This window comes from Oreochromis niloticus, linkage group LG8 (genome assembly GCF_001858045.2).
Source record: "Oreochromis niloticus isolate F11D_XX linkage group LG8, O_niloticus_UMD_NMBU, whole genome shotgun sequence".
NCBI classification, from domain to species: Eukaryota; Metazoa; Chordata; class Actinopteri; order Cichliformes; family Cichlidae; genus Oreochromis; species Oreochromis niloticus.
Genome location: NC_031973.2, coordinates 18489057 through 18740597, shown reverse-complemented (window position 1 = coordinate 18740597; position 251541 = coordinate 18489057). Strand labels below are relative to the sequence as shown.

Below are 251541 nucleotides of genomic sequence, written 5' to 3'. Positions count from 1 at the left end.
AATTCAGTGCAAAAAGTGATGTAAGCATGTTAATGGAACATTATGGTGAAAGTATTTTGGATAATTTATTGCTTTAAACTTCCCAAATGCAAGGCTGAAGTTTCCCATGCTCAAAAGAGGAAAAACACAGCCAGCGGTTATGAGTTTCTGGCCTATGGTGCTTGCGTGGATTGTTTTTCCATTCCCTCGATTTAGCAAGATGAGGCACCTTTCCTTCTTCTAAGTAACGATTTACCAACACGCCACGCCCCTCTCAAAGCCCATAAACATTTTGCTGGGCATGACTCTTTCCTGACAGGAGGAAAAGGAAACGGGAGTGCATCATGCCAGGATGGTTCCTGCCTGTGTCTGAATGCCCGTCCAGCATGTTGTGAGCTTATGAGCAGCTGGCAGCCTCGATGAGTTGGTAATGCTGGCCTGAGGTTGTTGTGCCCAAAAAAAACGGCGATGGCTTCCTTATTCTGCGGCCTGGTTCTACCACACTGCTTGTGTTCTCCTGGCCGTAGCTTAGCTTCAACTATTAGCGCTCAAGAAACAGGAAGCGTGGTTTCCTCTGGTTTTACAGCACCATGTCAGACCTTGGACCCTGCACTGCCCTGCTAGCCACTGAACTATTACATATACACTCACTGGAATTCACTTTTATTAAAAACGACTGCAGTGCCAAGCCGTCATTGTATGGTTGTTTGTGTTTTACAACACCTTATGTCACTGTATACTTTTATTTTGCAGTCCAGAACACTTCATACAGTTTAACAGCCAACTTTTTTTACGATCAGTTGCTTTAAGCAGAATGTGAATACAAGAGCGAACACGAACCATAACTTAACCCTCTATGCCTTGAAAACCAGATCTAGCCCCGAGCTCCAGCATTGTGCTACCAAGGTGTTTTATTGGCCCGTGAGTGTGCCTGCCGAATGGCATCTTTCATCAGAGTGTGCCCATACTCTACGCCGGTGTGACTTTATTTGGTTTGATACGTGGTGTGCTGCCCATATTTTCACAGGTGCCTGTGTTGTTGAACCGAGAGCCTTTCCTGCTTTGCCTGGCAAACACAAGCGTCTGGTTGTCCAGAACTTCCTCCTCTAGTGGATGGGGGAGGACGAGTGCACCTCTGCTCTTTCAGATCTGAGAACTTCTTAATAATTAGAGTTTGTGTATCTATAAATGAAAAATATTAAGTATTATTTGGAAGGATAATTTAAGACAGATTGATGCTGATCTCTGCAGTTTGACACTTTTTTTATTGTTACCAAACCAGTAAGTGGTATTACTTTATTGGGCAAGTGAGTGATTTACTGGCAGGACTGTTGAAAAGCAAAAGCAAAAGCACCACGGATCAATTCATTTTTCTTATTACATCAACGTATTTAAAGGCACATATGCTTGGCAGATTTTGATTGGATATAGGTCAAGAGTTGTCATTAGCTTGGATGGGTCTCTGGGTAGAGTCTTCCAGGTGAACTCTCATTCTGCTAACACAGCAGATGGCATATCCCACCAGAGGCTAGTACTATGAGCCAGGACTTTGTCTTATCCAGTTAGCTTTGGGTTTAACCTTGGGTTGTTAGTGCTATGAAGCCAGACCAGGTTTTACCAGGTATATTGCCATGGTGACTTATTCCGTAGACCTAACCTGCTTCAGAGCTCCAGATTAAGATTCAAAATAAAAATTAAAACTCTCTTTTAATTATGAATTTGAAAGTGCTCAGTTATAATCCATCAGATTCTCTTTTGTCTTATTAACACTGGTTTCAAATAGACTAAACCTTGTTAATGTAGTAGGTCTAAATAGTAATCTTGGTATATTGGTCAGATGCTGCAAGCGCCAACCCTTTAATGAGAGTGACTCATATGAATCACTGAGTTAACTTCGCAAGTTGATGACCAACAGAATGACAGCCTGCGTATGGTGAACTTGCTTTATAGTACCAGATGCTTTAATGTTGTAGCATCCGCTTAGTGTCACTAGCGATAAGGGGGTTGGGATGGTGGTGGTGATTTTTGTTAAGCATTTCAGTTTTTAACTCATATTTTTTGATCATTTCTGTGATTTGACCCAAACACGGGACATAGAGGAAGATTTCAAAGCAGAAACCCAGAACTGAAGAGGTAGAATCTTAAGGAACAAGGGGCTGACACACACAGAGGACAACAGATGAACTGGCAAAGGGAAAGACAAGACTGTATACAGAGAGGGGGCTGATGGCAACAGGCAAACCAGCTAATTTCTCTTATTTGTGCTCTCTAGTCCGTCCTCCTGGCTGTGTGTATCATGTTCAAGGATGTCTCAGGTTCAAAAATCTACCTGGACAACAAAGGAGATAGACACAGGTGTAGTCTTTAAACAACTAGTCCTCTTTATTCGTGCCATTTTGTATAGAGAAATGATCAAATCTTCAGCCCTTGTGTGATTACAAGCAGGTATATCTCTACTCCCACTGTGCCATGGTGTGAATTTAATTGAAACTGGCCCTAAAAATAAAACACATCTGAGATCATGTTGTGTCTCCTTGTCTCATGTGGAGCCCTCTTTGTTGGGAGGGACCATGATGTGAGCAGAGGAATCAAGTATTTACAATATACTTGATTCAAGGGGAGAAGGGTAAAGTACCACAAAAAAGGGGAGAAAAAGACAGACAGTAAGTACACAGAGGTAAAAGAAATGACCAAAATAACAGGAAGTGGAAGCCAGGAAGATGATACAAAGATAGTGAAACACTGAGAGACTCAGTATAGCACTAAATCACAATAACAGTTGGCTCAGGTTGTTCTGTATTGTAAGGTAAAGAGCCTGCAATAATGGAAAGAAAATCCCAACAATTGGGGCACCCTGTACAAGCAAGCACTTGGTGACAGTGGAAAGGAAAAACTCCCTTTAAACAGGAAGAAACCTTAGGCAGAACCAGGCTCAGAGAGGAGCAGCTATCTACCACGACAGGTTGGGGGTGAGGGGAGGGAGAAAGGACAAGGGAGGGAGACACTGTGGAAGAGACATGAAGACAAAAGCGTGATCGGGTCGTTGTTTTTTTTCCCAGCCTTTTGCTGTATTTAGTCTCCAAACACATAGCAGTGTTTATACAGAATAAGGGACAGAGAGGTGAACCATGAACACAAAATGACCCACCTAAAAGGAGTGTTCGATGGGCTGCTATCAACGTGGCTTGCTGAGATAAATTTTCAGGTTAAAGGCAGTAGGTCTGAGGTGAAAGGAGGCACAAAGAAAGGAGAAAAGCCATGTGTCTGCCTTAGTTTACCTTTCTTTTCTTTGGGGTTGCATCAGGAAAGGCATCCGGCATAGAAAGTCTGAGAAATCAAACTTGCGAAGCTACCCGCTGTGGTGGCCCCGTGTGAATAAGGGAGCAGCTGAAAGCAGCTTTTTTTCTTAAAGGATAGTTTATGTGGGTTTACCTTGAAGCTCCTCAATTTTTTCTTTTCTTTTTTTTTTGTGCAACTTGAAACTCTAACCATAATATTATTTCTCAGTAAGTCAACGATACAGGCACCTGCAACAAATGGAAAATAAAATAATCACACCTGATGGTGGGCACATTAACAGCCTCGCGCTGCCTGATAACTGTCACGGTGCTCAAACACTACCGCACACAGTTAGCAGGCATGACTGCAAAAGAATTAAAGTAAAACCATATGCACAGATACACAGACCATAAAGCATACAGTAAAAATATGAGAAAAAGGATCCCTGGCCCATTGGACAGTATAACAGTGCAACAGCTTTTGCCAAATAACCGCACAGAGTTACACACCTGCATGTTTACTGTAGCAGAAAGAGAAGAATTAACTGCAACAGGCAGCTGGGGCAATGGATGTAAAAAGCTTACCTGCACTTAAATTATTTCGCTGATTCCTGTTTAGTCAGCTGTTTCAGACCACAAGATATGAACAGGTTTGAAGAGTTATATATCAATCTTTGACATGCAGACCAACCAGGGCAACCTTCCTCCCTGAAATATTTGACTGCAGCTTACATAATGTCCAGTGAACTAGAGAAAAGTGATGCTACCAGGCTAATCTGTGGCTGAATGAACATCCACTTCATCTACTTACCCTCTAAAAGAGGAAATAGTGCAGGTCAGGACCCTGCTTAAAAGCTGAAAGTACTTTTTCGCTTCCACCAAGATGAAGGAGAAAGATTCAGACAGTTTTATTAAATGTTCCTGCAACGAAGTTTTACTTTATTTTTTATTAGTAGAATATTAATTAATTCATTTCATGTGGACTGAGAAATTTCTGAAGATGAAAAGACCCCCAAAAATCCTGTTCCATATGCATGTGAAAATTCACTAACACTGGCATTCCTTCTAGTGGCCAGTAGGGGGCGACTCCTCAGGTTGCTCCCTTACTAGTCCTAATGAATATTGGTAACTAGTAACTGTTACTAGTATTCATTAGAATTAGTGCGGTTCTTTAGTTATTTTATAACTAATAGTCTGCATTAGACTAAAGAGGAAGGATAAAGCAGAGTATTCAGGACAGGAGCATCACTTTTGGTTTGCTGTCAACACCAGAGGGATGACAGCAACAATTACTCCAGCTGAAGCTTCAGAACAGGTCCTCAGTAATCAATGATGTCACAGTGTCTGTGCAGTCTTTTATACAGAGCGCATCTGGAAAGTATTCCCAGCGCTTCACTCGTTCCACATTTTGTCATCTTACAGCCTCATAACAAAATGGATTAAATTCATTTTTCAACTCAAAATTATTACAAATAATGACAAAATTGACAAAATGATTAAAGGTGTAATCTAAATTTGTGTAAAACTCAAAATATGACATACAAATAAATATTCACAGCCTTTGTTTAATACTTTATTGCAGCCCCAAGTCTTTTTGAGTATGATGCTACAAGCTTGGCACATCGATTTCTCTCATTCTTCTTTACAGAACCTCTCATCAGGTTGGATGGGGAGGGTTGCTGCGCAGCCATTTTCACATCTGTTCAATTGGGTTACACTCTGGGCTCTGGCTGGGCCACTCAAGGACATTTGCAGAGTGGTCCTGAAGTCACTCCTTTGTTATTTTGGCTGCGTGCTCAGGGTTGTTGTTTTTTTCTTGGATATATCTGCCCCTCAAACCCACAACATGATGCAGCTGCCACCATGCTTCACTGTACGACTTGCTGCCAAAGATGCTTTAACAAAGTATTGAGCAAAAGCTAAGCTAGCTATGCTAAAATTTCAAGCTAAGTTGTTTTTTTTTTGTTTTTTTTGTTTTTTTTAAATGTTACCATTATGGGGTATTGTGTGTAGGATTTTGAGGTGAAAATGAATTCAATCCATTTTGGAATAAGGCTGCAATATGACAAAATGTGGAACAAGTGGAGCACTGTGAATACTTTCCAGGTGTGCTTTACAGTCTCTGGAAGTACATGTGGAATTTATATTTACGGAATTTTTAAGCAAAAATGATTTTATATATAAAATCATCATTTGAATGAAGGGGATAAGCTATACAAGGCATGGCATGCCTTCATGTTCTTCTCACAAATCCCTGCTTGTCTAACTGTTACAACACAACGTTTTTCCCACGTGGAAAAACTTTACAAAATAGACTTCAAAACTTGTCTTTTACATTTGTGATCATGTTATGTTGCAGACTTTAGAGAATGACAGCAAGGGTCCCAGTGATGTCCCATCTGGGACATCTCACAACTATTTAAACCATCAATCTTATTCCTACTTTTTTCACATAGTATGCCTTCCCTGATCACTTTCTTTCCTTAACTTTTTTCCTCCTAACCCTGCTTACCCCCTCTTGTTTTAACCCATCCCCCCCCTTGCTCTGCTGTCTGCCTGTCCTCACAGATAAGTAGGAATCCCTCACCTTTCACATAACGTCACATGGTAGCAATCAGAGTGGGCTTTGGCAGACAAATTAGGGCAGTTAATGTCGACCGGAGATCTGTGCAGAGGCGGGGAAGCTGGTGCTAAATGCCAACAGATGGGGCCTGAAGTGGCCCAGCCTGACACAGTATGTTACAGTATAGCCTGAGGTGTAGAGCTTAAAAGGGCTTGAGCCTGGAGGAAAGAGGAGCGTTCTTCCTAAATTTATAAGTGAGTAATGGAAGACTTGGAAGTGAGGAATGTAGAGAGAAAGATTGGCAACTTTGGAAAAACTATTGAACCTGGGACCTACCTGTGATCCATGGTGGTGTCTCAAATCCCATTTTTTGTTTTGTTTTGTTTCTTTGTGATGAAAAAACTTATTGTCATAATCATTCCTCCACCACCACCCAGGAGCTGTTTATATTGTATGTACTCCAAAAAAATGAGTCATATTCATCTAAAATGCAGCTTCTCCCCCGGTTCACCCCTGAAATTTTGCATATTTCATCAAATCTTTGGCCGTGACGTCTGAATGCATCGCAAAGCCAATTAAGCATAAGGATACTTCTCAAATGGCACATTTTCTGTCATCACTTCTAAAATATGAATGGACAACGCTCTCTGAAATCGATTTATCCCGAATAGATTATCCCTCTAAAAAGTGGGTGCTGCTACTTACATCTCTTTGCATATTTTTTCCTCATATTCTCTCATATTTGGGAGTTAAGTGTTTGTCCACTTTGGAAACCCCCGATTTAGCCCACAGGGCAAGTAATAATTGAGATTCTAGCGTGGCCAGCTCATATTAAGGCCAAGACTTATCGTTACAGTCACCATAACTTCAGAAACACTAATAAAAAAGCGATATTTTCTTTTTGGTATTTCCTCAGATTCCCATTCATTCTAATTTCTGTATTCAGCCCTTTTCCCAAACCTAAATGTTCACCCAAGGCCTGATCCCGATGCTGAAGTATCCCATCGCAATCAGACACGGCATTCTTAGCCAAGCACAATATTGAGTGTCTGGTTATTGTTGTTTTTCTTTTTTAAATACATGAATAATTTGGCACGGGCATGAAAGTTTAATAATTACTGAAGTGCTGAAGCCAGGACTGTAATTGCTTAAGCAATGACTTTAAAATGCTCAGTAATAAGTGAAACAGCTCACAAAGGGCTTATGCAAAATCTACCAGTGTAATTTCTATTTGTCCATCTGCACACAATCCGCTTTTTGTGATCACCTTAATACAGACACACACACACATCGACTCACACACACATTCCTCTTATGTTACAGGCTTTGAAGAGGCAGACTCATCCCCATTTTCAACAGTACCCAATCAAACACAAAGCTGAGGGGCGGATTAGGAACAGGCTTGTGGTCCACAATGCTCCTATCAGGGACCACACTGGTTTTAAATTACCCCCCTATTCCTCACTCATTTTCAATCACTCACTAGCCCAATAAAGTTTGTTTCTGCAATAAAATGGGAAAAAAGAGAGCACTGAATTCCAGTTTTGTGCGGCGGCAGTCCCCTACAATTCCCGACGCTGTCTGTTTGTGTCTGGAAAATCGCTGGCCAGCAAAAGAGATGTGATTAGCCCATTTGCAGCCTAGAAAGGTTGAACGTTTTGAAAGCGAGAAGACGGTGTTTCCCTTGGAAAGATGAAGGCAAAATGGAAAAATGGAAAGTTGGAAATGTGAAGAGACCGAAGGATGACAGATGTGCGAGCAGAGGTGTGGTCATTGTCACGCATGTTGTCAGATCCAGAGGGAGCGGCGTCTCTTCAGACGACAGCTGGTTTCACTCAGAAAAGGAAAAAAAGAGACACACAGCAGAGAGGAGAGAGAAAGAGATCAGACCTTCACCACTGAATATTTATGATCTCGGTCCACACAGATTTCTCGCCACATTTTTGTTGCGGTTTTCGGGGGGTTAGTACTTGCTGACCCACACACACACACGAGTGTTCACAGATATATGATGGAAAAGAGATAGGGGCTGGGGGAGGGCGGCGTGAAAAAGAGAAATAAGTCCCGTTAGACCATTAGGATGGTAAGTTGTGGTGAAAATAAAAGAAGAACACGGGGGGAAAAGAAAAGTCTTAGGAAAGAGACCTGCAGACACATACAGAGACCCCATGCTGGAAAATGCCGTTGTTGAGCTTTGAAGCACAGTGGTAATGAGGCTCCATTTAAATCCAATGAAGCCGCTTTGGCAGCTTATGAAAGCACAATTGGTAAGCCCCCTTCGTCTGCTGATGGGTGTGTGTGTGTTCCTGTGGATGTGTGTGTCAGTAGAATAGGGAGGGAGCAAACTGGACAATATTTGGCTTTACTTTAGTTTCTCTTTTCATCTAAGCAGCACATTATTCACAAAACTCCCGTAAGTCAGTTTATTCTATAAACACTAGCAAACAAAGCTTAAATGTGACAATGATTTACACTGGCTATAATTGATGTAACTTTCATTATAGCAGTAATTCGCAATGAACCCTATGAGGGAGCCCCTTAGCTCTTTAGATCAAGGTTTTCCATTACGGATGCATTCATCAAGGTGAAGGAAACAAAATTAGCTGACAGAGATGAATGCAGCGTGAGATCAGTGCAGGTGATGAGGGAAAGTAATGTAGATGTTTTTGATAAACCTTTATAGAGACAAACAGTAGGTGGGCTGCATTACTTTAGAAAACATAGTGTAGAAGAAGCTTGTTAAGGGGCTTTTTTGGTCAAGTGCCACTCTCAGGCCTGAAAACTAAAGTCAACACCAAAAAGTGGAGTTGCTCAAATGGGTACTTGAAGCTGACTCCAAAAATCAGTCCCCACAAGAAAAAGAAGTGGTTTGGGTCTCTACAATAAAAAAAGCTGTACTGGGAAGGATTTTGTGATTAACTTACTTGTATTAGAAGTGTATGCATCATTAGGAGTTTGGCCATTCTGAATGAGGGCTGCCATTATCATCTAATTCTGACCAGTCAGCTGGACCTAGTCCCATATTTCTGGTAGCAGTTATCCCACGTGTGACACACTCACACTGGATACACCTTGCTAACCAAGCAATAGCTAATAAATTAGCACCCCATAATCTTTCGTCCAAGTTGCAATTTCTGATTAGATTTAAGTCTTCATAACAGGACTTTATAAACCAACATCGCCATGATCATCTTTATGGGTAAACCTTGAAAACCCTAAACCTTTCAATGAGGTTTTGCAACCACCAGTGGTAAGGGGAAAATGTGCATTCCCCAGCTGGTCGCCAAGCGGTTGCTTGAGGTTGGTGGCAGTTGCTGTGAAATCAGTTGCCAAATCCCCAGCCACGCAGGCTGATCAGTGAGGTGTATCGCCTGACTGCTTAGTGAATATTTGCTGGAGGCTGCTGGCAGTCGCAACCTGAAATTGGTTACAAAGAGGTATGCAACGTTGCACCAAAAACATACCAGCATTTTCTTTGATTGCTAACAGATTTCCATGGTTTCCCCTAGATTGCAATACACTGACTTGTCAGTAAAGACTCAACCATTGCTCCCCGAGCTGTAGTGAAACTGTTAAAAGCGCAACACAAAACATTAACGGAGAATGTTTGCCTTCAAAGTCAAACTTCCACCCTTTGAAACATGTTGGCTGCCTCTGTGAGTCACAGCTTTTAGCCACTTAACTAGTAATTTCCAAGTGTTATCATGTTGTCATCTTCTATGGAAACTACAGGCAATTGCAGCAATCTGCTAGTGACCAAAGCAAAAACAAGGACGTTTTTGCTGCACCCTCTTTCCGACTGATGTTCACCCAGCGATTCCCACCAGCCAGTAAAGGAGCACACATTATTCCCACCAGCTGGTCTCTAAGCCTGTGTGACTGAGGCCTTAAAGGTTTGGACCACTCAAAAGATTAATCGCTAAAAATCGATGTAGCAACAAGTTTGTAAAATGTTGTTATGAAGACTCAAATTTTAATGACTTTACAAAATAGAGGGTGACATCAAAGTGGGTTTGGGGTCCGGGACTTGCTGTCACAGAGATTACAAAGAAGAGAAAGCTTTGTGCCTTGTAAAACAACATCTTTATTTTTTTATTCGCAAGAAGAGAAGAACTGAGGCAATATTTTGCTCATGTAAATGCTGATCATCTTTAATGACTGAATGTCCTACAGGACTAAGGATTTTCAGTTTTGTTCTGGTTGTAGACGGTTTTGCTTTGGTGTATAGTTAACTGAACTCAATATAAACAGCAACTTGATAGAAGGCCAGGATGTCCAGGAGAGAGCTGCTTGATTCAGAGATTCAAGATATGTTTCAGTGTGTGTGTGTCCAGTCTGTGAAACCTCTATTCTCAGAGCCTCAGTGGCCATGCCTGGGGAGAGTGATGATAAATGACTGCTTTCCTGTAATTTACCTTCAGGAGAATGGATGGAGCTGGCCTGTTTGGTTAGTGGGTGGGGAGATGAGGAAGAGAGGACACTGTAGGTGAGCGAAGGGGGGGGAAAAAAGAGAAAGAGAGTAAGGAGATTCCTGCTTTGAGCCCTTCTCTGGAGTTGGGTTTCCTCCAAGGTGAGGAACACATTAAATTGTGTGTATATACTGTGTGCGCGCGCCTCATTGTTTATTTACAGAGCTTTAGCTCTTGCAGCGTTCATAGAGGAGGGGAGCCGCTCTGCCCAATATTCTCTTCTTCAAACCCCCATCTAGCCCCCGTGAGTGGAAACATACCAGAGCAGTGCCAACTGTGTTTGAGCAATGGAGAAAAAACACATGATCAATTTTATATAATTTCTGCAGCTAAGGCTAATAGCCGCTATTAAAGAGACAGATGATCAACACAACGCACAGTTCATTACCTAATAATTTATTTTTTACCATTTAGATTAAAAAGTCAGTGGTTCATTGCCTCAGAGGAAAATGTACAAGGAAGACTTCGATATAACAGAAGTGAAAAGCAGTGCTAGACTGAGGGCAGGATCCCTTTGTTCCCCCAAAAAAGGTAGGTGGACAATTTTTGTGTGAGTGAACCATTATTCCCAGGACATTAATGTAACAGGACATGGTGGGCTTTGTGTGTCTGTTTCCATCTGTACCTCTATGGGAAAAGCAGAGGGTCCAGTCAGTCACGTTTTTACTCCATTCACCTCAAAGTCATTTACAACTGGGTGGTTGTTGTCTGGAAACAACATAAAACCGAAAGGAATACATTCTGTGTAATATCTGAACCACGTCTTCTGGTCGTGATCACGAAAGCATATGTTCCTGGTTTCTACATCCATATAACATCCATAATCATCTGGTTTGTACATCCATAAATGTGAGTCATCCCAGGCTAAGTGATGCTTTACAAAAGACAACATAAACGGCAGAGGCAGTTCAGTACATATTTACAATATTTAAAAAAAAAAAAAAAAAAGGACAAGCCAAATGTGTGGATGAAAATGACACATGTGTACAAAACAACGAAACAAATAATGAAAAAACAAACAATAGGAAGTTGACCAAGAAAATGTGTTTGATAATTCTTCATCGTGGACCGTTTCAGAACCCTAACCCCACCAAAAACGCTAAACTTCAAATAAGTTTCCTCTCACCTTTCTGCAAGTTGTGCGTGTCACTTGTTTGCTCGGGAAGGTTAATTAAACACACAAACTCACACACCTGTGAATGCTATAAACGCTGTGGAAAAAAAAAAAAAAACAGGGGGGAAGCAAAGTGAAGCAGTTATGGTCTCAGTTCCACTGCCAAGCTGCTGGGCTTGTTAATATAAAACAACAGGATGGCTCTCTCTATGAGGCTCACAAAATAGCTTTCACAAGCGCTACACTTCCACCCCCTAACCCCCCCCTCAAACAAAATCTGGCCAATTTTAACCTATTTTGATTTCGATGTTTAGGGTGGGCACTTAAGAAAAGGAAAAGCTGGTTCGTAGTTTTCGATCATGTGACCTGTGCAGAGCCCTGCAGGGAAAACTGTATTTTTTCCAGCTTACATACCAGACACTCCACAGAACTGCAGGAGAACCGTGTAAATATTTCATCTTTTACAATCCATTAATGTTTAGATCACCCTTTTAAAAGATTTACACAAAGATGTGATCACGCTCCATTCTGGTGATGTTTTAAGATTTTGGACCACACCTTTTAATGAATTCAGGTGTCTTCAAACCCATTGCCACAGGTGTATAAAATGAAGCACCTAGCAACGCAGTCTGCTTTTACAAGCATTTGTGAAAGATCAGTTCTAAAGAGTTCACTGAAATCCACCACGTGTGTAATTTTTTCCTCTTCCAGATATTGTACGATAGGCTCTCAGTGGTATTATCACAAACATGGGCGTGTTTAGGAATAGTCAGTGACGAAGTGGAAGGCCATGTGAGGTTACAGAGCAACCGCTGAGTGTGTAAACATCACCAGTGACTCAATAACTGCAGATTTGCAAACCTTGTTTAGCATTAACATCAGCACAGAAGCTGTGTGCCAGGAGCTTCACGACATGGATTTTGGTGGCCAAGCAGCTCTTGTAGGTGTGAGGTATACTACTTTTGTCCATATAGTGCATTTAGTGGACATTCCTTCACTTTACACTGCAGTGCAAAAGCACAAACATGCTTAATCTTGATTTGAATTTGTCAATGATGCTGCTCTTTTAGATGTGAAGGCAAAAAAGGGCGTTTTAGCTAAAACTAGCTAGCTAACACATGGTGATCCATCAGCTGCTGGTTTCAGACGTTTTATGGCAGAAGTGACACACCAGTAACATTTTGTTTAACATCATTATAGTGAAACGTATTTCCAATAGCAGTTTCATGAGTTGCTATTGACAGTAGCTGCATGACAGGAGGCCTCAGTATACCTTTCACGCTGGTCTTTTTGCACGCCACAGGCAATGTCATCATCACAGTCCTATACGTTTATGGTGCAGGAAGCTGCTACAGTACTCCTCTGAATAGGTGTCGCTACTCTGAAAAAAAACCTCTACATCAGCACTTGTATAAGGGAAATCGCCTCCATCTATAAGTCATCTTACAACATGCCTGTCTGATCTGTGACCATGTGAGCAGTAAAACCTGACACGATTGTACACTTATCTGCTTGGCTGGCACAACGGGGCCCTTAGGGTAAATGTGTTCCCATGCAGCGCCACACTCTAAAGATTTGTAGGCAGGATAGTTATACATGTGTATAGTTTAAGAACTATCCAGCACTTTGGGTAAACTGAACTGGCAAAAATGATCAGCAGGCATCAGAAAAAGCCTTTTTTGGAAGCGTTCCTATAGTGTGACATATCAGGTGAAAACTAGAAGAGAAAGAATTTTGTGGAATTCCTTCACGAGGGTGTTGGGTGCTCAAGGAGCTGAAGCAAATATTTTGACAATTCTTCGTAATGCCAGACTTACATACCAGGATGCGGACACGGGTGCTACTGTAACACCACCTGTCTGACAGGTCACAGAGGACAGCCGACACATAAATAAAGGACTGCTTCTGCATTTTTGAGAAATTCCATCAGTGGGATTTGTGCCCTCAGCATAGTGCCATGGAAAACTTAAATGTCTGCTTTTTTTTGTCACACATCAGAAGTCGAGGTGGCTTATAATTCATTTTGGTTACAACTTGTTTTTGCATTGTATTAGAAAAAACAAAAAATGTCTTGATGAGAGAGAAAAGCATGATGAGCCACAATCGTTTGAACAACATCTAATCATGTTCAGAGTTCATAACAGCATCAAATATCATGCCATCAGACGTCCTCAGTTCTAACAACACTTCATAAACACAATCAGACCATTCACCTGTGTGTCTTTTCTTTGCAGATTGATTTACATTCTCAGAAAACAAGAACTACAGTGCAGTACTATACACCACAGAGGAGTCTGGAAGCCTCTTTCTGTGCTTTCACTTATCTAAAACACTAAATACACAACATGCAAAATGGGTTAAAAGGAGAATTCGAGGGGGGGTTTGGGGAAAGGGGTGGAGGGAGGGAGTTTGTGGCTGACACACAGACGAGAGCAGAGGAGAGACACTTTTGGAGGAATGACAAACCAAACATGCCGCCAAAGCCAAAGGAGCGTAACCACAAGCTAGCATGAGATGCCTGTAGGAACACTCACTGCTATGTGAGCTTGATGTGCCCCTCAACTAAACTGTGTGTTTATATTGTACTCTATTTAAATAAATTGTAAAGTCCTTTACAAAATGAAATAACTGCAAAAGGCAGATAAAAAGCTTGAGAGCAACCAGATGGTTTTCTCTGCGGTTAATTCGTTGGTCCTGACTTTCATAGTCTCTTAATTGAATTTAAAAACTGACTACTCTTATTTGGCAAAGCATGACAGGGTTATGAATTTGGGGTGGGCAAGTGGTGGAAGATGACCTGGGAAGTTTTCCTTTGGATCGTCATGCTCATATTGGTTTACCTCTCTCTGCTCCCTGTAAGGATTTGATGGACCAGCAAAAAAAAAGAAAAAGAAAAAAACCCCACAAACATGCAAACTTAACCAAGCACATGAGGACTGAAATATGATCCTCTCATGTCATAATACAATCAGTGAGCACTAAAAATGTTCCAGGCTCATTCATTTTGTCGAAATACTAAGAAAGGAACGAAAAACAAAAACAAAAAAACCCAACAACACAGCTACGTCTTTTCTTTTATCCGACTTGTTTTTGTGTTTTTACTGCATGAAAAAGGAACTCTTGTTTCAATCTCTTGTTGTGGCAAACAAAAGCCTGCCAGTCTTCATCAGTCAACGCAATGAAATGTTCGGCCATTTTTAAAGACACAAGTGACACTGGCCACACAGCAACGTCTGGAAGAGCTGTACCCAGCAAAGAGATTATCCACGAAGCGCAAAAGTCTCAATGGAAAAGTTGGTATTGTTCTGAAATCCAGTCCGCCTGTCCACACCGCTTCATCTTCCACAAAGTGACAGGCCATGAGTCATGATGGTGACTTTATAAACCACTCATGAGAGGGACTAGTGGTGAAGAGGCCTGCGATGTGACTCACTCGTGCCCAATGCAACAAAGGGATACATCTCAAATAAGGATGTGGATGGCTGAGATAGCAAAGTGGCCACGAAAGATATACAAACTCTATTATGAGCAGTGGCATCGCGTACTTGAACGTATAAGAGCCTACGTGAGCAGGTTATTCTGTGAGGGCTGTGTGGTGGTGGCGGCAGCAGCAGTGGTGGTGTGACTGAGGTTTGCTGTGGAAAATGTCCCTGCAAAGGGAGCCCTTGGTTCCTCGTAGGACGTGGGAGTCCTATAGTCCAAAGAAGATACTGCAAAGACCTTGAGAAAGTAGGCCCGTTTAGACCGGAAAATACTGAAGGTCATCAGTGTGAGGTGGCCAAGCTGGAGATCTGCAGCTTGTCTTGTTGCTGATATCAGTCTGTGAAGTGATAAACACTCTATAATAAAATCCTCAGAGAACAGTGAGGTGTGAGCATTGGTAGTCTTGTATGGGAATACCTTAAAATGGCAGGAGACAGGCAGTTTTGACAGGTGGAGGTCAGGGGGTTGTATTTTCTAGCGGGGGGTTGGACAGTTCAGTTGCCGTCGTCGAGAGGGGGAAATGGCACCTGCTTTTGTCTACACTTCACACCCTTTTTAATGGTCCCTTTTTAAGGCAAACCAATCGGACAAATAGACAAGTGGCCTTACAATGAAAAAAACTTGAAAAATAAAAATGAAAATAATTATACAATATACACAAAACGTGGTCCTTAAAACAGGCAGGGTACATGCAGTCTTCGTAATGTGCAGCGTTCCCACAATGGAGGAGGAGAAAGGACTCGAGTGGCGGGGGATAAGAGAAGTCAAGAGTCAGGATTTGTGATTGAGTGCTGTGGAGGGAGAGGTAGGGATGGACGCTGCTTTTCCCAATCATGCTTTGCTACACTTCCCCTTCTTCTCCTTGCGCTGGAACTTCCTCAGACGTCTCGTCCAAACGTCTCTCCACTGGATCACCAGGCTGTTCTTATCGGCCACCAAGCCTATGCGCTCCGCCCCCGGACTGCTGGCTCCGCCTCCAGGCCCGACTCCTGGACCTGCTCCTGGGCCCGTTCCACCTTCGGCGCCGCCCATCACCAAAAATCGTTTGCTCATCTGGATCTTGGGACACTTGCAGGCAAGGTCCTTCATATGTACCCACAAGATGTTGTCACCTCGCTTTAAGGGTTCGCCCCGGCTCTTGTACACAGCCACCACGCTAACAGAGAACTTGGCCCAGTCCCCCACCGTCTCCATGTCCAGCACGTTCACTTGGACAGCTGGGAACACATTTGCAAGAAACGCACTCAGGTGAACACTCAAAACTCTTTATGTTTTTTAATTAATGCTATGGAAAGGAATTCTGCTCTCTTACCGTAATCCTTCTTGCAGTATTTCTTCATGTTGATCTTCAAGTTGCCTTTCACTGGTTTACAGTAGGACTCACAATCTGCAAAAATAAGGACAACCAAGTTCACACCTGAAATGCAGGCAGTGACTCCACTACTTGTTTTCCACCAACATGTGGCTGGGGCCAGTTCTCTCTTGGTGCACTGAGAACCATCCTTCATTTTGACAGATTTGGGAACCAAATGTTGCATAGTGTTACTAGCAGAAGTCGGTGTTATTTCCTTGGGAGGAATATCATGGTGAACAGAATCTGCGGACTCCAAATGCCAGTCACTTGTGAACCCTCCCTTTGGGCCAGTTTTTTGACACAAGTCATCAGTCTTCTTTTTTTGTGGTGGAAATGTGTTTAAGCATTTCTAGACTAGGCACAGTCACAGTATTGGTGAAAAAGGTACAAAAGGAGCACATGAATCGTTCATATTTGCTCAGCCTTACTGAGACGTTGTAAAGCATAATTAGTGTCACATCACTTTAAAATATTATGTAATGATCAAGCAAATATAAACATAACATCTGTGATATGTGCTGATTTCTATATAGAAAGGCCAACTTTCACTCCCCATCCCGTTAATATATTTCTTATTTTTCTATAAATACAAAAAATACACATGAAAGCATGATTTACATTGACTTTTTAAATACTTGTGTATTTTTTCTATAATAACTAAGTAAACTTACACTTGCCCTTACAAACTGACTGATGTTGCCAAAGGCTGAAAGGAAAACTGGAGCAGCGGTAAATAATAGTTGGGCTTGGTGTGGTTTTTGTGCGCTAAAAAACAGCTTCTGACAAATCACACATCCAAATCCCTGCAACAGCCAGTGCTGGGAGGCAAGTGAAACATACCAGAGGAGTAAAAGTGTTCAGTTTGACATGTTCTCCGGGGCCTTGAGAAAAGGCAGAGCGTGGTGGAAGCAGGTCATGGTTGGATGAATGTGGATAGGCCTTGGCTGCCAGAGTGACAACTAAGACCACACACTGGACCGATGACCTCTGCTGACCATTAGTGGGTGGGGTTGCAAATGATGTGGTTTTTGCGTTTATGAATATGACAGTGAAAATTGATTTCCTGGCTGGATGACCATTCTCTGATCTTTTTCTGACCGACTTTAAAGCCAGCCACGGTTTGGTTTAGTTGTTATGTGTCCTCCAGCATCTTTTTCAATCCAGCTTTTCCCTCAAGCAGATTTTGGCCAAAGAGCAGTCATGTGGCGCTGGAAACACTTTAGCGCTGGATTTCAGCATTTGGAACCCAAGCAGCCACCTTTCCTTCTGTTATATGACTCACATCTTACCTGCAACCTGAGTAAAACTTAAAAGATATATTGAATTTGTTTGTAATTTTATGTTGAGGAATAGCTGTGTACAGCAGTTTCAATGGACCGGAAAGGTCAGAAAGAAACTCTCAGTCACGTTATAGAACCCTTCAAAGATTTGAAAGCATATGCATGTAATTACATCGCGTGGTTTATTTTCTTGTAATCCTGAAATATTTGTTTTGCCATGTCGGTATTCTCCGAGATCGGAAAACATGTTTTGCAAGAACAGAGAGCAAAAGGAAAGGGAAACTGAGAAGATAAGCACGATTAAATAGCCTTAAAAACAGATGAAGTGCACTAAAACAATGATAAGAATCCCTTTTAAAATTTAAAGCATTCACTGTGTTTTTAACTCAATTTCTGCCACTGGAGCTGCAGCAAGAAAAATGCTGTTTGTTAGTAAGACTCATCTGTGGTTGACACAGGCCACTGGATTCTGTGACTCATCGAATTTTGGATCCACAGCATAAAAATAAAAATCTATGAGAAGGATACAAAATTAGTTTAAAAGAAACTGAAAATGGTGAACTGAAATTGCAAAAGAATTCCAGGAGAATCGTTTTTCCAACACAGTTTTAGTCACTTCTAATGAAGGGACGTGAAAAGTTGACCACCAACAAACCACACGCTGGTAAGTGGACTGGTATCTGCGGTGTGGTCTCTCGTTCCCTTCAAGAGGAATAACCATTTAGTCGTTTTTGCTTTCCAAAGAAAACCACATAAAATCGCTGGACACGAAATGTCCAAGTTTAAAAACAAAAAACAAAACAAAGAGAAAAATTACCCTTTTGGGAATGTTGTATGAGTAAAAGGGTGTTGTATTGTTCATTTTTTTGTGGAAGAACTGAGGAGGAGGAAGAAACGGGGGACCAAGGAGCCCATTAAAATGTCCAGAAAGCTTGGCTGTATATCAGAGTGTTGGAGATTTTATTAGCCAGAGAGAGGACAGAAGGGAAAGAAAAGGAGAAAGAAGACGACTTTCAATACGCTGCAATGAGTGGAGGTGTGGATGAGTGCAAAGGTGTGTAGTGCATGTGTGTGTATGTTACTTTAAATAAATGATGCAGAATATCACAGCCTTCTTATGGTCTTTCTCATTAGTGCTGAGTGTGTGGTTTTCATGTAAGTACGCATGCAGCTGTGACAGGCATGCATGTGCATGAGATGCGCATGGATTTCATTAGATCGCAGCTGTTTTGCGCATGTAGGTCTCTGTTTTTGTATACAGTTGCTAACCTGGTCTTGAAACTCTGGCTGGGGGGCAGTATGCTCTTTCCCATGAAGCACCACTTACTGCTGGGTGATCACCTGGAAAAGCTCTCGGTGAATTGCCCAATGACCCAGAAGGCCAGCCCGCTGAAAACATGCACAATTGGCTCCAAGGCTCTCGATGCCCTCTTTCCCTTGAGCCCCTTTCACTGTGCCATGACAAGGACAAATTGCATCCAACGCCCCTTACACAAAAAGATTTTGGAGCCTTAGGTTTCTGATGGTGAAGCTCTTTCTGTGGTAGTTTAGGAAGGAGAAAGATGGGGGAAATGCTCTGGTGTGTTTGGTAGAAGCTGAGGTGAATTGACAATCAATGACTCTTGTGTTCTTAGACCCTGTAACATTTTCCCAGGAAAGTAGTAAACAAGAAAGGGCTGGACTCTGCTTCTTTGGGTTAAAAAAGACCCAAGTGATGGCGGTAAAAGGTTAGACACAACAAGTTGTTAATGAGTGAAGAAGCTGCGAGTCTAAGGAAAATAAAATTCAGGACTTACAGTCACAGTAAAAAGAAAGTACACCCTCAGTCAGTTCCAATGTTTCCAAAGGAAATATTTCCAGAGGTTTTGTGATTTGCTCAGATGCAATTTTGCAAACTTGAGTTGTGCTGTTCTTTTGAAAGAGAAGATGGTTTCTCCTGGAAACACTTCCAAACAACCCATACTTGTCCAGTCTTTTTCTAATCGAATTATCATGAACTTAACATTGACCATGCTGAGACACATGCAGTCTGAGGTGTAGCCTTTGTGTTTTGAAGTTTCTCTGAACATTGTACGGTCTTGACCTTGGGGTGAATTTGCTGGGAAATCCACTCCTGGGAACAGTTTTGAATGTTTTTCATCAGTGGAATAATCTTTCTCACTCTACAATGATGGATTTCAAATTACTAGTTCCAACTTTCCAGATTGGTGAGCAGCAGCAGCAGCAGCTGCTTCTCTGAGATGATTTCTGATGCATTTCTTCTTTAATATTGTGCTAATACACAATTGAATGCTCCAGACCTGCAAACTGTCTGAACTTCAGCTTTTATAGAGATGCTCACACTGAGGGTGTACTTTCACACACAATTCTGCATTTTGCGTAAGTTTTTAAATAAATAATAACACAGTACAATCATGTGTTGTTGGTCCGAGATTGTATTTACATAATTCTAAGACCAGCTTTTATGTTTACTTTAACTACACTCACTAAACATAGTCATGGCAAAAAATGAAATGAAAGATTTTTATATTTTTTTTTGGCTAGAATTCACCTCACCTAATTAAAATCATTTTAAGTAAAGTTTGATCCCAATTGGATCGATTTTATGCAATTACGTGCTCTCAGTCTCATAATTAACCTACCGTGATTAATCTGTTGTAATAAACCATTTCTTACTCCATTTTTTGTCAAGGCTTTTTGCTAGGCTAACTGATTAGCTTAGCTTAGCTAGTTTACAACATTTACCTTAGAAACATTCACGAGTTCTCGTTAAACTCTTCACCAGAAGAATCTTTTTCATTTCACACTATTAGACATATCTGGAGGTTTTTATTTGGAGTGTACAACCAATTTTGGCCTTTTATGTGGACCACGGTAGGGCCATTATAAACATCCTGAACTCTATGAATCGAGCCCTCAAAATTTACAGTATGCAACCTCCAAAGTTAAAGTTTGAAAATTTATTGTGAGGGTTCTGAAAATATGTATTATTTTTAGAAGAGAAAGGACATAAAAACAAGAAAACCATTATTGCTTTAAAAAGAATGGCAGTGGTAGCAAATTTGGGAGGGGTGCACAGTCTGCCGCTTCAGTGATGATATATGTTATAAACCCACTAATGAATCAACGTTTCCAAATCAACACCACCGTTTAAATCAAACAGTTGTAGAATGAAAAATGCGGACAGGGTAATTGACCGAAGCCTAAATTGGAGTGTTAGAGGGAGTGACTGAACAAATTTCCCCCGGTTACTTGCCAACACTCTTTTCATGCCTCGCAACGTTCCCCTTCCACTATATCTCCCAGCTAAACTGTAACTAATCATCTCAGCTGCCTATCTGCTGCCCTTGGCTTAAAGCTGCACTTAAAGTCTGAGCACAGCGTGTCTCCACTAACTTGAGGCTAGCGGTTGGGGAAACTGTGCCAAGGACACAGGTTTTTAAGACAATGTAAAAATTCTGCCGTCCCCAGTGCACTCGTTTCCTTTGCTGAGAACTTCAAATGAGCAGACCCGCCCTCTATTAATATTTATTCCACGCCTTAAAATACGTGTCCAGAAATATTAAATATTATGTTTTTGTTCCTCTCATAAAGTAGGGGTGCTCAAGGTGCAAGGAGTATATACTAACCTGCTGGTTCCTCTGTGCTGCTCACGACAGCTGTGGGGTTGACCACAGGGATTTCTGAAACACGCACAAGAAACACAAAGTTATTTCAACGATTAATTCTAAGTCCACACCTTTCAAGTATGTCTGAAATGATCTGGCTGCCGGCCTACAATGAGAGCACGTGTGGTCAAAGAAACAAAGTGCGTCCAAATTCATTAAAAGTGATCCCAAATATGGGGGTGGGATGGGAAATAGTACTGAGAAGAAGTAAAAAGTGCTCTTTGAGGTCACTGGAAAATAAAAAAAAAAGAAGAATCAGGGTTGTCACACAGTAGGTTTGTGGTGTACTATATGTCAAACTTATGAAAATACACAGGGCTTTGCAGACAGACGTGCTAGATAAACGCTAACAGACTGACAGGCATACTTATTGGTGGTGAGAGGGAAGACCGGTTCAAATAAACCATACATGCCATAGACTAATGCAGCGGTTTCAGTGTCACTTTTTTAAGGAGATCTTCAGACTAACTGGAAGAAATAATCAAATACCAATTTTAGTTGATGCTTCACAAAATCATACCGTAAACCAGTTTGGAGGAGTCGGCGCATTCAAAGTAGGCGCACACTGGCAAGGTGGCTACACTAGATTAGTTTCATCCTCCTCTAACAGATGTGGGGTTAACACTGCTGTGTAATCTCCATGCAAGCATGTATAGACAGATGGACGGATGGCAAAGGGGCAATTTTGGTTGGATCATCTTGAGACAGATGCAGCCCTCCCTTGTTGTGCCCGCTGGCTACAATAAAAAAAAAAAAAAAAAAAAAGTGCCTTGTGGAATTCCTCCAGGACTTCTCCTTTAATCGTATGCATCTTTCCAATACAAATGCTAATGCTAACAACAGGCCCCTCTCCTTTTACCGTAAACAGAATTACTGGAACGCCGGCTTAGCATCCACCCAGAGGATCTGCTTTTGATTGGATTTGGAGGTTCAGGGGTTGGACCGAGTGTGTGAGAGTGTGTTGGCAGGAGGTAGAGGGGGGTTTCTTGGAAAGCTGTTTTGAGGCAAAAGCAGCAGTTGTCTCTCTAAAATTATGGACACCCTGCCAACAAAAACAAACAAGGGCACGGAGCTTTGTGAAGGCAGGCGCAGCTGCTAGAAGCCACTTTGAGACCCTTTGCCCCGATGGCCACATCTTGTGAAGATAGACAGATGATAAAAGGATCATTCAGATGTGGGTTGCTGCCATCATACTAATTGGCTTCTTAATGGATTTGTCTTCTGTCTTGGGATACAGTATCCTCCAGGGGTAATATGCTGACATCAGGCTATAATGGCAGACAGGGTTGTCATAATGTGCATAGCTTAAGCATGCCCACACCCACTATTCCTCTTGTTCTCGCTAGATAGTTCACCTAATGGCACCTAAATGAGTGTAGTCTGCCATCCATGACCACGGTCGTCTTCTCCTTCTTGCCTGTCTGCCATCTGCTCCGGAGCTGCATGCAAGAGGAACAACATGGCACCATGTGGCACAGTGTGGCAGAGCTGGATACGGCACTGGGCGGCGCGGCATGACTTGATTTGGTGGAGGCTATTCTTTTGATTGTTTGCAATGTGGCACAGACACGTGCTGGGCCCACAGGCAAAATTCATAACTCGCGTGGACTCACATTCACTTGTTACAGGAAATCAAAAACCTAAACACAGCTACTAGAGCACACACACACACACAAACACATATGGTACATAGTTAAGAGAAAGTAGAATAACAGCACAAGCGTTAACAACAGTATGCTTCTTTGTTCCTTTAGCATGGATCGTGTTTCAATTTAACCCAACTATATGCTGGGGTGCTCGTTTGGTTAATGCCTTAACCATAACCCTTAGCCTGAACCTAAAACACCTTCAAACACATGGGGACAGGCATCTTGTCCCCATAACTGACTGTTGTCCCCACAAGTATAGTAGCATTCCAATTTTTGGTCCTCACAAATATATCCAAATATGGCACACACACACACACACACACACACACACACACACACACACACACACACACACACACACAGATTGGGTTGCGTTATGTCTAACCGATAGCCAGAAAGACTACATAAAAGTATGCTTTCACTTATGTTCTGTATTTTTCATGGTTTGGGTATGTGCTGCCTTTAGCTACGGATCATGCCTTTTGTCAGATTTTAATAGTCACAGGAAAGCTGATAAAATTAACCATGACGATTTGATCAGTGTCGCATGCAGTAACTGGTAGCTGCGTGTGGATGTGTGTCTGCGTTACTCACTGATGCAGGGGGCCACGGGCGAGCGGCTCTGCTGGTAGCCCTTGGCGCAGCGGTTGCAGGTGATGCCAGTGACACCATCCTTGCAGGGGCACTGGCCTGTGGTCTGGTTGCATGTCTTGCCTGCTGCGCCCACAGGGTGGCAGTCACAAGCTGGGGTGGGGGGGTTGGGGGAAGGTGTCAAAGAGGGATGGAGTGGGGCAGATAAAAGAGATAAGAGATACCAGTTCATCAAACCTGCTGCAAAATGCAAAATGACAAGACAAAACTCCTCTGACATTCAGTAAATATTATTAATTAATGATTGATTGCCTGCATTAATACTGAATGTTTGGGGGCCCACATGTCTTTAGCCTTTATACCTAGGATTCTCAAACTACTGCATTGTGAAAAACTCTGCATGCATATCCAGAAAACCGATGAGAAATAAGATATTTATGGATGTGGAGGACATTACGGGACAACTAAAAGCACAGAAAGCTATTAGATCAGGTGAACGGTGCATGTAGTGCATCAGTTTCAGCAGGAGATGCAGACCAAATGCTCGTTTCCTCTTTCCTAAATGCTGCGTGCAGTCTAGTGCCTGCATGCCTGCCTGGTAACACACGCTCTGCTGTTTCATCACTTCCCAAAAGTTCAGTGGATGCCCACCAAATGCCAACACCAACAAGCAATGCTCCGGTCACCTCACTTTGGCAAGACTTTTGAGGTTTGCTTTTCTAGGTGATTTATTTAAGCCACTTTAACTCATATTAGTTTTTTGGGGAGTATGAGGAGCAGTTAATTATATGAGGCCTAGAGTGTTGGTTGAAGCCATTTGACAAAAGCTTACAAGAACACAGGAAGTGTGAGAGCAAAAACACAATAAACCATGAAACCCAGTAGGAAACCCAGTCTTTTCCCTCTTTGTTTTCAGTCTGACACTTTGGAAAAATACTTGCAGGCTAACGCAAAAATGACAAAAGCAAACTTGCAAGGGCCTCAGCTGTAACACAATAGTTGTAATTGTCCAGGCTTATCAAGAAAAGGTAAGAAGGACCAATATTTCATACAAGGGAAAATCCCTGTAATCCAACAGACTTCTACAGAGCTTGCCAGGGAAAGGCAGCTGCTAACATGCCACGGTTTCTTCCCACCACCTGACGAAACTGTTAATGTGTTTATTTGCGCCCGGCGATTTTTTTTAAGTTGCTACAACAAAGGAGAGGACCCTGCCACCTGTTGGATCGGCAAAGCGAGCGTTTAAATGGCTGAAACTGACCCAAGAGTGTCGGCATGACGGCAGGGTGTGGGGAGATTAGCTCAGCTCAGATCTTTTGAATCGTGTCTGCCTTTTCTGGCAACACCAACGAAGTCTACAGGTGTCAAAGTGGCTGCACACTGTTTGAAGCCGAGACGTAAATCTGATGCTTCATCATGAGTGCAAAATCCCCATTATTTGAGTCACGCAGACTCCAATGGGAAACTTGAGCTTTGAAGGCACTTGGTAAAATTCTGCGACTGAACTAAGGACAAGCACGTTAAGCATGTGGCAGGGTGTGATGCAGGACTAATTCGGGTGCCGGAGGTCACCAGACGCCGTTTTATGCTGCGCCAGCAACCTCCACCTTCATTTAGAGCTAGAGTTTCTTCTGCTTCTGGCTAGGAACTATTTGGGATTTTCCTGAAGTTTGCATTCTTAATAAAACTCAAATGATGTAGTGCACTGGTCCATCGACTTTTACCGTTTTTCAAGTAATGAAAAACGCTTTCAGACCAAAGGAAACGCACACGTGAGATGACCCATGTCATAATCCCAAGTTGTTCCTGCAGAGACACGTGACAAAGGCAAGAAGTTTTACAAGCTATTGTCTCTGCACTGATCACTTAACATTCACAGGGCTGGTCAGTATAAACAAACTGCGAATGATGCACAGCGACCCCCTCGCTTCCCTTCTAATTGAGACACGGACTGTTTGGAGTTCAGAGGTTACTGTCAGTGTTCACATTGTTCAGTAAATAACCAGTAACGGCCAGATCTGAACGAGATGTCAGGGGCAGGCAGGATGGAGACGGGGGTTTGGTCGTGTCAGTCTAACCCCCAGCCTTCCTTCCTCAAACTGTTTTTCTGAGGTTTTATGTGCAGAGGCTAGAGCCAGTTAGAAAGCTGTAAAAATGTCTTCAGATGTTGATGGCTTTTCAAGCCCATGTGACTGCAGATGTGACAGGCGCTGCATTGGGATTTGCAGTCCCTTTCTCAGGCGTCTGCTTGTTTTAAGTGATTTAAGTGATTTTAAGTGACTGTGTTACTCAGCTTGTGGTGACTGCACTTTGTTCGCTTCAGTTTTATTTATGTAGCGCCAAATCACAAAAACAGTCACATCAAGGCATTTAATACCTAAACCCCAACCGATCAGATGATTCCCTATGAGCGAGCACTTGGTGACAGTGGGAAGGAAAAACTCCCTTTTAACTAGAAGAAACTTCCAGAACAACCAGGCTCACGGCTGGGCAACCATCCGCTGCGAGCAGTTGGGGGTGAGGACAGCCTTTGTCTGCTGTCATGGACAGTAGCTTTCAGATTTGCTGAATTAAAATATCCACGTTACTTCAAGAATCCTGGTTTTGTGTTTAGATTCCTTCAAACACTGTGAACAGACAACTAGACCTGGACAAGTTTGATCAGTAACAGACACAACCCCTTCTAGAGTCTGCACCGCCCACCAGCCTCCCCCTATTCCCGCCTCCTCTTCTGAACGCACCTGTATTTTATTGCAGTAACTCCAATTCAGACATGACGACATGACACGCACCCCCTTCAACAATACCACACCCCTGACCTCTGTCGTGACCGGGTCACAGGCAGAAAGGACATGGAAAGCAAAGGGCTGGAAAGAAAATCATGGATGCTGGTGTGAGAATAAGAGGAAGACAAAGGTTTAATGGGTTTGTAGAAAGGCAGAGTGAGAGAAGTCATAAGTCAGGGTGCAATCAGAGGTGCTGGTTGTAAACCATCTGGCAAGACAGAGATGAAGAAAAAGAGAGAATAAAAGAAAATGACATCTCCTAGAAGGCTGTGGATCAATCATGGAGCTGGCCTGCTCAGCTTTTTAAATGTAAGCTTGGATTCTGTCACATCTGGAGCTTTTGCAAAGGAGGGTGTTAAACTGTTTATAACCTGATCACTTGACTTGGATGGGGGACAAACTGTAGTGTCAAGGGGCCTGCATGTGTGTGAAAGCATTATGCTTCCAGGTACTGCAGGAAATGAAAGATGAGAGAACTATTTGCACATAGGGACGCACATCTCAGAGCGGATCTGTTGTCAGGAGTGCAGCAGATCCCTTTCTGTTATTGTTTCAGTGCATTAACAGGTCAAATGACTTAAGTTTTAAGGTATGTGACCAAGTCTCTGTGGAGGGTTTTTAAAAAAAAAATTTTTGGCCATTACATGATGAATGGCTCAACATCTCATTGCAACTACCACGGGCAACTGCGGCCTGATATCATGCCATTTCTAACCTCTCGGTGTTATATTACAGGCTGCAGAAGGAAAACTGAGGAGAAGCCAGAGAGAGATTCCCACCGTGAAATTTCAGCCAGGAGATCTTCATGGCTATGAGTGTTGGCAGCTTTCACTAGTACCGTTTTTTATGTTCTGGAAGTGATTTTTTTTAAACCTTCATCTGGATCATACGGCTACAAAACACTCTTTTATTTATTTGAGTATTTTCTCGAGCATCAAATACAGGAAACAAGTGTTATTTTTGCAATATTTCCAGCATAATATGGGGCTGAAAAATATCACTGCAAATGTGAAATAATGAAATCAATTTTCCATGAGAAATGCATTGGTTACATGAAAATATTATGTGGTGTGTGGGCAAGGGGGGGAAACATTCGGTGGGGTGGCCAGAAAGGCTCCGGGCATAGTATCAAATCATTTCTCTCTGCTATGGTATGGCAAATCAGACATGCTGATTTTTTTTTTAACATATACATATATAGTAAGAGTTGCCATGACAACATATGTTTCCACTCATAAAATATTACTACTTCTCCCCTTTCTCAAACATGACATGGTCACAGATGTATTAGCAGGGTTAGACTGGCTCAATCAGTGTTTGTTTGAACATTTTGTAAACATTTAGCACCGAGTAGCGCCAAAGAAAAAGCTAAACTACATTTAAAGTAATAATCTGGGACATTTTCATATAATCAGATATATCTATAAACAAATATTTTCTACTCTATTAATGACTGACGTAACGTGAAGCGATCCTTGCTCGTGACTTGTGGTCGGTAATTCTTTCCCAGGAAACCACTTGTGTATTATATTTCTGACAGCAGATGAAGAGCTCTGATCATAATCAAAGATAAATGAATGATGGCTACAGTTCTGCAGTATGCTTGACTGAAGCCTAATAGAAGTATAGAGGAGGAATGAGCTCATGCAGCAAATAGCAGAGACCAAAAAAAGCAGAGTATCTTGAAAGCCAAGCTGGAAAATTAGTAATAAAGTTCTTCATAAACACTACTTGTTAGATTCTCACCTTTGCAGGCTCGCCTGTGGGTGATTGGTCTGGCCATGTCCCTGTAGAAGCCCTCCTTGCAGTAGTGGCAGTGGCGTCCTGCGGTATTATGGCGGCAATTCATGCACACCCCTCCACTTTTCCTCCCTGACAACTTGTACAACTCCATGTTGAATCGACACCGGCGGGCGTGGAGGTTGCAGTTGCACGCTGCGGAGAGAAAGAGCAAAGCCGTTATGGTATCAGCAAGGGTGAGGAGGATAGATGCAAAAGTTTACAATAACTTGTCAGTATTTATCTCAGGGTCAAACATAAATTTAGCAGGCTGAAATGTTCACATGGAGCACGCTCAGCAGTAAAATATATCCTTACTGCTGGGGTATGTATAGCACATGAGAGCTGGGAAAGATTTTCCAGTAAGGCAGTGTAATAATAATAATAATAATAATAATAATAATAATAATGATGAGTGGTTTATAATCTACGCTGCGTCTGTGGGCTTGGCTGCTATTCCAGAACTCATCAATCAAAAGTGATATTTGCAGAGCTCATTTTCTCCATTTCATAATTAATGAATTCGGCTTCTCTCAGCCCATTAGTTATTAATCACTGGAAAGAGAGACATTAATTTCATGAATCACTGATGAGTAAAGACTTCTTAGATCTATTAAAAGCAAGACCGATTCAGATATAGGAATGGGCTCGAGCTAGCTGTCTTCTAAATGAGGCGAGCAGGATATATGGGACATGTGAGGGGTGGTTATAGCTCTCCCAGTTACCCTTGAAATCCAACTGGTTCCTTAATGTCTCTTTTGCTCACAAGTCTTTTCCATTGATTCCTCCGCATAAAACTGCGTTCACCAACTCTGACATTATTGATAAACTCTTTTCATTATCTAAACGTGGGGGCTTTGCATTTGAGAAGCCTAATGAGAAACCCACACGTCTTGCTTGTGTAAGACTTTGATCCAGAACTTCTGCTGGTTAAATCAAAGTCAGACCTGGAACCTGAAGACTTGGCCGTGGCTTCAAAGTCAACTGTCGCTGAGCTTAGCTTTAGCTCAAAGTCATCTGCAGATACATTTGAAGAGCGGTAAACAACAGCAGAGCTGTTTGAGTAAAAATGTCAACAGTTGTGCCAAAGCAGAAGTATTAGAGGATCACAACAGAAAGTGATATTCATTAACTTCAGTCAAACTGGAGAGGCTTCAAGGAAATAGATCTCACTACACAATAAATGTTTAGAATAAAACAAAAAAGATGTAGCAACAGAGACTAAGTTAAAACACACAGGGTGAGGGACAAGGCTCACGAGCGGTCAGTTACAGTAACATGTGAAATATATATTTTCTGTCTTACCCACTCACTCCGTGTATACATGATCATATTTGCAGGGCTACAAGTTTGACACCATCCTCATGCCAGATGGATAAACATGAAGCTAGCAAAAAGACTCTTACGAGGGCCAAACACCTAGCCTGGCTCTGACCAGAGGTAACTAAATCTGCCAGCCCTCACTAATTAACACATTATATCCTGTTTGTTCGTAGAGCTATTTCTTGCCCAGGTGCAGTCACTTCATGAGGACACGTCACCACTCTGAAGTTGCCAGGCAGAAAGCCAAGCTACTAAGGTACTACGGCTGCGTACAAATTAAAGAGCATAAAAATGGTACATAACACACCTGTAACACCTGTAACCACAACATGGTACCTTTACACCTTTGTGTTACGCATTTAATACTTATGTTGAGTAAGTAAATACAATTTTTTAAGAGGTTTTTAACAGACAGTGCGTACAAATACACTGTGCACAGACACAAAACAGTAAAATAAATAAGATAATTAAGTAATTAATGCCATGATGGGCAATGAAAACAGGTAGTTTAAGAATTATCATCATCATCATCATTACTACTACTGCTAGCGAATAAAATTTTGTCCAACGTCACTTTTATGTTCTATGTATTAAACTCGCACTTTTATAAGTGTTTAGTGTTTATATAAAGACCAATTTAAAAAAAAAAAAAAAAAAAAAAAAAGAATACAAAAGGCCAGCAAAAAATGCCTTTAAGACTGAGACTGCTACACAACAAGTGGGTATTTTCATGTCTCTTCATGTCCTGTAGTGTGGGCTAAACTCAGTTAGCTTGTTACAGTCAGTTAGCCTGATTGTACATAAGTAGAAAATAAATAGCCATAATGCAAGTGATTTCAGAAATGGTAACTCTATTATGTGAAAATTTAGTGCAGTATTTAATTCTGTAAGACTCTTTCCTTGCTCCGGGTCCAGTTCTGGTTCAGACGTGTGGCTGAATTCTGGAGTTTTGTTACAAGACAGTGGGTAAGCCTATACTTACAGGATCTGGGCTTATGGCGGGTAACCAAAGGTCTCTTGCTTTACTTTTCCTGTTCTGGGATATCTATTGCAATGGCAGGAGAAGGCACAGCGCTGTTCCAGATAGGGGCCTTGGCAGTGGAAGCTTATTTTATTTAAGGGAAACTTTATAAAACATAGCAAAGACCGTGTTTGTACAACCATTGCAGGATGAGAAATCCATTTTGTATATTAAGCTGACACTTGAAATGCACATTCTTGGGAGATATGAGACTTAGATGAACTTATAATGATAATGATATAATGCGTGACCTTTAAGATATTTCCCAATCATTTACAGATGATTTTCATTTCTCTGCTCTAGCCAAGGTCAGTTCTCCAGTTCTATTAAGTTCAATGATCTGAGGAACATATATCACTGGAGGAGAATCCCTCAAGCGCAAATGTTAAGTAATAAGTACCCTGCATGCAGTGAGCAATACATATCGCTGTCCACACTCAAAGGAAAGCCTGGCACCTGGTTGGGAAAGAGGCCCAGTTCCCCCCACCCACTTGCGGGCCCTGGAAGAAAAAGGGGAGCACATTCCCAGACTGTTTCCCAATTCCATCTGGTTATTATGTTGCCCAATTTGTATGGAATCCTCGAGTTAATGAAAATACTGTTTTATGTATAAATTCATATCAAGGCAGCGCTGTTTGTGTAGAGACCCTGCTGGATTTATTTGCTGTGCTTTCATACTCTGGAGAGTCCAAGATCAGAATTAATTCTCGACCCTGGAGAATTATCCAAAATGGAATATGAAGGCAGTGTTAGGGGAGCGGGGCAATTTAATCCTGAACAAAGTTTGATAAATGAGTTCAAAGCCTTTTAACCCTTAGTCTGCTCTTAGATGGAGAGATGGTTGGTCCCAGGTTTGAGTGGGAAAAACAATATACATCGACTGGTGAGAGACTCCCTGCATGTGTGTGTGCGCACGCATGTGAAGATCTAAACAGCCTGTCCAACTTCTTCTAAGGGAAATGTGACAAAGAACACACACACGTCACATTGAGTGGAGTGGCTGGGGCTGCAGGGGTGGAAAGAGGGTGGGGGGCACGGAGGTAGGGGTCTGTGATTGTGATCAAGCATCTCAGACACACACACACACACACACACACACACACACACACAGCTGCGAGCACTTGTGACCATTAACACCTTGTAGCAGAACATGAAAGCGATGGATCGCGTTTTCTGCCCAGCTGAAGTACCGGCGGACCTCTTATGGCATCTTCTAGATTTACAGCTGTGCAATAAGATCGGCCAACAAAGCCCGGACACGCTTAAGTGTGGAGAATGTAAAAGAAAGCTCCAGAATTTAACCTTTAAATGATTTAGCACGTGTAGCTGCAAAGGATTTAACGACATCCAGACATTTTGTCACAGGAAGAAAGAATTGGAAAAAGTTTAGTATCTGACAGTAAAAGAACGACGCAAATGGGGATGGATGCAGAAAAGAAAAGTGCAGGAGAAAAATGAACAAATCCCAGAAAATCAGCACTTAAATAATAAATAAAAGCAGGTAGGTGTTTCTATGCTACCTGCATGTGGTTTTTTCCTGCACTTCACACCCTGCGTGCTGTTAACTCAGAGCTACAGCTGCCCCAAAGATCCTGGAATGTTTATGGGTTTGTTTTGAAGTGCCTATGCACACACACGCACACACACACACACCCTCCACCTCCCACCAAAATGCCACCCCCTACCATCACCACCACTGCACACCCTCTCAACCAAATTAGGCTCAGCGGGGATAACTGAACTCTGTTGAAGACCATTTTTCAATTCATTAACACATCAAAGCTTCCGTAGTGCTCCGCATAAAGACTCGTTTTTTATCTAAGGGAGGAAGGGGGAAAAAAAAAAAAAAAAAAAAGTCATTTCAGTATGGGGAAGGACTTCTGTGGGTGGCGGCAAAGTCAGCAAAGAGTCTGTGATCGCCCCCCAAAGTGAACGATTTTCCTCCGTGGGTCAGCGTCCAATTCGAGGATGCGTAAAGCTGGTTTCTCGTGTTGTCGTGGAAATCAAATAACAAACACAGGCTACAGGCTTGGCAAACGGAGGGATGCGGAGACCAAAATAAAGCGAGGGAGGGAGGAGGAAAACCCTTTGGAAAATTCTAGAGCAATGAATTGTTTCACCACACTGTCATCAAACCGAACGGTGCCAAGTGCAAAATTTTCATCTGCGGTTCTTGTTTCGGCCCGGTACCTTCCCCCTACACAGTTCGTCATCTTAGGTGATCTGTGTTTTTCAAAACAAGAGGAAATATTTCGAGATCGAGAGGAAAAAAAATTAAACACACACCACTTGATTTCGGTTATTGTGTTGAGATGCTTCTACAAGTAAATGTGCTCCGAGGAGGCTCGCATGTTGACTCGTCAAGTACGAATGACAAATTGGCCCTTAAAGACTCCGCTCAACAACAACAAAAAAAATGTGAGTGTGTTTGTGAGTGCACCACCCCTCTCGCATCCACTCCATATGTCCGGGATAAATCTAACCTCAATTTTCCTTCAGGCCGAACAAAAGCCAAACCGTGCGTATACAGTGAGCACAGCCAATTGATTCTGGATGCCTGTGCGAAACACAAATCCCATGGCTAAAATTGGTCCTTGAAAATTGGAGTGCGCTCACACCAACCACCTTTCCCCTCTTGGCCCATGCCACAGTCCAGACTTGCTTGCAGCAGCCCCCCTTGGGTGCTCTCTTCGCCTGGCCAAACAGGCTCTGCTATATGGGCTGCTGCCATCACGTGTGTGTATGTGTGTATGCCAATGTGTATGCTGTGTGTGTGTTTGGGCCGAGTTCCACCTGGCTGCTCCAGCCACCTGCTCAGGGCACCAAGGGGAACACCCGGTTAATTAGCTCCTTATTATAGCCAAGCCAGTGTACAGTGTGGATAAACACAAACACACACACACACACACACACACACCCCAATGATAAGTGCCTCAAGAGGTAATAACCACCCACAAAATAATATGGACTGAGGGTAAAAAAATAAAAGTCATAAGCAGATGTAAGCTCTGCTGGATCTGTAGACTCTGATGAGCTGTGGACTTCAAGCTGAGACAATGACTTAAAGAGTCAGAGCTGAGGACTAACAGGAAACCCGGCTGGGTGCATTACACACTCGGTACAGTATGCAAGAGCTTCTGCCTCTGTAACAAAGCCACATTAACTCCATTTGTTCCCTTTCCCCCACACAGACATCTTTCAATTTCAGATATGATACCACGTCTCAGACTTCCCCTCCCTCTGATGGGTTCTGTGGTTAGCCTCACGCCGCCGGCTTAAGAGCAAGCTCTCAGGAGCCCTTTTGAACTTAAGAGTCCCCTTAATACCTCTGCCACCCCTCCTCCAACTCTCCTTTTACTTTCATAAGACCCCATCTCAAATGCTGGTCGCTCATCTCTCCTTTGCTCGTTTCCTGCCTCGGCCCTCGTTCTCGTCCACCTTTTTCCTTCATCTCCACTTTCTCTCTCTGGATGGCATCAGGCAGGGAGAGATTTTAACAAGATTACGCTGGAGGGTTGCCAGGTTGGGGGCCTGGTGTCAGTGGAGAGTTGAGTCCTTAGCTCTGTTCTCCTTCACATCCCTACATCGTTATCTCTGTCCTGCTGCCATTGCTTTCTGTCTCTTACTTGCTCTTTCTTTTCCTTGTCAAAGTCAAAAAGATGCAATCAGGAGAAGCAGCAGAGGCTGTTGTGCAATCAAATCATCATGGAGAATCAGTAAGAACCAAGGTAAAGTGCAGCAGCTTTTACTTTTTGCCTTGACTCTTGGCACACACATGCATGATGTAGCCTCTGGGCATTGCACGAGATGCCCTGTTTGGGTTAGAAATAGAAAGTGACAGATGGAACATACTGTGAAAATTCACCACCTTGGCCAGAGATGACAGCAGAAATAGTGGAGAACCGTGGCTCAAACCCCAATAATAGCTGAACATTTGAAGCGGCTTTGGAGTCGTAAAGGTGATGTTTAAATTAGCAGTGAGAAGCAGAGGTAGGCTGACTTACAGATCCGGTCTGTAAGATATATTCATGGGCTGAACTTCCTCAGTGGAGACGGATGCAGTCTTCTTTTGACTTCACTTTAAATGCAGTACACAAAATGCAAACGATGCCAGCGACTGATCGCTTAGATCAGTTTTTTTTCCCCCACCCTCTGAGTCAGGTATAGACATGAATGAAAACCTGTTAAAAGGGAGCTCATACTAAAACATATTTTCTTTTAATACCCTCTGAAACTTGTTGCCACCAGCAATACCGGCTGGCAGCCAAAATACTTATTTTTTTTTCCAGGCAAGAGAACACAAACACTTGCAACAACATATGAAGAGGCAAAACATTACGAAATGACGAATTCAGCGATAGAAGGAGGAGGCTGATATCTGTGAGGCGAAATAGATAAAATACAAAACAGCAGGCGTGAGTTTGTCCAGGCAGAAGAGGGAATCTCTGAAGAGCGTGCTGCAACGAGGACAGAGAGCAAAGACGGCGCTGGAGGTGAAGGGCACCTCAGGAGGTGATTGCTACCATCTGTGGGAGAGAGTTGATGTGGGCCTGGGAAAGCAGGGTGGGCACACACACTGCAGCTCCACCAGTTTGCTTTGGCACCGGGATGAAATGCTACATCACACTTCCAGATTACATGTGGCTCTCGCACATGCACAGACGCGAGGAGATGCGTACGCACGCTAGCGCGCACTCCCTTGGCCTCGGGCAGCCGCGGCGCATCCAGCATTTTAACCCGGCTGACATTAAGCGCTGTTATTTGACACTTTGCTGTCCTGAACGTTTGTTTAACCGCGCTTCATTCTTGCCAAAAGCCTTTATGGGTGGCTTTGCCGAATGAGAAATGCATCAGTCCCTTGTGGGTTGGCCACGAACCAAAGCTGCAATACTGACAGAGGGAATAAAAGCAAAGAGCAAAGCTTACAGTCAAAGTGACCAAATCCTGCTGTCCTGCCGCTCCTGCTTCAAATTCTTAAAGCGCGCGCACCCCACCAAAACAAAATTCAGAGGCCTAATGTTATGTTTGTTGGCCTCGCCATACCATAACTCTCGTGTCTCACGCTAACTACCCCAGAGGCATGATTTTAAAAACAACATTCTGCGGCTGTGTAATTATTTGAAAGCACAGGAGGTTTATTTAAAAAAAGAAATCACTTTCCTTTGCTCACCAACCCCCACGCCCCCTCAACAAGCACACACACAAACAAAAGTAACTGAAGCGTCGTTTCCCCGTTTGCCTCCATGGCAAAGGCAGTGGAGGTCACTTAGTGAAATTAGGAAAATGGAACAAACATACATCCTTAGCCATCTATATTTAACATCTTACTAAGATTCATATCATAATGGACTCTATAGTCAGATTAAAATAATAATAATTTTTTTAAAAAGTTCAGCTGACCATGTTGTACCATTTTAGGGTACCAAGTGCTCTGGTGATGTTAGCTTTTCATTTCAAAATAAAAGCACACAAACGTTGCTCATCTGTGAAATCAGGCGCTGATGCATCTTCACGCACACTGTGCCATGCTTTCATGTGCGGGATGTTTAAGAATGAGGTCATTTCTAAAAAGTGTCTTGATGAATCTGCTCCATGACTGGAATGCGGGCCTGACCTCTGCTTGGCCTTGGTGGAGGTGAAGGCGGACAAGGACGAGGAGGAGGAGGAGGGGTGCTGTGAAAGGATGGAGGCCTATTTTGAAATTCTAATAAGGATTGAATAACCATCTGCCCCTTGTCAGTGAGAGAAATGAAGAGGTGGAAAAAGAGATATAAAAAAAAAAAAGCGGCAAATTTGCGCTTCTGTGGTCTTTCAGAGTTTCCAGCTCTGAAAGCTTCATCAGAGTAATGGTTCTGAGCATGTGTTGCTGGCCGGCCTCTTGCTTTGACACCACTGCTGGATCACACTGCTCTCCCTAAGAAACCCATCTGTCAATGTCCCCCTAATTCCAGCTAATAGTTTCCAAAAAACATAAGCTGAGCCCACAAAAAGCCACAAGCCCCCCAAAAAGCTTGAGAGGGTTTGTGACAAGACTCGCAAAAATCTGTCCGTTCTGCTTCTCCTTCCTCTTCCGCTGTAAAAGTCACATTTTAATAAGACCACTGTTTCATTAGTGAAGCAGACATGATCTAATAGCATCTACATATTATATAACAGCTAATAACTTTTTTCAGAGGTAATAACTAATTTGTGGGATTTCCTTCAGGTGATGACATGGCCTGAGGTATAATGAGAGTCTACAGTGAAAAGGTCTTTGACTGATTGGTTGTTTAATTTTAAAATTAAACCGTCTTGTGCAGAAAAAAATAGGAATACCATATCATTCATTCCCTCCGTGGACCCACTGTGTCAAATTTCCTACTCAAAATATTCAACACCACACCCAAAGACGTCAGCAGAGCAGAAACACTTGGCTTTCGCTGCTAACCGCAGCTCACCTGCATTTCTGGCAAATCAGTCGAAACAGCAGTTCAATCAGTCTTTAAATGACTTCCCTGTTTAATGCATACCAGCGCGCCTGGCTCAACACTGGAAGCAGATCTGGCTCGGTGGGCCACTGGGGGATGGATGGTGTCTGGCCCCGAGCTTGCAGCGTCCCAGCAGTGCTCTGGACTTCCTGCAGGTTGAGTACAAATGAGGGAGAGGAAGGGCTGGAGAATAGAGCAGCTTGTTGTTGCAGCCAAACAGGGCCGAGACGGCTGTGGACACAGCCAAGAGCAGAGAGCTACGAGACCATAAATTATCATCTACTCAGGATGCCACATTGTCGTTGACTCCACAAGAGGGCTCTTCATCTTACGGTGCGACTTTGGCAGATTCAATTTATGGCATGATCTAGTGTCTCATATTTTTAAGTTAACATAAAGTATTTACATTACGAGACCGGCCACGCCAGCAGAAAAGCCCACACTCCATCACAACCACTAACCAAATAGCTCTTATCCATCTGTTTCCTTATTCTCTCCTGTGGCTCGGACGCCGAGCAGATAAATCACAGATTTTTCCATCATGTCTCCCTCAATACAAACAGACACAATCCTTTACGAGGCTGCCCTCTCCGACTACTACAGCAGGGATTTGTAAACCAATGTCTCGAGGCAGGATTCATAGAGAGGGAGGCGGCAGATGGGCGTGTGTGCGCATGGCTTGTGTCTGGAGACGCTATGCGAGTTTGCCAAGAGCACAGACAGAAATCCTGGTGCAGGGCATGTCGAACATTTAGCAAAACCCAAGTTCTGTTAGAGGCGCTGTTCATGTTGTGCATGTTAAGTTTAAGTCAAGACCGATAACACCAAAAACTTGCACAACGTTTAAAAGGAACTTGAAAGGGTAAAAATCAGCCAAGAGGCATATAATTTCTCAAGAGCCGACTCGGCTTCAGCGGCAGGGTGCAAAACAACTTTTGATGTGGCTCTAAATCTGCCCACTCTGAATTCCTCATTACCCACAAACCACCTCCCAATCAGCTTAACTCCGTCACCCCTGCACGGAGGATCGTGACCTTTCAGACTCTCCCTCCAAACCCAAACAAGCCCAGGACCTCTTATGACACCTAAGGGACTCCTCCGCTATGTAACTTACCACTCTTACAGTTTCTCAGTCTAAAGACCTACACCTCACTGCCACAGCAGCATGCCTCAGGCCTCACCCTGTAGCAACCCCCCCCCCCCCCAATCAGTTTGTGTAACGTCTCAAAAAGAAAAGCAAGCTGAGAAATTGACAAGGCACGGCAGCATATTTTTTTCTTAAGGGGCCTTATTTATACACTGAGGAGCCTCTTTAAAAGGCTCTCCTGCTACTTTAAGAATATTTTGGAAGTGGTTCCAGTGGAATAGGCTGTTAAAAAAAAAAAAGAAAGAAAAAAAAAAAGCTTGTGGAACGTGAAATTAGGGACAACTGGGACTGGTTTGTTGGCAGATCAGGATGTGTGATCAGGTATAGCGTGCGACTAGCAAAGACCTTTAACTGCCCTGTATCAACACCGGGATTAGGTCATCGTAGTTGGCCAGTGGAGCTGGGCTGTTTAGGCCAAAAATCCTGGGTAAAAGTGACATATCAATCCCACAGAGATGAGATCTACGGAAAGCGGGCGTAGCACTTCACAAACGGCTACGGGACATTTGAAAGAGGGCGTGCGCAAAAGTACGAGGGCGAAATCACTCAGGGATTGACAGGATATTGTTACAGAAAGGGGTTAGGTGTATGTGTGCCTGCATCTGTGAGCGGAGAAAGCGAGGGCGTCGAGGAGGAAAAGCCAAAAGTAAGGCTGAAACCTCCCGTGTCAGTTCTAAGTCCAGTCTAAGGGTAGAACGGCCTCGCTTCTCTGTCTCTGTCACTCTCTGTCCCCTTTAAACAGATCTGGCTCTGTTCAATGCTAAATATGAACTCAGGCCAGCTCACAGGGCAATTACAACATGTTAGAAAAATATACTGTGTTTTTCAATGTTCTGCTCCTGTTTCCCCCCCCCCTTCTCTGGCTGTAATTTTATTTCATTACGGGTAAAGGTTAAAGCAGGGACAGTGGTTTCTAATATGGTTTTATTTTCCTACGCTAACACATTTTTATGACAAGCAAAATTGACCTGAATTGAGTTCAACGTAAGTCTGTTCACACCAACAGAAGAATGCTGTAAAAAATATATGTAACCACCAAAGAAACAGCCACACATTAGCGGATGAATCCTGATAAAAACATCACTAATGTGACATGTAAACAAGACCTTTGTACAGCCATAAAATTGGTGTCATAGAAAGGCCTAATCCTATACAAAGGTAATCCACTTACATGACAAAAATTGCCACAGAAATTGCCATGATTTTTCTTGGCATGCTTTTAGAGCACGTCTGGGTGACTTTTACTGAGTGTGTCGTGAGGTGACGGCAAACGCTGCCAAATAACATTCTTGGATGTCTTAGCCGTAGCCGTGTGCCAATGAGTCGAGCTGTTGTCATCCACTGTTTAGACTTGCTTGTGCAAAACAATTTTTTCTTTTTAAATAGACAAGTCCAGGATGTAGTTGAGTGCAGTAGCCCTGTTTTTCTCTACTGGAACAGCAAATGCAAGAGGCTGATGAGAAATGAAAGGAACGTATGGGCTTGTGTTTTGAGAGACATTGCCAAAGTTGTCAGCCCACAACTCTTCACCTGTATAAACACAAACCCATCCGGTATGTTCTGGCAACATCATTAATTACTCTTATGACAGTCAAACACGGGTCTTCCGAATCATATTTCTCCTTTTCTACAGCTCGCTCTTTCTCTGTGTTGCTTGTGTATAAAATCATTTTGGGTGCCCTCTCAGTTGAGTTCATGCCCTGCAAATAACCATGCCATGAAAAGACCCAACAAAATAAACAAACATTGAAATTTTCAGGCATTTCCTAATTTTCATCTGCTCAGCTAAGACACGCAATCAAAACTTTAGATGCAGCCACTGTTGCATTGATTTTTGCGCCACAGTGTTCAGACTTTTTTATGATTGTCTGCAACCTGAAGTAATGATACCATGCAACATCCACGAGATATCTACAGCAGACAAACTAAAACATGGTTAAAAGCACATAATGGATGACAGATAAGAAGAGAGACTTACGCAGACATTCATTGGCCTCGCGAGCATTGGCCCTCTGCCAAGGTCGGTCATAGTGAAAGGGCTTGCAGCGGTCACATTCGGGTCCCTCCGTGTTGTGTTTGCAGTCACACACCAGTTTACCTTCCTTGTCTTTCAGACAGCGTGAGGCATGGCCGTTGCACTTACACCTCCCGCCCACCTGGAAGTCTCCCACTGCATAGAAATAAGTTGGGAGTGTTGACGTCACTGCCATGGGGTCATCATCCCTCCCTCCAGTGTTGCCTCCGGCCCCTAGTACCAACTCCCGGGGCATCTGCGGCCGGCTAAAGACCACACGGATATCAGTGACGGTGACCCAGTCCTGAAGAACTGGGCTGTTGTCAAAATCTTTACCAGAAGGCCGTCCATCCAGAGTGCTGAAAGCTATAAGCCCTCCAGACAGCGGATAAAGGTCAGTGTGACCATCTGTGCAAAGAGCTTCCTGCTCATTCTGCTTGGTGATGGTTGCTTTGTTGGGTCGGTTGTACATGCGGCGGCACTGCGAGGAGTAGAACTGGTAGGGCATCCAGGTTTTGCCATAGTCCATGCTTTTGTATATGGCCAGGGACTCGGGCCGTGGTGAACAAAACTGCAGGCTGACGTAGGTAATCTCAAATTTTTTACCCAGCGAAAGGGTGAGAGTCACATTGTACGGAGAGGTGTTCAGATTCTCCGACTGCCAGCAGGTGAGGTTGTGGGCCGAGTTGAGGTCGGTGAGGTAGGAAGCCGGGTGGGCACGGCGAGGGTCGGCTGCATCACAGATTTGGCACGTACGTACAGAAGGCCGCTCGTCGCCCCGATCCACCACGCTACAGGAACGGGAGGGAGGTCGGCCACACACGCTGGAAACCGTAACCTCCTTGCCGAAGGCAGCATTGATAAACTCAGGGATACACCGGCGTGCTGCACCTGTGTCATCGTAGCAGGGGTCTGGAGGAGTCTGCTGTCCTGCGAAGGGATTAGCGGCACTATGGGTGAAGGTTGAGCATGCCAGGAGGCACAGGCCCAGCAGGTACCTCCAAGGTTCCCTCATCCTGCTCAAGGGGCCTGTGTTTGGATGTGTATGCGCAAGGATGAGGGGTATGTGTGTGTGTGCCCAAGTGTGTAAACTGAGTGTCTGCGTCGTTGCACTGATGTGTCAGTGTGTGACTCCCCCCCCGTGTGTGTGTAATTTGTGAGTCAGTGGAAGAAGAGTGTCTGAGCTCAGTGACCCTTCACTTCAGGCTGACCAGAGCCTTTCCTGTAAGAGAGAGAAATAAACACAAGGGTCAATGTCATCGACATATTTTACCATAACAGGATAGAAAATGGAAAGTGGCACTGATGTACTGCATAAAAAACAAGCAAACAAAAAAACCCCAGTGTTGTGTATCTTTAAAACCAAATTATACTTCCCCTTATAAAGGAAATTAAATAAAATCTTTTACGTTTGTACGGCCAGAAGTGAATGTTTTCATTGACTGAAAGCCTGTCAAAGGATCAGACAGATGAGGGGCCCAAGAGAAAGAATGTGACCATTTAAAGAGAGACATAAGTGGCTGCAAGTAGCTGCATCCTGAATTTCAATGCCGGCCTCTCATTCACTACTCGAGTCCTACGCTATTCAGGTCAAAACTGGCCAAGCCTTCTGGTCATGCTTGAGCAGCATGGCAGAAGTCACCCCATAATCCCTGGTGGTGCGGCAGAGCAGTGAACCGTGTGTGACCCTGGTCAAAGCACTGCTGCAAGCACTGGTCCTAGAAGGAAAAAAAAAGAAAAAAAAAAGACGGGGGGTGGGGGGGTGGATTCTACATACGAAGACCAGGCTGTAGTTACTTGCTAATTTATGAGGAATTTTACAGGAAATCAACCGTTGCAACACTATTGTTACACAGTGCTGACTGCAAAGAAGGCAGTGTTGTGTTTATTCACCGAACCAGAAAATTCATCAAAAGTGATGGGTATTTGAGAAATAAACTCCACCTTAAAAGAACTGAGTCTGTGAGACACTTTTCAGGCCTTTCTAAATCTATGGGTCAAGACAGGTACCTGGTTGGCATCTTTCATAAGCTCAGAGCTAGACGAGAGGCCTCTTGGTCCCCGAGAAAGATCGAGGGGCACAAGGAGAAAAAGCCCCGGAGCAAAGAAAGCAGACAATAGAAAGAGATGTATATGGCCTGAGGTTTCTTCTTCCTTAATCCCCCTTTTACTTCCCTGGATGTCAAGTCTAGAAGAGCCTCGTTTCAAAAGTGACAGCGGAGGAGTTGGGAAGGTACCCCAACCGTTTAAATTCAATTACAATGCATCACACCCACCTCCTTCTACCCGCACACTCTTTCTTATACTACAGAATCGTTCTTCATCTTTGTAGAACAAAAGGCTGCATCTGTGGCCAATCAAAAAAAAGTCATTTTTTGTGTATGAGGTCCATAGAAATCCTCAAAAAAAAACCCAACAACAACAACAACAAAAAAACAAACACCCAAGTGTCCTAATAAATAGGACGCCTCTTCTGTGCTTAAACACATCCATTCAGCTGATTCTCAAGCAAGGTTCAGACACTTAGAAAAATTAATGTGATGAATATCGATAGCATATCCATGTTAATTTTAGCAACATTAAGCAGGTAATTGTTTTAGATTTAGGTTTTTTATTTTCAGTATGTGTGTGTTATGGATACATGCAGGAGAACACTGGATAAAGTTTTCCCTCTTAAAGAAAAGAAGAAAAGTATACTGTTAATAATTTTAAAGTAACAGGTACATTTGGAGTATTTAAAAAGAAAGGAGAAAAACACCTGTATGATATTTTATTTAAACATACAATGTCAGAAGGGAAATGCAGTATCTACACTATTATAAAGGGTTGTGGGCTGTATTATAGAGTATCCTAATGCCCCTATCTTACAGTGAAATTACATATTTTGAGGTGGAAACTGTAGTACATGCATGTTGTGTTTACTTTTTTACTAATTGGCATTTCAGGAACTAAATCAGTCTTTAATTTTAAAGACCTGATTTAAATCAAATAAAATCCCCAACTCGTCTTTTTGTTCTATTTGGTTTTAACAGTTGTCATTCAGTCCATTATTTTCTTCTGTTCAGAATATAAATAAAGCTTTAAGAAGACTTGTCTTTAATATTTGTTTAGCATTGATTTTAACCATATGTGTAAAAGTTTACATTGCTGTTAATTAGTTGTATGTTGTTAAAAATGAAGTAAATTTAAGTTATTTACTTTTGTTTACTAGACCAAAAAACCAAAACCCTTTCAGGTCTGAAACATACGCCCTTTTTAAATGACACAAAGTATCACCACCTGTAAAAACAATAACTTAAGCACATTAATGTGTAATTACAATGTAAAAAGATGCACTTTCAAAAATGCCTTAAAGGTACTTTTAATTAAAATATACTATGATCTTATACTACAAAACACAGTGTATTTGTCTCTTTCTTTAAACATACCAAATCGTACTCTGTTGTCCTTCTGTACCTACTGTATGTATGCATCACTACTTCAAATAAAAAGTTCAGAAAAATTACAGAGAACTTTTGGGACACGACAGCATAATTGTAGGATTTAGTATAAAGTGCTATAGTGGGAATTTCCCTATACGTGACTACAGGGAAATACATCCTAACACATCTGAGCTCTGAAGCAGACAGTCAGAAACAATCTTCTAGGCAACTTAAAGACCTCAGCATAAGAATAAAAGCAACACATTTCCTCTTACACTATGCACAGTGGATTGAGAGGATGGATCTGCTCATTAATGACTGGACTAAGAGGTCTTGGCAGGATAGATAAGGACACAGATAGGTTGCATGTGTCTGCGGTCAGGGAGGTTAAAGTGGTTACGCAGACGGGAGTTCATCAACCAGAAGTACTCCATCAAAAGACCGGTCATGGTAAGGATGGTGGGCTTGACACCCGGTGGGGAGGGCGCAGAGAGGCGGCCGATAGAATTAGCAACTCATTAGCATCCAGGCCGGGCTTCCATCAGCAGCATGCTCATCTGGGAAAATAAACTGTGGGGAGTCTCTGAAGGAGAGAGGAAATGGGAGTGGAAAAAAAATAGGAAAAAGATCCAGAAATTATCACAGGATTGAAGATTTTATGGGCATGTTTACAAAGAGTTGGTGGGTGGACAGCAGACGAGAGAAAAATAGATGGCATAATCATACATAAGAGTTTTGGTAGGTAAGAAAGAAAAGGGACACGGGAAGGAGAGAAACAGTGAGGGGCACGACAGTGATAAAGCATGACTGGAGGGAGGGCAAGCAAGGACAGAGATGAATGGGAGCAGTAGGAGAAAGAGGGAAAGTGACAGAGATGGAGGGAGGGAGTTGAGGGAAGGACATAAAAAATGAGAGAGGGCGCAATGGAGGGGAGACAGATTAAGGTAGAGGACTGCACGGGTCTGTGTCTGGACTTTGGATGACTAAATATGGTGCGGCCCATGTGCCTGCCGGGAGACTCTTCCAGGGTCTGGTGCTGTCAGGCGCGTCTGGCAGACGAGCGTGTAGGTTAAACAGAGACGGTACAGTGACACGGCTGTTTAATTCCACTCAGTCCGTCCTCCGAAACAGATGCCAGCGTGCACAATTGGGAGACAATCAGAAACAGAAGTACTGTGGCAAAAATCTGTATTTATTAAACACGAGAGACTTATCTCACTTCCACTAAAATCAGCCGTTTGGTACCTTTAATCTCTGCTATGACATCAGCACTGAGGTGTAGCAGGTTGACCTTTTAAATACTAAGAATCTGTTTCAGCAAAAAGTTATCTGCCTTTAGCTTTGGCCGTGTGTTTAACAAGCTACGACTTCCCCTCAGTGGGAAAGATTTAGCCTCTCATTAAATGTGGTTAAAGTAGCAACAGCTGCAGTCCAGTGTCTCCGTCTTTCTGATCAAGACGACGAATCCCACATAGAAATGTTGGGTTAGCGAGCAGAGGCTGCAGCTTTTAAAGAAAAAGAAAAAAGCCTGCAGATTTGCTTACATTGTTCTAGTAAAGAGATATTCTTATTGTTGTGGAAGAAAATAAAATCATGCATGCAATATTTTTACATTATGATTCTTGCCAAGAGTTAAATGAGAAGATTAAAACCACTCTCGTTCAAGTGAGTGTAGCAGTTATCCTGGCTTTGTTTAAGTGTTAGAAAATCTGGCTACCACGTTGCTAAAGCTCACTAATTAATTACATTTGAGCGTAAAGATGTTACATTTGACCTGAGGGTAATGTATCGCTTCCCATGTTGATCTCCAATAATAGCTACGCTTTTCCATTTCACATTAAAGTTGGCCTGCTTGCAAACCTACCGGCATCATTTAAGTGAGAAAAAAAAAGTAATTTTAAATTGATTAGCTGGTCGAAGTGCGGTGACAAATACAAACTGCATATTAGGCAAATTGTCACAACAACATTCCTCTGTGGCTTAATGGCAATGAAAATCCTGAATGTGCAAACACGCTATGATCCCAAATCCTGGCTGTGGCAGTGTTAAATTATTTGCTTATTAGTAATATGGCCTCCTTTGGAAACGAAAGAATGAAAATAATATGGGGCTTTTAGAGTGAAAGCCCTCGCTCTCCCCCTGCATAGCATGTTTTTCCTCGCCATAAAGATTACTCAGGCCATTTGGCAGTCGGAACAGATCCAGTGGTTTAAAAATCAAACCAGTGAGAGCCCAATTAAGGAAGGCTGATGATGAGGGGCAATGGGAAAGGAAATTAGATTAAAGAGATGTGGGCGACGAATAGAGGGAGCAGAAATCCAGGAAGACAGACGAGAGAGAAAGGGAGGAAGAGAAGAACAGGAAGATGACAGGGTGGTCTGGTGGTTTCAGCGGAGACATTCCAGGGAACGTTTTTTCAGCTTCTCGCTGTCACCGGGAGATCATCCCATGTTGAGTTGTCTCTCTTTCAAGCGTGGGCGCCTCTGTCAGAGTTCACAGATTAGGAAAACAGAAGTGGCTGAGAGGCTTTATTTGGCTTGGGTGAAGAGGAGGGCGCCAGGGGAGGTGAGGATAGGGGAGGGACCAGCTGAGCCACTTTGTATCCCAACTGGGAGCCGTTCCTGCTGTTCTGGAGGGACGGTGTGCTGGCCGCACTCAAAGTGGGACTGAATGGAGGCCTTCTGCGACGACCGTCTCAGATGACAGCAAGCTGGGGTCCAAATTGGTACCCTGCTAACCCTCCAGCCTGCTGTATAGTAATCCCTAATGGGGTTATTACCGGCTGCCCGGAATCATGATGGGATTTTTAATAGGCTAACAACAGGGCCACCTCCATTCTCATTATCAGCATGGAAAGATACACTGTATGAATATTACACCGCTGAATAGGAAAGCAACAAGGTCAGGAATCCCCTACATCTACTCCATCCCCTCAATCTTATCCATTTATCAACTACTAGTGTTTTCTTTCAGATTTCAGGAAGTAGTCACGTTTCACAAGGTTTATTTTAGCTTTTGTGCCACACCTATAAATTATTAATTGACGCCATTTATGAGAGAATAAGATAAATTTATATATTTGAGAAAATGGAACCGGCCATAAATGAGAGTTTAGATTAATCATGAATCACATCCCTGTCCCCTTTGCACCCACAGACAAACACAAACACACACGCACACACACACGCACACACATCTGAAAGGTAAACAAACCTGTCCAGACCAATCAACATGACCGACAGGTGTCAGGTAACAGGGGTCAGATATTAGCAGCCTGAATCCCACTTAATGATGTCCGTCTCCACGGTCGTGAAGATCCAACCATTTGTGTGTGTGTGTGTGTGTACGTACGTGAGGGTGAAGGGAAGTCTCAGTACCTCACTAGCATTCATTAGGCACTGAAGAGGCAGGGGGAGGGCCGAAGAAAGAGGGGGGTAACCTCTCACAGCTGAGGGCGTCATTAGCACGGGGATCACTAACAAATTTTTAAAGTCTGCTTATGTCTCCTCAGTGGGTGTGTGTGTGTAATGTGACAAATCCTCCAATTCCAACCTTCAAAACTGCTCACCATCACCTTACTGCTATATCAAACTCCTGTAGCTAAACTCGAGTCCATGAGATAGTACCGGCTGTTTCTGAGATAACACAAAGCGGTTTCAAAGTGTCCGTGTGGCTCGAGACGCAGCAGGCAGATCCACAGAGGATCATAAAACATCCAAGTGAAAAAAAAAAAATTCTCTACCTTTCTATCTGACAGAAAGAGACACCGCAGGGAGAAACCCTGAACGCCCAGCAGAGGAATGCAGCAGCTTCTTTGGCCCAGCCCACACCGCCGGCCCCGAGTCTGACAGCAGTTCTTTAAATCAACAGAACCTGATCCAGAACCAAACAGGAGGAGAGAGGACAGACGGACAAGTTAAGACGGCTCTCACAGACTCTGGACGGGAAGCTGTACTTAGCTGCTGATCCTTGTATTTAGTGCAAAAAGTCATGAAAATTGCTGATAGGACACCTTGTTGTATATTTTTGTCTGTTAAAAAGAGGGTGCAGTGAGGTGAGCCTGCTCTCAGTGAGAAAACGAGAAGCGTAAGGGAGTGGAGAGGGCATGAGCAGGCAGAAAGTTTTAGGCATTACTCATCAATTTACACGGGATTAAAGAGGGTTAAACTGTGAGAACAGAAACGGGCGAAAATACACATCAAATGAATACACAAGACCTTTGGTTTTAGTTGTTTTTCCAACTTAGAGCCTCCACACATCCAACTCATGTGTTTTCTGCTGCACTTTTAAATGTGACTGCACTCATAAAAAGCGAGAAGAAAACACAATAAGTAGGGTGAAGACGAGTATGAGCCATACAGTTAAAGAAATCTAATAAAATATGATGCATTTAAATTATTTCTTTTTTAGTTTTGACCTTCTTTTTTTAAAACATTTAGTCAGTGACACAAACCAAACATCTGCGGTAAAATAATTGATTTAAGACTAAATCATACAGAAAGGTTAACCTTAAATGACACTACAAAATAAAGTATCTGAGTTAGCAGTGACAAACTCTGAAACACAGCCAAATGGATCATGGATAGCTCTGAACATAAGTATGTTGCGTTACAGGATGTGGAACTATTTTCTTGGGGGGGAAAAAAAAAAAAAAAAAAAAAAATTCTCCATGAAGCTCCCACGAGGAAAAAGTTTTCTTCTGGATTTTTAGCTGACAGGGTAAAAGAGTTTGGAGTAGAAGGACCGGCGTCCAAAAATTTATAGCCACCTATGTCACGCTGTGATCCGTTTTCAAATACAAGAAATATTTCCCCTACATGTGCTGTCAAGATGCGCTTGAGAGAGAGAGAGCGAGAAAGATGGATGATATCCTCGGTCCTGCGATGGCGGGCAGACTAACAAATTCCTTTAACAGTGGATGAAAGCTATCAAGTAGCAGGATTACAGAGATAATACAGACATGTGAGAAATGCTGAACTTCCCAAAGTGTGGTGTTTTCAGGAAGCGGTTGGACCGGAGGGCTGCCCTATGGAACATTTCCCATGGACATAAGCACAACCCAGACCGCAGCTTGAGAGGCAGGTGAGCCATTTCTGGGTATGAGAGGAAGTAACTCGTTCAGAGGCATGGAAGGATTTAAGGAGAAGAGAGGTGAATGCTACTTTAAAACCCTTTGAAGGTTGGCTGCGGTAGGCAGAGCCGCGGTTTTCCCAAAAAGCCCCCCTAACAGGAAAAACGGTCTCTTTTTCTCTCTTTTTTTTTTTTCCATTGCATAAGAGTAACCTCTACCCCACCACAGCCGAAAGCACGGACCTACTTTGAACTCCAAGGGGGGTGAAAATCGTTTTATTAAGTCCTTGAAATACTCCGAAGGTTGCGTTCATTAAACACACTCCTTGACAAACAAGTCGTATTTACAAGACACTTTATCGGATGCCAAAGTTTGTGACTCAGACAAGCCTGCTTCACCTCTTCCTGTTCTTTCCTCTCCATCTCCATCTTTATTCATTCTCCCTTGAGGGTGATGTTACTACACCCCAGGGGGATTTCTGTGGGGGGTTGCCCACAGGTCAGAGGTCAGAGTGTAAAGGCACTAACACTTTTCCATCACTACGAATGTGTCTGTGTGTATCCAAGTCAGATAAGTATACTGATAGGAAATAAGTGGGGCCAGATATACGCATGTGGACCTCACACACACACACGCATGTGTACACATCACTCTGCATCTGGATGAAATCTGCAGCTAGCAAACGCAGGCCTAGCATGGTGCAGGAAGTGGTGGGATAAAATGTGAATCTCTGCCTCTGGGTCCTCTTCCCACAGCGAGAGCCATCTTGGGTATCACGCTGATGAACGATGGGTATTTTAACAGAGAAGGTAAGCAAGTACAAACACCTAATTTGTCACTCAGAGAGATATCACACAGGCAATTAAGTCAGCAGTCAAGATAGTATTTCAACTTCATTCTCACCTCTGAAGTGGAGACAGATGCTGCCTGAGTGAGTGCATGTAATGTGGGGACTCTGTCACACCACATTCAGCTCATGGGCTGCATATAAATGCAAGGTTGGAAACAGAATATATCAATTCTTCATGGATTGAAATCAAACTAATTCTTGGATTTTGTTTTTTTATCCCTGTAGCTACCAGAGTCTGATATGGTAGCTCCTGACCAACAGCTGCATCGTGAGTTCAATGATAGCCTCTCCCACAGGCTCGTGGTTGAGCAGACCTTATTAATTAATCAGCCTGCACCGTTTATTCGAATGCTCGACTCAAGCAAGGGGGATGAAGTTACACGCAGCAAAAACAGAACAGTGTATGCGACTGAGAGAAACAGATATAGCATTACTTCCCCGCTCTCGTCAAACTGCTGAAGCCACAGAAGGAAAAATATAGTGGAAGTGTTGACTTTACTCGCTCAGGTGGACGGAGCCAAGATCCAGAGGAATCCTGCTCTTCAAGGCAGAAGAAAACAGTCTGCTTATGTTACTGCAGCTTTAACCATCTCCATCCAGCCGCACTTTAAGGAGTTAATAAAAATCTGCACTATGTTGCTCGGGATTAGCCTCCACATCATGTGCCTTCAGCTGCTCCTGGCTCTACCTCCCTCGCTCTGTCACTGATGGAAGCAGGGTGTGATGCAATTAAATAATGATGATTAATTTGCGAAAACAGGGAAGCGGTGGCTGCACTCCAGATGAACAGCCCTTCGCTTCAGACGCGTTCAACTCCCCCTGCTTTCCTCTGGCTTCGACTTGACATTTCACATTCTTTCTGACCTTGGCGAGCGGCGAGGTTTCAGAGGCCCTCGTCGTGCACCGATTCCAGGCGTTTTTGCGGCCAGAGTGAGAAGTAGGTCAAGTGGCTGACACTGTTTCAGAGCGCAATAGGGGCATACTTTGAGTCTATTGAAGCAGTTAAGATAAGCCATCGGTATGGGACTCTCGCTTTCGCTTCCAGGCTTGTAGCTGCTTGAGAGCAGAGGAGTGGATGAGCTTGGGGAGGGTTAACCTCATCAGTATTGTCAAGGCTATTGTTTCCCATCACACCCTGACAGGAAGTGGACTTAAGTGCAAAAATGTATTATCATCAGTTGCTATTTAGAGTTTAGAGCACGGGTATCAAATTAATTTGACATCACGGAACACATACACGTTACTTTGATCTTATGTGGGCCGGACCAGTGAAACTCTCCTTTCTGTCAGTGTGCAGAAGCTTAACTACACATTTAAACCCAGAGAGATTTTAATATTAAAAAAAAGAAAGTCAAATTTTAACAGCATTTCTACATGATAAAGAAATGCTGCTGTAGTAAATGAATGAAATCTGTCAGCACAACTCTTTGGCTTAAATTCTGTGTAGCAGTAATGTTTAAAATGATAGAAATCTATTATTTATTTACTTTGGTGTAGTATGAATGGTCATGGGGAAGGTCTGGATCAGTTAAAAAAAAAAAAAAAAAAAAAAAAAAAAGGCTGCAAAACTTATGAAAGAACGGTTAAAAGTCATATATTCATGTCCTCCTACACATTTTCCAAAACCATCAAGTGGGCCGGATTGGAGTGTTGGCCGGCCGATTCTTGCCCCTGGGGCTTATGTTTGCCACCCCTGATTTAGAGAGATTTTCCTGATCTTTAATAATAAAGACAAGTTATTTCTCCAAACGAGCTACTGTGTCTTAATTTAAACATTTTTAATGTCCCCTTTTTTAACCCCAAGATGCACGTGGTGGCGTCGAACGAAAAGGGGGTAATATTAGAAGCGGCCAATGCACCGATTACGCGCCAGTGCCCGAACCTGGAAGCTGCTGCATGCAAGCTGGCTTTCGTATAGCTCACCTCTTGCACCTCGGCACGGGCTGACGTAGTTTTTCCTTTGCGGCGACACGTGGGCCAGGTGTAAACCGTGGAGGCTGACACCTGTTCGTGATGTCCGCTGCTCTGATCCAGCGCGTCCCGGTGATTCAGCAACCCGAAACTTACACGACCTCAGTCTGTAATGCGGTAATAACAGTCATTGCCTGCGTTTAAAACAAATAGCAGGTCTGGACAGCCCGTCACAGCAAGCGCCGTGAGTCACTTACTAGGAAAATAAGCGGTGCGTAAAATTGAGATCTGGTCTCCGCAAATACGCGCACACGCCGGGTGTGTGGAACAAACAGGCACGGTGAGCCGCAAATTATAAACTTACCCCAGTGTCACGAGACGTCAGAGCCGCTGACTTTGTACTTTTAAAAGACGTCCTACAAGCGAGAGATCCACCTTAGCATTAAGCTTCGTGCTCCGTCAAAAACCGTCCTCTCCAAACGAGGGGGAAAAAGTGACGCGTACTTTCTCACGTTCGTCTCCTTTTAAAAATAGTTAAGCACAAGTGAGAAGATACCGGCGGGAGGAGAGATGGACCACCGAACCCATCCGCGTCCGAAGCTCAGAGCGACTGAAGAGCGTCCAGTACATCCATATGTAAAGAGAGCCCGGGTTAGGCTACTCCCCGTTAAAATCAAACCCAGATTTCCCCCAAAACCAAGAGAGCAAGAGCGCACCCGAGAGAGAGAGAGAGAGAGAGAGAGAGAGAGCGTGAGAGAGAGAGATCTGCATATCCAATAGCGCACAGTATTTGGATAACTTAAGTTTCATTTTTCCTGTAATTTGAAGAGGCGCCCAATTAATAAAAGAAATAAATATGCGCGAAGAAAAACACGTGTGACTAAACTACCACTTATATCATTTGATTTCATTCCACGGCCTCACTTTTACAACAAATACATCTCCGCCACTTTACGGACCGACAGTTACTCTGCTGCCTGCTCTAAATGCTCCGTTCCGGGCTGTGTTCACAGGCAGCCATATGGAGGTCGTAATGAGCGCACAACGCTGAACCTGTTGAAACAGAGTCAGGGGTTAGCGGGGGCCAAACAAACAAGAGGCAGATGCAGAATGTTGTGACTTATTAATCCCAATAACAGTCCAGCACACGCGGGATTTATTTGCGTCGAGGCACCGACTCCCCCCCCTTTATTAATAATAGTAACATGGAATCAAACACACCAGGACTGCCTGTTGTGCGCTTGTGTAAAAGAGGCTCGTTCTGGCAGAGAAAATGTGGCCCTGCGCCCTCGGCTATGACAGCATCGCATTAACTCATTAACTGCCTTCATGTGACTTTAAAGAGCATGCGGTCTGTCGTGATGAGTGCTGGCAATTTTATACAGCCCGTCTGGGGAGCGCGTGCCTAAAGGCGCACTGGGGGAGCAAATGGATTTTCGGGGATTTGAGAATTAAAGCAGGTATCTCAGACGTAGGTAACGGCAATTAGAGCCGCTGACGTTTATCACAAAACGGCCAAATAAAATAGGCCGTGTGGGGACTTCTGGGCAGAGTTCATTTAGTGTAAGCACAGAGGATAACGCGTTACACGTGTAAAACCAGCCCGGCAGAACCGCGAGGACGGGCCGCAGTTCACTTCATAATTCCAGGTAATTTATAGGCAACAGCTCGCGTGTTGCTCTCCGTGTTATTGCAGGTGCAGCCTGCCTACCGGTGGGTAGGCCGGTCATTAGCATCGCGGTCGATCAAATCCTGAGAACCTCCTGGCCCGCTGTAAGCTGATCAACATTCCTCCTGTAGGCTATTTACTGTACCATCCTCTGGGGGGAACAGCACAGCACGGCATGGCCCAGCTTGGCCCGGCCCGGGCCCGGAACCGCGCTGCCTTCATCCAGTAATTCATCTCAAACAAAGACCGTTCAAACACGAATTCAAAGCCGCGGATAATTAAAATTAATAGGCATTAACCCCCAACCCTGTGCGCGTGCGCGTGCGAGCGCGTTACGCCCACGGAGCACACCTGCAGCCAATACTAATTAACAGTATCAGTGAACACAATGGGACACGGAGAGGGGGGGGGGAAGGAAATTACTCAAATCAGTTAATGGATTTACACACAAAGGGGAAAACGGCTCAGAAAGTGGGCTAAAATTAATGAAGTCTGATGAAAGTAAGTGACGAGCAAGGGCAAGCATACAGGGGAGCCGTGCAGTGGAGACAGAATATCGGGATTTTTCGATTTGTTTTCACTCAGAAAACCTAAAACACAAAGGTTTATCTGACTCTTTCTGTTCGGTGATTAATACTTTAATTATTTATTTATATAAGAGCAATTTAGTTCTTAATCTCAGGTCGTTCGTCTCCACTCCCTTTCCAAATAACTCCCCAAGAGTTAAGCTTCTAAATGGGATCTTGTAGTAAATCTTAATATTTCGGATGTATTTCTACCCCAGTCTTTTTAAAATCTCTCAGATTTGCAAATTGAACATCGATACAGGCACTTCAAATATTTTCCAGTGTTTTGAATTAAAATACTTGAGTTTAGTGCTAAACGTTTGAGAAAGTAGGGCAGCAAATGGAGAGAAGCTGACACAAACACAGCAGGCCTTCACCAATTGATCCAACAAACTGTCTGAAACACAAAATACTCAAACTCTTTGGTTTGTTAAAAGGGGAAAAAAGAAGCAGCGGGATTTTGCTGCCAGCGTTTCTGTTTACACGGGGACAGTACAGTCCATGTTCACGCGTTTTATTTGAGAGAGGGGACAATTTTGACGCATTCCTGTGAAATAAAGGAGCTCCACCATCCAGCCAGTAATCTAGGTAGATTATCTCTGCAGTTACAAGTGGGAGAGGCTGGACTGCGTTAAAGACAGAATGAAAGAAAGCAAGACTAACAACAGGCAACACACTCACTTGCTGTCAGATGGGATTCAAGCGGGGAGCTCTCCTCGGTCCTTTAGTTGTTGCACTTGGATCAGTCTGCTGATTGTGTCTGCAAAACAACCCCGTCTGTCTGTTCCAAGCCCGGGGGCTCTCGGCACTAGGTTCCCTGTGGCGGACACCCTGGAGAAAATGTCAGCCTCCGACTGTTTCCTCGCTTCATTTTTTGGCACCCCTGCTGTCGGGCGCAAGGAGAGATGCTTACCTTATCCAGAGGGGAAACCCCCAATTGGCTTTCAGTGGGGACGGGCCTCCCTCTTGTGGCGAATACCGTGTAATACTCAGTCAGACTAATAACCTGTGCCTTTTAAAAAAAATCTGCCACATGCCTCAAAGTACATAAACGCAACTCACACTTAGGTGGCGCTATAGTACTGAACATTTTCCTTATCACGGGATTCTAGTGACGGCTTTGCATTACCTCAGAGGAAGATAACGTGAAATGTCACTAATTAAGCTGGTTAGTTGAGTGGATTTCCACCAGGTGCATCTTTGTTGACGTTTCAACAGCTTCGTGATTTTCTGAGACAAAATCCGATGCGTGGTTGTTTGTATGGCAGTAAGCAAGAAAGCATTTCCACGATATAACTGGATCAGCTGGCGTGGCCACCGTGGAGACATGTATGCCTTAGCATGAAAACAAGTGTTACTGTTAAGATTAGGGCTGTTTCGTTCAGTTACCCAAGTAAGCAGCATTATATATAAACAAACACAGTACCGATCATCATTATTAACGTTTTTGACTAATCAAACAGGTTTCAGCTTGATGACACATTTTTTTAAGTCTGTAGCTCACAGCTGAAATGAAGTAAAATACATAAAGAAAAAATACTATCATTTCATGTCGGGATTTCTTTGTGCTGTGTTATAGGTTCAGATAAGTTGTTGAATTAAACAGATCACATTGCCATATTATTTGATTGTTTGGATTATTTATCTTTCATTTACTGCTTTCCCATCTTTTTTTCACTATAGCTACACAAGGAAACTCACCAGAATGTAATGAAATCTTCTGTTGGTACTTAATCACAGATAACGTCACAATGTTAACACTGACTGATTTGCAAAGTCTTATTTTTTAATCCTTGAGGTGAGCGTTTTCACTGTTAGTTTTTAAAAGCAGACGTCACGAGCACAGAGGGGAACTCTTTGTTAGGCCCCATAAAGCTTCATCATTCTGCTGGATACACAAGAAGATGATAATTTATAAAAATGAACATTAGCTATGTTGTATTTATTAATACTTTAAATTTAAATATAGGACATAGGAAACTGTTTACTAAGGACCCGAGGAGTTCACCCCTGCTGGCCTATAGAAGAAAATGTGGGTGTAAGAAACTTTTTAACATGCAGAACTTATGAGCTCTCACTGACCTTTTAATATCTGTAGAACCCACAGACTGTATCTTAAAGATGCACAAAGGCACTATGATGTCACCCACTCAGTTGTTTGCTGATATTTTGAAACCCTCAGTTTGGTATTTTGGTTTCTACAATTGTTTTGTTTTGTTTTTTGTTTGTATGCTTTTTAAACAAGAATGTTAAAAGAAATAATCATATTTGGACAAGAAGGATGCTATCAGCTAACATTAGTTCTAGCTATCCGGAGTGGTTAATAACTGGGATGTGTATTTTACTGTGACAATAAATGGGATGCTAATTTTCTGAGCAAAAACAGGATGTGAATGTTTAGACTGTGTTTAAACTGTGTCAGTACCTTTAAGGCTACAGACACAAATTGGTTGGAGAGTGCAGCACGACTAAACACAACCGTGTGTACTTGAACTTCGGATCGAGTTGCCTGTGAAATGGTTGTTTCTAAGATGGGATTCTGAGAGGTTTAATGCACAGCAACTTAAGAAAACACCAGCAAATAGAAAAAGTGCCACAAACGCACACAAAGCACAGCAAAAGTTGAATGAAACACAATGGAAATGGAAAAAAATGAAACACAAAAAAGTGTTTTGGGGAGACAATGATGTGATGGAACAGAAACCAAAGCATGTGAATAATTGCACTCAGGCACACTTAAAAGAAGCGGAGGATTCATCTGAACTGTGAGCAGGAACAGACATAAGATAACGTGTGTTTTAATCGCATCAGTCATATAATACTATAGATACATGTGTGCTATTAGGCAGTGCAATTGACCTCTCGGGGCCACCGTAGAATCCAGGTCTGCAACCACTCGCAGTCAGTTGCTGTCTTCAAATGGACTTTCATGCATCAAGATGGAAATAAAATGGGGATAAAGCACAGTTAGTCTTGATTGAATGAGCTCAGGTTGCAAATTAGATGCAATCTGTTTGTGTTAATGGAGTGAATCTGCGATAAATAAGCAAAAACTGCAAATCTGTTGCCATCTACATACTCAATAACCTTGTACACTTGATTCAGTTATATAAATAGTGACATAGTTGCTACAGAATGTCAATTTAAATGCGAAATGAAATTGCAATTTAGGAATATAACCAGAATACACAATGCAACCAGCTGAAAACCAGTTGAGATGAGTCCCTTATTGCTAAAAGATGCATCAGCTCAGACAACTGCAATCAAAACTATTGTATCTATTTGTAAATGGTTGCCAAATGTGAGAATATCCAACGCAAACACAGTAAAACCACCAATTTTTTCTAGTTGCAAGGATGTTGATGTCCTGTTTTCACTCTGAAATAACTTAGCCAAAACGTAGTGCTGAACAAGATAACTTAGCACCCAAGTTTCACTCAAAGCCTTAATACAGTTTAAACAGGGGAGTTAAATAAAAACGCTACTCCTGAAGCTAGCGTCAAGCCTTTTAACTTCATTTTTTAGCCCAAAAGGTTGTTGCTTGGTTGAGTTTTCAGTCTCTCAGGAAGTGTTGGCTCACATTTGTCTATATAACCTTTAAATACTTAAATTATTAAGCGTAATTAGCTCACGTGGAAGTGAATGGAGCAGAACCTTAAACAGATTACGCCCCTTATCTAGACTTCCAGCAATCTCAACTGTTGTTAAACAATAATGTGGAGCAATTAGGGTCAAAAATTAAAAAAATAAACAACTCGAGCCCCTTTTAGCACACCCCCAATTACAACAGCAGCCTCTTGGGGAACCCCGCATGTTTACTTTCCCTCTGCCAGCGCAACTGAAGTCAAGACGGCAGCTTGGTATCGTGGTATACATCTCGCACACTCACTTGCCCAGGGCTCAGCTGTCACATGAAGACCCGAAGACCTAAGTGGGAACGGAAGTGATATTAATGGGTATAATACCATCATGTCCTTGTCCACTGTGTGTGCATGAGTGCAGGCCCTCTCTTTCCCCATGTGACACATAGTGCTTGGGGTGTGAATATCAACATGTCAACATTAAGGAAAGAGAACTATCAATAGCTCTTCTACCGGTATTATTGTCCCATCCATCATTTTGACGTTACGCCGCCGAAGGTGGCCTCTTCCGAGCTCACACTGATGACTCAACCACAGAGAGTTTTTAAATGAGGATACCTTGAGGTCGAAGCTTAGAATCAGCAGTAACCCAATCTGCGCTGCTGAAGACTCAAAGGATGTGTGTTCTGTGGGGGGATGCTGTTGACTTGATGTGGGATTTCTTAGGGGTTAGCTGCTTACATTTGACAGCAGTGACTGTCAGGAATGACGGTGGGAAATTGGCTTTCCCACTTGGTATGTAGTGCATGCGTGATTATCCCACAGAGAGAAGCTATGACTTGGAAGTCATACATGTATGCATGTCTGTGCATTAAGGAGGTGGTTCAGGTGCCTCTCTGGTGGTATTTAGACCCTTCATTTGTGTGGAATCCAGCATCATTATCCCAAAGTGTTGCCAGCTGGAAGTGCTTGGGAGTTCCCATTTGAACTCTATGTGTGTTCTGAAGATGTAGAGCGACTGAAAGAGTCAAAACTCTCTAATGAAAGCTCATGTTCTGGTTTTCATTCCACCCTGATATTCATGAGCAGCAGAATCTGGCACTGTCTTGCTGATTAGCTAATAAATTGTACAGCTACAACAATGCCACCCAAGGCTACAGAGATGCTTTCTCAATTATTTGTAATCCAGTGAGCTGGAAGTAGATGATGGTAAGGGTTGAAGTCAAGCGTATGATAGTAAATAATGGGCTAATAAATCTGCAATCAATTCCAGGAAAACTTTAAGTGTTCTAGTATTTCCTCCATTGCAAGCTGTTCAATATATGCTTATAAAAAGGAAAGAATTGTTGCAATTATTGCAAAACACGAAGACACTAAATCAGGATAATTGGAAATCTATTGTGTTTTAGGACCTGTGTAGTATCAGGGAACCAAAGTTCCTTTGGCTTGCGACTGATAAAGTAGCCTGTAATGCTAGCCATGCTAGCAAAACACTACAGTAGTTAGTCACTGCTGAACAATCAGTCCTCTTCTAGTTCTAATAACTGTTATAGCCATTGTGAGCTGTCATTCTTTTCTTTTAGGAAAATTTCTCAAAACTATTTTACAAAATCCAGTGCAACGATGAAGCCCTGGATCATCTCTAAAGGCTACACATTCGATTTTCTTTCTTTCATGAGAGACCTTGTTTGTGTTAGCTAGCAAAAATTAGCATGCTAAACTGCTGTTAGATAGGAGCCACAATTAACATTATAAGCAAAAAGAATACTAGTATTTGGATTTTGAATGTATTTGGATGAGAGTACTGCTGTGTACCGAGGTGCTAGCACAGCCACAGAGTGTGGTGCTCCTTAGAGTCGGGTGAATCAATCCAAATTATGATAGTACCAGTGTTGGTGTTGGTATCACATCAATATCAGTGTGATAGGATCAATATATTAGTGCGATTGGATCAATCCTTTGTTTTTATCTTCTAAGTTTAGTATGTAGGCCACGGAATTGCGACTTAGCTTCAAAAATGAAAATCACAGTGATTTCGTGGTCATTAAAATGTGTTCAGAATTTGAATACATATTAATCATCATCCCTGATGACATGCTGCTCTCCCAGCATGAGCCAGGTTAGGTTAGAAGTATAAGTATTGGCTATGCTGGTACGGTTTTTACTTGGCATGGGATCATATCAAAACTTCCATTACTGCACACCACTACACCTCATAAATAATTTAATGCCTTTTCCAGGTTTAATTAGCTAATTTTAGCTGATATGCATGCTATATTGCAGAGTTTTCCATGCAAACCAGTCTGAATGATAACTTACTGCAATATTAAACTGAGAATAGGTTATTTTATGTATTTGTTCATCCTTAATCATTGAGTCAGTAATCTAATTATTGCAATCCCATGCAATCCATTGCAATTATGGTCAAGTTAACAACCCCTAAAAATAAACACTTTGATACAACTATGTGAACATGACAGTAATACAGACCTCAAGCTTGTAAAACAGTAAAAGGTCAGCTTCTTAACTGCTTATCACAGATAACCACAGTGTGGTCATACAGCTTTACAAGCTTATTATACTGCACACATTTTATTGGAAGAGATAGCTCCTCATTTCCCCACTAGATGACAGTGTTGGTCTAGCTTAGCGTGTTTCTCTGAAGCTGAAATAGGTGACCACTGACCAAGGCCAAATCCATACTGTCAAAAACAGTGGAGATTAACAGCAGGCCTGCACAGAAAAGCTGCCAGACTGATCCCAGGTGTGCTGTAGCTGCTGGGATAAAAAGCTTCTACCCGAGGATTTCAGGCCCACCTGTAGCTCTCTGTCATCAATTTACCATCCTGCAGGTATAAAGCCTGAAAAAAAAGTCATTTGTAGTGTAAATGAAAGCTTATATTTGAATCAGACCCTAAAATGTGTGATTTTTGACCGCCTTCAGACCAGCAGACACTTTATATTCATATTTTCTAAATCAATAATCTTAAATTAAATCCTTATTCAGTGTGTCGTTGATTTTTCCTGCACGGCTCAAGTCTCAAGTGTCTATGGAGAAACGGTATTCTTTGCAGGGCTCAGCGGTCAGCTTTCCGTAGTCATTGCCGTTCACAAAAGAGCTATTTACCTTCAGTATGGTTTGCATAAGCTTTAAGGAGGCTCAGGGTGGGTCAGTAATTACAATGCAATTTAAAACCAGCCCTCCCATTACCAAAACGATGTTTCTTCTCACCAGTTGAGAAATATTAAAGTGCATAATGGGTGGTATGAATTTTACCAGGAAATCTTTAAAATAGGAAAACAAGAGATGCTTTTTTAAAAGCAACTTAATGTTTTGTTGTTTTGCGAAATCATTGCAAACAGTAAGATGTTGTTTCATTTCACTCAGGGAGAGACTCATTTCTCTCAAGTGAAACATACTATACAATTGTCCAGCCAATTACTAGAGTATTACATTGTCCCGTTCATTGTGGGCTCATTCAGTGTAACTCGAACCATTCCTAAATGCGACTAAATGCTCTCTGATTCAAACAAGTTCGTAGCGGTGTTCCCATGGGGTCAGCCCTTGTGCACTTTGTGCTGAAAAGCATCCTATTTGGCTCTCCCTTTACATTCAGATCCTATTGAAAAGTGCATGCAGACAGACTCGCACGCACACACGCACGCACACACACACACAACCTCCCCACTATAGCCATATATGTCCATTCCCTAATTGGTGGTTCTTCTTTCAAAGGAGTGATTATGTGTGTATGTGTTTAGTGGCGTCCTCTCTTTGCAAGGCGTCTCGATTCAGTCCATCTCCAACGCCAGAGGGGACAAAAGAGGCACCCGTTCCTCCTCTCGGGGCAAGGGGCCATTGACACCAATAAATCCCCCCTTCCACTTCCTCCCTGGTGTGTTGGGGTTATGTCAGGAATGTCCCAGGTCCTATTGTCCCCTCGTGCTCTGTTTTTGGTAACCCATCACCAGGCATTCTCTGCTGTTCACAGTGCCACCTCCCTCCCCCTGACAGACCAACAACACACATGCGTGTCCACACCCTTCGGGCTTCTGTGTCCCTTGGTCCCTAACTCTGAATAGACCACCTCAGCTGAATACGACAGACAGACAGACAGGCGTCAGGACATCAGATTCAGCGGGCCAAGTCTTGCATAGTTGCCCAGTGGGGGAAAAAAGAGCCAGTTATTTATTTTCACCTGTTTGGTTGCCTCAAGCTCTTTGTCTAATGGAAGGACGAAGATAAAACAATGGCCTAAGTGTTTTAAAATCCACCTGTTCTGTACACAACCCCCTTCCCTCATTGTATGGTGACTGTTGAGGACTCGTTAATTTGATATTAATAGATCATATTTGAATAGACAAATTTAGGCTTCTAGATTAAAGATCATTTAATTGTCTGCTTATGTAGGGCCCCATACGTCCACACAATAAAAGATCCAAAACTACAAAAGAAAGGAGACATAATTTAATCATAAACAAAGATGGAGGATGACTTCAGGCATCTTACAGCCTCAGGAAAGAAACCGCCCCATGATCTGGTGATATGTTGGTGGATCGTTCTTTATAACGTGCCAGACAGGAGCTGTAGATGAGTTGGGTATTGCCATTTAGTATCCTTCAGGCTCTGCTCAAACACTTTTCCACTGATGCACAGTAGATGGTTTAGTCGCCCACTGGAGAGGGCGGCATATACCAGTTTGTTTCCAGTCAATAAGTAACTTAAAGAAAGTACCATCATTTTTTTGACTTTCAGGAAACTAAGGTGACACAGAAACAACATTAAAAGACACACATACACATGTCTGAACATGTCTAATTATCAGGGTTACTGTGTTCAGTGCACAGCATTAAAGAGCCTTTTTGTAACCGCTTATGTGTTAACTATTATTAAGGGATGAATCTTGTGGTTGTGTTTTAATATAATACATAACACCAGCCATCCCAGTAATAACACTGCAGTTGTCTTATTAAATAAAATACCGCACACGGCGGGGTGGCTCCAGTACAGTGGGCTCACTGCAAAAAGGTGAATGGCTGTTTGTTTTTTCTGAGTTAGCCGTGTGATGAACCATTCAGGGGGCGCCCCGCCTGTCCTCCAGTGTCCGGGTGGTTAAGAAAATGAATGAACTGATGCCTTACTGTATGATTACCCCCGGTCTCCTCTTGTTATAACTCTTGTTGCAACTTGTTTACCTTTTAAGTCCATGAATGTGCTCATTCATTATTATTGATAGCTTCTCCATCTCTTGACCAGGAAGGAGTCGTCGCAAATCCATCTTGTCTGCATAATCTGCTTATCCAGGTAAACTTCATCCACTCTCTGCCTCACAAACTTGCTCACACGGTGCTTTGGACACATTCATTAATCTTTCGCGTTCCCGCAAAACCACGCACAATCCTTCAAAACACCACGAGGCCGTTCATTCCAAGAACCTCGTGCATTCGTTCAGCCTGTCACAGTGCGCTCCCCTCAGATGCTTGTTTTTCCTTTTTTTTCATTCATTCCAATCACACAGGAGGTAATATCGCATGCTGCTGCTGCTGCTTAATCGTGTCACCTGCCTGCATTCGAGCTTGCACCACTGCCAAACCCCAAATACCAGAGGTTTGATTTGTTGTTTGGTGGTAGTGGCGGCGGCGGCGGCGGTGTAGGGGGGTGTTGTATGTTTTCTGTGTGAGTCTGAGACTATGTGTGTGTGTGTGTGTGTGTTTAGGAGTTCGAAGGAGTAGGTGGGTTGTACACATGTTACGAAGTGAGGCGCCATTGCGGCCTAAAAAACTATTAGGCTCTGTAAATACACACTGTGGCGAAAGTAAACATTCTCAGCATGCCATCTAGGCGCACAGAGGGGTACTGGGAGACAGCCGCCGGACAGGCTGTGAGGGGGAGGTGTGTATGTGTGCGTGGGTGTTTGTGTGAGCGAAGAGAGTACAGCAGCAATCAGTGAGCAGAGCGGAGATGGAGATGGAAAATATAGATTTTAATTGGGGGGAAAATTCAAGTGCGTGTTTGTTTTCATGTTAGTGGTATCGCGATTGGGCCGAGTGGTCAGGTAAACAATTTAAAGATAGTTTACCTGCGTGTGTCGCTACGATGACCAGAAACCGTTTATGTATGAGGACACTGGAGTGTTTGTGCGCGCTGGTGATGAGTGACAGAAAAGTGTGTGTTGTGTGTATATGTGAGCTTTTTATTCATTGTTGTTCTCACCTGAGTGGTGTGTGGGAAGAGAAAAAAAACATGAAATAAAGCCAAATTAACTGAGTTTTTTAATGAATAAGAATGTATACATTGATGCAAAGGGACTATTTTCTGAATTTGAGACCTTTATTGGCGATAAAGGCACAAGTAACCATGGAAACAGAGCTCAGAATATGCACTATTCCCAGCCGTGAGAACGCCACACCACCCATAGCTCTATTTTTAGGCCTTACTTTGAGCTTAAAATATCTGTTACATCTAACAAGAGTTAAACTGAGTAATCAGCAAGCGTGACTACAGAAATGTGACTCTGACACTGATTAAAATGGTAGCAGCGAGAAAGCATATAGAATGACCAGGATCTCACTGCATGTGTTTGCCTGCTGTGCATTTAAGGATACAAATCACATAAAATAGACACAAGTTCTCTTATAGTCTTCACATTGCTTACATGCACAGATTAGAAATGGAAACTAATAGTAATATGTGATTAATAGGAGCAGTTGAGTTCAGGGAGATTAGAGAAAGCAGAGGTTATATGGAAAGATTAGTCCAGCTAAACCACAACAGAAATACAATTTCATTAAAAAGTGAGAGGAACTGAGCAGAAGTGTTTACAGTTAGTTAAATTAAGAGATAAATGTTAATGTTACAGTAAATGTTATGCTGCAGTCACACAGGGAAAACTGTGGTTGGAGACCAGAACATGACCAAAGTTATTGCAATCAACTTTAACTTCTGATCTCGTTTCTTTTGAAATGGTTGCTTTGAAGATGGGGAGCAAGTTTCCAACCACTTTTTATCTGTTGCTGTCTTCTTCTTCAGTCTGCTATCATTTCACTTTCCAATGGGGGTCAAGCTGGCAATTACCGCTCCAATTGCTGTTTATAATATTTAACTGTTTCTATCTACATGCACAGAAATCCAGATGAATTACTTACATTCAGAGTCCAGCCAGAATCACATAGATTTGAAACAGAAATTCAGAAACTCCTCCACAAATACTGACGTAGATGCTGCAGGATGCCAATTTTTAACTGGAAAAAAAGACATAAGTAACCGTGCTTTTAAATAAGAAACATAACCAGAATAGCACCACTTTGCAACCAGTTGAGTTGAGTCCCCATAGGAAAGAGACAGGCTGCAGACGAGCTGCACTCACTGAGTGATTCAGGTTGATTGCAACCTGTTTGCGTTTATAAATTAGACTGCAATTATTTTCAATCACTCACCAATCGTTCTGAAAATGATTGCAGCCAGTCGGAGTCAGACGACAACTGTTTGGAGACAGGTTGCCTCCCATCACATGAGCTCTGCAATCACCTTGCAGTTGACAGTCGTCGGCCGGAGGTTAAAGGTGCTGCACGCTCAACCCCTGGGCAACCATTTAGTTGTTGCATCAATGTGCAATAATCTCCAAAACAAACAAACAATAAAAAATACAAAAATTCAATGCAAACACAGGGCAACCATTGATTTTTTTCCTGTTCTCAAGGAGGTCACTGTCCTATTTTGACTCTAGTGACTGAGCCATTAGTTAAGCACTAGATATATCTATGAATAAGCAGGAAGTTATTAATTGAAGGTGTGCTAATCAGCAGAAATTAGAAATAAACACGTAAAATTGTTAGAGAAATGCATGGATTGTCTAAACATTTGAAAAACTAAGCGAACACTTTGAATAAATAGAGAGGAATATTTGGTAGAGGTTTAGCTGACACTGTTGGCCACAGCTCGTGGGAGTGGTCACTAAGTATAATGAATAGATGTTCCATTGAGCAGTAATATAAGTAAATGAGTGAATGATTGGCATAGTAAGGAAACAGTATGAATAAACAGTTGATAAAGTTCGCTAACCCCGGGTGAGCTGAATGCCATCACTAGGAGTGAAAGGTAAGCTGGAAGAAGTGTAGATACAACTGGAGCTTAGTTCAAGTAAGCGTGGTAAGTGGTACTGATGAGGGGCTTCTTGAGTCTATCTGATGTGCCTGTGAGGTATGTTAGATAAAAAAGTCTGGGAGCCACTGCTGTAAGAGGATGGTTTTTAACAAAAGAAGGCATTTGCACTCTTCTGATTTGAAGCTATGCAGCTGAACTTAACATCCAGACCAAAACTAGCAGCCATCCAGTTTTTAGATTCTGCAGACCTGTATTAATGAATGCATTCATGACTCTTTGTGGCACTGCGCTCATCTCCCAGCTTTCTGCTTAATTACCATAAGCACCGCTTGTTGGCAATGGCTGCAGTTTGATTACAAACACCTGTTATTTGACTACAGTCACCTGTTGTTTGTCTGCAAAGATGGGCCACTGTGTTGATGCAATGGCATGTTATGAATTCTACGCCCACTGCTACTGACTCCAGGTCAGGTTTTGCGAGCTCTCGCGGCAATGGATGGCTGGCCTCATAAAAGCTGGATCAGCCCGGCAGAGGTTTGCTGAGAGGCATCTGTGAGTTCCTTGAAGACTTCCCATCTTAAACTGGCCGCACATATGAAAACACAGACATCCATTTCAGGTATTTGAGAGAAACTGGGACCTGGAAAACCCACCGTCACAGTAGCTTCTGCTCTTCTCTCTCACACACGCTCTGCAGGCACACTTACCAGACAGAACTCGTGTACAACATGAACAAATGCTTGACACCTATACACACACATACCATCAGACACCGCAAGCCATGGATGATGGTGTGATGGAATTCTGGGTATCATCTGCGGTGAAGGCGTGTGTGTGTCTGTGTGTGTGTGTGTGTGTGTGTGTGTGTGTGTGTGTGTACTCCCTCCTCCCAGTGCTCAATCTAATACCCTGTCATCATCAATAACCTCACCAGTGCTGACTCACTGGCTTTTACAACTATGAGGTTTGGGCCTTACTCACAGCCACAGACCCTCGTCTCCATCTCTGTCTGTCTGTCAGCCCACTGCACACATACACACACACACACACTGGAGTTTTGCATGTGCCTGTGGAAGATTTTATGCATACATGCAATCAGCATGCACGCTCACTTGCACACGTATTCTTCTATAAAGATGTGTCCGCACAGGTACGGATGTGTCACTTCAAACCCTTTACCACCCACCCACACACACAGTCACTCCCAATCAGACCACAATCCATCAGAATAATTGACTATCATCAGGCAGACACAGACTCATCATCTTTACCACTAAGCATGTCACCCCCTCCTCCCACCTACTCCCCCATCATCCCCATCCTAATTGCCTCCAGGCTTTCATTTAATTTTCTTTACAGCCAGCAAATATGGGAGTTATTTTACATTCACATGAGGCTGTAGATATGTACGGAGTGTGCACGTATCTACCAAACCATATTTATTATTGTAGCTCACTTCGCAGGAGGTCGGTGCTGACGAATGTGGAGACGGGCGGTGTCAGACGATGATGATGCTGAGCATCTGATGGGGTGAGGCCACACGAGTCCTGACATTTTTAAGGACAATGTGATGATGAGTGTGTTGATGGGAAGGGTTTTTCTTTTTTCTGATTTCCTCCAGCATAAGATGTCAGTCAAAACTCTGTTCATAGCCAATAAAAGGGTTATAAATTTACAAACCCAATTTCATGATGAAATTTTATGATTTATTGATTTTAAAAACAAAATAGACACATTTGATCAGGGCATGTAAAGCTGTTTGTAGTCCAGCTCGTAGTTTTGGGGGGAGAAGTAAAGACAGCACAGTTACCCATTTTAGGACTGTTTCCCCCCTCGGGTGTAAGAAAAAGAACACACCGTCCACTTTTAACATATGGCTGCATCAGACGCTTCTATATTAACTCTGTATTGAAAAGGTTTCTATTTGTAGAATGGGATAAAGTTAGTGGATGTGGACTGGATTTGACACTTCAGGCGGACAGATTGAGTGAGGAGATATGTGAGCTTATCTAATTAAATGACAACTTCAGGACAGTTATCAGTTATCAAACTGAACATTTCTGTTCAGTTTAAACACAAATCTCCAAACAAAGTCGTAAACGTCCCACTGAAGAAGAGTGCAGAAATCTGGCGGTTGTGATCATGGTCAGAGTGCCAAAATGTGCGTAATTGCAATTGAATGTTGTTGTTTCTTGTCAATGAAGCACTTTCCTGACATTTTAAGCACCCAATCCCCCCTGGAATCCCCACAAAGGCCACATGGAGCTCCCCGGACCCCACTTTGAGAACCAGTGATCTGACTAGCTGGCAAGGTCTGTTTCTAAAAGGTGCGCACCTAACTGGCTGGAGCCAGGGCGGCGTATTGCCTTTCACACGCTTCTAAAATACTCTCCGGGCAGAGCCTGAAAGGGTTACTGTTTCCCAAAGTGCCTCATTCTGCGCAGTCGAGAGGGGGCGGCTGAGTGGCGCCGTCGAGTCAGAGACGCAGTTTCTAAAAACCCCGAGACATCATCAAGAAAGAAGCTGACAGTAAGGAAAGCAGCCCCTGCTCCCCTCCCCTCCCGCTCCTTCTCTTCCTCCTTCGCTGGCATGCTGCCGTTCTTCTCCTCTGCTTACCAAATCCCCCCCTTAGCGGTTCTGTCACAATAACCGGGCGGCAAGTGTCAAATGCGGCTCTGGCCGCAAGAAAACACACAAATGGCTTAAAGGCACACAAAATGCGCTCAGTGGAAACACTCCGCTTTCAGACGTTTAGTCATAGCTCTGTTGAACTCGTTGATTGTATTTAGACCAATAATATAAACACAATTTAGAAAACCCTACTTACAGAAAATTACTCCTCTCTTTGATTTCACGGGACTTCATCCCCCCCCCTTCTCCCCTTCCCTCCCCGCGCGTCTCCAGCGCGTTTAATTGCCCATATCTCTTTAACTTGCAGACAGCATGCCCAGGCTCTCCAATTAATAGTCTGCTAACGTCAAAAACAGTTGACCATTGTTTTATGGGCTTTGTGTTCTCTCTCTCTTTCTTTCTCTCTCGCTTTCTCTCTCTCTCTCTCTCTCTCTCTCCCTCTCTCTCGCTCTCTCCAGGGCGGTCAGACTTGAATAGGCGCCTGTCTGCTCCAGTCCACCTCTATACAAATACCTCATTGGAACTTGTGTGGAGCTTCCAGAGTAAAAAACACAGAGAGACCCCAGACACTGGAGGCTTTGCGCGTCTGCTCTTGCGATTTCATCATCTGACACTGTTTGAAAAGTCTGAATCATATTTTAGCTATTATGTTAACACCTCGGAGCTCAGGAGCGAGTTGGAGATGAATGCGTGTGCGTGGCCTCTCCTCCTCGCTCTCCCTCTCTCGCGCTCTCCGGTTGAGACAAATGAATGCCAGGTCTGTGGAGGCGCTTGAGGTATGCGTTGCGCATTAAGCAGCATAGTAAATCAGCCTTTTCTAAAATCACTGTGACGGCGTGGAGCGTCAGACACTCCACACAAAGTCACCGAAACTTTATAGTAGTTTGTAACTCCACTCCACTTCGGAGCCCGGCCGTCTACACTGTAAAAAAATATATCATTTGCAAAAGTCTTTTCACCCTTTATTATTATTATTATTTTAATAAAGCGAGGTACAGTTTCAGGGGTTTCCGGTTGAAAAACACACGAATATTGCAAGAATACTTCAGCGTCATCGCTCTGATATGTGAAATCTCTCCAGTCACCCCGAATGGAAACCAGTGAAACGTATCTCTGTGGCAGGGAAAGATTTTTACAGCTTAATGAAACATTTTTAGATAGTTTTTTTTTTTTTACAGTGTACACGCCCCTTTGGATATACACAGTGGTGTAAGCATGGGTTGACACTAACACATGTTGAAAAGATGGACTTTATTGCTAAAACGTGTAACCATAACATGTACACTGATATGTTGGGTTTTTTTGTATTTATTTATTTATTTTTTTGTCATTTTTAGAAATATTCAAGTAGACATCTCCCATATTTTTTTTAATTCTGGTATACTCTGCTATTCTCTGTCCTTATGCTCTATACTCACAAATCGTTAAAATAATAAATAAAACGTACAGATTTGTTTATTCCTACAATACTATGTATTCCAAAAAAAAAGCTGAGTTCACGCCTTTATATATATCTTTAACCTCAACTTTTCTTCTTCTTTTTTTTACAATTTAATTATTATTGATATTAATATACAAAAACTCTAGGCAGCATTGCAGTGAAATAACAGTCAGCATCAATGTTCAGTTGAAGAAGAAGAAGAAAAAGGTCACCTCTTGGAGAAGTGTAGCATATGCAATCCATTTTCAATGTCTCTTAAAAATATCAACAAAACAAAATGCTCCTTCCTCACGAAGTGCTCGTGTTCCCCTCCGAAAAAAAATGTCAGGGTTGAGAATAAAATATGGTCCTGGTTCAATTAGAAAAAATAGCTGCATTTTTCTTAAATATGTACAATGTTGGTATTTCACTTAAAATGCTATATAAAAAAATAGATTTGCTATGGTGCCCACCTCTGTAGAGAGTTAACAGTGCAATAGAAACCGTATTTCCAGTCCACTCCCCCGTCGACCACCACCACCACCGCCACCACCACCACCACTACTACTACTTCCTTCCTTAGAGAGAATCAGCACGAACACTTGCACTCTGAGATGATTGGGTATTGCACCTGTATCCACGTACAGTATTTCTGTTTTAGAAAGCCTTGACAATACCACCGGAGGAAAATCTTGGCGATTGACTTGACAGGTTTGCAAGACATCCCCTCGGGGAAGGAGCACGAGCGCTCAGAGAAACAGTTTCCCTCTTTGATGTAACGTGGCCAGAACCTCACACCCAAATCTTTCCAGGTGTACACCACCGGGCAGTGCGTATAGGTCCACAGCCACTGCAGGAATTTCCTACGGGCTTTCTTGCCTACTTTTACCTTCTTTCCATAGGGAGTCTCTGTGAGGTCCAGCTTTTTAATATCGTTGGGCATAGGCCCCTGCGGCTTCACCTGGTTATCTGGCGCGGAGAAGTTCACCAGCATGGGGGGGCTGATGGACATGAAGTTGGGGTCAAAGTTACTGCCGAGTCTTTTCCTCAGAGTCCTCTCGACCAAGTCCTGCTCCCGGGGGTCGTACTCCGGGTCCGGGTCCTCCTTCAGGTCGGGCACTGGGAGGTGATCGCTGGGCGAAGGGCGGAGGCGAAGGTAATGCTGGGAAACTCCGAGGTGAACGCAAACCAGCGCGTAAACGAACAGCGTTTGAGAGAAGCCCATAATTCCTCTTGTTCAACGCACGGGCTCTTCTCGCGTGAATAATACTCAGTTCTTTTCCCGGTTACTGTGTTCTGTGCAGTCACCAGTCCGGGGCTTCATAAATAGTAGAAGTTCAGTCACCAGCAAGGCGATACTTTTAATAGACCACGTCGGGTTTGAATGACATGGAGCGGAGTGCTTTGCTTTTTAGGGCTCCTTCAACTTTGCAATTTACCCGCTGTTGCAACTGTGCAGCGTGGAAGCGGTGCACCCCGCTCTCTGCAGAAAGAGTTAAGTCAAAAAAAAGAAAAGAAAAAAGGGAAAACTCGAGCGCCTATTCACGCTCTCTCCTGCTTCACCCCGCTCCTCAGATTCACTTCGGGTTTCTCTCGGTTGTCATGGTTACCCCGAGGACTCGAAGCCACGACGAAACTGTCTGCACTGGATGACAGCGGCCGAGGCGAGAGCTGCATGGACTGAAGTGTTTTCTGAAAGGGACAGAATAGATCCGGAGCTCCCGGGAGAGAAGGGCGCACAAAAGAGCACTTCACCAAGTTTTAAATGTCACGCGCCCGGCAGCGAGGGCTGCCTTGGCCAATGTTATTTTACGCACGGCTTTTAGAAACGTGGCTTCTCTTAACGTCGCCTGGCGCTCTCAGGTTTGACAAGGTCCCAGAGCGCACAGTCCACGGACCGAGGAGAGGGGGCGGGGAGTGGGGTAGTCTCTGCAGCCAGTCTCCTGCGGTATTCCAGCCCGTCGATGCGCACTTTCCCTGAAAATGACAGAAAACTTGGAGGGGCCGTGTGGCACAATCTCAGTTTTTTTTTTTCAGGACGCAACAGCCGCTTATCTTTCCAGAGGATGTTCCAAATCGCAGAGCAGCTCGGTTTTACATGTAAAAGTCTCGCTTGTAATATTCCCACAGAACTCTGGCTTTTGCGTGTAAAAAAAAAAAAGAAGTAGAAGAAGAACGATGAAAACACAGCTTTCCAGCAAAATGCAGCCTCACTGCACGTGAAATGCAAACTGCGTAAAGACAGAAAACGTGGTTGGGTCAGAGTTCCTCTCAGTGTGGCATCGCTGAATCTTCACAACACCAGCAACAAAATAAAAAAAATCAATAAATACAAATAATATTAATTTTAAAAAATCTCCTAATCGCAATGTCGGTGCATGACGAGAGAGTCCATAATCTGCTTTTTTTGTTCCCCGGTCTATGAAAGCGGTCAATTCCTGAGGGAGCCTCTCTCCTCCTTTGATAACTGGGTACAGCAGCTACTAAGTCGCTCCTACTTCAGGAGTGTGAGAGACTTGGCGCTGGAGCATTTCTTTGCTTAGGCACACTGTGTGTGAGTGTGTCTGTAGCGAGTGGTGCTCAGTCCCAAGTTAAATATCCCCCTCCGACGGTACAAAGTGTCAGAGGGGCCTGCCCACCCTGGCCACTTTCACTATGATTGACAGCCCCCCCCCCCCAACCCTCCCCTCACAACGTGGAAAATATCAGCCACAATGAGGATCAACTGGGTCCTAAAGCACCAGCGTTTTTTTTTTATCGCATTTAAAAGCAATATTCCCAGACACACAGGATAATACAAGAGATTTTTTTTTTTTACCCCTCTCTCTTTCTTACACACTGTAAGTATAACAGCAGCTGCTTCTCCTGCGGTTTTCATCAGCAGAGTGTCTCTGATGCACTAATAGGTTCAATGCGCTGTCAATACTCGGCTGAAGTGTAAAAGAGTTTCGTGAACTTTCCCATGAAAATGATGGGAAACGTTTGGTAGCTTGTCTGCGGAAAAGGGGCATCACATTCCACCTTTGTTCATCGGGATTTGGGTCTACACAGGAATTGGCCCGTTGAACTCAGGGGTCACAAAATAGGCGCATAATTAAGGGGCTATAAATGGCCGTGGATAACTAAGCGGTACCTTTCCCATGCTAAGCAGTCATTAGGGGAAAATCAACTATTAAACCATGTTTATTTTCCCATAATCCAAATTAGAACTTACACAAACAAGTGAAATTTATTGACAGTCAAATCGCTTAAACATGTTCGGTAGACGCACTAAATTGATTTAGGAGCCGCGTTGAAGTCGATCTCCATTCCAATGAACATTTAAACATTTTCAAAACTTTAATAAACTTAAAAAAAGAGAAAATTTAAACATGCTTTGAAATTAAATTTTCCATCAAAAGCTGGTCAAACTTCATCAGGACGCGCTTGCTCTGAATTTAAACCTGACTCTTGGTTTCATTTACCTACGCAGTCTGGATAGGCTGTGATTGTGCTTGTCTTTTGTAGTAGTCACTAGAGGGCGGTGAACTAGCATGGTGAGGACATGAAGCCAGGGGCTCCCCACACTCGCCCTCACAGTTTGACTACTCATGTTTGAGTCCATGGGGAAAGAATGTTCACTCGTAGTTAGGGTGCAGCTCGAGTGAAATTGCTCAGCAGCTCTGTAATCAAACTTCTAAAAGACTCCACTGAGGGCAAATGAAGTAGTTAACTGGAATCATACTCACTAAGAGTATAATATAAGAAATTCCACAGTTGCGAGATGGAATAATTTTTATCACAAGAAGTGCTGTAATTTCAGTGTCTTGCACAGTTCTTCAACTTCATTATCCAGGTCTAACCAGATGGAAAAAGTTGCCAGCAGTCTTTGGCATCCTGTGAGTAAATTCCCTCTGACCCCCTCCTAACATCTATCCAGACACACAGAGTCATAATCTGGTTAATGATTAGGGTGCCGGTGTAGACAGAACTCAGTGGGCTGCAGGGACAGTGAGGCTGAGCCGGCTACTGTAGTACCGGCTGTTCCCATTGTCTTCCTCCACAGCTCTTGGTGTGCTGGACTGAGAGAGAAACCCCATGCCGGGAGAAACACTTCCTCAGTCCCACGCCCAAATACTCTAGAAACCCAGCAATGAGTCAACCCCCATTTACTGGCTAATTACTGGAGATAAAGACAGGGAAAGAAGAGAGGAGGGGACCGGTGGACACAGTGGGGAAGGGTCGAGGTGATGCTGAGCATGTGTGGTGGTGGTGAGTGGGGGAGATGGCAGAGAGGTGGTGGTGATGAAGAAGATGGATTCACCAATGGGGTAAGGGTGGGAGGGTAGTTTTAGTGCTGGATGACAGTTTGCTGTGGAATGGCTAATTAAATAACGGCGTTAAAGGACCCCGGCTTGCTTTAACGAAGCCCTTCAACCTCTGACGAGCGGGTCAAACTATGGAGGAGAGAGCGGGGAGGGGGACTGGTGCTGAAAATTGGCCTTGTATAACAAGGGGACTTAGTCCTTTGGTTGTGCAGTGATTGTTCACGCTCCCTTAGGCCTCAATAGGGCGCATGTGAAGGGGTGCTGGGGCAGCGGGGGTGCCCTAAGGCATAGATTTGACTCCCTTCTCCTTTTTCTGCTATGAATGCTATACAGACATGCACTCCCACACATAGCACACCACAAACACTTACACACACTAACACACCTACAGCTCCATACAAAGGCCTCTACCCAAGGTCCAGACAGGAGCTTATGCACTGCAGGGGCACAGCAAGGGGCAGCCCAGGCCAGACTGGCTGACTGTGCCCACTGAGGACTGGTAGAATGGCACAGATGGGTGGATGGAGATGGACAGATTGTAGAGGAGAGACGGGGGGGGGACTAAACATAAGAAACTCACAAACTAAGACAAAATATTACCTGTCAGAAGATTAGTTAAGGAAAGTCATGGAATTTGGCAAGCTGCTGTGGCTATCTGTGGCTTGAGTGGCAGAGATAGAACAAATCCCAGAGGCCACACCCCATCAAATAAAAAGATATGACCAGAGAACGTCTCATAATTCGTTTTGTGTTGTGGCATCTACAGCAGAACACTCTCTGATGGGACTTTGGCAGTCTGACAGATTTCAGAACCAATCAGAGCCTGAACATTTTGTTTTTTTGAGCTGTCAAATTAGCAGAAGCATTTTTCAGTATTTCAGATAAATATTTGCAGAAACGTTGAGATTAGAACAACATCTAATGTGTTGGAAAGTCATTTTAAATGTGCTTGATGTGACGTATTATGTCCTTAGACTCCCTGACAGACTTCTGTTGCCTTGCAGCAGCTTACACAGAAATGCTCCCACTGCAAATACATAGCTTTCACCATTGCTTGTCAATATTGCATATCCCTTTATTCCCCGCTGCCCTGTCATCTTCTCCAGGCTTACTCCCCTCTTCCTTCTCCCCCATATTCGACTCTGTCTCCGAGCTTTAACCGAAAGCAGATGGCTTGGGAAGCATGTCAAAAATCTGTCTCCCGTTAACACTACTTTTGAAGCCCCCCCTCCCTCCTGCTACATTTTTTTCCCTCTCCCCTAAAATTCATCATAAAGTTATTTTTGCAAAAATATCCAGTAAACAGCATCAAAGTGATATTTTTCCCCCTTTTCCTCTAAGAGAAGTAAAGAAAGCTGAACTAAGTGTAAGGCTTGTTATTCAAAGAACGCCGCGCCACGCTGTTGTTCAGTCTGAAGTCAATCTGAGCAGGGCCCCGCATCCTTTGTGTCTATTACGGCATTCCAGTCGCGATGGAGAAAATGCTGCTCCACGCGTGATCAAAAGCTGTGATTAATGGTGATCATATCGTAGACAGCTCATTGGCTTTGTGATGTGACGGCGGGGCCCACTTTGAACTCTGAGACTGAAGAACTTGAGCTAAGCCAGGAAACTTTACTGTGGCACAAGCACTGTGAATATGAATGTTTTTCTTTAGGTTTTTGTACGTGTTCAGTCACTCATTACCGAAGCTGTTCAATACCTGAGTTTTCCTTTTTATGAAGATTTCGTATGGCGGTGCACATGCAAAGGACGGGGCTTGAAAGCTGAAAGTCACATTTCTGTCGTATTGACAGCTAATCCTAAAAAAACAATCCTATGATCGGAAAGTGAAATGACATTGGAAATAATAATCTTCTTTTACTTTGTCGAATGCAGTGTTCCTATTGAGGAAAAATTAAGCTCCAGCAATAACAAACACGATGCTGGTTTTTCAGTTGTGATGTCACCCATTGGCTGGTGGAATCCCGCTTCTTTGGAAGAGACAAAGTTGCCGCTCACTAATGCATAATACTAGAACAAGAATAGGATGGCAAACTTAGATATTTTTAAATTTGTTTACCAGTTACCATCAGCTGTCGTGACCAATTTGTCACAGATTAGTTGAGCATGGAACACCCTCGACCTCTGAGCAACCATGTTCAATCTCAAGGTGATTGCACAGGTTGCCTGGTGGGAGGCAACCTGTCTTCAAACATTCGCGACCTGACTCTAACAGGCTGCAACCGCTCTGCTATCTGCGTACAGATAGCAAATTAACTCTGTCTTATTGCCATTCAATCCGATGTCATGGCAAAGCATGTAATAGACACCGGCATGTCTATTACAAACATTATTAACATATTTACATTGACATACATATTAGCTGCCCAGCTTAATTGTTTCTGACTATTAAGGAACCTGGAATGTACGTCATATGTGTTTTGGATACTACTGACTTTTTGGCTTTAAATATATTATCTCCCCCTGCTGGTAATGCAACTTCTGCATACATGTCCATTTCACATTCTGGAAAGGCAAGCATGAAATGGATATGGTGGACCTGCATGTCTATTACACGTTTTGGCGTGATACTGGGTTTTTCCATTTTATTGCCATCTTTACACAAAATATCTCTGAAGACAGCAGTTGATCACAGACCTCAGAAATTTTACCAACCTCATAAATCAAGAGAGAATATTAGACTTCTGTGCAGTATTACATAGAGCAGCCGCCCCCTGCTGGGCCTGATAAAGAACTTAGCTTCCTTTTTCTTACCAACATAGTAAATGGAGCCAACAGCCACATAATCACAGTCTGATAATAATGTCATCAGCTTTTAAAGTAGTCATAGACCAACGTATTTGTGATTGCAAGTCATAATGATTTGATCAAATGTCATGGTAACTAAAAAAACAGCTGATTATAAGAGAAAAAAAATCGGGACCTCAGTGTGGCATCTGTGTAATCTGTAGGCAACTTGCCAACATTTTTCACATGATCTGAAAACGTGTTTGTTTCGGCACAACAACGAAAGTAAGAAGATCGCCCAGTTGGGGTGGCTGTAGCTCAGCATCGACTAATCATAGTAGGTAGAGTGGTTTCCCCATGATCGGAAGGTCGGGGGTTCGACTCCACTGAACGGCTACCCTGAGGTACCCCTGAGCAAGGTACCGTCCCTACACACTGCTCCCCGGGTGCTGCATTGGTGGCTGCCCACTGCTTCACTGGGGTGAATGGGTTAAATGCAGAGGAGTAATTTCCCTACGGGGACTAACACATACACACACACACATCAGAAGGTTGGTGGTTCAACCTCTGCCTGCTCCAGTCTGCATACCAAAACTCCTTGGGCAAGATGCTAACCCCAAGTTGCTCTCCGATGCATCCACTGGAGTATGAATATGTGTAAATGTTAGAGAAAATAAAAAGCTAAGTTTCTATAAAGGACCTGTATGTAGGATTTAAGGATTTCTGCAGTGTTCACAGTAATTGAATATAGTGTTTTCACAGTTATGCTTTTTATTGAGTTTATAATTACTAATCATCATCATCATCATTCTGTTTTTTATTAGCTTAGAGCAAATCCTTCAGATCTATATCGAGAACGGTTAGTATAGTTTGAATTCAGTGACCTCACATCTACATCAAACCCTACAAACTCCACCTCTGAGTTTTCACCATCAATGAAAAGTTTGAGTACTATTGCTACAGATGACTTTAAAAAAGGACCTCTTTCAAAGAAGACTTTATTATTATAAAGTAGCTGCAGTTAAGCAGTGAAAAAAACATATATTTAACTATTATGTGCTTGTTTCGGCGTTTGTAATGGCCTAGCTGGGTCACTTGGAAATAAGCATTGTTGGTTTCCGTAAGTCATTCCCATTTTTCTTCATGAATCGCTATTTTCCTGTAATGACGTCTGGCAGCTTTTAATTGGCTTTGGCGTGCCCTCACAAAATTCCAGGGTGATTACCCTTATTCACATCGTGTAAAGTTGAAATAAAAAGAGGATCTCAACAGTTCGAAGCATCCCATGGTCTTCATCTATCCCTCTCCTTTTATATTTGTTGCATCCCCTTTTGGAAAACCCCAAGAGTGCCCCCATCCTTCCTCTGTCATATCCTCCTCCTCCTCCTCTGGCTCTCCCACTGTCCCACCCTCCCTTCTTGCCTCCTCGGCCCCCCTCAGATCAGGGAGTGATGAGGGCGGAATTAAATTGATCGCCACCTTCCGGAAAACAACAGGAAAAAACAGCGCATTCCAAACGCCAGGAGGGCGTTCCCCCTGGTCTTCCCTATGGCAGGATGACATCACTGGCCAGCCGCCAACAGCCTGGAGAGAAGGAAAGGCTGGGAGAGAAAGAGAGAGCGCAAGACAGAGAGATGAATAAAGAAAGCGAGGGGAAAATAAGTAGGATATACGAAATGTCAAGACTCAATGGTGTGTCAAGTGGTGTGTGAATTGGATGCCATGGCAGAGATGTGAGAGCTGCGACAGTGTACTACATCACAGTTTATTTCGACACTTAAATAATGTATTTTCAATCTCTGTGAATGCTAAAGCTTTAATCTGTTATTCTAATCTCCTTTTCCATCAGTGAAATCGTTGTTGGCACACTCTATCGATCACTCTCTGGATGCTTGTTAACGGTCTCGATTTACATGAGAAGAGAAATGGAGAAGCAACTACAATGGAATAAAGACTTAAAATGAAAACAATTTGGTTATTTCAAATTCTGCTGTCCCACTTGAAAAGATTACATTTTGAAAAACAATTGTGTTTCAAAATGTGTCATTACCCCCGTTTTTTTATCACTAACTAAAGAGTAATTTCATGTAACCACATGTCTTTCAGAAGCTCTGTCTAACTTAGGTAAACCCTGACCACAAGTAACTGGCAATTCGTTCATTCTCCCGACCACTAAGCCATTGTGTTGCCACAGGCCATCTTGTCGAAATGAAACAGTTTGCCCACAGCCACTGACCACAACAGATGTTCCCTTGCCCGACGCTCTCCGCAGCATGTGTGTTCTGTTGAGTCTAGAGCCAAGATACTTCCATGGACTGGCACTGGGTAACAAAAACAAAGGGAGGGAAATTCTACGATGGCGTCTCCACCAGTCTGTGACGGGCTTCAGAGTGAGAGCGTCCCATTGCACGGACGTGACGGAGCGCATCGGTGTCACGACCCGCTCTCTTTTGGGCAGTTCTCCGAGTGGCAGTGCTGGGATCCTGGTGCCCTTTGGTCCTCTAGTGTGTTTGTGGAACACGCAAGAAGGTACAAGGGTGACGGCCTGCCCAGATGCCAGGAGGACTGGGAAGGCTTTGGGAAATGTCTCGCTGGTGTGTGAGCGCGCAACACCTCTGCTTGGGGGGTTGCCCGCTTGGTTGGGAACTGGACGGAGAGGGATGGTGTCTGACAACAGCCCAAGTGTGCACTCAGTAAGCTCGTTTGTGCAAAAGATGTACCAAATGTTGACTCACACTGGTTTGCTAATCAGCAGCCACAAGCCCCTGGAGCCATGTGTAAACAGGAGCGTCTGCCCTTTTTCTGTCACCTTAGGGGGGAACAGAATTAGGCTTCAGAGAGGCAGGTAGGCATGAAAAGTGAGAGTAATGAAGTGCCAAAGTTATGAGATATTAAATTGGTGTGGTAGAAGAACAGCACATCAGTAAAATTCCCTTCGACCTCATTAGAGCTAAAGCCGAAACGCTCTTAATGTCTTAATCAAGGATTCAAGATCCATCCCACCCACCTTTCACTGTAAATAAGAATCTTTTCCTAATTGACTGCCTGCTGAAATAAACATTAGTGAAGGAGTAGCTACAGACAGCAGATTCCCACAAAGATGATTAAAAAACCTGACGTAATGAAGCCAACTTTAGGTAGGAAAAACCTCCGTTCTATATCAACATGGTGTCCGATTCTTGTTCTTTAATTCTTTAATTCACACTTTTATGCCTCAGTTAACCTTAAAACTAGTTGCACTGCGAAAGAGGAACCAGACAAAAGATACCTCCCTCCATACACTGAGCAGGAGGCAGAAGCTGTTAAATGCATTTACGCTCCAATAACTTTCACAAGTGCAAGGGACGTGAAGGGAAAGAGAAAGGGAGAAAAAGTAGATCCATAAAGAGCTATGGATACTATGGATCTGTGCTTGTGTCTGCTTGATAGCCAAACAGGATGGCAGTTGTGCCAATAACCTTGCTGACCTTACTTAAACTTGAATTTGGCCTGATGACAGATCATGCTTGTTTAAGTCTACTCCTTATTACATGTCCAGATCAAGACACCCTGAAATTCAAAGTGCCACAGCAAACAGTGACTTCAACAATTTTGGCGAAGAAGAACATCGTGGCATGTGCAGAGCGCTGATCTCAAACCCTTTAACATCTTTGGGATGAGTCGAAGGCCAGATCAGACAATTTTCCCAGAGAATTAGATTCAAATGACTTCATACCTTGTAATTCATGTGCTAATATTCATTTGTATTACAGGAATTTAATATCGAAGTATAAAATATTATCGTAGAGGTCAATTCATTTTATATAATAATGTTAAGACCCTATAATAATAGAAAGAAACCTCAACATTCAGGCGACCCTCTATGATCATGCACTTGGAAACAGTGGGAAGTTCCCTTTTACAGGAAGTAGGAACCCACTGGCCATTTTCACACCTACTCAATTCAATTCAGTTTTATTTATACAGCACCAGATCACAACAACAGTCACATCAGGGAGCTTTATATTGTATAGACCCTACAATAATACAACAGAGAAAACCCCAAGAATCATACGACCCCTATGAGGAAGCGCTTTGGTGACAGTGGGAAGGAAAAACTCCCTTTTAACAGGAAGAAACCTCCGGCAGAACGAGGCTCAGGTAGGGGCGGGGCCATCTGCCGCGATCGGTTGGGCTGAGAGAAGGAAGACAGGACAAAAGACATGCTGTGGAAGAGAGACAGAGATTAATAATAATTAATGATTAAATACAAAGAGGTGTATAAACTCATGTTGAGTGGAAAAGGCTACACCTATTGTAGTGCATCTAAGGATTCAGGGTCACCCGGACCATCTCTAACTATATGCGTTAGCAAAAGAGAAAGATGTCAGAGGAACGTGAAGGCAAAGTTTACTCCGTTTACTGTGGTCTGAATCAATTGATGAGTTTGTAAACTTGTAGCTTTTCTCCATGATTTGGTTTCTTTTCACACAGAAAAAAATACAAGTGAACTCCAAGCGAACCAAAACGTGCCACTACAAACCACGTGAGAATGTTTAGTCCGCTCATTGGCCAGATGTGTCTGGGGTGAGAGCAACAAAGGAATAAGGGACTGAGTTCTGCACTACTGGAGAACACAGAGAATTCATTTCATGGCTAGTTGCTAGCCTGCACACACCTTTGCACATTTTTGCACATAGCCCCTTACTGCATCCCAGAATACAAACATACGTGGAGGTTTTTTAGGGTTCACACTACACATGAAACACTCTGTAGTTCGTCAGGAGCAGGACCGAGACCAACTCATTTAAAGTGTATCTGTGCAGTTGTTTACTGGTCTGCACCCGAGTTTGATTACTGTGTTCATATCTGCACAAGCGAACCACACCAAGGAGAGACACAAAGCAGGGTTCAAGTAAAATGGACTAAACACTGGGCCTGAGCGACCCAAGTGCCATTCTTTACTAGTCCTGTCCAGCATTTCCTTTTTTAAATAAACTATTATAAGCTGTAGTTGTGTTTTATAAACTTTAGTTATAAGCTAACTAAATTCCTCAACCTTAAAGTGGACCTATTTTATGTTTGCATGATTTGTACCTCAAAATAGTCCTTGCTTTTCATATACTAGGCCCTGCAGATCATCTACTACTTGAAACGACCTACGTTTTTAAATTTGCAGTTCATATATCACACAGGTATCTATCTAATGCTGCTTTTCTCAAGCTTCTTGTCAGTATAATTCTGAGACTGTTTAGGTGTTCGATGGAGGATGTAATTGTGAACATAAAAGTGTAATGAGACAGAGAGAGAGCGAAACAGAATTCAGGAGCCGGGCACCTCTCAGCGTCTGTCTGTTAACAGCGTGTGCATCGTGAATGTGTGTGTATGTGTGTGTGTGTGGTGTAATTACAGCCAGGTCTCCGGCATGGAGCCCAGTAGAAGTATCGTCAGTCTGTCTGTGGCATGTGGTGGTAGTGCTGACCTCTCCTCTCCTCTCTTCTTCTCTCCTCCTCGCTCACACAGGTGATAACAGCAATGCTGTTTCTCTGTCCACGTATCAGAAATTAATTGTATTTATTTTTAATGAGCACTGACTGTTTTTATTTTCACTGGCAGTCAGTGCTTTGAGTGTATTGTGGACTGCATGCTTATTGCTTGGAGCATGTTCGAAAGGCAAAGAAACCAGCAATCGGTCAGCTCCAGTCACTATTACCTGACACAGTGTCCATGTTGGTGTCACTGTCAGCCATTTCTACCTTGCTGCTCTCTTGGAGTCAGCCTACATTTCTACTTTAAGGGTTGCTTGAATAAAAGTCGGTTATTTAGATGGGAAAGTGAAGTCATGTTGGATAATTTGAAGGCGTCATCTGCAAATCATATGTGCCTCTACCATCGCTGCTGAAACCGTTTGTTCCAACATTAGGCCGAGAGGTTTTAGGCACAGTCCAGTTGTTTTTTGGTGGAAATATGCAGAGCTGGTTTTACATATATATAGCACAGATTATAGACTGGAATAGAGGTGAACATCAGCTTTTTGTTTAATGTTTGGTCGGTTGACATTAATGTGAGGGTCTGGTTCTCAACCAGGCCTTGAAGTGAAGCTGAGATGGAGGTGTGTGCCGCACAGCTCTATTATTTCTGCGTGAGCGTATTGATAACAGCACCCGAAGAAGCGTGTCGGGGGGGCCGTCTGTAAATTGTGCGTGTCTTTGTTTGCGTGTACAGTCTGTGTGTTCCAGCAACCGCGTCAGCGTACGAGGAATGTCACAAGACATGGCAGATCCTAATGATCAACATCGTGATGCTGTGTTACATGTGCCGCGTGGTTAGTGCGCATTAACCCAAGGCTGCCTCTGTTGTGGTGAGACGAGGGTTTCATGCCAGGCATCGGACAAAAATTAGATGAAAGTGCTCAGAGGTGACATTCCACGGGAAGTCATTTTATTCCTTTGAAAGTTGAATCAAAAAACGTGTCAGTGACAGTTTGCAGTGGAAACATTTGAAACCGCTTAAATGTCTAAAAATGCTGATTCTTTGATGCTTTTGAAATGCGATTCTTTAATCACTGTGGAAGGCGGGGGGGAAAACACACACACAAGCACAAAAATTAAAGTTGACGCATCTCCAGAAACCACAATGTGTCTAAGTGTGAATGGCAGATAGCTCAGGTAAACATGCTCAGAGTGTGTGTGTGCATATTTGCGCCCCCCCCTTCCAAACCCCCTTCCCAAACGCATACACACTGCATCCAGGGGGATTTATTTGACCCCTTATTGCCAGCGGTGAGCCTGTGGTGGAGATGAAAGCATGCCTTCCCAGTGTGGCCCCAGTTTCTATAGCTATGGACACAGGCTCACACTGGTCAGGGACAATAGAGGGGCCCTGCCACTCGCCCCTTGCCAGAGCCCTCTCCTCTCCCCACCCCATCCGTCACCGCAATCATATTTTCAAAACAATAACACAGCCGGGGTGGGAGTGGGGAGAAAGCATGATTGAAGTGTGTGCATGTTTGATCTGCTAGTATGCGAGTGTGTGTGTGTCTTTTGTGCATATATACATGTGTGTTGTTATTTTTAGGCACGCGTTCGGTTTCAGGCCGAGTGCGAACATGCTCATTTGACTTGTGTCTGTGGCTCCGTGCATGCAGTTTAAAAGCAGCTGCTTGCAGGCATGCGTTTGTGTGTGTGTGTGTACAGATGCAAGCGCGTTGGTGAGTGTGTGTGTGTGAGCTGGGCCTTTGATGGCATGGCCGGAGCGTGCCTAATGTGACTGCTTGCTGGGGTGGGGTGGAATCAGAGGGGTGGCAACGTTGAGCCTCTTGCCCTCATACTGTCTATCCTGCAGCAGCCCAAGGCTCCCCCGCAAACTTGAAAGGACCAAAGGAATCCCCCCCTAAACTCCCTTGACACCCCACCACTCCCCCACCCTGTGTTTTCAGAAAGCATGACATCATCCTTTGCACAAAGGCGGCTGGAGAGGTGGTCAATATGGATGCACAAACGGGCTACAAATTAAAGGAACGCCAATGTAAAAAGTTTTAGTAAGTTTGTGGGTCATTGGGTGCCACCAGAACAAATGTTTTGAAAGTCAAAGATTTCCTCACTGTAGAGGTTAAGGATTGTTCTTGCTTCTAAATCCTAATATTTCCTTTTTCTTTCTTTCTTTCTTCTTTTTTTTGCTTTGAGATACCTTTCGATATATCTTTCGTCCTGCTGACCCTCTTTATTCAGTAACCAAGACTGATAGGAAATATATTGCTTTCAGGTCCAGACATAGGGTTTTGAACTGAGCGCAGAATACGTCTTGACAGATTCTTTTGCTGCCCCTTCCTGCTCTCACCAGTGTCTGCTTTTCTTTTTGTTTCTGTCCACAGTGTTGGCTTTCCTCGTACCAACCTTCTGGCAACTCTGCATGCAACCAACACTCGGAGAAAACCCAAGCTGTTATTTTCCCCAGGGAGACGGACGCTTGGAGGACAAACAAATCGCTTCAGATCTGTGCAGTTAATGACCAAGGGTGAATGCTTAATGAATTTTCGGGGTTTTTTTTTCTTCTCGTGTGACCGGAAGTTTTATATTAAGACGTGACCCTTTTTCCTTTAATGTGGCCATATTATTTTTGGGTGACAAGGGACATCACGATGCATCGGGTTCAGGTTAACTAGTTAATGACCAAGTAATTACAATAATAACCACTACTTGATGAGTAGACTGAAAAGTGAATCTGAGCAAAGTGCTAAAAACCTGCAGTTCCTCAAATGTCCACTTGAGGCTGGCTCTAAAAAATGAGTCAGCCCCATAGACTCATGTGTTAAAAATGCCCAAATTTAAACATATTTACAACCAGATGATGATAATCCATCCATCCATTCCTTTCAAAATATAATTAAGGCTTACAGTTATTTATGCTTAAAGTAGCAAAGTTAGCCAAAATAGCTAGCTGTAATCACTGAACTGGACTTCTCAATTCTTCATGGCTTTGGTGCCATTTGGAGCAATTTTGCTGAAATCAACTAAAAAATATGTGTTTTTTGTTTGTTTGTTTGTTTGGCCTATCCACAGAGTTTGTGCTGCAGTTTTGGGTCAGTGAAACTACATGTGTGTTTTAATTAGCACTAATTAGGATGTTTGCGTCTGTGTGATGTATCTATACAGATGACAGCTCAGCGCACTTCCAAAAATTCTAAAATGTACGTTTTCAAATTTGGAGTCTAAAAATAAGTTAGTGACGTTTGTGGTGGTTACATCCGTATTCCATTTACAGTCTGTGGTTAATATGGGAAATTATTTATAGTTTCAAGCTCCTAACATAACAAAAAGATGGAATCAGTAAAGACAAAAACGATGTTATCACAATTACAACTTTTTTCTTTGTAGAGAAAAAACTGAATTGGAGTCAGATGTGTGAGAGCATAACAAGAAAGTAAGATATTCTCCTGTCATGCCCTTGTTAAAAGGAGAGAATACAAACCTTTGTGACACTGAGAGCTGCAGTGAGCTCAATCAAAGCCACCTGCATGCCTAATGTCATGGCCACTGACTTGTGACTGACACTCACAACACACACACACACACACACACACACACACACACACACACACACGCATACGCAATTCTGCAGTGACACTTCTGAGGTTAAAAAAAACACTGAGTTTGATACACAAAATGTGCACACACAAATTCTTTGCTATTCTCTCCTTCCCTGCGCTCTCTCTCTATCTCTGCCTTTGTCAGACACACTTTCGGCTCGTACAAGTGCTGCTTAGAGGTGAGGGCTCGTCGCCCTTGCCTGTTTAATGGGCCGTCCGTTTGCCAACTGTTCCTTTGAGGGGGCCAGTGCGTCGGGCGTCGGAGCAGGGATTTGGGAGGGAGGGCCGGTGCCGCTGGATCAGACAGATGGAGGGGGGTCCGGCTCCATTCATTTAGCTCTATGAGAACAACAGAGCCCCACTTCAAACAACAAGAACGCAACCTGCTGGCCCCATCGTCTGCCATGCACAGGCACGCACATGCTGCAACACATGCACACACGCACATGCTTTTATTAAAGCTTTCTTAATGCGTGTTTGATCTGATGTGTCTTAAATCTAAACTCTATCTCGACTCAATACCTCAAGATAAAGTTGTCACCACTGCTGTTCACACTGCCTGTGTAGCTCATCTGCCTCCCTGACACACAAGCGCACGCACACATATGCACAGGGGGCATTAAATAAAAAAAAAAAAAACAGGCTCCGCAATGCCCATCCCTGTTCCCAGCCCTTCTTTCCCTGGGACTCCCTCCTCTGCTACCACCCAGCCCCCCTCCTGAATTCACTGGCACTTCCAAAAAGCTCCGAGGCGCCAGCGGAGCGGGGCTCATCTCTTGGGAACAATAAAGCCAGATCTTCATAAAAACTTCAAAAAGGCCTCGCCAAGTGTTTTATAGGTGCTTTAAAGGTTTATGGGCCCTGGGGAGGGAGGGAGGGAGGGCGGCAGAGAAATGAATGATGCAGTAGTGGTAGGCTTCACTATTCCCACCCACTGCACGCATACACAACACAAAAACACGCACACATGCCATCATGCACACGCATATATGCCGCTGCTAATCTGCCAGTAAGTGCCGAGCTGAAATCAGTTGGTGGTAGGCAGGGCATGGCAGGGGGTGGTTGTGGATGAGGGATGGGGTGAAAAGGGGTGGGGGTGGAGGGTGGAACAGGTGATCAGTCAGGGTAGAAAAGGAACATGAAGATGAAAGAGGGATGCCACTGCAGCAGCGTGCATTTCAAACACTTGCAGTTAGAATTTCTATTCTTTTCAAGCTCAAACACTTTTATATATATTCAATGTCACATTTGCAGACAAGTCAGAAATTAACTGACTAGTTGGACTTGTATGCCCACTTGTACTTCATGTAAAGCAAGCGTGTTTATGTGTAGTTGTCTGGCTAAGGTGTAGTCCAACCTTAATCCCCAACGACCTCAGGATGGGTTAAGAGTCAGAGCAGATTAAAGTCCAAAGTCTGCACACCATCAAAATGCACTGGGTGCTGTTTTTTAGGTGGACCTCTTTTAGCCGCACACGAACAGGAGCAGGGACTCACATGCAATTAGCAGTTTGAACTCTTCAACTTCCAGTACACAAGCTTAACAGAGTCCTACTTCTGTGCCAGCTAAAGTGCTGATGAAATCACCTATCAAATGATTCCCCCTAGATACATAGCTTCACATCGCCACATGTGGATGCATATATTTTGATGAGTCACTGGGCCTGTGCTGAGCGCATTCCACATTCAGTCTCTTTTATGAGCATGAATAGCCACTATTCAAGGTGTTTTTGGAATGTTTTTTTTGTAGGTATTCAGATATACGCCAGGGGTTATATTTAGCTCGTGTCTTCCTGGAGTCAGAAGGTTTAAAATTAGGAGGTGTCAGAATTCCAGCACAATTCTTAAGTTACTGTCAATAAACGGTAAGGGGCTGCTCTTAAAGGCGTAGCATGTTGGCAAGGGTGAATTATAGCATGATATACGTGTGATAAAGTGCTTGGGAAAGTGTGTATGGATTTGTCATGATATAGTACAAAAGTGTAAATCTGCCACATACATGCACATACATGCACAGTTACACATCTACACATCTCAAGATTCCTGAGTGTTTGCTATGTGTGTGTTGTGCATCGGTGTGGGTTTGTGCGTCCATCTCCACATTAGTGTTTGTAGGATCTGTTGACAGCAAAGCATGCAGCATTTTATTTGCTCAAGGGCTGAAAAAACACATGGCGTTAGCAAGGGAGTGCTGTGATTTGAGCCTGCTGAAAGCAACCTGGCCAGCCAGAATTCAACCACGGTTCAGCTGCACATATTAATACACTGTATGAAAACACACAAGATTAATCAGTGCGCATGTATAAATGCATATTCTACTGCAATGCAGATGGGCTTTAAGGTTTAGATAGATAGATAGATAGATAGATAGATAGATAGATAGATAGATAGATAGATAGATAGATAGATAGATAGATAGATAGATAGATAGGGATCACTGAGCTCCAGTACAGTGGTGTGGATGGACCAAAACATAATGTCCCAGTCAGTGGTATCCATTCCTTCATCCTCCAGGCCTGTATACTTTTACCAAATGAAGCCCAGCATTGTTGTGCACCAGGAGGAACCCAGGGCACCCTGCACCAGCATATAAGGGCTGACAGTGGGTACAAGAATTTCAACCTGATACGTAATGGCAGTCAGGTTGCCGTTGCATAGCCTGTAGAGGCCTGTGCATCCTCCATGGGTATAAGATAAGATAAGATAAGATAAGATAAGATAAGATAAGATAAGATAAGATGACCTTTATTAGTCCCACACGTGGGAAATTTGTTTTGTCACAGCAGGAAGTGGACAGTGCAAAAGTTATGAAGCAAAAATTAGAATACAATAAGAATAAATACAGTACACAACTGTACAGAATAGAATAAAATAAAATACTATATACAGTAAAATAAAATAGAATAAAATATACAATAGGATAAGAATAGAATACAAATGCTATATACAACTGAGTAAAAATACAACGATGCCAGAAAACATTATTGCACTTAGTGTTATTGCACATGTGTGGATGTGTGTGTTTGATCAGTTTAAGTATACTTCACTGACCCAACAACAAACCCATTGTGAATGATGTTGCAGGACACATAATTCTCCACGGCTTCCCAAGACCCTTTCATGTTTGTCACATGTGCTCAGGGTGGACCTGTTCGTATCTGTAAAGGCACAGGTCCGGTAGACCTGCCAATTCTATGGCAAATGCCAATTAGGGTCCACACTGCAAGGCAGTGAGCACAGGGCCCACTAGAGGATGTCGGGGCCTCAGGTCTCCCTCATGAAGTCTGTTTCTGATTGTTTGGTCAGAGGCATTCACACCAGTGGTGGAGGTCATTTCGTAGCTCTGGCGGCGCTCATCCTGTTCCTTCTTGCATGAAGGAGCACATACTTGATGGGTTAAGGACCTTGATTTCTGACTCAACAGTTAGGTGGCATTTGACAGACTGTAAGAACTGATATATGTTAAATGACACCAATCAGCCACCACATTAAATCCACCTTCCCAACATTTCTAGTTCCCATTATGTACCACTGCTCTGTTGTACAATCCTTTGGTTCCTATTGGTTGTGGGGTAGACCCTTGGTGGATTGGTCCTCTTGCACAACTCTTGGTCGTTCAATCAAACTGGAAATTTGGAGCCCAAGACAGCACTTTGGCCATTTTTCTTGAGGTGTTCCTGTTCCTGTCTCATGCTAGGGTGTAGTTGGCTCCCATCAGGAAATGCTATTGTTACAGGGGACATCTATTCTGAAATGCATCACTACTATAAAGCTTATGCTTGTAAATGGGTGTATGAAATTTGTTTGTGTCTTCTCTAGGTTAGCCGAATGAACTTTTCTTACAGTCTTTTTTTTCACAGAGAATTCTTCTTTTTCATAAAACTAACAATCTGTCGCTGAATTTGTTTTAATTTAATTCAAAGCGTGATGCTTGCATTTGAATTTGGATGATATAATATATGAGTGTTCTGTGAAAACAGTTGTTTTTTTATACATCTTATATTGAATATAGTTCTGCACACATACTTACCTCCTCTTTAAAGGACCCCTGTACGAACATAAAGCTCAGGTCACCGTCACCCTGAAACTGTTGAAGGCCGTGTTGTCACATCTTAACAGTACTTTTCTAAAACTTAACTTTCATTCAAGCTTTGTACAAAAACAACAGCAAAAAAACACTCCCGTCAATATAAAAATAATACATAAAAATAATCACTTTATTGTTCATCCATGGGGAGTGCACTCTGTTTGCCTTATTTGGCCCTTCCCTCCACTTATAGACTAAGATTCAGAGTGCAGCTGCCCACCATTCAGTTTTCATCAACTGGGTGGCAAAGAGCGGTGAGGTCATTTCAATATAGCAACAAGAGCCCTCTATTTGTCACCCTCATTCATATCAGATGAATGAATGGCTTTTGGGAATGTATCATGCATGCGGCTGAAACTTCAAACTAAAAGAATAAGCCCCACAGAATCAGATCTACACACACTTGAAATACAAGCTTGCTTGGTCCTTCTAGCTAAAAATGTCAGGGACGCTGACGGAGTTTTCAGCTTTCACAAACTAGGAAAGTGTGGCGCAGTTCATTTGTAGAGTGGACAATCTGTGAAACAGGAAGTGTAAAAAGGTAATATCACATAAAAGGAGTTGTTATTGCTCAGTGGGACACACATGAAGGTCAGAGGCTTCCTACACTTGTGTGCGGCAATAACAAGAGAAGAAACCACAAAAACAACCGAGGCTTTCATTTTGTAATATTCATTTATTGTTCAATAAAAATAGATTTTAAAAAAGTGACGTGATGTCTCCTTCATGACTTTGCCTGATGCATCTGCCAAGTCCTTGTAAACATGGTGCCTAACTTTTTTTTTTTTTTTTTGGACTGGAAAGGGAATTTCTTCCCGTTCAGCACAATTCTGAAAAGAAAAAAAGAAAAACAACAACCAGCCTGCTACTTCTCTGATCTTTGACCTCTGTTATGATAACCCGTCTTACATTTACTTTCACATTTAGGGCCGATACAGTACATTCATCCACACTGGTCTCGTTCGTCTATATACATAGTTCAGTTTCTGGCTGTGTGATTTGTTTTTGCAGATGGCCCTCGTAAAAACGGCTTTAAACAGTTCGAATAAAGAAGACATCTAGGCGCTAACACAAGAGTTCAAGCCATCAGTAAAACCAATTACAACTTATTAGAACAACAGTTTGTCTTAAGACATCTTTATACAGTAGTTACAAGTAAACAAAAGGAGTACGGAAAGTAAGTTGAGTCTGTAAACACTTTGAAAGACACCACTGTTGGCTCCCTCTGTGAAAGCTTCAACGGCATCCTGTGAACCTGGAATGCTACAGTAACTGAGGCCAGGTCCACCGACTTCATCAAACTCTCCTCCTTTGGACCTTTCTGGTGCTACATTTGAAAATTCTGCAGGTCACTGTGACGGTAAGACGTTGCTGAGCTTGGCTGACATTTTAGAAGAGGAAACCTATTCATCATAGGCTGAAAACAGCTGAGAGGGAAAAAGAAGACTTCCTGTTAGCATGAGATACTGTAAACTATGCACAGACTGCTGTGTTTCAAGTGTTTCAGTAGTTTATCTAAAAAAAAAAAAAGGGAAAGTGTAGATTGGTAAGAGGCCCAATTCATGAAGAATGAATAGGGGTCAATAAGAAAAATACAGGTCTCCATGAGAATTGCCTTTGCTGAGACAATTTATGTGTCGTGGGGAATTTCTCAATGGAGCTTTATGACTAGCAAGATTGCTAGCATTATTGCTGGTAGCATCTCCGAGTTACAACAAATGGACTTATAATTTAAAAAAAGGAAGAAGAAAAGATGGTGTTTTGTACCTGTATGGGATTCTCAAAGTCCCAAACGCTTTCTACAGGAAATAAGGCTGAAATTGTAATATAATTTAGAATGAAGAAATCTCCATTCTGGCTTTTAAGTTCTGATTGATAAGAAGTTTGAAGGAATATTTTTTATGTCATATTTTGGAGGTAGAGTAGATTTAAGAACATTATGTAACATTTGCAGAGGATTGGCAACAGTGACCTCTGTGGCCACAAGTGGTAATTACAGTCACGGCAATGATATACAAATTCTCATACTGAACTGCTTCTTTGGCACAGTTTACCAATATACAGCAGAAGCCAGTACTAGAAGTTATACAGTCAGCTGAGTGAAGCAGATAATTTTTTAAATTTAACTGAGATGTGAAAAGTTTCTGATGTGGGCATCTTCAAAAACCAGTGAGTCAACAGCTTTGCTAAGTGCACGAGTGTAAGTCATAACAAGCCAGCCATTACTTTTTAACCTGCAGACCGGGAGCAAGAATGTGCGCTTGGCATCAGTCGTTTTATTTAACTGAGCGCTTTGCCAAACCCAAATTTACTTTGATGTCAAAGTTGTCCTATGTGCAGCGTGATTCAGTCACACTAGAGTAAGAATAGGATGGTAACCTCCTTGTGAATAGGAAAAAAAATTCAGTGGCTACCCAGTGATTGTGCTGATTGTTTTGGGTTTTTTTGTTTTTGTTTGCAGTGACAACGTTTGATTGCAGGCTAGGTTGCACACCTGGTCACGTGGTGGAGGCAACTTGTCTCCAACCAGTTGGTGTCTGACTCAGACTCACTGCAGTCACTCTCATACAGATTGTCAAAGGTTTGCAACTAACTGGCGTGTAAATTATAAACAAAGACAGACCATCAATGCGTTGTCATCAATGTGAGTCAGTCAGTGAGTGCAATTTGCCTGTGACGCGTCACCAAGCACCTGTGTCATTTTGTAGTTGAATTGCCAACCAGCAGCAACAACATTATTGTTTGTGAAGGAATCTGAATTTGTATTTTCGTCTATGAGATTCTGGCTGAACTCTGAATGTAAGTAGCTGATGTTTATTTCTGTTTATTGAGAATTTTTGTGCATCTAGATGTAACAGATATGTGATTTTTGTCAATTTATCACAGTAAATCACTGTATTGTTACTAATAATCCGTATAGATTCCTAATGACTTTATCTTATTGCAATTTTACATCTTTGACATCACCGATGGCGACTGACTCCAAGTGGTTGCAGACCTGGGCCTGATCTCAAGATTGTAGCATTAGTCTATGACTCTGAAATCCATGATGTGACTACCAAGCTACCTTGTGTTGGCTAGCTGAAGACCCAATTGGTGCTGCGTGATGTAGTCCCACAAAGTGTTACCCAAATTTTGTGGGAGATTGTACCTGATCAACCAGAATTACAGTGCAAGAACAGATGGGAATACCAATATATGCTTAAATTAAGTTGAGAGCAGCTGTTCAATGCAGAATTCAAGGTCTCATGTCTGTATCCATTTGCGTAGGTATTTGGCTACGCAGAGTGAATAATTTTGGGCATCCAGCTTATGCAGTCCACCAGAGTGTGCTATCCTCTATAACCCAACAGTGTACAGCCCAATGGGGATATAGGGTGAATACTGAGTAGCTGAAAAGTGGGCACTCTATTTCATTTCAGCTCTTCATAGGTTATAGTGTCAGTCTAACCCAAGACTGGCTGGTGTACCAAGCTGATGATAGTCTTATAGACAGCATAAAAGATGGAGGTAGTTTCCGGTATTGATAAGTGAAACTAAGATAAAGTCCTTTAAACCTGCATTCTTTCTAACTGCCACCAGGGGGTGTTATCTGTGGTTGCAAAAAGACTTCTGGTCCCATAGAGGAGTCTGGGAAAACAACTCTCTGACTTGACTTGACCTCTGTAAACACTTTCCAGCTGACTTTATGGTCTCAGTCACTCATTTTGGTTAGAGTTCATTTTGTAAATCTTGGTGGTACGGTGTTTCAGAAACCAATACCCAGGGTATGTTTATCGGCTATGGACTTTTTTTTGACGAGTGCTTAGCAGCTGAGTTTGGGGTCACCAATCACACCTGGTGGCAGACCCATGGCAATGGTGGCAGGAGACAGAACTTCGGGAACATCGGTGACACGATCTCCAGCTCCTGCAATCTGCATGCCGAAGCATTTTTGGGCAAAATACCGAACTCCAAGTTTCCCTCGATTAATAAATCAGAGTTTCAGCGTGCATGTGAATTTTAGTGCTTAGGCATCGAATAATAGTACTGTATAAATGTGTGTGTTACCAGGTGAATGAATTTAGTAAAAAGCAAAGTAAGTAAAGTAAAAAGTGCTCAATTTGAGTAAATCGGTCTTTGAGATTAAAATGTGATGTTATGGTAGCTGTTTCCATCTTTTATACTGTCTATGAGTAGTCCGTGGACCAGGTGTTCCACAGATTTTTGACACTGCCCCCTGGTGACAGGAAACTGCAACAACATGTAGATGGTGGTCTGCTAAACTGTGTGTAGGACCATCACATAACCTTAAAGCCTCCTATTAATACAAATACGAATGGCTCGATCTGTTGGTCACGAGTCTCGCTTTGTAGAAATGTAAAAAAAATAAATAACTGAGTCCCTTTGCTGAAGTCGTTTCATGTGTAACACATTTTAAAGCAGAGTAAGACATGGTTTGGGATATACTGTGTAGTGTGCATCTTACAAATGGTGGGCCTCTTAACAACCCTTTGGGAGAACTTGTTCTAGACTGAAGTGCACCGTTTTCTGTTGCATCTGGGAACACCACTGAATCAAACACAACAAAACACTGAACTAGTTAACTCTGAGCACAGCATGACTACAGTACTTGAAATGTACTCGGCACAAATCTGGAAGGTTTGCATGCTTTTTTTTCTTCATCAATTAGAATAACAAAAAAAAAGGAGAGAGTAAAAAGTATTGCTTGTTTTTTCTCTGTTTTGAAAATCCAAATCAGCTGGTTTTATTTTGTGTTTCTCCACAAGATGATCATATCGGTTAGCTACACTGTGACTAAGTCTACTACACAGCAGACTTCTTGTTGCAAAAGGGAGAAAAAGAGCACCAGAGTTAGTGCCGGGGTTTATGTGATGTAACCTCCACCCTCCTTCCTATTCACTCCTTTTTTTCCTCACTCTCACTCTCTATCATGCTCTCAATTCCTTGGCTGCTTGCTGCTAGACAGTACAGTGGCCAAGAGCAGTTGAGTGACAAGCTGACGGGCCAAATCGTCGGGTCCATTGCATCCCCGAGCAGAGACGCCAGCCACCTCTGTACTTCTCCCCTTCCTTCCTGCCTCCTGGGCTAAGTCCAGAGCCCACATCCTGGGAACATGGGGCCGGACGGCTGGAGCCGACAGCACAATAAGAGGGTTCATAGGAAAAGCCGTGTCCGCGTGTGACTGGGAGGCGCTGATGCTGCCCATGTCATTTTGGCAGCATGCACGGCTCTATCTGCTGGCGTCAATCACGCCAAAAGTCAAAGAGACGCTCCATTAATCTCGCTCAGCATCACAATCTTTTACCCAATGACTTCTGACAGCACAAAAAACTGTTTTCTCTTTGTTCTACTGTTATTGTTCATTTGGTGTCCATATGAGGGTCTCTGATGTTCATCAAAAAAAAAAAAAGGTCCTACGTATGGGAGAACAGATTTCATGGAAACAGATTCTCGGAGTAGCATTTCAGATAACCAGAACACAGCAGAAAATATGACAACATGATATAGCTGCAGCCGAAGACAGTATCAACACAGTGAGAGGGAAAAAATTGTAGAGTTTAGGAGCCTGCAGACAGCTTGACAGTTCAGTACGTTTATCAAAACAGAATCTCGGCACGGGGTGAACTCTTAAAATTTGCCCCTCTCACTTCTGGGAAGTATCACACTGTGGTGGCCCGGCTGTGTTTGAGGGCTAGTGGCGAATACTCCTTAATACGAACGCAAAGTTTGCCCCTCAGCCAGGGGTTTTGAAGCTCCAGGGGACAGAAGTCGTCCTGTAACCACTTCTCTCTGTCGTCCACAACCAGCACAAGGCCGAAGTGCTTCAGCTGTTCAGGACTGTAGTAAACACACTGCTCCTGTTCGTCACCGTTTTCACTGCTTCCCATCATGCGCCGGGACACGACGTTCATCTCCTGCACCACCAGCTGGACCATCTCCCGCGCGGATGTGCCTGGAGTTACACAAAGCTGAAATGTAGGAGGAGATATTAGCGTTTGCCAAAACAAACACGAGGCGCTCTGAGTGAAAATCCCTGGAAAATGAATCAATACCTTGACGCTGGTCTCCTTTGGCAGACCTGTGCGGTACTGCGGGTAGACTCTGAGTGTGGCGTGACAGCCTTTCCTGAGAGCAGCTGGTGATGGTGAGGCGAGTCTCTGAGTGCCGCTGTCTTCTGATAATGTGCGTGCCGGCGGAAGCCGTGACAGGCAGCGCTCAGCGGAACAGCAGCGGTCCACTGATGAGGGCCGGTGCCATCTTCGCTGCGGTGAAGTGGAAGGTGAAGGGCAAGTAGTGTGGTAGGAGTAAGGCTGCTGGTGGGCGGATGTGTTGGAAGGGAACTCCAGACTGCTGGTCCTCACGCAGAAGGCCTGCCTCTTCTCTGTGATGTGCAAAAGTTCAATCTGCCTGCTGGGCAGGATGAAGTCACTGTCAAACAGCTCCGGAGCTCCCCTTCGCCTTTCTCCTCCACATCGAAAGCCTCCACCTCCTCCACACCTCTCTCCTTCCCTGCCGTGCTGCGGCTCTGATGCTTGGAGGACGTCTGGTGTGGAATCCCGCAGAGCTCCCCCTCCACGTCCACCCCCGCTGAGATGCATTCCTCCTCCTGAACCGCCCCCGTCGATGCGCAGGAAACCACGGGGCTCCAGGGGCGCAGAGGACGAGAGAGGGGAAGGGGGCAACAGGTCCAGCTCTCGGGGGCTCTGGGCACGACTGGAGTCATAGTCACTGTCAGTAGTGAGGAAAACTTCAGAGGAGCCTTCCTCATCTGAGAGTCCAGCAAAATCTAAAAGAAAGAAATTTATAAATGAGTACAATAATTCCACAATATCAAATTTTCTGGTTTAAAAAAATGGCTTATGTACAAAAGATATCTTTTGGACCCACACGAATCAGACATGTTTCTGACCTGAGTGCTTGCGGCAGCGTTCGGGTGAAGGCATAGGGGAGGGCATGAAGTCTGGTTGAGATGAGGTAGAGGGAGGCTTGTCAGGCATCACCTCTTTAGAGAAGTCAATTATCCAGCTTACAGAGATGCCTCCTGTCGGCTGCTTGTAGCGGGCGTACTGCAAGGCATCCATAATCCATCTCACATCCCGCCACACCTCCTCCATTTGCTTTGGGAAAGTTATTAAGATCACAAGTTACAGTGATGTCTAATACTGTGCTACTCTGGGATTGTGCATTATAATGGGATATTTACACCTAGATTATGCTACAGGCTGGGATAAATCAAAAATAGCTGATATGCTGACAGTATGTCGTACCTGCATGTGTTCCTGAACTTGTTGGTGTTTCTTCTTGGCAACGAGGAGCTCGGCTTCAGAGAAGGCCTCCCGTAGTGCCTGCTGAGACATGAGGGACTCCAGCTCCAGCAAGGCGGACACCCTGCAGTACTGGCCGATGAAACTGGGGCAATAGGCATTAAAGTGCACTGAGGAAGAAAAGAAATCCAATAAGACCCAAAAAAAGAAATATAAAATCCTCTGCCAATAAATAGAGAAACACATACAGTAACAGCAGTTGGTCAAATATTTCTTTTATATAATACTGCATAAAATTTTATAAACTAACCCAATTCAAAGATCTGCAGCGGCAGTGTGAGGAAGCCGGAGCGCGGGGAGTATGGATTATTCTGACCGGGAGCCGTGCAGACTTCATCTGAAGGTGGCAGGAGGAGGAGGAAACACACTTTCTCCCCAAACTCCAACACTTCCTGGCTGTAGATACGGAAGTCCTGTGCCTAAACACAAAGAGAGTGGTGATCTTGGTGGGTCTCTGGCTCCACAGGTATCGATGTATGCTTAATTGAAGTCCTTTAGGACTGTAAAAATGTGACATAATGCATATATTTATATTGAAATCTTAAGCTTTCATTTTAATATATATGCAGTGTTGTTTGTGTACAAGAACTTTGTGGCAGAGGAATTGTTTTCAGGTTGTTTGGCATCCTGTCTGTGAACATTAAGTCTCACGGACAGAAAATTTAATTTGGCAAAATGTTCAATTCAGTTCAGTTCAGTTCTATTTATATAACAGTTGCCTTAAGTGTTTAGTAAACCCTATTATATTACAGAGAAATCCAACAATCATAGGACCCCATATGAGCAAGCATTTTGGCGACAGTGGGAAAGAAAAACTCCCTTTTAACAGGAAGAAACCTCTGGCAGAACCAGGCTCAGGGATAGCTATCTGCCACAACCCGTTGGGCGTAAACACTTTGCTGTGTTGGTTCTGGAGGTCAATATTCAAGGTCACTGTACCCTCATCCAATGAGATTCTCTCTGTAACTTAAAGAAATCCTACAACTGGGAGCTTGTAATAGTGGTCATTTCTACTTTCCTTTGATAAACAGCAGTAAAGATCAAGTAATTGAGCTCAAGTAAATTAAGAGTTACAGAGTATGGATCATAGAGTGCTATTTCAATCAATTTTATATGTTTCAGTATTTTAATAGTAGAATTAGGAACCGATAAAAAACCTTGTATAACAAAAAGCGACCTCATTGGGGGTTACCTCATCACACTCTTACACTTTAGACTGATTTACAAAGATTTCCCTGCATGAGTGAGTCATACCTTTAAGTCTCCAGTTCTTCATTCTTATAACAGTTAAATAACAGACTTTGAGCAATAGTTCTTCAAGCTTCCTGAAGGTCTTTCAAACATTTTTTGGACATTGGCTGCTTTTTCACTCATTTTTAGTCCTGACCATTTTCAGAGGAATTTTGTTTTGTTTGTTAAGCCACTTAACACTGACTTGTGGATCATTCAAGCATTAAAAAAGACACCAAAGTAAAGGGATGTGTCTGGTGATGTGTGGGGTCATCTTGACAGAATGGAACAAAAAGTAGCCAACATGCAAAGAAGAGCTTTGAATATCATTTAATGTCCGATTTTTCTAGCAAAATACAAAGAAATAGCAGGCGGCTCAAGATTGTGACAGTGTGTATGTATCAACACAGTGCATATTTATCTTCATAGTCATGTAACTTTTAATAGCAGTGAAGTTTATGGTGCTGGCGCTTCTCCATTTGAACAGTTGGTGGGAAAAGTCAAATGGACAATGACTGCCATTGTGCAGGAATTCAAACCATGTTCTTTTAGAGAAATCATGTAGAATTAGTGGTCTAACCAGCGCTGCCTCAATTTCCACTGGAGTCATTTTAAAGAGCTTTGTGCTGCTGCTGCTGCCTGACTCGCTGTATGCTTCCCCAGGTTCTACGCATCAGTCAAAATCAGTTTTACTATACAAATAGTGGACTCACTCACTAAATAGGTACAGTTGTCTTGTTCTGACCTGATTGCCAGGAATGTTGATGTGAGCTATCAGGTCCTTGATGGCATTACGCAGGTCCTGTAGGAGGCGATGAGGAGCACTCTGTACATCATGGTCCATTTCCAGTGATTCCTCCAGAGAGCTGAGGGCCTGAAGCCACTGCCACTCCTCTCTGAAATATCACAGAAACAACGCTTTTATTGTTTTGCTAGTTTAGTTTAGTTCTTGCTCTTGAAATTTATCAGCCTAACCAGGAAGACCGCAATTCAATTACACATTAAGTGATGCGTGATCCCAACCTGGACACATTGCTGTTGTCTCGAATTTTGGTATGACAGAGCACGTTGGGGAGTTTCTGGGGCACCAGTGCTCTTATCTGCTCCACCGATGTACACAACTTCAGGTAGCCCAGATATAAGCCTGGAGACAAAAGCTTCCTGCTACGCCTGTGGTACGCCAGCTTCTCCTGGAAACAGCAGACAGGGTGTCCTTTAAGACTTTTCATACCACTAACACACACATACACAAGATGGAAATACAGAGTAAATTTAAGACGTAATGCAGTCTGCATGTCTTTTATTAAAAGAAACTAGACTAAGGGGGCGTGATAGCCTTGTGGGCAAGGTGGCCCAAATGCTCACTGTATTGGGAATCCTTCCGCATCTTCAGCTGGTATCTCAATGTAACTGGGATAACATCCTTCAACCGTATACATCGCCTGAGACATCTAAGACAAGGTTAGCCAGGAAGCTCTGGCCAGCCACATCCTTCTTGAGCTCCATTCTCCTCAATGGTTCTCCTCGGTTCTTTAATGGGAAATGAGGTAATGGCCTCATCAACCAGAGCTTAGCACTTGGCTTCCTTCCTCATGACAAGCTGATAGCAATCATTATCAAGCCATTAGCCATTAAATGTGTATCTTCTAACTTCTGTCGACTAGCATTGACTAGAAATGGCCAGTCCTAACTTGACCTCCCTAGGAAGAGGGCCATGTGACACATCAAACTTATTGGTAATGTCACAAGAAAAACAATGGTGTGCTTGGTTTCAACGTAACTTTATTCATTCATGAGTTATTTACAAGTTTCTCTTTGTTCACAGCCATTGACATGTCGAAGAGGTTAACACGTGAGGAGCGGATCGAAATCGTGTTGATATCTGGTGAACGCAGTAACCGGGTCATTGCAGCAGATTTCAATGCAAGACACCCTACGAGACCACCCATCTCCCATGCTACAGTTAGCAAACTGCTTGCTAAGTTTCGTGAAACTGGTTCAGTGTTGGATTTTCCAAAATGTGGACGCAAGAAAACTGTCACTAATGAAGAAACATCAGTAGCTGTCCTAGCTTCATTCAGCAAGAGCCCACAGCGTAGCACTCGCCGCATGTCACTAGAGTGGCATTAGTCGAACATCCCTTCGGCGGATATTAGCTACTCACAAATGGCACCCTTACAAACTCCAGCTACTGCAGCATCTCAACGAGGATGACCCAGATCAGCGCACAGAATTTGCAGAATGGGCAAAACAAAAATTGGAACAGGACCCTCAGTTCACGCAGAAGATTTTGTTCAGTGATGAGGCAAACTTTTATGTGAATGGTCAAGTTAACAAACAAAACCACCGCTATTGGTCTGACACTAACCCACATTGGATGGATCCCTCCAAGACTGTTGGACCAACAAAGGTGATGGTTTGGTGTGGTATATGGGGTACAACGATAGTGGGTCCATTCTTCATCAATGGAAACCTCAAGGCCACTGGATATTTGAAATTGCTACATGATGATGTGTTTCTTTATGCACTAAAGCTGGCATGTTCCCTGAGTTTTTCCAGCAAGATGGTGCACCACCACATTATGGGTGCCAGGTCCGAGCATTCCTAGATGAACAGTTTCCTGGAAAGTGGATTGGTCGTCGTGGGCCAGTTGAATGGCCCCCAAGGTCTCCCGATCTGACCCCCTTAGAGTTTTATCTTTGGAGTCATCTGAAGGCAATTGTCTATGGTGTGAAGATACGAGATGTGCAGCACCTGAAACTACGGATACTGGATGCCTGTGCTGGCATTTCTCCTGCGGTGTTGCTATCAGTGTGTGAAGAGTGGGAGAAGAGGGTTGCATTGACAATCCAACACTATGGGCAGCACATTGAACACATTTTACGAGTGGTCAGAAACTTGTAAATAACTCATGAAAGAATAAAGTTATGTTGAAACCAAGCACACCATTGTTTTTGTTGTGACATTACCAATAAGTTTGATGTGTCACATGGCCCTCTTCCTATTGAAAAAACAAAAGTTGTATCCAAGATGGCCGACTTCTAAATGGCCACCATGGTCACCACCCATCTTGAGGAGTTTGCCCCCTCACATATACTAATGTGCCACAAACAGGACTTTAATATCACCAACCATTCCCATGTTATTACGGTGTATCCATATAAATGGCCCACCCTGTACATCAGTGATTTTTGTATTCTAGTACATTTTTAGACATAGTCTGCCACAATTAAGGTGCCAAATGTATTTAATCAGTCCAGTGTTACTGTTAGCTGTTTACAGACTCAAAGGGTCAGCCAAACTATGTATAAGCTGTGGTTTTGTTTTTAGAGCAAAAAAGAACCAGGCACATGTTATGGCTAAATACCATTTTTACCTTCAGTGTTTGGTGTCCACTTATGTTCACTGACAATGCTAGGATAAATCATCATCAGTTCATCTCTGTGATTTGGTGCTCTGCAACTGGAAGAAACTTCTACCAGACTCTGGGCTGTTCCTGTTCCAAAAGTAGCATGGCCGTAACACTGTTGTCACTCTGCATGACCTAAGGGTGTGCAGGGGGTAAAAATAGCAGCATTGTATGGTGGAATTTCCACCCAAACTGAACTAAAAATGTGGAATTCAGTATCTTTTTCTTTATAGAAGTAATTTTTAACTTTATGAAAGTAACAACCAGTAAAGTAAGTGTTGAACGGGGTGAATTACATGATGACTGTGCTTTTAATTTTTTCTCCGTGAGGACTACTGAATGAGAGATTCAGTAGTCCTGTTTTTATGTTTCGCTGTTCAGTTAGTCTTGGATGCTTTTCATGTTGTTCCAGCGTGTTTAAAGTGGAAGTCGGTCCTGCAGAATAGCCTATCAGCACATTTTTTCGCATTTCATCATATAATTTGTTCATAACTGGCCACAAAACAAATATTTCAGTGAGCTGTGGTTTTGCCAAAGGGAATCTTCGCCATTGTTTTGGAACCACAGGACCAAACCAGTGTGCTTTGGAGACCAAACAGCATTGCAACAATGGCATCAGGTTTACTAGGTTATATAGACAAAATCAACTTGTGGTTTACTTCCAGATTGTTTTTTGGGTTTTTTTGCTGAACAAAACAGCCACACAGAATTAGTTATATAACACTAAATAACAACAGTTACACGGTTAGATCATCATAGTCTCCAACATGCTGAATGTTTAAACTGCTACTTGCTGAATAAGCGGCTTTAAAACGTAAAGCGACTTCAACATGGTTACATTTACATGTTGTGCTGTCACGGATGGACCTGACGTTTGGCATTTTAATCAATCTGATGACAAGTCTGTTCAGTATGCTGAATGGCCTAATAACGACAGTGACAAATGGAAGAGCAGAGTCACGGTGATTAATGTTTGTCTAAATAAAGGGTGTCTGCACAAACAGAACTTGTAATTGGAAGCAGATTTCAATTTAAAGTCCTATTGTTTCTGCCTTGGTGCCTCATGTCTGTCAGGCCGTGTTTGGTTTTCTGTGAATGAGAGCCTCAGCGATTCCACTAAATACATGTTTCGGGGCATTTTGTTGTCGACAAAGCCCTTTATTCGACATGCTTTGATCTGGCCACATCCTCGGGTAACATAAACGCAACATAAACTGCTGTGGAAGCGTTCTTTGTCCAAAACAAAAGCAAAAAATAGCCCAATGTACAAAACTGAGGTAACTCCTAATCACTGCCAGCCCACTTCTCTACAATATGGGAGCCAATCAGCTTGTTTTGAAGAGAGTGGATACCTGGACAACACATACCTGACATGAGAGGTAAGATTGTGTAAGATTTCATCTTGTATGTCCCGATTCTGCACATTCACATGCAGATATTGTTTACAAAGATGGCTGTTGTCATGGTCCCACTGTTTTCTGTTATTTCTGAGTTTTGGTTTCTGTTTGGAAACCGCTTGTTGATTATTTTTTTTAATATTTCTGTGCGAGCCAATTACACGTTACAATTACACAATTACACAGTAATATCTTAAGACCTGCCGGACTCACATGAAGTGTGATGAGGAGCATGTCCAGCGCAGTTGGCTCTTCGGGGGATGATATCGATTTTCGTTGGAGCTGCAGTTTACAAAGCTGCGTCCAGCGTACCCCGTCAAGGTTGGGAGAGGCATTCATGTCCTTCAGCAGCACCAACAGGGCGTTACCGTGCTTGTCTTTGATCGGCTCAAAATATACCTGACCAAGATCCTGGGTTCCCAGCGCTCCCTGATAAAAAAAACATCAGATAATATTTCCTAGAATGTTTCAGACTAAGCTCATATGATCACAGGCACCATAATTTACTCATAAAACTATTAGACTACCTGTAGATGGGAGACAGCCTGCAGCATCTTGAGGCGAGTCTGCAGAGTGCATGAACACGACGTCTGGGAAGGGCCGAGGCACTGCTGCAGCCACGAAATTTCCTCCCATAGATAGGACACCTGTTGAGGGATAGGAATCATAAAAAGGGGTATTGTAATCACTTGTGCAAATGCAGTGATATGTCACTGTCAAGTGAAACTGTGGTCCATGCACCTTAGTAAACCATAGAAAGTCCTGCATCAGTGAGCTCGAATATGAATCTTCAATCTCCACGATAGGAATCTGCTCCTCTGGAGTCACCAACACGTTGTCATCTCTGTAGAATATGGACGCCAGGTAGAGACCTCTGGAAGGAAAGGCAGAAAAAATGTGTGTATGAGTATTTAATACAGCTCTGAACGTTTAAATGTAAAAAACACTAGAATCAGTACTTTGCTGTTTTATGTAAATGTAAATCGTAAAAAGTTATCTTCCACAGTGTGTCTTTTATCCTGTCTTCCTCCCCTCAACCCTAAACGGTCACAGCAGATGGCCGCCCCTCCCTGAGCCTGCTTCTGCCGGAGGTTTCTTCCTGTTAAAAGGGTTTTTTTCCTTACCCCTGTCGCCAAGTGCTTGCTCATAGGAGGTAGTTTGGTTGTTGGGATTTTCTCTCTATTATTGTAGGGGGGTTACCTTGCAATATAAAGCACCTTGAGGTGACTGTTGTTGTGATTTGATGCTATATAAATAAACCTGAGCTAAAAATCTGGCGGGAGAGTGTAAAAATCAAAGGACAAATGACATACCAGATTTGTTAGACATATAGTTAAAAGCCTAGGACATGGAGTGCTCTCATTTTTACGCCACACTTCAAGGATAAACTCTCTTCTACCTTTTCAAGCTTTTGACAAATTTGCTGGTGGGCTGGAAAAGGTGCCGCAGGCTCTTGGACACCGAGTGCTTCCTGCTTTGTGGCGGAGCTTTGCACTGCTCTGTGTGAAAAAACACAGGAAAAAACAGAAAGGATTAAGCTAATTCCATAGCAACAACAGAGTCAGATTACCTGAATAACTATTCCAATGCCCTTGATGCTTAAAATCACAAATAGCATACCAGACACGATAGAGCCGTGACTCTGACTGGTTTTCTCTCTAAACTGGTGTCTACTCCTGTCCTAACTAAGCCCAGTGGCAGGCTGTTACCAGAGTTACCTAACTGACAACAAACCTGACACATCCAACATCGCGGTGAGAGTGGAATATTTCTTGACATGCTCTCCAGTGGTGCGGTACCATTTGACAGTCAAGCTGGCTGCCAACAGCAGAGTATGGGCCTAAAGGGAACTGCTTACTCTCAGGTCCCAGAGGAGCTGTGTGTACATGTGTGTGTGTCTGTGTGTGTTTACCTGTACACGCTATAGCTGCTGGAGCATGGCAAGCCTTGAGCAACAGCCATACGCGCAGAGTCAAGGAGCTGTCGTAATTTGTGTGTGTGTACGTCTGTATGTGTCCTAACCCTTCGCAGCTCACCTACAGGGGAGGTCAGTCAAGTCTGCGGGGACGTGTTTATTTTTAGTGGACCAGGAGGGGGTTGGAGGCCAGAGCGAGAGAGGTGAATGCATATCTATATGTGTGCGTTTGTAAGGGTGCTTGTTGATGAGATAACGCACCTCCCCACTCATTAGAAACCATGAGTCCCAAAACCCTTTACAGACCCCCCCTGCCCAGCTCCCCACAGGTGAGGTAACTCCAGCCCCAAGCCACTTAAAGTCAATAAATCTCCCCATTCAGGGCCCAACAAGAACTAATTTTCTCTTCAGGTGGATGAGTTGAGGTGTAGTAACCAGAAAAAACAGCACCATTCGACCCTTCTCACCTCCCCAAATTTCGCTCCACTCGCGACTCTGTTCAGCTCCAGCCTTGCCAGGCCTCAGTCGCTCTTTGACACTGAGTAAGAGAGACAAGTAGGGCTGACTGCTGGGGTGCCTGTGTTAGTCAAGGCTTCTTTCACAGTTTAATTAATAGTGTTTGGACAAGAGGGAGAAGGTGGTGTGGGCTTTGAGCCGGGCTGCGATGGCGGGGGGGTGCGTACATGGACATGTAGGGGAGTCAAGAGTTGAAAACGAGAGCATGTACTTGAATATTTGCGTCTGCTCGTGTACACGCGTACCCGTGTGTGAGCCTGTCTATCTTTATGTGTGTGTATATATGTGAGGACAGTAGACAGGGCGACTGGTGGGCTGCAGGGGGCGAGAGGGGGAGGCAGCAGTAGTCAGTGTTAATTTATGCCCTCTCCAGACTCCAGCCCGGGACTTGTCTCTTACAGGAATAACAAACATGACCCCAGGACACGCCACCTCGACTACCGTGTCTGAACTCTCAAACTCAATCAGCCACCGTCTGAAGAACCAAGAGCCACTCAATACCGGCTATTATACTGCATCTTGCCCTGTTGCAAATATGGTCTAGCCACAGTGGACAATAGTAAGTGGGCGAGTGTGTTTGGGCGTGCGGGTGTGAGAGAAAAAGAGGGACAACTAGCTCAAGGCTAAGTGCAGTTTGCCGTCATGTAAAAAGAGGCAGTGTGGACAGGTTTTGACATGGGACCAGCTTACAGCCAGCAGTGTTTAGGGATATAAACAGCTTGAGTGTGAGAGAAGCTGATCTGCATTTTGTCACAGAGAGGGAGAGGTATTCAGCCGAGGAACGGCTGAGTCATGGAAAGACTCGTGAGGGATGGGGGGGGGGTTGCAGAGACAGACGGGAGGGTATTATTTTTGAGGCGACATGTCACCTTAATATGTACGGCCTGAGATTGTAAAGTGTCTGTCATGCTGAGATGAAACACAGCAACCTGTTACACCTGCGATTTAAACTCTGCATCGTTGTGTTTCTTTGCGCAGGAAAAAAAATGCTCATGAAGCACGAAGTCGTGCCAGTATTAAACACTGATCTTAAGATTAAGTTTAAAACACCTTTGAAATTTGGTTGGGCTTCAAATACTTCAAGCTCTCATATTAGTTTTTAGTCTTTCTGGGGGAAAACAAACACTTCAAATTGGTCAAAAAAGTTGTTGATACCATGGCAGACACAGTGGCGGTGAGCTTCTTTTATCTGCCCAAGTAGCTGGTCCAGTGCCTCCTTCTGTCCTCTCTGACGTGGAGCTCGGCCATCAATGTCCCTCCAACCTGCAGGGAGACGAAATAAAGAAAGAAAAACTGTTATACAACAACTTGTTACTGCAATTATCTAATCAGCCAATCACGTAGTGGCAAATCTATGGATTTTGGCATGTAGACGACCTGCTGAAGTTCAAACTAATAGGAAGGCAACAGTTACTCAAATAACCACTTGTTACAACCAATGTTTGCAGAAGAGCATCTCTGTTTGAACAACAGACTGGATCTTGATGACAGCAGAACACCCCTGTCAACTAAGAACAAGGAACTGAAGCTATAATTCCCAGAGAAGATTTGAAAAATGTTTCCTAGTCCGTTGAGTTCTGAAAGCATGGATCCAACCTGCCTTGTATCCTTGGGTTATGATGCTGCTGGTGGGGTAATGGGGTGGGAGACATCTTCTTGTCACGCTTTCTTGTCAACTGAACTTTTAAACTCCACAGTCGACCTGATTATTGTTGCTGACCATGTCCATCCCTCTATGACCACAGGGTACTCATCTTCTGATAGCTGTCTCCAGCTGTGTCACTAAGCTCAAATCAACTAGTTTCTTTAACATGACAATGATTTCGCTATACTTAAACGGCCTCCACAGTCACCAGATCAGCAGAGACAGCTGTAGCAACTCTGTGATGCTGTCATGTCACCAGACTCTCTGAGAAATGTTTACAGCTCCTTATTGAATCTATGTGACAGGTCTGAAGCCAAAAGGATTTCAAGGTGTAACTGACAAAGTGGCCAGTGAGTGTATATTTATCAAGACTCACAGAGCTGATACATAATAGTTGTTTGTTTAGCGGAAACCAACACGACGAAATTAGGGTACTGGTTCGTTCACACACATTGGTCTAGAGTGAGCTTTTTTAGCATTTTTTAGTTGTACTGTGATCAAAATTTATACAAATATTTATGGCCCTATGGCGACATCATGTGGTTTTAAGTCCATGCATCCGTCCATCCGTCCATCCATCCATCCATCCATCCATCAATCCATCCATCCATCACCTTGACTGTTTACCCCAGTTGGGTCACAGGGTGCTGAAGCCTGGTCAAAAAGCAGGCTGGATGCTCCCTGGACAGCTTATAAGTCCATCTCAGGGTTAACACAGAGAGACAATCAATATACCTACAGGCAAGGTAGAACCACCAGCAACTTATTCAGGCAATCGAAGAACTTGCAAACTCCACTGAGAAAAAAAAAGCCTCCAGTATAACAGCAACACCAAATGGTAACCACTCCAACACTGTGCCACTCAGGCTAACATCTTATTTCACGTTTTTTTTTTAAAATTAGTGCAAAACTGTCGATTGTACTGTCATGAAACGTGGTACAAACATTAATGTTTGGTTCAGCAGGTTTTTTTTAATAAAACAAAATTATTGTTGATTTATGAAAATGGTCTTTTCTTAAACAAATTTTCTATTTTGGACACTGAAAAACAAGAAAGTTTTTGTCATTTAACTGTTTACCTATTACTCAACTATATCGGTGTAGTATGAATGGCTGTGGGGGAGGTCAGGAAAACCTGTAAAACTTATAAAAAGACAGGTAAAAGTCCAAAACAATATCTGCTCTCCATACTTTCCAAAGCCGTCAAGTGGGGTAGATTGGAGTTGTTGCTGGGCCGATTCCGACCCCCAGACCTTATATTTGACACCCCTGGCTTGTAGTACCACTTTACTTGAGCTTTTCGAATGGCAATGGCCATTTTGTCTATTCGACATTTCACTACATATAAGCTGAATGTACTTAACATAAAAGAAAAATTAGTAAGAAAATTAGCAGAGATGAGCTGACATATTATTATTATTACAAACTAAACTGGTATATAATTGAGTTTTAGGGTTGTCAGTTACTTCGTATTTTGTGTTTGAAAGCTCACTGGCTTTTATAACCAGAGGCTAGTGAGAAGAAGGAAACTAAGCTGATAGTGGACTGTTTTAGTAGTGGACTGTTATCAGTTATGGAATGTTAAAATTACAGGTAATTAATAAAATCTCAGCAATTTACATTTTTAGTAAAAACAGCACTTATTTTGTATAAATTATACTTATTATACATATAGTCATACTCTCTGCTGGACAGGCAGATCCCCTGAGCACCACTGATTTTGGGTTCAGGACTGAACATGTGCACAGAGATTCTGATGTAGTGCTCCTGCCACCTTGACAGCATCTGAGGAACGTTAATGCACCACAAACTTAACTGTACCCCCAAAACGCTAAACATTCTCATTCCTCTGTCTTTGTGTGTTTCGTCTTTCCCTGTGATGGAGGCACACTTACACAAAAACCCCTACTTACAGTACACTGTATTACAAACACACACTTGGCCGTCTCTGCTCATAGATGACCAGCTCTGCAGAAATCCTTCTCCCTTATGCATTAGCACCAGAGGATGTGTCAACGATAACCCACCCCCAACCAACATCAACTCCAACCCACCCCCCACTCCCTCTCCTGGAGCCCCCCGGGGGGTGCGTGGGGCTGAAACACGGTGAGCTCTATTCCCGGAAAGGTGCCTGTCCCGACAAGACAAGCGGGCCCTTTAATGGGCGTCCACGGCCCGGTATAAGGCCCCCACTGTTGGGGCCGCGCCGCGCGCTACAGCACAGACATGCAAATATTTCCAGTGGTAGGCCCAAATGGAAAACACAAACACGCAACATCGAAATTAGCTCTGGGAGAGGGGAGGGAGAGCGGTGGGACAGTAGAAAAAAAAAAAAGGAGAGGGGGAAGCCTAGTTTCACAAACTTGCTGAAAAACACTGTGTGCTGATGAGGACAAACATGTTCATGTGTTCTCCAGATGTGCCACGAGCGTGCCAGTGTGCCCACAGCAATGCTACCTATGCTCACGCTCTTACAAAAGGTGCATTTTGCATCTGCAACAATCAGAAGAGTCCTTTCACAAATCTCAAAAACATGGAAATGTAAAAATTTCGCACAAACTAAAGAAAGAGACAGAAGGAAAGGGAGAAAGAGGGTCAGAGCTTCAGCGGTCAACAGCTCAGCTGTTGCACATGACTCCACGGTTAATTTCTTGGCTGAACCCGGGCGGCTTCTCCTGGCAGCTGGGCCCAAGCAGCATCCTGAGGCTACTGTTACTAACATCCGCAGTGAGGGTCCCACAACCTGCCCAGCCGCCCTGGCAGAGCTGGAGGAGAGTCCAGCTGTCATCCCTCTAGTGATGTCACAGCAAAGTTGGAATGACACCAGCGTGACAAATTCAATTAACAAAATTAGGCAATGTCCAGGTCATTTTAAGATTGTGCAAGACTACGAAACAAACCACTTATGCAAGACAAACACACACACACAAAACCACAGTTATTAATTTAGTGAGGTGAGCCAAAACCTTGTAGAGCAAGGGGCGCGTTTTGAAATCACCCTAAATTTGGAGCTTTATGTTTAGCTTTGTGTAAAATTTAGACACAGGCTTTAAAATACTCATATTTATACAAAGAAAATAGACAACTTACTGGAAGGTGCAGCGCAGGCCGGTGTGGAATTTTTCCAATACCCCCAGCCCTTCATGTTGTACGCTGACACCTGCACGTAGTAATAGGTCCCCTGGGAGGAGAGGAGATAGGACACTTACGACAGAACCTGCTTGCGTGCGGCAACAACCGAAAAGGAAGTGCTTCTGCCAATGACCATCTGCATACACATGCATGTGTGGAGATCAGCGGATCTCGGTCTCCCAGCATGCAGACGGCGAGCCCCTGCCTCTCCTTTCTCAGCCAGATCAATCACACCAGCCGCCAAAACTCACTGGCCTTGCCTTGACCCCTGTTCTTTTTTGACAGGAGTGAGCTTTAGCTGGTAGTGGGGGTCTTAAATGGGGGATGGGTCTTCCCTCACATAATAACTAACAACCAGTGGAGTGTCCATTTGTCTACATGTCCGCTTAAAAAATGCCACCCATAAATCAGGTGGCAGGCTACCAAGCTGCTCTTTTTTATCATTTTGGCAGCTGCCTGCAAATGTCGCTTACAAGTGGTCAGGAGGGAATAGGGTTTGGTGTGATGCTTAACATATATAGTAAAGAAGGGTCCAGGGCTGTGTGTAACAATACCAGGGCCCTTCCTGTGAGAGAACAGCTACAATTTTCTTATCAGTCATTTTTTTTAACAGCTAGAGAACCTGCAGCTTAGTGCTGCTTAAACTATGGTGATAAAATGTGATTGGAACAATTTTATCTGTAAGTTGGAAGGAAACATGGGTGCTTCAGCTCATGAAAGTGTACATGAAGAAAAACAACAACACTGTGCTGGCAGAAACTTACAGATGTTAATCCAGTAATGTTGCACTCCAGTTGAGTGGCATCATCCACTATCATCTCACCCAGCAGAGGACTAAATGAAGGATTACTGCTCCAGCTCACTTCAAGCATACACAAACACAAACAGTTTTAATTAGTTATCAAACACTAGTCATTATTTTAAAGTAGACTTACAATGCTTTTCCTTGTTTTCTTTAATTAATATGCTTTCACAGTAATGAATGCTTACACTGAACACGCCCACTACTGGTTTAGAATAATAATGCATGCACAAGAAAACCCCTATGAGCCAAAAGCTTCAGGCTGCTGGAGCTTTAAGATGTCAAAAAGAGCGGATGTCCTTAATATGGTCATCTCAGGGACAAACGTCCCACCCACTGTCCATTTTTTCCCCAATGGACTGCCAATCAGAAGAAAGCTGTGTCCTTTAAGGGAGAGAAGCAACAACAGCTTGTTTCAGGCAGACAGGCCAAGTAGAGATTAAATAAGGATTTTGAACTGTGGGCCATGCAAAGCTACTCTCCAATAGTCCAAGAATAAAAAGCTTGGAGCCGGAAATGAACCTAATATGTCCACTTGTAACTCCACATATTGTAATACTGAGTGGTTTGTTCTAAATGAAGTGGCTGGTCTGGTGTGACGGCTGACCTTTGTATTTGGTAACCACAGCAGAGTTGACACAAAGAGGTTCCTGGAAGTCAACTTTTAGACTGGTGCTGCTGCTGACAGACAGGGAAACTACACTGGGAGCATCTGGAGGACCTGGAGAGACAGAGGACCAGAGAGAAGGTCGGGTAAATAAGCAGAGTACACACAAGAATACACAACAGATTACTGTAATGGGACCTTTTAGATGTTGTGATCTGTGCACAGTGCACTCACTCAGTTTGAGAGGGTTTGATATGCAGTGAAATAGTGAGATGATGGTAAAATCAAAGCATTTAAAGACAGCACAGCTTCATCTTTACCTTATAATCTTCACAAACTGATATAAGCTTAACACTGAACAGGTACGTCACAGATTCTCACTGTGAATATAACAGCACAGACATTAACCTTCAACCTGTGCTTTATTACTTTCACGTGCATTCACACATGCCCATCAAATTACATGAGTAATGTAGAATTAAAAGGCGGGAAAAGATCTTTTTTTTACATCAAAATGCACATTGGTGTGGGTACAAGGGAGGAGTGTCTGCTTTCTGAAGAGGGGGGGGGGTTAGCTGTCTGCCACTAAGCGTGTCACGAAATGCCTATAAAAACTTAAAGCAGGAATACAGGCGTGTTATGTTTGTGCACACACATACATGCCCACATAGTTGTGTGTTCGGCTTCCCAGTGTGGAAGCCATTAAGTCAGCCCAGACAGAATGACAGCAGAGGGAAAAAAAGGGGTGCAAAAAAAACCAAAAAAGAAAACCAAAGATGACTGCTGGACTGCAGGAGTGATTCAGGCGGCAAACTTTTATCGGCTGGTTAGCATGTGAAAAAAAAAAATCTAAATCAACTTGAAGCCTTACTGGCATGCTCAAAGCCTGTCTGCATGCGTCGGAAGAGCCGGAGCCTCCAGTCCCAAGCTTTTAGCTGGCGCTCACGGTCAGATCCCTCCCGCTCACCGGGACCCTCATTCCGCACCTGGGGCTGTAGCTCCAACACTCGCTGCTCGGCCTCCTGCACCAGAGTGGCCAAATGAACCGCTCGGCCCTCCAGACTCACGACTAGGAGGGAAACACAGTGAGAGGGGGAATGTCAGCGGATGATTCCAGTATCAAAACAAGAAGAGACTCTTTTTTTGACAAACCAAATCCAAAAAAAAATATTATTTTAGACAAACCAATGCAAAGCTTGAGTATATATTAGAGTGGGGCTGGCTTTCCAACCAAAATTCAAAGAGTAAATGGAAAATAGCGTGAATAAGAACAGGGGATAAAGATCATTCTTATGTTTGGGTAGTATTATTATTATTATTTTTTGATATGTACATGTTTCCACGAAGAAAAACATGTTCTAAATTATTTACACTGTATTTTATTAAGAGATTCGACGATGCACAGGCTTAGATAGCTCTAGAAACCCATCCGTCGCCTGCAACGGTGCAAATTTCTTATGAAGGCCGCTCTCTCGCTCCCTTTTTTTAATGCCTTTGTTTGCCCAAAATACTGCGGCAGATTCCACAATAAACAGCGTTTAATGTAACTAAGCAGTCTCTCTTTTGGGCAATGACATCACCTCGAAAATGACACCAAAAATGGGGCAATGAAAGTGAGAGGGGTGAGAGAGGGAGGAGTGCCCTTCATGTGCGGTTAGAGGGGAAAACAAAACGGTGGGAACGTGCATGGGCATCGCTTTAAAGTGCCATTGTAAAAGCTATTTTTCTGCAAATGTGCGGAAAAAAGTCAACTAAAAGTATAATAACGTCACAGGCTGCTAGGACCAGAAGATACTTTCCAAAAAGGGGAGAGGGGTTTCAAACGCATCGCTAGAGCAGGATGAGCTGTAACCCAGGGTTGAGCAGTCGCTGATAGTGACCGGTGGCGTTGACGCAGAGATCAACGGTGCTCCGATTTGCAAACGCATCGCTATAAATCGCTACAAATCAAATTATAGGACAAGTGACGCAAAGCTGCTGAAGGTCAAAGAGGACAGCGGGATACTGTACTCCTCCTGCAAGCGGCTGGTCATTTCTTGGAGTGTTTGGGACCGGTGTGTGTCTATGTTTAGTCTGTGTGGTCTGTGTTTGTTCATTGTAGATTCCACTGTTGAGCGTTAGATTCCACTGTTGACAGTAAGTTTAAAGCTCCGTGTCAAAATGTCCATCTGGGTGTTTAATTCTGCGGCTCTCTCTGTGTCTCCTCGGTGGCTGGGAGCTTCTCTTTTTCAACCTTGAGCGTCTCTTCTGGGTGTCACCTCCGTCGTACTCTGCAGACACTCGTGTGAAAACTTGAAGGCAGTTCTTCTCTCTCTTTTTTTAAAGGGATTACGAGAAGGTCAGGGTCGAATTAGGTTAGGACAGAATTATTACTAAGGATCTTTGGACATGGACTGTAGCTTGGATGGAAACAATCAAAATAATAATAATAACAATATTGGTTCACGTTGATTTATAATTCCAGCTCCTCTGGGCTTAGAAAAAGGCCCAGAAGCTGTCATGAATGTGTATGTGTGTCTTGATTTGTCCTTATTTCACATTAAGGCTTTGTCTTGTTGAGAGCCACTAAGGGATTAATAGTGTGAAGATGAAGTTGCTTTTGAGAGCGTGTTTGTCTTTGCCTGTCCTTGTCTCTCTGGCAACCACACACTGTGTAGTCAAGCATGGCAATAACAATAAGCGCCATAATCAATTCCTTTTAAAGTTCAAGGAAAAGTCTGCATCATCTATCGCGTCAATTATCCTCAGATGGCGTTTTGAGCATGTTCTCGAAAAAAGAAAGCTTTGACTTTCATTGCGTCCCGTCGTTTGCTTCGTTTGTTTCTCTATTTATGTCTTTTTGCGGATAGCGCACACGGCCCGCTGTCTCGTGAGTTATTGGGGTTCTGGAGAGGGAGCACAATCAAACACTAAACTTTAGTAAACACCACTTTCCATTCAAGTGTTTTCAATTTAATGATACCTTTATAAGACGTCTGGCTCGGTTCTTGAAAAAATGAAGTGTGTGTGTGTGTGTGTGTAAGTACAAGTACAAACACAAACAGCCTAGGAGCCTTACTGGCGAGTTCTAATCATTAACAGAGGAAGGCGGCGGCGGCTCACCAGATCACAGACAATTAAAAGTTCTTACGCAGATGACTAATATTGCATCACAATGGCCGCTCCACCGTTGCCTCTAATATGTTTTCACTGGCAGCAGAAAGCAGAAAGAGATGTGTGAAACTGTCAGTAGAGTGAGGATAAATCCATTACTGGTGTGAATGAAAGGAGACTGTGTAATGTTTTAACACCTGCAGTTGATTTACATGACGCTGATATTGCTGGTTCAATACAACAGTTCCCCCTTAATCAAACGCCACCCTCTGCCTCGGCTACTTGGCATGAGGGGACACGGAAGAGATTTGAGAAACGATAGCAGGTTGGTTGTGTCTGTAACAGAAGATGAGAAACACACGGTTTTGGAGCCAGAGGTACCCGCAGAGGTTCAGGGAGAGAAACGACCGAAACTACAGGACAGCGATGAATGCACTGAGATCGAAAGAGAGGAAAGAACACAATCTCTCATCATTCACACCTTTATGGTAGTTTCTAAGCTTGCTGCAGACTGAAATCAGCAAAGCTGATTAGAAAGCAGCAGCATATTGCTTTCCCCCGGTGTAACAGAGGGAAATCCCACTTTCAGAGTGTTGCTGACTTCTGATCACATCCCTGGGAGAAGCGCTCCCCTGACTTCAAAGCTCTTACTGAAGTGGCGCTTGTAATTTCCAGTCTCCAGTGTGGGAGCAGAGCACAAATTAAGCCTCCAGAACTAATTAAAACCGCCATGATAAGTTGTCTGCTCGAGGCAAAGACACAAAACCTAATGACAATTGCCTCTGCAGCAGCGTCTCTCGATTTGTTTTGAGTACACAGAAGTGAGTGCTCAGTTTGAGTGCACACAGGCAAAGAGGAAGGCTTGAGTTCAAGCTGGGGAAACGCCAAGTCCAAGACAGGTTTATGCTCATATTCTAACTATAACTGTCTAATTCTTGTTTTCACATGTGTGTGTGTGTTTAGGTCCACCAACAGAAAAACATTCTTAGTATTTCATATAGAGATCACGTGGAAAGTAACGCACAGCTTTTCTCTTCCCACCGTTTAAAAATACAAAATTTATACATTTGTTTTGTACTTTAATTCCTGCAACTTTAATTTCAGCGAGCACCAGACTGCACGCGCATGTGTTTATGCAGTATTATACTACTATGAAAAGATGAAACTTTATTTGTTTCATTAACATTATCGTGAGCTTAAACCATCAGTACCAGCAGGTACGCTCTGCTTCTCTACTCACAGTGGGGGCTTTCCTTGGCACCGGCTCGCAGCAGAAGCTTAGCCATGGGCACATTATTGGTCATGATGGCGATATCAAGGGGCAGGAGCCCCTCGCTGTTAGGAGTGTTGAGATCCAGCTCCTCCAGACTGTACTGTGAGAGAAGGAGCTGTACCAGGTCCAACTCTTGATGTTCCACTGCCTCAAACAGCGCTTCATTACTCTGAAACTGTAATAATGAATGTTAAAAATGAATACAAATGAATAGGAAAGTTCTTTGCAGTGCAAACATGGGAAACACTATTTCTTCATGCTTTCTGTGTTGCTATACAGTAAGTAGATATTTGGGTGTGCAACGCCAATACCTGAGACTATCCAAGTCTACGTGTTTTCCCGGATTATTTTTAGATTACAATGTTCCTGGGCTTATTATTTTTTCCCTCTCCCTCGCTCTCTGACTTACTATGGTGGTTTTGCGCAGCCTCTCCTTGTCTCCTCCCCGTCCTGACACCACACTGTCCTCCAGAGCAGGGGGGTTGGTGCCCACGCGGAACTTTCCAGACAAATTGCGGTAAAGGCGGCGAGCAGCGCTCGGTGAGGACAGGCTGGCAGACTTGCGAGCCGAGACCGGCTGGTGGGCCTGGTCCCCTCTCATGGGCTGCGTCATTTTGGCCGAGTCAGCCCTATGGGAAAGATGGATGCATGGGAGACATGAGTGATAGGTGGGAGTAAGAAACAGAATCTGACATCTGGTACGATACATCACGCTGTAGGAGAAAGAGGGGAAAGAAAAGGTGCTGAGTACAAAATTCACTATGTGTTCGCTCCTCAAGTCTACCATAATATCTTACATCTTTGGAAAAGGTCACTGGAGTCATGACCAGTTGCCGCAGCAATAGAGGAACAAAACTCAAGGGAAGCAGAAACAAGCATTTTAGTTTACACTTACAGGTTTATCGAGATTCTACTTTATAAAATCAGTTTCTGCTTATGGAAACCAGCACATAAACTTTGAGGGTGAAACTAATTTGTGCAGTGTTCATGCACAGCCGGCAGAAGGACCGGCGACCCCTGTACAGAATATAGGTCACATCAGTGGCAATGCATGCAACACTGATTGCTTAGAATGAGGGTTGCAAATTGGCTTGCAGACACACATCTGTGGGCAGGCTAAAGCAAAGTAATTAGTGCACTTTGTACGAGATTTGTCTATCAACTCAGAAGCTGATGCCGAGCTTCACTTTGCGGCCTAATTAACGCTAGGCTCTGTTATTATTACCCCGTGGGAGAGGGGGCTAAAACACCAACGATCGAAAGCATGGTGATACATTACACTGATTTGCCAGATGGGCACCATGTTGACATTATCAGCTCTTACTCGCAGGTGGTGCACAGTCATCCTAAACCGGCAATGCCAGCCTCGGTAGCCGGTTTGCCAACGCTGCTCTGCAATATCACACGTTAGTCAAAAAGATCACCATCTCTTGCTGATGGTTTCTTGGCATGACTGGTATGAAGATTATACTGTTCCCTCTCCATTCTGCCATGGGAACTATGTGGACGGCAGTGTGTTTCTGGGGGGAGTCTGGCATGTAGCGCTCACACACACTCAGCTGCTGAAGGAAATGTCATCAGGACTCTCCAGGCGCTGGTGATAAACTCTGTGTCGGGTCCCACCAAAGAGAAGCAGAGAGATAACTGAATTCCTCAAGGACGCCTTTTCAGCAGCCCTAGCTCCTGTTTAGTGCACCTCTCCCGATATCTTATGAACTTGTTCCTCCTCTAATCATCTCCTCCCTGCTCCGCCTAACACCTACCCTTCTTTCTATTGCTGTTTCACTCTTACTCTTTATCCCCGTACTGTTTATATTTCCCAGTATTTCCCAAATTCTCTCCACATTGTCGTCACCATGATTCAACACTTAATCAGCATGTTTATAAACAATTAATTATCCGCTAATTGTCCACGCTGATTATTAAATAAACAAGTAGGTTTCCATGTGAGGTGTAAGATAACAACTAAGCAAAAACTTAGTAAGCAGATGAGAAATTTAACTGTTGTCTTGCTTGGTTACCTCAAAAAATGCTCACTTGTTGCCAGCCACACTGAGAAACATCATCAGATAAATACTGGCGATGTTCTTAAAAAGAAAATGGTACTGGTTGAGGAAACTACTGTAAATAAAGCTGTTAGTTTGGGCCATCTTGACACATGCCAAGAAGTCTCACACAAGCCAAGAACAGATTTGCAAAGGTGAGAACATCTGTAGGAAAAATGTTATTTATACTCCCGCTCCACAATGGACGTGTGAGCCCAAATGAGTGTGCATACATACACACACTAACCCTCCCCCCAACACACGCAGTTCGTACAACAGCTGACAGCGGCCTGCATTGTAGACTTTAAAGCGGGTCCAAGCCCCCGCAACAAGGCCTTTTTCACATGGCCAATACACCTAAAATACCCCCGATCCCCGTCCCTTCCCGCTCCGTCCCATCCATCTCCACTCCATCCCGTAATAGAGGCCTTATTTTAGACATCCTCGTGTTCCCGGCTGGGTCTAACCTATTCCAGGGTTCCAGATAAAGCGCGGCAGGTATTTGGAATAATTTTTCCATGGGCCTGGCCCGGAAGATAAAACAAGAGATATATTTGTAATGCGTGTGCTGGTATCCCATTTCAAAGAGAAAGCCCATTGGAATCCAGCCCCAGGCTTATTGTTATTTGCCTGAGATGGAACAGCCGACTTTTTTCTGTCGGCAGGATGGTGCCCCATCACTCTCTGACGACATTAGGGTGTGTGTAATGCGCTCTGTGTGTGTGTCCTGTGCTTTCAAAGGGATGTTGCATCCTACACATGAAATGGGGATGTCATTCCCCAATGACACAGCGCCCACACTAGAGAGAGAGATGAAACGTATAATGAATGGAGCCATTTAAAAATGACAAATAAATCAAATCAAATCCGAACAATTAAGTGTCACAGAAACAGAATCTATGATGAATGCATGTACAAACACCCTTAGAGAAACTACAGTACTGTGCAAAAGTCTTGAGCCATCTGTCATTTCAAAGAGCCAGACTTTGTTGTAAGGCTTTCTGAGAGTCTTACAAAGTTTTTCTTTGGACATTGGCTGCTTTTTCACTCATTTTCAGTCCAGTCCTTGTGCCTGACCATTTTTAAACATTTTTATGTTTTTTTTACCTTCAGACAGCTACTTAACACTGACCTAACTCAAGGGATGAATCAGGATTATGTCCCACATAACAGACAACCTAGTGGGAAAAAGCATAATTTGTACTTGATGAAATAGGAAACAAGTTATCAAAGATCTGACATAGGACCTGAGAAATGCATCTGGTTCTTCAGAAGACCCATCTACTCTTCACAGTGGAAGGGTGGCTGTAAAGAAGCCACTCTTAAGAAAGGGAAGCAGGGAATAGGGGCTAAGGCAGTGGCGTACAAACCCAGGCCTCGAGGGCCGGTGTCCTGCAGGTTTTAGATGTGTCCTTGATCCAACACAGCTGATTTAAATGGCTAAATTACCTCCTCAACATGTCTTGAAGTTCTCCAGAGGCCTAGTAATGAACTAATCATTTGATTCAGGTGTGTAGATCCAGTGTGAGATCTAAAAAATTTCTGGTTCAATCTGTCACGAGTCTGTATGAAGGATGGCAGGAGAGAGGTACAACAGTGAGGGTCTAAAAGCCAGGTGTAAACACGGTAGAGGCTCAGTCATAGTTTAGGGCTCAGCCAGTGGTGTTGGAGATCTTTTCAAAGTTGATAAAATTATGAACTCAAACAGTACCATCAGAGGCAATAAAAGTTAGCCAGCATCCAAAGAAGAGCTTTAAATCTCCTTCAAGAAGCCTGGAAAACTACTCCTGAAGACAACTTACAGAAATGACAAGAAAGCTTCCTAAGAGAGTTCAGGCTGTGTTGAAGAATAAAGATGGTCAAACTAAATATTGCCTTTCAAGCTCATTAGAATTAGAACGCTGTATTTTTTAATAAACGACTGGATGAATTTCTCGTTTTTCCAAGCAAAATATCAAGAACTGTGGGGTATTTTGAGACTTTTGCACAGTAGTGTAATCATACTGAATACTGACGACCTGTCTATCAGTGACCTTAGTGTTGACTGAACATGAATGCACGTGTTTGGGCAGCTCAGATAAATGCTGAAAAAAATCAATAAAAAAAAAAAGAGTAGCATATTAAAACTGAAAAACTGACAGTTAAAGTTGGTTAAAATCACACTGATGCTGTTTCTCTTATAAAGTGGTAAATGCCAGACATGTCCTCTATCTTAGCCGCACCTTAAAGACCTCTAGGGCCCTGCAGTATGGCCCAAGAGAACAGTTTCTCCGACAATAAACATGAAGAACCAGATGTGCAAACTCAGACTCACAACACACAAATAACCATGCTTGAACCTACTTGAACTCGAACAAATCCAGACAGCGACTATTGCACACAATTTCCTACTGTTTTACCAGTTTTTGGGAAGCAGGAAGCAGTTGTTCTGGGAAACCAAAAGTCTCAACCAAAAAGCCAAGCTCCATGCTTGGCTCTTGATCAGTGCCACATCAAATACACCGAGCATGCTGCTGTGAGACTCTATTAGGCCCACAAAAAAAATTAACACCCCCAAGTTGCAAACACACGTACATGCAGCATCCGCTTTATCAAACCATATCAAAAACAGCTTGGGCCTCCAGTCAGTGAGTCACATGTAAACAAAAACTTCACAAACACAGGGACACGGAGTCTAGACATTCACTTACTGTTTGACCGAAAGTCAAGATAGGAAAAACTATTATTTAAAGAAATGGTAAATAATTGTCAGTTAAAGCATTTGGGATTTTCTGAGCCAACCGCAAACACGCAAATACCAGCAGTGGTGTGCAGAAGGGCGTTTCACTGAACCTGGTAGCAGAATGGATAAACAGCAACTTCAATGAATCCATCCAACCCATCCTCTCAATAATAATAATAATATATTCTCTAGCAATCAATCCATCCGCAGCCACAACAGCTGTTCTTGTTCTGGTGGTTCAGTTTTGTCAGATTTGGGAATGAAAACATGTTCCCTCTCCCTCACCGTCACCAGCTTTGATTCCGGCACATTTTTGCTGTTCCCCTCTCTTCCTTTGTTTCCCCGTCTTTCACACACAATTAGTTTGCCTCCTCTTCTTGTCACATGGTAACACGTTTTTGCCATTAGCTGCGCAAGTAACTCGGGGAAAAATTCAAAACAGTTGCTCGGATGTTTGTAACGAGGTAATGCACGAATAGTTAGGACAAATAGGAACGAGAATGCAAGAAGAAAAATGTTGTTGGCCAGTGCTTTGTATTCCTATAAACACAGATAATGTCAAGATAAACTGGAAACAGTGGAAAATATCTTTATATAACCACAATTTGCTATTGCAAAGTATGCATGTGCGTACATACGTGCCAGAAAAGGACATTACAGAGAGTGCTGCTCAAATTAGCTACAGCAGCACAAAGGAGGATCTATTGACAGTGAGGAGCAGACTACATAATTACAGTAAAGCAAAGAGAACAGTACAAATATGGACAGTGCTGTTTAAAAGGTCTGCCCTTAAAAGAGGCCCGGTATGCTACCTAAGGAGCCATCAGTAACAATCATTTGTTTTCCTTTCTTTCTTAAAATCACCTTAACATCCCTCTCTATCTCCATCCACACCGTCTCACACTTCTCCTCTCGCCCCCTTTTCCCACTCAACCCATCAAGGCCATCCAGTCCCAGTGTCTTCACCTTCAGTCTCCAATGCCACTCGCTCAAACTCCTCACTATGGCTAGTCGACTCCTACGAGAGCACATTAATGTGATTCCTGTTTGTCGGTGTACTTCTAACTGAAATTACTACGTATTACTTGATGTGTATTACGGTGATTGTCTCAACAAAATAACTGGAGACGGATGGATGGGCAGAGAAAGATGCAGAAAAGGCAAGGAGCAGCAGCAGAAGGACGGCGCTCGGGGAAAACAAGGTGGCGGGGAGTGAGGGAGGTATACGGGCAAAAGGAGAAAGTCACACAAACTCGCACGCTCGCTCACACGCGCAAACACACACATACACAGAGTACGCTGGCTGCTCTAAATGTGGCTTGTAGAAGGAAATTCTGAAATCTGAGTCTTGGCACCAGACAGGCTGGAAGCAGCCAGGCTGCTAGAGGGAGAGCGAGAGAGAGAGAGAGAGAAAGTGGGGTCGGGTGGGAGGGAGGGTGGGCGGATTGGGAGGACGAGGGAGTATTGCTAGAATTGCCTTGGCTCTTATCAGCTTATAGGCAACATGAGGCCACTGCAACACTCAGCCACATGCAGCCCCTCGTGCATACCGCATGATTTTGCAGAGACAGAACAAGTCTGTTGGGTCAAAGTCTGTGTGTGAGGATTTACCGAGGGATGTATCAGGTGTGTGCATCCATTAAAAATAAAACACTTTTTTTTACCCTAATTCTTAAGGCAGAGTCAAATGTGGGTGGAATATCATTCCTGATATGCATTCAAAAAGGGGTCAAGTGGCCTGTAAGCAGTGCACCCAAGATTTGTAGTATATTAGAATGAAGTCATTGAGATGACAAACAGCACTGATAAGTGCAGAGTAAACATTGCTGTGTTTAATGAAGGGCTGCAGACAGCAACACCGAGTCTGGATTCTGCTGCGGATTCTGTTGTTTACATTAGAATAACACTGCAGCTTCAACTTTCCCGTTTTCATAATCTAGAGGCGCTACCTCATATATCACTGTTCCTGTAAAGTGGTATTTATTTGGTATTGTTAGCTCTGAGTGAGTTAGGGCTACATTCTTGTAACATATCTCGCACTGAGATAAAATCCGGGAAACTTGATTGTGATGAGCCCAAGTCTGTGCCGCTGACTGATACACGTCTGGTGTAAGAGTCAAACAATTACTGAGCAGAAAAACAATTCGCCACATGTAACTTACTTTCACATGTGTGCATATTTATTAAGCAGCCACAAAACCGTGCTTCATCCTCCCTCATTTTCTCTTTCTCATTTCTGCTTTTCCCCCTCTTTTTTACTCACTTTCTCTTCTCCTCCCTTGGGAGAGAGGCAGAGAAGGGCTAGGCGGTCTGCTGTATGTTTAACCTTTGAAGTGGGCCTGCTGTGCCGAGCAAGGCCTGCCACCTGTTGGCTCTGTGTGTGTGCATGTGTTATGTGTGTGTGTGTGTCTGTGTGTGTGTACGCAGAGGTAAATCTCTCTAATTTTGATGAGCAGAGACAACAGCGGAGTCACCATGGGGATGCGATGTGGCGGGCGGTGGCCGACGTTCTCAGGAGGGAAGAAGGGGGGGGGGACTTGCAAGGTGGGATCACCCACACACAAACATACACAAAACCCCCTCCTCGGTCAGAGGCTTGGTGACACTGTGTCTCCCACGGCGATCGTGGGTCCAGCCTGGGTGGCTCCAGACCTTCTGTATGTCTCTCAGTATGCATGTGTGTGTCTGAGTGTGTGTGTTTGTGTGTGACACCAATGGGGTCCCTGCCTGGGCCACCATATGCCACCCACCCAGCCAGAGAGAGGCTCTGGGCAGATGCAGGGGGGGGGGGGGACCCTCGGCGACTGAAGCCACCAGTTGGCTCATTCTCTCAGTCACACGCCGGCCGGGCGCCATGTTTAAAGTCCCACGGCTATTTATCTGGGCTAAGGATGGAGGGAGGTGGTTGTATGGGTGGGGAGACCATTCTTCTTACTGTGATAGATGCTTTGTAAAAAATGATAACACACAGTCTCACACACATGTGCACTGTCCAAACTGGATGGACAGATGAATGATAGAGAGGATGGAAACACATATGACATCATTGTGAGTGTCCGTGTGTGTGTGTTTGAGAAAATCACACATATATTATTATTATTGTCCTTTATTATCCAGGTGAAAGTCTCATTCGAGATTTAAATCTCATTTCCAAGAGAGACCTGGCCATATGCAAAAACAAACAAAAACATTAAACGCTGCACTGTACGCACGCACACACACACAACCACATGCAAAGACATTTCCGTGACTACACAGTGTACTGTCAAGTGAACACAGACTCTAACTCAGAGCTTCAATGAACGACGTCTCATTCATAAAAAGAGTTTGGTATTCTTATTTTGGAGTTTTCCTGAAAAATACTTCACATTTGAGACTGACAGCAGGCATGGTTATATAGATTAGCTCAAGCGTGAAAAGACTCACTTATCCAGAGTTTGTTTGATACTATTTTACAACTTTATTAATAAATCCAAAACCTATTTTATCATCCAATCTCTGCAACAGTGCTGCTTTATGATATCTGAGCAGAACTTAAATTCCAAAGGATTTCTGTAATACAGATCAGCTTAATCTTTAAATGGTTTAATAATTTAATTAAGTAATTATCGGTACTTTAAGGGTTCCACTCAAAATTTCAAATTTCACTTCAATAATATGCAGTTAACATAATCAACTATGACTTTGTGGTATCACTTTGTGGGTGAAGTAATTTAGCTGCAGCTTGAACTTCATGGGAACTTGAAACCCACAATTTCGTTGTACATGTACAACAACAATAACGGGTTGTTCTCTTCTATGACATCCGATTCTAATCACAGACTTTCGTTTACAGTTTCTCATTTAACGTTTCACATTCAGTTTTTCTTGAGAACGGCTCGGCTAAAATGAATTAGCTAAAAAAAAAGAAAGTGAGGGATTTATATCCAACAGAGAAATTTAAATAAAATAAAGAAAATTTTAGTTTTCATTTCAGATGCGAGAGCACCTAACCTGATTTCCTGTAATTTACAGCAATGATAGTTTCCCACTTTGTTTCACCACGTGTGTGTCTGTGTGTGTGTAAATGACACATTTCCTCTACATGCACAGCAGAGAGTATTTAAACTAAAGGAAAAAATGCCAAGCAAAACAAACAAAAAACCCCACTGTAAGCCAAAACATGAAAGTCACTCATCCAAAGAAAAAAGGCTGAAGTCGCCACTGTACAAGTGGTTCTTTGGCAATATACCACTAAGATTAAACAGATCTGACGCCTGGCTGTTGAGAACAGTGAATATCACACAAACAGAGGAGTTTCCTTTGTTTATTTTTCAGATTAATCTATTTGATAGAGGAGGCACAACATGTTTGTGTGAAACGGCAAGTTTGGTTGTGAAACAACGCCACGATGCCACAAGCCGCATCATTCACATTCCACAGCGTGTCCTCTCTCCCGTCTTCCTCGCCTCACCTCCAACCAGTCACAGCAGATGGCCGCCCCTCCCTGAGCCTGGTTCTGCCAGAGGTTTCTTCCTGTTAAAGGGAGTTTTTCCTTCCCACAGTCGCCAAGCGCTTGCTCATAGGGGGTTGTCTGATTGTTGGGGTTTTCTCTGGAGGTGGAACGCTAAACTGTGCATAGCAGGAACATTATTAAATAACAATATAAACATTGTGATCATTTAACGGAGACAAAAATCTGATGATGTGAGAGAAACTTGGCTACTGCTAACTGAGAGAGAGCTGGAAAATGAAAAAGAGAAAAAAAAAGCTAAGAACAGATCCACCGATTTGTAAGCAAATTCGACTCTTTCCTGATTTTCAGAGTGCAAATTATTTTCCAAGACTACTTTAAATGAGGGGGTATAGTTCCTCAAGACTTGGCTGATTGCATCATTTTATTAGCCATGCGTGATTCTACTCTAACTCTCTGCACACGTATGCACAAGGAGAAACAAACACACTGACGCTACACATTTCTCTCGCGCTCCATCCAAGCACTCAGTCCAGTTTTTAGATCTTTTCACCACTCTCTCTCCCTGTCTCTTTCCATCATCTTTTCAATCTGTCTTTTCATCTACTTCAGTCTCAATCAGTCAACCTCTCTCCAGTTTTCTTCTCTCTCCGTCTCTTCTTACCTATTTCAGTCTTCTCTGACTTTCCCAACTTCTCCGTTTAAGTCTCACTCCCTCCTTCCCATTACTATCCATCCCTACTCCAGTCTTTCTGTGCCTGTGTGCTGAGTTGAGGTTTGGAGTGGAAACTAGAGTATCAAGTCCGAGACACACAGGACAAGAGGGAGCCAGCCTCATAAATCTCCCTTAGCGCAGCCCACAGCATCCAGTCGGGATTGTGTATGAGTGTGCTGCTGGTGCGCGCACGGCTGAGGCTGGACATATATGTTTATATGTATTTGACACAACATTGTTAATCTGCTCAAGCGCATTTTTTTGCAAGCGTGTCTTTTTCTTTTGCGCGCTTTGTGCAAGTGTCCGTGTTTATGTGCGAGAGTGAATGTGTAAGCAACCTGGGACTTATTCAAAAGCAGAGGTTAGCAGGAATCCTGCACCCGCATGTGGACCAGAATCTGTAGCCTCATCCCGCCAACAACTCAACCTCAACAAATGAACATTGTGGCTCAATATTCAGAGAAAATTATTTCACACATTAAAAATACTGTATAAAAGTCACTCGCCTTTTTTCAACTTGTTTCCCCTTATTGATTTCTTTTTATGCTCAAGCAAGTAGTATATATTTTTGGTGCCATCTTAAAAAAGAAAGGAAAAATATCATAAACAGAATTTCATTTCATTTTCCTTCTGCAGTTCTGTTAAAAGTACATCAGGTTGGGGTCTGGACTTCGACTGGGCAACTGTAACCATGATTCTTTTCTTTTCCAGCCATTCTGTTGCAGATTTGCCGCTGTGCTTGTGAGCACTGTCTCTTTACATGACCCGGTTTCAGCTAAGCTTTACATTTCGGGCAGATGGCCTCACATTTGAGGTTCAAGGTCGACTCAATGACTACAAGGTGTCCCGGCCCTGAGCCGAAGTCATCACTCCTCCACCACCGTGCTTGACAGTTGGTCCGCGGTATTTAGGTGAAATGTCGTGTTTGGTTTTCAGCAGATGTGGCGCTGTGCATTATGGCCGAACATCTCCACTTTGGTCTCATCTTTCTAAATGCCGTTGTTCCAGAAGTCTTGTGGTTTGTTCAGTTACAACTTTTCAAGCCCAAGCTGTGCTGCCATGTTCTTTTTAAAGAGAAGAAGCTTTCTCCTGGCAACCCTGTCAAACAAGCCACACTTGCTCAGCTGTTTTCTAATTGTACCGTCATGAAATTTAACATGCTAAGTGAGGCCTGTGGAGTCTGACATGTAGCTGTTTGTTTTCTGGGGGATTTCTCTGAGAATTGGATGGTCTGACCTTGGGGTGAATTTGCTGGGGCCTGGAGTCCTCTTGAATATTACTGCAGAATGATGGACTTCTATAACCTTTCCCAGATTGATGGGCAGCAATCACCACTTCTTTAAGATCACTGCAAACTGGCAAAGCCTTTACTTTTATCAAGGTGCTGATGACCAATTAACCAAGTCATCTGATGGCTGCTACTTGTACTCTTAACTCCTGTGGAAGCAGTAAACCTGTGTAAAGCTTTACTTTGATGCTGATGGCTGGTCACTTGCAAACACTTCAGGCTTTAGTTGCCTAGGTAACAATTTGTATGTCAATTAACAGTATCTCGCATTTTCATTAGTAGTCACTTCAATCGCAGATCTGGAAGCTTCTCTGGACCGTCTTACTCGGGTCCCATCTCTCCAGCGGTTCTTTTGCCCATAGTCGCTTGAAGTTGCTCAACATTTCTCGCTCTCTCTGGTCATTGCTGCAAATCACTTTGTGGGACGCAGCTTAAGGGTGTACTTAGCTTTTTTTTAGCTTGACTCTAGGCTCTATAATAGCTTCAACTATATGTGTGCAGTCCACACAGGGTTTAGCATGATTAGTTTCCACGTGTCAAAAGCTTTTCAGCGTTTAAAACAATTTAATTCGGTCACAGTGCAGGAATAAAGCGTCACACATTCCAACAGAAGCAGGAGTCCACCCCACTCAGCCGTGATTTTTAACAGATCTTTAACATGTTCTGATCAAAATTTCTAAAGAGAAAAATCACAGGCATTTATAACCTCCTCATTAGTCTGTTTCGTTTGAACTGACAGCTCTCGGCCGCAGAAGAAAGGAGAAAAATTTACAGAGAGAACGAAAAAAAAGAAAAAAGCGGGGAATAATAAATCAAATTAGAACCAAATGCGGCAAGTGGCACACTGTCCAAAACCACTTTACACCCGGGCCCCCTGAGCATTGTCCTCCTTTTACCACTAAGACTTTGGTGATTTCTTAGTGCTCTTTTTTTATTCCCTTTGTACACATTTCATAAGGATTAACACTTGGTAGCTCCCATTCACCCCTACACACCCAAAACAGCGCTAAGTATTACAATATGTGTTTGCTCATGTATGTGTGTGAGCATGAATACGAAGGAGATATTTGAGTTAATATATTGACCGAGGGATAGGGCAGGCCAGTTTCACTCCTAACATCAAAGTTAAGACGTCATCCTCAGAGTGCCGTCAGCTTGGAGTGATTCCTGAAGACACGGTGGCACCAGGCAGAGCGGAGGGCCTTCGGGGGATTGAGAGAATTTAAGCCTTCTAGCGCACGCTGACTAAAAACACAAGACAATCAAACACTTTCTGGTGTCGTACCAACTGCGCTCCTTCCTTTTCCAACTTTAATTTGTGAAGTGGATATAGTTTGATTACCAAACGTGGATGTTTAAGCACTTATGTATAGAGTTTCCTCGCCACGAGTACTGCAGGGGAAATGTTTTGGGAAATAAAAACTGCTTGGCTGATAGACATGGCTGCTTCTCTATTGCACTCAAGGGTTTTGGTGAAGGGTTAGAACTGCCTCTCTGTCACTATTAGAGAATAAAGTAATGAAGACTTACTTGCCGGCCTAGTGTTGCATCAGAAGCAGTATCCCTTTACAGCTCCAGTATTAACTCTCAGACTCTACCAGATGTCTCCTGTGTTCACGTAATGCACAAAAAACAAGATCGCAAATACGCACACCAGTGCTAACCAAGACATCCCCATGCGTTCTCAGAGGTCCGAAGCCTGAGTTTGAATGCTGATCTCATTACATGAAACTTTGTTCATGTTTAATATTGTAACCATTGCAACTATATACATTTTTTTAAATAACGAAAAGCAGTGGAGTAAAATAAGTAAAAACATCTTTTTATCTAAATAACAGATTTCCCCAAAGCCACTGTTTTTAACATTCTGGTTTCCATTGTATTTGCAGTGACTAGTAAAAGAAAATCAAATCAATCTTTGGCAATCATAATTTGTAACAGCTACCCTCCTATTTTGCCTTTACACTTCTTAAAACTCTCACTCTCCACCCTCCTTCCACTATTTTCTCCACCCACATCCCCAGAGCCCATTTACTATGATTACCAATAACAATAACACTGCCATTATCTTTTACTATTGCATTTTCCCAAGGCTCTGCCAGCCTTTACAGACTTTAAGCTACAAAACGGCTCCCGTTTCAAGCTTGTATATGGGCTGCCTTGGCTCAGAATTCCCTTAATAGTCGCAGTTTGTTTGGGTATTTGACGTGAATCGACATAAATGGCAATGGTCCACTAAATAAGATAGTAAAGCTTTAAGCCACCTGAGTCAGCCTTACTCCAGAGTGCTGCTGGCTGCTTTCCAGCTTGGTGTTTTATACAACCTTTGTTTCACTTTATAGTTAGATGTTTTATTTTAAGGAGTGAAAGCAGGGAGCAATGAGCAGAAAAACATAATGAAGCCTTAATTTAAGAGCATACTTTTGTGGGTAAAATCCTACATATTACACATTTCACATTGATTATGGGGACACACATTCCAGGGAATTTGCAATTGTTTTATTGCGTCTGGTTAAGAACACACAAGATTCTTCACTGATTAGTAAGGCTTGGAAAAATGGAAAACAATTAGACTGCTGAGCTCTAATGGAAGATCAGCATGCAAAACATACAAAACGCCTTACTTTCTGAAAATGATACAGTACTGTGCTAAAGTCTCAAGTCTCCCCTCCTCTCTTCTTTTAGCTGGTCCCTTTAGGGGTCATCAGCAGATCATCTCCCTCCATCTAACCCTATCCTTGCACCCTAACCTTTATTTCTTTATATTTTTCTAAGAAAAGTGGAAAATTGTAAAGTGCACACATTCGTTGAAATAAAAAAATATAAAGGAACTTGCAAGTCATTATTTTGTATGGCCATCTGTATTCTTCAACACAGCCTGAACTCTGCTAGGCAGATCTGGGGGTAATTTCTTTAAGTAGTCTTCAGGAATAGTTCTCCAGGCGTCTTGAAGGACATTCAAAGCTCTTCTTTGGATGTTTCTGCCTTTTGTTTTGTTCTCTGTGAAGATGATCCTGCACTGTCTCAATAATATTGAGGTTCAGGCTCTGGGGAGGCCAGTCCATGACGGATAGTGCTCCATTGTGTGTTTTTCTATTCTAGCATGCTTTTACTGCACTGGCAGTGTGTTTGGGGTCATAGTCATTCTGAAAAATGAAGCTGTTGCCAATCAGACACTTTCTAGACTATACTGGAGGTGACTGGTGTGATTTGGTGCTCCATAAATCAAACTGAATTGAATTAAATTGAGTGGTGTATTAAAATGTGACGGTATTTTTTTGGCATTCATAATTACATCAGTTTTGATAAGCTCTCCAACACTACTGGCTGAATTGCATCCCTAACCCATGTCGGAGTCCTCACTTTAGACGCTCATTGCTGTACCTCTGTTCTGGCTTTCTCAATCCACAGTGACGAGGATCTGAGCCAAAAATTTCAAATTTGGATTTATCACTCCATCACACCTGTTGATTTTTAGTCTAGTTCTTGTTTAATTCGGCATACCTCAGACATTTATCCCTGTTTTCACTTCCTTAAGAATTGCTTTTTGACAGCCAGACTTCCACTTAAGACCATTTCTAATGAGCAGTTGACTGATCAGCTGAAGGGGCATCTCTTAAGCCCTCTCTCAGTTCTCTTTATCCTATTTCTCAAGCACATGACTCCATCGTGTTCATCGGCTTTAGATAGCTTTTAAGGGTTGCAATTTCTTCTTTTGGCTCACAATTATCCAGTTTCATTACATTTTTAGGACACATTCCACGCTACGCCAAAATATATTTAGTTTTCTGTGTTTGTATAGACAGAACAAAGGTTCAACTCTTGAATTGGGTGTCTTCTTTAATCCTTAAATAATTCATAGGTCTGTGTTAAGTGGCTTAGCAAAAAACCTCAAAATCATCTAAAAATTGTTGGGTATAAGAACTGGACTGAAAATAAGTGGAAAAAGTAGCCAATGCCCAAAGAAAAGCTTTGAAAGCCTGGAGAACTACAGACCAGACCAAGCCTGGTTTCTTCAAAGCAAATTATAAAGACATGAGGGGTGACTCAAGAATGTTGCACAGTACTGTATATATGGAAGAACTTTCATGACTAATTGCAACTCATCACTGCGAACTCCGCTAGGCAACATGGCATGAAACCACATAACATCACATACTTAACAAGTATACTGCTTAATCATGAATATTTCTGTGATGACATTTATCCCTGAGAAGCTCTCATTAACAATGATTAAAGCAAGACAGATTGTTTAGACTACAGGAAGCGCTGTAAATGTTGAACACTTTCAAATATGCAACTGACTGACACACATGTTTTCCTTTGGAGTCTGTTGATCACTATGCATTCCAGAGACGCTTTTTTGGCCCTGTCAAAGTTGGACCAACCTTGTTTCACCTCCCAGTAGCATGACTCAGGCCTCAACCTTGAATCTCTCCCCCTGGGGACCCCTTATTTATGATGTCACAAAAGGCCAGTCACACTCCTGTAACAGTGGCACGGCCCGCAAAAAGTCAAAATCCAGCTGTAGTCAAGCCCCCCCCCATCCCTCTTGTAAATGAGCATGTCCAATCTACCCACTGAGTTTCATTAAAACCAGACCACATCAATCAGGGCCTGAACTTTAAAGGCCAGGTCCCTTCTCAAGCAGCATGGAAGAAAAACATGGAGCTGTTAAAGTAAAAGACCTCACACTGCACATACACTCTAACGCTCATTCACTTAACACCACATTTCTGCTGGCGGACCACACATCGCAATACTAGTCCGAGACCACACAGTTGGTCTCATAAGGCCAACAAAAGACCTCGTAAGACCTCACACCAGGCCCTAGCACGATTCGATAGGACCTAAGAAATTTAACACACCTGTAACTCCACAAAATGTAAAGTAACTGCCGAATAGCTACTGTAGTCCCTGCACAGTAATCATCAACCTAGAAAAATCTGGTGATTGGGGATTTTTTTACTTGACAAAATTGAGTGCAAAGGAAGTGTAAGGTCCTCTTAAACCCATGCTTGTGCTCCCAAATCTAGGGAAAGCACAAAGGAAGAGCCAAGAATACATAGCAGGAAACTCAGGAGGCATGTCAGATGGACGAAAGGCAGGATCAATGGGCAGATAAATGAGTGTAAGCCAGGCAACAAGAGGGGAGACTGGGAAGGATTCCCATGGGTGGGGACTGGAAGGCAGCCTCGCAATGGAAAGCTTTCAAACTCCTTTCATCGGGTGCCTGAAGACTGGAGCTTTACAAGAGCAAGATGAGCCGGCGCCACTGGAGCATCTTGGCGCTCTTCAACGAAACCCAGACGCAGAGACAGAACAGGACCCTATCACCACTTTGCCCACCCTTTGCTCCCCCCAGCCCCCCCCAGTTTTCATCAACCTGAGACTTGACTTTGTAAACAGACATGACTCATTGCAGTCGTCTCTCTTTTATTACATGTTATTTTTATTCAAACTCATACCTGTGACAACACTTAATATTTCATTTTACTAAATATTCTTTGCAGTGTGATATGTGTTTAGACCTTTTGCTACCGCTTCTTGCAATTTTTCATAATTTTTAACAGAAGGTTAAAAAAACAGAAGTACAACCTTTGACTTTTAGTGAAAGCATGTGAGTACAGAAATTGCGAGACGGTCTTACCAGTCGACACTAAGAGATCGTCTCCTGTAGGATGGAGGCCTTTCTGATGAAGTCTTCTCTGCCTTCGCTGGTCGCTCTTTGAGGGATAGACGATGAGTAAATTTGGAGATTCCCGACTCTGACCTGAGCAACAGAAAAATGATAAAAGAATAAGACTCAGTAGGACTGATTTAGACAAAGATCTTGGCCTACTTGCTTGGGAAGTCTTAAGAAATCTTTTCTCTTCCTTGACATGTATTATACATTCTTACACAGAAGTTCAGAAGCACTTAATATACTGCCAGGGTCAGCTTGCCCTGGCGCTTCACTGTTAACAACACCTTTTACTCAGCACTTAATATAAAAAAAATGGCTAATAAGAAACAAGCACAGGGACTGACATATAGCTGGTTTGCCAAAAAGTGTTCAGCAGAGGTTAAATACTGGCAGAGAGCATGAATATCTGAGAAAGATCGATTCACTCATGCCTCAGACTAAACTAGTTTTGCAGAAAGCGCACAAAACTCAGTGGGAATGTAGTCCACGAAGTTGACAAACAGCGTAACAATGCTTCAGCTCCCAGAGGAAACATTAGGTTTCAGGGAAAGCCGCATACTTCCTGCCTCATTTTCTCGAAATCTTTTTCCACACGAAAAAAAAGTCAAACACATTTTAATATCCTCTACTGGGCTGCCAATGTCCCAGTTCAACTTTTTACTCAAAATTAAAAACAGGAAATGTAATATTTATTCCATTCCAGCCCGGACACATTTGATGAGACTCAACATTGCAATATTGCTGCGGTAACACTGGGGACTAATCAGAATGTAATATTATTCTCTATCAAAGAGCCAGGCTTGTAGAGGAACACGGCTGGAGGAGCATGTCATGTAAAAATTCTCAACAATTATTAAGCAAACTTTTAGATCAACATGGCCAAAGTGGACAACGATCCAAAGATAATTTTAAGGCAATTCAAAACCCTGCAGAAAAAAAAAAAATACAGATGAGACAGGATTACATAGATGATGCCCAGGCGTTGTGCAGGATTATCCCCTTTCCCAATCTCACACACATGCTTTTTCCATTTCATTATGAAATGGTAAAACAATAATAATGACTCATACATATTCACACACGTACATAGATCTCCTCTCAACCTGAGCCAAAAAGCATTTTAGTCTCCATGGTGAGCTCTGTTGGAGACAAACTACATGAATGGTTAGATCAAGATTTGTGCAGATGACTGAGGCGCTTCTTGCCACTCAAAAACAAGACTTGCATCTGCCATCACTCTTGTGGATTTATGTGAGATGCTTCAGAAATTACTGTGAGCATAAGGCTTTGATAAAAGAAAAGATTAATAAAAGCATATACAACAGTTCATGGCATTACCAGATTGCTGAAAAGTGAGACGTGATATGGATGAATGAGAGTGCGGTGATTCACCCCGTTTCACCTAATTAAATTGCTTGAATGGCATAAGATCACGTGCATTTTTATTTATTTATTTACTTTTGATGAAGATGTCTGAGAGGCTTTTGAATGAGTAATTTGTATGTTTTTGCCCAGGAGACCGCTTTGTTGTACAAAGGAGACAGAAGGTCTGAGTGTATCCTGACAAGTGTAATGCTTCTATGAGGGAGGACTCAGATCTAAGAGAATGATTATTTAAAAACATGAAATTTGGATCCAGACCTTTATTGCATCACAGACCTTTACATATTCCCCATTGTTGCAAATGAAAGACTGATGTGAGCTTGAAAATTCAATTCAGTGAAACATTACATGATAACCTGCCTCTGACTTTTTCTTCTGATTTCTTTCTTCTTTTTTAAAGTTATAATAAGAGAGACTTTTAGTTTAAAAACAGAACAGCAACTTAAAAATAAATGAAATACAGCGACACTGTTGTTAACATGCTAACCAGCAGGTAGTAACATAAAACTCAATTCAGATTTCAAACTGAGACAACTAGAATTTGACCGATATAAGATTTCAAGACCAAGTCCAATAGTTTGGTGATTTAAATCAAATAGCGCAACCTTTTTTTTCTTTCAGACACACGAAACATAAACAGATTTACCTATGTGAATTATTATTTGATAAGTGTTATGTGTATTATATATTTATAAGTCATTACTTAGATAATATGACTATGCAGTTTCATGAATAATGCATGACTTTATTGTAACAAGTTGTTCAAGAATCAACTATGCTTTGTCTGACTATTGTTGCTTTTGGTGTTCTTGTTGACAAATAGGGAAGTTGCAGTGTGCCCTCTGGTGGACAAACTATGTAACGTCAACACTCGTAAAATGGTTGAAGGGTGTTTCACCTATCTCTTCTTTAGTTTTTACAAATATTGTCATTGACTGTTATAAATGCTAATGCCAATATTTCAGCAAACAAAGCTAATTGCCTGACCCCCGCCTTTATAAACTATATTGACAGAAGTTTCCACGTGTCTGCCTTCACACACATATGAACTTGAGTGACATTCTATTCTTAATCTATAAGGTTTAATATGATGTTGATCCACGTTTGGTATATAACCAATGTTTAGGAGTTTGTTTATGGGAATTTGTGACCATTTTCCCAGAAGAGCATTTGTGAGATCAGACACTGATGCTGAATAAGAAGGTCTGGACCACAATTTTCCACTCCAATTCATCCTAGAAGTGTTCTGTCGGATTGAGGTCAGGACTCTGTGCAGGCCAGTCAAGTTCTTTCACAACAAACTTGCTCATCCATGTCTTTATGGACCTTGCTTTGTGAACTGGTGTTCAATCATGTTGGAATAGGAAGGGGGGATCCCCAAATGTGTTGGTATGCTGAAGCATTATGAGTTCTTTTCATTGGAACGAAGGCCACATGAAGTTTGGCTGTCTGTTGCGATAGACTCTGCAGAACGTTGGCCACTATGAACCTGGACATTACCTGATCCCATTCTGTGATTTTACATGGCCTACCATCCTAGTTACTGTTGTTTCCAATCACTTCCACTTTTTATAATACCACTAACAGTTGACTGTGGAATATTTTGTAGTGAGGAAATTTTACAACTGGACTGTTGCACAGGTGGCATTCCACAGTGGAATTCACCGAGCTCCTGAGCGCGATTCATTCTTTCACAAATGTTCGTAGAAGCAATCTGCATGCCTATGTGCTTGACTTTTTACCCCCGTGGTCATGGAAGTGAGTGAAACATCTGAATTCAGTGATTTGGATGGGTGAGTGAACACGTCTGGCAATATAGTGTATACCAGTCAGGGTCGAGAGACAACCTTATGTCTATTCTGCCCTCAGTATAGACATATTTATCACTTTTGCATCTTAACCAGTGAATAAAATGAAAAGGAACTACTGGAGAGTGGCATGGCCAACAGATAAGATGGATGATTAAGGCTTTTTTTTGACATGGACAACCACTCTCTGGCTACACTTAACACTTCTTCCCACTCTCTTTTTGACATTTCCTTCCATTAGGCAATGCCGAAAACTAGAGGCCCGTTCTCCACTGCAAGCCAATGTTAACCCACAGATCAGATTTCTGTGCTTTGGCAGTGTCTTCTACACTGATGTCAATGCTAAAACTCAAGTATATGAACACCAAGATGAAAGTGATTTCTGCATCTCAGAGCTTATTAAAGGGGTAATTTCTTCAACCGCTTCTCCTACACCATTTTCTACGCATTGCGCCTTTAAAAAGACATGAACACAAACATCTAATGCGACTAATTAATTATCAGTGTTATTTTACCCAGGACAGGCACCATTGACCAACAAAGAAAGTTTTTCTTTGTAATTGCAAAACATTTCCTTTTGATTAAAGAGAACTTCTGAAAATGTGCTCTGATGCTGTGCAAGTTATTTCTCTTCAGACCAGCTGCCATAAGCTGAGATGAAAATGCAGTTCTTGTTCAAAATGACCTCATGCTATGGCTTATCTAGTAGAATAACAACAAGCCTTACTGCCTGTGTTCCCACTCCTACACCCTCAACTACTGTTTCCTGACCCAACGCCAACATCTCCAAAGAGCTGGTTGACCTCTAAGACAAAGAGACATATTTTCCTGTATGAATCACACAAATGGGGTGTGGGATTTTAGTCATATGGCAGAAAAACCCCTAATTGACGGCATTAAGCTAGGCTGGGCTTCTTCTTCTTCTTCTCCTTCAAGGGCTTTTAATTAAATTAGCACACAGGCTACTGCCAACAACTGACGCTGATGTCTGTTTTCATAAAGTGTGGACTTGACTAGTCTGTAAAATTCTGATTTATGAATAGATTTCAGGAGCGAGGGGTTTGGCTCATCATCGGTTGTTAATGAGTGATTTACAGTTTATGGATCTAATACGTTTATTTGGTGATTTACATAAAGAATTCAGTGTAAAAACTTCAAACAAACTTTTGGATCAAACGCATGACATGTACTGACCGTAGGATAAAAACTTCAATGCCATGAAAACACATAGGATCATGACTTCAAAGACACGGGGACCAGTGGACACAGAAGAGGTCTCAGGGAATCCCTTTGAGGGGTTTAGAGGAAAACTGCACATGTGAAGCAGGTGGGTCTGAGTGGAGGGGGATCTGCTGGCAACTGGCTGCCCCTTGGCTCCCTGAGAGCGTCAATGCTGGCTCCACCCCATGCAGCTGTCCCTGATAACATCACCACAGAAGGCATACTGCGATGACGCAATCCCCTTGGAGGCCCAGGATATCCCGGTCGATTATCCTCTCATCAGAATCACATTTTCTCTTTCATTTTCCTGGTGTTGATTACAGTTTGAAAAATCAATGATTTGATTGATCATTTTTCATTACAGAATTGACACTGGAGGAGGGTGAGTTATCCACACACAACTGATGACATTTTTAATCTATCAAAACGCAGACGAAGGAACGAGATGACGCAAATGCACTTGCTGAGCTGCCCTGTCCTCTTTGAAAACTTCTGAATGTCGTCATACCTGTGTCAGTCCTCTTTTGCTTGTTCTCCGTAACAACACACAAAAACAAGAAGCACTCCACCAAAGCAGCTCATTCTTTGGGCAGAATTTACTTTTAAGTTGTTCTGTTCTACTCTTTTGGAGTTTAAGAAACTGGTAGTGCAGTACGAACAAGTGCAAAGCGCAGGTTTTTGTTATTTTTTCACTTTTAGCACAATTATTATTTGATTTCTGTGTATATAGCCCATGTGTAGCATTCATTTAATTGTTTAGTAAATCTGTTTAAATGCTTCTTTTATTTTAAAAAAGTTATTCAGGAACACTCTACATGCATTCAAACTCTTGTGTATTCAAAAAGTTATAACCTGTGACTGTAATGTACATAAAAAAGTGATAATAAAATAACATGGCAATAAGAAACTGTTTTAATAGCTCTATACAGCAATTTAAGAACTTTGACCGTCAGATCAAAGTGATAATTTACCTTGAAGGAAAGGTCAGAGGTCAAATGTGACATTTTAAAAATCTTTATACAGTACTTTCTATATGTTGACAATATGCACCGCAATTGTAAGAATCATAGTTTCTAGTTTTTAAGGCTTTTTGTCAGTTTTAACCAATAAAGCACTAAGTCGACTTTGAAGAACTTCTTGGACATGAGCCGAATATTAGTGGATTGTTAACATGACTCCACTCTACACCCCGACAAACTTTGATCAGAACTCATTCAAAACTTGTCTAATGACACGCACGGAACAAAAAAACTGCTTGGAGGAGCTAACTGAGTTATTTCAGCCTCCGTAAAGCATGGATACAGAACACTCACTGAGCAAAAACCATGTGTGCGCTGACAGGATCCCCTGCAGTGGATGCTTTCTTTTCCATTGTTGTCTTTGATTGCATCCATATATGTATATTTATATGAATTCTTTCATTATTATTTTTAGATTTCATGTGAATCTGTTTTGCAGCAGGTGAAGGTGGAGGAATCCATTTTATCTTTATACATACCAACCCATATATACTGTTTTAGTTTATATCTTTTACTTGCAATGAAGGGGTGTCAAAATCAGTTTTGTAGACCACATGCGGCCCCCTTTGATTTTAAGTGGGTCAAACCAGTGAAGTTGTCTTTTTCTCTTATTGTAAAATTTAACTACACATTTAATTCTTGAGCTACAGTACATCTCAGTTTTTATACATGGTAAAGAAATGCTGTGCTAGTAAATTAAAGAAATCTGTCAGCATGACTCTTCGGGGTTAACGTGTAAGAAATCAATGCATTAAAAATGTTCTGGTAGCTCATTGCCCAGACTGTTCTGTAATTCAGCAAGGTTTTTTTTTAATTCCACAGAGGAGGTCATCAGTTATCAGGAAATTATCAGTAGGAAAAGTTGTAAATCTTATGAAAATACAGTTAAAAGTCCAGAAATCTATGCCCTCCTTCACTTTTTCCAAAGCCTTCCGGGATTAGAGTCTTTACCAGACAGTTGTTGAAGCATCTCAACAACTGTTTGACGGATAGCCTCGAAAATGTAAAGAGACTTGTGGTTGTGAGAAGATAAAGCCTAAAGAATTTGGTAATCCCCTGACTTTTCTTCTAGCACAAAACATTAGGTTCAAATTCTTGCATTTTAATGAAATCTCTTGCCAACTACCGGATGGATTGTTTTAAGCTTCACTATAGATATCCTTACCCTGAGGATGAGTCCTAATGGCATGTGGTTCCCATATTGACGGATTGGCATTAATTTTTGTACAGCCATGCATAGCTCGAAGACACTGTGTTCTAATCACTTTCAGTTATCCTGTTGCTTTCTCTCTAGCTCAGTATGGGCCCGAAATGTTTCAACAGCTATGTGATGGATTTCTATAAAATCCAGATACTCGATGCAGAATGAACCGTAATAACGTTGCACACATGACCATCACCAGTTTTCTATTTAAACTGCTTACATCTAGAGAATTTTAAAGCTGAAATGCTGACAAAATTCTAGTCTTGGTGGTTCTTTAAGCATTAACTTGCTAATGTTAGCATTTTTTACTAAGATAGTACAGATCTTGGCCTCAAGTGGCTACCTGTACATAGGAAGAAACTAGCAGCTACAGTACGTAGCTGCTGGTGATGTGATCTCAATAAAATTAAGTGATTTTTAGTGATTACAGGTGGAAAAAAACATTGGTGATGCAATCTGATTAAAGAAATCTCAATTTTGAGATGAAGCAGCTACCAATAGGAGCAAAGAAAACTCTTTTAAGAAGCGACATTGTTGGAACTAAAAGTCCAGTCTCCCAGTTTGTCTGCATTCCCAACTGCTTTTATCACAAAAATCCCAATAACTACAACAGTGACAACCATTCCAATAATATATTCCTCCTATTTGAAAGCCTACCACTGCCTCACTCCAATGTGATTATGCACTCGCCAGTAAGTTTTCCCAATCCTGTAGCACAAAAGTGCTTTTGTCAGCACTGAATGGCTTGTGTGATGATACTGAGAAAATGTTGACCTGCGATTACATGCACACCTCCAGCCGTTACACACACATTCATAGTGTCACTGCGACAGATTGCTTTCTTGCAAACAACTCACCTAATGCCACTTTTCAGCTCTTGTTCTGTTGCCATGGCAGCAATTAACCGTTCAGAGGTATTCATGTGCAGAAGCTCTGCTAAAGAACTAATTGTTCTCACTCACAGTACACAAAGCTACAGACGGTGCACTTTGACCCCCGCTCACAGCCTCAGTAACCCACTATTCGAGAGCAGAGTTAAGACTGTATGGAATTCTAAAAAACAATGCAGCTTAAATGTGTTTAACACTGTAGGGTTACAGTGCAGACAATATTAACCTATTTTATTACTTTTAAAGGTTAAAAATACATCTTTATAAATTATTAATAAACATAAACAAACCTGATTGACCAAGTTCCCAAGCTGGTTGGCTGAAAGTTACACAAAAATCCCCAACAGAAAACATTTACTGTTTTTTTATTTGAATTTTAGATTTTACATAACATATCTGAATCCTCTAAAGAATGTAAAATCAAACTCCTTCTAGAAATCTCTTGCCTGTACCCTATCTAAATAAAAAAGAAGCATGCCATAACTTTAAAGTCCGAATAACTCATTGCAAGGCAATAACTGGTGGTACATAAGAAAAAAATAACTCTAAAAATGCTCAAATTTATAAACCGCACTGTGGTCTTAGTGGATGTATATCTTCAGTGATATATCAGTACAACAAATTAGTTCTGTTCTGCTTTCCCTCTTTTTGAGCTTTGCCTGCAGGTCAGTTCAATTTACCCTTATTCACTTGATAAGCAGCACCTTGATGAGGCATTAAGTCGCCACTCTAGAAAGTCAAATTAGGGGTGAATTCATTAATAGCGCCAACATGTTTGAACACATGGTCAATACATTTGCCTAACATGCAAAAAAATCCCGGTTCAAGACCAGAAGGAGGCTGAAATCCCTGGAAGGGCTGCGGTAGGAAGGTCATCCGGTGTAAAAGCTTGTGCCAAATCAAATATGCACATCCATCTGCTGTTGCAACCCCTTGTGAAGAAGGGAGAAGCCAAAATAAGCTCAGTTTATCAATAACTGCACTACATCAGGAAGCGATACAATATCCCCCACCAAAAAAATTTGGTGACTTAAGGTTATCAAAGTAATTTTATTCAACTTAACAACTCAATCTGCCTCATCCCATGCTATGGATATGCTAAGCCCAGAAAGCTTACATTTTTACTATCATAAGCCTGTGCCCTTGCACCAGTCTATCAATGCAACAATGGCACTGTCTCACATATTTCCTGCTTCAGGTGTTGACCGACTCTTTGGTGCCATTTTTGCCATTAGGAGTTCTTCCACAGACCTTTTTTGTCCTTAAATCTGTTGAAATGTTTCCATCCGTGTAATGTCTCTGGTAAGATTATTGTTAAATACTGGTTTTTTGTATCCGTCCATTTCCGAATAATACCACACGTTTTATTTACATATTTGATAGATCTGATTTGGGAAATATTGTGACAATCATGCTCTGCATAGCTTCTCAAATCATAAAGAGGGTTTTGTGTGAGATGTGTTTATAAAGGGATCCCATTGAAACCAGCAGAATGCTATGCATTACACAATCTATGTGGTCTGTCTGAGGTTAGGCTGCCCTTAACCACTGATCTTATGTCAGATTACTAAGGCACAGACACTACAGTAAATCATGAGCATGACAGACAAATACCTGACCCTGTTGGAGCAATTATGGGCAATGGCTCCCTACCTAAAACAACTATTTTGGAAAGTAGGGAAAACAAAGCGCTAGGATTGCTTTCATCTGTGTCTCCCGCTATGGCTTCTTATCCCTGCCAATGGAACACTAATACGCCAAAAAAGAATGTAGCCCCCCCCACCAGTACAAGAGATACAGGCAAAAGAAGTGCATGCAAGCTCAAATGCTCATAAGTGAGTGCGTACACGTACACAAACACAGTTTAATTGATGAACGTACCCCTCAATGTGTTTCATTAGGCAAACAAAAAGGCTTTCAGTGGTCCAATCATAAAAGAACACAGCCAAGCTATGAACATTGCTAATTAAAATGTGCTCAAAGAACGCCTTGTATTCCACTCACCATCCCCATCCAAACCCAAGTCTGTGTGCATGTCTCTCTAACATGGTCGGGGCTGCTTTTATTTCACTTGGACTGAAGTCTCACCAATAAAATACTGATATTTCTTCAAGCTAACAAGCTTTCCCTTTGGTTATATTGTCTGAGTGTAATGTTCAACCATTGGTAGCTGCGATGGTCAATAAATAAGAAGCAATAACACAGAAACTTTTTGAATATTACCTGATACAATTTGGATGGCTTTTCTTTGTCATCGTAAAACTGTCTAAATAAATGCGTCAGAATTATACAAGCAAGTCAAAACAGCAATATGCTGTTTGGAAGCATAATTCTTCGAGCACCCACATGGTCCAAAGGAGAGAGGAGGCCTTTAGGAGTCAGTTCACTGCCTTGACAAATAAATCCTAATGATCTAATCACAACGCTAGGTGCCAAAGGAAGGGACTCTGTTATCGTCCTACGTGCATCTTCTCATATGCTGCCCATCCACCCACTGCGATAAACAGAGATATTTCCATCTTGGCTTTTTTCCCTCCATTCCTTCATTTGCACATCTCTGAGTCACAGTCATCGTTTCATCTTCTTCTCCTTCTTCTTCTTTCAAACGTCTCTCTTTTATTACTTTGCTCTCTCACTCCTGTTTTCCGCAGAGTCGGCACATACAGAACTCGTCAGGGAGACAAAAATGAGGGAGGAATCCAGCGCTGCTTTTCACTTCGGTTGGCTCCCTGTGGTGTTGGGTTTGATACCATTCCCTCTGTGTCCCCCCTCTCTGTTTGATGTGTGGCATAAGGCTGACTCAACACAGCCAGATATACAGATGATGGATTTGCAGTAGAATTAATGTTGAGTTGAGCTGACAAGCACATGGAAGCCAGCAAATTATTAGAGTCTGTAGTTGGAATACCATGCCACTGAGAAAGGACGGGCAAAGCAAACAGTACCACAGACAGTTTTCACTTTCCACCCGCACTCGGTTAGGTGGGATGAGATAATTGTGAATATAATTTGGGGGAAACTGATCTGGGCTAAATGGCTATCACGTTGGGTAGACATGGTAACACTCAGCCGAACCTCATAATACCCCAGATATCTGTGCCAGTTACAGGTGTCCCGAATCCAGCGTGAGCCAAGGCACTGACCCAGTCAGTCATTAGTGAGACACAATCAAGGAAATACATACAGTACCATAATAATATTTACATGTCTCAGCAGCTGGTTTCATCTGATTTATAACCTTTAAGCCTCATTACTGACGCCACCCTCATCAGTTTACGTGACCCACTAATAATGCTGCACAGAATCTTACAATTATCCTCTTAATCTTCATATAAAACTCCACATAATAGTCCAGCTGGCCTCCTGTGAGACACAGAAAAGCTGATAAAACTTTGTGGAGCCTGTATCTTAACCCCCTGTGCTGTTACATTCAGTACTGGAGCACTGCTGCGGGTCTGCAGAGCCTCATGTCTGACTAGTTGACTAATTAAGTGAGGGTTTGGAAAAGCGTGAATATACAGAGTGTCTATGTATTCCAGACTTGGTGTCTTTACAAATTACAGTAAATTGAAGATTTCTAGGCCTAGCCTGCTGGAGATGGACACCCCGCTAGTATCATGTTTAAGGCCTAACACTGACACACAAGCTCACGGCATCCCACTTTTCCCTATCCACCCACAATTGAGCATGGCGTCGAGATTCCAATCAGGGTTGAGCCAGCAGACTGAGAGGATTATTTATGCTGGAAGGGATAAGGAAACCTCGAAGAGCGAGAGACATGTGTTTGTGTGTTTATAGCAATTCTATACTTGTGAGAACCAAAGATTAAATATTTAGGCAAAATTTACCAAAGTTACTTTTTCCTCCAGTCTCCACTTACTAAATAAATTTATTTAGTTTTATATCTGGTAAACAGTTAACACACTGTAGCAAGAGCTAGATGCAGAAGCTGGGAAAATATGCATATTAACATCTACGACTAGACAAACCTTGAACATCACGCGTGTACAACGGATGGTGTGAAGGACTATTTTTTGTTTCTAGAAGATGCATTTAGGTCTGATGAATAAACACCTTTATTTGACTGCAAACCGCTTTTAATTTAGAGGAATGTAGAAAACTGCGCTACATGAGTAGGACCTCTCTTTTGTTCTGATGCAAAGATTTGTAGATACAGGAAGATGTGAAATGAGTATTTTGTATGTGAAACAGTTTTTCTTTCACTAAAATCAGTGAATTATTGTGACGAATAATCGTTATCACATTGATCATTTTGGCTGTATTTGTGCAGTCGGGGTGGAAAATTTTAGTACAGCTACTTTTATTCGGCAACACAGATTGAAATCTCGTATTTAAGCTTTCTTGATGTTTATTTAAGGCATTTCAGGAATAGTTCTCCAGGGTTCTTGAAGAACATTCAAAGCTCTTCTTTGGATGCTGGCTGCCTTTTGTTCTGTTCTCTGTTAAGATAATCCCACACTGCTTCGATAATGTTGAGCTCCGGTCTTTGGGGAGACTAATCCATGACTGATGGAGACCATTTAGATGTTATTGCATGGTGCAAAATGAAGACTGCCCCCGCCACTGGCTGAAATAAGCTCTAAACCATAACAAAGCCTCCAATGTGTTCACAAATGGTTTTAGACACACTCTGTTGTACCTCTCTACTGACCTCCTCCATACATAACAATGACAATGATGATGATTTGAACCAAAAAATTCAAATGTGGATTCATCTCTCCACCTGTTGCCACTAATTTTGCATACCTCAGTCTTTTCTTCCTGTCTCACTTCCATAAGAAGGGCTTTTTTACAGCCACCATTCAGTCTCATCAGAGACCATTTCTGATGAGGCTTCAGCAAACAGTAGACGGGTCCCCTCGGGCCATTTGGATCTCTCAGATCCTGTGTCAGGTCTTTATTGGATATGACTGACACATTATTTCCTAAGGATGTGCCTTTTGGATACTGTTCATCTGTTTTTTTAAGCACACCATACCAACATATGCCAAGTTTTCAGCTAACAGCTCTTTGGGAATCACCTTGTAGGTGCTAAAATACAAATTTGTCCCTTTCGACCTGTGTTGTGTGCGGTATTTTTCAAATATTGATCTAAAGAAATGGGAAGAAATTATGTGTTTTTGTGACAGGCAGCAACAAAGCACCCAAAGACACAATTTAAAATGGGCTCTTTGTCTGTTATATGTAGACAACACCGATTCATACCATGAGCTGATTGTTCTTTTATGCTTGAATGATTCATAGGTCAGCATTAAGTAGCTTAACAAAAAAACAGCTTTCCTCTGAAAATGGTCAGGCACAAAGACCATATCATGGTCCCCATGTTAATCCTCGTGTTTCGATTCTTAGGATTATTTATGGTTTATATTTTGATTTTTATTCATTCCTGAGCATCATAAGCATTTACTCCTTGTCATGTTGATCTACTTAATGTTTAACATTCGCGCAGATATTATTCCCCTCTGGGTTTCCCCTTTCTGTTGTTGTTCCTGCTACACTTTGGTAGTCCTTCGCTTCCTGTGTTTTGGCTTTAGTTTTACTTCCCTTCTGTCTCATTGTCTTACCTTTTTGTGATTATTCTCACATGTCTCATTTCTCACAGCTGATTCCACTCATCATTTAGCCTTCCATGTATAAACTGTCCTGTCTCCCCTTGTCTTTTGTCGATTTGTCTGTAATCTTACCCCGTGTGTTTCCCCTCTGTGATCTCATGCGGATGCTGTTGCCTTGCTTTTGGACTTGCTGTGGAGTTCTGCTATTTAGTTTACTGGACCTTGCTACAGCCTAAATAAACGACTTGCCTTTTGTTGTTGGAGCTCTGCCTCTCTGGGTCCTCGAACGACATAAATCATGACAGAAAATGAGTGACAATGAGAGAAAAAGCAGCCAATGTCCAAAGAAAAACTCTGACAGAGCTTCAGGAAGCCTGGAGAACTGTTGCTCAAGGCCACTTAAAAATATACTTAAAAGTCTGCTTTCTTGAATGCAAAATATAAAAACATGGAGGGTGGGGTGGTTGAAGACATTTGCACAGTACTTTACACGTAGATCACAAACTAGAGTGCCATTTTAAAAAACTGTCACAATTTGAGGATAATTATGCAAGTCCTACAGTCTTTTGCATACCCATGCACTCATGGGAACTCAAATTACTGTCATTGAGAAGGTTTTTAATGTCTTTTAAATACTTAACTGGTCTAAAAACATTACTTCTTGTCAGCAGCTAAATTATGAGGCATTCCTGAAAACAGGGGCTTTCATCATGGTCACCATGGTTTCCATTCTGGGGAGGGGTGAGATGGAGAAGTGGATTTCATCCTACTTTCCTTCAGTCATAGGTCAACAAAGGGAAATTCTTCCATAATAGGAAAACAGAAACGTAAGAAATACAGTTCGGTTTGGTTTCTTAATTAATCCAGAAGTCTCCTGTTGAGCGGGGAAAAAAAACTTGATGGTCTTTGAGTGACCTTATATTTGTGATCAGAGTTAAAACGCTGCGTTGGCCTATTTGTAGCAAAGAAGAAGAAGAAAAAAAAGCTTAATCCTGAAATGATTGTTGCAGTTGTAAGCCAGCAAACTATGAGAATCTAAAGTGTTGAGATGTTTTTGGGAAAGCTGATCAAATTTTGATGTGTGGTTTCAATACTGGTTGGAGAGGTTTGGTAAAGGCCTTGTTGTGCAACATGACAGAAAGAAATTTTCCCTAAGAACTCCCTTAGCTGGTGTGGTTGCGGGGATGGAGTGTTTTTATGTGAGTGCATGCTTTTGTATTGAAAGTTAGAATGGAAAAGGCTCTGCTCCGTAGAACAGCAATGTTCAAGTACTCTAAATCATGCTCTCCCTTCGCATTTTTTTTCTCTTTCTTTACTTTGCACACTCACCTACATGCAAACACACAATTACAGCCTCGATGCTTTACCAACAACAATGGCTGTCTCTCCCCGCTCCATTCTTTGGCCTGGCAGCCTGCTGTTGGGAAGTTCTCAAACAACCCAACCTCACTGCAGCCAAACCACATCAAATACAACACGCAAACACGCAGTAGTGTAAATTCGTCTAACAGCGCGCCCTCTTCATGTAATGAAACAACACTGGATAAATACTGTAGGTACAAACACGCAGGCAAAACATGTGCGCGCACATATTCGCACTGGATCAACTGTACAAATAGTCCCGAGCTCAGACAGTCAGCCAGCAGCAGTCTCCTCCAGCCCGCTGAGTTAGCTCCCACTCTTACCACCATTACCACTATTGTAAATAATCCTCAGTATGTATTTACTTGGGGATTTTAGAAACCTGAAAAAAAGAAAAAAAGAATGAGGTGAAAAGAAAAAAAACCCTGGAAAAATGAAGGAATGTGTTTCACGTCGGTCAGTCAGCGGGAACCCTCATGCCTTATTGTGTTTCTGCTAGAATTTGCTTTGGATTGCTTTGGGAGATGAGATTGAGTTGTGCGGTGGATATTCACTCTATATCTGTGGACTCTGAGTTTGCTCGTTATGTTTTTTGCTTTTCTTTTTCCAACTAATGCTAAAAGGGGGAATGGAAAGACGTGACGGCCGAGGTCTTTACAGTATGTAGGGCACACTGCGGTGGATCGTGAGATCATTGAAATCATGACCTGTTAAGTGTTTCACTCTGAAGTGTATATATATCTCCTCCAGTAAAAAGCAACATTTCCATTAAAGCTTTTAATATAAGCAAAAAAAGCCTCAAGATAAAAATGTTTCAAGTATTTTTTTAACTATTTAAGCAAAGTTTTTTTTCCAAACAAAACGTCACAGACACATAGTTTGTGAATAAGTTTCCTCTTTTCTCTTTTCATCTTAAGTTATTCCTACATCACCTACATATGAGAACAATTGCATGACGTGCTCCCATGAAGAATTAATCTAATCAAATTCTCTCTAAATTCTTCTCACCATGAAGGGACCAAAGTGTCTCCCAGCCTCTATGACGCCACAACTCGTATCTGTGTACAGCACGAGTGGCAGAGACAAGTTACATAAAACCAAATTTTTGAAAACTATATATAGTACAAGCTTTCACAAAGCTTATTGGACAATAAGAAGCCTACAAACAACAACATAGTACAAAATCAGATACCAAATAAGGCACACAACTCTAACAACACAAGATGAATACCTGCGTATGTGCGGACAAGACCTAAACCAATTAATATGGTTGGCAATTTCAATGCCAAAAACAGGCAAATAACCAAAGCAATAACAGCTAATTGGCCAGTAAATATACTTCTACTACTTTCATTTTTTTCTGCTTTGGGCAGAAATCTCCATGCCTCAGAGTTTGTGGAAAGCAGATATAAAAATTAATGTAATGTGAGACATTTTGGTACATCTGGTATTAAGCTTTGCAGAAGGGTTCTCAATCACTTGTAAATGATGCAGCGATTACCAGCGAAAGCACATAAAAAGAAGTTTTGAGTGATGCAACATCAATAAGTTTCCCTTCACAAGCACGGCAAATCAAAAGAACATTAGCAAAAGATCTACATGAGATGACTGCTCACGTGGTCCTTTATGGTGTTTAATTAACTATAGAAAAAGAGGTTTTAAGATATTTCAAGCCTGACTGTAGCTTAATGGTAGCGCCTTTGTACACTAATGTTCACATTCACAATGGGAAGCAGAAAAGAGAAGGCAGAAAACATGAAATGATCGTTAATACGGTGGAGGAAAACATAATGCAGGTTTGACATTAAAGAGCACATACTCAGCAACACAGACAAGCAAATACACATACATACATTTTTTTTTTTGAGACAGAATGAACGTCTGTTATCGTTTGTGCCTCAGGTTAATGATCAGTTTCACATGAGAAACATGTGTTTCATGATGTTGATTTCTGTGCCCATGATGTTCCCCGTGTACTCTGCTCTATCATCACTTCCGCTTATTCGCTTGTTTGTCATAAATCAGTGTGCGGTAGAGTAGAAATCAATCAGCTCTCTTTCCCGTAGCCTAGGCCAGACTTCTGTCACTTGACATCCAGCGATGGCCATGCTGATGAGTCTCTTGAATACAGCTGCTTGTCTCCTGGCAACAGATGCCTCCAACTCCGGCACACTGAGTGCTCACAGCGCCGGCACAACCGGCATGTAACAAACACCAGATATGACAAACAGTATGCATTACATCTATAATGAATTAAATCACACCTCAAGATCTACTGAAGTGGAAAATATGATACGAAAGTATCATTTATTGAAAAAATAGCCTAAAAATGTAGAAGACATATTTGAGAAGACATCATAAAAAATGACTTCTTTATCAAATACTGACTGATATTTATGTGTTTCATATCTTACTTCAGAAGTGCATAAACATATGTGTTTCTATGTGAAGGTATATGCATTGGCAAATGCATAGATACATAGAAGTGATTGCATTTGATGCATGCTAATATGTGCAGAACCTGTGGCTGATAAACATAAACATGACATAAAGCTCTACAGTTGATGTAGTCTGATCTCCTTCTCGTAAATGACATTTATTTAGCAAATTGTTTTTGTCCCTCTTTAAATTCTGGAAAATCCAAAGAGTTCAACACTGAAAAACTGGAGTGACTGAGAATTAATATTGTTGTGGAATGGATTACTGGTCACGCACAGTCATGAAGGAATTTACTGGCACCTTAATGAATCTGATGAAACTGTCTAGTAACGTCGATTACCTTAAACAAGTAAAAACTCAGCTGCCTAATGTTGTTCTTACCACACCTGGGAATTAAGACACAGTCAGTTATGTAACACATTGTACCAAGTTCTATTTTTACGGCAGCATACGGCAGAATGTGCGCTCGTGGTTACACGTGTCCAAATCAGTAGTGCTGATTTCAAGAACTAAATCTAGGAAGTGCAATCTGTAACACAAGGATGTGAGGGAATGGTGTGCAGATAGGTAAAGGTGAAGTAAATGAAGGGACTTACTTCTTATTCTGATTCTCCTTTCGGTCAGCTGAGCCCAGACTCTGGAAATAATTGAAAAGAAAGAGAGATCAGAAATGCTGTCAAGGATTTCCCGTCTTTAAGGATTCAGAGAGAAGTCTCCCATACATGCTGTGAAACAATGGGATGGTTCAGAGGTTCTAAACCTAATAAACTTCAAGACTGATTTGTTACATTAGTGGAGTTTTGTCTGCAATGGAGGCTCAAAGGGCTACATCAAAAAGAGCTCAGTGCAAAGTTGGCAACCAGCTGCTCAACAGCTGAGACTTTCTGGTAATAGCAGTAATAATACAGTAGGAATTAACAATTAATTAATAAATATTATTAGTTTAAAAAAGCTTAAAAATCAGCAGTAACATACTGTTCTCAACCAAAGCATCAGTAAGTTAGTTATTCCCAATCAAATCACGGGCTGAGCTATCTTTTCTGTTCTCTTAACTGAGTTTCGATTATTAGACTTGAAGTGATCCAACTACCTTCTAGGCGACGCCAATCAAATGATCATCAACATCCAGTAAGCACCAATTACGTCGGTAACGACCTAGCCTCCAATGAAAAACAATAAGCTCTCTGGATAAAATTACAAACACTTATCCCATGGATTTGCTTTATTTGCAAGCATTCATCAAACCGTGGCGTCTGCGTGCAAGGTGGCGCGCACGGTCGTTTTAAAGGAAGCGAGGGAGAATAGACGTAGAGGGAGCGAGTTTAAAAGCCATTTTCCCGATGATGAAGTCAACCGAGTTTAGAAACTCCAAGGGCAAAACGAATACACCCCGCCGGCTCGCCTCAACGGGGGATGTTTGAATGTATCCCTGTGGCAAAGCCACACACAATGACACGAAACACATCTATAGCGCACGTCTATAAACCCTGCTGTCTGCATCCTTCTGAGGTGTATTGCACTCAAAGGAGATGCATGCTGAGACAGCGCATACACAGAAATACCGGCACACAAACACAAACAACTGGCCTTAAGCTGTAGACAATGTTGGAGTGAAATTTTGTTGCTATTTTGCATATTTACCTTTGGGAAAGATACTAATCTGGACTTTTTAAATGTTAAAAGCACTGTGGAGAAAAAAGTGGAGAATCTGAACGCCCTGAGCGAGTCGAGCGAACAAATACTGTCAGTCAACACACTTAAACCCACTGCATTTAAATTTGACCCATCTATTCTCTGTGGTATAATCACAGGGGAGTACAAGGAAATGTTTCTGTCTTCTGGAAATTTTAAAAAACCCCTCAATGTATTACATTGCTGAAGAGAGCTTTAAAATGAGCTTTAAAATTGCTCTAATATCCAAGATCCACTTAAAGATAATGCTAGCAGGTTAATACACTACAATACTAAACATAATGGGTACAAGGCTCAGTCTAACATTCTTAAGAACATTGTCTGATACAAAATCCATCATTTCCAAAACAAATCTATCTGAAATCAGTGGATCAATTTCACTTGTGAACAGGTGACATCACCTGTTTCCTACGGCACTGTAGTTACTATAGATACCACAGACAATGGAAACTCAGTGAACTCAAGTCAAGTTTGAACCAAAAGACTGTAAGTGTGCAAGTTCACCTATAGGAAGAACATGTTACTGTGCATCTTGAGACACTTGTCAGTTCTTTATGTTTTGCTTTTAAAGAGCCAGACTTTCTTGCAATTTCTTAAGGTGGTCTTGAGCAACAGCTCTCTAGGCTTTTTGAAGTTTTACCAAAGATTTTCTTTGAAATTTGGCTTGTTTTTCACTCATTTTCAGTCTGGTCCTTGTACCTGACCATTTTCTCAGGACTTACTGTTAATCCACTTAACATTGACCTGGGCATAAAAAAGCACCCAATCGAAGGGACAAATAAGTGTTGTGTCTACACATAACAGACAACTTAGCAAAGAACAAATTTCTAATTTCTTTAGTTAAATCTAGACAAACTCAATAACAGAGTCTGACAGCCATAAAACAGTATTTTTGCCCAACAAGGTTATTCTGAAGAAACTTTAAGCTGAAAGCTTGATGTATCTTGGCATAAAAAGATAAAAAGATGAAAACTGGAGGACAATAGAAGAAGTGGCAGGCCTGAAAAACTATTTACAGCAGATAAACAGTATCCGAAAGTCATGCTATTATAAAACAGGGAATAAAATCCACACAGAAACCTGAGAGATCTGGCCCTTCATTTGAGCTATCTACTATTAGCCGAAGCCTCATCAGAAATAGTCTCAGTGTAAAGATGGCTGTTAAGAAGACATTTTTAAGGACAGGATAGAGGGAGAAAAGGTTCACATATTCCATATCGAACAAAAACTCATTTAATCCAAATCTGATATTTTTGGTTTGAACCAGCAATCGACCCTGCAATACAATCTGTGAGTGTCTGATTGGCACCGGCTTCATTTTTCAGCATCACAATGATTCCAAACACACCCCTAATGCAACACAAACACTATCAGTGATGGATTGGCCTCGCCAGAGCCCGGACCTCCACATTATTGAAGCAGTGTGAGATCATCTTGACACAGAACAGAAAAGAAAGAAGCCTGGAGAACTATTCCTGAAGACTACTTAGAGATATTAAAAGAAAGCTAGAAAAGTTCAGGCTGTGCTGAAGAATAAAGGTGGTGATTTTACTTTTTATCTAAACTGTCTTAAATGCAAACAACACAAACAATCAGTTTGCTTTGTGAAGCTCAAAAAGATGCAAACGTTTGAAAAAAGCTTCCCCTTCCTTTTAATCTCAACCTGAACATCAGAGAGAAGTGCTTTTCTCTTTCTTTTTTGAGTGTGTGTGTGTGCGAGTGTGTGCTTTTATGTGAGCTGACATTTTGACCAGCCAGTGACTTTTCTACTCTGGCGCTCAGAGTGTGTGGATATGAGTGTGCGTGCTTTTATGTGCTCACTGCTGTGACATTTTGACCAGCCTCTGAATTCTCTGTGCATACATGTTTGCATACAAGTTTCATCCTCCTGGAGGGGACAGGATACGCCACACGGAGAGATTAACCTTTCACCTGCCAGCTCGCCCACAGTGCCTTCAGGTAGTACCACTCTCCCAAGAGGGATGAGGGCAGGTGGGTGTGCATCATTGGAAAGACAGCTCTGCAGGGGGTGAAGGAGGGCTATTTTAGAACCTTAGAACATTAATGACTCGCAGCTAAATTGTCTGCACACGAATATCACTACAGCATTGCACGATATTAGTATTTTGTACTCATATTCCTATTTTTTAACATTAGATTGCCACTTTTAAATCTTCAAATCAATGTTCAAGCACACTGAAAGTAAGAGTAGAAGGATCATCCCTCGTATTTGAGGCATTACAGCATCCGTTCAATGTCCCTATTGCACTTTTATTGTTTCATCTTGGCTGCTCATTAGTTTTACTTTAAGTACCTGAAATTTAGCATAAGAAAAAAAACGAACAAATAAAATCAGTCAAACAATGAGTCGCTCAGTCTGCACCTGCTCACCTCTTTCTCCCTGTAGCCACAGAAAGCATCACCAGCAGTCAGCTGAGGTAAAATACAGACTGATGAGTTATAATCACCACTCCTTTACCAAACCTTCAGCCTACATCAACAGGAGCAGCATGCACCTGACAACTGCTGACTATTTCTGGAATGTATGGAAGAAATTCATCTGGCTTTTCCTGTCAGCTGTGCATAAAGGTGCTGTAATTACTGATAAGAAAGAGACCACACGGAGCGGCCAGGAGTCTGATAGCAATAAATACAAAACAAGCAACCAGTTAAAAAAAAAATCAATATCTCAGCAGCGTGTTTGAATAGGAAGGTGTGTGAGCACATACCTTTACAGTACCCAGCACCCCCTGGTTTCTGCTGGTAAATCACATTCACACCATATTCTAAATGTCTCAAAAGCACAGACATGTTTATCTCTAAATATTTCCTCATTAGCAAAAGAAAAAAAGAGTGAAACATGAACTACACATAAAGTACAAATGCACAAGGAGCTGGCAAACTATATTTCCAAAATCTATATGCACTATTCCCAAACACACAGATACTGACATACCTGCTGAGTCCAACCCAGTAAACCCAGTCGGAGAACGCTATTCCCACTCTCCCTGTGTTGCTTCTCACTTGTTTCCCAAACCCGAGGTCCTCACTGCGCCGACTCCGATTGCCGTTCACCTGTTCAACTTCAACTCTTTAGCTCTGTTTCTCCCCCTCGCTGTTCAACTCTCTCTGTTTTCCTGTCTTGCCGTCTGAAGCTTTTGGTCACACGTAAGGTTTGCGAAGCTTGCTCCAGTGGTGGCTGCTACCACCACTGACTTGTTGTACTTTAATTGTAGTTGCTAGGCGATAAGCTTCTCCAATTCGGCACACAGTGTGAAGGGGAGGACGGAAGAGGAGGGTGGGGGGAAGAGTGAGAGAATAGGTGGTGGTGGTTGGGGGGGTAAATGCTCATGACACAGCGTAGCCTAAAGAGAAGGATGGACGATTTGCAGGAGGGGAGGTAGTTGAGAGATATGCACAAGGAGAGGAGATCTCACATAGCAGGTGCACTTCCTTGTTTTCTTTTAGGGGGAACTGAGTGCAACCTGGAGCTGCAGCACACTCAGAGGATTTGCTGTAAATACTCTACATGGACAACGGATTTTAGAGAATTCCTGTGTGCACATTTGCTCACCCTTTTTTTCTGTTTTATTAAGACATTGTTCTATTCATACAGCACTGCAGTGATGTTTGAAAGAACAACTGAGAGCTCAAGTCAACAGCAATTAGTTTGTTATCTGTCTGAGTACTTTACCCCAACCCCCCCATAAATCTTGCTTTTGAAGTACACAGGTTTCTAAAGCTGATAAACTGTTTAAATCAATTGTTTTTCTGTTTGCAATATGTTATCTAGCCTATCTCTATCGCAGTGTGGTGCTACTGTCCCGCCTTGTTAACAAAAAAAAGGACCTGTCTTTTAATCAATCTATCAATCTATCGATCGTAGTTTCTCACCACTACACATGATTAATAATATAACTAAAAAGACAATGTTTCTGAGTCAGGGTTGAGAATCACCACTTCCTTTATTGCTTAAACTAATAACTGGTGTTTCCCACATGCCACTGACTCACACTGAACTTACTGGCTTGTAATATTCTCAAGGCAATCCCTGCAGGAATGACACTAGCAACTCACCGAACCCCACTAACCAGAAAGCCTCATTTACTGTGTGTCATCACTGTTACATTATCTGTATTGATTTAAGATGAGTCCTTTGGCTTTTATTCTAAAGAATCAATTGTAAGTCACTCACAGTAGCCAGCAGGACTACAGAAAAGCATGTATAACTCAAATATTAAGTTATTTGTTTCATCTCTATTACAGATGTAGGTTATTCTCTGAAAGAACATATATAGTATTCCTTAAGTTCTTCTGTTGTTAGATTAGATTTTTGTTTTTTTCTTCAGATTTTGGGGGGAAATGTGTCTGGCAATGCATCATGTATGACATCTGCAGGACACACAGTGGTGACTTCTTGACCCAGAGTTTAAAGGAATTGTTCAAGACTATTTAGCCATCTTTAAACATGCATTACAGGCTTGAACTTGCAGAAATTACCCACCGGATGTGGGTGAATGTGAGAACAGACGTCTGATGGAATCTTTACCAGCTCTCTGGTACAAAATACAAAGTGATTGCCCGTGGCACTAATTTGCACTGATGCGAGAATGGCGAAGATAATAACCCAATGGAGTCACAGCGAGCAAGCGGGCATCATGTGTGCTGGGCTCCTCCAGGCAGGTCCCTTGGACCAATCACTTGGAAGTAGACCATTTCCTGCTATGTCTTAAACTCAACATTGTCCAAAGAGCTTGCATGGAAATGGCTTTAGAGACATGGAAACCTGCATGTCTAAACAAAATATTATAGCAAACGCCACCACCATGCTTAAGACTTATCTCTGGTTGATGTTGATATAAATCAGTACAGTAATAAAATCTACATTGTCCTTAGCTGTTTTGGTTAAGTTTTTGTATGTACGTAAAGGTACATGTAAGTGTTATTCACCGCTATTTGCAAAATAGGCTGGATGAATGTATAAAGCACCAACCAGGCTCACAAGATGTTTTGCTTGGTGAGTGTTGGATGGGATAAACCTCTGCCTCCACATCAGTCTGACTTTAGACAGTTTGGAGGCGGAAACCAATGAATGGTTACTTTTAATACCATAATGGTCATACATCATTGATTTACAACTTTAGCTACAAAAGTTTGAAATCATTTTGGAAGATGGGGACTTGAGGACAAGATGGTTCAGTGGCTCAGTACTGTTTCCTCTTAGCAACAAAGTCCTGGGTTCAAACCTGGTGGCTTGTTGTGGACTGTGTACAGTCCAATGACATCCATGCTAAGTTAATTTGTGATTCAGAATTGGCTGTACCCATCCTGCACCCCATCTGGGGCAAATTCCAGGCCCCATGCAACCCTGAATGGTTGAGTGGTAGAAAAATTGATGGATATATCCCAAATTATCCATTGAGAGTATCAGTTGGCCCATATTATCAGACTACTTTTAGCCATTTGCTGAGCTATCTATATTTACAAAAATTCAAAGAGTAATAAAAGGACAGGAGAAACACCCTTCAACTGTGTTATGAATGTCGATGATATATAGTTTGACCACTAGAGGGCACTCTGCAAATTAACCTGTTGGAACGCCACAAGCACGCATTCTTAAATCATCAAATATCGCTTTCGGTCTTAAAGATTAGATATCAGTTGGGACATTTTCTTTTGTTGTTTCTTGTGAACCATTAAGCGGCAGCTACCTGTGGATTACTGATCATGAACAATTGTCAAAAGCTGGAGGATTCTCTGGGAAATTCTAAGACATTTCTGCTTGAGCAGCTTGTTTACCCACACTTTGGCTGTAATTACACTTCTAATTCCAGATGCACACTCTTATTAATAATTCTAGCTTTAAGATAAATGCATCATAACAAATATGAGATCATGTATGACAGGATAACACGAAGGGGGTGAGTTTTCCCACCCCCAATTTGTGCAAGCACAGTATACCTTCAAAGAGAGTGGACTTGGTTACAGACCCTGCATGGCCTTTCGCATTCACCCAGTAGAAAACTTGTGAACTTGGCTGCTAAGCTCTACATGTGTGCGAGGGTTGTGCAAGCGGCAGTAAATCCTTGCTCGTGCGAAATAATATTTGCTCGTGAGAATTTTTATTGTTTGCCTCGCTCATGAGAGAAATTAAACGCCATATAAATGTAAATGTAGGAGACAGAGCATATATGTGCGTGTGTGCATGGTGTACTCTGACTCACTGTGTGTTTTCAGTGCCTGTGGCTGTGGGCACACACAAATCTCTGCCACCTCATTGTCTAGGTGAGCACTGTAAGCACTCTGCCACCCGAGCTGAATAGTGAACATTACTCATAGCTGTTGGAAAAGTCAACCATATTGGCAATGTTCTGAAAGGCCACGCAGGAAATACTGTCATACTTTCTTTTTTTATCCTTCCATTTCCCATTGTGTCCCTCCACCCCCTCCACCCCATCTTGTTTTACTCCCCCCCCAAAAAAACACCTGCCAATTTCAGCCTCTGAGACTAGAGGAGAGGCAAGCAACCCGCTCGCACCACTGAGGGGGCCGTAGGAGGTTGTCCAAACACCTGCCAGTCAAGTGAAGCTTTTCTAACAATATCTCACACACACAATACACGCGAATGCAAATGCGCACACCTCTCGCTGTCATACTTGTACACCTCCAAACTCACATTTAGCAACATCCTTTAAGGGCTCTCAGTGGGTTCCTGGTAGCCCTTTAGTAAATCACTCCTGTGCAACCTTGTGGGAGAAAGTGTGACAGCTGGCTTCGCGACACACTCCATGCCCCCGCAAGCCTCCCAGTGACAGTTTAAAGAAAATACGACAAATAGTAATTAGTCAGACCTAAATTTGGAGTATTTCTGCTGGATATGTTGAAATGTGTGTTTAAAAGTTGATTTGATTTGCTGTACGATATATTTGCTGCTGATGGAGTGATAAAAGCACTCTAATCTGTGTAGAGAAAGTAGAAAGACATTCATTACCGCAGCTTTATCACTTGGAACATTTCACAGTGCCACATAAATAAAAATGCACAAACAGTTTCATGTCCAACGCTGTGTCCAACAACCAATAATTGGCCTTCAAATTAGCCAAGCTGTGACTTTTAGGACATGTAGAGCTGTAACTGCTGTGCTTTTTTGTGCGCGATCAGTTGGCAGATTCGGAGGATAAAAATTCTGCATGCTATGGCAACAAAGCACAACCCAATTAGAGGCTCCCAGTCCATTAGCAGCCGGGAGCCTCCTACGCATTGCGTTTGGCTAGGGGAAAAAAAAAAACAAAGGTCAAGAAGGTGAAAAGGAGGTTGAGTTTAAAACGAAAGGAAACAACTTAGATCGAAATTGTCAGACAGGAAAGAGAAGCAATGTGTGGTAAAGCTGAGAAAAATAGGTCAGAATTTTTGGTCTCATTATACCCAGAAGATGGTTCAAAAATACAGTTTCTTGACAGGTGTTTTGGAGTTTAAACAAGCGTCTCATAAACCAAAACAGTTCAAATAATTTACAGGGCTGTTAACAAAATACAAAGAAAAATATACTCAGTCGAATGCAAGGGTGAGGATGCGGAGAGTGCGTTCCTTCTTGTGCTAATCATTTTCCACTGTGCTGTTAGACAGAATTATTAGGGCTCTTAAAAAACTCAGACACTTCTATGACAGAAATAAAAAGGGAAGGGAAACAGATGTCACCGGACAGGCAGATATATTAACAGCAGAACAAATGGACAGAACTGAAAGATGAAAAGCGACAGCTAGTTGGAAAGGTACGCATGTGCAGATGGGGAAACATGGTGCAAAATCACTGCTGTTGTTGCACATGTGCGTTGTGATTCCTGATTTCACTGACCAATCAGAGCACGTCAGCCATGCTGGGTGATGAGCGAGTGACAGGCTGGGTCTTCTCCCCCTTTTACCTCACTGTCTCCAGTTTTATAATGTCATTATTTGTATAGGATTCCCCCTCCCAGATCTTGTGGTCGGGGGACCAAAGGGACCAAAACATGGCTCATAAATCAACACAGCAGAGACTATGGATATTTACCCATAAATCATTGCGGCGGAGCCACCTACAATCAGACTAATAGGGCTGGAAGACGTGCTGTCATCCAGGCCATGATGTCATCAAGCCCGAGCCTTATGGTGTTGATGTTGGTAGTGGGTCGTTGGTACTGTGTGTGTGTGTGTGTGCATGGGGGGGAGATGCTGAGGGTGGGGGATGGGGGGGTGTCTGAGTATGTGGTGGTAGGTCTACAGTTCTGCTTATGTAAGTGTCTGTGGTGAGTGTGTGTGTGGTGTATGTGGGAGGCAGGATGTCTGTTTATATGGGTTTGTGTGTACTGGGGTGGCCAGTGTGTGTGTGTGTGTGTGTGTGAGAGCACGTGTATCAAGATTTGTCTGTCAGTACACACTTTCATCATGTGCATGCATTTATGTTACACCGATCTATACACTGTCATATGCACACGCTCAGCTTGCACATTCAAAAGCACTCAAACACTGACATGCAGACACACACACACACACATTAGTCTTGTGGTTATTGCTGGCTTACAATGGGTGTGGGATTCCATAGAGAAAATCTAAACAAGTCGAGCGGTTAGCACGGGTCTGCCACGTTTCCACACAATGGTGCTCATTGACATAAATAACTGAGGACTTTGTGAAATGAGACACCCATTAACTTCTCCTCCATAGATAATTGTCCATTAGATCTTGGAAGAGCACTGCATTGAGAAATAACTCAACTCTGACGCTAAATGCAACTTGTAATAATAAAAAAAAAAAGTCACATTGTGAAAGCGGCCTGGAATCCGTTAAGATGGGTTGGCTTTTTTTGTACTATCACCCAGCCAAGCACTTGGATTATCAACAGAGAAAATTATGGCTTGTTTTAGGAGCTCGGCAGCCTGTGCCTATGCCTTTGAACATGGAAAAGATGATGACAACAAGGGGAAAAAAAGGAGACAAAGACGAAGAGGACTGCAAATTAGAAAATGAGAAGAAAGGCAAATATAAATTATTGTAGAAGAAAGCGAAAAATGCAGTCAAAGAAACACAAGCAGCGGAGAAAAACGAAGTATTTTCAAATCAAAGAAAAATATGAACAAAGCGCAGGAGTTCCTAGCTATTAGTTTGCTTCTTGGAAGTAAATACAACCAATTATGATGACTAATAAATGCCTGCAACACATTGAGCACTGACGTCACCCCTGACGTAGACACTGGTAACAATAGCCTTCACCTTTGATGAACCAGCTTTGTTGTCGGACCCACGTATTCTCCCTGCACTGATGTGCCCATATCAGTGCTTCACTTCCACTTACTGTCATACGCCTCACTCTGTGCGCGTGCTCTGATTTGTATGCATCACAGGAACATGAAGATAGGACAAACGATCCAAAGTACCATGACTCATTCACAAAAACGAAATGCCTCCTGCCTACGTCGCTCCGAGCGTACCACACACAGTAGCAAAACAGGCGCAGCAGTAAGGGGTGAGTCAATTCTGATTAAACTGTTGTGACGATAACGATCTGCACGGATCATCTCCGAGGTGAAAAACAGATCTTACAGGCAATGACACGCATCAGTCGGGCTGACATTAGTTGTCAGCATTTCGTCTCAGATTCTAGACGATTCCTTTGAAGTTGTTGGGAAGCCGTGTCACAGAAACTTTAGCCCAAAGTCAAGCGCTTGGTCACATCTGTGATTTGACCGCTAACATCCACAAACTTGTCCTTCAAACCTTGCTGCTCACACAGATGGGTGACAAATGAAAAGAAGAAAAAACAGTCGGTGTCTTAGTGAAGCCACCGGGACAGAAAAATACTCTTACGTGATCCTCAATGATAGAGATGGAGAGTGCGCTCTAACACTGGTCACGATTTTTCCTATCTGTGTTCATTTCTGGCTAAGATATGATAGATGTGACTCCAAAGGCCCTAACAAACGATTCACATCATTTCCATACTTATCAAACCATTCAGGGACCCTCCTGTGTGGCAAATGGACTGTGGTAAGGCCATCCCAAACAAGTCCACTTCCTTTATGACGGAAAAACTTCATCAAAGGATAAAAGTAATCACTCCAAACAAATTTGCATTGATTTGCAATGACCCTTTGTTGTAAGGGGACAAGCAGGACCCAACCCATTCCAGCACAACACTGTGGAGTCAGTTTTCCTTTGTCATCCATCCGTATGTATATACAGAATACACACTGCATGGTCACACACATGCACTTCGCACATTCCACTTACTCATGCCAATGGCAATGGCTCTATTTATTTTCCCTCATTAGTTTTAAATGGCCCATCCAGACATTACTGTGGCCCCTGCTTTTAATCATGAATGCTGGCGTCGTCCTCTTTGATGTCCTTATTCAGTCTGCCGGCCAACCAGCAAGCCAACGTATCTACTGCCTTCCCTTCCTGCTACCACAAACTGCAAATTCTGCTGAACTCTTCTTAGTTCTTTCTTAGACTGAGTCACACATCAATCAAAAATAATGTAAAGCATTGATGCACTGATGAAAATTACAGGACAGTTTAAGTACAGCTTTACTGGTCGATGTAATATACACACTCACTGCTTAGCAGAAGGCTAAACTCTACTGTAATTTCACGGCAATCATGGATGATTTGACTGATCAAATGTTTTTAACTCAACTTTCTCTTGACAATTTGTAGTTATCAGAGATCCATGACAGCTGGTGATTCTTTAACTATGTCATTGTCACTGTAAATATACAGGGACTATACTTATTCCAGTAAGTTCATCGACATTTCCAGCCTTTTTCCACTTTCCTTTCAGAAATCCACAGGATAAGGCATTACGAGGGTACAGTGTCCTGAAGTCACCACCGGCACAGCAAGTCTGTGAGCAAGTCTCACAGAAATTTGGACAACTTGCAACTTTGCCTGACAAGTTTGATTTTAGTTAGTTACATCTGATATGACATTTGAGCGTTGTCAAAGCATGCATGCTAACATAGAGTAAATGAATGAAAGCTGTATGGGATGAGTTGTGGGAAAGATTACACTGCGTACAAATGAATGCAGTTTAGGTTGCTGGCAGTTTCTATAATGAGCACAAGACTTTATATCATCAATGCAAAGATCAGGAGGAAGCATTTTCTTAACTATCCAGTTTATGGTCATGGGGGAGGGCTATCACTAAGTATCACCGGGCGAGAGGTGGGGTACACCCTGATCAGAATGGTTGTCCATTGCAGGGCTAACACATAGAGACAGACAGCCACACTTACTCACGTTCAAACATACAGCCAATCTGAGACTATCAGATAATCTAACAAGCATGTCTTTGGACTGGGGGAGGAAGCTGGAGAATCCAGGGACTATGCAGAGGATGTAAACTCCACACAGGAGAACTCCAGCTGGCCAGCAGGTGACAATCTGGAACCTTTTTGCCATGAGACACAAGTCCTAACCACTGTGCCACCTGCATTAAACATGACATATGAAAACATGCTGATACTCTTGAATATGTGTGTTCCAACTTGAAGGCTCACTGCGAATACAAAGGAGGCATATTCTTTAGTGGTCTTTGCTTAAGTGGACAAAAAGACTCTTCTTAGATTTTGATAGAAGGAAAAAAAACCTCATTGCTTTCACCGACAAGGGGAGAAATAATTATTTGACCCCCTGCTGAATTTGTGAATTTGCTTATTTTTATAGTAGTTTCATGTTGATGCCCTCAGTCTGAAGCTCCAATGCAAGATCTTTCCTTATGGGGTGATGATGACTATGAGAAAGTTGGTGGACCAGCCAAAAACTACACGGGATGACCACAGTCCCAGCTGCCTTCAGACACCATTGATAACCCACTACAGTGTAATGGATTGAAATCTCAAGAAGGCAGATGTACAGGCCCGTACTAAGTTTACCATTGAACCAAAGTGGTCTCGGCAGAAAGTGCTCATCAAAATGAAACTACTGTAAAAAATTTGAGAGTTCTAAGTTTGCAAACTTAGAAAATTCACAGGCAGGGTTTTAAATAATGATTTCTCCCACTGTACATTTAATTAAATGTACTTTATCAGTGTTGTCGCATTGTAAAATGAATTTACACCCCCCCCTTGCGACATCACCAGTCTATGTGGTGTTTGTATTCAACATAACAGGGGGTCGGCCCACAGACACCAGGTCCAACAGCTACTAATTAGCTGTTAAGAAGAAAAAAAAAAAGGCTTTGATATGAATGACAACATCACAGCAGGACCCGATTTTGACTGGAGGCCTAAACACACACTGTGAGCAAAAAGAGCACTTCATTGTGGTGCATACTTGGACTCGTGCCTCCATCTCTGATATGCAAAAAAACCAAAAAAAAAAAGGAAAAGAAGAGAGAAAGGACAGGTGACTAATGGGAAATTTTAGTCAAAATGGTCTGAAAATAACTAACAATTAATTTTCATTTAGCATTCATGTCATCGTCATATTTATGTAATCATTCAAATTCACAGATGGAAAGAACCTGGCTTTCTTCTTTAAAATCACTGATTCAGTGGTGTCCAGCATTACGCTTTCAACTGCAGGCACAGCCTAACGGGCAGCATCTGCTGCGATGCTGCTAGGTGGCACAGTGCTAACAGCAGTAAGTTTGTGTTCCCTCCTGACCCCAGAGTGATTTATTCAATTTTAATACAGCATGTTTGCTTTGGAGCGCGATATGTATTTGGTCATGAGACCATTAATAGACTAGAAAACACGTTGAAAAATGAGCTCGCTGACGTGTGTGTTTGAGCACTGTATGTGCCGGAGTGTGTGCGCCTTTGTGAGTGTGTGTGTGTGTGTTGCAAGAGTCTTGAGGCCCATGCTGTCACTCAGCCCAGCTCTCAGGGTGGTCTAAACACTGAGCCTTTTTGACTGAGTCACACACGCACACACACGTACACACACAGACGTGCACACGCAAACATACGCAGACAAACAAACAAACACTCACTGGTGTACATGTAATAACATACATAACAAAGTATACATAAATATATGGCCATATATATGACCATAATGAAGCAATCAAATAACCTCAGCGCTTCCCCCTCTTCCTGTCCCAAACCGTACGCCTAAATATACCGCGGCGGACTCCATCGCGCAGCGGCAGAAACGGCGAGTCCAGAGGAAAGGACCAGCGCTCTGCACAGTGACCCTTTCATGCTTCACATTTCTTGTGGCGAATGGTTTCACAGGAAGGATGCTAAGTTTGACAGCATGGTGTATTAGCCAGTAAGTGGCTGTCATTTGGCACCTTTTTTTCTGGCAAGTCAGCGAGGCGACCATTAACAACCATTCTCTCACCAGAAGAAGACAGCTGAGGCAAAACCTCTCGATACCCAGTTTTTTCCAAAAGCCGCCCAAGCTTAGGCTGTTTTGGCTCTTCAGCCAATTGCATTAGAGTGGCATTGATTAGAATCTGTTTCTCCTTAGCCCGGCGAGTAATAAAGCTCATCCCCAAAAGCCAGACAATTTCACATTTGCTCGTTCAGCAGTTTTGACTGGCGCAACGATTTCACAAGTCGGAGTATCTGAGATGACAGCATTTCTTGTAAACAGCACCCAGCCGTGACAGCTTCGAATCTAAATATTTGCCTCCTTTAGCTCCACCAGTTGCCACTTCAGAGACAAACTGCATTATGATTGCTTGCAGGATAGTGGCGTTAAACAAAAAAAAAGAAAAAATGATCAAATGGGAGAGCGCGAAAGAAAAGGGGGTCTCTTTGAGCCTGTGTGTATAATTGGAGCGGGGAAACATGGAATGCAAGCCGTGCAACATGAAAGTGGCGCAGAAGGTCCCGGTGTTGTGTTTGGTGACGAGAAGTGAATACTCCTGTCATTACCAACCAGAACAAAAATGTAGATGTGTAATCAGAGTGTCAACAGACTAGCAACAAAGAGATAGGATCGAAAATAGGTTCAAACGTGAGAAAATGGTCCTTGTCTGAGCACCGCGCCATGGATTGATTTTTCCATATCCTCCAAAAAGACAACAAGCCACAAAGTAAATGCAAAAGTGATTTAGTGGGGCTATTAGCACTGAAGTATCTGGATTAGCTCTACTTTCGTCTTCCAGGTGAGGGGGAAATGAGTCATTAATATCTGAGCCATGCTACATGCTTCTCTTGCAGCATCACAGCTTGCACGGAGGGGAAATGCCCGGCTCCCCTCCCTTTCCCGGTATTAGACAACCACCGAACAAATACTGCAAATGAGCCCCGCTTCCCCCACAAAATGGTAATAAGCCATAATTGCCTGTAATCTGAATACATTAGTTCTAAGAGGGTCCTGTTGCTTTTGTGTGCAATCATGGTAGAGCTTGAGCACTAAAATACGATGATAAGAAACATGTATCTTTGTCTGCAGGCAAGAAGGGGTCTGATTTTGGTCTGCCTCATCAATTATATGTTGCATGTTTCATTACCCAACGAGATTAGCTTGCACATAGAAGCTTTCCAGAGAAAAAACCCACATAGATTTTACACTTTCTGTAACTTAAAGATTTACCAATCAAAGAAAAAACTAAACAAAAAACATTTTAAGCCTCTTCAGACCCGAGCTCACTTATAATGAACTTAATGCTTTAGTTTATTGTCTCCATGGTGAATCCAGAATGGGAGGCAAAGCCTTTCTGTGCTTTCTGTGGAACCCACACCCAGCTTGGATTCAGGAAACAGACACCCTCTCTGCTTTGGATTTGGCTTGATGTGTTCCTTTTTGAGAAAGCACATAGTTAGGATGGATCAGGTGACCCTGAAGTCCTCCATTAATTATGCTGCAAAAAGCCTAGGCCGCTGCAAGTTTCCCAGAGTGTTTCTTCTCCACTCACCTCTTTTCACTAACACTGTTTATACACCTATCTGCATTTAATCATTAGTTATTATTAATCTCTGTCTCTCTTCCACAGCATGTCTTTTATCCTGTCTTCCTTCTCTCACCCCAAGCGGTCACAGCAGATAGCCAGCCCTCCCTGAGCCTGGTTCAGCCTGATGTTTCTTCCTGTTAAAAGGATGTTTTGTTGCCAAATGCAACAACAGCTCATAGGAGTTAATTTGATTGTTGGAGGTTTTCTCTGTATTACTGTAGGGTCTTTACCTTATAGTATTAATATTAATAATCCCTAATGTCTGCACATTCTCTGCAGAGAAAATAACAAAGTCAATATGGGAGGCCCCTCAATTTCAACTATCAACCATCATGGATGGCTCATCCTCCAGGTTAAAGGGCGAGGTGGTGTCTGGCTTGTTGTTAGCGCACATTTCAAAAGTCAACATCTGTGATAGTATGTGTAAAGACCTCACTGATTCTGTACCATATATACAGAGTGTGGCGACCATATACTGCCATCCACATGAAACTTGGATGGGAGTAAAGAAGGCCCCCATGGAAACCCCCATGGAAAAGCCTTGCTTCTACTAGCAATGGCACATTGTAATCAATAAATATTACAACAGCATGGCTATAGAGCAGAACAGGTGCTAAACTGCTCTTCCTTATCTCCTAAGCAGCTAAAATTGTTTCAAAACTGCAGCAATTAGTCAGTTCCCTAATGCTTAGAGTGCTGATAAAGGAAGGGATGATGCAGCACAGCGGCAAACCCGCTCCTGTCCAAATGAGCCTTTGCAAGGTGTTGCATTACATTTCTAATAGCATTTTACAAAGCTTTCCAATTGTTTTGGAAATGGTATTGCAGATTAACCAGGCTGCAAATTAAAAAAGAGAAGAAGAAGAAGAAGAACTGTGGTTTTGCCGAGACACGAGAGACAATGTGAAATTGAAGCTGACTGCCGCGGACAAAAGACGGATCACATTTGACATGATATGGATTCAAGCCTCGACTTTATTATCCCACATGACTTCTTTACTTAGTTGGTGTTTTCCGATGATGGATGGTTTCACTGCTGTTTTTCTGTTGGCATGCAGTTATGCAAAAAAAATAAAAACAAAAACACAAAAACAACCTGCCAGCATTTCTTAAAACTCGGAGGGTAAGTACAGGACAGTCAGAGGAAGAACCCATTTAAATTGTAGTCTGCATCCACTTTACTTATTTTTTTTAACATGGCAAGATAACGTCCTGGACTTGCATGCTCCGAGTTGCTGTTTGTTTTGAGTTGTGTGTTCCCCTCAGTCTGGAGGTTGGCATGCCTTCTTTCTGTCACTCGTTTTCTCCTTTCATTTTCTCATTGCGCTCCTTTCTTTCTCTCCGACTCTCTAGAGTGAGAGGCGCCATTGTGTGCTTGCGGCTTGTTTACGAGGAACACTGATTCACCCGTGAGGTTTGGCTTGCTCGTACCCGGAGTGTGAGGCGGGGAGTGGGGGGGGAGAAATATGAATGAATTTACTCCAGTACTCTATTTCTACCCTTTTATTCCCAAATTCTCCCATCAATGTTCTTCCTCTCTACATGCTGATACCTCGAGTCCCACTTTTCCACTGGTGTGTGTGCGCGCGCGTCAGTGAGTGTGTGTTTGCGCAGAGCCAGACGGGCGGCCAACACTGGCCAGAGGCTCATTTTTGTGGCCGGGCCAGTGTGTATCCCGACGGCTTGCAGGCGTCTCGGGGGCCAGCTCCTCCTTCCAGCTCCATTCCCTCACCCCGGGGCCTCTCCAGAGAGCCTTTGCGACCCAGCCACTGCTTAGTCATTTCGAGATTCTCCAGCACACAAACAGCACTTGGTTTCCAGCATTTATTAAGAGTGACAGACTGCGATTGTGAGACCTGTTGAGAAGAGGAGGATGAGGAGGGGGATAGGGAGGGTGTGAGGGTGTGAGGGGGTCAAGTATTCAAAAACTGGAAAGAACATTGAGAGCGGGTTTCACGGCTCAGCTGGCAATGGGAAGTCTTGGACTAAGATGTAATCATATCGCTCCAAAAATGTCAAGGTTAAAAATGTCTGCCTGTCTGCCTCCCTAGCTGCTGACGGCCATGTTCTCTATCTCTCATGTGCAAACCCGGCGGTTGCCATAGAGACCCGCAATATCGCCTATTCTGGGACACTAGCTTGCTGTTAAGAGAGTAAACCAGCAGAAAGTCAAACACGCTAAACCAGGGCTGAAGTCTATATTTATCCCCACCAGGGAAGAAAACGTGCAAACACCCCCCGCCCCACCCCAAGAAATATTGTAACTATAGAAACTTTGTTGGTTATTAATATCCACAACATGTATGACAACAACTGGCAGCCAGCGACTGGGCTCTTTTGTGTCGATAAGTGGGTCTGTGACCGTGTACACGTGGCAAACAAATAAAATGGCACACGGTTTTCGGGAAGTTCAGAAGTTCAGGACATCAGCGAAGGAAGGGGGTGGTGTTTGATTTCTCGCTGACACAAGAGGAAAAAGTCAGGGGGGTTGATGAGCGAGACCAAAAGGGGGAGCGAGAGGGAGAGACAGGGCATGGAGACAGCAGCATCCTCTGCTTCACACCTCATCTTTCCCACAGTATTTGGTTTGTTTACAAGCAGGAGTCAGTGACAGGTTCATTCCTTGTATCCCAGCCCAATGCCAGGCAGGAGGCAGTCAGGCTGGACTCTGAGGTCTTTCTGCCAATCAGTGGGCCACATGGGCCAGAATAACAACAAGCTGGGATTTCCATGTCGTCACAACCTCCCCCCTTTCCCACCAATGACTGACACCAAGCTTTTCCACTTCCTCTTTGCTGTCTCATACTCCAGCTCCCCCCTTATCCCATCCATTTTGGGCAAGCCTTCATCACTCCGAGGGGCAACAGTAACCGTGAAAGATCAGGAACCTTACTGGAGGTCTGTCCAACCCCACCCCCCTCCCCTCTCTTACATCTAATCGTTTCTGCAGTTTGTGCTGGTTTGGCATTAGTGTCCGGATGCTGATACCTAAGACAGCAAACCCGACCCCTGCTGACTCCACACAGCCACATATCCCCAGAAACAACCCCTAGCCAACAGTTTAACCTGAAATCGCAACAACCATCTCCCTCCTAAGTCTGATCTACTTATCCCCTTCCCTTTAGTTATTTGTTTTTCTTGCCATCTGATGGCCTCTACTATACAGTATCTGTGTGTACGGAGACTTCCGTGAATGGCCAGCTATTCTGGGCATGTGGAACATGGCATGTGCCGGATCACATCCATGAGATCTCAACTACCATACCACGCTTACCATCCCCTGCTAAAGCATTTATACAGCCTGGCTCAGGTGTCTTGCCCAGTAGTCGCAGAGTCTGGAAAAGATTTTGCTTTGTCACAAAAGGCCAGAAGCTTTTCTGGTGCACCACAAGGGTGGCCCAGGGTGGTCAGACAAGCCCTGGCAGTCTCATCAACCTATTCCAAGTAAACTTCCAAAAAGTGCAATCCTAATCCTCTTAGGTGTTTTAGTGTGGTTTAAAAGTATTTATGATTATAAGCACGAGAGTGATCCAGTGTGTCAGTGTTACGAGTCTTCCTGCTTTGCAAAAAACAGATCAAGAGAGCAACAGAAAAACTGAAGAGAAGCACTTGGAGAGACAATTGGGCCAGAGATATTCTGTGTTCTCCATAACATGCCTTTGAATCCTTTGAAAGAAAAAAAATTACCACAGTCTCTGCAGAGCTACAGCTCTTGTAAATAATCCGAGTCTGGGCGCCACCTCAGAATCCCAGCCTGGTCCCTGGCCTGATGGGTACCATGTCAGTTCAAGAGGGAGTGGGGGTGGTTGTTGGAAGAGGAAAGACTGAGGCGAGGAAAAGGAGGGTGAAAGAGGGGAGGAGGTAGAGGGGTATCCAGGCCTGCTCTTGCATCATCGTTTTAGCACTACTTATCGAATGCTGCCTGGGTGAGTGAGCAGGCTACATGCATATAAGTCAAGGAACTGAACAGGCACGGGTCCCTCTTTCACTCTTTTGTCACACGTTTTTGGAGTCAATTAACAACGTTTGCTCGATTACATCCCAAATTCTTCAGCACGCTTTGAGAAAAACATGGAAAAATTCTTCTCTGCATGCTTTGTAAACAGAAACTAATGTTTCAGTACAGACATCATTAATCCTTAAAGCAATTACAAGGACTCATCACAGCTAACCCTGCAGCACAGTGTTTTCCCACCAAAATGAACCGCACTTATCATTAAATTCAACACACACTTTTTCTCTCACCATAACAAATCTTTGTAGGGTTTACCTGCAGCCAGTCTTCTTCTTTCCAACCTTTACCGGCATATTGCTGCATGTCTTGGCACATTACTGCCACCTGTAGATGACTTGCATTAAAAGTAAAGCTGGAGAAGTGGCACCTCAGTGTTTTATGTGCCACATATTTGAAACAAGGCTTATGCAGCTTAATCAAGGTAGAAGACTTCACTGTTTGCAATAAATTCCAGTATTTAGTTACTCCTTGCTCTGCATTGTACTATATTCCAAAGTTTTACATTGCTTTTAGATTTGACCTTGATATGCTTTATATAAAGCACATTTAATTGCTTTGTTAAAATGTACTATGCAAATAAATTTGTCATACTTGAATAATCTGGAGCCATTTGTAAGGCTGAGTGTAGCATATTTGTACGTGTGTGCATTTTTGACAATGAAAATATACCAAAAAGACTTAATACACTGGGTGGGAGATTTTCCCATTACAAGGGATGTCAGGGATTTCAGGTCTGGTCCATTAATTCCAAAACAAAGAATGTTTATAGGCTAGAGAAGGGTCTAGCTGAGTATGAATATGGAAAATTGTCCTGTTTTAAACATGCATGGCTTAATAGAAAGAAAGAAGGCATAGAGGAGACAGGAGAGAGAATGTGTGAAAGATGAAAGCCAGTGAAAACCCTGAGATCATATAAGAACATACTACTAGGTCAATGAGACAAACGGGAAAGAAGACAGAAGGAAAAACAGATGCAAATCATACTGTATAGTACAAAAAAACCCGCTGCTCCTGGACTCCAGCTTGCAAGCATGCAGAACACTTGTGCTTATTGTCAAGCGTGTCACAGTGGATGTGACACACAAACATGTGTGTCTCCATCGCACGCAACTTGTGAAATGAGGTTGCAATGACAAGTGTTATAAGCGCTCCACATTTCACAGTGCTCACAGCAGCAGCAACCATGTCCAGACCAATACAGTATATAACACAAATGTGGGAGAATGAACTCTAACACAGGGCTAAACTTGACCACACTATGTATACAACACTCAGGAATTCAGATTTTACAATCTCGCTTTCTTAGTTAAACACATCGCCCCAAAACTTTTGCAACTGCTAAACTCTGAAATGTCGTAATACTCGCAAGTTAAACTCAGCTCATCTTATTATCGGATTCCCAAATGTGCAAATTGTAACCAGCAGCAAAGAGAAAACATGTGATGAAACTGAATTTTGTCTCAGAGATCAAATTTACACAATGTAGCTTGCAAGGGAAAAAGAAAAATCACGATTTGAACAGACATGAAAACGAGCTAACCTGACATGAATCACATAACTTTTTTGATAGAGTTGTGATAAAAGAAAGACACTACACCGTCTTTTACATATCAGGACCTAATAAAGACATATGTACTTCTTATTAGGACTACACCAAAATACAGAAGCAGTGGATGAATGGTTAAGTATGCCCTATGAGTCAGTAGCTTGTAGAACCACCTTTAACAGTAATAGCTTGAAGTAATGCTTGACTTTATCCATCTGTCACATTGGTCTCGTCTCTCCAAAGGACATTATTCCAGAACTCGTGGTTCTCTCAGATGCAACTTTGCAAACTTAAGTTGTGCTGCAATGTTATTTTTAGAGACAAGAGGCTTTCTCCTGGCAACCCTTCCAAACAAGCCATACTTGTTCAATCTCAACATTTAACATGACGACTCAGGCCTGTAGAGTCTGAGCACTGCACAGTGAATGTGTTGGGACGTCAACTCCTGGGAAGATTGGCACAGAGCTCCATAATCTCTATTGCTGCAGAATGATGGACTTCAAATCTTTGGGAAATTATTTTATAACCGTCTGCTGACGTCTTTCCTCCTTGGCATTGTGTTAACAAACACCTGAATGCTGCAGACCAGCAACCTGCCAAAATGTCTGTTTTTATAGAGGTGCTCACACTTGATGATGATCAGTTTCACATCTTGTAGGCTTGACTACTACAGAGAAAATGCAAAAGTTTCCTTAACCCACACTGTAAAATGTAATTCTAGATGTTTGTTATTTCAACATATTATTCTATATCAGTTTGACGATAGATGACTGAAGTTGTTGTTATAACATAGAATTACAAGTTAAAAACGTCCCAATTACACCAAAAAAAGCTAACTTGAAAACTCATGTCCAGCTAAATCAGCAACTTATGTGAACTTGACAATGTGGGTAAGTTGAGCACAGCAGGATTCAAAACTGCCTCACGTGACTGCTACCGAGGTGCATCATGGGGAATTGGCGGTTAACGACATGCTCACTTTACTTGGACGTTTTCTAATCGTCTTCTTTGGAATATGCTTTCAAGGTGAGTAACATTGGTTATAACTATAAGGAAAGAGAGCTACAAAAGTTGGAACATGTTTTGAATCTATGGCATGATGTGTGTTTTTCTCTTTTACCGAAATGTTTGCTTTAGCTAATGTAACTTTAGCCGACAAGGTCCAGCTTGTGTGTCATGACCAAACTTGACCTAATAAACTGACACATGGCCTTTTTTATGGGTTTAATGTGGCACTGACCAAATCACAAGTATTGTGCCGCTAGCTTTAAGGTTGTGCACTCAACCACTGTTGCGATATTAGCAAGCTAACTCAGCTAATTAATAAAGCTTATTTCATATTGTCTCTGTACTTGTAAATTTCTTTCAAGTTCACAGGCTGTTGTATTTTGGTGGAAGTTCATTTTGGCAATATTTCCAATAACTGACTGGGTTCAAAAAGAACTTTTTGGCAGGACTCGGATGCTTGTTGTCATCTGTTTACCCCTATGTAATCACTTAAGTTGTTATTAACTGCTGCATGCTAAGCTGCAAGAGTGCACTGAGGACTGAGACAAAATATGGTCTACAAACCAGCATTATATTAGTTTTTATCAGATAGTCCTCCAGTGTGTTTAGTTTTTGCTTTAATTCTATTGTGCAGTTATTTGTTACCCTGAAATGCTTTATGCTTAACAACAGCTCACTATTTTAACTTATTTTTGAACTCTTGTGATCAGTATGACTAGATTGTGTGAGTTTCCATACTAAAAGAGCTGTAGTGATAAAATAATTGGCATCAGAGACACTGATTTTTGGCATGGTATACTGCAGAAGTTTTTTTTTTTTTTGCATAATTTACCTTTTAATTAAACTGCATTCTCTGTATTGTAACAAAACTAACATTGTTTATATGTCAGAAAATTAGCAAACATGAATAAATGGCGAAAACAATATAATTATAACATATATTTTTATTTTACTTATTTTAGGTCTGTGAAGCCAAACTTGATGCTGGGGATTTATTTTTGTCAGTGGAGTCAAATGGTAAGTTACAATTTGTGCATTTTGTCATACTGGAAACACCACAGATTATATTGTAACTTAATAGCTCTGTAGAACAAATGATATAAAGATTGTAGTGTCAGGGTACTTCTTAAGAAGTAATATGGCACTATTGATGATCACATGCAGGTGGCATAAACTAAATATTCAGACCTGTTACCAACAAGTGATTCATTAACAAAAGCAATGGAGCAGACTGTTTAGGTTCTTGTGGTTGTAATAACATCCATAACTGCAAGTTTGTCATTAATTTATTTTCACAGGTCTAGATGATCACATCTGTCTTTGTCATTTAAATGAGGTGGACTTGCAAACTTTGCACTCTTTTGGGTAAATTGCTGTCCACTACATATACAGAGAATGTGCAAAGTATTTCAGATCTAAAAAGGGAGTATGTAATGGACTTGCTGGCTTTAATGTAAAAAGCCTGTTGTGTAACTTTAATGAGGCAGTTGGACTAAAACAGTATTGCTCATCAAGGTAAACATCTGAGGAATAAGGAAATTGTTACTTGTCCTTTTACTCAGTGTTCTTTTAATCGCACGTTTACTAAAGTTTTACATCACATAAGTCATTTTCACAATCATTCTACTTTAAAAGATTTCAAGACAGAGCTTATTGTTCTGTGAACTTCCTTGTTTGCTGAATGGCAGGTAAAGTGCATCTTTTTGTTTGTTTGCTTTTGTGTGTTTGTGTTTTCTCTAATGGGCCTCAGATGACTGTTTGCTTAAATTTGGGTCTCAAAGAATCTTTTTTTTTATTCTGCCTGTACTCTCCACCCCTCTTCTTCTATTGCTCAGGTTGAAGCAGAATTTGCCCATCTTACATCTGTTGACCTGAAAGGGTTCCTTTTTGCTGTGCTTGACCATTATGGAGAGGTTCGTGGAGCTGTACAAAATCAAGAGCGGCATAGGAGGGCTAACTAGGCTCATAAAATGCTTCGGTGATGATGTAAGTGTTCAACTGCGAAATGTTCTCCTTTGTTTAAGTTTTAGGTTATCCAGTTCAACTGATGAACTCATTGAAAGAAAGCTGATAAGTAAAGTCTGTCATCATATTTCACAACCGGACATTTAGTGTGGTAACTTTTACAGAATCTATGTATATTGGTGGTAGGTTGGATATCATATTCTACTTGAATGTCCTGATAAGCCTGATTCAAAATCTCCAATGATAATCATATATTGATGGAATTATGTATCAAAAAGCTGTGAATTTGGAGCTGTCTACATGCTTCATAAACACTGTTTAAAAAGTGTTTTTGTTTTCTTTTTGACTTCTTTGACCAGAGCCCTACACAAAGGAAGAGGACAGAGGACCTCATTTTCTAAAGGAAGATCCCTCACACACTTTCAAGACTGTGAAGGTTAGCATTGTTTCTTTTAGTAAATTTAATAATGACAGCACCACAGTGGATTTTAAATTAAAAAGTACATGTGTACTTTTTCCTCACCAAATGTATTATTACAAGATCTTTGACACTGGATTTGGTCTGGGTTTCAGAGAAACTAACTGGCAAGCTAGCATTGATATTATTAGTGTCTTGTGTTTATTCATGTCTTCACCAGGGTCTTTGACATTTCGCTGCTGTACTGTTCACTTCAGCTTTACGTTTGATTTCTCACATTGTATATTGTAATGGCAGAGATATTAGGATATTTAAGGGGCTGCAGTGGCTGCTACAGCTGTGGGGGGCAATACTTTGGTGAAATGTCCTGGACCCTGGAAAAGAGACTGTGTAGACTGGGTAAGCAATTAAAGGTTACTGGCCGAGAGTCATTGGGCAGCTGGGTAAAGGTGGATGTTGATATTCAGTGCCAGTTATGCAACCTGTTCAGCCACGTCTATATGCTCTTTTTTCATGCTGTTAATATAGGGGGAAAAATAAACTTTAATCAATAAACTGATTAAAGAAGCGTTGTCTATGGAGCCACAATCTGATCCTGTAGTGTAGCTGCAGTTTGCACATTTCATGTATTCTCAGCCAGATTTGGTTTAGAGCACAGCCAATATTTAGCATAAGTAGATTTAAATTCACACACTGGTGATGGCAAGCTACATTGTAGCCACAGCCGCCCTGGGGCGCACTGACAGAGGCGAGGCTGCCAGACATTGGCACCACCGGGCCCTCTGGCCACCACCAGTAGGCAACAGGTGAAGTGTCTTGCCCAAGGACACAACGACTGAAACTGTCGGAGCCGGGGCTCGAACCGGCAACCTTCCAATTATAAGACGAACTGTCAACTCTTGAGTCACGATTCAGTCATCCACCCATGTGTGTGAATGACTGAATGTGTAAAGCGCTTTGGAGTCCTTAGGGGACTAGTAAAGCGCTATACAAATACAGGCCATTTACCATTTAAATTGAAAATTTTGTTTGAATTCTGCAATTGAAGACATGCTCAGTTATTTATGAACATGGTCTTTGTTTAAAGCAAGAAATGGATTTGTAACATGGGGGTGCATATCTCATTCTGAAAAACTTTAAAACTAATAAGTGTTACCCAAAGCCAATCACCATCATCCAAAGCATCAGTATGGCTCTTCTTTGGAAAGACATGAATTGTTAAGCACAAGGGATATTGTGTAATTGTAATTGTGTAATTTTTTTTTTTTTTTTTGTCTTTGAACCCTTTTATAGCCGACAGGTTTTGAAGACACGTTTTCTAAGAGGATGAAAGTTGGCATTGCGATAGTGAAAGAAGAAGACATCATCGATGTGTTGGTTGTCCTTGAGGCGGCAGTAATCCTGTCTAATCTGAGGGATGTCTCAAGTGCCATTTCCATGCTGATGGGCCTTCTTTTTGCCCTCAACATAGACTATCCAACGGAACTTAAGGACATCTTTGAAGTCATTCAGAACATCCTAATGAACATTGGTGGAAGGCAGTGCATCTCACTAGTGCATGGTCTAAGAAACAGACTCTTGCAGAAAGCCATGCAGAACTGTAATTGTATGATCCTTAGTGTTAAGGACAGTTTTTATTTTACTGTTTGTTTTTTTATTCTTGCAAGTTCTCATTCTCACTTTTGTATGTCACTAAATGACTACACTTTACATTCCAGATTAGACAATTACTCATTTGTTCATGGTTTAAGAAACTTATGTGAACAACAATATAATGCTGGACTTTGCAGATGCTTATCTCATGCAAGTCAGTAGTTTTTCCTTTGTTTTGCAATTGAGCAGACTCAAACTGATGTTTCTGAAATATCCATATTATCAAATGTTTCAGAAGCATGCACTCATTTTCAGAGATATTGGTTCTGTGGAATTTGTTGCAATTGTAAACGAAGACAAATACAAGAGTTTGATGTCTTACTTGTTATAAACTGATCTTTACTGTCACTTATCAAAGGTTTTGTACTATTTTAATATTTCAAGTTTTATGCTAACAGGTGTGACTGAGCACAATGAAGTTTAAAAATTTTGCAAATGTAAAGAATAACTTTTCTAAAATAGCAAGTGTCCCGTTGATACATTACATTAATGCAGACTTTATGTTGTTACTTCACAAGAATCACTACTGCTCCGAGAGTATTGGTCAGAATTTAATCTTCACCCAAACTGGGCTCAAGACCAAGTTCAAATTTATTGTTTCACAGGGAGCAGCCTTTGAGTTTTGATGGATTGTGAGCCTGATGAGCTACGTCACTGATTTTTCTGTTTCTCAGATGACTAAGATGGCACAATAAATGGTGAATGTTGGGTGCTCATGAGTAATTGTCTTGTCATGTTCTTAAAACAAACTTTCTGTATGAAATGATCAGATAGACTTTAATGGAATCTGTGGGGTTTTATTTTTTTTTCTGTAAACAACAGAAAATTAATTTAAAGGAATGTAGGTATTTAAACCTGAGCTCTAAGATGCACCTAACAGGTAGTTTTGCTGAAATGGATGTTAGAAAGCTAAAAAAACAAAACAAAACTTAAGATGTTTAATACACATTTTTCTTTACATCCAGTCAATCAACTCTGATAATTAAAATGAAACTGATTTACAAGTTCACTCAGCTACCTTAAGGAGCTCAGTTAATTAATAAACTTAAATCAACTTAGCTAACAGATTATGTTAGTTAAGCTAAAATAGATTCCTAAGTTAAAAGAACTACTAAAGTATTTGAATTAACTAAAAAACCCAAGTCAACTGAACTAGGACAAGAGTTTAAACAACAGATTATTTTAATTTAGCTGAAAGGGTTTTCCCAAGTAAAAATGACAATTAAAGGAGTTGAACTGACTAACAAATCTCAGTCAACTAAACTAAGACGAAAGTTTAGACAACATGTGATTTTTCATTAAGATAACAATTGGTTGTGTTATAAGAACAAACTCTATTTCTTGACTTAACTTAAAATTTTAAGGCAGCCCTTTACCTCATATTTTTAAGTTGAAACAACAAGTTATATTTTACAGTGCAGGTAACTGGAAATGAGAGAGTGTCTTCCATGTAGACGGCCCTATCCTTTCAGACTTCTCTCATCCAGGCCTCATTCAGAGTTTGGCAGCACAGACTTGAACAGAAGGAGAAAACTGAGTGTTGCTACCAAGGATACGCTACATCATCCCTATTGAGGCATCCATGATATCAAGTCATTAACAGCATTAACATTATAAAGCTGCACATGCTGTATGTAGCATACACTTGTACTGTATGTATGAATGTGTCTCAGCTCTTGACTTTCAGTAAATGTGGCAGGTGTAGAGGAGAGCAGCAAGCAGACAGACACAATTCATTTAAAGTGGAGATAAAAGAAAGCACTCGGGCTCTCTTCATTATATCCTGCTGGTGTGTGGTTTACAATACACTGCAGTTAATTGATACTGTCTGTGTGTATTAGTTTATTGTTTGCGGTTAATTTGTGTGGTACTGCAGCACAGCAGTTGCGGTAAAGCTGTGGCTGATCACAGCAGTTTGTCAGCCTCTAGTGGTTACCTGTAGAACTTTCAGCTGACACTGTAGTAGCAGATTTCAGCTGCTGGAGCTCCTCTGTGGCTACTTACACTGTGTGCAATAAGACTGAACAACTGAGAAGGCAAAGCACAACTAGTTAGTCCAGTGATTCCTTATCCTTTACCTAAAACTGAGTCTTTATTAAAAAGCGTAACAACATTTTAAGTGTGCATTTTCATTAGATGACTATATGGTCGCCGATAGCAACGTGACTCCTATGTGTTTGATTATATTTTTCTTGTCATCGTCTCCTAAAAGTGACGACGTGTTGCCGATTAACACGATGTTCACTTCCGTTTATGAAATCTGAGTCATGCTTCCTGTGCGCTGAAAGGCTGAAACGGTGAGATTCCCTCGCCTTTTGCATTGTTTCATACATCAGCTTCCATTCATTAAGTCATTCATCTTTCACACTCATCTCTCCTTCTGTTTCATACTTGTGTGTCACTGTCCCCAGCGGGTTAGTGCCTCGAAGTTCCATCTGTCAGCACCATCCAGGAGGGGTGACAGAGCGGATGAGGCCCGGGGGAGACACATCAAACGTGGGATGCTGGCCTTGGTTCTCCCCCCGCCCTCCCCGTCCCCACCTCTATTTGAGTTTGCTGGCCCCTCCATCTGTCTGCGCATGATTTGGAGCTGGCTGTCGCAGGAAGGAAAGAAAGGACCTCCACCAATGACAAATGACAATCTCAGAATAAACACGCCGGAGAGGGAGGGGACAAGAAATAGAGCTGAATCACTCTTTCATCATCCATCAGTCTCTGTTGGTCTACTCATTAACCTCTGGTCTCTGCCCATGACTCTCTTCTGGTGCCTGTCACTCATTTTCTCTCATTCTCTCGCTCTTGTAATCATATCGGGCAATTTGTCCTTTTGCAGCTAGACTGACAAGTTTGGCACATTTCATCTTGTACGGAGTTATACCTGAAAAGTCTCAGTTTGACATCACAAAACACTGAAAGTTATTCTACAGCATGCAAGCAGTACAACTTACGAGTGCATTCCAACAGTACACCAGCTCGCTCTCTACTCTAGCTCTCAGCACTAGCTAAAACCTGTAGCCAACATGCCGAGCCCCCCTGATCCCAGTGCCGGCTCAACCAAGCACACACATGACAGATGCCTACTCTGCTGCAACGCAGGCATTCAGAGCATCTCCTCCAACACCAAAGGCATATTCCTTTTATAACCAGCAGGGATTAGGGCCCAATGGAGGAAGCTAGCATGTGCACCAGCCTTAGGCGGCTTGCAGATAAAAAAGCATCTCAAATTGAATCAATAACCACCAGCCGCCAACTAATCCTGGCTAGCCCCCATAAACACCACTGCAGCAGTCCCTCTGCCAATGCCTTAGCCCTGCTCCACCACTCCCAAGCTCCCCTTCATCTTTTTATAACTGAACCCAAGTGGCCATGCAGGGGTGCTCAGGTGAGGGCTTTTTAAGCAGGGTAGGGTGAGATGTATATTCAGAGCACAAGGGGGATGAAGGGGTACACTTGTTCGCCCAGGTAATCCATCGGCAGACAGGCCAGCTTTGGATTGCACGGTGACGGGCAGCTGGAGAAAAGTGGACAGCTGATGTAGGTCGAGCCCATCCGCAGCACGCCAGACGGGATAAAGAGATATAAGCCCCACCATGCTCAGAGCTCCCCCCCGTCCCCCGAACATAGACCCGTGTCATTCCAAATCTCTTTCATCTTCTAACCCAGCGGGTGCTAAAGCAAACTTTCCACATTGGCTCTCCAGGGTCTGGGCATTGTGGAATTGCAAAAAGATATGCTCTCTTTTCTCAGTGCCTCAAAGGAGTGCCGCACTCCTTCAGTGATGGAGTCAGTCAACGGGTGTGAATGATGCAGACACTGTTTTAAACAGGCAATAACTGCATGAAATTCACCAGTGTAAAAGATCCATATAATTAAAAAAAAACTGCATTGTGTTTACCTTTCACCCAACAGGATGAGTTTGTTGAGCTCTAGAAACATGGCACTACAATGTAGTGTTTAAACGTGAAAAAATCCCATGTTTGACACCAGAAAGCGACACAAATCCCTCAAGAACACAATAAACCGGCTTTGCGCACTGTTGGTAACTTCATCGCATAGATGCTTCCATTTGGGTCACCATTACTACCCTGGTTGCAGCTGCACTCAGCCCAAACCTCTACATCAGTGTTGATAAAAGAGGACAAGTCAAAATCAGAAGCTTTTGTTGTTTTTTTTCACAGTCTTTTCCACAAAGTCTCATCTTTTCAAAGTGTTGCAACATCACCCTCTCTGTAGTCTCTGAATCTCTGAGCTTAATGATGGAAAAATCGGACACAATCGCACAATAATGTCTTAAACTCAGCTGTGGCGACAGCGGCACAACATGGCAGATTACGAAACTCGAGAGCTGCACGACCCGCAGAAGTGGCCGTCAACTATGTCGTCGGTGCCGCTCGCGAGACGCCGCATTTCGGGTATAACGCACCCATTAGGGGGTGCACCAAGGACGGGCACAATTTTGCAAAATCAAATCTGTGGAAGCATCTGCTGTAAATTAGGGAGCAACCAAAAGAAGCTGCTGGTTGAGGTCTAGAACACTATTCGCAGAAAAAGTCAGGGCCTCAAACCATACAGACAGTGGGCGGTGTGTTGTACTGCGAAAACATTGCTCTATTCACAGAAATTGGAGAAGTGGAAGAAGATGGATGGGATGGACAATACTGCATATTTATCAGTATTACACTTTTCAGCAGAAGCAGTGGTGCACAGCTAGGCATACTAAGTGTGGGGATCCCACTTCATGTCTTTTTTGCCACTATCCACTTTTATCTCCTCGACAGCTCAGTTTTTCATTTCAGACGTTTAGAAAAACTTAGTCTGGGTCACTTAGTCTGTTGGCAACACATCGAGCCACACTACATCTTTAAGACATTCATCAGCTTTTTGCTAGGAGACAGAAATGACAAGAAGGCACCATCGTGAAACACAAAGTCAGTGGAAAGCCATGAATTGTTTTTTCTTCCACTGTGGGCAGGACATGAATGTGTACTGTCTCTATTCCCCTGGTGTTAAATAAAGACTTTGCTTGCAAATATCAGCGACATGTTTTTACAGTAAAATCAATTTGTCATCTGCTTTTATAGCTCACAAGCCCTCAGTGTCAGCTCACACACACACACACTCCTCGCAGCGTTCTTCTTTCTCCCCGTCTAAATTATTATCATTTTCCCTCTTTAAATTTTGGGTTGGGGCAGAAGATGCAAGCTAAGACGAGGATCAAGCCGTGGAGTGGTGGGATTTCCAAGCTGTCAGGAAAACTCAGCAAATCCTATCCCCAGGCCACTGGCTCCACACAGGAATGCGGGTTGTCCACTTTAATTGTGCTTTTCTCCCGATCCCCATCTTGCAAAATCAAATTTCCCTTTTCCCACTTGTGCATTCCCTGAGGAGCCTGGTGTAACATCTTTAAACGCTAACTCGAGGCCACATATAAAAGTCACAGAGAGCTTAAAAAGAGGAGGCTTCGATGGTTAGATAACCGAAAACTTCAAAGTCAAAAGGACTATAAGAGACAGCCGGACAGTAAATCAGGGAGACACTTCAAAGTAAGCTATGGAAACAGTCGTGCGAATTGATGGATGGATGGATGGATGGATGGATGGATGGATGGATGGCAGACAGAGAACGAGAAGGATCACAAAATGATTCAGAGACAGCAGACAAAACAAACACCACCACGCAAGAACAAAACATCCTAACAATAAGCTGCATATGCAAACTATCAATGTAGAAAAAGTATGACCATTGGTCTCTCTCTCTCTCTCTCTCTCACACACACACACACACACACACACACACACACACACACACACACACAGCTGTTGTTAACAGCCAGCCAGGGAGGCTGACAGAAAGGCAGACAGACAAATAGAGTGAGAGATCTCCATGTGAAAGACAAAGGAGGGTACAGTAGTGGGTAGCAGCAGGCAGCAGCCAAGGGAGACTTCATTAGTGAGGTCAGTGCCCCAGGGTACTTAGTGTAACACTGGAGGCCTATGCACCCGCCCCCCCGGCCCTATGCCGAGGTGGATATTGCATCTTTGCGATAACATCTCCCTACATAGGAGGGGGGCCCCAGCATCACAGCATAAAGACCCCTGTTTTCGGCAAGTTTGAAATAAGGCTTTGTTCCCCCAAGGCCGCGGTCCCCTCCCCCCACCACCTTCTCCTCCTACTCTTTCCTCTTGGGTGGGCCAGAGACTCTCCAAAAAACTGAGCAACTTGTGTCTGGGGATAGACCCCCCCCTCCCCACCCTCCCCAACACCACCAACACCACCACCACCACCACCCTCTGCAGATATACACAAACGCACAAAAACACACTCACACGGGCGCATATACAGGCATGTGCACACTTACACACGCATATCTTCCACCAGCCTCAACCCCCTGATCCAGACAGTGGCGTCCCCTGGCTTTTGGCCACGTCTGTGTGGAGTGGTTGGTGAGAGAGGTGGAGAGCCTAGGCTTCATGGGGGGAACTGCTCCAGGAGAGGCCTTGGTGGGCTCATCTCACCCCAGGGAGAGCGGGGGGGGGGGCCCACAGAGAGGTGTGTGTGTGTGTGTGTGTGTGTGAAGGCCTGAGGGGGGCCTAGCCCTGGTCAAAGGTGCCTGGCTGCCTGGGCACTCCAGGGAGCTCCAGAGACAGGCAACCTTTACATGGAGCCTCCATTAGTACAGACGCTCCACAGTCAGTTACATGCAGTTTACTGTAAAAACTCTCACTGCTCATCAATAGCCATACACACACTCAAACATGCACAGACCATAATAGTAACATTCATGAATCTGCACGTTAATTTTTTTTTTTTTTTTACCAGCGAACAGACTTCACAGCAGCTAACAAAACCAAGCAAGCCTCTGGAAGAGAAATGCCATTGTTAGAGTAAGAAAACACGAGTGTATGCTAATTTCCCCGTCCATTCCTGACACGTGAAAGGCTTTGTCAAGGTCTTACTGTAGGATGGACAGTATAAATATCCCTGTTGTGATGCTGAGATGGGTTGCCAGGTAGGAAAGACATGCACACCCCCCATTTATACCCGCATCTGCTAGTGGATTTATAGGACCTTTAAAACGGATCAATCATTTTCCACTCCCAGGTCTCTACACCTCTCATCCACTCTCTCTTCACTTTCCTTTTTGATTCTACTGTCGGGGCGCACATGCAAAAAAAAAAAAAAGAAGAAGAAGAAGGAGGGAGCGGGGTTACACGTGTGCATTTTGCATCTAATGTAACATAGCCGTATGTGCGCCCGTGCGCGCAACTCTCTGCGTGTGTGCGTATGCGCACAAGGCAGTATGCGCTTAGCGGCTCAGTCAACTACCAGCGCTCGGCGCTTTAATGTTCATTATCACTTGTTTTATAGTGGAATATTTAAGTCAGGGGGCCTTGGCGTGGCTACGGCTATAGTTAGAGAACAAAGGAAAGCGCTGGGGGTGTCAGGAGGGTGTGGCATGCCGGAGCACAGCATAGAGCTTTTCAGTAAGTGTTGCACCCCACACTTCATGGAAAGCCAGGGGGGCTGGCCAGACCAGCCGTGCAGGCAGACGGAGCTAAATTCAACTCATTCCCGTATTAATGGGAGCTTATGTGCCATTCCACCTCACTGAAGAGGGCATTAGCCAGAGCCAGACAGCCAGGATACACCTCAAAATATCTCATCTCTCTGGCCCACTCTGTCTCTCTTGCATTCTGTATTTTTCCTTACATGTGGGTTTGGCAGCGCGGTCGGTTACGCTAAGTCTGTGTCTGTTCAGTAGACTGCTCTGTCTAAAACTCAGCAATTTCTATTCACTGCATATAAAGCCCTGGGTAAACTAAATAAGAATGTCATCTGCTTGCCATAAAAGTGGTTTGGCAGGACAGTCACATCACTTAAGACATAAATAGAAAGGTAGGCAGGCTTCTCAGACAGAATGGATCTATAATGCAATGAGGGTTGTTTTTTTTTTCCACCTGCAGAAAATTTAGGTAATAGTGATATACTGTGTCTATCTGGAAGTTTGCTTTTGCTCTCTGGTTATGGATATGACATGATGTTTGGTCCCTCTGGCACAGGGTGAGATGGACTTTCCAGGCCTGTGATGAAAACCTCTTGACACCCCTGCAAAACGCACATACATTTCACTGGAGCTGGGTCAAACTGAGGGCCACTGTCACTTACTGTGTCGCTGAGTATAATTTAAAAGAAGCACATCATTCACTTCAGACGGAGCAATTAAATTATATTTGACACTGGCTCTCTGCAATGTGCTTTACAATGCTTGGCTCTCTCACATCAGTGCTGTTTCTCTGATGATTATGTCCGTGCCAAGATAGTTTTTTTCCCTTTTGCCTCAAATTGTTTTGAAGCGTGTTGTTCTGCTTTTAATTGTCTTCAACTGGTTTGTTTTTTCGCTCTCCCTTTTGTTTAGGGATTTCTGTGTATACATACACATACACTGGAACATCGAAAGACATTCATTGTATAACAGGGAATTTTGTGTGTGTGTGTGTGCGGTGCAATGGAACGAGCTGAAGAGTTATTAGCTGGCAGGGATAATTGGACTCTATGTAGGTGGCATGACCCAGCTGTCTGCAGCAGGAAGGCCCAGAGCTGAGCGTGACCTCAACCGCTGACCTTACAAATGCAATACAGTGACCTCTGACCCTCCCCACATTAAAGAGACAGTGTTGTCTTTCTGCAGTCAGCCAGCAAATTGGAGCACAAGAGGCCAAAGAATCTTCTCCTGCTCTGTTTGTTCAGACTGGGGTTGCATCCTGTTGTATTGTCATCGGAATCTCTGTGAGAAATATCACTGCATGACTGCAAGGTGCATTTTAAAGAATTTTTTCCCCATACGCCTCACCTCTCCTTCTCGACCCGCTCCTTTTTTTAACACATAGTGTACCACCTATATGTAAATAACTGTATAAATGAGGTAAACCTGGGGTGGAGCAACGAGAAAGATATCACTAAACTCTTCTACATGGCATTTCATGACCTTCACTGCTGTGATGCTGTTCCACTGCTACCAGGTCAGAATTATAGCCGGTAAAAAAGTTCTTCATAAAGTAGCAGAGGTGCATTTTTTCAGGTGAAACAGGCTGTTTGTACATCACACTAACTCACTGACTCTTAATTAGTACAGACCTATTGATACATCAGTGTGCAAAAGTTTTGCCAGTCCCTCATTATCCTTCTTAATATTTGACTCGTTTTCAGTCCAGTCCTTGTACCTGATCATTTTCAGAAGAATGTTTTTTGGTTTGTTAAGCCTCGTCACTTATCACATGAATCCCTCAAGCATAAAAAGTCAAATAACTCAAGGGATGAACCTGTGTTGTGTCGACACATAACAGGAAATATTATTTTTGCATCAATAAGGTGATTCTTACAGAGCTATTAGCTGCACATCTCAGCATGGTATGAATTTCGTCCAAAAAGAAGTGGCAGGCTTACAAATCTATCTACAGCAGGTGAACAGCGCCTGGGCCTTCAGCTGATAAATTTATTGTCCACTGAAGCCTCATCAGAAATGGTCTCAGCGGAAGATTGGCTGTCAAAAATCCATTCTTAAGGAAGGCAAACACGGAGAAAATGCTGAGGTATGCCACAATGCACAAGAACTGGATGGAAAATCTGTAGCAGCAGGTGGCATGGAGCGTCTACAACCATGTGTAAAACATGGTGGAGCCTCTGTCAAGGGTTGGGGTTACAAGTAAGCCAGTGGTGTTGGAGGTCTTGATCAAGAGTACCATCAGATTTTGATCCACCATGTGATACCATGTGAAAAGCTTCTGAGTGGTAACAGGTTATTTTTCTATATGAAAATGATCCCAAACACACTGCCTTCAGAGAACAGAACTAAAGGCTGCCAACATCCAAAGAAGAGCTTTTAACATCCTTCTGGAGCGTTGAGGACTATAGCTCTACCTAAGTGGGTTCAGGCTGTGTTGAAGAATAAAGGAGGTCAACACAAATACTGAATTTCAAGCAAATGAGAATTTAACAAACTCTGTTTTTGCCTTATTTGTTGTTTTTCCATGCATGTTTGCAGAAGTTTCAATAAATCTCTGCATCTATTTCCCGTTTTCCTACCAAAATATAAAGAAATAAGAGGGATTTGGGATTTTTGCACAGCACTGATCAGAAAAAACACAACGTTGAAAAGAAAAACGAAACATCATAAAGGAACATTCCGCAGGATGTAACTATTATGTCCTTTTTGTTGTTGTTGTTGCTCCTGGAAAAACACAAGAATTTCATCTCCTCTATCATCCAATCATCACAAACAGGTTATTTAGTTTGTTGTGTTGGAAAAATAAACTAAGCGTGAATGTTTCTCAGGGACCAAGCTGAGTGTGGTATCAACAAAATTCCACCGCGAGTCACCGATCCGTGCAGTGCTCGCACACAAGAAAGACACGCACAAAGACGCAGCCATACACCTACATCTTTATTTTTGGATACAGTCTCTCAAGAGATCACCCCTGTTGTCTCTCTGTGCATCAGTCACCGAGGGGGTAGGTAGGCCTCCCCTGGGGGCATGAGAGAGAAAGATATCTGTCAAGATGGAAGCGGTGCTCCCTTAGGCTGCCACTGAGCGACAAGTGTGTCCCTTTCCCTGCCCTCCTGTATCACAATACTGCTGTTGAGTGACTGGAAAGCCCTAATGGATGTAGGTATCTGCTGTTACTCTGATCTTCTATAAAAGCCCCTGGTGAAAAAAAAGATAAAGGAAAAACCAGAGGGAGGGGGAGAGCATGTGTGGGTATAATGTAATGTGTATATGTAGGAACTCCTTTGATGGGGAAATGCGCCTGACTTGGTAGCCTGTGAGTTAGTGTGAAGAAATATAATGAGGACATATGTGGTGCACAGAAAAAAAGCGTGTGTGTGTGTTTCAGTGTCCAGCATACGTTAAATGTGTGTGTTAGGTCATTAGTAGGACTTTAAAGGCTTGGCATCGCCACTGAAATGCGCAATAAACCAGAGGAATTCAACAACTCGCAAGGTCATCGAGGAAAAAAAAGATTTAACAGCTAATTCATCATCTAGATGACCTTTTTTTTAAGCATCCAACCCCCCCAGAAGCCGCCTTTTGTTTCATGCAGCTTCACAGAGTGGTCAACCTTACTACCGAAGCATATTCTAAATGTTTTCACTGACTATACAGGCAATATTCAAGAGTTTGCCACCGAGTCAGTCGTCAGAAAATAGCCAGGTCTCCGTCAATTTAACGTTTCCAATGGGGGCCGTCCACAAGAGGCGGAAAGTGTGGAAATTTATCCTGTAGCCACCCCTCCGAACAAATCAACAGAGAATACTGTTTCCACTCAGGAAAGAACTCTTCACATCTCAGATATTCTTACGCATCTTATTTTCTGGGTCTCACATGCTTGCTCACACAGACCACCCTGGTTCATCCCACCCCATCTTTCATTTCACAGCCCAAATCCCTCTTTCCTCTTCACTTCATCCTGTCCATATCCTCCTTCATCCCAGTGCTCTTCTCTGTCTTGCCTGTCACAGATTTTTTTCTCACCTCCTCCTCTCCCTGTTGTTTTTTCGTTGTTTACTGCACATCCATCTGCCCTCTTGAGCTGCGTACTGTCTGCAGCCTGAATGAGCTACCAAAGAAAGAAAACCATGGGTGCCATGTGAAGTTGAGCAATGTTTAAGCAGTGGCAGCTTCAGTGCACCATATCTAGCAGATGTCCAGGTACTCTATGGATTAAAAAAATTGCAATTCATATAAATAAATAACTTAAATGCAACTTTCGTTAAGTAAGAGTAAAACAAGCAGTGTTGTGTCGGGTAGTACATATGTAGAGTACACATGCTACCCATTAAGGGGTAAGAGGGGTAAGATGGCATTAATTGATCTCCATAGGGAAACATTTTCTCTGCACTTCATTCTTACAAAGCGCTGGGAGCAGTCAACAGTCATAGTAGGGCCCACTTAACAACTCCAGATGAATCTGGGGTCAAGGGCACAACAACAGAAGACTCTATCTAGCATGTTTATCCATCTGATTTACATGCTATGCCTGGTTATAGTATTGTGCAAAAGGTTCCAACCACCCCTAGAAAAATGGGAAATAGGTGCAGCAATTCATTGAAACTTGTACAAACATTAATGGAAATAAAGTACATAAGGCAAAGATATTGCCTTTCAATGAACTTGAGAGTCAACATTTGGTATGGACGCCTTTAATCTTCAACAGAGTCTGAACTATCTTTCTTGTAATTTCTTTAAGTAGTCTTCAGGAATAGTTCTCCAGGCTTCTTGGCAAACTTTCAAAGTTCTTCTTTGGATGCTTAATGAACTTTGTTTTGTTCTCTGTAAAGATGAGCCCTCACTGCCTCACTAAAGTTGAAGTCTGGACTCTGGGGAGTCCAATCCATGACTGATAGCGCTCCAATGGGTGTTCTTCTATCCACTTATGCTTTTACTGCATTGGCAATGTGTTGGCGATTATTGAAAGACCTTAAGAAAGGCACGAGAACTACTGATTTAGGACACTTGAAAAATGACCAGAAATTCTGGCACCGTGAAAGGAAGCATAAAAAATTGGGGATGATTCAAGGCTTTTGCACAGTACTGTGAAGATATCTGCTGATACAGAAGCAACCATGGCATGAATTCTATAGTTCATTGATTACAAAAGGTCTAAATCAACAAGAACATTCCAAGTGTGTAAAAACAGGCTACCCTGGTCTTTGGTATCAATGTCTCTGCAAATTCAGTTCACCTTTGGGTCCTGTTTTCTCTGTCCCTTGCGCTAGCTGTAGCATATTTCATGAATACTTCATTATAATCATTATTGTTGCTCTCTAAACGGAGGAGGAGAGGTGACCTTTAATAAAAACAGTTGACTCTCTTTTCCACCTCTCCATGCCTCCCTTTAGCCAAAGATGATCGTATCAAAAAGGGGGATAAAAGAGTGAAGGAGAGGAGAGTGGAGATTAGATGAGCTAAAGTGTAAATGGCAAATGGAGAAAACAGAAAGGTGGCTGTAAAATAAAAAAAAAATAAAGAAGGTACAGGTGGAAAAAAACCAAAAAATAAATAAAAAACACTGAGCTAAAGGGTGGAAATAAAAAGACACTGAGCGATATACAGATCTGACAGAGTGCAGCTAAAGGCAGAGTGGATGGCTCGGCCTATTGTTTCAGGCTAATTTCATGGGATCAAACCAAAGCACAGCCCCAGACACAGACAGAGCTACAGCAATCTGCTAGGAAATCTCCCCTCTAATTGGCCCCATGGAAAAGGCAACTGCCTGCGCACTGCTGCTTGCTCTTGATTGCTGCACCTCCCTACATAACCGACTACACCAGCAGCAGCTAGGCCTGCCAATCAATCAGCACAGCGACAGCTAGCCCTGTGTACCAATAAAGACATCACATAGGGCTAACAGTAAGTGATTAATTTGTGATGCTGGAACACTGTGTGTCAGTTTTAGATGAGAAAGGGGGGAAAAACAAGGCTTTCACTGTCTATCAGCCAGTCTGACGGATGAAAACACTGCCAGACTGGGGACAAGGAGTGAAAACTTGACAGGGATTGACTGCGTCTCTTTGTATCTCTATGTGGATGCATGGGTGGGACAATAAGGGGGAGAGAGGATTTGATTTGAAAGGGTTTATTTTGAAAGAGCGCAGCAGCTGAAGGAGGAAGATCGAACACATTTACAAGTATCTTTCCTCTTTGTCCGACTTCACCACGCACACCTATTGGTCATTGCTGTCCCCTCCATCTTTCCTCACACTCTTAATGTACATCTTGATAATGTGCATTAAGTGTGTATGTGTGCAAGAAAAAATACTTTTCATTAAATCACTCTGCCGAACATCAGCAAAGATAAGCAGGCAATACAGTGAAAATACACTACAAGGAAAAGTCAGAGGCTAAATGACGAGCTTCGGCATAATCTTGTACAGAGAGCCTGCCAGGGCCCGATAGAGGCGACAGTCCCTTTCTGGGGTGACTCATTGTTTCCGAGGCGTTTCATATGCATCGCATTAGGAGACAAAACACAAAACAGAGTCCTCTGCTGCCTTCCTCGCTCCTTTTTCCCAGGCTTCTATCTCGTCCTCTGTTCCTTCTCAGCATTCTCCTGCTCTTATTTTGACTCGGCTCTCAGGCAGTCGCATGTATCATCTTCACCTCGCTCTTCATCATGTTTCCCACTTCGTTTCTTCTGCTTCTATAAATGTCAGTCTGCTCCTTTTTCATTTCACTTAATGAAACGAAAAAAGAGTCGGTAAGAAATGTCAAACGCAACAGTTACTGTGCTTGTCGATCACTTTTATATATTTTTCGACATATTTCCTTAGCATCGCTCACTCAGTGTTTTGTTACCATTTCAGGAGCCAACTGTTTTTTGTCTGGTATTTCTTCACCTGTCTAGTCGATAGTGTGCCTCAGAGAGCTTGATTATCAGATCACTAAAATGCACCCAATCTGCCAGATACACATGTATATGTCACATGTTAGGTTATTGATTTTTTTTAACCTCCTTTTCTGTGCCAAGATATCGTTTAGTGCTTAAAACCTTGCTACTAGTATTTCTACTGGCCTGTGATCATAATCTGGGATTTCCCTTTTCTGTTCAAGTCCTGTAAAGTTAACAAATATATACACTGTATATAAAAGATGATTGTAGTCAGACTGAAAGCTTCAACTGTAGCATTTTGACTGTCTCTATTTTGTTGTTTTCTTCGGAGCCACAAGTGTCCAAATACAGAGGAACGCCCCATTATCAGTGTGCAAGGTGCATCCCAACATCTTATGGATGCATCACATGGACACCGCTAATTAGTGCTTTATATGTACCATATAAATCAAATACTAGCAACTAATTCATGATAACAGCACAGTTAATATCAAAGCAAGCCTGACTGATTTTGTATTGTTAAGGCTAATACTGACACCAGTATTTAGTGATCTTAAATATATCAAAAGTAGTCATGGATTACTTGTTTATGCTGTTTGTGGCATTGCAACAGTGTGCTGCCAAAAGAGTGCCCTCTGGTGGGCAAACTGTGGAACATTAACATTCACAGGATGGTTGAAGGGTGTTTCTCTGCTCTCTTCTTTACTTTTTAAAATTTTCACTTACTGGCTGTTACAAATGTTATATCGATATATTAGCAAACAGCTTATGTTGGCAGATATATCAGCGGAACTGATATTCCGATAACCGATAACCAGTCGGGCTCTGTTATTTCTAAAGTTATTCTCCCGAAAAGCTCTAAAAGGTAACAACATCTGAAGTATGGCCAAACTGCAGCACACATCTCAGTCAAAGCAGCTATAATTATAATAATGTATGACTTACTTAAATTGAATCTCCACTACAGTTATGAAAAGATAAATCAGGCTACAAGGCTGGAACATGGTTATTTGTGCTATAAAGTTGCACATCAGATCTCTGGTTCGAGAACAGGAGGAGACACAAACCCTTTCTCAGGGAGTCACAAGCTGCTGTGCCCCCTAGTGCTGGTCGCAAGCTTGAAAAACTGGATGGGGTGCATCAGGAATGGGATCCCATCCGCTGTGACGACCCGACTGGAGAAATAAGGTAGCGACTGAAAGTAACATCACAGTCAATGACTCGCATTTTGGGGCCCGGCCTCTAGAGGTCACTCGGGGAACTGCAGTTTTTGCTACTCTCGCGATGGTTTGCTGCTTCTTGGTGAAATTAACATCAGTATCTCTGACATGTTTAAGAAAGCCACTGAGAGTAGAAGTGGATGAAAACTCCGGCCAAGTTGTCCAACAAACATGCCTCAGTGTGTACGAGTCCATGTGTGCAGTGATATGTGTGTGTGTGTGTCTCCGGTGACAGGAGCTCTTAGTGACTTACAGTATGTGTGTGTTATGAGAGCGTATGGGAGATGGGGGGGGGGGGGGGGGGAGGAGGGGTAAACCCTTCTAAATATGCATCTTAATGGCTGCTCTGTTCCCACCATTCACATTCACACAAGTGATGGAGAGAGAGCGTGGGGGCGAGAGGAGCGGCGGACGAGGAGAAGTGGTGCTGCGTGTTTTCAAGTGGCCAGCCAAGACAGGGACAGAAAGGACAGAATGGTGTAAGCAAACGTCAACAGGAGACGAGCTATGAGAGGAGTCGCCATACCTGACTCCTTCAACCGTGGCCCCATTCCATAGTGACACACACTCACACACACTCACACACACACACAGGCCTCAGCAGCAGTAGTATTGAGGAGCAAGAGTGGAGAACTACCCTCCTCAGGCAGTGGCTGTTTGTCGCTAAATGAAGGCCAGCATTCTTTGGTTTCCTAGGGAGCTGGGTGCCTGCCAGTCCCCCGGCCACTGAGTGCCATTTTATTAAGAACAAAATGGAGCCCCTATGAAAGGAGCCCAGCACTGAGCCTGCACAGGTCTCACTGAGCTAAGCCTCGGCATAAACAAACACCACCTTAAAGAGACAGGCTTGCAGAAAATAAGGGACGGCAGGGCCCCTCAAGAGGCCCTCTAAGAGACAGAAACAGCTGTGGGAGTGGCAGACACCATTATTGATAACCAGGAATCCCCTTAGAGAGACAAGGTGAAGGGTGGAAGAACGGAAGAGGGCTATGGGAAAAAGCCTGTTAGGATTTGAGGGAACTCAATTGTTTTAGGAGAGTACCAGTGATTCAATAAGTTTCAGTTCCAGAGAACATCCACACCTGCCAACCGAGAGCACTAATCTGGGGTAGCAGTAGGTACAGGCTCACCGGAACTGGTACAAGGGTCACAATTTGGTATTAAAAGCATAAATCCGTAAATCCAACCTGCCTTTTGTACCATTGCATCTGGTCTGTTGATACATGGCATGTTCAATCCATGGGTTTCTGCTTTTGAAGCCAAGGAACTATTACCATGCATGAAAAATAAAGAAATATAAACTGCCCTGTCAAACTACACAGAACCGAGGATCTTTTTTTGTGATCCCTCCACTGCTCCTACACCCTCGCCCTCCCTTCAAATGATACACGACATATTTCGCTTGTCGAGGAGATATTTGTTTAAGATTAGTGCAGATGTATATCCAAATATCCAATTCATCATGCAAACAGGAGGGGTCAGTAACAGAGTTTATGTTCAGGCTCACTATCTGCATGTTTGAATGTGTAAGTGCAGTACGTGTGTGCACATTTTCTTTCTTAGAAAAACAGCTGATATCATTCTTTGACTTTAAACCTGTGCATTACTGGTTACTGTAAACATTTTGTGCATCACATTAACACATTTCTGCGTTTTTGTTCTTGCCATTTCACACTGTTTTGTTCTCATTGTGAGTAAAAAAAAAAAGACTTTAACATAGAAACACTGAGTGGAAAGACTTACTGGTGCAGTGGTGGGTTTGGAGGTAAAACGCACGTTTTCAACACTAAGGTCAGCAGCTCCAACTGCTGGTCCCAACCTTGGCAGGCAGCAACTTTTTGTGTGGTTTTTTTGTCAACCAAACTTCACAACTCAATCTATCATCCTTCATTCTGAGACGCAGTTTAAGGCAAACACTCGAGAAAAACTGATGCGATGCGATGACACGAGCCAAAACACAGAGTTCAAGGAGAACATTTTGAGAGGAGAATGTGAGACTGTGAGAGTTTAAGCTGCTTTATGGTTTTCTGTGCACAGTATTGTTGACTGTGCTTTATATTTTGTAGCTGTACACACTGAAAAAGTTGAAAGATTTTTGGTTTGAAACTTTATATTTCACTTGAACTAAAATTAAAAATGACTTACCGTGGAAAACAATTTGTCCTTAAATAAAGCAGTACAAATCTGACAAAGGCGATGGTGTCATGTGACCGTGTGACATCACTGACATCGCTCGATGCTGATTCCTGTGTGTCTGCCATAACTGCCATAACAGTGAAGTTTACCCCACCTCTCACCCCCCCGACCCTGAATTGGATAAGCGAAAGAAGTCGGAGGGATGGATTCTTTCCCTTCACAGTGCGCTCTGCTGTCACACCCATTCCTGTTAAGGTGTATTTTCTTTAACCGATTCTTACCATTTTACCCACGCAGCGCACTTTTTTTGGACAAATGAAAGCATTCTGTGCAAAATCCTTCATATCTAGCTAGCCAAATACCCCAGGGGAAAAAATGTGATACAGTAAAGTTCAATTTAGCTTGCTCACAGTTGCTGAGCATCTGCAAACCACTTTGCAACCCTCATGCACCCCAGTCCCTCAACAAGAAGAACTGTCCAGATGAATTCTATGTCTGTATTTTCCCAAACATTTTTTATGCCACCAATGAATACCTACATACGCAAAAAGAAGCGATTTCGAAGGAAACGTGTTCCCAGGGATCTGCAGATCAGCGCTCCCCCTCCCGTTTCTCAATCACAGACACACGATAAAAACACACACACAAAGTATGATGGGACCAGAGCCAACATCTGTCTTTGATATTATTTAACTAACCGCTTATTGTGGGAGCCCACCAGCACCACGGATGGCGTCTAGCGCGCTGTGTGTGTGTGTGTTAATCTATGAATGCGCTCCGGTGTCCATTCAGACGCTTTGGCAGGCCCGGCGTCGTTTTGTTACATCGTTTAAGGGCCGAGCCGCACGCATGTGTGCGTACGCTGGTGCGTTCGCTCGGTATGTGTGTCGGCATTTCTGAGAATGTGACTGCATACCAGTGCGCAATGTGTGTTTCCACAGACATGTGAGAACAGTGTGAGTGTGTGCGGTGGCGATCCCCCTCCACAGTGAAAGCCGCAGCCTCAAACCACATCAGAGAGTGTGTGGGAGACAGAATGACAAGGCCAGGAACCAGCCAGCGTCTGCCTGAAGCCACACACAGGCACACACACACACACACACTCGCACTTACACATCAACTTATTGACACATACTGTCCCTTACGCGCTCTAATTCGCCGCCTAACACACACACATGCACGCAAACACATTTAACACCAACCGTCATTAGACCACAAGTCCTATCCAGTGGTCACCGTTTAGGCCAAGGATGCAATAGAGGGAGATGTTTATGTGTGCATACTCATAGACGGGCATTAACAGAGCGGAGAGGAAAATAGGCCATCTAACGTAAATTTGTTTTTGTTTTCATCAGTGTGCGGGTTAAATAAAAATATCTGATTTACAGCCATCTCGCCGGGCAGAGAAATAAAAAGCAAAGATGCAATAAACAGGAAAAACAAACGCTCGGAGAACACAGATATGCATATTCTTACATGCGCGTATTACGCAGGCAAAATATGCAGCCATTCATATTCATGAACACCCTGACAAGCACATACCAGCAGAAGACAGGCGTGCTATGATGGTACTCGCCTTTTTTTTCCTTTTTCTTTCTTTCTTTCTTTTTTTTTTTTACAAACACAAACACGTTGCCAGCCAAAGGCCATTCGTGCAATTTCTCACGCTGACACAAGCACACGCACACACATAGACACACACACACAGGGACAAAGATGTGGCGCAAGTGTAGGTCATCCATGGGTGAGTGAAAGCTAGAAGCGGTGTTTTTCCTTGCGGTGGACACACATCAATTTCAAGGAAATTGCTCGCCCCATTATTGGAAAGTGTTACCGGAATGTCAATTAAGGGGGAAGTTTTTAACCTCGCACCACACAAATAAACAGTGCGCCCCGCTCCCCCTTATTAAAGGCGGTGTCAGTGCAGACAGAGAGTCTGGACGGGGGCAGAGGGGAGGGAAGGAGGAGATGAAGGGAGCAAGGGAGGCCCAGAGAAAGGGAGACGAGGAGACAGGAGAATTTTTTTTTTGGTGCTCTCAAAGAAATGCTTTTGGCCCCGCTTTTGTGCCGGAGGGCCCTAGACCCTGAGAACCACTCAAAACCTGGGTTCTGGCCCTGGCTCAGGCCCACTTAAGGTTGACCTCATCAGGCAGGGATCAGCTTGACAGGTGGTTGGCTCTCGGTAGGTGCAACTGCGGCAGACCAATAAAAAGGAGGGGTCAAGGCTAGGAAAGAGCAGGTCACGGAGATACAGATGGAAAAGAGAGTCAGAGGGGAAGAAGGCAAAAACAAGACAAGTGTGGTATAAGTGATAGGTGTGGAAAAGGAGCGACAGAGGGAAGAAGACCGATGTCAGTTATTAAGGAGGTCAGATGAGATGGAATATGCAAAGGAGGAGCAGCGGGAGGGGTGGAGGTGAAGGGGTAGTTTGTTTTGTGCAGGATTACTTGAAAAATACAGTGGGCACAGTGCAAATAAACATTGCGGGGGGAAGAGGAGGACACAGGCAAAATTGTTGCAAACACGTACAGAAAATTAGCTGACCATTAAAAACAACTTCAAACAAGACATTCAAAAGCAGCAAGAGAGCCAATACGACCATACTGAGAGTCAGGCTAGAGTAGATGTGGAAGATTACCTTATAGGGTCGGGCAATTAGGCGATTATAACAGCTAAGAGCGGCTGGCTGGGTCCACAGCCAGTTGTTGTGTCCGCTGGGGTTCTTTTTAACTTGTAAAGTGCAATCGCTGAACAGGACTCGAGGTCGTACTGCCTTTTATTTTTATTTTTGCGTTTAAATAAGAGAGCTGGAGCTGTACACAGACACTGACAGAGGAATGTGTGATGGCAGACACTGTATGGTGAATGGTGCAGAGCAAAGAACCAGTTTAGAAGTTGACAAATTTCTGAGCTAATTAGCTATCTAGTTGCATATCATCCTCGCCCATGCATCGGTATACATATATGCTAGTTTCTGTAGGGGCTGCCAGGCATCCTTCATGTGTTTGCTTAATTTAAGTCTGTCCATTCTCCCCCTATAACAAAACACTAATGCAAACACTAGTTTTTCACAATGGCCAGCTAGAAAACATAAGACAGCCCTATGACCTGTGTATAGGAAAGATAGATCGACATAGCAGCTCATCTCTTATACACTGATTTCATGGTCCTCACATGACCTGCTCAAATAGTACCCAAATAGTACACGCTCTTAATGCCCGAAGCATATGAACAGAGTACTGACTGACTTTTGAGAATAATCTAGAAAGACAAGGCAGAGACCCGGTCGACATCAAAACAGGTATCCCCGATTGATGCTTTACTGAACAAAGCCTCCAAAGCTGGGTGGAGTGCGCTCAGATGGCTCCAGGGGGTCTAAGTCTGCAAGCTCGCAGGCATGCGAAATGCCTTCACACAGCCAGTGTGTGGGCCTCTGTTTGGAAAAGGGTTTGCCAAGAGCCCCATCACCATAACAGATGAACAGCTGCTGAGAGGCTGCGTGTTCCATATAGCCCTGTGAGAACACACGCCGGACCAAAAAAAAAAACCTGATGCAATTTCTCTTCTCGCTCTGAATGGAAAAGGTATTGAACGAGAGGGCACGACTGCAGAACTACTCGTATCCTGCAGAAATAATAAACAACTTGGGTGGGAGCGGGCATAATCTCTTGAATTATGTTTTACCATCCAGTAAGCACGGCTACACGTTCAGGGCATCAGAAAATGTTTAAATGTCAAGATGAGTTAGGGGGAAATCCAAAACACTTCCCAGAGCGCAGTGTCCATGGTTATAATATTTTACACAACGTAAGCATGGAAGTGTTGGAATAAACCTATATAGAGCATACAGTATTTAATGCTGCGCATTTTAAGGGGAAAATCTCTCAGTGTGAAATGTTTAAGGAGAGAATAATCAAGTGGTAGTAAGTGTGGAGGTGATCAAGACCACACCCCATTCCCTGCATCCAGGTCATTGATACCTATTGGCAACTGGAGAGTCAGCCCACAGATTAACCTGTGGCAGAGGTAAAGGCTGGGCAACATCACGCCACCATCCTGCTGTAGGCCTGCGGGAGGTTGGAGGTTGGGGATTAAGGAAAGACACAAATTTCAGTGTCTGTTTCTGCAGCGGTGAAGGCCAGGGTAAACAGAACAAGAGAATTCAAATCTGGTAAGTACAATGCCTAAAATACAGCCAGTGGTTAGGATGTTTGATAGCTTGGAGGGTTTAAATAGGCGCATGGGAGAAAGGAAGGGAAAAAAATGGGGGAAAAAAAACACAAAGGAGATTATCATACATCATCATTAGTGAACTACAGACTCCACAGTAATCCGCTACAAGAGCTCCGATGTCAATAACGAACCGAAACCCCAGGCCTGAGTGCAAAAAGAACCAAAGAGAGATGGAGATGGGGATGAGAGTGGTTCTTTACACACATATTTCACCAAAAAGAAGTCCGGCATATTCAAATAACAGGATGTTTTTTGCTTATGTTTGTAGGTAAAACAGCCATACTGTGGTTCTGATCTTTGGCCATGCTCAAGCGCATTAAAGTGGTTGAGAAACACCAGGAAAGAGCAACAGTTGGTGCTGTAAAGAGGAGGGTATGCCTGAAAATGGGGATGAAGTATGTGTGAAGACGTGAGTGTGCACGGGCATCTGAGTAATTGCGTATGAGTGTGTACCAAAATAAAAAAACCCAAGTGTAACCAAGCAGACCACGAATGTTCCAGACTCCAGCCACTAATGCAGGTAATTAAAAATGATGTGTTGAAATCAGTTTACATTAAGAGACACTCCACAAAACCCATTTTGCTGCGGCTGCCGTTGTTTGTTTGCAGTCATTAATCGTTTTACTGCTTTAACCCGTCCTACATCTGCATTGCGGGGGAGAGTGACAGGAAAGACGGAGGGTGAGAGAGGCTCGGCGTGCACGCACAAGCTCATGAGCCAGACAGTCGCTTTGTGGGGCTCGGCTCGGTGAGACACCGGTAAGCGTCCCTGATTGTCAAATCGGCGCTCAGCGCGGGAATGCTGAGCACACAAAAACAGCACTGTTTCATTGACACAAAGTAGCCAAGAGCTTGGCTTCTCCTTCCCCTTTTCTGCCTGCTGCTGTGCATTCCAATAAAAGTCTCCATAGATAATGAATGCTAGTAGACTGTCCGCAGCCAAAGCTTGGCTCCGATGGCAGTCCACTGTGGTGTCTGTGCGTTAGTCATCTCAGGATGAATGAGTCACCAGAGAGAAACCTCAAGCACCACCCAGGTAACAGTTCACTCACACAGGCAGTGAACACAGCAGCGAGATGAAGGAGAGAGAGACTGTCAGGCAGGAACTCTATTCTGTAGGATCGTGCTGCCACCTTGTGGTCTCCAGAAGAATGAACACAGAAGGCAGAAGCAGAGAGACACAAACAGTGGGGAATGTTATCAATGAGACTAGTATTAAATAGAGCAGTGTGCAAAAACGGTTGAGCCACACCTCCTTTCTGTATATTCTGCAAGGAAAATTGGAAATATTTGCACTGATTTATTGAAACGTGCAAAAACAACTCTAACACGCTTGAACATCAATATTTGGTATGACCACCTTTATTATTACAGAGCCTAAAATCTCTTATGTAAGCTTTTTTGTCATTTCTTTAAGTAGTCTTCAGGAACAGGTCTCCAGGCTTCTTGAAGGACATTCAAAGCTCTTGTTTGAATGTCGACTGGCTTTTTTGTTCTCTGTCAAGATGATCCCACACTGCTTCAGTAACGTGTGCGTCCAGGCTCTGGGGAGGCCAATCCATGACTGACAGTACTACATTGTGTGTTTGGGATCATTGTCATGCTGAAAAATGACACCAGTGCCAATCAGATGCTTTCCAGACCGTATTCCATGGTGGATCAAATCTAATGGCACTTTTCTGTGTTCATAATTCCAACAATTTTGAGAGGATTCCCAAAACCACAGACCCCAAACCATGGCACAGCCTCCTTACACACAGCTATAGATGCTCACTGTTGTACCTCTCTCCTCACAACCTCTGTTCATACTGAGAATGTGTAATTTGGAATACGTGGGGGACACACACACAGTGTTTTCGGATCACTCTATGGGAATCCCTTTGTTGGTATAAAAATTACTATTTTATTGTAATATCTTTGGCATTTTTCCAACAAAGTTCCTAAAGATATCATTTTAAATTGTTTCTTTGATAAGTCGTCTGTCATGTGCAGACACAGCACTGGTCCTTGAGTTAGGTGGGTTTTTATGTTTGAATGAGGTCAGATGTTGAGTTGCTTCAAAAACTTTTCAAAAATCATTTCATTGTCAGGTATAAGCTTCAGAAAGTCTGGAGGACTATTGATCAAGATCGCTGAAACAGAATGACTGGTTGCTTGGAAGCAAAATATAAAGACATGATGGGTGGCTCATTGCTTTGTAGTTGACGATACGACACCCCTGGTACTCCAGTGTGCACTTACTGATTTGAGTAAAATATTTTTGTAGTAAGATGTAGTAACCTTGAGCTGAGTAGATAGGGAGTCAGTCAGAATGAGAGAAAACAGCAAAGGACTGGAGATCCTTTAAATAATCTTTAAAGAGACATGACAAGCGCTGGTGTGCTTTACAGCTAGCTGATACAAGATAAACTTGAAGAGAGCACCAAAGACCAGAGAATAAGATGAAAGAGCATCTCATGATAGATCTTACAGGCAGGTTCTCAAAGTGAAAGAAAAGTGAAGGTGTTTTCACCGAGCACTTTATCTTTTCGTGCCCTCCCCGTTATACAGCTGGTTGAGTTTTCATATTGGCAATTTGGGATCAAGAGCAAGCTAATCATGAAGAAAAATCCTCCCTGCACCAGAATCTCTGATCAAAGACAGCAGAGTCTGAATTCGTGGCCTAAACCACGATAACAGAACTAAGCCTGCAAAACATGAGGAAAAACCTCCCAACAAGCAAACACGACAAACCAATCTGGATGTGCAGAAGCTGGAGTATCTAATGTATATGTAACAATAATTACTGGTGCATATAGAGCTGCAGTTTGGTATAGAGGCAGGCATAGAAAAATTGTTCAGCAATTTGGCAATCATTTTTCAGGGGGTGATTTAGCAAGTTACAGTCTTCCTGGGGTCCAAATTAAAACTATACATCAAGACAGTTTAAAACAATATTAACATTACTCAGGACAATGACGATCAGCACTGAGTTAAGTTCCACAGGTGCTGCTTTAGTGAACATGTGTGTTTTTATCTGTTTATCAGAGGGACCGACCTCTGCACACAGCAGTTTATAATAATTGTTTATGAATATTAGAGCAAAATAGGGCAAACAAAAAGAAAAATGAGAATTAGCTCCCATAACCACTTCTTCCCCTGACTCCATGTTGGCCACACCGTCAGACTAATTACCCCAGTAATCACTGTGTTAATATTATAAAGGGCCTTGAGGCTGCACTCCTCTATCCTATTTCAACTAAAGTTAGTCAGCCAGAGGAAATTATGAAGCTCTCAAAGTGCTGCTGCTGCCCTTTTTAACACCGTCTTCTCTGGCTTTAGGTGATGTTGGCACAGAGAATACCAAAAAATGACATTACTGCAATCATGCTCACAACACGACTTCCCAGGCTAAGACCCTTACCTAGTTTTATACGGGGTTTTATCCATTACCAGTGATCTATCAATGTGAAATGCCTGGCCCATGCCTTAACCAATGTTCAAAAAACCAATTTTGTCAGTGTCTGAAGCTTAATCTGGGGGTTTGATTTTGTTTTTGCTGTTATTTATTCCTCCTTTTGTGCCAGGGAACAAAGAAATCTCATCCTACATATTTATGAATCTGGATTCCAGATATAAAGACAGCAAAGCAGACGGGACGCGGATAAACATCGGCCTCTGTTAGCGGTGAATGCCAGCTTGTTTGCCAACAGGCCAGTGGCAATTAACAAGGTGATTACACACTGCTCTATGAATATTTAACAAAGCTGAGTATCTATGTTATCCTGGTATTTTCATGTGGTACCAGAACATGATAAAATCCTGTCACTCCTGTGCAGACGATTTGTTGCCGAGAGTGTCGAATCATTATCATAATCACAGGCGTGCACTGATTTCTTCAAGGTCACATTTTACCTTTTGTTTAACGCAGGTCTATGATGATGATGCTCGTTTTTCTCATATATAGTGATGGATTCTCTTAATCTGTATAATGTCACTGAGAGTAAACAGCAGGTACACAACTCTGGCCCCACCTGCTGTTCAAGCCTTCTGTTTGCACAGGGCAGCAAATCAGAAAAAAGTTGCTCAAAACGGAGGGTGGCCTTAATCTAGAGGGCCTAAAATCGCTTGTTTCAGACAGAAATGTGGGGCTACATCAATGCCCAGTCAGAAAAACAATGACCCATGAATAATGCAAAGCTGCTTTAACAGAGTCCAAAGAATACAAATAAGGAGCTGGAAATTAGCAGAACTGGTCCACTTTAAGCACTGGAAGCCCGACTGATGAAACACTTAATGTAATAAAGTAAAAACAATAAAGAATCAATTAAAGGGTTGAAGAACAAAAGCTGTGAGCTCTGAGGCTGAGCAGCCGCAAACAAACAAACAGCCCCTCAGCCTCCTAGCAGACGCTTCTGTGCTATGAATTTGAATTTTCAGAAACCTTGCCCTAACCCTACCTGCACCTATGGTATGAATTTGAAAATCCTACCTCACTTGCTTCTCAAGTTATTGTGTTCAAAAACTTGGGTCTTTAGGCCGCCGCCTGCCTGCCCACAAACCGAGCAGGTGGGCAACAACATCAGCCTTTTACAGCTGAGGAGTAAACACTCTAGGTAGTTATTAAAACAAACTAGTCCTAAAATAAAGTAAATTCTGGGCATTCTCAGGATAATAGTTACCAACCTTAGGTGCTAGTTTCTGCCCTCTAGTGGACAAGAATCCCACAGACCTACATCGAATCAGTAATGAAAAAAAAAAAATGCGTTTGCTGGATTTACACCTAACAAAAGCATCCAGTGTGATCTACTTTGAGATCACTGAGGTACACAAGCCATCTTAGGATACATCAGATGGTGGCTTAGCAATGAAAACAAATGGAAAGCTCCATGAGCCACGTGAAAATAACACAGTCCATCCAAACAGTGTTTTCTTCTTTTTTGTCTGTAGCGTAAACTTGTCTCAGACAGATGGGGAATAAACTAAACTGCTGTCGAGCACGGAGAGTTTCAAACTGTGAAGATGCTTCTGTCCTCGCTCGCTAATTCCAAACACAACTAGGAAGGCTCATTCTTATTATGAACACAATATATTTTGTGTTCCCGGATTCACCAATCACCACAAGTGTTTTGTGAGCAGATGGTCAGTCAGGGTATACACCGAGAGTTGAATAAATGTAAATCAGCTGCTTTGTAGACCCACCGCATTCACCACCTCAGCTCAATGCTTTTCGTTCGAGGTGTAAACAGGCTGACTTACAAACAGATAACGTGGAGAAGCAGACGTCACAGAAACACTTGTGGTCCTCATCTAAGCCTCGCCAGTGGCCTTTAAATGTCTGATTTTTCAGAGTATTTCTCATGTGTGTTAAGTGTGTTTTTATGAGCGATTATGTGCGAGCACACTCTGTGCCCGTTTTCTGATAACATAAAGGAGCTTAACCGCAGGCGGCGGTATCAAGTTTCTCAAACCAATCCAGGCGACCCAGAGCCTTTGACCAACGCAGCATGCTGAATATAATTTACCTTATTCAACAGTCTAGATACCACTGAGATTCCTGCCAGTACAGTATCAGGACTCCTGCCACCATGCGAGGATCACATCCACGTACGTGATTTGGTTGAAATCTCTCTTGTGGTGTTTCCTGTGGGTTTCCGGTGAATATGGAAATAATGAAAAACAATTATTTTCGTTCCCTGTGCTTTTTTTGTGTGTGTAATTTTTAATATATTTATTTAATAGAGAAACTATGTGAGTCACCAGAGGATGTCTCAGACTAAAGTGCAGCGAATACGCACGAACATCCCATTATGTAGTTACAGCCATTCAATCAACAGAAATGATACGGTCTGTACTTTGATTATGTGGTTAGTCAGCCTCTTAGCTTGCTGCCATTAGGCTTTGAGTGCATTTGCACATCAGCCACACATTTAAATAAATAAAGGACACACAGGCACATACATGCATACATATTTACACTGCATAGCCAGCATGTCAAGAGATGAAATTACAGTAGATGGAAACAATAACTGTTGAAAGGCACACTGCTGTCAGTGGAGAAAATGATCCTTCCTGCAAATACAATTTGCAATACCTTCTGTAATATTACTGTAATATTACTCTTGTACACTACTGTGATTTGCATAAGGCTTAAACTGACCCCCAACAGGCTTAAAAAGTGTTTTTCTACACAAAAGCTACAACTGTGCAGCTGTTACCTAATGTGCACTGAAATACACCACATAAGGCAAAAAAATAGATTGTGGAATTCTAACAGGCTTGAAAGTCAAGGTTGTTTTACCGCTTTCTTGACCTCCTACAAACATTTTGACTCATCACTCCATAAGACCTGAATTTCATCCCAGTTCTTGTGTAATTTCGCGTACCTCCGCCTTTTCTCCCTCTTGACAGCCACCCTTCCACTGAGAATATTTCTGATGACGCCTCAGGGCAACAGCTAATAGCTCTTCGGCAAACACCTATTTAGTGCTAACATACTATTCTATGCCTGCATTACTGTGGTATTTTTCATAAATTCAGTTAAAGAAATGGGAAAAAATATTGTGTTTTGCAACAAGTTTCTTAATACTTAATACTTATATACTCATATTTGCAAATTATGGCAGACTGAATCAATCATCACTGTAAGATGAGATTACTCATGATTTAGCTGGTCTCTCTCCCCCGGGCTCTCTCTCTCTGTCTCTCTGCCGTCATCCCAGCAGCAGTGTCTGCAAAGGAGTGGAGAGAGCTGCGTCTGTGCAGCTTTGCTCTTCCAACTTTGCCACAAAGCATGCTGTATGAAAGGTGACAGCTAACTGAGGGCGTTATACAACTGTGGGAAACTCTGGATTTTATATATGCAGAACTGCAGAGTTTCTTGACTGTGTAGCTCAACAAGTAAAAGTTGACAAAAGTGCGATTTGTGTTTGGTATCCCGGTGAGCGAGATTTTCACTCACAAGTATACAGCTTGTAACAACATAAAGAAAGGTCAATAGGGGTCGTAAAAGCCACGAGCTGCTTCTGTTGTGGGTAGAGCAGGTGATTACTGGTGTTTCAGTCTAAAATACAAAACAGCTTCACTGTAATAGCTGTTGCTGAACGGATAGCACAGCCTGTTGACCTTGAAGACCCTGAAGACAGCCACTCACAGAGTGTGACAGTTTAAAGGGAGATGGCATTGATATCGTTACAGCAGGTAATTAACTCGGACCATAATGTAGAGTTTGGCAGCCTTACAAACACGGCTTACTTTCTCTCCTTCTGTTCTCTTACTCCTGAAAAGCTTTAGTCTTTTCTTTTTTGTTACAATAACTATAATTCCATATTTAGTCCAAAGAATGAAAAACACTGAAACATTTTTCATTTAAACACCTAATCCGCCTCCATTAGTATCTCCGAAAGATACTGTAGATTATTTCTAACACGCGTGCCAGCAGGCAGGCCTTCTGCAGTGTGGGCCGACTTGCGCTAATATTAAGGCATTGTTTCTCTGCTGTGTCACAGTCAACCTCCATAGCGCAACACTAAACTCTGCAGCACAGCAGTTGTTTGCATGAGGCAGCAGGCTGAGGCGCAGTTGTTTTTGTCACGGCAATTTTCGCGTCGCTCTGGAGAGCATACAAGGGTTGAGCAACAACGCACGCCTCTGAATGTATTCTCTGTGCATCCGTAAATGAAAAAGAAAAGACTTACAGAGAGAAGACAACATATTTAAAGCAGGTATGATGCAGTAGTAAAGTTTGACATTTCCTTAATTACAGTGTACTAGAAGACAATACAACATGAACTCTCACCCCAAAACACCCACGGCAGGTCATCAGATCCAGTGCTGTTCCCATTTCTAGTAAAGATGGTCAACTGTTTAAATGTGATGGAAGTTTATAAAGTGAACTTCTTCCCTTCTATTTTCAGCCCGACTATTGTGCCCACGAACTGATCTGACTCCAAACTGTTGATTGGCTCAAGGGTATGACAGGAAAATAAAAAATGGTGAATTCCATTTAAAGTTCAGTGAAGTATATTCTTGTGATCCACATCCAGCAGTATGCCAGAGAAAAAACACCCCCCACACACCTTAAATTCTCCCACCGAGCTATCCCCTAACCTGTCCTGGTCTCCTGTTGCGCCTGTGACACCCGAGAATCAATTACAACGCTTCAGCTGGTAATGAGGTCTCCAATTACCTGATCCACAGGCTAACGGACAATATACAGGTCTTTAATCTTTCATGCGCCTTCAACAAGCCCGCCGCACTCGTCTGGCAGCATTTCCCCCAAAAGATCCGACGCAACGCTGTTACATGCAGCTTACGGAATTAAGCTCAAATCAAAACATCATTTTAATCAGCAAGTGGGGTAATTATACTTTACTAATTAGATAAAATGAAAGGGACCAGGGCCTGGCAATTTTGGAAGCTGGAAATTAGCCAGCAGCTTTGGGTTTCCTAAGCTGACCACTTGATGGATGTCATTTTAATTGCCTAAGCTCCAAAACTGGAGTAGCTACAGTCCTACAGTCCTCCCTAGATATATATAAAATAGACTTTTATATTTATTTTTACCTATTGGTTCAACTTTAACAGAATAAACTTGAGTGCATATGCATGACTAAATAGGTAGCATGTCAGCTAAATTCATTGTTTTGCAGTATTGTTTCCATTTTTTAGCTGCACTGTGGTGCAGTAGTTAGCACTGTTTTCCCTTTCTGTTTACATTTGGCATGTTCTCTGCAAGTGCTTGGCTTCTTCCAAAACACACGCAATTAGGTTAATTCTTAACTGCCCATAGGTGTGAATGTGAGTGTGTTGTAGTTGTCTGTCTCCCTGTGTTGGACCTGTGACAGACTGGTGACCTGTCCAGGGCGTACCTCGCGTCTCACCCTAAAGTAGCTTGGATAGGCCCCAGCCCCCCTGCGACCCTGAATCGGATAAGCAGAAAAGAAGGGATGGATGGATGGATGGATGGATGGAAGAAGATCGATGGATTTTGCACCATTTTGCACCTTATGCTGTATTCTCAGGATTGTCAGCCCTGGATTTTTTCCATGCGCTCTCCTCTTTATCAGCTTTGATCACCGAAGTTGCTCTTGCTCATTATCTTTCATGTATCAGGAAAGAGCAATAAAGCTTTAAAGAGATAACTTGTTTTTTGGGGGGGATTTTATCATCACATGTTAGCAGTCGCCTTCCCTCAGGGTGGCGAGCCGGATTTATTTGGTAACTTTGAAAACAGCCACAGAGTCACAAGCACACATCTGTATAAATTAATTAAAGATAAGGGAAGAGCGAGTGAGACGAGCTGTCTTCATTTGGGAGCTACTGTGAATGTCTGCATGAAGCTGCACTCACAGCGAGTGAGAAAACTTAAGTCATGCTCTGTCGAACGGCCGTATGTTCTGGGGCCGGGAAAACCTTTAATCCTAAGTGCCTATTTAAATGAGCCGGCTTTGAGATGTGTGAAAAAAGGGGATGAAGGAAACAACGCCATGATGATACAGGATTTAGCTGGACACGGCTGGGTGGGACCGAATCAAATAACAGGAAGTGAGGGAATCAAACTTACAAACTTCCTCTTTAGCTTTCCCTTCCCACGGTTCTGTTTGCCCTCGACCGCAGTCACTGCGCCGAAGTCGGAGCCCATGTCTAGGTGCTCATCAGCTGACATGCTCTTGCGCAGGTAAGCAGCCCGCGCTCGGAAATGGGAGAACGGAGACTGGGAGCGTGGACGGGCCTCAGGGCAGCCGCTATTCTCTGTCTCATTGTCACCTTCCATGTCATCCTCCAAACGCCAAAGCTCCCCTGGATGAAGACAAAAAGACAAATTGAAAGACAAATTGTCTTTAATTTGTCTTACTGAAGACAAATAAAGACATCACAGTGGCATTACAGGAAGGTAACGATAAGAAGAAAGGAGAAGAGGGGAGAAAAAAGACAGGAGAATAAATGAGAGCTGGACCGACTGGACCGCGCGCAATTACTGGAAACTCACTCCACAAATTCTGAGCTATCATCACTGATTGCTTCCATAAAACATTTCCAGAAAGTAATTTAACTTCCTTTTAAGGTAAAATACTTTATAACCGCAGCATTATTCTCACCATGCCTCCTGAACAGCGTGATTATGATTTCATATGCTGGACAGAGAGGGCGTTTTTCTCCAAAGCGCTGACATGATGTCTGAGTTCTCACAGTCACACCACAGAGATAGATGAGTTCTGTCAGAAACTGGCTCAGCTCCACTAATCAGAGACGACTTCCATCGCTCTGCATTTGACGGACGTCAGCCGTCTTGTCGCATCCCGTCTGCAGCGTCTGACCAACGGCACTCAAAACAACCCTCTCAGCCGTATGCTGAGTAAGCAAAATCAGCCATCTTCATCGAGCCATTAACAACGACAGCAGTGAACCATGCTCATGATTCAAATATAATCTCTATGGAGCTTAAGTTATAGTAGGAAAATGAGTGCGTGGTGTACTTCCTACCTCCCCATGAATCACAGTATAAGGTTAAGAAGGTCAAAGTCCACCTCAGACATCTGCTGTAAATACTTTTATTAAAACATCAGATAATTGTGTGCAGTCAGAACCACTGGAGTCAAAACCAGAAAAAAATGTTATTTATATGTTTACCAGTCTATTTGGCTGTGATGCATTTATATGGCTCTGTTCTGGAGAGCAAAACGCGCCTCCCCGCTCTTCCAAGTGCACCTCCCCACACATCCGTGTGCATATGTGGAAAGCTGGAAAGGTGCAGAGAGCAGCAACAAGAGCCCATCAGAGAACCAAACAGGCATTAATGACGACAGACATGACAGGGCCGGCACAAAGCAGCGAGGCTGCAGTGCAAAAACTCCCTTTTTCAGACAGGAGCATTCCTAAATCTGTTTATGTGATATCTTTACCTTATATTATACCATTTCAGTTTTTAGTTGGGTTTTTTTTTAATGCAAATTTTGGTAATTTCCTTTACTGCAGGATTGTGTCCTATGATTGCATTTGGTTTTTACTGTTTCTTTTATTGTTTATGTGGATGATTTCATGAGAGCCTGTCTGTAAACCAAACGTTTCCCAGCAGGGACGATAAATAAAGAAATGAGAAATGAGGTGGCAAGCCACTAAAATCTTTTATATACGCTTTCCTGTCAGGTTCATTAAGTTACAGTCCAGTGTATTATTTTAAAGAAAACTATATTAGTTATATGCATTAAATGGGCTCTATTTATATTCACAATTTATTAGGTACACCTTACTAGTACCAGGCTGGATCTCCTCTTGTCTTCAGAACTGCTGTCAACAAGGTGCTGGAAACATCCTTGTTAATTGCCTCCTTGGGGATAAAGTGTTTTTGAATTTGAATGTCCTCAGACATGATGGCATCACACAGCTGCTGCAAATTTGTTAAATGCACTTCCACAATGGGAATCTCCTGTTCCTCCACATCCCAAAGGTGCTCGATTGGACTGAGATCTGGTGACTGTGGAGGCCATTTGAGTACAGTGAACTCAGCAGAAGACCACACCGGGTGGTCTTCATACACCATATGTTCAAAATATAATGCATCATGGACTCAGAGATGCTCTTCTGCATACCTTGGTTGTAAGCAGTGGGGTTTTTTTGAGCTTCTCTGGCACCAGTAAGGCATTTTCAAACTGCCTCTCACTGGATATTTTCTCTCTTGTCTCTTGTGTGTTTGTTTGGAAAAATCCCAGCAGATTTTGAAATACTCAAACCAGCCCGTCAGGCACCAATAACCATGCCATGTTACAAGTCGCTTAAATCACCTTTCTTCTCCATTTTTATGCAGTTTGAACTTGATCAAGTTACCTTGACCATGTCTATATGCCAAATTGCACCAAGTTGATTGGCTGATTAGTTATTTACATTAATAGGCAGTTGAACTGATGCACTGAACATTTCTTATTGGCTATACAAATTTATGTAGCACTTAACTGTATAGATATAGTGGCTCCAGTGCAGTAGTTTCTACATTTGCATAACAATTGAAAGATCCCCAGTTTAATCCTGGGAGGATCAAAGAAGAGCACACTGCTGTGGACACATGTGGAGATACCTGCTGTGGCGACAGCTTGTGAATAAGCAAGGAGCTGAAAAGTCATTTTTCTGTTATTTATTTATTTTTATTTTTTAGTACACATATAGCTCTTGTTCCCCTCACGCCCTGGGGCTCAAACCTCTGCAGGCACCCCGCTCTACCTCCAGTGCCACAGCTGCTGCGATTCATTATTCATTATATCCATTATTAAAAGAGTAAAACTGCAGCTCTTTTGGCAGTGAATGTTTTTGTGTGAGCTTATGAATGATCTCCAGAGTGTGAAATATAACCTCCGTATCAGTTCCACAGTCTGAGCCGCAGCCAAAGCCGGGCCAAACAATAAAAGCAACAAAATGACTGAGCTTTGAGGCGGCCTCGTCCCTAATACAGGATGTTGCTTAAATCCACAAACCGAATGCAGCTGGATTATTAAACAACTTGGATTTTTAGAAAAAGTTGTCTGCATACCGGAGACATAAACAGAGGTAGAGAGAGAAAGAGAGAGGGAGGCAGCATCATGGTCGATGACAGTGGTCGCTAGGCAACAAGCAGCCACGTGAGACCAAACTCTCTCTCAATTTGATATTTTCAACAGAGCAGGAGCCGTGGAAGAAAAAAGTAGGCAGCGAGACAGACACCAACACGCCATCAGAGCCAGATAATTAGTCTAGATGTAAAAGGACATAAGATGGAAGCACTTGGACTAAATCAACCAATCACTGACAGAGAGCTGAGTTATTAGACGTAGTAAAGGGGAAGATTTATCAGATCAGAGCAGCGAGGGCTCGGGATTCACTCCATGCTACTCGGCCAAAGTGGGTTAGTGATGACATTCACATAGTTCAAACTGCAGGCAAAATAGGACAGAGAAATGTAACGAGAGGGAGGAAGAGGGAAGCAGGGACGCTGGAAGTCTCTTTCAGAGACAATGGATTCACTTCTGCCATACTCGCTTTATTCACTTTAATCATGAATTTTAACCAATAAACTCTCTTATTGTATTAAATGTAGTTTATTACTGAACCTAAACATCTAAATAACTTTATTACATTTATTTAAAAAAACAGTTTCACACCACCATAGATGGAAGTGGCGACATTATTCTCATTTAAAGTTACAGATTTGTATTCTTGGACCACACTAGAGAGCTTTTACATGATTCACAGATCAAAATAATCCTCACACAACCCCTCAGTTCACTCTTTCTGAAACAGGACATTTAATCTCTGTCACTCTTCCTATTACGCTACTTCAGCAGGTACAGAAAAAAATTGTAAAAGGTGATGTTATCAGTATAGGAAAACCTTAGATCCATATATATAGTCTCCTTAATCTTAATAGTTCACTTATAATATAAATAGTAAAAAACATCAGTAGGTTAAAGCAGTATATGCTGTACACAGTTTTTACGTGAAAAACCACGAAGTTAAAAATAGAGCAACAGACTGCAAGCAGACCAGCAATGAACTGAAGAAACACCTGTGAGTCAAGGCTCAGGGCACAGCCGAGCAGTCTCACACAGGAGCTGGTGTTAACTAAAGTTGTCGCCTCGCTTTAGTCATCCGCAAAGTGTGCAGATCAGCTGTGGACTCAGTAAACTAGAAAAAAGAGAGCACTGGCATGAGTTCTTTTTACAGTATTTTGATGTGAATTATTTTGAACACAATGTGAATTTCTCATTTTTAATAATCACAGTCAAATCCAGTTTATTGTGACACACCAGTTTCTTGTATGTAGAAGGTTTTTACAGATGGGTGGGTCTGCCGTACTTGCAACTAAGGCTGTGTGCCTGAGATGAGCATAATAATCATGTCAGTTCTCAGTGACATCACACAGAGCCAAAAGCAGAAAACAGCTGTCCAATTATTTTAGTATATTCACCTATGGTATCAATTAGAAACTCCTACATTGGCTCGTTCTCGAGTTATCCCGTTAAGTTGCAATATATCTGACCTCTCAGGGCCACCGTAGAATAGCCTGGCCTCGCACAGCTTTCTATGAAATATCATGATATCATTTTAAGCCTACACCTCAAATAGTAGGTCCACCTTAACATAAATCAACCTTGACTTGGGTGTTTAGGAATAAAAGCAATCAGAAAGGTTTACTTTCAGGTTGCTTGATCTTATTATTTATAATTTTCTGTACACATGTATCATGTGAGGTCCCATTCGCATTGGTTGAAATTTGTACCGGCACTGACTGCAGAGCGAAAGAAAACAGCGAAAGAAAGCGTTGGCAGAGAGAAAAGCCAATCAAGAAAGGGGAGGGGGGGCAAAATAAAGCCCTTGCTGTGTCAGCATGTCGTCCCCTCTAAGCCCTCAATGACCTTCACAGTGAAGAGAACGAAAATATCAGATATTTTCTGGATGAGATTTTTTTTCATTACAATGTGAGCAGCTGTTTTAGCTCATTTCAAAGTTTTTACCACCTGCCTACGTCTCTGCCAATCAGGTGGGACTGAATGACTTCAAGTGGAACCTTTTTTTTTCTTATTTTATTTAGGTCTTCCTCTCTGATGCTGGCTGCGTCTTTTTTTGGAGTTACATACTTCTTTTCTCTCAAATGAGTGCAGAGTGCAGTTTCAGGAAGAGCTCCTGTGCAGATTTCTCTTGTATTAAACATCACAAGCGAGAATGATAACGTGGCATTTTCCGCCTTAATCCAACATTTGAAATGTGCCAAAAGTCATCTCTTCTCTCAGAGCTCCATGCTGTCAAGCTGAATGACATCAGTCAGCAGTGACAGTGAACGTGTATGTCTATCAATACGTGTGAATGAGGAGACAAGCGTTAGGATGTCTAGCTCGATGTCTAGCCTTGATCTTTAGCTTTGAGCTCTGGTTTGATGGCGCTGGCTTGTTCAGGGTTGAAGGGAAGATTAGTTTCCAAATCAGGCACTTTGAAAAAGTGTCAGAGCTGCTTGAAGAAATGATAAATGCATTGCCTACATAGTACAAGCACAGATTTCATGAGAAATACTTTAAATTGGCCACAATGTTTAGTTTTTGTCTTAACAGATAATCAAAGATTTGCGTTAATTCACTTGCATTCAATCGAAATTTCCCCGATTCATTTCTCTCCTGCCTTCAGTTTTAGATGTCTGCTATTGTGGTGTTTCTATAGAAGAGCTCTTTTTGATCTATACAAATCAAAGCCCAACTGTGAGGGGCTTTCTTTCACATAAAATCCCTGCCACCTATAAATGTTTTCATCCTCAAAAAACACCCTCATTTGTCTTTAAGATGAAAGCCGTCGCTGTCAGCGGGCTTACACCGTCAGAATTCTCCATGACGGTTTCCCCTCTCCTGGGAGGGAGCGGCATTTGATTCCTACACAAGAGGAGGAGAGAGGAGAGAAAACAGTGAAAGGATATACACTGTTTTCTCTTGTACATGCAACTGCTGAGACAGATGGCTGCTGGGCGCTCTCAGCCAAGTGAAGCATAAGACAGAATATCACAGAAGCGATGCAGGTGTGGGCATTTGAAAGGAAATAAGAAGACTTTAGCTTAAGCTTTTACTGCCCTTTAAACTCTTGTATCGCCGCCACAAGATCCTTTTCAAATAACTAACCATTTGAGTTGTGCTCAGGTCAGAGACTGCCATTTCATGATGAAAAATGAAAGACAGAGCAAAGTTCACCAAGAAAAAAAGAGCATTTCTAGGTTAATACCCTTCTATAAACCCAAGTGGCAAATTTCATACAGGGTGCCTTTACACTTGCTGAGTATCTGCAAGCTGCTTTGCAACCCACCTCCGCCACACTTTCTTCTTTTCATGCTGTTTCTTACTTTATCCATGCCCAGTGTGTTTTGAGCAGGGGTCTTGCTGCTGTTGCTGCTGCTTTCCCCACCTCCATCTTTCCATAGATACACCATAGACAGGTGGAGAGGTCTCACCACGGGGTCAATTTTCCCTCAAATTACTGCAGATTGAAATTATAACCATCTTTTTTAGACAAAAGTGGTCATGGCTTAACCACAAAGAGGTTAAGAGCATCACAATATCAAGCGACTTCTAACAAGTCGCTTGATATTGTTTCTCCAAACGCTGTTAGCTGATAAAAAATAAGCTAGCTGTGTGATGCTAGTTTCCATTTCGTCTTTACCTGCAGGTGGCAAAGTGCAGGCCTTTGAGTGGCTGGTGGCAACTGGAGGACTCTTCATGCGCGGAGGACTCCCGCCAATGAGATCAGAGTGGTGGACCCTGGAGACCGTTGGAGACTGGGGGATGCTGGGGAGGGTACGCGACTTAGCCAGTATGGGTCTCTGTAGCTTCCTTTCCAGCGACCTGCATAGACAGCATAAATGGTCAATTGCATGGATCGTTACAATACCGCAGCCAAATCCAACATCAGCACAAACACTGACTCAGGCACATACTGGTAGACAAATACAACTTACTGTTAATGAGCAACGAAAGCATCTTTGCCAATCAATAGCTAAATTGCTTCCACCTCAGTATAATCAACCCGAAGGTCATTTGGAACACTAGAACAGTAGATCAATAGTGGACTGAACACTGTCCAACGGGACGCAAATCAATGGCTACAATCACAAGATCGGCTTAACGAATTGGTGACAAGCACACATCCAGGCTTACTTGTGTCTTTTTTATGTTAATATTTTTTCACAGGAGACTGTTTTCCTTGTGCTCTCACAGCCGTGCTGCGTTAGACTGCAACAGATGACTGATATTACATACAAATCCTCTCCGAAACATTTGTGTCTCATTTATATTAGAGACTAAGAATCTGAAAACAACAAACTCAGTACTGACTCAGTGCATTGAGTCCACCTCCAACGCCACTTCCGATCAGCTTGATGTGCTGAGATTTAATGAAACGTGGCCGGCATAGCAGACATCAGTCAGCCTGGTGGAGCTGGAAGACATCTGACCTCCAGACTTTTGCGTGACAAGCCTGGGTACTAAACACATGATCCCCAGCTGAAAATGAGTTGAAGACATGCGAGCTGAATTCTCAGAGGCTGATTTGTCCTGAAAGCTTCAGGGGCAAGTTTTTATCTGTGATTAAATGTGTGTTTTGTTTTAATATATACACAAATGTATATATATATATATATATATATATATATATATATATATATATATATGTATGTATTATCTCATATCATAAAATATGAGATAACTGTTTCATTTTGAGCATTTTGAAGATGAAACAAACCACCACTTGCAGATTTGGACAACAAAACAAGCTGTTAAATTTCATAAGCCGGCATAATGGTGTGTCATTACACCAGCATATGCCTTAGAGAGCAAGTGTGCCTGCATGCAAATTCCAAACCTCTCTGTCTTTTTGGGTGTTTTTCATTTCTCCTCTCTCATATGCCGTCTAGTCCTGTTTGTTTCATTGTGATTTGTCAGCCCTACAACCCAGATTACGTTCCGAAAACTAACAACAGTTCCACATTTTGACTATTAGAATTGCAGTTTTGCAATTATTTATAAGGTCTGAGGCAGAAATTAACTTTACTAATTTGCTGGGAAATAAACACAAGAGTTAAATGTTGCAGTACTGTGCAAAAGTCTTGAGTGAATCCTCATCCTTTTGTATTTTGCTCCCAAAGAGCCAGACTTTCATTGTCATTGTTTAAGTGTTCTTGAGCCATAGTTCTCCAGGCCTTGTACCTGACCATTTTCAGAGGAATCTGTTTTTTGTTTGTTAAGCCACTTAATACTTGCCTATGAATAATTCAAACATTAATAAGGCACCTAACTCAAGGGCTGAGCCAATATTGTGTCTACACATAACAGACACCTTGGCAAAAAAAAACAAAAAACATTTAAAAATATATCTTCAGGCACTTTGTTACTAGCAGCCTGTTGCAAAAACACATTATTTATTCCCATTCTTTAGTTGAATCTATGAAAAGATATGAAAAGAAAAGACACAGTTTGGCAGGCATTAAATATTTTTGCACCAACAAGGACATCAAATTGCCATATTTCAGTATGCTGTGCACTGTGTCCTTAAAACAACTGAAGAAACTGAAACCATGCAATACCATCTGAAAAGCATCTGATTCACAACAACTTTTTTCAGCATGGGAATAATCCTAAACACACTGACAATAAAGTAAAAACATATCTGCTTAGAAAAACACAATGCAACAAAATCAGTCATGGATTGGCCTCCCCACACCCCAAACTCATCATTATTGAAGAAGAGCTTGGAATGACCTTCCTGAAGACTACGTCAAGAAATGACAAGAAAGCTTTCCTAATAGGGTTCAGTGTTTAGAAATGAAGGTGGTCATACCAAATATTGACTCTCAAGCTCAACAGAATTGTACAAACTCTGTGTTTGTCTTATATATACTCCATATGTTTGCACTTTTTAGTGAATCACTGCCTATTTCCCATCTCCATAGTAAAATATAAAGAAATGAAGAGTGAATTTTGCAGATGACTGCAGATCATTTACTAAGCATGAATGATGACTATCTCGAGTTCTTGGCAGGCAACCTTACGGGGATTACGGGACTACCTCTATGAGCTAATGCAAACATCTTGTTTTTAAGTGTTCCCATTCAAAACATTCAAAAACATATACTCTACAGATAAATCTACCTGTTACCACCAGAGCAGGTAGAGTAAGGTAAGAGCTCTTAAAGGGCTGGAAAAAGCAGAGGCCTGTGCAGCATGTACACATTAATCACAGTCTAGATTCATTCAGCAGACATCGGCCAAGGCCCCAACAAACTAAATAGGTTGAGTGAACCACACAATAAAAACTAGAATGAAATTCTGTATTCTGTATAACAATAATTCTATAACCTCTTCAAATGTTTCAGACAAGCTCACAGCCACTGATTCAAATCATATACCATCTTGTTCCATTAAATTTATGTTGTCTCCACTGTGCTGCTGTTTATGTCGTGCTGTTTTTCTGCTTTGTGGGACATTTATTTTTATGTATCATAATGTGTTTCTAACTGTTATGCTCAGCAGAACAGGAGCCTGCTGTAAACCACTTTAAATTGAGTCAGGCCAGTTAAACATGACTTATTTTATGTAATAAATGGAATGATTGAAGGGATAAAAACACCTGGGCGGACTAAGGGACAAACAGAAGCATCGTGTATACCATGTTGTGTACATTACACAAGGACGGGCATTAACTTGTTCATCACAGAATGATTTGCCATCGCCAATCATTCACTGTGGACTGGCTGAAGCAAATGAATCACTGTATACTCCCATTACTGCATAGTAAAGTTGCCTGTTTAATCCAATTAAACATTTCCTGTGCCGATTTGACACACAAGCAGCTGTAACTGGTAACTGTCTGCCAGGCTTCACTTCCACTAATTCGACTCTACCTCTCGACAGTGTTTGAGGGGCTGGTGCATCTTGGAGCGCTGTTATGCAATTATCAGGCAAATAACATGGTCTGCTGTGAGGTTACTCGTACTAAGAGATTGTCCAAGAAATCCATGTGCTCCAGTTTCAAGGAGTGAACTTTGGGTATTTTATTTGTATGTAATTAACAGGTATCTGTGTTCCTGAGAAGCACACATACCATCTATTGATGCAACTTGCTAACCAAGCTGATAGCTTAGAGTAAATCTGATGTCTTATCCAGTTATGTTGATTTCTTGCTCCAAAAATAACAAGATATCAGCAGCTAAAAAGCTTAAAATTATGTTTTTCCAGCAGGACCTCATAAAGCAACTGGCCTCATCGCTATGGCTACATCCATCTTAAATATATAGTCTTTCTGCAGGAGAGCATGCAAACGTATCCCTTTAAAGAAAACGTTTTGCGCTGTTACATTTAATTTGACCTCAAATGCAATGCAAAAATCCCGGGTGTCAAAAAATGTCTCCTATGTGGTCCGAAACAGGGTGAAAGACTGGTAACCGTGGCGATACAAATTCAGAAAATGAACAAATTTCATCAAATATCATCAATCTGATGTAAGCCAGACATTACAGCCTTTCTTCTACACACAGGATCATATCTAATCCATTAAAGAGCTTGCCTTTACTAAAGAAGATTATTAGTCATTAATTAATTCATGAGGAAATCCAATGCTGCAGCTTTATTAAGAAGTGCATGCACTCAGTGGTGAATAGCAGTCTTTTTGGTACCAGCATGTTTTTACAAGCCACTTCAGTAAAACTCAAGTGTGCCGTGTTTGAGGGGGGATACTTATGTTCTCTTTTAATTCCCTTCGATCGCTGGCTCAGGATATGCGGCGTAAGCTCGGGGTTTACTCGGCACTAGGGAGCTATCAGGTAAACCAACAGCGGGTGCAAAGTCAGCACATCTGCAGGTTTGAGAGGCAAAGCGCTGCCGGCAAGGAAACCGAGAGCTAAAAGAAAACACGGGTGGTGAATTTGTGAATGTTTGACACTGACAAACCGCGTGGTGTGTAATACTTTAACGCTGACTATATGCATGCATGCAGGACTTACACAAATAGAAACTTTGATAGTAATGCAAACTGAAAGCTCTCTCACTCCTCAGCAATCCATACTGACTTGCATGAAAAACCATCTGCCCGAGGCACACACACACACACGCACATCTCTTCTCAGTGAGCATAAGATGAAATAACTCAGGGTCCACGGGTAAACAAACGCACACACGTAAAACTGCACTGACACACACGTGCGCAAACACAGTTGTTGGCCTCCCACCAGCACATCATGATGATAACACACTGTGCTGAACAGCCGGCCCAGGCCACTCTGACAATTTGGGCTTCACTCATCCAACAAACCTGTTGCTTAGCGACTCTGACTACAAACAGGGGGGAGACGAGAGATCGCCGGAGAGGCTTATTCTTGCTTCCCAGCAGCAATTTATACTTTTATAAAAACAGTGTCTCGCCCAGAGTTGCGAGCATCGAGTGTACCACGTTTTGTGGGGTGTTTTTTCTTTTTTTTGTCACCGAATTTATTATCGCTTATATTTCAGTCGAGCTTTCTTTGGCAGTGTACATTTGTGCGAGCACTCTGAGTGAAATAATATGACACTACAACAAATTGGTGACATTTTTTTTCTTAGAAATAACAGAAGAATGCATGAAGAAAAACATTAATTACAGACGTGGAGCGGCTCACGAGGAAAAAAGGTCACTATGCAGAGAGATCTTGACCAGGAGTCAAACTTCTGACCTTATTATTGAAAAGCAATGTTTTTATGTGGTGTGGGTGGTTTGTGGGCTACAATGTTACTCCTGGATTGGCATCATCAAGCCTTAACAATTAAACTGATTTTGCAACAGTGTTTGAAAAAGACAGGGAAATATTCTGCACGTTTTATGTTTGAAACTGGGAATGAGTGCCACGGTGATGTGACAAGTTAGGGGTGGACTTATGGTGAATTTGTGGTTCTGTGGATGTGTCCTTCAGTGTTGGAATTGCTATTGGTCTACAGAGAGCTTGGCACGTGTGCAACCTACGCACACGTGCGTTGAACTTTGGTTGAAAAGTGGTCCGGAACAGGAAAGTGGGAGAAGCACAGACGGGGGCTACAGAGGACAGTTTTCATTGTTTTTAGCATTCGGCTTCACTTCAGCTCTCTGTGTGTTCAAAGTGTGTGCAGCACAACAGCACAAGAAGTTGAAAGACATTGCAGCCTTGTAGAGTAGCATCGATCATAAGTGAAGCCTGCCCTAAAGTACACCTTGCATTTTGACTCTAATGAAGCGGTAATAGCATCGCGTTTTATTCCATAGGATAAGAAACTAACACATGAGACCACAAGCTTGTGGATAAAGTGTTTCACGAGGTCATAAATCAGGTGATAAGTTGGATCCTTTTCTCACAGATTTATATACAAACAGACTTCATTATGCAACAAGAAGTGCCGCCACCTGCTGGCGATTAGAGCAAGTGCAGGTTCAAGGCACTTCAGCATTGAGACGTGTAAGCTCTGTCTACTTTTTATATCCATTCTCTGGTAAAAACAGGATCACGTGTTTATTCGAGTGTTGTTGTGTTTTAAGCACTCACCCGGTTTGTTTTCCTTGTTTTTTGGGGGGTGGAAGGAGCACTTCTCTATATCTTTGAATGCTTGACTTAACATGAAAAGATCTCAGGAGGGATTGCAAAAAAAGCCTCTGTTCTCTGTCTCAGTGCAGACTAAAATTAGCTTTGTTTCTACAAGAACACATTCTGGTGCAACAGAAGCACAGCAATTTGTATTAGTGACCTATATTAATTCCAAAAGTAGCACGTGCAGTGCTTCAGTCCTTTTGGGTAATCTGATGTGCAACTGTTGAAGTATTTTTCCATTGAATGCTATGTAAGTGTTCTTCCAGGCTCAGAATGGGTCTCTGGGAGTAAATACACACAGCAGTGAGTCTGATCACCACATGCACAAAGGCATTTAACAGAAAACAGTGTTTGATTAAAACGAATGTACACTATGCTTAAAGTAGATGAAGCGCTAGCTAATAAAAGACATTGGAGGATGGGTTATGCAGACTTTTGAAGAAACATCCTATGCTGGGGATAGAGATGGGGGTTGGCTGTGCTGGTGAATGTAGCTGCATAGAAAGAACTATCTATGGTGCTGAACTGACTTATAGCACACTCGCAGAGCACAGCAAGTGCACATCCTCATACTTGTTTCTACACATGCCCACGTTTTCATGCTCCGAACTTCAGTTCCAAACTTCACATGCTTTTATGAATTTGTCTTCTTAACAATTTTATAGATTTTCAAAAGATTGCAATCCACAGAAATCACAGACTCGTGATGTCAGTGTAGTATTTATTTTATTGTTGAGTTTAAATGTAACTTATTGAGAAGAAATTGGTCAAAAAGAAATAAGAGCAGATTAAGTGACAAGCAGGAGAAAAGGCTTTTCTACATTACGCAAAGATGGACATTAACTTGTTCATTACAGACTGACTCACCATTACCCATCATTCACTGTGGACTGACCTTCTTGTCACTATACATTATGCTAATGGTTGTACCTGAGAGGGCCCATGCAGCAGTAAAAGACGACTGAAAATACAGCATGTCTCATGTAGTAAGGACATTTTCCAGTTACTTGTTTAATCCAAAGCCTTTAGCACTTTGTAATCATGCTTTTCTTACAAGGGATGTAATCAGAACCAGTACGTCTGATATCTTTAAATACCAAAATTCAGGAAAAGCAGTGGTAGTTGTTTTTTGTGATTGTGCTGTTTTGTAGTTTTTCCTGTATATACTGAGCCTGCAGATCTTCCCGGACTGACAGGGGCAGTATTGTAGTCTTGTCTAGTCAAGTCTCCATTGGCTAATATATTTAGAATGGCCAACGTTGCATAAATTCTTAAAGCTGTGTTGACATTGGAAGTTACGGGGCAACCAGCGACCACAGAAAGCGAATGACTTTCAATGACACGAAGCATCTACAGACAACAGGAAGTGGGCGGGACCTGAGATAATGTTTTTTCAACTTCCAATTCCGTGTTAACTCACATAGCACAAAGCATTTCGAAGCTACCGCTGTCTGAACACATTCAGCTCCACCTAGACATTACCACGTGCGCTTCACATTACCGTAACTCCTCAACCATTTTGAACTAGAGAGAAAATTCAAATGGTTCCTGAAAGATGAGATTACTTCATAACTTTACAGCCAATATTTAAAAAATAAGTCCAGGTGCCCTGTATGATACTTGGGTGTTAAAGGGTTAGGGAGTTTATGTTTAAGTACATAGGTCACTCTTTGCTACTGTGATACTGAATTAGGTACTGAGAATCACCTAACTCTACTGGCACTGGTAAGAGCCATCTGTGACATTTCTAATGGTAATATGGAAGACTTACGAGGGCTATGCGACCCGCGCTCATTGTTTTAAACTACTAAGTAGGCTGGTTTGTTGCTGGACTAGCGGACAGTCTCCATCCACTGACTGCCCGCTAGAGAGCCACTCTTGCTGTACCTCAGGTTTCCATCACTCTCACTCTTCGCGCTCTTCACCTGCTGGGTACATCTTTTGCAGCGGTCCTAGTGAAAAGCTAAGGACACCTACTGGGAAAAACAAAAGTGCTATCCTCTCCATGCTCTGGTGTCACAATCAAGCCTTCATTATCCCCCGGACATTTTGTACCCAGTACGTTCTGCAATTAGCATTTACTTCAAGTGTCTATCGCCTGTTTGAAAAGGTACATATCTCACTGAACTCTGTCAAGCACAAAGCTTTGAGGCCATTCTAGACAGGCAAGTACAGCATGAGCTCTTTGTTAGACAACTGTAATGCTGGAGATTACTGAGGCCAGATTTTCATTCATCCACTGAAAACAGAACATTGTTTGATAGCTGTCCCTGCTGAAGTCACCCTCTTTCTCTGCCACCATTAATAAATAATACATAAATCTCTATTTTTGGCCATTTTATTGCCCTTTTTTTCTCTTCCCTGCTCCTATTCATTTAAAGGCAAAAGAGACAGCTCCAACTTCAACAAAAAAAGGTCTTGTAGCAACTCTGATAGCCTCAAACCCCTCTGGCTCCTCCTTTATGCACGACAGTGTACCGAGAGAACAAGCACGAGAGTGGGGAAATACAGAGGGAAGGAGAATGATAAAAGAGGCCGAGCGAGAAAGACTGAAAGTAAGACTGGAAGAGATTGAGGGGCGTAGGAAGCGGGTGGCTTGTGAGAAAGAGACAGTGAGTGGGAGAGACAGAGACAAAGAGACAGTGGGGATGAGAGATGCTGGATTTGTAATGGCAGGGAATGTGAGTCTTTTTTTTTTTTTAAATACACCAGATGTCCACCCACGTTAACACTTCTCCTGTGAGAACGATACGAGATTTGATGGATATATTTTCAAAGTCTAGAGTAGTGGCACTGGTGGGAGTTTTTCACACTGGGGTTCTGATTTTCATTTTTATGCTGGTTGTATAATTTAACACTGACTCAGACGTAATTTTGGGTTCTTGTTAAGAGCAAGGCAAGGTTGATCATTAGAAGGACAGTCGTAAGCAAAAATAGAAACACAGAGCTCTAAACTTAGCGCCGAAGTTTTCCCGTTTTCTTTCGGGGCATTTAGTTTAACGGTAATCAGAGTGAATAACGTTGTCTTTCAGAATTCAGGACGCTAATTGCAGCGCTGCAGCACACAGCAAGAAGTTGTTAGATCTTAGTAGAGCCACGCAAATTGAGTTTGCAGGAGGGTGTGGACAGCTTCTGTTTGACACAAACAAAATTAGCACTGTTGCGGAGGAAGCAATATTTCTAAATCCATCTTCATTATGAATTACAAGACCAATCCGAGAACTAGAATTGAAGAAGTAGAGTTTGATCGAATGTCAATTATGGTCACAATCTTCTCTTTCTCCCTAAACTACCACATTGGAAAAATGGTTCTGTAAAACACCATGATGTCATAATTTGGGTACAACATGTAATAACTTAATCAACTTGTCCTATTACATATTTGTAAAATGTTTTCCTAATTAGTGGTTGAATTCAAAAACGTGTTTTGTAACCTCAATCACCTAACTCCAAATTACAGCCGGTTCATCTCTGAGTCAGAGCAGATGTTTGTGCCAGATGTAACGACATTTCTTCCAGGTGGTTCCGAGATATTGCATTCACAACAACGGGGCAGTAGTGGGGGTCAGAGCACGATGTCACGGTGACCGTTGCCTTCGACGACGGGAAATTGAATCGATTCACTCTCGAGTAGGAGCACGTGCTGAAATTTGAGCAGCCTTTAAGAGATATTGCATTCGGGTGAAAGGTTTGACCGGCTGGACGGTTACCAGAAGAAAAAAGAAGATAATAACAGTCCTGTTTTTGAGATGACTGTGATTTAGAAGATGAAAAGTAATTTAAATCTAGTTTACCAGGGTGATGCCAGAGTAGACCGTGATGTTAGTTCTTCAAACTAAAACCTGAGTTATTGGCACCTGTAAATTTGTCTTTGGAGAGCAATAACAGCAACAGTTGTGGTTGTAAATACGTGCGTGTGTGGTAAAAATAAGGTGAACTGGGTAGACTTGGCCAAGAAAGACTCTTTGCGTCTCCTTCTCTATATGGAGCCTATTGACTTCCTCTCTATTTTTGTTCTGTGCAAACGCTCCATATTCAACTGCACAACAGTGGGAAGAATCTATAGTAGCTACCACCGTGCCTGACAGCAGCTATCCGCCGCACCTCCACACTTATGTAACTCGAAGCTTGCTCACACATGCATACAAGTACATGTTTACGTGCACATACGGCTACACAGTCACTTTAAAGCCTCACAGTCCTGCAAAACATACAAATTTGCATGTGGCTTATTCATTTAATCGTTTAGATGTTTTTCAGAATGTTACATACATATATTACACTCCCTTCAGTATATATTTGACTGATATTACTTAACCATTAAACCCTGACACACATGTAGAGATACAAGTGTGTGACCAAGTGGCGCACACCCTTAAACCTCTCATGTGCACATGCTCATTCTGCTGCACTGAAAGTCACAGGATACAGCCAAGTGGCAATGTTTACAGCCGTGGAGACAACAGTATACACCAACCAGGCATAGTGAGACAGACACACACGTAGACACACACGACTTACCTGGCCTCGGCCACAGTGCAGCAGTAACTGCCACTGCGCCGCGAGCTTCTTCCCACCCGCAGCTCCTCTCGAGACTTACGGCGATTAAAGTAGTCTGTGAGTTTCCCAAAACTCGCCATCTTTTTCGCTTGTCGCTCACCTACACCTCCCCGTCTCTCCTTTTTTTTTCTCTTTTTAAAATGTTGATCCGTAAAAAAAAGAAAGATTCGCTTCTACAAAGCTCCTCTGTGCACGACCTCCTGACTTACAGTCTGCCTTGCGTTACTTCTACCTGGATTCAGTTGTGCAGTCTGGCATCAGCTGCAGGTCCGACTTCCCCCGTGCTCCTTCATCCCTTTTTGCCAGAACACTTGTGCAGAAGAACGAGGGCTCTCTGCCGTTCCCTGCCTCTTGCTCCCCTTTCGATCCGTCTGCTGCCGCACACGGCGCTTGTACGCTGATTCTCTTAAAATAGTAACGTTTGTAACTGCCTACCAATCGACACAGCAGGAGCAGCGTCTCCCCCAGTGGACAGCAGACAAGAAGGAGGAGTGGGAGAGAGAGACAGAGAGGAAGAGAGAAATGACAGAGAAAGGGAGGGTTCCTCAGTGTCGGTCTTCTTGTGTGCTGAAGGAAGCAGGGCTGGTGGGAGAACATGAGCTGCTATGATGCTTGTACCTAAGCCCACCCCCCTCTTTCTCACTCCACGTCTCTCTGTTTTTTAGTGCATATTGGCTGTGATGCCCAATTGTGCGCTCTCTCGCTCTCTGTCTCTCTCACTCCCTCTCACACACACTCTCTCTCTCTCATGCATGCATTCTTTCACACACAGCCCCTCGACTCTCGGTGAGCAGAATCACGGCGTTCGATCAACGCTGGTGAGCAGGTGCCAGCGGTTGAGCATTTGGGTTCATCACTCTGTCTCCAGCCTCGATCTCTCTCTTCTTTTCCACCCCCTGTTTCTCTCCCTTTGTCACACACACACACACACACACACACACACACACACACACTCGGATTCAACCTAAAGTGCACCTGCTCCACCATGATAACTTTCTCCAATAGCTTGTCTTTCAATTATTTGCAGCTGAGCGTCTTTAACCCTGATTTTTTTTAACCAGTAATGAAATAGAAGCAGATTTGGCTAGGACCACCAGCTGGTGGACACACATATTGATGAAATTAAAGACAATGGCAGGATGACAGGGACAACAAGGGAAGTGCAGCAAGAAAAAAAAAATATGAGGATGGATGAAAAAGAGGTATGGAGTGAGGGCTATTTGTGAAGTGCCTTTTAGTGATTCACTGTGTATATATGTGTGTCTCCCTCCCACACATCCTGACAGCTACCTACTCTGTCTATTCACTGTCTCACCCTGACTATATTTTTCATTTTTATCTCCAAACATGTGATTGTGACCTCATTGTTTCTACCTCAACCATAAAAATCTCTCATTTGCATCTTTTCCTGATCCATTGGGCTCTAAAGTATGCCCATGACATTTACAGGTAATGGACAGGGCGCATGGGCGCAAATAACCAACACTGCAATAATCAGCTGCTTCTCCACTGAGCCTCTCATCCTGCAGTTTGGACGCCAGGTCATTAGTAACAGTAGTTTCTGTTCTACTCTCCACCTTTGACGAGCTCCTAAGAACCCTTTACTACAGGTTCCAACAGAGGTATTTTTCACCCCTATGTCCTCTTAGAGAGTTAAAACAGCAACTTCTCAGGGAAAAATGATACCAGAGGCGGTCTTAAAATAAGGGGATTGTCCATTGCTAAACTGAACTGCTAAACAGTTTTTACATTGGAAACACTGTAAATATTAATTTTATGCATGCTTAGGGGCATACCCATTCTGAATATTTCAGTTTCTTCAGCAACTACATTTGGTTGTTTTTTCCTGACTGGAATTAGCATCCTATTTAGTATAGCACTGTTGATGCACCTTGCTATCTAGTTAGCTAGTGCAAGCACTAGCCTACAAAACCGCTGAGAGAAAACCAGAGTCTAATCGTTGCACAAAGTTGCATTAATAAAATAATTGCACCATGGGATTTTGTATTAGTCCAAGTAAAAGAATTTGTCTTCAAAGGCATGTCTGTGTTTTTGGTACATATTACGTCATGGGGATCTAAGGGTCCTGGAGTAAATCTCCAAGAAATGAATGAAAGTCAGTGTAATGCCCTCTGAAGTCATGTGTGTGTGTGTGTATGTGTGCATGTGCATGATGTTTGTTGCACTGTGATTCCACACTGAAGTTAATGTTGTGTGAAAGGTGTGGGCTGTGTGCTTGCAGGTTCCTCTGCTGAAGAGTTCAGCTTATCGATCGGTCTCTCCTGTCTCCGTCTCTCTGAAAATTCTCTTCATTCCATGCTTCTCTGTTATGATTTGCACTACCCCTCCCGCAACAACCCATTGATCTGAGAAACAGATTGGTCTGGCTGTATTGCCCACCAGGCATGTTAATATTTGAGTTCAAGTGTCAGAGTAGAGAGACACAGAGAACACTAATGTTAGTGAACTTTAAAGGATGTAAATTTCGCCTCTTTGCTGATGACAAAATGTTATTCTGTAATAAAATCCCTGTGATGGGAGCAAATACATTTTAAAGGTCATTTGGGGAATTTTATGTAACAACAACAAAAGGGACATAATGCTATTTGTTAGTGTTTCCAGAGACATTTATTGTTCATTTATTTTCTTCCACTTGCCTGGATTCCATTTGCACTGACAGCAGGCCAAGCAGGATATTCCAAGTATCCTTTTTCCCAGCAATGCTTTCCAGGGTGATCCCAAGCCACTCCCAGACCAGACAAGATATTTAATCTCTCCAGCAAGTTCTGGATCGACCCCAGGGTCTACTGCCAGTTGGGTGTGTCTAAAAAACCTCCATATAGAGTTCAGAAGGCACCCTGATCAACAGCAAGAACCACAACAAGAAGGAGTAGCGCCTCTACTCCCCTCGGTTTGTCTAAGCTCCTCACCTATCTCTAAGGATAACCTCAGCCTACAGAGGAAACTCATTTTAACTACATGCACCAATAACGTCATAAGATTTGCCACCTATATGTGGTGGAGGGGTTTGCCTTCTTAATTTCTGGGAACCCTGCAATAGGCCCTGGAGATCTTAAGTCAGAGTCTTAGGTTAAAGTTAAGAGACTTCTGTAACCAAGAGTCTAGTGAAGAGTCTAACTAGCTTGAATTAAATATACCTGTATGTTCCACGGAAGCTGGGGATCGGAATGCTAGGATCTCGATCACTGACTACCATCCAATCCACAAGGGATCAAACCCCTATGGCCCGCCCACAGTATGCCGGACCCATATTCTTTGGATACAAGTCAGTGTCCCCCTGGATGAGGTGGCTGGGGTGAGGGAAATCTGCTCTTCACTTGTAATAAAGCTGCCCCCAAGACCCAAGCCCAGATAAGCAGAAGAAAATGGATAGATTAATGGATGGATGGACCTTCCCCAGATTAGGGACATCAGGTCCCCTACTTCAGCCTGACCTGGGAGGGGAGCATTTGGTGGACTGGTGGGCGGGTTATGCCCACCCTGCTTAGCCTTAGAAAGCTAATCTTAGCTATTTGTTATTCTGCTGACATAGCTGCTCGAAATATAATGCTGGAAAATTTGACTGAGCAAATTTTGGTAAACTTATGCAGCACAACTTCTCAGTACTGCCAAAAGATGGCGATTTCTTCCCTTTTTGATGCAATCAGTTATACATGACACTGAGATTCACATCATAAGGAAATTTAATGATGTAGAGACTTGGCAATGCACGGTCAGTGTTATGTATTGCTATCCCATAGCACAACCTGGATAAGGTAGCCATGCTTTGCTTTTTTTTCCTTTTTTCAACATCATCACATGCTACAGGTTGGGCACCCTGATCATTTAATAGCATAAATTTTATCTGAATGATTCATCGAGGTCCCTCATTCCTCCCATTTTGTTACGTTTAAAACAAAAATGATTCTGCATTGTTTAAAATAAAACTTTTAACATATCACCCATCACTGGGTGGGATTTAATTAGGCTCTGTCTCTATGCTCACAAGGCTGAATTACATTTAATTAAATATTTATAAATGTAATTTTGATATGGTTTTATGAATCGTGAATCGTTTTGCAGACACAAAAATACCTACAGTATTTAGCGGAAAAATTAAAATGTTGGATGATGAATGTGGATGCTCAAGCTAAATAGCAATAGAGAGAAAACAGAGAACAGGAAAGAGTTTGAGCCACAGAGACAGTGCAATAAAGAGCTCAAAGGATTGAGGGAAACACCAGTGAAAGTGAGTGAATCTTGACAAAAAAGGGATACAGAAGCAATGGCGAGAACACCAAGCCTCTAAGGAGAATTTACCACCACAGTGAGGAAGAGCTGAGCTCCAACTATTGACAGCTTTAGTCTGCGTTTGGCTCTGAAATGGCTTTGGCTGATGAATAAATCATGCAGTGCTGTTTTTTAGGGCTATTTTCATTCAAACATAAAAACATGCTCACTTTAGCTATATCCATTTGGGAACACAATACTTGGCTTGCAAAAGTTGCTTCCATTGAACTAAAATGGTTATGAGGTCACCTGAAACTTTTAATTACGATTAAAAATACATAGGTCTATTTAGCTGTTGCAGCACAGTGTGAAGCACCTTGCTCGCTACAGGTTTTACTGTCTACATAGTCTCAGAGAAATCTGATTTTCATAAAGAGTGAGTTTATGTGCCTTTATGGAAGAAGTGTGCCTGTTTTCACAGACCAGCTATAAAGAGCAGCCGTCGGCAAATGAAGTGATTCCCTCTAGCGATGGGCATGCTCAGTAGATACTCTAACTTGGACTTTTGGTCACGTTTTTTTTTATAAAAGAAATAAATTTATTTGACATATATATGCACATATCTGTATTGCTCATAAATCAAAAATGGTGTAGCAGATGAGGTATAAAATGCAGCAACTGTAATCAATAGTGACTTATGACACACTGAAATATTCATAGTGTGCTCGAGTGCAGACACCTTGATACATCAATTCACCCGCCAGCTCATTTGGCAAGAGAGAAACAGCCACAGAGACAGCGAGAGACAGTTTAAGAAAGCTTCTTCCTGTAATTACTGCAGCAGCACTCTGCAGCTTCCCCTACTGGGATCAGTCAGACAGCACCATTCATAAGAAACACGCACAGAAGCCATTCGCAGTAAAAGGAACGCCGTGATTCTGGAGCACACCAGTTGAATCTTTGATAGTCTCTGGAATGATAAGCACTCTGCACAGAAAGACTCACGCTCGAGGATGAACACTGCCACCATCTTTATGAGTCATCAGTAAAGGGCCCTGCAAAGCTGCCCCAGGATATCCAAAAGATATAAGCTCCTATTTTCCATTGCCTCCCCTTTATTTCAGCGTGACAGTGCTTCGGTGATGCAATGGTTTGCACCGTTCTCTCTCAGCGAAAACTCTCTGGGTCAAAAGCTTCTGGTTGTGGTCAGGGTTTTCTATTTTGCAGTTTGTTCCCATCGGTTACTCCAGCTTCCTCCCACAGTCCAAACACTTGCATGTTAGGCTAACGGGTGATTCTAAATTAGCTGCAGGGCTGGATGTGAGTGTGATAGCTATCATCTTGTTATAGATTGACAACTTGTACAGCTTTAACAATGCTCCAAAGAGAGTGACTGGATGCTACAAAGTGTGCACAATGCGCATGATGGACAGCAAACAGATATAAAACTTGCTGGCACTGATGCTTCTGACGCCGTTTTAGACAGCGCAGCTCCCAGCAGGGTGCTGATGCCAGTCCACGTGAACATTTAAAGGAGGTTCATGAAAGAAATCACAGATTATTACATGTTTAAGTCAGAACTTTAGACTCATTGGTACCACCATATTTAATAACATGCTTTGTGACAAGCACACTTACTTTTCTTTTTCTTGCCTATTTAAATGGTATCTGTGTAATTTTGTGCACACTGAGAAGTAAGAAGGTTTAAAAGGATGAATGTCAACTAACTCACTACCTCAAAATTCTAAATCTTAAACTATGAACCAGAGCTAATTTATTATAATCTGTGTGAACTGAACTTGTTCAGAAGTGTCATTCAATGACAATGTGCCTGAGCATGTGTGTGTGTGTGTGTGTGTGTGTGTGTGTGTCTTACATTAACTATATAGCTCAAGGGTGTATGGAACAAGCTGCAGCTGCGTGCCACATAATTCATCTACCTCTTTGCATCTATTTGCAAAGGGGAAGATTGAGGGATACGAAATACTGTCTACAATACTCTGCTGTCTTGCTTTCACATTTACTTGTATGCATACATATGTCTGCTCGCCAGAAGGTCTTTCAAACAGCTTATTGAACCCTGGCCTGTTAACAGCTGTAAAATACAGAGACGGCAAAAAATTGTTTCTGTCAAGTTTTAGTCAGTACTTATAAGCAGTCATATATTTTTTTGTTGTTTGCGTTCTGTTGAAGTCAAACATCTTATCCTTCAGCTCTGGACGCTGCCCACCAGCAAAAATACTATTTGATTTTCACTGGAAACTATTCAACTGAAGTCGGTCCAGGCCGGACTGTTCAAATGACTGGCAAAGACGTGGCCTGCTAGCTCTAAGTAAGCAAAAAAGCATATGGAGCACTGCCACCAGCTTCTGGAAAAAGTAGCACATTACACTTTACACATAACTGTTGGTAATGTGTAATGTTTTAATGTTGGCAAAAACCAAGAGAAAAAAACTGTTTTTTTCCTTCAGAGAAATGAAACATAAACAGAACATTTATTATCTGTAGTGTCGGACTCTGCTCGGATGAGTTTATGTTTGCAGTGTTCCTAAAACGTGTCATCAACAGGGAAGTTGCAGAATGCCCTCTAGTGGACAAACTATGTCAACATGGCTGAAGGGTGTTTTTTCCCCGTCTCTTCTTTTTCTTTTTCATTTATTGGCAACGATAAATGCCAATATCAACAGATTTGCGAAAACTCAATACTGGTCGATATCAGTTTTAACTCAGAGATCTAAGTCAGATTGATTCTGCAAAGAAATTAGATGATTATTCAGCCAAAGGCTCTGAATATTTTTAGGAATAATTGTCAGCAATTGCCTTTTTATGAAGCAATGTGAAAAAGTCCTCAAGTCCTTTGTGAGCAAAAGGTTTGACAAGTGGGAGCGAATGCTGTGTCTGAGATGGTCATATCCAGGGCATACTTTCTTAAATCCTCTACAAATGCATTCCCACACCGACCCAACACTACAGGGAAGCTGAACACATATAACACAGAACAATGAATTATCATTTTACACTCTTATGCCGACCTTTTGACTTCTTTTTTGGACCTTTCTCTTTCTGTGTTCCAGATCTGCCACGGACGAAAAGCAGCTGCTTGTTAGAGGGGCTGTATATCTAGAGCCCCACTGCCAAGTGATTCTTGCCATTTGGCCACTGGGCTCTGTGTTGGGTTGATATTCGGTTTAGGCTTGTCTGGCATCATTTGAAATGCCTTACTTAAAAGTGACTTGGGGTTACCTGGAAAGTTTAGTTCCTGTTACTTTGCATTTGTTTAAATCTGTCTCTGAGGCGATGGAAGCTGGGTTTACCATTTTATCATTAACCACTTTCTCTGCGGTTTTGTAGCAAAGACCTTCAGGTTCTTTCACTTTAGTTTGATTATGTAGCATTTATTTTTTATTAGGTTTGTTGTTTTGCTGCATGTAGAGACCCTGAAGTCTAGTCACTTCCTTTTTTTTTTGTTCATTTTCACTCCTTAACATATTTGTCTTAATTATCACTTTGTAAATAAATGTTGACTCACTGCCAGTGTTCATTATTTAGAATTTTGTAACTTACAAAGACCCATCTTTGCTTCTCACTGTGCCACCCCGGACATAATAACTGCTCTGTCTGAGGTGGACATATTTAGAATATCCCCCAATTCAGACCACATACAGATCCAAGACAGAAAATGCATAAAAAGCAGAAAAAGCAGATGATTTTCACTTAAAACTTTTTATTTCAATGTCCTACGCAGACTCAACAACACTGGAAAGCAGGAACACCTACATGCACCACAGTGAAATGTCATATTCCTCTAATTTAACCATCATCAGAAAGACAAATGGAAATGCTCTGCCTGAAGGCTGAGGAACTAGACAGCCCTTTCTGTCTTTCTGTCTCCTCTTCTTTGCCTCCATAATTTCCTCATTTTAGCCCATCTATCTATCTTTTACTCCCTCACTATATGACAGCACCCCACCCCTGTCTGCATAATGCCAGGAGATACACTATAATCCAGGGAATTGCTAGCCCTAGGAGGGTGGTCTAAATAAAAGATGAATCCATGTAAGTATCGGTTGCTGACTCTGAATTTCTCTTCTCCTTGACCTGTAAAACTACTGATGAAACATCTCTTCCAGGTTGCAAGTCAAAACTGCTTCTTGATGTCAAAAACATGTAATTTCAAGGTGTTCGTAGAAATGACAAGGTAAAAAGAACTGTAGTAGAAGATTAAAACAATTCCAGCCCACCTCTAGAAGTCTGCTGATCTCAGAAGTGGTTTCCCATTTATTCTCCAGTGATTAGGAAGTAAATCGATACTTATCGGTAGAGCTTCACTGACATGATTTAGCCTGGACATAGCTTCATAACAGCAGGTTAGAAACATGAGTGAAAGGACTTTACAAGTTCCTGTAAAGCTGTTTGTAAGCTGGGCTTCAGCTCTGATTACATAGCTGCAAAATTTCATTCAGTTCACACCCAGTACCTGATAGCATGTAAGAGCTCTGCATCAGGACTATATTCTGGGTCAAAGTGCGTTTTAGTCATTGTTGTCCTGAATTTATGATTTTCAGTGTGCAAAATGCAATGATGCATGCCGATGTATGAGGATGTCATTTAATTTGACTGTGAAGAAACTGTGATAAATGGCTTGTTTTCCCATTATTGCTTTAAATCACTGTTAGTATTAGATTTATATTAAATTTATTCCGCCTTGCTGCAGTTGTCAGCATCTCTTGCATATAGCAGATATAATCAGTACTTGTGACACACACACACACACACACACACACACACACACACACGTTGCCAGTGGTCGCATGTCTGCACTCTGAAAATAAATGTGCGTGCACGGAGCTGCTACACTGATTCATCATCACCTCAAAGTGAGAGAAAACAGAAGGAGGGTATTTCTGTCTGTTAGTTTGAGTTTCAAACTGGAGCCTGATGTAGCATCAACATCTTTTTACAGAGATGGTTTATCACTATCTCTCCTCAGCTTTTTGTTTCGGCACGTGTTTGCTGGTGAAAGGGCGCCGAGATGGAGTGGTGAAGAGCGGAGAGATAGGTGAGTGTTTTACAACTAAAAAAGGTACGAAGCTATCATCACGGAAAACGGGAGACCCACTGGGAATAAGATGGATGATCTCAGAGCACCAATTAAGAGGCAATAAAAGGGAACAACTCAAGAGTTCATACAAAATTCAAAGTGAGGTAAGGTTAAAAAAAAAATCCAAAAAGGGAGCGTAACAGACATCATGGCAAAGGATAAAGAAAACTGAGGCTGATATAACTACACGAATATAGACACAGGGGGCAATCGGAGGAGGAGGAAACAGCTGAGAAACTAGATACAGCTCAACCAAATCAGATGAGGAGACAAGGGGAAATATAACTAAAGGCAAGACACAAAAGATGCAAGACTATCAAAATAAAACAGAAAGCAACAAAAACACCCGAACACCCAACACAGACACAAAGACTTGACAAGTTATAAGAAGATACTAGTTAGGCTAGACTAAACTAAAGAATACAAAGTAAGAAACAGTTGTTAAGAAAACTATAAAATAAGGATTCCAAATTACAAAACTGAAGGAGCAAAACCGAACTAACACACACACACACACACACACACAAACAGGAATTAAAAAACAGAAAACTGGTCTCCAGATCCATAACCCAGCCACTCCATTACATCCTGTAATGTGTGGGTGGCACAGTACTTTTGTCCATATAGTGTAAGGCAATAAAAGGTAAGGCTGGGTGATAAAGATGATTATCAGAAAATGACTCATCTATAGAAATATGACACATGGTCAATGTAAAGTCGCTCAAACTCCTTTCATCCATGTTCTGACAGATAGAACGAAAGGCCAGGCATACTAAGCACCACCCAGAACCTGACGTGGCTAAAATACAGTTAGAGGTATGTCACAGTAGGTTGAGTGAGATGACATACAAAATGACAACAGAAAAAATTAACATGACATGACAGCATTACCAAACATGAGACCCAACAAGACATAGATCCGACAAAGAAGCAGAGCAGTATAAAGTGCAAAGTGTGTTGAAAACATGTTTCCACAAAGGGAGGTAACACCACGAATCAGTTTCACCATGTGAAGTGGTGCCACCTTGCACAGTGTACAGTTGATACTAGAGATGGCACGATACCACTTTTTTATGTCCGATACCGATACCGATATCATAAATTTGGATATCTGCCGATACCGATATGAATCCGATATAGTGTGTTTTTTAATCAATAAAACTGTTTTTTTAATATCTTGCTGCATTTTGTATAAGTTCATACTCAAGTTTAAATAAACAACAACACTAAAGCTATTCTGTTATACCTGTATGTAAAAAATACACTGCACCCAAAATATTTTATAGTTCAGCAACACTGATCAATCTAATAAACTTAAACCTGCTCCATCCTCCCTATTCTGGTATTTTAAAGAGTACTTAGCAGAAATATTAAGCAAACTAACTAATAGGGTTGCAAACTCCCAGCAAAAAAAAATAGGGAACCACCCCCCACCCTCCACCTCATGATGCTTAATCGATGTAATCAACTTTAATTTGATGCAGGGTGAAAAAAAAATGCACAGAATTAAATTATTTTTCAAGAATAATTAAATAGATTCAACATCTTTCTTCAACAGAATTGCAGATTTCACAGATGGTACTTTCCCAAAGGAAAAAGTACTATAGCTTACTAGGGTATATTAGACTTAACAGTTACTATATACAGTAATGGACTTCTATACATTTTACATCAGATTAAAACTTTGGGTGTAAGATTCAGATAATTATTTATTAAAAGCTAGACATTTTAAATGAGAATAAGAAAGAAAAGTATGTCTTTGTGCCCCCTTTTCCCTGTTCATGCCCTGTCGGCCCCCTGGCTAAACTTTGCTAGATCCGCCCCTGCACAGTTACCAGCCGTCAGCTACGTAGAAAAGGATCCTGGTGTAGAAAGTAATATTAAATAAAAATTCTAACAGCAGCTTATCAAGCTTAAACGTGCTGCTGTTGTTCAGCCGCTGGTTTCCTCTTTCTGGTGCAAAGTGGACCAAAAACAAAGAAGAGAGACAGACTCACGACAGAAAAGCCGATCAGCTGATCATTAAGCAGTTTCACATTGAAGTAGCTGCAGGAAGGTGAGGGAGGGAGAAGAGGCACTCGCTCCATATATCGGTTGTTAAGCTTAACATGGGAACGCTTTACAAACATTCAGAGATGAACTTACACACTTGCTTTACTTCTCTCTGGGATAACTTCCTCGGAGATGAAATGCTGGTTTAGTAGCGAGGCTACAAATACACACAGCCGCTCTATCACGTGAGGCATACTGCTCCGACGTGCTACGGTTATGAGCCGAGTTATGCCGTGTTGCAAGTTTTGTGAGGTGTTTTTTTTTATATATTTAATGTATCGGATTACATTTTTAATTTCTCACCGATATCCGATCCAGTAATTTACGTCAGTATCGGACCGATACCGATACGTAATATCGGATCGGTCCATCTCTAGTTGATACCTTTACCTGCACAATGCAAAAGGTTTTACAGGCATGTTTACCTGTGAAGCTCCTTGCAACAATAAAAGAGAGTAACAAAGAGCAGTGATATCATAAATGTAACAGCCTACTTTACTGCAAGAGGCACAAATAAGGCACTAATAAGCACAGTGAAAAATGTGAGATGTAAACAGCTAATCACCACAACTAACCGTTGTTACCAACTCCTAATACATGGAGGTAGAGAGATGGCTGAACAGCTGCATCAAACTACACTACCACATTGGATTTGTGGTCAAGTCACACATCTGATCCATATATGAGCCTCACTGCCCACTTCAGTGAGACAGTACTGCACACTTCCTGTGCATTTATTTGTATTTAAGCTCATATCTTCCCCTTGGAGTAAAAATGAACCTTCAGCCTGGAGAGAGATAGTGATTTGATTTTATATTGTAACATATATCAATATCAACAGATATGAAAGAAAATTATTGTGCTGTGATTTTTTTCCATATCACCCAGTCCTGATAGTAAACCACTGAAAATACCCCTCCAAAAAATCATTATTCTGGTTCTAATACTTCACTTCTTGTGCTTAAGATGGAAGGCTTTTTGTGCTCACCTAAAACCTTTAAGCTTGTCTTTTGCTAACTTATGTAGAACTTCAATCTTAAGACATGTGTACTGCCACAGCAACACAAACACGGTAGCAATAGGCAGAAATATCACTTCTGCTGTATGATAGCCATCTCCCCATTTTCTTAACCGCCTATCCAGTTCAGGGTCACGGAGGCAGCTGGAGTTTATCTCAGCTGACTGGGATAGGAAAGAGGCAGGCTACATCCTGGACATGTCCTATTGTAAGACATGACTTCTAACACTCTTCATGCAAAATTCAATACTCTTCTGAGTCAGAAACCCCTAGAGGACTCTATAGCTTTTTCCCTTCTTTCCCTCTCCCTCTTTCAGTCAAGTGACTCACATTCACACAGCAGCTAAGTATGTTCACTGCTGTCCTTTTTTAACGACACGTAAACACTTCAGACACCCTCACATACACACAGTCTTTGTTTAGATGGAAGCTGACCACTGCTTCTGTTTTTGCTCATGTCTGATGTCCAGCTGACTCCCCTTCATGATTCATTATGCGGCAGTTCAGTGGGATATGCACTCCGCTGAGTGCGCTTCCTCGTTGCCTTCATTGTCTGAAGAATGATTAGGCTGCCACTGCTGCATCTATTTGTGTGTGCGAGCGCACATGTGGAGGTGGGGTGTTCGATGTGCAGCGAGTGCTCTTCCATTGGCGTTCGCTATAAACCAAACCAAAAACACACTCAGGATTTCTGGGGACGAGCGAGCCATGTTTGGTGTCAAAACTCCACTTCAAGGTACGATAACAGAAAAGGACAACTGGGAATCAAAGGGGGGCGCTGATGCATTAGTGTTTAAGCGTGTGCACATGGGAGTGTTTGCAGCAGGGGTTGACAGAGTGCTGAGATCGTGTCTGTCTTAAGACACATAGGCACGAGACCTCCCGGGTATGTTGTTCGCACGTCCTTGGAGAATCAGACCCAGTGGCTTACACATGGACAGATTGGGCGCACAAACACAGTCGCTCCCTGCGAGGCAGCGGTAATCCATCTTCTCAGCCCGAATGCATGCAGCACACTTCCACTCAGCATGATGCATAGAGATGAGCACAACGTAAACAGGCACCTCAAGTTGTTCAGTTGTGACAAAGATCAAAGAAAGAAACACGGCAGCTACGGCGAAAACAAGCCTGCTGATCTGACGTCAACGCCATTAGGCCTAATAAATCCTGAACTCGACAAGACAGCTAAAGTATTCCCTCAGACAGCAGCCACTTTGCCAGTGACACGTCTCAGCTTTCACTTCACAGTAAGGCTGTGTATTTTGCACCAAGTAAAAGGGGATGTGCAGTAAGGTAACGCTTTATTTTTTGTAGAGCGAAACTACGTGAGTACCGAGAGCTGGAACAACCCATAAATCATCATCATCAAAAACAATACACATAAATAAAGCAGTGTAAAGGCCATAAGTACCAGCACCAGTTTGTCTGTGCAGCCAGCACTGCTTCTGTGTGACAGAGTAGTCCTGAATGGCCCAGTTAGAGCCAGTTAGATTTCCCCAGTGACAAAAAGTATTCGCTCAGCTCATCACAGTAGAGTTTAGGAAATAAGTATCTTGAATCTTCTACTAAGTTTCATAGTTATCTGTTCATTCGTAAAAAACTAATAAAACCCACTGTAACATACAAAGCATAAAGAGCTACTAAACGTTAGTGTTATTCATGCAGAAATGCACAATCTACAAGACGTCCAGTGGCCTCCTGTCTCCTTTGTGAGCAGTTATGTATTAATTTTACATTCGTCACCTGCCTGCCTCCGTTCTGAAGAGCCTGACTCCCGGGCGTCCACTTTCTGACATCAGCCTAGGGTGTTTGTTTTCCTTAAAGCACTTTTATAGGGCATGAGAACCCCTTAATAGACAGCAGGCTTCAATTTCTTTACACTGACTTCTTTATCAGATTGCTGCCAGCTTACTCTCAGTGGAGGTAATTCAATCCCATTAAAAAAGGAGCCTGTACATTTACTCTGGTCAGCTGTTCCAGACAAATGATTCTGCTGTGTGCAAAGACAAATGACCTATTAAAGCATCTGAAACACTGCTGCACCTTCTGCAATCATTTTTTCCCTTTTTTTTTCTTTTGCCCAAGACATAAGTCACATTTAAACCCTGGATTAAGCTCTTGAAATGATTTCATGTCATTTTTCTAGATAATAAATTTACTTACTCAAGATAAACAGTCCAGTGAAGAACGACCCTAACTGCTATAATCAGTCACATGAAGTCCCCGTCAACATGATGATGATGACAAATAGTAAGATTAGACACATTGGTCAAATGAAGTAAATAGTATTGATCCTCTTGTCATAATGCATTATTCTGCTGGAAAGCCTTGGGTACATGCATTTATATGGTTGTCATTTTTACATGTACCAACGACAAGAGTACTGCAGTCCAAACTTGGCACTTATTTAAAGCAAAGACCTCCCCAGTTGGTCACTGTGCCCTGCCACACCGCAAAATGTAATCATGAAGAGCAAAAGGAACACGACAAAGAGGCCAGGGCACTGACTCAGTTTCAATGCTCCTCTACAACACAATCAGATGGAGCATTTTAACAAATGCAATCTGCAGACCCTGCTGCCAGCATCAAGATGGTCCAGGACCATGACACCCTCCTAGGTTCATACCCAGATGGGTCAAAGCTATTTTGGCAGGACAAGATATAAACAATGTAAAATAAAATCACTGTACATTTATCTAGACAATTTTGTCTGGTCTAAATGTTTCCTTAAACAGATTATTCTTGTTTTTTATGTATTTAAAAGAACAATGCCAAATCTATGTATTTGACCTACTACCGAATAGTCTTCTTTTTCTTATTTCTGAAGTAGTGTCGCTCCAAACTAGGTAACCCAGGCTCTTGTATGTCTTGTGCAAACATACATGGAAGTATATAAGCAAAAACCTAGTTTGGACAATTCTAACGAGCTTGAAAGTCAGTATTTGGTATGACCACTTATATGCTTCAACACAGAGTGAATTCACTTAGGCAAACTTTCTTGTAATTTCTTTAAGTAGTCTTCAGGAATAGTTTTCCAGAGTTCTTGAAGGACATTCAAAGCTCTTCTGTGGATGTTGGCTGCTTTTTTTTCTGTTCTCTGTCAAGATGATCCTTCACTGCCTCAAATATGTTGAGGTCATGTTGAGGTTGTGCAAACCATGATTGATAGTGTTCCACGACATATCCAGATATGTTTTTACTGCAATGGCAGTCTGTTTGGGATCACTGTCATGCTAAAAATGGTGCTGCTAATCAGACAATCTGATGGTACTTTGCTGCTTTCATAACTCCATACATTTTGACAAGATTCCCAACACCACGGGCTAAAATCTAGTCCCAAACCATGACGGAGCCTCCACCTTCTGTTTTACAGAAGGTTGTAGACACTTAATGTTGGACACCACTTCTGACCTCCTCGTACATTTTGACGACAAGGTCACTTCAGTAGACCTTTTGCTGATTTTCAGTCCAGTTTTGTGTAATTTGGTGTACCCCAACCTTTTCTCCATGTTTCCCATTCTTAAACATGGCTTCTTGACAGCTACCCTTCCACTGAGATCATTTCTAATGAGGCTTTAGTGAACAGTCATTGAAAGTCATTGTCATTGTGATAATGACTATCACATTCAATGTGATAGTCATTGAAAGAAGAAAGAAAGAGTTGCATTTATATGCCTCAGTGATTCACGAGCCATTTTTAAGTCCTCTGGAAATGGTCAGGTACAAGGTCGGGACCTTCAGAATAGCTGGAACTATGACAAGAAAGTCTGGCTCCTTGGAAGCAAAATATAAAGAAATGAAGGGTGCCTCAAGACTTTTGCACAGTACTAATACTACTGTGACAAAACAACTTTAAGACAGTTTAGGAGCGCCAACACCTGCAATTAGGTGTGAACCAGCGACAGGCTATGTCATGGGATATTAAACAGTGCAATCTAATATTAAACCACACTTGTTCAGGAAACATCTAAGTGATCCCAGATATCAATGTTCCAGGCGTTTTGTTAGAGCAAATATACAAATGAAAAACTAAGCCTCTTAGGAATTCAAAACTACATGAAGACAGAGGAAATGTTATGAGGCATTAAAATGGAAATGCCATTATCGCCCACTCTCCCAAACTCCAATATTTGAAATATAGAATACTGATGAGTTAATCAATAAACTGGCAACATCAATCAAGTAACAAACATCTTTTCTTAAAAGGCTTATTGTATAATTAGATCAAAAATGGGGTTTGCCAAATGAATTCACACAAAGAAACCCTAATAGGATTAATTCCTCATGGTAAATGGTTGCATCGCCCTCTGTTGGTTGAGTACCTAAATCTAAATTACCACAAATATAACAAGTTTTCATAATTATGTTTGGCCTTATCTTATCAAGACTGAGTCAACAAAACATTAATTGGAATGCGCCGAGTGTCAAACAATTACTGACTCCGCTTTATCTGGAAAAGACAAACTCTATTACACCGGTGATGATTATAATAAATAATGTTGTGTGTCAGGCACAACGATAGAGTGGAAGGACAGAAATATGGCATCTTTGGGTGCATTCACGCAAGACCACACACACACACACAGACACACACTATCGGGAACAACAGAGAATGTATTTGCTTGTCAGAACCATGTGTACAAGCTCGAGTGTATGTGTGTGAACATGCATGGGGGTGCGTTTATAGCCCCTTTGCCTGTTGCCATGACTCACCAATGAGTCACAAGCCAGGGAGCGCCAAGTTGCGCAGATCAGGAGCCCTTCTTTGTCACTTCATAGTTTGGCGCGGTGCAGCAGCAGGTCGGTGACGTAATCTAATCATTAAGAGAAAGCTAGTCATCCTGGCATGGGAGTCAGAGGTGTCAGAAAGCGAGGAGGGCTGATTCAACAATCACTGACTCAATATGAGACACGAGTAGGGCTGACACTTGGTTACTGTAAATGAATGGTCTCACTTGACAGGTTGGAGTGTAGGGAGCTGAAGGGAAAGCAAGCAGGCACGCATCCCTTTCTAGGCCCAGTCACAGGTATGAATTATACATTCTGCGTCTATGCCGCTGAAAGATATGTATAATGAAATCCCACCACAGATCGTGTGATTCACACACACATACACACACACGCACACAGCGCTTACTGTATGTGCACACAGCCCAGAAACACAATGCCAATCCTGTTTCAGCTATCTGCAGAATGAGCTGAGGAGTGAAGATAGAACTCCCATGGCTCTTATCACACTCTGCCCAGCTACAGCAGCGTCGACAAGAAGAGAACGGCACATGTTTGCAGAGGAAACTAATGTGCGTTGAATGAAGGAAAGCAGGTTTTTCGGAGGATAACAGCACATTATAAAAGCTGAGTCTGAGCTAGATGGCATGACGCTGAGCTAAGAGTTTTTGCATTCGCAAAGTGGACAAAAGGCATTTAGGGTCAGATAAATCACCTGCCCATCCCCCAACAACATTCAGATGGTGTGGTTACGGCTCTTCTGTGCCATCCTTTCCAGGCTTTTTTAAACTTTCTGCTGACTCGCTGTTCAAAGAGGAAACGTAGCCACAGAGTTTACGAATAATTGCGTGCCTTCATTGAATTCGAGATGCGACTGCTCCCAAGCGTATTCATGTTATATGTGGGTTGCTTTGTATTGCCTGCCCTCTTTGGTTCAGAGAGCCTTGCAAGATTGTTTATCCAACCCTCACTTTCACAGAACTGCCTCCATCAAATCAAAGAGCCAACCTTTCGCATGCTGGACGATGATGAGTTCTGTTTAGCTAAGAATAGAAAATAACAAGGTTTCTAAATGCACAGACATCCACCTCATCATCCTGCCTCACCAAAATATCCAAAACATGCAGAAAGACAAAAGATGTGTTTAGATGTCACCACTGTTTAATCACTTATAAATATCCTTAAATCAAAGTCTTTGAAACATTTGGCCCCTGAAGTTTCTTATTAAGGCATCTATTTACAGTTCCCAAAATGCTTGGTGAGCTGATATAATCTGTTAGTAGATGCAGTAAAGCTATACACCGCCAAACACAATGCCATGCATGCAGCTGAAGCTTGGGCAACAACAGTTCCAGGAAGCACCAAAATAGAGACAGGACGTTCATTTAGTAAACACAATAAAGCATGTCAGCAATCTGTGTAAAACAAGCTGTCAAATAAGATAAAGAAAGACATGATCTCTCTTACTCTATGAGTTGCTCCATTCCAGCACCCTGAGGCTCCAGCGGCTCCCCAGGTGGGGATTTGTAGTCCTCCTTTTTACACCCACTTTTTTATTTCCTGGAAGCAGACAAACAAGTGTGTTATCCCGAAAGTGCGTTAGAAGAAAAGGCCTGTATTTATCAACAGTTATTTTTACTGTAGGGTGAAATTCCTTTGTTTTCCCAGTTAGGAAGCTGAGGTCAGCAGCACACTGTAAACACTGTAAAACAGAGGGAAATGCTGAACAAGCACATGAGGGCCTATCTTTAAGTCATACATCAAAATCGTCATTCATTTTAAAGCTGAAGGTGATGTTTCCTTCAAGCTACTGGTCTTGTAGTTTGCATGTCCTCTGTAGCTGTCAGCCTCTCCGTGTTTTTTTAAGGGCCTCTCAAGCCCAGTGAGATCTTGAGGTGTTGAGTTTCAACGTTATCGTCATGCTGTGTGATTTATGATGGAAACAGAGCATAGGGCTGGTTTCTGTGTCCTTTGTGAATTTCTCTGAATGTTACACTAATACTACCAAGTATCCCAGCCTTCTACTTACACATCTAGAATGAATCTGAATAGGTGTTTAAAGCCCATAAACACGATCAGGACTATCAGGTCTTTTCTTACACCCATTTACAACTGGTTAATTACATGATTTGTACATTTACTGAAGCAATGGAAGTGACTTCCAAAAAGTTAATTCTGTTCATCTGGACGAAGCGTTTTCAGTGGGAGAAACTTCTTCAGTCTCCGATGACTGCAAGTTTCCCCAACCTTACAGTACATTTGCACAATGACTAAAACTAGCACCACTGATGAACAATGGGCTGCAAAGTCAGTTTCTTGATCATTAGTATGCAATTTGTCATGACCATTGATCAACAACCACCGATCAAAGACCCTTGTTCAATGGCCGTGAGTAGCATCCACAGAGAGTTGGGGAATGGTTGCAATCACAGCATTGTAAGATGGTGAAAGATGTACCCTTAGTCTCCCTCCTCGATTCAGAGATGGTCTTTCCCTTTTCACATAAATGGCCTCATTGACTCCTCGTTCAAACCAGAGTTCCTCCCTGTCCAGGATGTGTACATCCCCGTCATTGAAAGAGTGGCCACTCGCCTATAGGTGTGAATAGACTGCAGAGTGCTTGCCTGATGAGGTAGCTCTTCTGTGTTGCGCCATCCACTTAGCCAGAGGTTGTTTGGTTTCCCTGATGGATAAATCACAGCAATCCTCCTGACTCTTAACAGCGTACACTATATTACTCTGTTTGTGCCCGGGGACATGATCCTTGGGGTGGATCAATTTTTGGTGCAGTGTGTTTTGGGGTTTGAAAGTCATAGAGACGCTGTGCTTAGAGAAAATGCGTCTTAACTGTTCCGATATTCCTGCCACATAAGGGATCACTAAGGGTTTTCACCTAGACAGCAGTTGTCCTTCTTCTCTCCTGGATCACCTGGAGCTTTCTTTAGGTTTGACAAATGCCCAGCTGGGATAACCACATTTACTCAGGGGCTTCTTGATATGATGTTGTTCTGCTTCCCTGGCCACTGTGTCTGTGGGCATGGCTCTGTGTAGTAGCGTCCTGATGACACCCAGATTGTGCTCCAGGGGATGATGAGAGTCAAACTTTAAATTTTCTTTATTGCTTAATCTGATACTTCTTTTCTCAATTAATCTATCAATAACTTGTCTATATAATGTTATAAAACACAGATCCTTGTATACTGCAAGGAAACACTCACAGAAATATTTTTTCTGGCAAGTCCAAAGACCCAAAGATCCATGTAACTGTGATATATAACAAATCAAGTCATTTTATGCTTAGAGTACATTTAAAGATGTCTATCTGTCTTTATTAGTGAAAAACACTGTTGTAAAGCAAAAAACCCTGTAAATACTATCATTACTGTAGATAACTATCTAATTTTACTTTATATTACATGTAGTTAAACCTATGGGTTCATTTATAGAAGGAAAACTATAAAGTTGTTATTAGTTAACCTTCAGTTAAAGTTAGTAGTGTTAAGATGGCAACAACTAAAAAACAATAAAGCAAGCATAACACTGGATGACATGATAAATAGAGATGCTCTTGCTGACCAGCCAGGGACCAGAATCGACTGATTGCCAGTGTTATCGGCCTTGACCGGTGACTGAAAGATCAGCTAGTGAGCCTGTGCACCACAAGCACAGGAACACAGGCAGACAGTCCTCAGTGTGAGTCCTCACTCAACAGTGAGGGTTCTCAAATGTTTTTTAAATGTTTAGAACAGCAAACCAAATCAAACACTTAAATTACCTTCACACAGCAGAACACAAACAGCAAACAGCAGAACAGAAACTAACAAAGGCAGAGTAGCTAAAACTAAAGCTATCAAGAGCTCAGAGCCAGCCACAAGCTAGCAGCCTCAGTATAAGCAAAGAGTCAAAGGAGTTGCAAGGAAAATTCTGGAGATTCGTGAAACAAAGAAAAGGGTCCATGTCCTGTTATCTGGTGAAGCTATAAACATACAGGAAAATATGTCAGGTTAAGGTTGGAAACTAGCACATAATGACAAAACAAGCAAATCTGGTCTCAGTTTCAGAACTGCGAAACCCAGACCATAGCTCTAAGGTACTCCTTGAGATTAAGCCCAATCTGAATATGCTAATTGAAAGAGGCTAATTTTTAGTCAACTTTTGAAAGTCTTTAGTGGAAAAAGATCCCCCATAGCCCTTTTAGGCACGTTTAAAGAAGCAAAAATGTTTTTATAATTAATCCTATACTATTGCCAATATTACTATGCTAGGGCAGACATGCTCATGTTTGCCAGTGAAGAGTCAAGCTGTAGTATTGGAGCCAAATGCAATCATGATAATTTGGGACTTCCAGCATATAAAGGATTTTAGTACAGCAGTGGATCTATTAGAAGTATAGGTGACCTTTCCAAAGGTTATTAAAAGAAAATAAGTGTTTAAGATTAGCTAAAAGCATTACAAGAAAAAAATGAATCAAATCACAAAGGCTGAGATTTACAATATGGTACCAAGGAAGGTTTTTTCTAAATAAGTAACTGTTACTCAACAATTAAATTACTAAAACAGTTGCTCTTTGATTTCCTGTGATGGCGTAATTGACTAATCAAGTTACTGCTGCAGGTCTACAGAGACAGTTATTCTTTTCTTTTTCTTCACACGTACACAGCTCAACTTGAATCAGTACAATGCGCATGAATCTAATCAATAGCTTTCATGTAAATGTCAGGCAATTATGCAGAGCTGCAGCACCTGGATAAACTGCGTATGGGCGCTAACACCTCTTTCGCCCCGAGCCTGCATGTTAATTAAGCTGAACATCTGGCGAGAGGGAAAACACACTGTCGGATTGAACCGACGGGATGCTGCCTTGATCCAAAGTGCTGAATGTTTTGGAAGGTGAACTTCAGTTAAATTTCTGATGGGCTTATTTCCCTGTGCCAAGATCTGCTGCAGTCCCAAAAAAAGAGGGATTAGGAGCCAATCTTTTGCTGATGGTAGGAAATCTCTGGCTAAGAAAAGACAGCGGATGCTGAAACGTGCTGTAAGGTCAAGTTCCTACTTTTAACTGAAAACATCATACTTCCTCTGGCTGATATCACAGAGGAGGGCATTGGGGTTACATGACATGCAATGAAGTTATTAGTTTGTTTTTATTTTTTATGTCTGATGTGGCAAACACAAAATGGAATAACCGCACTAAACTGAGACTAATGTGCCCTGGAATGGACTGATTGTGATAAAGAAACAAAAATAAATGGAGACTTCCACCGAGCATAAATGCCCTTATGCTCTTTGTCTGGGAAACCAGTCGATTGAGTTTTTGTGTCCCAGCATGGCAGAGTTTGGTCAACAGACAGACAACCAGACAAAGCAATTTATACCAGCTGTTCACGGATAAAAAGAACAACAATACATCAAACAGCAAGAACAAAAGATGACTCCACAACAGAGCAAAGTGTTATTGACTCACTGGTATCTCGGCTTTATTATCGCTCTCTAGTTCTGCCAGCACTGGCTAGATTTTGATAATCCTACTGTATGATGATAAAAGATTAAAGCAACATTTAAAAACGGCATGTTTTATTTCTCTTTTCACATATTTGTAAGGTATACACCTTCTTTTCTCTCAACCACACTCAGAGCTTTCCTTTCCTTCCACTTAGTCATGCATACTGATCCATGCTGTAGGGTAAGCAGGAGCAGTAGCCAGCCGCTGCCTGCCTGTCCCATCAAACATGCATAAGAAACAGATGTATCTTTGATGTAGGTTTGTTCATGTTGCCCCCGTGTGCATGAGTGTGTGAATGAGTATGTGTGCTTGTATGTTTAGTGTCTCTTTTTTCCCCCTTTTTTTTAAATGTGCTTCCAGGCCCTACGGGCACAAGCTAGGCTGAGGAGATGCGGCTGCATGCCCCGACACACAAGCAGAGACGGAAGGTTGCCACAGATCCAAGGGAGGATAAATGATCGATGCAGCCATGCATTATCTTTGAAAGCATGATTCATATATTGAGGAAAGGAAGTATGCAACTGTAATAGCTCCTGTTATTAAAACTACCACATTATGGTAAATGGTAAATGGTCTGTATTTATATAGCGCTTTTATGGTCCCTAAGGACCCCAAAGCGCTTTACATATCCAGTCATTCACCCATTCACGCACACATTCACACACTGGTGATGGCAAGCTACGTTGTAGCCACAGCCACCCTGGGGCGCACTGACATTATGCATTCATTCCAGGTTTTGTTCAGCCTGCTTCAGATTAGCACAAGTGGTGCTCTACTGTACTATATTTTAAAGGCTTAACTATGAATATGTTTGCCCTTTGGACTGACAGTCAAGGAAGCTTTGAGAATAGGCACCAATAAATTCATACCTTCATATATCCATAAAGAGAGAACTATTGTGGAATATAATTATTCTTTTAAAGGTATATTTAGGGATCCTAGTACTCACAGCCTGGACTGTATTCAGAGGTTACTAATGTTAGAGTATTTCGCTGGCACTGCACTTAATGACAAGCATGGCACCGGTTCACGAGACACTCATCTTTAAGCACCTGGAGTAGTGAAAACTTCCCTTGCACAAGACTGTAAACAAGCATAACCATGAGTCATCTGAGCGAAAAGCTTCTCCTATCCTGCGTGTTGCCAGCTTCATTCCACCCAGTAGGTCCCAATTTGCTCCGTCTGGTGTGTCTGCTGTATGACTGTACTGTAGTTACCCTCCACCCACCTTCAAAAACCCCCGCCCGTAAGTTGATGACCACCCAATGTTACCCACTACCCAGTTTCCTACCATCTACACACAAATGCAAACAATCCGTACTGTAACACATGTATTTATTTTATCATTCATACAGCTACTACTTCCATTCTCTCTCTCTCACGCACACACACACATCTTTTTCCTTTTCCCCTAAGACAATTGTGTGTTGCTCACTCTCTATTGTGGAAGCCAGTCATTTCCACATCTGTGCTGACCATAAAGCAGCAAAGGGCCGACTAAAAGCATCCTTTTCCTGACTGGCAGGGTCACAATCTGTCTCATATAAACACAGGACACACCTTAGCCCAACAGATTTCACATATCCTTCTGACCCCGTTACCTCCCCCGAAGTGCTCCTCTTTCCACTGACACGGGATACTAATAAATAAATGTTGACAAAGCCGCTTGTTTTGTTTTTTTTGTTTGTTTTGTTTTGTTTTTTTGTTTGTTTTTTTACATCTTTCTCGTTGACGGGTAAAAGACAAAAAAGAACACTCAACTAAGATGGTTTGTTTTTTTTAATTAAAAAAGTGTAAAAGCAAAGCTAAGCCGGGGTCCTTTTGTGTCTCTCAACGTGCCTCGCGCAGGGTTTCCCTAGCATTGTCATGACAACTGTGTGTACGCACCGACACTGGCCTTTGAAAACAATACACCCACAAAAAGTTGACTAAGTGGGCTACCTAAGATTTTTTAAATGAAAAAAAAATCGTCCAGAAAACAGAGTGAAGCAGAGATATTAAGCGGAAAGGAAAAGAATAGCGAACAAGTGCACAAGTGGGGACAAAAAGTGTAAGATGCAGTCATTCCCATACCTTCTTGTCGAAGAAGTATTTGTTTCCTTTTCAACTATTCCCGGGTGCCGTTCTTGTTAGCTAGAGTCAAGCGACTACGTAGCTTTTGTCACTGTGTTCTAAATAGTTAGTTTGTGACACCGGTACTACCATTTTTGTAGCGAGCCGTAGCAGCACGAGAAACAACTCCGCCAAGCTGTAACTTTTCTCCGCCCCGGACTGCCTGCTTCTGTCTATCAGGGGGGGATGCTTCGCTCCGCCTAGCTCAACCCTGAAGATAAATCACTGTGATCCACCGGATTTCAACTTTGTGTCTCCTTACTGGTGGCAACATGTCTCTACCCCCCGTAAAATTACACAGTATGCTATTTATAATTAGCGATTTTTTTTTTAATCCCATTACATTTACCGCTTTTTTAGTGCAAAATCGAAGCCACTATTTGTGCCCCGTCTCCAGGCCAGAGTCAATTGCGATGATTGATTTCGGACAGGACAATTATATTAATAAGACTTTAATGGGTTTTAGACTTTGCCCCGCTTCTTCATTAGCGAATCGGCCTAATCCTTTGAACTTTCCTTGTTCAAACAACCCGAGTGACACAGACATTAAAAGCGGTAATCCAGACTCACTCAACTGAATGCTTCACATGCTACTCTTTACTCCAAAAACATTTACATATCTCCCCTGTTTTAAAGAGACAGCAGACTAAGATGGAGTTGAAGGGCAACAGCAAGATATATATATATATATGTATACACACAGACACACACACACACACACACATATATATATATATTAAAAGTCGAATAACTTTTGAGCACGAAAAAAAAGTTCAAATGTGGAGATTAAAGCTGTCGTTTCAAGTCAAACAACTGCCCCTGTTCCTGTATCGTTGACAAAATGCCTTGTGAAGATGAGTTAGTGAAAATGTACTTCAAAATCTGTTTTAGTATAAAAGGAAATTCTTTCTCTTTTAGCACACTGGCACAGTGCGGTGATAAGAGATGGTGCAGAAAACTGAAGCTTGTCAGATTGAAAAAAAAGCACATTAACTTGAGAGTTGGCTGGATTTGTAAAAAATAAAATTGCTGGCAATGGACAGATGCAAGATATACACGGTTACACCCAGTACCAACAACAAAGAGGATGTATGTTGTATCATAAGACACAGTGATAAAGTTATTTCACTAACTCATCAACACAAGACATTTTGTAAAGGGTAAACCCAGCCATGCTAGGGTTTAGTGTACTGACTTATGTCGATACTGTTATTTTGTAAGCTATTTTTGTTACTATACATGAAAGATAAAGGTAAAATATCTAGTTTCTTAATCATTTATGTGTTACAGTTAATCAAAACTAGCTATGTGTTTTGTTTGTTTTTAATTTAAATGCCCACAATTGTACTGAAGTAATACTCATGTTGTATAATATGTGTAATATATTTACACAAATGTTTGAAGTGCACTCACCAGCTTTTGTGTGCATTATCATGATGTTATTGAAAAGGATAAGATTATGTTTAATTAAGTGTCCTC

At 42.4% G+C, this 251541-nt stretch overlaps 3 protein-coding genes across 11 annotated transcripts; all 3 read right to left on the bottom strand.

Annotated features, from left to right (window-relative positions):
- Nucleotides 1-10664: 10664 nt before the first annotated feature.
- Nucleotides 10665-54758, bottom strand: ntn2 (netrin 2). Of its 5 annotated transcripts, none has more exons than XM_025909831.1 (8): nt 54136-54758; nt 47130-47260; nt 39930-41187; nt 27961-28149; nt 23432-23581; nt 21150-21203; nt 16199-16273; nt 10665-16103 (listed from the first exon to the last, which is right to left on the bottom strand). In XM_025909831.1, the coding sequence occupies exons 3-8, from the start codon at nt 40978-40980 to the stop codon at nt 15718-15720; spliced, it is 1905 nt and encodes a 634-aa protein (XP_025765616.1). In that variant the 5' UTR covers nt 40981-41187; nt 47130-47260; nt 54136-54758; the 3' UTR covers nt 10665-15717. The 5 variants fall into 5 exon arrangements, with proteins under 5 accessions (XP_025765616.1, XP_019218257.1, XP_013129118.1 ...); XM_019362712.2 differs by lacking the exons at nt 47130-47260; nt 54136-54758 and adding exons at nt 51584-52272; nt 52931-53175; XM_013273664.3 differs by lacking the exon at nt 47130-47260.
- A 14173-nt stretch (nt 54759-68931) lies between these two features.
- Nucleotides 68932-71780, bottom strand: nog2 (noggin 2). Its single transcript, XM_005448281.4, has one exon. It carries the CDS (start codon nt 70413-70415, stop codon nt 69780-69782), a length of 636 nt encoding a protein of 211 aa, XP_005448338.1. The 5' UTR covers nt 70416-71780; the 3' UTR covers nt 68932-69779.
- Nucleotides 71781-90036: 18256 nt separating this feature from the next.
- ankfn1b (ankyrin repeat and fibronectin type III domain containing 1b) lies at nt 90037-250307 on the bottom strand. 5 transcript variants are annotated; one of them, XM_005448282.4, is made up of 24 exons: nt 250024-250307; nt 243915-244007; nt 214839-215020; nt 208240-208475; nt 150132-150172; nt 132601-132723; nt 116137-116356; nt 115695-115902; nt 112233-112430; nt 111362-111475; nt 110717-110814; nt 109911-110001; nt 106331-106438; nt 104144-104243; nt 103486-103618; nt 103272-103391; nt 102958-103173; nt 98962-99128; nt 98684-98834; nt 96959-97127; nt 96652-96818; nt 96294-96501; nt 95437-96170; nt 90037-95352 (listed from the first exon to the last, which is right to left on the bottom strand). In XM_005448282.4, the coding sequence occupies exons 2-24, from the start codon at nt 243929-243931 to the stop codon at nt 95044-95046; spliced, it is 4110 nt and encodes a 1369-aa protein (XP_005448339.1). In that variant the 5' UTR covers nt 243932-244007; nt 250024-250307; the 3' UTR covers nt 90037-95043. The 5 variants fall into 5 exon arrangements, with proteins under 5 accessions (XP_005448339.1, XP_019218251.1, XP_019218252.1 ...); XM_019362706.2 differs by lacking the exons at nt 243915-244007; nt 250024-250307 and adding an exon at nt 225280-226170; XM_019362707.2 differs by lacking the exons at nt 208240-208475; nt 214839-215020; nt 243915-244007; nt 250024-250307 and adding an exon at nt 170385-170443.
- Between the last annotated feature and the right edge of the window lie 1234 nt (nt 250308-251541).

Bases quoted from the DNA above. Each gene is read 5' to 3' on its own strand.
- ntn2 (XM_025909831.1), bottom strand. From the start codon at position 40,980: ATGAGGGAACCTTGGAGGTACCTGCTGGGCCTGTGCCTCCTGGCATGC. The intron at 28,150-39,929 runs GTAAGTCTCTCT...TTCTCTCCGCAG, and splicing joins CGAGGCCAATGAATGTCTGC to CGTGCAACTGCAACCTCCAC. The intron at 23,582-27,960 runs GTGAGAATCTAA...CCCCCACCCCAG, and splicing joins CCACAGGCGAGCCTGCAAAG to CTTGTGACTGCCACCCTGTG.
- nog2 (XM_005448281.4), bottom strand. From the start codon at position 70,415: ATGGGCTTCTCTCAAACGCTGTTCGTTTACGCGCTGGTTTGCGTTCAC.
- ankfn1b (XM_019362706.2), bottom strand. From the start codon at position 225,398: ATGGCGAGTTTTGGGAAACTCACAGACTACTTTAATCGCCGTAAGTCT. The intron at 103,392-103,485 runs GTGCATGGACCA...ATCCCTCAACAG, and splicing joins ACTTTCTATGGTTTACTAAG to GTGTCCTATCTATGGGAGGA. The intron at 99,129-102,957 runs GTGAGTCCGGCA...TGCTGTTTCCAG, and splicing joins TGCTCCTCATCACACTTCAT to GAGAAGCTGGCGTACCACAG.